This window comes from Barbatula barbatula (genome assembly GCF_947034865.1).
Source record: "Barbatula barbatula genome assembly, chromosome: 10".
NCBI classification, from domain to species: domain Eukaryota; kingdom Metazoa; phylum Chordata; class Actinopteri; order Cypriniformes; family Nemacheilidae; genus Barbatula; species Barbatula barbatula.
This window is the reverse complement of record NC_136773.1, coordinates 18,317,222-18,604,896: the sequence shown is the minus strand read 5'-3', so window position 1 is coordinate 18,604,896 and position 287,675 is coordinate 18,317,222. Positions and strand designations below refer to the sequence as shown.

The 287,675-nt window shown below is 38.5% G+C and overlaps 19 protein-coding genes across 35 annotated transcripts; 7 read left to right on the top strand and 12 right to left on the bottom strand.

Annotated features, from left to right (window-relative positions):
* Positions 1–89,552: 89,552 nt before the first annotated feature.
* Positions 89,553–101,665, top strand: eif4g2b (eukaryotic translation initiation factor 4, gamma 2b). 5 transcript variants are annotated; one of them, XM_079465534.1, is made up of 21 exons: positions 89,553–89,787; positions 90,421–90,529; positions 91,312–91,374; positions 91,477–91,599; positions 91,816–91,918; positions 93,682–93,813; positions 94,132–94,198; positions 94,291–94,442; positions 94,714–94,824; positions 95,341–95,523; positions 96,602–96,740; positions 96,870–97,006; positions 97,091–97,195; positions 97,499–97,627; positions 98,127–98,231; positions 98,329–98,544; positions 99,117–99,375; positions 99,563–99,767; positions 99,859–100,067; positions 100,156–100,277; positions 100,383–101,665. In XM_079465534.1, the coding sequence occupies exons 8-21, from the start codon at positions 94,359–94,361 to the stop codon at positions 100,446–100,448; spliced, it is 2,070 nt and encodes a 689-aa protein (XP_079321660.1). In that variant the 5' UTR covers positions 89,553–89,787; positions 90,421–90,529; positions 91,312–91,374; positions 91,477–91,599; positions 91,816–91,918; positions 93,682–93,813; positions 94,132–94,198; positions 94,291–94,358; the 3' UTR covers positions 100,449–101,665. The 5 variants fall into 5 exon arrangements, 3 of the variants coding, with proteins under 3 accessions (XP_079321660.1, XP_079321658.1, XP_079321659.1); XM_079465532.1 differs by lacking the exons at positions 89,553–89,787; positions 90,421–90,529 and adding exons at positions 90,705–90,911; positions 91,121–91,195; XR_013787196.1 differs by lacking the exons at positions 89,553–89,787; positions 90,421–90,529 and adding exons at positions 90,725–90,911; positions 91,121–91,195 and having other exon boundaries at positions 99,117–99,274; positions 99,688–99,767.
* A 164-nt stretch (positions 101,666–101,829) lies between these two features.
* LOC306899629 (uncharacterized protein) lies at positions 101,830–106,234 on the bottom strand (the record flags this gene model as incomplete). Its single annotated transcript, XM_079465994.1, has 8 exons — positions 101,830–101,983; positions 102,047–102,114; positions 102,191–102,289; positions 102,608–102,821; positions 102,922–103,109; positions 103,199–103,399; positions 104,457–104,597; positions 105,962–106,234. 8 exons carry the CDS (start codon positions 106,232–106,234, stop codon positions 101,830–101,832), a joined length of 1,338 nt encoding a protein of 445 aa, XP_079322120.1.
* A 1,794-nt stretch (positions 106,235–108,028) lies between these two features.
* Positions 108,029–111,678, top strand: lyve1b (lymphatic vessel endothelial hyaluronic receptor 1b). Its single transcript, XM_079466625.1, has 6 exons — positions 108,029–108,164; positions 108,260–108,425; positions 109,751–109,890; positions 110,079–110,495; positions 110,575–110,656; positions 110,737–111,678. Exons 1-6 carry the CDS (start codon positions 108,032–108,034, stop codon positions 110,903–110,905), a joined length of 1,107 nt encoding a protein of 368 aa, XP_079322751.1. The 5' UTR covers positions 108,029–108,031; the 3' UTR covers positions 110,906–111,678.
* Positions 111,679–111,720: 42 nt separating this feature from the next.
* rnf141 (ring finger protein 141) lies at positions 111,721–114,764 on the top strand. The gene is made up of 6 exons (XM_079466126.1): positions 111,721–111,813; positions 112,745–112,939; positions 113,016–113,124; positions 113,293–113,474; positions 113,551–113,658; positions 113,746–114,764. Exons 2-6 carry the CDS (start codon positions 112,806–112,808, stop codon positions 113,894–113,896), a joined length of 684 nt encoding a protein of 227 aa, XP_079322252.1. The 5' UTR covers positions 111,721–111,813; positions 112,745–112,805; the 3' UTR covers positions 113,897–114,764.
* Positions 114,765–115,637: 873 nt separating this feature from the next.
* On the bottom strand, positions 115,638–127,595 carry ampd3b (adenosine monophosphate deaminase 3b). Of its 3 annotated transcripts, XM_079465525.1 has the most exons (17): positions 127,465–127,595; positions 126,935–126,961; positions 126,732–126,824; positions 122,492–122,714; positions 122,225–122,402; positions 121,121–121,286; positions 120,440–120,659; positions 120,143–120,272; positions 119,864–120,058; positions 119,637–119,768; positions 119,365–119,528; positions 118,532–118,658; positions 117,974–118,137; positions 117,709–117,829; positions 117,139–117,312; positions 116,601–116,711; positions 115,638–116,512 (listed from the first exon to the last, which is right to left on the bottom strand). In XM_079465525.1, exons 3-17 carry the CDS (start codon positions 126,781–126,783, stop codon positions 116,336–116,338), a joined length of 2,334 nt encoding a protein of 777 aa, XP_079321651.1. In that variant the 5' UTR covers positions 126,784–126,824; positions 126,935–126,961; positions 127,465–127,595; the 3' UTR covers positions 115,638–116,335. The 3 variants fall into 3 exon arrangements, with proteins under 3 accessions (XP_079321651.1, XP_079321650.1, XP_079321652.1); XM_079465524.1 differs by lacking the exon at positions 126,935–126,961 and having other exon boundaries at positions 127,465–127,593; XM_079465526.1 differs by lacking the exon at positions 126,935–126,961 and having other exon boundaries at positions 125,881–126,824; positions 127,465–127,510.
* A 1,294-nt stretch (positions 127,596–128,889) lies between these two features.
* admb (adrenomedullin b) lies at positions 128,890–131,122 on the bottom strand. Of its 2 annotated transcripts, XM_079465522.1 has the most exons (6): positions 131,016–131,122; positions 130,545–130,657; positions 130,334–130,450; positions 129,935–130,195; positions 129,598–129,798; positions 128,890–129,509 (listed from the first exon to the last, which is right to left on the bottom strand). In XM_079465522.1, the coding sequence occupies exons 2-6, from the start codon at positions 130,643–130,645 to the stop codon at positions 129,398–129,400; spliced, it is 792 nt and encodes a 263-aa protein (XP_079321648.1). In that variant the 5' UTR covers positions 130,646–130,657; positions 131,016–131,122; the 3' UTR covers positions 128,890–129,397. The 2 variants fall into 2 exon arrangements, with proteins under 2 accessions (XP_079321648.1, XP_079321649.1); XM_079465523.1 differs by lacking the exon at positions 129,598–129,798.
* Positions 131,123–151,866: 20,744 nt separating this feature from the next.
* On the bottom strand, positions 151,867–164,513 carry swap70b (switching B cell complex subunit SWAP70b). Of its 2 annotated transcripts, none has more exons than XM_079465312.1 (12): positions 164,362–164,513; positions 163,634–163,774; positions 160,063–160,236; positions 159,245–159,472; positions 158,423–158,569; positions 158,217–158,325; positions 157,316–157,497; positions 155,578–155,685; positions 154,968–155,134; positions 153,184–153,382; positions 152,981–153,077; positions 151,867–152,860 (listed from the first exon to the last, which is right to left on the bottom strand). In XM_079465312.1, the coding sequence occupies exons 1-12, from the start codon at positions 164,455–164,457 to the stop codon at positions 152,742–152,744; spliced, it is 1,767 nt and encodes a 588-aa protein (XP_079321438.1). In that variant the 5' UTR covers positions 164,458–164,513; the 3' UTR covers positions 151,867–152,741. The 2 variants fall into 2 exon arrangements, with proteins under 2 accessions (XP_079321438.1, XP_079321439.1); XM_079465313.1 differs by lacking the exon at positions 164,362–164,513 and adding an exon at positions 163,989–164,088.
* Positions 164,514–164,686: 173 nt separating this feature from the next.
* Positions 164,687–169,609, bottom strand: wee1 (WEE1 G2 checkpoint kinase). The gene is made up of 10 exons (XM_079465203.1): positions 168,530–169,609; positions 167,865–168,070; positions 167,482–167,548; positions 167,213–167,385; positions 166,844–167,112; positions 166,642–166,734; positions 166,461–166,546; positions 166,204–166,374; positions 165,951–166,096; positions 164,687–165,764 (listed from the first exon to the last, which is right to left on the bottom strand). Exons 1-10 carry the CDS (start codon positions 168,998–169,000, stop codon positions 165,608–165,610), a joined length of 1,839 nt encoding a protein of 612 aa, XP_079321329.1. The 5' UTR covers positions 169,001–169,609; the 3' UTR covers positions 164,687–165,607.
* Positions 169,610–169,793: 184 nt separating this feature from the next.
* Positions 169,794–176,755, bottom strand: znf143b (zinc finger protein 143b). Of its 2 annotated transcripts, none has more exons than XM_079465563.1 (16): positions 176,479–176,755; positions 174,926–175,043; positions 174,755–174,844; positions 174,578–174,673; positions 174,345–174,425; positions 174,038–174,222; positions 173,888–173,953; positions 173,678–173,794; positions 173,483–173,558; positions 173,272–173,397; positions 172,882–173,061; positions 172,519–172,746; positions 172,281–172,417; positions 171,434–171,589; positions 171,216–171,359; positions 169,794–170,505 (listed from the first exon to the last, which is right to left on the bottom strand). In XM_079465563.1, exons 2-16 carry the CDS (start codon positions 175,026–175,028, stop codon positions 170,422–170,424), a joined length of 1,869 nt encoding a protein of 622 aa, XP_079321689.1. In that variant the 5' UTR covers positions 175,029–175,043; positions 176,479–176,755; the 3' UTR covers positions 169,794–170,421. The 2 variants fall into 2 exon arrangements, with proteins under 2 accessions (XP_079321689.1, XP_079321690.1); XM_079465564.1 differs by having other exon boundaries at positions 169,891–170,505; positions 174,578–174,661; positions 176,479–176,575.
* A 4,050-nt stretch (positions 176,756–180,805) lies between these two features.
* akip1 (A kinase (PRKA) interacting protein 1) lies at positions 180,806–182,136 on the bottom strand. Its single transcript, XM_079465519.1, has 5 exons — positions 181,964–182,136; positions 181,715–181,875; positions 181,556–181,636; positions 181,338–181,466; positions 180,806–181,189 (listed from the first exon to the last, which is right to left on the bottom strand). Exons 2-5 carry the CDS (start codon positions 181,856–181,858, stop codon positions 181,052–181,054), a joined length of 492 nt encoding a protein of 163 aa, XP_079321645.1. The 5' UTR covers positions 181,859–181,875; positions 181,964–182,136; the 3' UTR covers positions 180,806–181,051.
* A 1,058-nt stretch (positions 182,137–183,194) lies between these two features.
* On the top strand, positions 183,195–188,266 carry LOC306899911 (uncharacterized protein). Of its 2 annotated transcripts, none has more exons than XM_079466494.1 (8): positions 183,195–183,869; positions 184,095–184,202; positions 184,707–184,820; positions 184,976–185,092; positions 186,178–186,369; positions 186,507–186,663; positions 187,046–187,234; positions 187,576–188,266. In XM_079466494.1, exons 1-8 carry the CDS (start codon positions 183,674–183,676, stop codon positions 187,772–187,774), a joined length of 1,272 nt encoding a protein of 423 aa, XP_079322620.1. In that variant the 5' UTR covers positions 183,195–183,673; the 3' UTR covers positions 187,775–188,266. The 2 variants fall into 2 exon arrangements, with proteins under 2 accessions (XP_079322620.1, XP_079322621.1); XM_079466495.1 differs by having other exon boundaries at positions 183,385–183,869; positions 187,046–187,225.
* A 4,107-nt stretch (positions 188,267–192,373) lies between these two features.
* On the top strand, positions 192,374–195,639 carry LOC306899448 (apoptosis facilitator Bcl-2-like protein 14). Its single transcript, XM_079465706.1, has 6 exons — positions 192,374–192,530; positions 192,794–192,960; positions 193,038–193,139; positions 193,288–193,355; positions 193,977–194,240; positions 194,351–195,639. The coding sequence occupies exons 2-6, from the start codon at positions 192,831–192,833 to the stop codon at positions 194,399–194,401; spliced, it is 615 nt and encodes a 204-aa protein (XP_079321832.1). The 5' UTR covers positions 192,374–192,530; positions 192,794–192,830; the 3' UTR covers positions 194,402–195,639.
* On the bottom strand, positions 194,659–200,317 carry tph2 (tryptophan hydroxylase 2 (tryptophan 5-monooxygenase)). Its single transcript, XM_079465705.1, has 11 exons — positions 199,979–200,317; positions 198,950–199,093; positions 198,660–198,843; positions 198,341–198,480; positions 197,433–197,500; positions 197,058–197,254; positions 196,843–196,978; positions 196,643–196,769; positions 196,113–196,208; positions 195,572–195,705; positions 194,659–195,440 (listed from the first exon to the last, which is right to left on the bottom strand). Exons 1-11 carry the CDS (start codon positions 200,213–200,215, stop codon positions 195,266–195,268), a joined length of 1,638 nt encoding a protein of 545 aa, XP_079321831.1. The 5' UTR covers positions 200,216–200,317; the 3' UTR covers positions 194,659–195,265.
* Positions 200,318–201,976: 1,659 nt separating this feature from the next.
* tbc1d15 (TBC1 domain family, member 15) lies at positions 201,977–212,361 on the bottom strand. The gene is made up of 17 exons (XM_079466532.1): positions 212,219–212,361; positions 208,749–208,844; positions 208,171–208,242; positions 207,945–208,086; positions 207,353–207,557; positions 206,187–206,289; positions 205,841–206,038; positions 205,623–205,751; positions 205,031–205,134; positions 204,855–204,949; positions 204,634–204,750; positions 203,614–203,714; positions 203,338–203,437; positions 203,162–203,259; positions 202,929–203,045; positions 202,760–202,846; positions 201,977–202,641 (listed from the first exon to the last, which is right to left on the bottom strand). Exons 1-17 carry the CDS (start codon positions 212,240–212,242, stop codon positions 202,435–202,437), a joined length of 1,995 nt encoding a protein of 664 aa, XP_079322658.1. The 5' UTR covers positions 212,243–212,361; the 3' UTR covers positions 201,977–202,434.
* A 632-nt stretch (positions 212,362–212,993) lies between these two features.
* On the top strand, positions 212,994–214,536 carry chtf8 (CTF8, chromosome transmission fidelity factor 8 homolog). Its single transcript, XM_079466531.1, has 3 exons — positions 212,994–213,259; positions 213,352–213,469; positions 213,599–214,536. The coding sequence occupies exons 1-3, from the start codon at positions 213,237–213,239 to the stop codon at positions 213,830–213,832; spliced, it is 375 nt and encodes a 124-aa protein (XP_079322657.1). The 5' UTR covers positions 212,994–213,236; the 3' UTR covers positions 213,833–214,536.
* Positions 214,537–216,393: 1,857 nt separating this feature from the next.
* On the bottom strand, positions 216,394–219,157 carry has3 (hyaluronan synthase 3; the record flags this gene model as incomplete). The annotated part of the gene is made up of 3 exons (XM_079466567.1): positions 216,394–217,323; positions 217,464–217,565; positions 218,528–219,157. The coding sequence occupies 3 exons, from the start codon at positions 219,155–219,157 to the stop codon at positions 216,394–216,396; spliced, it is 1,662 nt and encodes a 553-aa protein (XP_079322693.1).
* Positions 219,158–224,976: 5,819 nt separating this feature from the next.
* tango6 (transport and golgi organization 6 homolog) lies at positions 224,977–237,676 on the bottom strand. 2 transcript variants are annotated; one of them, XM_079466559.1, is made up of 18 exons: positions 237,544–237,676; positions 236,756–237,405; positions 236,346–236,462; positions 236,099–236,255; positions 235,547–235,656; positions 235,205–235,367; positions 235,050–235,117; positions 234,836–234,948; positions 234,570–234,746; positions 234,348–234,474; positions 234,009–234,206; positions 233,472–233,609; positions 231,748–232,281; positions 231,026–231,083; positions 229,777–229,935; positions 228,161–228,312; positions 227,259–227,372; positions 224,977–225,870 (listed from the first exon to the last, which is right to left on the bottom strand). In XM_079466559.1, exons 1-18 carry the CDS (start codon positions 237,593–237,595, stop codon positions 225,694–225,696), a joined length of 3,264 nt encoding a protein of 1,087 aa, XP_079322685.1. In that variant the 5' UTR covers positions 237,596–237,676; the 3' UTR covers positions 224,977–225,693. The 2 variants fall into 2 exon arrangements, with proteins under 2 accessions (XP_079322685.1, XP_079322686.1); XM_079466560.1 differs by having other exon boundaries at positions 225,129–225,870; positions 235,547–235,653; positions 237,544–237,657.
* Positions 237,677–240,573: 2,897 nt separating this feature from the next.
* On the bottom strand, positions 240,574–260,534 carry zc3h18 (zinc finger CCCH-type containing 18). Of its 6 annotated transcripts, none has more exons than XM_079465602.1 (19): positions 260,428–260,534; positions 258,505–259,397; positions 258,065–258,149; positions 255,515–255,669; positions 255,311–255,406; positions 254,816–254,973; positions 254,501–254,530; positions 254,300–254,411; positions 253,756–254,045; positions 245,845–246,030; positions 245,606–245,725; positions 245,331–245,426; positions 244,761–244,997; positions 243,284–243,406; positions 242,879–243,075; positions 242,463–242,659; positions 242,272–242,371; positions 242,028–242,124; positions 240,574–241,759 (listed from the first exon to the last, which is right to left on the bottom strand). In XM_079465602.1, the coding sequence occupies exons 1-19, from the start codon at positions 260,438–260,440 to the stop codon at positions 241,534–241,536; spliced, it is 3,411 nt and encodes a 1,136-aa protein (XP_079321728.1). In that variant the 5' UTR covers positions 260,441–260,534; the 3' UTR covers positions 240,574–241,533. The 6 variants fall into 6 exon arrangements, with proteins under 6 accessions (XP_079321728.1, XP_079321729.1, XP_079321733.1 ...); XM_079465603.1 differs by having other exon boundaries at positions 242,272–242,368; XM_079465607.1 differs by having other exon boundaries at positions 242,272–242,368; positions 259,969–260,515.
* Positions 260,535–261,050: 516 nt separating this feature from the next.
* Positions 261,051–269,348, top strand: trhr2 (thyrotropin releasing hormone receptor 2). The gene is made up of 4 exons (XM_079466415.1): positions 261,051–261,174; positions 263,030–263,779; positions 263,855–264,272; positions 268,372–269,348. Exons 2-4 carry the CDS (start codon positions 263,394–263,396, stop codon positions 269,047–269,049), a joined length of 1,482 nt encoding a protein of 493 aa, XP_079322541.1. The 5' UTR covers positions 261,051–261,174; positions 263,030–263,393; the 3' UTR covers positions 269,050–269,348.
* Positions 269,349–287,675: the final 18,327 nt, after the last annotated feature.

Here is a 287,675-nt window from a genome sequence, read left to right as displayed (position 1 = left end):
TTGAAAACTTTATCAGCGCGGATCGATATCGACTTTTCCCTGCAGTTTCTTAAATAATATAAAAATAAGGCCAAACTAAGATGTTCACCGTTATCTACTGTAATTTCAGCCAAAAATGGGCTTTCAACAAGCTAAATAATGGTTAAGTCATACGTGTGAATAGAAGTGCAAAAAAAGCATTTCATATCCGTGAAAAAAAATGCCACCTATGTCAAAAACCTGACATAGACCACACAGACAAAATATTGCCGATTGCAATATTAACACATTCAGTGACATGTTTGCTCTAACCTTGGAAAATCCTCTCCTGAGGACCAAAGTGAAACAACATCGCATTACGTGATATTGTCTGAGCTGCGCAGAGGAGAAAAGGCAAGAAAAATCTGTCTGTTCGTCTTCCGTTACCAGATTAGCCTGAAGGATGCAAACGGTCCGTATGACACATGCAGGCACACGTTCATGTTTCAAACAGGCCCTGTCAGGGCAGACTGACCCCTGGCAGATGGTGAGTATCACATGTCTCACCTCAGAATTATCAGCATGAGAGTTGTCACTATTACGCAGATGTGAACTATTCGCCCCTGTCTCAAGTTCCAGGTGCGAGTGTGATAGGAAAGAAGTGTAACTTTTTACCTTTAATAGAATATGTGATCCTCATGTATAATGTTATCTTTTGAATGAAAGACACTATTTAAAATGCTGTTTTAATGATCCTGCTATACCATGACATTTTTAATTAATACTGGAGAGATTATTAGCGAATAATAACTTTTATTAACATATCTGTTTGTTTTTTGCACAAACCTCCAGTATCATAAGACTTTGAATATGTTGTCGTATGGGCCATTTTTGATGTGAAATATGATGTGGTCACTTCAAACTGTTTTTGTATGTAAAGGGTTTTTTGGGTGAACTTGTCTTTTAACAACACAGCTGTCATCTCTGAAAGATCTGCATTATAATGCAAAAACATTATGCCGATTTCTCTCTACACTTCCAGTCAAAGCTAACAGCTGCTGATGAACGAGAAGCGACGGCTTGTGATGGCGCTTCTCCATTAGAAAAACATAACCAGCTGTTATTTGGAAAGGGGATGGTGGGCTTATTACTGTGATTTCCAGCGGGAGTAGCTCTCCTGTTCGGCTGATTATTTTGCGTGGCTTAGCTTCTGCAGGGGAGGTACGTGTTTTGTGTCTCTGACAGATAACAGCCTTTTTCTTTCGCCAAGGTCTAAAGACAAAGGACAAAAATGCCTGCCTTGGCGGGAAATTGTTGGAACATGTAGGGTCTGGAAAGGTCCATGATTGAATTTTATGTAGCCAAGAATGGCTATACGGTTTCAGGTCCGAAATGCAACTGCTCAATTTGTCATTTTGTAATTTTGTGAGGTAAATATTACTTTGCAAGACTACGACTTGGGTCAGTGAGGTCAAGACCGCTAACCTAAAGCAGGTGACACAGATAAAAGAACAGACCTATTTTTCAATCTAAGACAATCTAATAATACATTCCAGCTATTACAACAAGAGTCATGAGAGAGTTCGTCCTGAATTCAGTAACTCTGAAGTTGTCAGCAGTACACAATGATAATTAAGATGTTGTATTGTACTGCAAGCCATGTATTTATTAGCATCAAACTATAAGGTTGAGAGGATAGAATCTACTGTTAAATACAGTATATGTAAAGAGAGAAAGAATAGAGACAAGTATTCTGTCTGGCCATCCACAATTCAATCCACTCCAGCCTAAACATTATTAGTCTCATATGGCAAAATACATAGATATATTTCGGCCAAAGTAAACATTTTCTGGCCATTTGAAACTTTACCAACCTTTATGCTAAAGGTATAGTTGCCCAAAAAAGAAAATTCTGTAATTTACTCTTCGTCTTGTCATTTCAAACCTGTAAGACTTTCTTATCTCTTCAGAACACAAAAGAAGATATGTTGGTAACAAACAACAGAGGTACCATTCACTTCAATTGTACGGACACAAAACCAATGTCAATGAGTACCACCATTGTTCAGTTACCAACATATCTTCTTTTGTGTTCTGCAAAAATGAAAAGACTAATTATGACAGAAATGTAATTTTTGGGTGAAGTATCCCTTTCAAGTGTGTCATGATCTAAACCCAAACCCAGTGTACTGTATGCACATAAAGTAAAAATGATCAAATGTAGCATGCAGGAAAATAGCTGATATCAAATAAATTCTTAATTGGACATTTTGCCACACAAAAATCTTGAAATGTCTTTATTTAACATTGCAGTATGTGGTAAACCCTTCAATCACTGCAGACAGTAGACAGACTTGGCTGACTCCGCTGCAGGTGTAATACCCTGAGCTGTTCCTGCACTCTCCCTGCTTTAGAATCAGAGCACATGGCACAGAATCGTGCTGTCCTGGATCAGGAACAGCTGTTTGAATGAATCTTTAATGTTCACTCACATCCGTGTTTTCCTGTGCCAGCTGCACATCTGTACCGGCGTTCTTCACAATTTTAAGTGCCTTATACTCATTAGCCCTTAGCCCTTGACGCTGACCCTTCTGTCGGCCTGCTATATGTTCAGTTCATCTGCTCAAATTTAATGTAAATGTGTCTCTTTTATGTTAAAATACAGCGGAATTATTTTTATCCAAAGTGACTTACAAATGAGGTAAACAATAGAAGCAATTGGAACAACATAAGGACAACAAAAAGCATAAGTGCAGTAGAACTGGTCTCGTATAGCCTACCACAGTATACAAAGTTAAAAAATTTTAAGGATAGAAAGATTAGAAAAGAGATATAAGTCAGAGCTAATCGGTCAGGCGTTGACGGAAGAGATGTGTTTTCAGACGATTCTTAAAGATGGCTACAGAATCTGATGATCTTGTAGCAGCGGGCTGATCACTCCACAAATGTGGAACAGATCCAGAAAAGGTACTGTATGTGAGAGAGATTTTTTTCCCTTTTTGGGATGGCACTACAAGACTTCGTTCCTTCACAGAGCTTTAGGATCTGGCGGGTACATAAGTCTGTATTAGCGAGTGAAGATATGTGGGTGCCCAACCAGTGGTGGTCTTGTATGCTAGGAGCCGAGCTTTGAATTTGATGCAAGTGACTATAGGGAGCCAATGTAACTTAATGAAGAGAGGAGTGACGTGTGCTCTCTTTGGTTCATTGAAGACCAGTCCAGCTAGTACCGCATTGCAATAGTCCAATATTCTGACATAATGCTGTCGACAGAAATTAATTTAATCTAATGCGAGAGCTTAAAAAAAGAATTATCTTCAAAAGTTAATGGCTTCAGTAAATACAGACTTTCTACTGTACCATTAACCCTATATCTAATCCAAGAGCGAACAAACGTATTTATGGAAGTAGTACAAAAAGTACTACTTCCATAAATAGAGATTGCCTACAGTATCTCTAATGCTACATTTCCAAACTGCGTATCTGTAGAAGTTGAACACTTAGCCTGACTGTTGGGTGAATAAAGTATACGAGAGCATCTCGAAATGCATTACCCGTCTGTCACCTTTTATCATAATTACAGCACCATGTTTAATGTCAACTTAAATACCACAATAATCAGCATCAGAAAAGAGGTCAATATTTCTTGCGGTTGCTGCCAGAGATTGTACGGATAAAAGCCTGCGTCTGGTTGCACAAAGCAGTAGATCCTCTGGCCTTTTCTCACCCCTCTTTTTGCAAATAACACTGATGATGATAGACTTACGAATGTGTAGTGCTTGGAATTACAGACATAAATAGCGAGGACAAATAAAAAGCCGTTAAATGACACTTACCTGTTTGTGGGATTCAGATGGGTTCGCAGGAAGGCGCCTTGTGGTTTGAGAAAATGACGATCAATGAATCCATAAGAAGACCGTTTTATCTCTGTAAAACAAACAGGAGAACATTGCTCATTTGGAAACAAGCTTGTGTGCGTGAAGAGTGCAATAGGGAAATCTTCCTGTTGAGAAGACTATTTCCAATTTTTCCACATTGGAGGGGTAGCCGTGGGTGCTCCAGGGACTAGGGTTCATATGAAACGTCAGAAAGAACTCTCTCTCCCTGCACAGAAGTGCATTATGGGATACCACAGTCCTCACACACAGAGGATGCCTAATTGGCTCTCAATGAAGGGCCATAACCATACATCACATACCCTGTGACTGAGCTCGCAGTATTACTGCTGTTAGTATCCCAAATCATTCAGAGACTTGGACACAAATATTAACAGGAATGACATGTTTATACAGGAGAGAGAGATAAACAGCTGCAGCCCTGTTCATAGACACACAAGTGAATTCGCATTTGAACGCACGCAAGTGACTCTGTACACATGAGTCAATATGAAAACAGGGAGAAAAACAACACCCATGGCGCTGTGAATTCACGCTGGCCGCACAGCAGACGGCCCCTCGCGTCATTTTATTAGTACTCGAGGGCAGGAGAACTGGGGTCTGACAGGAACAAAGTCGCTTTGAGACTAGAGGATATGACTAATGCCCTCTTCATTCTGTCAGTATTTCTGTTTGAGTTTGTTTGCGCGATGCGATGTAACCTTTGTAGTAGTCATACACTTGGTACACTCCTCGCAAACACTCCAAGAAAAGAGAAAATATTGCTTTTAGCTGATAACTTCATAGCAAATTAAATGTAAATTAAACGAACATATCACCCCAAAATTATTTTTTTGTAATCATTTTTGATAATTTGTTGATTCTCATATCATTCCAACCTGACTTATTCTCCTCTTGAGAAAACAAAAGAAGATATTTTGAAGAATGTAACTAAACAAATCTGGACCCCATTGACTTTCATTGTTAGACATTTTTTAGTGTTCCACTAAATAAAGAGTCATATACAGGTTTTGAATGACATGAGGGGGGGGAATTATGACAGAATTAAATATTTTAGTGTGAACTATCCCTTTAAGAATATACATATTTAAATTACTGTTCTTTGCTATCTAGGAGAAATAACTAATGTGATTGGATTTTCATACAGATAAACATACTATTTAGTATTTAAGAACTAATGTCAGCTTTAAATGACACCTACGTTAATTCTGAAATGAAAATTCTACATATTCTTGTATTCTAAGAACCTTCAATCAATCAAGTTTAACAAAACTAGACATTATTTTATCTAATTAATCTCTCTGAAATCTTGAATGTGATGTGCCCTGGTTTTGTAGGAAAATAACAGAGACTAAGAAGGAGAGAGGGAGATGAGTGAATCCATGGAGGGGGAAGAGAGAAAGAATGTCTGCTCATTATTCAGCCTGGCACTCGAGGCCACAGAAAATAGCTCTCTTCATTTTTCTTGTCAAGCTGTGGCTCTGTTAATGGTGTGTTCTCAGTCAGTGGTGGGACAAAGGGGTGGCTTAAGCCAGCAAATGCATGCAGACAGTCAGGTTGAGCACTACAAGCCTTTCTGTTGGTTGTCACCGCTTATGAAAGCTAACATCACAGATAAAACACCCTAAAGGAACGGTTCACCCAATATGAAATTGTGCCATTATTTACTCACCATCATTTATTTGAAAACTTGTATGCTGCAGGTTTTCAATTTACAATGACAGTTCATAGTGGCAGTTTCTCAAGAAATTGTGTAAAACACACAAAAAAGGAGCCCATATAATAATTCCTTACATTTATATACCGCTTTTCTGGGTACTCAAAACACTTTACATGGAAGGGGGGAATCTCCTAACGCACCCCCAGTGTGCAGCATCCACCTGGATGATGCGACGGCAGCCATATTGTGCCAGAACGGCCACCACACACCAGCTTATTGGTGGAAAGTATAGAATTACAAACTAAGCCAATTAGTAAATATGGGGATGATAACGGAGGCCATGATATATTGGGCAAATTTGGAATTTTTAATGAGAGAGTCGGGACCTAAATTGTATCTCATCCGAAAGATGGTGCTTCTTGACCGTGTAGTGTCCCTGTAACTATGCTGGGGCATTAGGACCGACACAGACCACACAGGGTGAGCATCCCCTGCTGGCCTCTCTGACATCTCTTCCAGCAGCAACCTAATTTTCGCTCCTCCAGGTATTGACCAGGCTCTGCCCTGCTTAGCTACAGTGAGCAACCAGTCTTGGGCTACAGGGTTACTCTAAGTCAAAAATTTTGTGTGAGAATTTTACTCTAGAATGTTCTGAAACGTTTTACCACAGCCGAGTTCCTGCGAGGATCAGCTGGCCAATAAGCAGACCTGAAAAAGTCACTTTCCATTAAACAGCGAGAGTGACTCATAACCGTCGCTTGGTACTGTGTCCGATCCTCCATTTGGCTCCTGATTGGACTAATTCAATGAGCTAATAGGCCGAGCAGCTGTGACTCCGCTGTTGGGTTCCATGTGCCTAGAGTGGACCAGCCATTTTACGCACATATTTCACTGGTGACAGGACCTTGTCCATTTGCATGCATGGAAAAACATGCGATGTCAAATTCCACTGAGAACTCATGGATTATGCTTCTATATTGGAGGAAACACAGTGGGATTACATCTATAATGGATTACGGATAATAGCTTCCATATGGAGAGATTATAAGCAAAGTGCTTTCTCAAAAATACATGACACAATCGCTTTAATCAGAATGGCGGCAAATCGAGTCATCTATCTTCCTTGAATGAATGCAGGACAGCCATGTCAGAAACCAGGGTTTCAGCCACTTGTTAGTGAAAGCAATTTCACAGCATGTGTATGTCTGTCTGACAGTCTCTCCACGAATTAAGCATCCATATATTCTTCAGTTCTACGGGGACAAAAGAATCCTATGGCCTTTTGATCTCTATAGATACCTACATAAAAGACAAATAACCATTCAAACTGAGATGTCACAAACTAATAATATTTCTGTCATCTATCCAGTCTCGTTATTCTCCAAAGACGTCATAACACGTCGTGACATATTTTTACCCAAGGACCAAAATCCCATCTGGTGTTTTCCACACATTGAAAATGCAGAGTGATCGATTAGCTGTCTTGTTCAGAAGCAACTGTGCTTGATTTTTATATATTTTTAACACATGAAATAAATAAATTTTTGATTTTCTCATATCTAGCTTGAGGTGCTAAAAATTATACATAAAGTGTAAAATATAATATTTCTAATGTAGATAACATATTGCAAATTAATACGATTCATGCATGTCAATCTGAAAATCAACTGCTCAACACAGCAAATTCCCCTACAAATGATAAATGCACAACATATATTGCATTATAATAGGGAGCCAATGCGATAGTGAAGACAAGGTAAATGTGTTGTCAGTGTTGAGGGAAATAAGGGCACGAAGCTGACTCCTGAGAGTAACAGATAACCCTGAGCTCCACGGTCAGAGTTCCTCATTTTAGTGCTTCGCTGTTACTGACCCCTCTGCAGAAAAGAGAAACTGTGAATAAGAGCATGAGCTGTGTATTTTAAGTTCATCCAGGTAAATGTACGGCAACCACCCACCAGCTAAAGATGAACCTATCGGTACAGCTGAACCTGAGAATGTGATAATGATGTGGATAAAGTAACCCTTAAGAAAAATACTTCTGAACAAAGGAGATTATTTTGCTTCTGTTTTTGGATAATGTAAATGATTCAGAAATCAACATAAATGCTAAAAAATTAATTTTAAAGACATATTACATCACTAAAAGCTACTTTAGCGAAGTTTGAAAAAAATTAGGAAACCATTTTCATGTAATGAGCATTTCTAGGTGTACTGTGGCCATTCCAGTCTTGTGTCTGATGAATTTCAACAAAATCACAACTCTGAGTGACAAAGTCATCCAACAGCAGTGTGAAAGACTGACCACATGGCAAGACACCTGAAAACTGTATAAAAAATGTAAAAGCAATTAAAAGCAATTTTCGAACTCTTCATGTAAAAATACTTCTGTTGTATTGCTCAAAATTGAATATGGATTTATTTTATTTGCAGCATTCGGGTCTACAGTGCAGCCTTATTTTGACCTGTTTCTCAAGTTTTCATTTTCTGCAAATAAATGCAAATAGAAACAATATGTTTATTTGAAATTTGGAAGAAACATTGTTAGTAGTTCACCGATTGAAACAAAAAATTTCAATTTACCTACACATACCTATATATTGTACCTTTTAAAATCAGATTATTTTGTCACACTTCAGTATAGTTCAATTCTAGCTATTAACAAACCATTAACTCCAACTAACTCTTAATTTATGGCTTATTCATAGCGAGTAAGGTAGTTGTTAGGTTTAGTGATGTAGAATATGATAATGCAGAATATGTGCTTTATACAGTAAGTAAAAATTTTGTATGACATATCACTTATTTGTATGACATATCGCTTATTGCTCCCTGAAATCTTTGTGAGTCGCTTTGGATAAAAGCGTCCGCTAAATAACTTGTAATGTAAATGTACTAATAAACAGCCAATATGGAAATAACAGGCATGCTAAGAACAACTAGATAATAGTGAGAATTTCCCCCTATACTGAAGTGTTACAGACTTTTTTAAATGGTCTCTTAATTCCATGGCTATGGAGAATAGACAGTTACAGAGATTTGGGCTGCTCTGGGAGCTGTCCATGGTGCTGATGATACAAAATTTACATCTCGCTTTCTGAATTATTCTACTGCATAAATGACACAAAACCTCAAAGTGAACAAAATATGTTTTTTAATGCAATTGGATGTGAAGAGCTTTTCGTTTTATTCTTAATCTCAAAAAAGAAGCTGTTCTTGAAACAGGGCCCCAGGATATTTCCACAGCAGGTTCAACCAGAGTGTAGACCATTTCTAAATCGTACTGCAGCGGTTAAGCGTCTCACAATGAGCTCAGGAGGAGCAAAACTTTTGTGACTTTTTCAGGTCACTCACATTGTTTGATAAATCAGCATTGACTTCTGTTTGCACACTCATCGGCCCCTGATTTGTTTTTATTCTGTATGTCTTAAATTAGCTTTGGACCTTGCTTTAGGTAGATTTGTAAATGCATATTAATATTTGCCCTGTGTGTCGAGAGGAACACATCTTCATATCCATTCTTAATAAGGAGCTGGGCAGTTTAAATCATTTGGCAGTTTTTTATGAGCTTTCTGTTTACATTGGCCTAGAGGGAGATGGTTTTATTATATTCAGCAACCTTGGAAAAAACATCTTCCTGTTATCCACTTCCAATAAATTTACTATGTATTCCTTGTAGGTCTTCTGATAATTGTGTAATTCCGAATGCACATAATTGCAATTTGACAACCGTTCAAGATGAAAGATAGGTAGTGTGTCCTCAGGGACTGCTGGCTTTTATTGACTTAATATTTAAGATTTCCAGTAGATCTAAGCCAGAGAATTTAAATTATGCTTGTTGAAGTGCTGCAGTGAGTTCAAACATCTCTTAAAACCCCTATATTATTGAAATCTCAAAATCCAATGTGTCTGACATAAATTCAAACAAAATCTGACCAAAACATATTTTTAAATCACATTGTGACTGCTCATTTGTAAAAAAAAGAACAGTTTCAAGACTAAATTCTGATTGGATTAGTCAAAATGTGTCGTCAAATTGCCATTAATAACACCTGGCATAGCTTATTAATGCTCCAATATGTAATCACTGTAACATACAGCCTCTCGTGGATTATTTCTTTAATATAACACAAAACTAAAACAGTACAGTATGTCTTCCAAGAGCTTTGCTTCCATTCTCCCAGTTTGCTACTTTGAAACTATGAACATCGTAATGGAAGAATGTTCTGGAAGATTACAGATCCCTTCATGAGAATCCTTCCTTGCGTCCTCTGCTATTGTTTTAGATTGACGATAGCTTTTTCAATATGTTTTGAAATATTTCTCTCTGTCTCTCTCTCTCTCTCTCTCTCTCTGATGGATACCTGTTTTACCCTTTAGATTCTCGTATGACAGGAGGCTCTCCCAACCCTGATGAAACTGAGGGAACTTTCTCAAGCTGTCAAAGATTTACTTCTATCTCACATCACAGACAGGCAAAGCATCATTACAGACTCCCGCTCTCATGCTTCTCGCACACACACAAAATACAAAATCAGACATGGGTCTGCTGTCAAATTGGGACTAAGGCTGATCTCTTTCGGAAGAATGAAAAAGAATGCGTTTGCTGAACGCTGAACGCTGAACCTTTCTAAAAACGAAGTGAGGGATAAAAAGGTGTTATCTGCTATCGTTTCACAATTTCTTTTTCGGTGTTGAACAGCTTTCACAAAAAAACTGTTCAAAATACACTCACAAAATAAGCTCAACACATGCTGACAAGATGTTTTTACAGCGTCTACCGGCCATGCACGTCTTCGGCAAAACTCACTTGGATTACCATAATTGTCATCATGTTACTCTCATTTCAGGTGTGGGAAATTGAAAATGTGTGTACACAGAATTAGCAAACATGTTCATCTATTATGACAACCCAAAATCTATAATACAATCCTGTTCATTGAGGTTGGGGTTAGAGGGCACACATGAATTATGAATGATATGAAAAGACATCCTGAAGATTCAGGCATGCACTCTGGGAATGCCTTGTGTCTTTTTTATAGATCTGTTAATAAAGGCGAGCCCACAGAGATTCAACATATAGCAGATCAATAGAGCTGTAAGACAGGCAGCCAATAAGCAAGTGCCACACAAAGCAAGACAGATAAAGGCAGGCAAAAGTCAATAACACTGTAAATACATCCAGCAGCACTCACTTATATAGCTGATCCTTTGAGCTATCATTGGTGGGCACTTTCGGCACAAATCAAATTGGCATGCATTTTAAAGCCTGCAAGAGAAACAGAACACAAAAACAAAATGAAAAGCTGTGGTTAGAATAATAATTTAAAGAAATCATATAAAGGGAGGGAATACGTAGGAGGTTGAAATAACGGCCAGAATACACTTGAACTAAGTCACACTCAATGTTGGGCCTGTGGAGAGAGACAGCATTGATTTTTTTAAACAGAAGTGCCAGTTCATCATTCTGGGAGACACTTGCGATCGATCCCTCCATTCGTTTGTTTGTGATATTGTTACTTCAAAGCTGGTCGCTGTAATAAATCCCACCCCTTGCCACGCATCTCAAAAGCTGAGAAATGTCCACATTAAGGGACAGGGGAGACAGGGAAAGGGTCAGTCCAAATCAGGAAGGACTGCTTCGTCCAAAAATGCAGACAATGTCATTATTTTCATACGTTCTTGTTGTTCTAGGATGTACAACAAGTCTCACTAGACTGAATCAATCATTGTCTTTTCTTTTTTTGTGCACTGTTGCATTGTCAACTGTCATGTTGGAATAGAAAAGAGCCCTTCCGGAACTATAAAAACTTAGAAGCACATCATTGTTCAGAATACTGTATCATTATACTGTATGCTGTAGCATTTGAGCTCACAGAAATGATTAAAGGAACTTGCTCATTACTTTTGTCCATATAGTGCGACCACATGTGTGTCTCTTTTGGGAGGTTAAATGTCATTTCATGAAGACTATAAACTGCAATACAGATTCCACAAAGATTTCTTCAGCAGTGTTCAAAGGGGAAAAGAACAAGCACACATGCTTGGATCAACAAAGGAGATTAAACGTTTCCTGAAGTTTCATTATTTGGTGAACCTTCTGCATCAAAGGAAGTAAACCACCACCAAGCTGAATTCCGTTAACAACATGCGATCGAAAAAACCTTGATGAACATACAGCACATGCTCCAAAGCACATCCCAAAGTGCAGATAGTGAACATTGTATTACATTCAGTGGGGGCACTTTCCTCTGAATCTTGTCTTTAATCATTTTCCAGCATCTTTTAAGCCAGGTGAAAAAGTAAACACGGGGGATGTATCCACTAGCCCCTCAATACCTTCCACGGCAAAAAAGAAAAAACCCTGCACCTATGACCTCCACCGCTGCTATAAAAAACCTCCAGTTATCTTGGGTAAAAGCTAATGCAGCTTCAAAGGATGTAGACGCTATAGAAGACAGGCAGTTGGCCGTTCTGGTTAGTACGTCTGAGAGAAACAAGGCTACTGCTGTCTGATAATCTAGATTTAGATAAACCTACATTTAAAGGCTTTATCTCAGAATTATATTGGATTTTCAGAGTACTGTGGAATTAACAAAAAAATCTATTTGTACAAAGTGAAAACACTCATTTCAAAATGCGCAAAGTTACACATTTAATATTTACCTTAACTGTAATTGCTGTACAATATTTCCCTTTCATAATTTTAAACCAACCTTTAAAATGTGGCTCTGTTCCTGTCTCGTATCCAACAGGGAACGCTTGTCCACCCCTTCTGAATCGCTCTCTACAGGCCTTTAAAATACTATTAATATTTAATGGGTTTCCTCATTAGATGCCCTTCCAAACATGCTCTGGCTATTATGAGCTCCATTTACCGACGGGTCTCATGCCTGCATGCCCAAATGCGCGTCGTCTGCTTTCAACAAATTCCCTCTGTGTCTTGCTAACATCTAGATGGGCATGAAATCCCTGAATCACAAGAGACCGCCTGTTGGTGTGCCTGTGTAGCCCAAATGCTTGTTTTGAAAATATTGTATGAAGTGTGAAGAACAGAGAAACATGTTTACATCTAACTTGGGTAATCCCCTACTGTATGTAGAAAGCGACATCTAACTGTAATATTACACACTGCTTGACCTTGAAATACATTAGCAGCACACACAGATGATTCCATAGAGAGACTGGCATTGTGAAAAAAACCTGGCACGGGTCTTTTTATTTGTGAGAAGTCATGTAGCGCATGTATAAAATATACTGTAAATTACTGTGTTTTGGAGGTTTATTGAGTGAATATATTGAGTAGGAATAACGGTGGATTCACACGGTACGCGGCAGTCGCGTCTGTCCAGTTCATTTTCAGAGGGAAACATGCGATAAGCGGCAAAACGTGGGCCACTAATTTTACGTTTGATTTTTGGATAACACTTTATAGTAACTTTCATTAATAAATCATTAACAAACATTACATAATGCTTAACGGCATTATTAGTTACTATATGTTAAAATAGCTAGAAACATAAGATAATGTGTTTGTTTAGATTTACTAATAAACTTTAAACAAGATTAACAGATCATTATTTAATGTCAATTAAAATGCTTACAAATGTAATTTAAGTTTTAATTCATATGATAATACACATCTTGAAAACCTACAAAATATTTGAACAGATGTCATACAATTTTTGGGATTGTTCAACACTTTTGCTGTTATTGCGTATGATATGATATGGCTAAGGTTAGGGACAGGTTTAGTGGTACATGTGTAGGTTTAAGGGTTGGTTAAGGGATCAACCGTGTACAGGTATGATTTGATTACTGATGATTACTGTTTTCTGTACTGTTCACTTTAAATGTTGATTCATTTTCTCTGGTTGCTGTACAATTCAATTCAAGGAATATTTTATTTAATTGTACACAACTGTATGCTAATGTATACATTGTATACAATGAGCAGCAAGCATTAAATGTACTGTAACTAACCACCCTTTAGATAAATGTTGTAAAAGTCCAATGTCCATAAAGGTACTAAACGATTAGTAAAAATGTATAAACATTGACAAAATGAATAATAGTCAACTTTAGATTGGGTACTGCCAAAAAATAAATAAATTATTAATAAAATATGATTAAAGATGTGTAAATAAGTCATGTGGGGCACATATTTACAATCAAGATGACTACTCATGAAGTTGCTAATGATAAGTAAATGTATATAAACATTTTCAATTGATTAATAGTTTCCACTTTAGATTGATTGAGAACTGCAAAACCATGAACACATAATAACTAAATGATTTGCTAAAATGTCAAAATAGTAGAAGTCCTTGTAATTACCAAGCAATTTTTAACAACATTTATGAATGTTAAAGTTTTTCAGTACATACAGTATAAAATAAACTTGTAATCATTGTATAATTTCTGTAAAATCTTTTGGATATTTTTTAAAGGGCATGATAATATGAATTGAAAGTTTATTTACATATGTAAACATTAACTGATGATCTGTTACATTTCCATTACATACTGTTTCTTAATCATTTATAAATTAAGTTTCTAATAATTTTAAACCATGTCAAAGTAATTTATACATTTAAAAAAAGTGCATGATTATATGAATTAAAAGTTTATGAAATTTGTAAGCATTTCAATTTACATGAAATAATGATATGTTAATCATTAGATAATGCTGAGTAAAACTACATTAGTAAATATTACACATAGCACATTATCTCATATTTCTAGCTACGTGAACATAATTAACGCATAATCTGTTAAGCATTATTTAATGTTTGTTAATGATTTATTAATAACCGGATTTTGTTCTTTATACCAGTCCTTTGCCTACCGTACATCTGTTCAAGCCATCTCTTAATGATCCCGTTGTTTTAAAAAACTATCATAAAAAACTATCATTCGCTCCAACTTTTCTCAAACAAATGTTCTTTTACTGGGTCTAAGGAAACTTGAAAAATAGGAGAAAGGAGAAAACTTGGATAGAGAGTGTGAGATTAATAATTTATCATTCTTGACAAGAATCAAAAAGAAGTAAATGTAAACATCTACTGCTCTAACCAGCAAAACATTTCCATTTCATCATTTGAAAGGCACTTTTTGTCTTAAGCAGCTGATTATTATATATTTTATCAGTGTGTGAATTAAATGTATGTTCTTGGGTAATGCAGGCACTAGTTGAATCAACAAGGTCCAAAATGATCACCCGCCAAGTGCCAACACTTGAAACTGGCTCTGGCAAGCAAACAGAACTGAATTACTCATCAGTATCTGGAAGCTCTTAAAAAGATAGCAACATTACAAATTTTTTGAGTCAAACTCTGATATACTGTTTTGTAGTGACTATGAGCAACATGTTCAACAGGTTCAGCCTATTAATCGTGTTCAAAGTTAGTGACACAATGCACTAATATGCAACATAATACAGCTCAATAACATGTTGACTTAAACACAAATATATATATATTTTTTTTTTATAAAAATTTAGTAAAAGCTATTTAATTCACCTACTTGTATGTTAAGTTTCTGTCATGAAGTCGGTGTCAATGTCTTTCAGTGCAGTCATTAGGCGCTACTCACAAAAAGCTGAATTTTTTTATTTCTGCTGATACAGCAACTACAAAATAAAAAAAGTTAATTTTACACAACATATACCGAAAATTGCATTATAGATATAAACTCACGGAAGGGAACCTGCCAGTGTCAGTCATGGCTGACAAACACACCAGCTAAAATTGGCCAATCAACCTCAAGCATTTAATGATCTCTCCCATAAACCCTGTGTAAGGAAAATAATGAGTAATTAACACAGCGAGTGGATTACACGATTGCAGAGACTTGTGGATTAATGTGCAGCGTTATTCCTAAAATCCCCAAACTGCAATGACTGGCACTCCTTTTAAAGGCCAGTTTCCACTCAAATTGCGTGAGAGAATGTGACAGAAAATTGCAGGGTGATAAAATGGCTAATCATACCGCTAACTATAACAGCGGATGAGCCATTTCCTGAAATGGTTTTGATATTTTTGTGAGGAGTGAAAGACAGATCAATGCTTAATTGTCAATAACAATGGATATAGGAAACTACAGTGGAATTACACTTCATTTGAACGACCGATTCACAGCCAACCACTCAAAACTGCTCGAAGCAAACACACACTTCACGTGGACAACACACTCTTGCCTTGGGGGGATCTGTTGTCTGGTGACAACTACATCAGCATTCTGGAAGAGGGACGAGAGCTAGGCTAAAAGATTCTGGCAGGCGGTCTTCACGCAGACATGCTGTTTCAACCCTTATTTCCACTCTCACATCTCATCTGTGCCTTTCTGAGAGTGAGTGAATTTACTTTTCCTACTGTGTCAAACAGGAGATGGCAAAATCAATTAGTACTTTCACATGGCACAAACTCGTTTCCATTTGAATAATTCTGCATAATTTATGGTAGAAATTATTTAAAATAGACAATTAATAATAAAGAAAAGCTAGTGTTCTCTGAAGCAACATTGCAATAGACTGCAGGCATGAATTTCATGCTCTTTCAAACCAAGTAAAATTATGCATGCAAAGTAACTTACAGTTTTATATTTCAAATTGTAAATGACAATAAAACGAGAATGAGTCAATTCAATAAATGTAATAAAAGATTTAAAAAATGTGTCCATCTAATAAGATTGGAAAATTCCCGACTTTAAATAATGAAACATTTACATGCTTAAGACATTTGCGTTGTAAGAATGTAACGTGGGACTTAAGATATAAAAAGGGGAACTGGTAAGTTTTGTTTTATCATTAAAGGTGATAACTCCCTTTTAGTTTAATAGAATGTTTGGGCATGCCAACATGGCTGCGCGGTAGCTTCAGTGTAATGACGTCATGAGCAATGCAGTCATTTATATAGATCAGTGCTAGAGTTCTAAATCCATTAGGAGCGCCAGGTGCAACATGAATGGCACATCTGATTGCAAGATACATCAGTTAAGCACCTTGTTTCCATGCTCATGTCTTTCTGTACTCGATTATAAACCGGCTCAGACTCTGAATCTCTAGCAGAAAAACGCTTCATCAGCTATCTGGCCAATGATTTCTCATGCTTTGCCTCTGACGATGATATGATCTTTAATCCTTTACTAGCCAACTCATCCTCACATCTCTCATGTGCTCTGGCAGAGGCCGAATGAGCAGAGTGCCTATCTCTCTACCTTAATAATCAGCTACCCTCTTATATCGGGACACAACATGAAGGTTGGATCTATACCGCAAACCCGTGTGGCTATACAGTATATGCAGAGAGGAGTTCCCAGAGGTCCGGTCTATATATTTTCTTCCAAACGGAGGTCCGGACAATATGTTTTTTGATTTTCAATTTTGCCCAGGTGGATATACTGTATAAAATATATGATCTTTTATCAGGCCATTTTACAAAAGCCCTTCATAAAATAATATTCTGTGAAAATATAACAATATCTTTAATATTGACTGAATATTTTTCACAGGGTCACAAATGTTTACATGCTGACTAATACTGCTATTGCTAAATGTAGATAAAAATTTTCATAAAATACCACAAATCTGGTTGAAAGGTTGGATACATAAAGCAAACCGTAAACAGACTGACGGATACAAATGCTTTAATATTCGCTGCTTTTGTTTACTGTTGTGTGTCCATTTACCTGCTCTGCGTGTCTGCACTTGTGCTGTTAAAATAAGCATGTGTTTGCTGCTCTTCATGCGGTGCGTCTTTGGCGGGAGAGAAGCAGTGCACGTGGAGTGGAAAGGGTTAAAATGGCATTTGAAGCTAAATAAAGATATTAGAGGATAAAGCAGCAAAAGATCAATTACATAAATGTTCCCGCTCAATTTTATCAACCAAAATAGTAAAAAAATCTAATGGTTTATTAGGTCTCACGGTCTGGATGGCACAAAGCAAAGGTCCGGATCCGGGCTGTGGTCCGCCTATTGAGGATGACTGCTGTAAACACTCCAGTTTTGGCCGGAAGTCTCCCGTTTTTCACACCCCTCTCCCACCACCCTACCGTCTTGTTATTTCTCCCGTAAAACTCCTGTATTTCATTTTTTTCTCTTTTGAAACTCCTGGACCGACAGGAACTTGCACGCATTCACATGAACAGCGGGCTGGCTCCGTGGCACTGTCCATTTCCCCTAACAGGCTGAGGCGCCCTTTGATAGGCGAAATTGAAAAGTACCTGAAGCGGAGTAGAGAGGATTCGGAGCTAAAAACTTATTACACAGGTAAAGGTACACATATTCCACTCCGCGTTTTACATTTAACGCTCGCTCCTTGAAGTATGTGTCGGAGTAACCAGTACTACTTCCCCAGCTCCAAGCGGGAGCTGGAACCAGCATCGGTCCGGATAGGAGACGGGTGGCTCTAATGAGGAGGCTAAAGACCACAGCCTCTAACGTCTGTCGCTATAGCGTCTGTGTTGGTCGGGGAGTGAGGTTAACCATGCACAGCTCTCTCTGGCTTCCATTACAAACCCCCTAAACCTCACTCCCATCGGGGTCACACGCCCCAATGTAACCGGTTCTACTCGCCCTGCACCAAGCAGGCCTTGAACTGGGTCGGTCCGGTGCTCTAACAAGTTGTTGATCGGGGAGTGGGGTTTACCTTGCACAGCTCTCTCTCGCTGGCTCACATCCGCTCACCAGAGACGACTGATCGTTTCATCGAACTAGCTGTTGTTCCTACACTTTGCTTTTAGAAAAAATGTGTTTTGAAAAGAGTTTTGTGTTCTGCAGACAGCTCCGAATAAAAACAGGTGATTTATTTCTAAAGGAGTTTATTTCGAATTAATCCCGTACTGTGACCATAAGCAGTTCTTGTAAATAATAACTGCAATATGCAAACACTGTTAAATCCATCCATCCATGTAAATAAAAAAGCATTTTTTGGTAAACAAATGTTGACAGGTATGAGATAATGGCTAATGTGTAAATGTATTTTAATACCAAAGATAAATCTCCATGCTCACAAACGTCTAACCCGTGGCAGTTTGGATCTAAAATGACCAACATTCAATCTTCTGAATAATGTTTCTATGCCGACGCACAGGTTGTAGCATAACAGCCTGCGAGAGGCTCACAAAATGCCTTTTGAAAATCAATAGGGTCTCGGCAGAGCGTAAAATATCAGCCTCTCTATAACCTTAAAAGTATTAGTTTGTTGCTTTATGTGGCTTTTTCAGCGACCTAATGCGCTTAAATTTGGCATTCAACCCCTAGGCAACTTCTTTTATATGAAAATACATTCAGACTCCTGCTCCTCAGAACAAATCTTTTCTCACGCTGCTCGCAAACAAACTTGTTCTTGACTAAACCAGCTGTGGACAGAGAGGCTGCGAGGAAGCTAGAGGCTGTCACAGCTGCGCCGGTCCACGGTCAATATGATGCGGGACGTGCACCTGCGTGAGTTGCTTTTACGACCGAAGCACCCAGTTACTCCATCACATATTACTACGATCAGCAGAGCGCGTAACAGATGCTGCGTAGAATAACAATTACGGTCGGTTTGTCACAGTTCAGCACAATTCTTTCGGCCCATTTGTGAGCACAATGTACAACCAAAGTCAGCTACATCGATATTTTCAACCCTGTCAATCCTGTCCTTGATGACTACACGACTCCAACTGTTAATGTGCAAGCAACAGTAATTTAATTTCAGGTGGGAAACGTCCGCTCGCATTATTCGATTGACATTATGAGGCCATAATGGGGGGCATTGTGTAAGCGGGTGGAAGATTTATATTTAGGATGGTATTAGAAAATGTGGCTGACTCGATTGAAAATGAATGAAACTGTACGATAGGCCCGAGACCGATTCAGCAAAGGGGCAGCTCACTGTATAGCTCCACATTCAAGTGTTCGCACACCTACCGCAGAGCATCCCCTAAACATGTCACTGCTCATCTTGCTAATTACCATCATTACACACCAACACGTGCTGGGCTCCTGGCTGACTAACCGCACACAGCTGTCAACCTCCATTAAGGTGTGTGTGGAAAAAAACAATACAGGTCTAACCCAAAAGGTATTATCATGGATTTTGTAACAAAGGTGCTTACAATTTGGAGATCCTGTTAGAGTTGTGTGTAAGAAGTTGAAAATGCTCAAACTATGAATCAAATTGAAAACTTGCCAACACAGATGAAAAAGAGCAAGTGCATATGCATACAGGGTCAATTTCTGCAGACACGATCTTTAAAGCGTTATAAAATAAGCTTGAAGATTTTGACCATTACTGCCTGGAAAATTTTCGGTGACCATTTGTGAGGCATGTTTGTCACACTGTATGAAGCAAAATGCAGCATGTACAAAATAATTCATAAAGCAAGTAACATACAAACATACTGTACCACTGTTTTGCTATTGTATTTCATAAATTATAAAACAATACAACATCAAACTTGAAAAATCCATAGCTGTTGGGAAGAAGCCTTGCGTCTCCATATTTCACCAAAGTTTTTTCATAAGTCATTACTATTGGTTACCCAGCACACCTTTAGCCTAAGCGTGTTTTGCAAATATTCATTAAAAATAATAAGTATTAAAAATAGCTTTTGACACTTGATCCTTAAACTGTCCCCTCTATTTATAACATAAAACTGCACTTTTGCAATTGAAAGAAGGTTTCTGTGAAAGTAACAGTGCCTGTGCAAATATTGGAGGCACCTTTGAGGGTTATCATAAAGTGGATCTCAAAGCAAACCAGTCAGCAATTTTACTGCTGGCACTACAAACCAAAGAGTCAGAGCCAGCTGTAAATTCTCCTCTTCACATTCATATTCCACTTCTCCTTAGGGGCCACAAAACACTGTCTCCATTTAATAAAAAGGGGGGAAATTCCAGTGTTGCCCATGAAACAATGTGGACTATATATAATCTGAAGAGAAAGCACCGCACTGATCCAGCCAATGTTTTGTTTATTTGAAATCCACCGATGTCAGCGAGAGTTTGTCTCTACTAATGCACCATCTGTTTCTTAAGGGGCTCCTCATTAAAATGGAGGAGATAAATAAAAATGTCTTACTGTTTTTCAGATGAGCCTGCTTTGGACTGGTCATGCTGGGTAAGGCAAAAACCAAGGGAGTCCAGCCTGGCCTTACTCCAGTACCTAATCCATCAGGTGCTCATTCACAGCAGGAGAGGCTGATAAATTGTGATGACCAGAGAGCAAAACAAAGCATGTACTTATCACTGCTATCCGACCACCAGCACAATAGAACGGACATTGATGTGCACTATGATGTAATGTAAGTTAAAATTTACATTAACAATTATCTTCAGAATTATGCATTTAGAGAAACAAAACATTAAACATTTAAACATTAAAGGATGAGGAATTCATATTATTTGGCAAAGCAGTAAAAAAACTGTTGGCATCTGAATCAGACGTTTAAATAATAAGGGCATGGGACTTTCAACTTGTCAAGAGCAGATGAACTTTCTGTCTTTCAGATTCATTTTAATTTACCACAAAGTCAATACATGCGGACAGTCTACCTTTAGCTCAGATGTTACCTAATACAGAAAATGTTCTGGTTATAATGAACATTCCCATTGGGATGTTATTATTAAACCATCAATCAAAATTACTCTTTTTTTTATGTACATGTACAAAAATTATCTTAAACAATACACTTTACTGTCCTATGTATGGATATTGCAAAACTTAATTTATTAAAGTTCTAAATACGCTAAATAAATAGAAATTGACAAAAAAATGTAAATAATATTCCAGCTCATTTCTGTGTAAACTTTACTGTAAAGCAATGCAGGGGTGGAAAGTACTTGAGTCAATTTATATTACTCAAGAACATTTTTCAAGTATTTGTACTTACATTTGAAAGAATATATCATAATTTCATAAATACATTTTTATGTGTTTTTTTTATACCTATAATAATTCAGTACATTACAGTTTTTTGACAAAAATGTTTATGTACTAATAAATTGAAATGTATTTATCTTGAAAAATGCATTTAAGAAACACGGATAAAATACATACATAAAGAATTTAACAACCTCTGCAGTACAAAATGTGATTCGAGATCCAACCAAACCAAATATTAATAAATTCTTAAATACATTCAGTACATACATTTTCAACTAAATTGTGTAAAATATCATAAAATATGAGCATTAAAACAACATACTCCAAGCCCCTTCTATCACTGTTCCATTTCCTACTACAGTTTTGCTGTAGTACACAGATGTATTATCTTTGATGCTGTTCACATCAGCAGTATATACTCTTTTATCCGCCTGCCATCATTTAGGCCAGTTGAAGGTCACTTGAGAATGAACATTGGCTCTTTAACAAGCCGACATGTGATACACTCTAATGGTTTGGCTTTAACCCTAATGCCAAGACAATTAAACTTTCCATTAAGCTCACGGCCTGAAATACAGTCAATCGTTCTCCCGACCTAAATAAAGTATTCAATTACACAAGGCTTTTTTCATTTCATCGTATCATTGTGAAAGACAGAAACTGCAGTGCACAGACAGTAACCTCGCTCTCTCTGTTTCTCCTACTGTGTCTCTGATATTCCATCCGCATGCGTTCTGATGGTGAATCAGTGGGAACTCAGATGCCTAGTAAGCTCGATATTTACGGTTCTCTGCACTCGGAACTGCTTTTCTTGGAGAGTTTGGAGAGCTCTGAAGGGAAGAACACATGCTATAGGGCAGCGCTGTGAAACACTACAGGCTATGTAGGGGAGAGCGGGAGCAGCTTAGCCTGAAAACCCTGGAGGCACCAACCACAGTCGGCCTCCACCATAGTCGAGAGACATTTATAGCTGACATTCTTCTTTCCTCGCTTCACTTTTCCATTTCCTTCCTCACTGTTGATGTTTTTAATCACTGTACAAGCGTATAAAATATTTACATGCTTATTTTATGAATTAACAATGACCTTCCATTTGAATGGGGGTGTACTAAGTACTATTATTTATTTATAATTATCTCTGTAACATCATAAGAAAGAAATGTATCCCATAAGAAACAAAACACAAAGATGAAATCTCTTTCATATCTCAATTACTGCTCAAAGACATAAATAAGATTTAATGGAGAGCAAATGGAAACGTGCTCAAGCATCGTGCTTCTCAGATATTTCTCCTGAGAGACATCTCACAAATGTCTCAGAGTTTTAGAGGAGATCTTAACAATGTCACAGAAATGATTCAGAGTAAGAATAAATACATAAAATGGAAACTTCAAGTAGTGATGCTACTACATTTCACTATACATTTTTGTAGCTGTATTTAGTGTGTATTGCTGTATTCGATGATGCCACAGTGGCAGAGATGCTAATTCTTTTAAAAAGTATTTGTATTACAATCTCTGATAAAGTATTATACATTAAAAGGCTATTCCCTCCTTAGCTTCAATGTATTTAGCTACTTTAAGTTATTAGGTTGTGTAGCTAACTAAATTTTTAAAAGAACGGTTCCATATAGCTTAACTACTCCAAATTACGAGAAGCCCTTATCTAAATGAACTGTGTCCTCAACGCAGTTAAAAAGAAACTATCTTGTTTCTCTTTCTGTTTATATCTGCAAATTAGAAACACAAGTGTATATTTTGCTGATGGGACGCACTCTGATAGCGCAGGCAATGTTATATCACTTCTGCTCCATCACATTTCTATTACCTCTTAACAAGATGATATCTTGCATGTGTATTTTTCAGACTGCGGCTAGCCGTCTTTATTTATATCATTTCTCTCCTCGGGCTCGCAGACTATTACTCCTCTACGAGTCTCATTTGGAGTGGTTCCCATCTCCCCGTGATGACCCCCCTTATTATGACCTTTGAGAGCTCACCATGTCCCCCGTGACCCGCCGTACCGCACCTGCAATTATCCGTCCTAATTACAGCATAGCTGCCATTGCAATGAATTCTCAAAGATGCGCTCTCTCCCTCACGACTGCGGAGAATGAGGGGGGAGAGAGCGAGCGACAGAAAGACAGAGAGGAAGAGAACTAGAGAAAGGGCAATCGAGAAAGGAGAAGCGATAGAGAGAGAAATCTCTCTGCTTTGTCGACCCCTCAATGCGACCTGCTCCCAGAGGAAAGCAATTTAACGCTCTGCCGCTTCCAGAGCAGTATATCTGAATCACAAAATAACCTTAGATAAATTACAGGCGGCTACTTTTTTCGGTTCCCCATCTCCAGTTTGAAGATCTGTAGGCTCACCTCAGCGGAGAGACAAAAAAACACATAGCGGGGGGCCGTGGCACACTGTCACTAAGCAACGGTCGCAAAATTGAACACGTAGAGACGCAATGGGTGGGAGGAAGTGGGAACGCAGCGTGTCGTCTGAAGAAGACAGGCAGAGTTCCACCCAACAGGAGCCTTCACTTGTGTTCCTCTGTTTCTCCTTATGTGAACGCTAAGCTCCGTCACCCTCTGAAATCACGCCCGCCGTTACAGTTGTATACACACGCTGTAGTCTCGCAGCTTTAGGAAGAAAGAAGTTCTGTAATCTCCGCAGAATCCATGCCGAGAAACACTTCAACACAGACACATCTGTCCCGACAAGTGCTTTCCGCAAATCTTTGCTTAGCTTTCCGTAAACAGTACTGGTTCTCCATTTGTTGTGTGCACGAAAGACCGAGCTTTGTCTATTTACCTTCTTTCTACCACTTTGGTCAGCTCCCAGAAACACGGAAGAATTCAATTACATGGTGACTGGGGCCTTGACACGGCCCGTTTCTATTTCAATCACCCAAAGTCAGGTATAAAAAGGTGCGGGGGATGTTGTGTTACTGCTGTGTGTGTGCATGTGCAGGGAACAGCCAATGAGGCATTCAATGACAGCAACAAGCCCACTGGGACCAGGCTGTTGAGATACTGATCCTTGTTGCTTTGTACAAGAATTTGGGACACAAGTGATGAGATTAGACCTATGGACACTAGAATGAGATAATTCTTACGAGAATTCTTAGAGAAACCTTAAAATCCTATTTTACTCCTGTAATCGGATGCATTTTGGAAATAATGTATCATAAAATATTAAATGTGCAATTAAAAATAAAGTTTCTAAAAACATTATTGACAGCAATGCCATAGAAAAAAAAACACAAGGTTCTTAAAGGGACAGCTCACCCCAAAAAAAAGAAAATTCTGTCAACATTTACATTTTACTTGAGTTGTTCCAAATCTGTATTAATGTGTTACTTCTGATGAACACAGAGAAAGAGATTTGGAAGAATGCTTGTAACCAAACAGTTCTTGGTCACCATTGACTACCATAGTAGGAAAAATTTAAATAGCAGTCAAAAGTGCCCCAGAACTGTTTTCTTTCCCGACATTCTTCAAAATAGCTTCTTTGTGTTCAACAGACCAAAAAAATGTATAAAGCTATTTTTCCTAATCAATGGTGGCCAAGAATTGTGAAGTATCAAATGTCTTTCTCTGTGTTCATCAGAACAACAAAATATATACAGATTTGGAACAGTAAATGAAGACAGACATTTCTTTTCTTTAAAAGAACCATTTCTTTCTTTTTTATAATCTTCTTGTTAAAACCTTTGATCTGCTAATAAAAACCTTTTATCCAACAAAAAGGATCTGCGGATGTTAAAAGTTATTTTTATGCAACAAAATGTAGTCAAATTTGGTTCCACCGTTATCATCCCACTGATATAAATAAACCAAAAAATGAACCATGACGAAGCTCTTAAATGAGAAAATGTTTGACAGTGTAATTTCAATAAACAGACATTTTGTATGTGAAGCGTAACTGAAAAATGTTTGACTAGGAGAGCTGTATGGAAACACATTTACGTGACAATCACATTTTGTTGATAAGGTTGCAGTAACAGCTTTGGATAGGAAGCTGATCTGCGAGGATACTGCGGGTGTCTGTGGGGTGGGGAAGGAGGTGCGGGAGAAGAAAGCGAGACAGCTCTTTGGCACCGCTGTAGGGTCAAGCACCTATTATAACCTGTGCCACAAGTTTGTGAAATTTGAAAACAACGCAGACTTTGACCTGCAGGAATAGATACATTCTAAAAAGGTTCATATCATACACTTTTCATTATTAAAACTTTCCTCCCAAGTTGAAAATATATATTTTTTAGAACCGCTGTGCCTTTAAGAACACACTCTTGATATGTGAAATGAGTAACATGGATTTGCTGTGAGCTGTGAGTTTGCTGTCAATTCCAATATAGCATTTAACTGCCCCATCTTACAATAACAGCCTCTCTGCAGGGCCTGCATTGTGACAAAACAATCCGCAGTGAAATGTGGCAAACTGTTACGGTCAGGGTGAAATGACCAGGGAAAATGTTAAAAATAAACATCAGCTACTCATTTTCAGCCCCGGTGTCATCGGAAAGGATATGCAAAGTGGCGGGTCCTGGGCACTATGTTTGCATGCTAAATTTTATAGATGGTTTCAAAGTACATTCACAAAGAATAGTGTCCCTGTAGATTATTTCCTTTAAGATTATTTAAATTACATTAGCTAGCAAGTTAAAAGTCTGTCTAGCCAGTATTGTTTTGGGTTACCAATAGAATAACCGTTACTTGGCTAAACTTATATGCGGCAAAGTTACACAACCCATTAAACAAATTGTTTATTTAATAAAATAAAACATACAACAAATTGTTGATATAATACAATTATTATAAGTAAAATATAAAATGATCAATTAATATTAATATCAATTGTTTAAAATATGAATAGTTATATTATTAGACAATACCCAGACCGATCAACAAACACAGACAGGAAGTTAACTTTGGGCCATGCACGTGCATCCCATTAAACAATCTACACTCTTGTTTGTTCTTCTGGTTGGTCCAATTCCATCTGCATCCGTATTACATCACTGTAACTGGGCGGGTCAAAATTCTGAACACTAAATATGTGCCATTGAAATTTAGCCTATAGCATTCAGATCTTGTCTCTTGAAATTGTCATTCCAAATATTGCACATACTCAGTTTCAGTTAATCTTGCCAGGTCAATTCATGCTTAGCTGTGCTCCATGAGCAACATACCAGAATCTTTCATAACAAATTAAATACATCTTCTACCCTCGACATCTGTCCTTTCCTTTAAAAAGTACCGACTGCAGATTTATAATGCAAGGAAATATTAAAGTCATTCAGCGGGTCTACTTTCGTTGCTGTTGGAGTTAAAGAGGAGTTTACATGGCCCAACGGTTCCTGACCTTCCTCTTAAAAAGCATTTGAACGCAGCCCTGTGTGTAATTACCAACCGCGCTGTTGCGTTGCTCACCTAAGCACTCAAAAAACTCTTTTAGAAAGTGAGCTGATAACCACCACAAATGATTTACAGGAAGCCCCGGTGGGCTGATAGATTACACCAACAGCACGGAAGCACCGGAAGACTGTCAGGAAGACAAAGGAAAAAGGTTGTTATGTCAAGAAAACTGACTGACGACAAAAAGCGCTGCGACGATAATTTATTCAGCGTGAGCTACAGAAGGTTTGTGATAGCTGCCATATTACTGTGGCAATAACAGACCCTGTTAATGTATTCCGTCTCAGGCATTGCCTGGGGACAATGTTTTTATGTCACTAGTCAGGAACTGCTGTTGCCGCCACGATTGAACAGACTGTCTTGCGTGCGGAGAGACGGAGAACCGTGTGAGCCCTCCTGGTGCTTTAGAGCTTGTGCATATTCTCCGGGCCACTCTCCGGCTGGGATAAGGATATATCCATCAACGGTGGTCTCCCGACCTGGGTGAGGTGTATGAGCAGGCGGCAGCGGTGTGGACGCTGAATTCCCATGCTGCTATAATATGCATCACATTTCTTTATTCCCCAGCGGGTCCACTGTCCTGGATGATTGAGCGGCCATTTGTCTAAAAAGAGGCCAGATCATTTAACAGCCATTCTTTAAAATTCTCCGGGGTTATTCGCTTTTCCCTGCATGCATTCTGCCTAATTTATGCTTAAAAATGTATTTACGATTTATGGTCCTAATGCATTAAGCATGTGAATGCATATGTGACATGTGCTGTGCTTTATAATCTTTTTAAGATTTAGAATTTCAAAATCCTAAAACCGGTTTTATTGGAATTTTTTTATCAGACTTTTGGATTGGCGTGTATGCTAAATTTATCCGTAAAACATATTATATAAGACCTCCTTTAAATGTGATATTTCAGAAAAGATAGGAAGCTCCCTAATGAACTCTCTTTCTGTCTATCTCTCTCTCTCTCTCTTTTTTTTTATCCACTGCCAGACTTTGAGCAAGACTCCAGGCTGCCATCTCCTCATATCAGACCTCATACAGCCTGCCAGGCTACCGCCAGACTCCACATTCACCAAACTGTAACAGAGACACTATGTGCTCACATCTTCACATATACACACATGGTCCCTCTCTATTCCATTGTGAGGATTATTATGAGTTTTAAGACGTGTCACATCGCCCATTATGTCTCGTATTATTATCAAAGCTTCATTCATTTTGGAATCCTGGTCATTCGCTGACCCCTTACCATTAACATCCACTTTAGAATATCCTTCATAATCTGTATCATCAATACTTAATGATGGCTTCAATGTGTCCGCCTACTCTGGAGCGAAGAGTTAGAGTAATCACTCACAGCATATGCAGTCGTTTATTGTTTAAATGTGTCTCGGAAATCCAATTACTGTCCTGTTAGAACCCGATCCCATATAACTTCAGAAATAGATGCAATAAAGTTAAAAACAAGATTCTTGTTATATCTCAAATTACTTTATTACAGCACATCGTTAATCTAATGCCTAATTTAGTTACATGTAGTACTATACACATCTAAAATTCAATTTAAGTGCCAAATTAAAGATTAGTTTTCAAGGAAAAGCCATTAAGTATCCAGATGCGTTTTTAAAAGTTAAATACTGTACTAATACTGTGTTTGACCCCCTTTTCCTTCAGAACTGCCTTAATTCTACGTGGCATTGATTCAGCAAGGTGCTGAAAGTATTCTTTAGAAATGTTGGCCCACGTTGATAGGATAGCATCTTGCAGTTGATGGAGATTTGTGGGATGCACATCCAGGGCACGAAGCTCCCGTTCCACCACATCCCAAAGATGCTCTATTGGGTTGAGATCTGGTGACTGTGGGGGCCATTTTAGTACAGTGAACTCATTGTCGTGTTCAAGAAACCAATTTGAATCGAGCTTTGTAACATGGTGCATTATCCTGCTGGAAGTAGGCATCAGAGGATGGGTACATGGTGGTCATAAAGGGATGGACATGGTCAGAAACAATGCTCAGGTAGGCCGAGGCATTTAAACGATGCCAAATTGGCACTAAGGGGCCTAAAGTGTGCCAAGAAAACATCCCCCACACAATTACACCACCACCACCAGCCTGCGCAGTGGTAACAAGGCATGATGGATCCATGTTGTCATTCTGTTTAAAACAAATTCTGACTCTACCATCTGAATGTCTCAACAGAAATCGAGACTCATCAGACCAGGCAACATTTTTCCAGTCTTCAACTGTCGAATTTTGGTGAGCTCGTACAAATTGTAGCCTCTTTTTCCTATTTGTAGTGGAGATGAGTGGTACCCGGTGGGGTCTTCTGCTATTGTAGCCTCAAGGCCTCAAGCTTGTGCGTGTTGTGGCTTCACAAATGCTTTGCTGCATACCTCGGTTGTTACAAATGGATATTTCAGTCAAAGTTGCTCTTCTATCAGCTTGAATCAGTCGGCCCATTCTCTTCTGACCTCTAGCATCAACAAGGCATTTTCGCCCACAGGACTGCCGCATACTGGATGTTTTTCCCTTTCCACACCATTCTTTGTAAACCCTAGAAATGTTTGTGCGTCCCAGTACATTACTGGGAACATCCCAGTAACTGGGCAGATTGCAAAAAACTCAGACCGGCCCGTCTGGCACCAACAACCATGCCACGCTCAAAATTGCTTAAATCACCATTCTTTCCCATTCTGACATTCAGTTTGGAGTTCAGGAGATTGTCTTGACCAGGACCACACCCCTAAATGCATTGAAGAAACTGCCATGTGATTGGTTGATTAGATAATTGCATTAATGAGAAATTGAACAGTTCCTAATAATCCTTTAGGTGAGTGTAGACAGACAATAAAAAAAACAGTAAATGTGTCTTGTGTAAACGCCTACATTCGAACCAAAATGCATAATGGGTTGTCACTTTCTAAAATGTGTTTCAATAAGTCTGCTTAAATTATGTGCATGATGCTTTTCAAATATTGATCAGTGAACTGTAATTAAATGTATTATTAGCATATGACGTAATGTATTTGACAGCCCTTATTAACCAGAGAAATCTGGTAAAAGCTCAATGAAATCAATTTAAATAAAGCGGAATAACATTGATATATCCATTAAAAAGATAATCAACCGAACATCGATACGGTGCTCTGTGACTGCAAATAGTTAACATGGCAAAGTTCTTCACTGTCATGATTCTGCTGCATCATGTCATGTTTTCTTAGTGTAGTGGCAGGATCATGACAGAACCTCATGTTAAATGTGGAGAGACAATTGTTGTTCTTATGGCCTTCCATAATCTCTCTCCGGTCTCGTCTTTGTTCCCTTCCTCTCGTTACCCTCTTTATTGATTAATGCCTTTCACCTGTTTCCCTCTTGATTTGCTCCCTTATTTAATGCCCTTGTGTCTTCTGTCTTGTGCTGGTTCATTGTGGTTTGTGTGGTGAGTTCCTGTTGTGTTAGTTTAGTTATTTGTAGTTTATGTCAACAGTTTATTCAAGTCTTGTTTATGTGTAGTTAGTTTTAGTCCTGTTCTGTCTTGTCATCTTCCCATGTTTTGTTATGTTACCCCCACGTGGGTCTTTGTTTTATTATTTATTAAATATATGTTAACCCCTTACCCGCTGTCTGCACCTGGGTCCTCTCTCCGTGTCTCACCACTCGAGAATCATGACAGAATGAACCAGCCATAATCGGACCCAGCAGACAGAGGGATCGTTGTGGCAGCAGTTGAGGCTGCCGGATTCCCCTCCAGGGTTAGAGGTTGCCGGACTCCCTTCCAGGGTCGAGAACGCCGGACTCCCTCCTGAGTCGGGGCCGCCGGACTCCCTACCAGGGTTGAGACTGCTGGATTCCTGCTCAGGGCCGAGACCGCCGGACTGCCTTACAGGGTTGAGACCGCCGGTCTTCCCTCCAGGGTCGAAGCCGCCGGAATCCTGTGGCCACCAAAGATCCCCAGCCGGGCATTCCAGGTCGGTGCAGCTGGGCATTCCAGGTCGGTGCAACCGGGCATCCAGGTCGGTGCAGCCGGGCATTTCCGCCCGGTGGAGCTGGGCACTCCCGCCCGGCAGAACCAGGCATTCCCGCCTGGTGGAGCCGGGCTTTCCTGCTTGGCGGAGCCGGGCATTCCAGCCCGGTGCATGCGGCCATTCCAGCCCGGTGTATGCGGCCATTCCAGCCCAGTGCATCCTGTTCGTGTCTGCCGGCTCTCCTGTTCATGTCTGCCGGCTATCGTGTTCGTGTCTGCCGGCCATCCTGTTCATGTCTGCCGGCTAGTGTTGTCGTGTCTGCCGGAGCTACCCAGTCCGTGTCTGCCCATGTTTGGACTTCCCTTTGGACTCTTGTGTGCCCCTTCCCTTGGACTCTTGTGCTTGCCCGTTCTGATTTATTGTATTGTCATTTTGCCACTGTCACAGTCTGTCTTGTCTTGTTTGTGCCTTGAGGAGCATCAGGTTGCTGCTCCTTAAGGAGAGGCTTCTGTCATGATTCTGCTGCATCATGTCATGTTTTCTTAGTGTAGTGGCAGGATCATGACAGAACCTCATGTTAAATGTGGAGAGACAATTGTTGTTCTTATGGCCTTCCATAATCTCTCTCCGGTCTCGTCTTTGTTCCCTTCCTCTCGTTACCCTCTTTATTGATTAATGCCTTTCACCTGTTTCCCTCTTGATTTGCTCCCTTATTTAATGCCCTTGTGTCTTCTGTCTTGTGCTGGTTCATTGTGGTTTGTGTGGTGAGTTCCTGTTGTGTTAGTTTAGTTATTTGTAGTTTATGTCAACAGTTTATTCAAGTCTTGTTTATGTGTAGTTAGTTTTAGTCCTGTTCTGTCTTGTCATCTTCCCATGTTTTGTTATGTTACCCCCACGTGGGTCTTTGTTTTATTATTTATTAAATATATGTTAACCCCTTACCCGCTGTCTGCACCTGGGTCCTCTCTCCGTGTCTCACCACTCGAGAATCATGACACTTCACATTCTTGAACTTCTGAAGGGGGTGAAACTGAGCCGAGAAAGCTCAGAAGTGATAATGAGTTATATTTTAAGAGCATTACATTTGTCAAGAATGTTTAACAGCACATGTTGTTGATGAACCATCAAGGGCTTCTATCCTATTAATGGTGCATGGAAAAAGGGTGTTATCTATCATAATCGCAAATATCTCAGAACAGGAATGTGCCATCACACCACACAAAACAGAATACATAAGCACATACTTTGTAAATGGGCGCATCACAAAAAAACAGAAGCTTTCAATCAAATTAGCAATGTAGATGAATATGGGGGCTGGGCAAGAGCACATCTGAACTGCAATTATGTAGAATTCTCATCAGATGGGACAATCATACATCTTTTTCTCATCAGCTGATCATAGGGAGCTCCAGGCACAAAAACACACACGCAGCACCCATTAACAGAGTTTATTACATTCGGCAAATTCAAGACCCTGCCCCACCTAATCCATCTCCTGCTTATGAAATGGCAATAATTATGCGCCACATCAATTATTTAGTAGTTTCGTACAGCCCGTGCGCCGTATCTTTCAAAGCATTGGCAATGGTGTTCAAATCAATAAGCGGATAATTATAAGCATTTTTAAGCAAGCATCACTGAATATGCAGGAAGATACTGTAAAAACCCTGAAGCAAGGCCTTAAAAAATCAATAGCGAATGCAATATATATCCTTTCATTACAAATGGATTTCTCTTGGAGTACCACCAGCAAAAGGTTCAGACGTACCTTGCAGGGCAACACTTACAGCTGACAACCCTCACTTGATACAAAACAGTACGTACAGTATAAACCTCAAGGTGACTTGTACTAGTGACTAACCTTTTGAGTGTCTGCATGTAGCATGGCCAAAAAAACACTTTCAAAACTTAACCAGGACTAGAATAACCAGGATGATTTTCAATTCAAGAGCTTGAAAGAACCATGAATAAAATGAGCTTGATCGCATGAGTCTTCTGCCCCGCAGTTTCCTAATCTACCCCATTTTTCTCTATTAATTTCAGTAATTGAATAATTTGAGCTTTCAAACACACTCTCTAAACATCAAACACCAAATATTAATTTGGAGAAAGCAATAAGATTTGAAATCCCAAACAGGCTGAAACTAATAAGCACATAGAAATGAAACAGAAGCCAAATCCGCAGAGAAATAAAACACTTTTCCCTATTTGCTTTGAATTGTTCTTTCCTTGTTTTTACGAGGATACGTATGCATGTTGCAAATATGTTCTCAATTACTTTTAATTGTGTTCGATTGTGTTATGATGGTGTCATGGGTAATTGAGAATTTTTTTTATTTTAAATTGCAGCATACGTGGGTTCGGAGCGCTTTAGCACAAAACTGGCAGTTAATAGCGAACCCTTTAGGCCCTTTAGGAGTGCATTCCCTTTCGCCTTTCCCTCCTCCACTTCCTGTGGCGATGGCTGCCTCCCATGAAGCTGTAATGTATGAGATTTGTCAGTGTCAATTTTACAGCTAATCTTTCTGGTCCACCTAGGCCCTCCCCTTCCCCGCCCATTAATTCTGTAGCCTTGTACACCAGATCGTGGAGAGAAGAGAGAGAGAGATTGCTGTGCTTTCTCTGTAGACACCTGAGAAAAGTTTGTAGTGTATCAGCTAGTGAAGTTGTTTGTGTCCATTCCCCACAAAACACTCTAAAAAGTGAGTTGAAGAACAAACAGAATATAAAAACATCAAAGATTTCGTGTTACTAGATTGGACACCAGGTGCGAATATTGAACGTCCACCAGCCACCGAGCAGATCTATAGATAAAAACATTATTTTTGCAAATTGCCAAGAAACCGGGATCAATTTCTCACCAATTTAATATTCCCGTCCTGAAGACCGTGTTTGCAGAGATCGAAACTGGCCAGTCGCTTAACTTGATAAATTGCACATCGGCAAAAGCATCGTACGACCTGATGAAAATCTAGATCTATTGATCGGCAAGCTTTGAGAATGCAAAAACTTTCAAAACACAATATTCAATTTCCTATGAGTTAGAAACTCATGTGTGCAATTCATTAGACATTTACACACACACACAAACACATTGTCTCTATCAGCTTGTGTTGTCAGGGGTGAACCGAGGTAATGCGGCAGTGAGTTACACAGCTAACATGTACCTGCCCCAAAAGAACTACCGAACAAGACTTGGATGAAAGGAACTAAGCCTTATTCATGCGTAAAATAAAGCTGTAGAACGGCTGATGATACAATGATTAAATTCATGCAGTGATGACTTTCAATATATTCATGTTTGCCTTTGATTTTAATCAGTGCATGTTTCCAATCTAGTTATTCACCACATGCCTAAATTAAAATGACTGGATAAAGCAAGACGACAAAACAATTTGATCTCTAACAATAAACAGAATGAAAAAGCAGTCCCAAAAGCCCAGAACTGCAAACCTATCCGAAACAATATCATCAAAGTTAAAACCTGAAAATGAACATTCTGTCACTGTCTACTCGTTCTCACGTCATTCAATATTGTTCTTTTTCCTTGGAATACAATTGTGAGTTACACTGCAATGCTATGGGAATACAAAGCAAAACATGCAATCGAATTAGGTATACCGCACAAACACTGTCCTCATACATTCTATATGGAAAATGGGTGCAAGCCATTTTTAAAAAGCGTCTATCATGACCCAAAGAGTTTATGTGCCATTTGTATTCTGTACCCACCAATAAATGAAAAATAACACCAGAGGCTGAGGCAAATATGCGTTTAGCGGCCACTGAACTGAACCTAATCCACATGTCAACAGCCCCAGTCAGTGGGAACCACTAACATTTACACGTTCAGCATTCAGCAACCGTACAAGCATTTTATACGGCAGATAAATTAGCATTTCGCTCTGAAAGGTCATTGCTCTTTTCTCTCTCTGTGCTGTTTTCAGTTATACAGAAAGACAAATATCAACCTGTCTATAAGACGTCCTAAACCCCCCATTGCCATCCACAGGCGCACATACACGTGCAACGTTTGTATTTTACAGCAGATCGATACAGCCTGGAAAATACACATTAGTAAGTGCTCAAAAGAAGCCATTTGCAAAGGACCATGTAGAAAAGTGTGTCCATTAAAATTAGACTTGATGGATGGTCAATGATGCGTGAAAGCGGTTTCGTACTTTTCATCAAGGCAGTAGAGTGTTCGGATTAAGATTTCCCAATCTATAAAGTTCAATAACAAACTAGTTATTTGAATTTTTATGCACATTAATAAAGAATAACGCTCTCCATCTCATACTGCGTGTTTAAGAGCTGAGGTGTCATGACAAACACAATTCCTCAGAAATGTTTAAAGGCATGTTAGCAAAACAGACCAACAGAGGGCTCCTGCAGCTTTAATATATAATGAATGTGAAGTCCTGTGTTGCTTAACTAGCAGCATCAGATAAACTATATACTGAACCTTACAAACCCCTGGGTTCAGCAATATTCCTCAAACATCCAGCGAAGACTTTCTGCCTGCTGTCCAATTAAGAGAAAAAACACAAAAATGTTTTTGTACGGTATGTGGCAATATATGAGATAATGGCAAGCTACAAAGTATGGAGCTCTGTTTGGAAAGCTCTGAACGTTGAAGGTTTAAAATATATATATATCCACAGGAACAACTTGGTTTGCTAAAAACAATCCTCAAAGTTTAAATAAAAATTACAATGCCTATTTTGTCTTAAAATATTGCAGCGTTTATTGTAAATAGTTTATCAATGTGGGTCATTCTCTTTTTAAAATTTGTGTGACCTCATAATCTTTAGTTAAAATCTGAAAATGCACATCCTTCTTGTAATGACTATCCACCTCAAAGCTCCAGTCTGTAATATCTAGCGGCAAGGTACAAAACCACTGAGACATTTCTCAAAATATCTTCTTTTGTGTTCATCAGAAAAAGGTAAGTCAGTCATACAACATGAGGGTCTACAGAATCTCTTTAAGCTTCATAAATGTCAAGATCTACATCAAATATTATGAGAAACAGCTAAATAATTTTTCAAAGCTAACCATTTGTTTTCAACGGTAAAACGGAATGTTAGCTGTAAAATAGAGATGTGTAAAATTCTATGGCAGGTGGAGGAAAGCTGACCTAGTGTAACCCACTTCTCACTGATTTATGGTGGTTGCCTGCCCTGTAGACGCTGCTTTGCCCCGGACGTCATCAATCTTTCCAGATCTACGATAAGAGCCATCAGCTACATCCTGACCCAAACCTCAGCTAAGCTTCAAATCACAATGACCTTGTGAATTCCATTTACTTACGTAATGTGACATACAGTAAGTGAAACGGGATCCTTAATGAAGAAAAAAATGTAGGGCAGGACTTCCACTGGCCAAAGACTGCATCATGAGAAGTAGGCATTTAATAACAGACAACACATCTAAGGTAAAGGCCTGACAAATCAAAATCCTTGGTGAAATCTTTTTTGAAAAAAGATAAAAGGAAATTAGAACTTTTTATTTTCTTCTGTTTCTAATTTTATCATTAGATTAATGTTTTCTTCATAAAAAAACATCATAACTGCTTTGAACCATGTGAATTTTACATCTCTTTATTTGCTAGACGTGAACTCTGACAATGCATTGGGGTTCAAACAAACATCAATGACATAGGGCAGGAGAGGGAACTTGAGAGAGGAGGGATTTCCTATTCAGGATTAAGTATTGCAAGGATGCAAACACTGAAGGTTTGTGTACACAAACAAGTGCTTCCAGTATGTGGTGTATCCATGAGGAAGAGGTTTTATTTGTCAACTCCCCATGTGCTTGGGATGTTGCGGTGAAGGACTTTTCCCACCGGTTAATCGACATGTAAAAACACCTAATGACACAGGCGGTGGGGGTGTTTGCTGTGGGGTGGTCGAAGATTCAGCCCTGCGAATGACGCATTTTACACTTACACATGCTTTTATCCAAAGCGATATAGATTGCATCATACTATACATTTGTTAGCTTCAGTTTTAAAATAGCAACAATTCCGGATTGCCAATTCCTTGAATTAATGGTGGTAGGCTCAAAATCGTTCTTAATAAAAACACACAAAACTATAAAAAAAGTACAATGAAAAAATTCACAATGACTATGTATAATCACAGCACACATCAGGCAAAACATTTATAAATAATAACGGGAATACGTTAAGAAAAACGTTTATGTTATATAAATAGGAAAGGAATACGAAACGAAAACTTATATGCTAAATAAATGTAGTACAAGCTTTTGAAAATTAGAACAAAAATAAAAAAAAGCCTTAACCGGTTCTTGACAACATTGCTTACAAATTCTACATGTTCTTTGCAAGAAAACTCCGGCATTGTCTTGTCCAACACAGTCTCACAGGAATTTGTGACATGTTGCAACTGTACCGAACTGTAATTTATTAATTTCCTACGATCTCATTGGTATATTTTGTTATGATTTGACTTTTCCAATATCACATAGGTTTAGGGGCGGGGTTAGTGGAGCCATTTATCGTTGTTTTGCCACCTCGTGAAATTCACGTTTTTAAGCTAAATTAGCCTTTGCGGCTGTGATTTTAGGGTTTGGGGTGAAGTAAGGTGTTGGTTAGCAACATCCTAAAATACGTACGACTTCTTTTGATATCAGGTTATAAAAATATAAATGTAAATACACGCATTCGGTGTATTGAAAGTAGTGCGGAGTGACAAGAAATGAAAAAATGGGGAATATTCGTGTCCACGAACACGAATTAGTAGATTCCAAATTTCGTGTCTATTCCACGAACTGCCGTGAGACTGGGTCGTCAGTCAGCAATTCACTCTCCTCAGATGATGAATAAAATCTGACTCTAGCTTCTGATCTTTGCCGCGACTATTGTTCTGCTTGCGCTGCATGCAGCAGCCGCACAATTCTAGTTTGTAAGTTAGTAGTAAACTAAGTGATTTATTACTATAAAAAATGTTTATGACGGGGGTCTGTGCCATGGTGGACAAGTGATGTAATCGGTGGCCGGGTGGACACCGTGTATCCCAAGCCTACTATGTGCAATAAATAAACTAATGCAAGGTGCATTCAGATAGCTCTTCATAAAACATACAATTATTATATTTTCATTCTCATGGATCGCTTTGTCATCTGTGCTATTGGTATGGTGAAAACCTCTGGTAAAAACTTCATATGGTTGACATTTGCATAGAATTGCCCTATAGAATTTGCTGCACCAAAAGTCTATGGTTTTTTGCTAGTAAAAAGCAAGGCTACTGTATGTTTTCCCACCATCAAGACGAAGCATTATAAAACTGCCTTAACCAACAAGGATATTCACTCAAGATCTGCAGGGATAGGTTTGACAGTACAACATATAACCCAATCTGTCAAAACAGTCAGAGGATATTGTAGGTGGTCCTCACTAGCGAAAGAGAGACATAAATTGGCCAAACCATGGTGTGTGAGGGTCAGGTTTACAGGTAGGGGCAGGGGATAGAAAATATCATTAGTGGTATAAAAAGAATGGAGGTCTATGAGATGTCCTTCGTAATATAGTGAAACATCCATGTATATGTGTGTGTGTAGCTCCCCACCTGCCTAAATGATCTCCATGACTCACACAGGAGCAAATAATTGGCTCACAAAAAAGTGCAGCAAACATTCATCATAATGGCAATGGCATACAGTTGCTAGCAGACACTCTATCTCTCCATCCGTGTCCTACAGTCTTCTTCTCTAATATGCACTCTTTCTGTCTCTCTGTCTGTATGCCCTGCTCTGCATTGTCTTTCCTCCTATTCCTAAAAGAATTGTGCTCATCCGGCCCCTGTGGATTTTAGCATTAACTCTGACAGAAGCGGAGACTTACACCTCGCCGGTGCATAATTGGTATCAATAATTCACAGGATCTATTTAAGCACCGGCAAATGCAAATGTGTGTCTAGAAGATCAGACATGGGGAGGCAGGGGTCAGTTAGGTGGATTCAAGCTGACCCAATCAACATGACAGTCTTCAAATCCTCCCAGTCCTCATTCGGATCATTTCAGGTACGCTAATTTGTCCCGGGGACACATAAACGACAACAGGTTTATCTTTGAACAGGCATGTGGGGCTCCACAATCTAGATAACTGTCACCAGAGAGTTGGCTCTTCAAAAAAATAACAGATTTCAATATCCCACCCCCATCACAAACACACAGTTGTGCCTTTGTTCTCTCTATTGTTCTCAACTTTTGAGACGACTGCTCAGTGCAGGCAGACTGGCTATTACCAGACATTACGATCTCCACTGTCAGAACATCTCACTCCCCCAGATCTTCTGCATGCCTACTTATTTTTGTTGAGGTAATGAAACGGCAATGAAAAAATAATGAAACGTCTCTGTACGACAAATGTAAGAGTGGCGTTTTATTACATCAGCCTAAATAATACGGACACTAATTTAGTATATTAGTGTACTAAAAGCAAGGACATTTTGGTGATATGTTGCATCTCTCCTGTTGACTATCACCTAAACATGTCAGAGTGAAGGAGGTTTGAAAAGTGAGAGCTCCTTTGAGCATGTTCCCCATACTCCTTTCACGTGAGTGCCAGTACTCAAACCCCCTCAAGGCTGGAAAGTCTAATGCATGGAATTAATGTGCTCCGTAATGGACCATCTTTTATAGACTGAATATATTTTACTGTTCACGCAAACACATGATGCAGGCTGCATTGAAAACAATAACCTTGGAACTGGAACTGCATAAATATACATAGAAGTGCCATGAAAATCAGTAACATTTCGCGACAAAACGGTCCATCTTCCAGAGGGATAAATGGATGATGCATCTGAAGCACATTGTTTACTTCGAAAGTAAGGGGGGGAATCTGTTTGCAGAACAAGATAAACGAAAACAACACTTTAAACCTGTCAATGTTAGATTTTTAAAATGTTGATTGCGGCATGAAGCCGATGTTGGCACTGCTTATGAAAAAATAAAGCCAGAAAAAGCACTGCCAAAAGAATAAAAACAAAACAGCAATAAATGCCAGGGAATAATTGCATGTAAGCCAGGTATATAAGCCAACTAGCCGACTGCAGTTTGTATTTTGATATTATGCTGCTGCAGCTAAACCAGTAGCCAATCACAGTGAGACGTCACATCCTGTCAGTCAAATGAGCAGAACTAAATAAGTCACGCTGATGAGTCAAATACCATGAGTCACCAAATCACAACACTCCTGTCTTTGACCGAAACAACTGTCTGTGTCTACCCCAAAGAATACAAACCATCTTTAAAAAGGAAAAATACATACAGTTTACCATTCCGCTGCTTAAATTCGCTCCTAACTTCAGAGCAGCTAAAATAATCTATGACTTCTAATCTAACCGGCGTAATCACATTTCATATAATCATAATTGTCCTTAATGTGCAAAACTATTAATTTTCTTTACACAATTAAAATAAACATGATCATCATTTAATTGTTGCCCTTCGTGTTGACATTCAGCTATGAAAACAACATAATCATGAATAACATAATTATCACAGCCTTATTTTATTATCCATGCACCAGAAGCAAGAACAATGTGCTGGATGACATCGCAAGAAACAAAACCTTTAAACCAGACCAAAGAGCACACGTGAAGATTATAGAAATATCGCTTTATCGCTTTATTTCAAATCAAGCATTGGTATAGTCACAGAAAGTGAATTACTTAAATGAAATATGAACTTTGTCTTAAAGGAATAGTTCGCTCAAAAATCACCCTTAAGTTGCAGTATTACTTTGTACTGCTTGTAAGAATTATAGCAATTTTCAGTTCTGGGAAATCACTGACTACCATTGTAGGAACATGGTAGTTACAGATGCCCTAGAATGTTTGCTTTCCTAAATTCTTCAAAATATCTAATTTTGTGTTCAACGGAACGAAATAAGCTTTTACAATATTTTTTCTGCAATGGGAATGAATGATGTCCCAGAACTGAAAATTGCTAACATTCTTCCAAAACGCATTTAACCCCCAACTCAGAATAAATACTTCAGCTTTAAATCTAAAGCAGACCGATTGTTAAACCAGGAAAAACAAAACATTTCACAGACACTAACAAATCAGGCTTTGGCTTCAAATTTCACAACAAAGCCTGTTTGTGCCGTTAAACGACGTCATTGTTGCCCACAAAATATCGCTCGCTAACCCTGACAGATGGCACGGATTCCTCCCACTTTCCTCTCTCATAACTCTACTGTGATTCTTCCTCAGCCTCTCTCAGACTGCATTCATCAAAACCACCGAGCCAAAACCCTGCTACTTCTTCCTCGTGCGAAGAAAATTTGACTCACCTGTCCTGAGAGTAATTTCACCTTTCACACTGTTGAAGACAGACACAATCAGTGCCCGCACACATGCATCACATCAGCAGTGTTACGGCTGAACCCGGCGCACCGAGGCAACCCCTTAACCTTGTTAAATCACACCCTTAAACAGAAAGCGGGAGAAATCCCAGATCAAGTTAGAGTAATAACCTGTGTCTGTGATCTGTGAGGGTTAGACGCAGAATCACGGTGACCGTTAGCGCTCGAGCAGCCAATCAGAGGTCACAATCGAGTGGTGAGTACACGTGAGAGTGGGGTGAGCAAATGTTGACACACCTTTTCCACCCGCTACACTTATTCACAGGCACCTTAATACTCGGCTAAGGTCAGAGCCTGACATCCCCATGTCAGAGCATATCTATGGTGGATTAAAATAGGAGAGCTGATTACCATTTACCTCAGCAGGAACATGGCTGGATGTGGGGATTCTGGCTTTCGTAATGCGTGTAATTGTCTGTTGAATAATGCCAGCCCACGCTCTTTATATCTGACTCGGCTCACTCAGTCATGAAAAGACACTCGTGAGTTGATAAGCTGGATGCTGCGGTTTAAGCCTTTCGAGAAACGCTAAGTGCTGATGTGGGTCCCCCTTTATTGGGTGAAAGGCAGTTTATTAAACTCCCACCGGTACAATTAAACTGTTGAACTTTGTCTATGGTAAACATATACATTCGTGCACAGACAATTGTTTGGTCTCGAATCCCACCCTTGGCACCCCTCTGAGCGTCCGTGATCTAATGTTGCTTAGACTGTTAGCAGCGGCTGTGGAGACACTGTTCTTATCAAGGGCACATAGCAGCCGTAAAGAGGGTGACACCTAAAATGACAAATCGGACACCCTGTGGTCTTGTGAATTTCAGAGACGCAATGCACACAACAGCTCTTGCAAGTACACATCATATGTGCAATTCAAGACAGTATATTTTCTTAGAGAAAATATAGGATTAGTAGACAGATTCACTGAAGTTTGAATTTAAATAGCACTTTACAGGCGCCGAATATAACACTTTAGTGCACTTAAAATATATATGGAACATTTCTCTCAAGAAGCTTTTTGCTGGTGCCGTGCTACAAATAACTGCCGTTGCTTTTTAGTTTACAGGACGGATAAATGAAACTAACTTACGGCTACACGTCCACTCTTGCAGTCATTTGGCAAAATTGCCATTGTCTGTAATTTTACCCATCTGGAAAAAAGGCAAAGATAAAAGTGTGAGAATAAAGAACATCCCTATACTACTAATGAAGGCTTAGTAGATTTTATAGTCTCCTGCGAATCCTGGACAAGAGAAAGCTATAGTCCTGTGTGAAATGAAAGTAATATATGTGAAAGGTTTCGCTTCCTCTGTAAGCCCTTCTTTTCTTTAATCTCTCTGAGACTTTATCTCTCACAAAAGGGCTTTACTGCATGTAAAATACTATTCTCATTATAGATGTTAACGCTGAGCCACTTCTTCACATACAACAGTCTAGGAGGGCAGCGATGCATTAAACATGGGCCCCGGTTCCAAATGTAAAGTGCACGCCGTCCTTCTTTATGTATGAATTGGTGACACCGCAAACAGGTCACAAGAATTGAAGACACAATAGGAAGACTGCAGAAGAAATATCTCACGAGCCACCCATCTGTTTCTGTAATGATATCCATTTATCAAGATGCCGCTGTTCACTGACTTATCGTAATATCTTAATAAGCATTTCATCTTTTCAACGATAAAGATCAATGGTGACCTATAAGGTACTGATAACCATCTCATACACAGATTTCCTTGAATAAAACAATTTAATATCAAAGTATTGAATGTGAGGTGGTGAAATTAAAATGAAAAATAGAAATATTGGAGGTTTCTACTTCTGTGAAATATCTGGAACAGCATTAAGTATTAAGTGGATTCAGCATGATTGTATCTGTTGTAATGAATGATTTAGCCCACTAGGGGAGGAACCATTGGTCCAAAGGGCTTAAATGATTACAGATGCTGCTCTGAGTTTGTGACAGGGCATTACCTAAATGTAGAACACTTTGGCTGTCACGGTTTCTAATGGGGTTTACGGCTTTAAACGACGCATGATCGTTAAAACTTCATACATTAAGTCATTTTAACTTGTCATTTGATGATTCATTTAATGTGGTCTTAAACGTCTACTCACGTGTAAGTTGAAGTCCTGTTAAGTTACATAATGAACTTGTACATCTGCCGAATTTTGTCTTAAATATTATTAAATATTAATGATTGCAGCAGGCAAGACTTCTTCAAAAAAGGAAAAATAAGATGCCAAGACCTCCATAAATCCTAAGAGAGACATGTGCTATAGAATCCGTGATCTCGTAATAAATACAACTTATTATATTAAAAGGGCTACGCGAAGCTTTTGCTCTCGTAAGGGCAGTCTGACATATCCAGGTTATATTTGTCACTTACACTCGCGGAGTTTTCACTTAATTATTATCTCTCAGAATATATAGCGCCTAAAACAAGCGCATGCATAGCAAAAATCTGACAACTTTAAGGTATTTAGGCATTGAACAAACATCGGACGCATGCAAAGCTACTGTAAAATGTGGCGGATTGTTTTGATAAAACGATGTCACACAGGTGCGAGTCTCCTCGCCTCTTTGCGCTCCTTAAGCAAAACCTCTCACACTGTTTAAATCCCCCCATAACAAATGCACGTTCTTACCGTCAAACCGGGTGTCCAGATGTCAGGGCGATTCAGAGCGACATCCTTAACTTCTCCCCATACTGTACATACATGTGTGTGTGGACAGCGACAGTTTTTGAATGCAACCCGGACCGCGCACAAAGACGGAATGATGCCCGATGAAGCTGTCTAGGTAGGCAGCTCACTAGATGTTAAGACACTGCCTATATCTTGCCGTGATAGTCTGACGTCTCACTGCCACCCTTTGCAGTCACGTAGTCTGCCGTAATTGAAACAAACAGTTTGAATCAGAGCTGTAGTCTACATCGGTACGGGTTTAGATGGTCGAGGCGCAGTCTGTTCTCGGCAGCATCCGCGTCCTTCCTCTCATTCCGACTGTGGATGTGAGCGCATCCGACGAAGATGCTGCGACCCAAGGCAGCTTTCAGCCGACACCAACTATGCCAAGCACACTGGAAAGATGATGCTAAGGGATGGAGATGCTGAGAACGGGTTGCTGTGTATCATGGCAGCATGCTTGCTGCTGTTGGCATATCAGACTTTTATGACTTGGTTTCATCAATCTTTAAACAACCTTAAACATATGAAATTGTTAAAGTGAATTTTGAAGCACTATGGTCCCCAATATTTGCAGGAGCATTGCTGCCAGTGCCTGTGTATCCCAAACAAATCTAGCACATTTTCTTTTCCAAAGTCCATTTGGAATGGATCCAACTAAATTTCTAATCAGCCGTTTTATTCTTGTCCAGAGCTATTCATTGCTTTTGGCTATCACATCAACACGAATGAAAGACTGGTCTGAATATCAAATCAAATTCATTCTTTCACATACCTTGGAGGCAATAGTTCAGTTGAAATGTACACCCTGCATCAAAAACAGCTTAAAGTAAAAATGTAGGTATACTGTGCACGGCTTGTGATTTAAAAAAAGATGTTGGACAGTAGTAGCCAGCCCTCTGGACAATACAGAGGTCATTAGCCAAATATATTTTTGTCCAAAAATAGCCTACTATCTAAAAAGAGTATCTGAAATTGTTTTATTCCTATTTCAGGTGCGTTCACCAGAGCACTTCTTCTTGGACGAGAGCACTTTGACGCATGTGAGTCAAAGCACCGGCATCTAAAAGCCCCATGCAGCGTTCGGCGCACACACCTAATACGCTCTCGTCCCAAGAAGAAGATGAAGAAGAAGTGTTCTCGTGAACGCGCGTCCATACACTGACAAGACAAATGAGAATATATCGATTAAAGTCAGTATTTTGTTTTGTTTTTAGCACATAAAGCATTCTCATATTCAACTGAGCACGGATGGACCAATTAAACAATGTCTTTAGTACTTTTCTGGACCTTGGCAAAAACTGACCACATGATGTCGATGAGGAGGCCACCTAAATATCTACATTTTTGCTCCGAAGACGCCGGAAGTTCGCTAAACATGTTTTACGTCATGCGTGTGAGTAAAATATAAAATTGGGGGGTGGACGTCCCATTTAAAATATAGTAACATACCTACAGTACAGTATGGTCAAATTTGAAGCTGCGGTGAAATCTTGATATAACAACTGGTTAGAAACTTACAGTTTAAAAAACTAGTGTCAAGATTCATATTTGAGGGCATTAATGTGCAATTTATGCTGTAGCACAAAACATGCTCGCAAATATTGTAATATGTTTTTTAAACACAGACCAAAAATTCAATTCTAAACACCCATAAGAATTTCCTTTAGAATGTCATGGTTCTAAAAATACACATTCCCTTCTGACTTACGAACTGCATAGCTCTATTATGTTCGTAAGGGGATATAAACCAAACACAGCACAATTGGTTACGAGAACTCAATTAAGTTCAGTGTGGAAAAGCATATCCATCATGCTCACAGAAAAAAATATTTTTTACACGGACCATACAACATATCCCTTAATTATTTTATGCACTCCAAATTAGCGTAATTTTGATGAATATAGCATTTGTAATGAATATAAACACTGTGCTTGCAGGACACTCTGCCCCGCCAGGCCATAATCTCGTGAGCATCACTCACAGCAGGGAATGGGTGATAGGGGTGGGGGTCAAAGGCTGTGCTGGAATCATGGGTATGAAGATAATTGGTCTATTTGCGCAAAGCCTACAAATTACAGTGTGTGGGAAGCAAAGGACAAAGCCTTTGACATCTGATAATCATGCTCCTTTCAACAGAAACACAGCCCAACCTGTGGAAAAAACTCTAGAAATGTCACTTGATACTGAACTTTACATGGAAAAACAAAGCTGAGATTGAATCTATGTTTAGAGGATGCAACATGTTTATCTTCATTTTTTGAAGGAAACAATTTTACTGTGAAAGCACATGTAGCTATGACATCATATTTGTCACAGACGCTTTATGTTGTAGACAGCACTTGCTGTAAATATATTCAGATCTAATAGCATATTTAATTACAGTTCTTTTGTTCTGTGATGCACCTAGAAATAAAGTCACTCCCTTAAGGATGTACATTGTTTCATTTGTCAGCACATGATACTAAATTAATTTGAAACTCCGCACAGTTTTAATCCGTCATTCCAGAAATGTCTGTAAAACAGTGCATCTGTGAAGTTCATGTAATAAAATCTGCAGCTTAAAGGAAAATACAAGCCGCTTCTAAAATTAACAAGAAGCAGAGGTTGAGAAATCTTTTCAACACCCGCAAACCTTGACAGAGGAAAAATTTATCCCAGAGGGAAACCGATGAAAGGAGTGTGAATAAGTGTTATAAATTTATAATGGTAACATCCAAGAAGTTTTAGCGCCCTACTGTCTATGAATTTGTCATTGGAGCTCCGTAGTCCACTACAGTTCAACACAATGAGCATCAAGGATGTGTGTGTGTGCTTGTGTGTGTGCGTGCGCCTATGAATAAAAAATGCTGCTTTATAATCACAATCGTTTTTTTCATAGATAACAATCTATGAAACTTGGGTCTTTTTCTTAGGATAAAACACTAGATCTTTCATTTGTCTTCTAGACTCTCTTTCAAACTGTGCTGAGTTTTGTCAGAAGTCAAAAGTATGCGTGTGCCTGCCTATGTGCCTACACAACGTTATAATTTTTTTCTAAAGAATTGAAGGAGAAACATTGTAGGAGATAAAGCTGTTACTTACACAACTGTGACTGATAACTTGCTCTCTTGAGCTTTAATAAAAGAACAGCCTCTCATCAATAGTTTTTATATACAGTATATGTTCAAGTCTACACCATTCCTGTCTAGGAGGGATTTTCCAGCATATTTAGAAAGCTAATAAATCGATTTTAAATCTCCAACAATGGTTCAGACAGTAAGGTACAGAATGTGTCCGACAAGAGGGTAATTTTATTTGTGGCAACTAATTATTTTTTCAGCTTTTAAGCAGATTCACACCCAAAACCACAGCTGGAGAGAGGAAAAGTTTTACATTATATGATTCCCTGTTATTATTTTAAGGGCAGCTATGTAGTATAATAGCTGCCACAAACACACACTCTACATGTTTTAACAATTTTACAAGAAAATCTTGTTGTCTAATCACAACAATACAGTGACCAACCTCACTGTGGTTACTTCAGGTCAGTGTTCGTAAAAAACGTCACAAAGTGTGAAACAGATCTCAGGCTGGATTTAATTGGGGGGATTGTAACAAGCTCCTATTGGATGTTTTAGCTTGAGAACAACTACACTACATTTATAGGCACTTAACTGCTTTAAAGAGTTTCTTTCTGCTGATCAACCCCGCTCCATGGACTTTGCAGAATCATTACGAAAACAAGCATTCTCGTTATTCACGTCTGAAAAATCCAAGTTTGCTGGGTTACATTGATCCAGGTGTTCATCAGACCCAGCTCTCAGCGGCTTTGAAGATGAAGGCAGAAATTTTCAGGATTTGGTCAGAAACACAAAACCCATTAAATTCTGCGACACATAGAGATCAATACACACTTAAAGTGTTCGCGCTTGTCCTTTGAGGTTGGTGTGCTCTCTGAATGCATTTGCATCGAATCGTGGGAGAAGGAGTTAGAACCATCATTTGCTTGTCGTTATATTGATCAATCTCAACCCCTGAGTTCAAATGTGTGCTCGGTGCCAAACAAGCGCGCTATGGGTTTTAATCTTTAGCATTAATTATACAGAGATGCTATACAGTGAGAGCTGCATAAAGATGTGCTCGAAATGAGAAATAAAAGCTTTGGCAGCTTCTCTGTTTCATGAATTTATATTACACAAAACAAAAACTTCTCAGTTCACACAATCTATTCTCCAACAGGGAGGTGTTATCCATTAAAGTTAGTTCACATAACAAGAAACAGTCCCATTTAAAATAAGTTAACTGTAAAAATTATTTTGCATCACTTTATCTCTGTGTAGCCAATAGGGAGAGTTTTCTGCCAGATATTTGTTTGCCAGAATTCTTTGACTCAACTCTATGTTGCTCCAGCCAATTCAACCATGCCCATCTGTGCACTGCAGTCATCCACACTCTGCAGCAATGTAAATCAAAGCAACTCATTGTCTAAATTGCCAAAACTCTCTGTTGTCATTACGTTTCTACTATCTTGGATAAATGATGCTCTATTATATCTGTCAAATCGTTTTTTTTCTGATATACAACCTTTTTTTGCCATTTCCAAAGTAATGTTTTTATTTTAAATATGAGATGTTGACATTGTAATGTTCAGTTTGTCACTGATGTATCCTCACTTGGTGAAGTTAAATATATACAGCAACGGTGCTTCTCCTCAGGGGACTGACCATTTTTTTTCGAAACATTATACAGTAGTCTTGACATCTAGTTTCGATCTTCCTCGAATATCTAACGTTACAGATATCAAAGCAGAGCCTCTCCCGCTTCTTTAATTTTTCACACGACAGACTCAGAACAGAGATGTGTATCCGCATCTTTAGAGAAATATTTCTCTTTTTCCTCACTATTTCTCTTTTTGAAGGACCTTTTGAAGTTGAAAGAAAGAGACACGCTGCGTCTGAAATCGCATACTATAACAGTTTGTACTGATTTAAATAAAGTACCTACCTGTCAACTGTTTAAACAGTGCGTTCTATTTAGCATGTGTGGGGGTGGTATGAATAGATTTCGGGCGTACTGCATCCGCCATGTTTTATTGTCATGTGGCCCACATGCTCTTTGACCTGCTATGACGGATTAACATCAACCTGTACCTCGGCGTCGGTGCAAACATACGATGTAGTATGGAAGTAGGCAATTTTGGATGCAACCACAGTGTAGGATCTGCCCACAGTGTATGTAGCCGACAAAAAGGACGAGGTGAGAGTTTGGGAAAACAATGGAACATGCCCTTTCAGAACAATATAAGATTGTTTCTGCCCATCAAATTATAATTTTTCCCTCGTATTCAGCAGAAAGAGAATGTGATACAATTTAGCTAAGAAGAGTGTCTGTGAAGAAATATGTATTAGAAGTGTGTCATGCCACACATGTTTCTGTCATTTTACATTCATATCATTAAATGAAAATTACACCCTTTTACATCAAAAGAACTCTCAAACTCATAATCGTAAATTATAATGATTTTGCACACTTTAATGTTAGCCCTCCCCTGGAGTGCAACCCTAAGAAACGTCAAATCTTACAGTTTTGCATTGGAGATGTTGGTGTAATTTGAGGCAGTACAGATGCAGGGCTCAGTCAAGAAGAAGTGGAGCAAAGTAGACGTCATATGTACTCTTGCATGATGGATGGGACTCATCTAGGATGATGGCTGACTTTGAACTTCATTGTTTCTCTCCATGCAGAGTGGGATAGCAAGAAAACACAGCAGCCCATGTGAGTTCTGACAATGGGAGTTTTGCCCTTGAAAGGTTGATGGCAGTAGACAGAAGCTGACAAATTTCCTTTCTGTTATATTACACACCCATCTTAACCCTAAGCCCCCCCCCCCCCCCCACACACACACACACACACACACATAAATGATTTTTTTTCTGATGAATTCCAACACTATCTTTTGTTTAGCCTTTTCAAAGCTGAATCCAAACAAACAGTCCTAATTAAACACATGGAAAGCAATTACAATCCCTCTATCAGCTGTGGACAGATTTGAGAGTTTTGTGAAAGATGACCCACACAAAGCTGTTTAATGTGTAAAGCCTGATTTAATCTTTGCATAACTTTCTGTATTTGATGCTAAAAAAATTTGGTGACTAAAAACAACTTTCACCAAACTTTAAGGATAATTCTGATCCATCCACAAGTTTCCAGAGGGCGCTACTTTACAAATTAACAACTTCCGGTGAAGCGGCAGAAGTAGTCTATTGCACCTCAAATAACTTATTCTGATGACAGAAAATGAGACTTTGATTCTTATTTTGAATTGTAATATTGTTGGTTTCATGTGTTAATTTATAAAAAAATAATTTCGGAACTGATGAGCAACACCTACTGTTCGTGGCTGTGCTTGCAACTAGGCGAAGCTTACATCACATAGTAAAAAGAGCGCAGGAACTACACAGTTTTTAAAACACGAACTTTAAAATGTGGACCGCAACAAATAGACAACAAATATTAAACAGCACTTCGGCTGAATGTGCTCATATAAAAAGAGTTTTAAAAGGGACTTCAAATAGATGCATGTACTCATCAACTCACTGTATGGTCTTTAAGACAAACGTGAGACAGTAAACTGGATTTACAAAGATGTTTTACAGTATTTTACCTATGTGTTGTCAAAAATGTGTTGGAATATATCACATCATGTGATATGGACTACATACCTATAAAATCAGCAAATGCTGGGTTTTGAAGCATGGTAGCAGGTTTGTGCTGGTTTAACCTGGTGGTGTGCTGGTTTAAACTGGTCCTGAGTTTAAACCAGCACATGACCAGCTTAAACCAGCACAAACCAGCTACCATGCTTCAAAACCTACCAAACCAGCATATGCTGTTTTATCTCAACAGGGAATTGTCATCTGATATGCTTGATGTTAAGTAGACGTCACTTATCGTCTTTTAATCAAAACATAGAGGAATGTTTAAACATGTATAAGGCAGCTTTTGCACGTGATCTTTAATATTATGTTTATCAGAATACTGGCCAGCTGCCGATACAACAGCTTTATGATATATGCATGCGGCCCGTTTACACTTGCAGTTCGCTTTTAAATACAAAGAAAAAATTAGCACACAATCGACATCAAGTAAAGGAATTGAAAACCCTCCATAATATTCAAATTGCTCTTCGGTTTACTGTCACAACAATTTAATCAATTTAGTTGCTAAATATCTGCTGTCAAGTACTAAAATCATCATCCCATTCCTCTATAAAGGAGTGGACAGAATGCTGATGTGGTTTATAATTGCTGTCAGTGTGTAAGTTACATTCTGCTATGAACGGTTGACTTGAAATACGACAGAAATACATTTGTTTACGTTGAACTGGAAGTTTCTGCCATCTTGCACAATGTGTCATTGAGTACTCGTGGATACAATTGTGTACATCACAATTAAAAGAACAGTTCACTCAAAAATTAAAGTTTGCTCATCATTTACTCCCCCTCATGTCATCCCAAACCTGTATAGCTTTTTCTGCAGAACACAAAAGAAGATATTTTGAAGAATGATTGTTACCAAGCAACATTGGATGCCTTGACCTCTATTGTATGGACACAAAACAACTTTTCTTAAAATATCTTCCTTTTTTTGTGTTTGAATGGCATGAGGTTGAATAAATTATTTATTAACATTAAAATTTTTGGGTAACTATCCCTTTAGGTCCAAATGACACCAACTCATCAGCTTTTTGATAAAACAACTTAATAATGGGTTTGGGGGCTTTATTACTGTAATAATAATAAATAGAGATGGGAAGGTGAAGGGTGAGAGAGATGTTGAACCTGCATCCATGTGAGCACATGCACTACACACTGTGCCACCGCTACTCCCACCTGCCGCCATAGTTAAATTATTATATAAGAAAGGATTAAGTATGTCTAGTATTTTATTACAGTATAACTTGGCATGAAATGTCAACATGATAAATGTGGTATTGCATTGTGGTATGCCTGTGGCGGTCAAATACGCATTAGCTATGGTAGGCAGCCATATGAAACACTTTATAGGAGGCATCAATGCCTTCACTTACCCACCCAGTGTGTAGTTTTTCTGTCACCACTGTAAGGATTAGGTTACAAAGTAACGGGGGCTGTTTTACTGGAGGCCAGTGTGTTTTCTTCTCCAAACCTCAAGTTAACTTGTTTACCCAGACTCATTTTCTGCACAAGGAGATACTGTGAAAAGATTATCCGAAAGAAGCAACGCATCTGCAGTCGGAATAAAGGGTCCAGATGCGAAATCATTGTTTTCTGTAAACGTACGAAAACTAGCCGCTTGGCGTGTGAGGGGTGGATGATTTCTGCTGGACGGGAGAGTGACGATAATGGGCTGGCGATCTGTCAGATTATTATTAATTTTCAGTGGCCTCCCTCTCACCCCTTTAACTCATGTTGTGCATTACCCATCTGACGCTTGTTGTCTTACCGCTAGGTTTGTACTCAGTGGCAGTAGATGTCCTCGCACCTGTGTGTCTATCTTTGCCTTTCTAACACGCTATGCTTTAAATAATTCTTGCCTGGGGGCCAGAACAACACCAGGAAGAAATATTTATTTGGTTTGCTTCAAATATAGGGTTTCTAACAATGGCAATGGTATTTTTGCGACGCTCTTTTTGGTGACTTTTTCCATTTTGGAATGCTTTCTGGCATTAAGCTTGACTGGCCGATGGTGACATGATTTTAACATGGTGGTAAATGATGTTTTCAGCTCAGCTTCAAGCCTTAAAAAGGGCAATACAAAGATCCTCAGTCACCAATGTGCCATTGAGTCGCAAAGCCTCCAGTTGCTCCAGGGGGAATGTGCCTGAAATTAGCTTTTTCTGCTAAATGAATAATAACCAAACACTCCAGCTGTTTGTTTGCAAGCGGCACAAACTAATGTGGAAGACAAATATCAGATCACATCCGTAGTTCTCTCAACTGGTGTCACTTCAAGAGGTGGATTCATTCAGGACCCTCCATGGGTGACGATGACAAAATCAAATATCTTTGGTTGATTTGTTTTAACACGATTTTCCCTGTCTGTGATCATATTAGAACAAAGCACAAGATTAGACTACGAAACCCTGTGACCTTTTGAGTTGGAGGTCTACTGCATTGTCAGCTGCCAGGATTGTTTTAGATTGATTTGTGACCGTTTTAAGTTCTGTTGAATACAAAAGAAGACATTTTGAAGAATGAATGTAAACAGTTCTGGGGCAGTTTTGACTGCCATTGTCATTTTCCCTACTATGGTAGTCAATGGTGGCAAGAACTTCAAGTTCTTCCAAATATCTTTCTCTGTGTTCATCAGAACAAAAAAAAAGTATACAGATTTGGAACAACTCGAGGGTGAGTAAATTATATATATGTTTGGGTGAACTGTCCCTTTAAGCTCTTCCCCAAACCTGCAACATTTTACCTTCCAGCTAAAAATCTATAGTTGCAGAATAGGCACCGTTTAGGGTAGTTCTCATAAAATCACTTGAAGTAAGTCTTTCAGCTCGACAGCCTGTGAACAATGACAAGCACACAAAACCTTGTGTGTGTCTGTATACATGTGTGTGTTTGGGCTTTCTGCAAGATATCTATGTTATCCTGGCTTTGCACAGTGATTACCTTTCTCTCTTTATTGCGATAAGGCATAGGGCCATTTCCTCCGGATTCATTTAGCAGTACGTCTCCATCAATGGAAAATTGCACTTGAGAGCTAAATTGAGTGAAATAACCAAGGCGTTTTAACCGTAAAGGAATTTGCAGGGCGAATACTCTTAATGCGTTTCATCAATAAAAGTTTTAGCCAAAAATTAAGTAACTTCAAATCTAAGTGTAATAATAGTATATACATTTTAGTATTCGTCTGGGGGTGTTGCGATTCCGAGTGCATGCCATACAATGAAGTGTGATGTGGAGATACACGGCAGAAGATCACAGCCGACAGTCTAATCTTTTCCAGTATACACTTCACCATCACCCCGGCCGAAAAAAAACTCTCTCATTATTTGCTCGCTCCTGGCGGCATCCTGTCACAGTTTTCATTTTTATATTTATTGAAGTCTCCGCACAAAATGCTAGCAGCAGCTCCACACAGGTCCAACAGCATGCTGGCACAATAGCTAATGTGATAAAAGCACAGCAGAGGGGGCCGTCTTCTGGACTCAGGATGGCTCCGGGGGGGCGAAGGGTCTGAACTAATGTGAGCTCGTAGACAGGACACAAATACCTGACACATCAGTTAACACATCTCTCTGCAGGGCACTGTTCCAGGCCTGACACAGCCAATCACGGAGCGGTACATTCTGACTTCCGGCGCTGGCACCATTGCTCTCGTCATCTATCATTTACTGGACTTATCTCAGAATCAGCAACGCAGCACCCTGCGACCAGGCCAAAACAAGCCCACCAGGCCTAATCAAAGAGGTGGAGGCCTTATGTGTGCCAACGAAAGATAAAAGGAGATTGTCATGGTAGCCCAGTACTGTAATGGCTCTGTCGAATCACATCCAACCTTGTCTAAATAACTTTGAAGTGTTAAACAGTTATTATTTGAAGAAGCAAAGTTTGCACTGATTATCTGATGCTGTGTTACGGTTTCAATTATTGCTGCAATTACTACAAGCAAGCATATGAAATGAGGAAAAAACTAAAAATCTTAGTTTAATGCCGTATAGAAAACACTAGTGAGCCAATTAAAGTCATATCAATTAAAAAGGTAGTTCCAAAAAAAAAGAATTGACGTTTCAGAACCATTTACTAAGAAGAAGGAAAGTCATACAGGTTTGAAATAACAAGAGGCTGAGTAAATTATGAGATTATAACTATTTCTTTAAATGTTAGGACTTTTTGGTATACTGAGACTTTAACCAATTTTCAACTACAGTCTATAATACACAGAATGACCGGTATCATTGCTATGCAGACCATGTTTTCCTACTTGAAGTATGTCGAGGTCTAGACCTCCTGACGGTTAATTTGCTTTGCCCTGTACTCTGATTTGGACTCAAAAAGTATTATCTACAAATCAGCATCTTAATTAAACTGGCATTTAATTAAAGGAGCCAATGTGTTTACATTATCTCTCTCCTTCCTATGATAATGAGGAAAAGCAATTTAAAAGAGGACGAATGCTTGTGTGTAGTTAAATGGTTGAATGCAAATCACTGCACGATTCTCAGCGCGCTATTGGCTGACATTACAGTATGAGGTTCGACAGGATGAATATTTGCTGAAAGGAATCTTGGCAGTATGTCGGGTCGTGGTCTGCAATGTCTGAGTCAGTTCAATTCACCGAAGGCCCACGGCACATGCATTATAATGTACTACTGTACATATATCAAAGAACAGTTAGTGTAATTAGTGTAATGTAATTGTACATGTCAAAATAAAATATTGCTTGTAGTCCAAGGGTAACTTGCAATAAACGTTGAGCCTATCAATGCCTTTAAGTGAGTGAAAGAACATTGGACTATATAAAGTCAGCCAAAACAGACAGGAACTCTCTTCCATCTTACAGTTTAAAGGATAGTTGACCCAAAAATGAAAATTCTTTCATGATTTACTCACCCTCTCTTCATTTTCAACCTATATGACTTTTTTTCTTCTGCACAACACAAAAGACATTTTGAAGAATTCTATTGTATAGACACAAAACTAATGCAAGTGAATGGATACTGACATTATTCTTCTACCAACATTCATTAAAATATCATCTTTTGTGTTCTTCAGAAGAAAGAAAGTCATACAGGTTTGAAATGACAAGAGGGTGAGTACATCATGACAGAACTTTCATTTTTGGGTCAATTATTAATAATTAATTAACAATTAATAATCCTTCCACATAATATACAGTAGCTTAGTATCAATCACTTTGAATCTGGTAATACTTGGTTTTTATAAAACGGTTAGGGATCTTATTCAGAATAGTTTAAGAGAGACAAATACTCTTAGAGGAATAATTCACACAAAAGTACAAATCTGCCATTATTTATTTATCTTCATGTCATTCCATTACTTTCTTCCTCCCTCACGAAGTGCCTGCTATGACTTCAGAAGATTTTATATAGCACACATCTAAAACAATGTTTTGATGCGTTCGTGTTGTTTTTGTCATCGTGGCTATGTGTCTTAAAAAACATCTTCTGTCATCTACAGAAGAATCAAAATGTCAAACGTGTTTTAACATTCTGTCCTAAATTCTTCTTTCTAATATAGTTTCATATTCCTTTGCTTCTCTAATCAAAATAGCTCTGTTTCTAAAGATAAAAAACTCTCTTCCTTATTGCCAGAAAATACTTTGAAACTGGTGTATATACAGTATAACCAATTTAACTGTGACAGTTGGTGCTGGGACATCATAAATGCAAATAACATATTACAGCCCTGCATATTTCTGTGATGGCTGACACTGTCTGCTTTTTACATATATAAAGTGAATAATTGCATGTGTGCAACAAAAAAGCAAGAGAAAAATCCTAATATGTTTCTAGTAAGAATGCCAAGGTAGTGAACAAAGAATATTGATGTTGTTCTGGGTGTCTGCACAGTGCCAGAAGCCACAAAAGCCAGAATATGTCACCAGTCGCTGATGCTGAAAGAAAGCTGTTTCTCTGACACAAGCGCGAAACACCAGTGTGCCACATTACACGTGGCTCTAGGTCAACAGCCTGCTGTTCTACATCTCATCATCATCATGAAGGGTTGTGATAATCCCCACCAAAGGACACAGGCATCCAGCCATGATACGAACTCAACAATCAGTTGAGTCCGTTCTTCCCAAAATTGCAATAAACGACTTTAAACTGCGTATCAGGATGCAGCTGCTGCATTAGGTTTTAGTCTGAATGTGCACGGTCGTATCAGATCATGTGTGTCAAAGACATTTACCTCCGTCCCGATGTCCTTCACAGTTCAGCCCCTCATCCATCTGTTTCTCATCACATGTTCGAGCGCCGAGGCCCTGATTATATTCTTTAACTGAATAAGCGGCGCACATAATGCACACTTCAGATTCCCCGCAGAGAATCATTATCTGAACCCCCATGATAATGCAAAGGTCAGATAGATTCCACCAGACTGACACGCCGCTCTGGTAGGTCACTCAATCGTAGAGATTAATCTCTCTACTTTGTTGTCAACCATAGTGACTTCCTTTGTGCAGGCCTACAAAAGTGAACACATTAAAAGCATCTCTCGCTTTCTTTCTGTCTCTCCGAGTCTACGTTTTACTGACAGCTAAAAGCATCCTTTCGCTTGTAGCAGTAATGGATTCCCTTGAGGGTAGAAAGGACTGTTCACCATTTCTATTATCAAGAGTAAAAAATAAATAAGTGCATGAGGTTACCAACCATATCAATATTTCCATATAGACATTGCTCTTTTAACCATTGCTAAACTTAAACAAAGCATAAAAGGCATGAATGTTTAAACGTTGATTCAAAATAATCTGATAGCTTCAAAAAAATTCATTCAATTAAAAAGAAAACTAAGATTTCCAGGCAAAGCTCTCTGTAAGATTTATATGCGAAGTTAGTGTCAACCATAAGCAAGATCAGCCTGTCTCTTTCTCTCCCTACGCTTTCTAAGTTACCTTTGTCTTATAAATGTTTAGTTTGCAATGTTGTCGAATGTTTTCAAAAGAACGTATCCGGAAAGAACAGGGTCACAAAGCATTGACTAGACAAGAAATTAGCATTTTTCCTTTCTTCTTAGGTTCTTCTTGACGGGAAATGTTCTAATTGTTCTATTTTCAGTAAAACAAGACTTTACTTGAAGCATCTGTTTTTAGTTTACTATCACAAGACAAACAAGGGAATCACCCACACAATGAAACTAAAAACAGCCAAGTTCATTTAACCTTTACAGCATATGGACCTGACATTGAAAAAACACATAGATTCTTTCACTCTCTTACTGTATAATTTCACAATGTGAAATACTGCAAAGCGATAAAAGCAACTGAGCAGTTTCATGTCATCTAGATATCTAAAATAAATTGTATTACTAATTTTGCTTTTGTTATCTGCATTTTATTCTTATTGTAATACTTTTTTTGTAATACTTTATTGTAATATTGTAGAGAAATGTTTATTTTCTATTAAAATACAGCAGCAAGAACAACGAAAAGGTGAAAAGATGTGAGAAGTGAATGTTAATTTCCAATAATGAAGAATCCTCAATAATTCAGACCTCTGTTCTCGTCTAATTCCATATTGATTTCTCTGCTTTCTCTGTTAAAAAGATAAAAGGGCAGAATGTATAATGAGAGCAGTGTTTTACTGTGTTCAAAGGACGCTTCCCCTCCCTGTAACTTCCTTTGGTTTAAATCACTTAATTGGATTAAAAACTATGGCCTAAACTATCCTCATTGTGTCCTGCCATCCAAATTATTGATCAAGCACATTTTCATTCTCTAAAGCTCTAAATTGTTCACAAAGGTTTACCATTTTTTTTAAACAGTCAGCATCACATATGCAATGTCAGACAGGTCTTGCATGGTTTCCACGTCACTAATATGAGAAGAACAGCTCTCAAGGATTGAATTAGTCTTTTTGATCCTTTTGTTCCATTTTGAAAGTACAGAAATAGTAACAGAGTGATTGAATAAATCACTTTGGCTGTAGGCCAAACTGGATGTCAAGTACATTAATTTTCTTCAGTATTTATCTGACGCACATCTATGCTTTTGACTCCAGCCAAACAATAAATTCGCAAGATTAATAATAGGGATGCGCCGATTTATATTTTGGCCTGAAATTTTTTTCCCCCAGAAAATCACCAGACTTACTTTACATTCATTAATTCAAGATCTTTTAACTTTTAATCTTTTCTGGTATAATGTTTATTTAATAAACAAATTGTAGATGTTCTCTAGAGCAACCCAGAAAGGTGTTCTCAATATAACCACAAGTCTAACAGGTCTCAGAAAGCATTCAGACAGCAGTCTGATTCAAACAATGTGTTTTTGCTCCTATAATTCACACATTCATAAATACTTAATCTACATACAGTACCTACATCAGCAAAGTAAATGATCCCAACAGAAAGTTGTGCTATACTGTGTTTCAATTGTGAGCAGCGTGAACCTGAAGTGGTTCAAGCTGAAAAATTATTAATAAGTTATCGGCAATAATATATCATCTTAAATTTTATTATACCAATAACATTAAAAATGACCATTTATCGTCCGATACCGATATGGCCGAAAATGTATCGTGCATCCTTAATTTCAGGTGATTAATATGCCTTAATATGACAGATTATATGTCTCGATTTGTTCACAAGTCGAAATGTGTACATACGTACATATGTTGCAAACCCATATAAATCATAACTCAGGACAGAGTTAGATCATTTGCATATAGGTAATGGAATATTCAAATGTGCCAGGGCACTCGTAGATGGGGCAGGTGAGCGTGTAATGATGACACGAGGCCCTGAGAGGAACAGAAGTGATTAATGAGGTTTGAACACAACCCACACCAACCTTACACACCACACAGGCCAGAAAACTGGGTCAAACTCACAGGTTAACACTCAGTCGAGCAGCGGAGCAGAGACTTCTGCCATCTTTGAGTTCCACAAGTGAGCGACGATAATGGCATCAATCGATGTCTACTGAGCGCACCAAGAAAGAGAAAAATATATAAAGAGAAGAGAAAAATAATGGACAGCCAAAGATCAAGAGAAAACCATTTTTTGTGCTGGAACAGACAAGCCTATTTTCTAGCACGATGTTAAATGCGTTATTACTCTATTTGAAATTCAGCTTTGAGCCAAATTCATACAGACCATCTAAACTAAACTGTTAAAATGTCAGAAAACTTTTTTTAAGAAATAAGTATTGTGGCAGTACTATAGAACAGTATTAAAGGAACAGTTTACCCAAAAGTCTCCATTTACTCACCCACAAGTTGTTCTAAACCTGTATAAATTTCTTTGTTCTTCTGAACACAGAAAAATATATTTAGAAGTATGCTTGTAACAAAACAGTTCTTGGTCACCGTTGACTACCATAGTAGGTAAAATTTGCTTTATACATTTCTTTGTTCTGCTGAACACGAAAGAAGATATTTTGAAGAATGTAGGAAAGCAAAGGGGCACTTTTGACTTTTTCCTTCTATGGTAGTCAATGGTGGCCCAGATCTGTTTGGTTACAAGCATTCTTCCAAATATCTTTCAATGTGTTCATCAGAACAAATAAATTAATACAGATTTGGAACAACTAGAGAATTTTTATTTTGGGATGAACTGTGCCTTTAATTTATACAACGATACTGAATGATTACTATACATTAAAATAATTTTTTGTTTTACCAATGTACTATCACGCACATTTAAAATAAACGTGTGCCATGGTATGTCCTACCACAGCAATACAATTTTAGGGTTGTGATAAAGGGAAAAAATCGACTGCACACTGTTTTTAGACTACATAAGTCTTTCTTTCTTTCTGCTCCGTTCACTGTACGACTGCGGTCTGAACGTGTCATTTGCATAGTCAAGAGAAACTTCTATTTATATACTTCTATTTTATGCTATTATCCAGAATCGATTTTCTGAGCCATTGAGTTAGAATAAAACTTTTTACATTACATTAAAAAGTACATAATAGACCATGAAGACAAGCAAAATCTTTTTGATGGTCTCTGATTGCCAAACAGACAGAACTTCTAAAGACATTGAAGTACAGAAACTAAACACTTTGTTTCAAATTTGCTGCTTGCATTTTCTGTATGCAACAACCAAATGTAACAACCATTTAAGAAGATTTCCGAATGAATTATCTAAGAAAATTATTTGTACTTCTGTAATGCAACAAATGAGATTGTTTACTTGCTGCTATCGCTGCTAATGCTTGTCAAACGAGCTGCTTCTTCTTCGGCTCTTGTCTTGGTTACACAAACTACACATGCATGGACGCTGAAGCCTAGTGGTCATTGCCTGTCGACGCGGACAACGACGCAGAAGTATGAATGAAAACCGACACGTAGCCTATGGCGTAGAGGCTACGGCGTAGGTCCCACGTACGAGTATAAACTGAGCTTAAGCTGCTTATATGCTTTATTGACTGGCTTGATTAGACAGGAATTTTATTTTAGCAGGACAGACGGTCTCAGCAGAGCGACTTTTAAAACTGTCGAGATTCTCCAGACAGCAATTTAGTGCTTTAGCTCTTATAGCCCCGCTGTCTGCGATATAACTGGAGTCAGTCGCTGGAGACGCCAGCATTAAAGCGCAACTCTTCCAAAGCGTCTCATTGGATGCCGGTGTGCCAGCATGCAGATGAGGCCAGATGGCAGGAGGCCCCTGCTGAGGCCTTGTCAGGTGAGCACCGGAATTCTCAATGAGGCTGGAGAGGGACACGTGTGTGGGGGAGACAGGTACGGCCGCCCGGCTCAACCAACCTGACAGTTCCAGGAGAAGAAAAAACAGCTGCCAGGGAGGATGCGAGGCCCCTGGACGACGCAATGTGTCTCCCTCTATTTCACCTCAGAGCGGAACTAACAGGGCATGACTGGGGAAGGTGTGTGTTAGAGACCTCCCCACAGCCCTGTGAGCTGAGAATCCAAGTATGATGAGAAATGCTTGCCGAGGAGCCTCGCACGCTAAGTTTCATCTATTTTCAAGCTAAACAGCTTACGATAAAGCAGCAGGTATTTTATAAGGGTCACGGATTTCATAGAAAATTGCTTTTCTTTCATAATTTCTTTTCGGTTGCTCTTTAATGTAACCGAATATGAAACGGCAAAGTGTACAATTGCAAAAATAGAATAGATGTACAGTATGTATTTCGCCAGCCATTACTCTTTTTTGGTAGTGTTGTTTCTACGTCAGTGTTACAAAATGGATATTAAAACTGATACAGTGCTTAATAAATTTTAGACCATAACTTTTAGTAAAAAAAATAGTTTTAATGGTTGAATGTTATGCTTGAATAATTTACGAATGTGCCGTCTCAAATTTGCTTATAAAAATGTGCACTTGTCCTATAGATTGTAATTCCTTGCACAGATTTCCCATGCATAATGCAAAAAACTGTTATTGTACAGTTTTTTCTCACAGATTTTTCATGTATTTTAAAATACAAATTTATTTAAACATACGACCAAAATTGGCCGGAATATTTCAGTTTTCTTACTGGATTTTTTACAGTGTGAAAATCTAATTGGTTGTTTCAGTTTTTTATTTGCCTAAAAATGACAATAAATGTGTAGTTTTAAACAAGTTTTTTTAATATTTGTGTTTTCGTGACATCTGGTCTAAATTTAAGAACTATTAACAAAAAAATTGGTTTTTAAACCGGTTTTGAAAACAGAACACCTGTCTGCTGTTGTTTGCTGTTGGTCAACTCCTCTACCATGTTTGCACACTGAATTGCATGAAAGTACACATTTCAGATTTCATTTGTAGTCCTTAAAACTGAGGTGACATCTAATTTGCAGAAGTGAGCCATTTTTTGTATGTACGAAGAGAAATGATACGTCTTAGGCGTATTCATTCCCTATTGAATTGGCTACAGTATAAATTAAAAGAAAATGTAATTGCACCTGCTTTTAATGTATTTCTAGCTATGAACTTGGAGTCTGGGCACTGGATCATCAACTGCTACTGATTTTGTCAGGGCATTTCCATTACTCGGGATTATTTAACCAAAGGTGACTGCCCTTTCATCCACCGCCCCTGCAATTAATCGAAAATATTTCGAGAGGCATTGAGGTAGATCCCTTGATATAGCCATCCCACACTCTGTCTTATCCGGGTAAGAAACTCTGCAACAGAGACAATGATTTAGTAGCTGGTCTTACGGAAAGGTCAAAGCTTTCTGTATCACCGCAGTGGCCCCTGTTGTAAATACCTCACAGCCACAGCTCACACCAACCGAACCACCATGACTCACGCGGGGCATCATATTTCATTTTTTTCCCAAGCAAACAGGCTCCAGGGTGTGTGTGCGTTTACATGTTTCAACACAATTCAGAACATACATTTTAGCCACGTTGTACAAATGTTTTCATCATTATAATAACAGCTTTGTTTCTCTTTTAGCTTATTCATTTTCCTATTTTTTTCTACAAGAATTCAGGACTCCTCTGAATTTTAAACCAACTGTTCTTATTAGAAGCCAAAGAATTGGGGACTTTTAGAATGTGTTGGCTTTAAAAATATCTGTATAAAACATTGACACACATTTACGAGACATAAGCATTTAACATTTTAAAAATTATAATTTCTCTACAGACAATTCGGATAAAGGATTTTTATCATTCTGCACATCAATTCTTATCAGATGTGAGATAAACTAAACACCATTTAAAAGGAAACACTCAAAATATGTTCTGCCCTCACATCTGCATTTCAATGCACTTTAAAGGTTCTTTCAATATTTAATGCTTAAAACAGGAGACCATCTTTTCATATTTATGCAACTTTAAACATAATCTAAGTTCAAGGTAAATGTAAGTTTGTACATAAAGTGTGACTAAGCTCCACCCCTAAACTTAACAATTAGAATATTGTGAGTCTCTAATTCTTCAGCCACACATTTAGTATTTATAGTTTGTCTAAGGGGTCCTTGTCACACAAATTTACATTACACAGAGAACAAAATCGTATATCTGTATGTTTGATGATATGCCTCTTTATATTTGGGACCTCCGAGATCTCTTCTAGGCAAAGCCGTCCATCTGCGATATCAGGTAAGTAACATCTCCACTATTCAGACCTCTAATACATTTCTAAGTGCCTTGTAGAATTTCCATCTCAGTGCAAGTTTGAATCGATTAGGTCTTTTTGGTGTGCCTATACTTGACTGGCATAGACTAGGTTTTTTGTGACCACTGGTAGCATGGGAACAGAATCTAACTCTGAGAACCATTGGAAATAAAAAGAGTGACTAGTGTTAAGGTCATCCATCAAGTCCTACACTGTTTGCATTTATTTTATGTTAAGATCACATGTAATAAATCCACAGACTTTTATTAACAAGGCTGTCTTTTTAATTATAGTGTTGTTTATATTCTTTTTCAAGCACAATTCTTCGGATGAGAAACTGTGCCACAGTAACAAGTAAGTTGGTTTTACAAAGACACAGCAGATCTGATTCAGTCAGTCAAATCTAGAGAATTTTTATTAAACATTTTTTTCCATTGTTTAAAGTGGTCAAGCAATCCAGCCAAAAATAGCAACGCAAAGAGGAACCAACATTTTATTTGATTGTGAACATCTCAGCTATATCATTACGTACAAAATGCAACATAATGAAAAAGAATAAATTTGTAGATGTGAGACAAGGTTGACTCATTTCAATCGTTTACTTTCCTTTACGCATACGGTAGAACTGATCAATAGAGAAAATTGAGCAATTAAGGTCAGTTATGGCAGGGGAATGTATGTTCTCATGAAATAGCCCACCACTGCTTGAATCAATGATTTACAATTATATTAAAATGGATTCTTGCGAAATGAAAATATGGAAAAATAACACAAAACTCTCTTATATAACAAATAAGGAAAGCCAGACCACAGGCATTCATCCCAGGGTGACAATAACATACAAAATGCTCCAATAAAACAATCCAAAACGGTCTAGAAACGCTGAACATTAGCAATTAAAGAACCTACGATTGTATACAAAGCTTTAAAGGCGTAAATAATAAAAAAAGAGGTTAAAACTGTGCAACACAAGCTTATATTTAAATGTTTTTCATCCTAAAAGTTGCCCAAGTCTTTTATACTGCATCTATGTTTGCATTTAGGAATTTTCACTTACATTATCTGAGAGTGTTTACATCCAACCGCCTGCAAAAAGCGGATAGCTCTCTCAATAAAAGCTGCCCAGAGATTGCAAATCTGGCTTCAAAATGTGCTTGAATGCCCTATGAACGTAACATTATAGGCCTCATTGCATGCTCTACTTCACAGACTCTGAAAGCTTTCAGTCAATCAATGTTCTTCTTCTAAACAGTCTTCAAAGGACAGCTTTCAGAGGACACTTTCAACTTTCTCAAAGGAAAATCGTGCAGGGCAGAGGTTAAAAATCACGTCTGCTTTTGGGGTTAAATGAGTAGGTCTTTTATCATCATTGAAAGTGTTTTTATAGTCACCAATATGGTTTCCTTCTAACAAAGTATGTCATTTGACAATAATATTTGCACGATTCTTAGAAGGCTTCTCTCAAAATGAAGGGCCAGTTTTTAAACTGTCTGCAGACTTTTTCAATGCAGGCTTGAACTTGGAAATAAATCCGTTAAAATGTGTTCTCTTGTAAATTCACAGGTCCATCTCGACATCTTCACCTGTTAAGTTGAATTTTTTTTAAATGCCACTGTTTTTCATCAACAGGAGACCTGTTCAGAACCGAGTAAAATAAAAAGCAATTTAAGGGTAAAAACTGAAATGCATTTGAGCAGTTCGATCATCAACACAGAGTAACCTTGGAAAACCTGAGCCGTTGTTTTTGTTCACAACAGCGTACAGATGAGAAACCCACAAAACTGACAGAAATGAACAACTTGGCGTTTACATCTCTTTTATTTCCCTCCCAATTCAGTTTCCACTATCAAAGCAAGCACATAAATAACTCCGTCCAGAGACAACACAATAAGATTATGAATCTTACAGGGAAGATTTGCCAGCATGTGCCGTATCACACAAAGAAGCGGATACCGTCCCTTCTAACACATTATCAGCTAATACAAAGTCCTTTTGGCAGACACACTAAACAGCAGCTTAATCATTATGTCATACAAACATGGCACTTAATCTTTGATAGTGCAATCATCAATAATAATGTGTTGCTATTACAGTATTTGTTATTGTTTAGTGATGTATAAAAACTGCACTGTAAACATTTTTGCGTAGTTATGCAGCTAATTGCAAGTATCTTACTGTAGATTTATATTTATCTAATTTATTGGCAACAGTTTGTTCAAAGATAAATGAACATTAAACATGAAAAGTCCTTATCGTTACAGAAAAAAAAACTATAAAAAAATACAAAGCATTCTGGGAACTAGAAATCCACATGAACATTTTTCAGTTTTTTCTAATTTTGGTTCCCAGAATGCTTTGCATTAGCCTGTTTTCTGTAAGGTTAAAGACTTGTTAGTGTTTAAGGATCATTTATATTTGAACAAACTGTTGCCAGTAAATTACATATATGTAAATCTACAGTAAGTTCCTGGCAAACTGCTGCCAGTAATTTCTACAGAAATTCTTTACAGTGTGGGGTATTCAGGTGTATGTATCTTACCCAGATTTGCCATACAAAATATTTTATTAAATGCAGCCTGTCTAGTTCGACACTCGACAGCCAGTGTTAAACAGTCTTGATGAGATGCCCATCCTTCCCTTGAGTGTTAGACAATAGCAGACATTGGCAGGGCCCCAGATATTCTGATATGCTTGAATTGAAACCTAGATTCAGCTGTAACTGCTTCCAGCTTTCTCACCTTAGCAAAAATGTACAGTTTATCTTTTTTTAAATATTTATGATAAGAAAAAAAGCAGTTCCCAATCACATTATCCTTCATAAAGTGCCATTATTTTGCCTGAAAACCACATCGGAACACCATGTTTACACCGGACAGGGTGACGCGGTGTAAACAAGAAAATTAACAATGAATTTATGTAACGTTTGTGGTATTAGTTGACTGTAAATCATCCGATTCTACTAAATAAAAAAATGTCAAGCTACTCTGGCAATACCATATGAATTGATATAATGGTTCGAAACATTGCGCACTGGACACTTGGCCATGTTTTCGCTAGTAAGTGACGGGTGTGTTGGAAGGTGGTTCGGTTCGGTTCAGCTGTGGCCTAGTGGTTAGAGCGTTGGGCTTGTGATCAACAGGTTATCGGTTCGAATCTAAGTGCCAGCAGTCATGACTGAAGTGCCCTTGAGCAAGCGCCCTTAACCCTGATTGCTCTGCAGTAATGTGTCACTGTAAAAAAACTACTTGTAAGTCGCTTTGGAAAAAAGCGTCTGCCAAATGAATAAATGTACATGTAAATGTAAACGCTGGTGCTTTTTGGGTAACCGCCACTAGGGTGAAAATGCTGACTGGACAGCAGCACAGAAAAGTGTTTATGTCCTCTCATTGGTCAAAGAAATACGCCTTTGGGTTGGGGAGATCCGCTGAGCGTTCGTGCATCAAGATATATAGACAACAGTAGTTCTGCAGGCTCTGTCAAGTTTCCCAAACAAGTACTTCAAACGAGCTGTGTGTGAAAAAGTTACACTTAAAGGAATACTTTACTTACAAATAAAAATTTCCCCATGTTTTACTCACCCTAAGACATCCTAACTGAATATGGTTCCCTTTCTGTCGGTCTCTCGACGTTGTGTCGAAGCCGACAGATGGGGTTCGCCCTTGAGAACCAGTCATCTCTGACTATTTTGAAAAGGCCAATGAAATTTGGCGAATGAAATTTGCATGCCGGGCCCCGCCCCCGGAAATCCGGGTATATAAGGGGAGCCGGCGTGCTCATTCATTTACCTTTTGTTCTTCGGAGCCTATGCATCGAATGACTACGACAGCTGATTTCCTGACGTGGTGCAGCGGATTGTCCCTTCCGAGCGATCATCCCCCCGGCGTTTCAGCAGTTCCAGAGGTGTTTCTGAAAGAGATATATTCTAAAAGAGCAAATTTCTCAGCGTGGCATGTCCCGCTGCTCTCGTGGTTGCGGTTCCCTCATTGAGGAGGGGGACGGACACGATGCTTGCGTCAGGTGTTTGGGGGTCCAACACGCTGAGGCAGCATTCGTGGAGTCATCCTGCCCGCACTGCGGGCAGATGGCGATACAGAAGTTGCGGTCACGGGTGGCTGCGCTCTTTTCAGAGCCAGCCACCACCTCGTCTGCTTCCCGCTCTGCGACCGCGGTGGCCACAGCCCCGCCGTCAGCAGCGGCGAGCAGCTTGGGTGGCATGGGGATTTCCGTGAGCGTAAACCCGTCAGCCGATGGCTCGCGGACCGTTCACGCCCCGACTCGCTCGTCTGGCCGTTCCCAGGAAGGCGGTTCCACACCGTCTTACTCCTTCGTCACGCAATCGGACTCGATGCGTGACGACGATGAGATGTCCCTCGCAGCATCGGAGGGCGACCTCCTGGCATCCGACCCTGACGATTCCTTCGAGCCGTCTCCGCCCGGAGATAGAGTTCAGGAAAAGGCAGACGTCGAGATGTCAGCCATGCTCTATCGGGCCGCCGCGAGCATCGGGCTGCAGTGCACCGCACCGCCCACGCCCCAACGCTCGCGGCTGGATAATTGGTACATCGGGTCCGAGCGCGGCTCCAAGCCGCGCACGCCCCCTGTACCTTTTTTCCCCGAGGTGCATGAGGAGCTCAGCAAGACTTGGAACGCCCCCTTTTCGGCTCGTTCCCGTCATGCTGACTCTGTCGCCCTTTCTTCCCTCGATGGCGGGGCAGCTAGAGGCTACGTTGATGTCCCCCAGGCTGAACGTGCAGTCGCGGTGCACCTGTGCCCGCAGACGGCGGCCACCTGGAGGTCTCGACCTAGACTCCCGTCCAAGCCGTGTAGGGTTTCGGCATCGCTGGTGTCGAAATCCTATAACGCTGCTGGACAGGCTGCCTCAGCTCTTCATGCCATGGCCATCCTGCAGGTCCATCAGGCCAAGGCACTGAAAGAGCTCCACGAGGGTAAGACCGACCCAAAGATTATGCAGGAGCTCCGCGCTGCCACCGACCTTGCCCTCCGGGCAACGAAGGTGACAGCGCGAGCTTTGGGTCGAGCGATGTCCACACTAGTGGTCCACGAGAGACACCTCTGGCTAAACCTTGCGCAGATGCGTGAAGCCGAGAAAGTTCGCTTCCTCGATGCTCCCATCTCGCAAGGAGGGCTGTTTGGTGACACTGTCGAGGACTTCTCCCAGCAGTTCTCGGCAGTGCAGAAGCAGACGGAGGCCATTAAGCACATCCTGCCCCGCCGCGACCCGACCGCCTTTCGGCCGTCGAGGTCCCGTGGAACGTCTGCCTCCCAGCAGCCCCGGCCTTCCTCTTCGTCAGCTCCGGCTACGGTGCCCCCTCCTCAGGCGGCCCCCCGGAAGAGGACGGACAGGAAGCGACCACCGTCTCGTCAGCAGCCGCCGCGGAAGCAGAAGCGTTCCTGACGAGCCGGACCCGGCGAGATCGAGATCGGGCCCGACCCCAGCCATTCCATCGCTGACGGGTCGGAAATGGACGGTCCCTGCCCCGTCCCAACATCTGCTAGGCCCTTTTCAGGGCCTAGCGCCCACTTCCTCACAAAAAGAGCAGTCTCTCTCTCTGGGTCCCCCTTTCAGCCGCACTCACCCTCCGCAGGACGGTGTTCGGCAACTCGACGTTGCGTTGTGGCGACACGCAAGGCCGAGTATAAAATTGCGCAGCCCTCAGCACTCTCACCTCGACGGTGCGTTGAGCTGCGCCGCCAGGCAGGCAAATCAGCGGAGCCGGCCCCCCCACGAGGCGGGGCCGGCACCGCTAGCCCACGAACCGCCCTCCCCAGGGGCGATGAAGCAGATCGTACCTCTAGTGCCCCTGTCGCAGTCTTTGAGTGCTTGGTTGGCACTCACCAGACCGTCAAGGTGGCTGGAGAACACGATCCGTCTCGGCTACTCGATCCAGTTTGCCAGACCTCCGCCCAGGTTTCGGGGCATCCTCTTTACCTCGGTCAGAGGCAGAGATGCTCCCGTGCTGCGGGAGGAGGTGGCAACCCTTCTGGAGAAGGGAGCGATCGAGTCCGTCCCCTCGGCCGAGATGTCCAGCGGGTTCTACAGCCCGTACTTCATCGTCCCCAAGAAAGGTGGAGGGTTGCGCCCCATTCTAGATCTGCGTGCCCTGAACAGGCACCTCCAGAAGCTGCCGTTCAGGATGCTCACGCAGAGGCGCATCTTGACGTCCGTCAGGCGTCAAGATTGGTTCGTGGCTATCGACCTGAAGGACGCGTACTTTCATGTCTCGATTCTCCCTCGTCACCGGCCGTACCTACGGTTCGCTTTCGAGGGGCGAGCATATCAGTACAGGGTCCTCCCATTCGGTCTGTCCCTGTCCCCACGTGCCTTTACGAAGGTCGTGGAAGCCGCCCTCACTCCCCTCAGGGAGAGAGGTGTGCGGGTACTCAACTATCTCGACGACTGGCTTATCTTAGCACACTCGCGAGAACTGTTGTGTACACACAGGGATCTGGTGCTTCGGCACCTAGACCGTTTGGGGTTACGGGTCAACCGAGAGAAGAGCCAACTCTCCCCTGCGCAGAGTTCCTTTTTTCTCGGTATGGAACTCAACTCTGTCTCCATGACGGCGCGGCTTACGACAGAGCGTGCACAGTCAGTGCTGAACTGCCTGAAACTCTTCAAGCAGCGACCAGCGGTCCCCCTGAAACTTTTTCAGAGGCTCCTGGGCCACATGTCGTCCTCGGCGGGGGTAATTCCCCTCGGGTTGATGCACATGAGACCGCTGCAGCACTGGCTACAGAGACGAGTTCCCTGGAGAGCGTGGCACACAGGCAGGAGGTTGATCGTCATTACACCTCTCTGCCGTCGTATCCTAACCCCGTGGTCATCAGTGACCTTTCTACGGACTGGCGTCCCCATGGGGCAGGTCCCGAGGCGCGTCGTGGTAACGACCGACGCCTCCTTACGGGGTTGGGGTGCGGTGTGCAAGGGGCACACAGTGTCGGGTCTCTGGACGGAGTCCCAGCTGTGTTGGCATATCAACCGCCTAGAGTTGTTGGCTGTTCTGTTGGCACTGAGGGGACTACGGTCCCTCGTGCAGGGCCAGCACGTACTGGTCCGATCAGACAGCACGACTGCCGTAGCGTATATCAACCATCAGGGGGGTATACGCTCACGACAGTTAACGCAACTTGCCCGACGCCTCCTCCTGTGGAGTCAACAGGTGACGAAGTCCCTGCGTGCCACTCACATACCGGGCGACCTGAACCAGACAGCCGATGCGCTCTCTCGTCAGTCGACGCCCCGTGGAGAGTGGCGACTCCACCCCCGTGCGGTCCAGCTTGTTTGGGTGCAGTTCGGGCGGGCACAGGTGGACCTGTTTGCCTCCCTGGACACCACCCATTGCCCGCTTTGGTACTCCCTGACCGAGGGCCCCCTCGGCACGGATGCCCTAGCGCACAGCTGGCCACGGGACAAGTGGAAGTACGCCTTCCCCCCAGTGAGCCTCATTGCACAGGTCCTGTGCAAGGTCAGGGAAGAGGAGCATCAAGTGGTACTAGTTGCGCCGTACTGGCCCAACCGGACTTGGTTCTCGGAGCTAATGCTCCTGACAACAACTCCCCCCTGGCCGATTCCCCTGACGAAGGACCTTCTTTCTCAGGGGAGGGGCATGTTGCGGCACCCGAGACCAGACCTCTGGAACCTCCACGTCTGGCTCCTGGATGGGACGAGGAGATCCTGAGTGGTCTACCCCCCGCGGTGGTGGAGACCATCACTCAGGCTAGGGCACCTGCCACGAGGCGGCTGTACGCCTTTAAGTGGCGCCTCTTCTCGTCTTGGTGTTCTTCTCGCAGAGAAGACCCACGGATTTGCTCGGTCAGGCACGTGCTGTCCTTCCTGCAGGAGAGGTTGGAGAGTAAACTCTCTCCGTCCACACTGAAAGTGTATGTAGCCGCTATCGCCGCTCATCACGAACCAGTTGCTGGAAAACCTTTAGGGCAGCATGACCTGATCATCAGGTTCCTCAGGGGCGCGAGGAGGCTTAACCCACCTCGATCGCGCTCCGTACCCTCTTGGGACCTCAATGTGGTCCTGGCGGGCCTCCAGAGGCCTCCCTTCGAGCCCCTCGGGGAGACCGATCTTTCTCATCTCTCGATGAAGACGGCTCTCCTGACGGCGCTCGCCTCCATCAAGAGGGTGGGGGATCTGCAAGCATTTTCCGTGTCCACAGAGTGCCTAAATTTCGGGCCCGGTGATTCTCACGTGATCCTGAGACCTCGGCCCGGCTACGTGCCCAAGGTTCCCACCACTCCCTTCCGGGACCAGGTGGTGACCTTGCAGGCGCTCCCCACCGGGGAGGAAGACCCAACCCCGTCCGTGTTGTGTCCAGTACGCGCCTTGCGCCTCTACGTGGACCGCACGCAGAGCTTCAGAGGCTCTGAGCAGCTCTTTGTTTGTTTTGGAGGTCAGCAGAAGGGGAAAGCTGTCTCCAAACAGAGACTGGCGCACTGGATCGTGGACGCCGTCATGGCGGCGTACCGATCTCAAGATTGCCCGTGCCCGCTGGCAGTGAGGGCGCACTCCACCAGGGGTGTTGCCTCCTCGTGGGCACTGGCTCGGGGCGCCTCTCTGGCAGACATATGCAGAGCTGCGGGTTGGGCTACGCCCCACACCTTCGCGAGGTTCTACAACCTCCGCGTGGATCCGGTGTCAGCTCGAGTCTTGCAGGATAACACCAGGTAAGACCGGCGGCCGGCAGGGCGTACGCCTGCGACAAGCGCCAGCCCCCCTCTTGGGGGGGGGTCAGTGCGCAATCATCTGCCTCCCTTCTTTCCCCTCGGGCGAAGAATAGGCATTCCATCCATCACTAAGCACTCAAGGCAGCGGGCTGGGCGGAGCAGCCTGCCACCTTTGGCGGGCACAAGTTGAGTTATCTACGTGTGACTCTAACCGACCTCAGTGCTCCAGACGTGGTAACCCCCCAGCAGGGTGGTTCCGTCTGAGATTCCGTCATGAGCTGTTCCCTCGGAACTCGTGACCTTCCCCGGGTGAGCATCCACCCTGCGGATTCTCGCACATACCTCCCATGAGTTCTTCCCTGCCGGTAAGACCATGCTGTTTCTCCACTGTATTCCCCCCGAGGGTGGGAAGTGGTCTCCGTAGCGCACCTCCCACTTGAGGGAATAGCGCTTACCCAGTGGTCCTAAGGCCGGACGGCTCTCGCCATTGGGGCCGTCTGAGTTGACAGAGGACAGGGGCTACCCATCTTTCTTGGAAGCTCTGGGTCCCCCTGTCTAGCTACTGGAAGGTTACAATCTCGCGAGAGCGCTTCGTCTGACTCGCCTAGGCTGGCCAACGTCGCTTCGCTGGAGATTGTGACGCGACTATTGCCGTGGCGTTTTCCATAGGAACCCCATCTGTCGGCTTCGACACAACGTCGAGAGACCGACAGAAAGGGAACGTCTCGGTTACGTATGTAACCTCTGTTCCCTGATGGAGGGAACAAGACGTTGTGTCCTTCTTGCCACGACAATAGCCGTCCGCTGCAGCAGTCACGAGATGCTTTTAGGCTCCTCAGCACACAAGGTAAATGAATGAGCACGCCGGCTCCCCTTATATACCCGGATTTCCGGGGGCGGGGCCCGGCATGCAAATTTCATTCGCCAAATTTCATTGGCCTTTTCAAAATAGTCAGAGATGACTGGTTCTCAAGGGCGAACCCCATCTGTCGGCTTCGACACAACGTCTTGTTCCCTCCATCAGGGAACAGAGGTTACATACGTAACCGAGACGTTTTCTTCTTGAAGAACAATGCAGTCGGAGTTTTAATACCCTGTAATACCAAGTATCATTTTACTAGAATGGTAGTGAATGTGTGTTGACTTTTTGAAGCTCCAAAAAGTACATCAATTGATCGATGCATTTGATTAAAGAAATGTCCATATTGACATCGCTATTAAAGTTGACGCCTAGCTTCCGTCATCTCTCGAATGTGTGTGAACCAGAGGCTTCTTTTTCCGGCAGATAGACGAAGGCATGTCATAATGTTTAAAAATCAATAGTTTTATTGATGTGTGAATTTCACTCACCAATAGACCAAATAACTGTGAGTTATTTTAAATTAAAATATTCTTACCACTCTAAAGAAAGAGAAACATTTCAATTTTTAAAGTACACTCAGACATCAAAACAGAAATGACCCTAGTGAAAGTGGTGCAGATGTTTTTTTAAATTGCATCTTACAAAGTGACATGGGCACAGAGTAAAAAATCTCACGGCAATCAAAAGTTAGAAAGGTCAAAACCACAAGGGTGCTATATCCTGCCTTTCAGATAATCAGAGGCCATAGAGGCTATCCAGGATTTGACGAATAATCTCAGTTGTCAGGACCTGAAACTGCAATGTGATTAGATTATTGTGAAGTAAGGCTTGAATCCCAATGGTTTGCCGAATCCTCTTATAACAGAGTTTAATTCTTCCAAATATATATTTTGACTAAAAGATAATCAGCTTTTTGTAGTTACAAATGTGTCTGTTTTAGGCATTTTCATATGATTTGATGGGTTATATCATTCGTGACTTTCATTTTTAATTATGGGAATGGTTGTGTCAGGCCACACCTGTCAACATTTGATCTAATGTTTTTATGCGTGCAAAATTTAAAGATGTTTTAGGCTAATGTTTAGTTTAAATCATAATGTTTTTGTACAAGTGTTTGTATCATTTGCTATGAGCACTGTTTGGTTGTTTTTGGTTTCCACAACACAATTATCTTGAAACTGGCATTTCCATGGCAACAGTGACAGTACTGGAGCTGTACTGTGGAAGGGTTGAGATAGGGTTGGAGGGTCGTTGACATGGACACAGGTCTTATATGGTAAATGTCATGAGCAGTAACTGCACTAATAAGGGTTGGTTATAGAATGAACCCTTCAGGCTCATCCAGGAATTGTATTGATTTTGCTGTGTGAAGCTGATGGGCAAAGTGGTGAATCAGCAGCAGGAGACAATGACAGGCTCACGCTCTAATGAGAACAGGGCGTACACAGGAAGTGATGACGTAGAATGGCGGCTGACAGTGTGAGTGAGAGAACATGTCTTTTTGTCTGTGTCTTCTCTTCTGCTGTTAGGCTGAATAATGATGTTTGGGAACGGTGTTGTCAATTAAGACAAAGAGAGGGGTATAAAGACAGCAGGAGCTGTTTGCTGCAGGATGCTCAATGTCTAACGGTTCCATATCAGTGGGTTTTTAGCGTTTGAGCATCTAAATAACAAGCTGTGGGGGGTTGGAAGAGCTACTATCTCATCAAACTAAGGAAAGTTCCCAGAGGCCAAAAGGAAATATTAAACATTTGGCCAATTTCATGCAGTGGAAAACAAAAGTTATTTGGAGAACTTCCCTGTATAAAAATATGTTTAGCACGTTTGTCAGAATTGTGCCATTACAGATTCATTTCTGCTGCACAAAGATATGTAATAAATATGCAATAACAGGCACAAGGTATTCTTACTGTAATAAACCACACGGAGACTGCATATCATATATTCAGGTCTCCTTTTTGCCACGTGTAATGTATATACAGACGTGCAAGATCAATTCTTGAAAAGTGCTTGTCAAACTGCTGCCACAACATATTTGGTTGTGAATATTTGCTTTATCATCAGTCTTTGAGATTGGCACCCCATTCTTGCCCTGTGCCTTGTGAATGTCAGAATATTATGATGTATGTGTCTGCTGTGCACAGGCATTGATCGGGCATAGTTAAACCAGAGCTATAGATCAAGCTTCAGCTTGTCCAGTGGCAAGTAATTGCTCTACATTGCCAGCCTTCAATCAATAACCATCTATAAGCCAAATCCCTCTTATAATGCATAAATATATAGGTAAATATTTTTTTCATTTACAGGTATATGGGCTCTGTCACATGTTGGTGGCTTTAGTGCTTCACAGTTGTGCAAAAACTTAAATGGGTTTCCGAGTGCCAAGGAAGACGGTTTGAGGTTCATCTATCTTTGATATGAAAGTGACACAGAAAGATGCATGCAGAGTTAAATTATGGAAAAGCAAAAATATAGGCAAAATGCTTTATCAGGTTTTCTAAAAAGAGATGAAAGAGAAAATAAAACTGCCACTTATATGGTAAACTGTGGTTAGTTCTAAATTATACATGCCTTTTGCATATTTTAAGAACATGTTTTATATATATATATATATATATATATATATATATATATATATAAATATATATATCTTGAATATTTGTAAAAGCTGTATTAGTAAACTATTACCAATTCAATATTGCAACTTTGGGTTTGTTTATAGAGTTTAAAAATAAGTGCATTGTAAAAGATTATGTTGCATACTCAGACATGTTAATGTCAATTACTATTTCAGCATGGCTAAATCTGACAACAGTTACATTTTCTTAATTGTTTGCATGATATTTTGGAAAACAGATGAAAGCAGATGTATGAAACAGATGTAGAATGCATGCACACAGTAGGTTTCTATAACAAGTCACCATAAACTTGCATTCTAAACAGCTTAACATTGAAGAGTTGCAAGTAACATAATGTAAATATATTTTGTTAGAATGTATAAAAATATTATATATAGAAATGTATTTCTCTCGGGTAATGCAGTAATCGTTTTGTTTGTTTGTATAGTCAAACATTAGCTTTACATGAATAAAACCGTGTCATTTATTTCCCTTTTCAACAGAATACTATTGCGCTGTTTCCCAAAAATAGAAAAAAAGAGCCTTTCAAGGTTTAGAATAGAATCTGAATAAGTTAAATTAATATCAAGTGATCTGGCAGAACTTTGATAAAGTTTTATGCACAGGGAATAATGTTCAAATCCGTGAAGAGCCAGATGCCATTTAACATGGTGGCCTGGGATATCAGGTAAGCCTGTGCTCTGGTTAGATTAATGAAATGAAAGTTATGGCAAGAGAGGTCAAGGCAATTTTATATAGATAACTTAATATTCATCAGTTTGACCCTAAAACCATGCAGTGATTAATTGCATCCCTGATGTGATTAGAATTTAAATACAGTTACAAAACCATGAACTCACTCAGCTGAGACATCCAAAATTAGCAATTTGTGCTTGATGTATAAAATATGCAGTGTGCGGAACAGCTTTGGGCCCATCAGGTCACTTTCCTCCTCACAGCACGTTTTTTTAAACAGGAAGTCCTTTCAGATGCATGTGGCGAATTAGCTGAATAGTTGCGTAGGTATGTCATAATTTTATCGAGATCGTGCTATCGCAATGGCAAAATAGTCTCAATATTATTGTCTACTAACATTATAACTACGTATTACTAACATAAAGAGTGTCATAAAAATAATAGATGTTACCTTTCTTAAGGTTTGTCTAGTGCAATTATTTTATTTAAAAAAAAGGTATTTTTAGGTTATTTGACCCATCTCTATAACCAACCTAAGCTTTATGATAAGAGGATAAAAAAGATCATGCTCATAGCACCTTTCCAATTCATAATTTTTCATTATACATATTGCAATAAATATCGTACCGTGGACTTTATACAGAGGTATTTTCGTACAGTGAGATTTTTATACTGTCACATCACTATAAAAAAGGCATAAAATATGTGATCCTGGACCAAAAAAAACGTCATGAGTATAACAGGTATATTGGAGCAATATCCAACAATTCATTGTATGGGTCAAAAAATATTTTTCCTTTTATGCAAATAATCATTAGGATATTAAGTATAGATGTTCCATGAAGATATTTTGTACATTTCCTACCCTAAATATATCAAAACTTTATTTATGTAAGTCGATGCAGCAATATCGCCAACCTACAAAAATGTCTCGCTGCCGCCCTCTCTTTGTGAATTACCCACTCAAGTTTGGTATCTTTGTAAAGCTTAGAATGTCAGCTTTAGGGTTCATCTACTCTCCACAACATCATTACAGCAGTAAGCCAATACAGAGTGTTTAAACAAACCTGTTTCTTCTCAGCAACAGCCTGCCACAGCGCTTCTGATGGACAACATTAAAAAAAGAGATTTTCTCAATATTTTGATATTTTTGCATCTCAGATTCCAAATAGTTGTATCTCTGACAAATATTGCCCAATTTTAACAAGCCATACATAAAAAAAACCGCATTTATTTGGATGATGTATAAATCTCAATTTAAAAAATTTACCCGTATGAGTATTGTGGTCCAGAGTCACATATGCTAAAATAGTTATGTGATAGATTGTGCCTTATTCATACAACTCAAGCCAGGAGCTTTGTTTTAGAGATGTATTTCCACCGAATTATGTAAGCATTTATATATAAAAGAATAATCAATATAGCGCAGAACCACAGGCATAATTTCAGATGCACTCAGAGCAGTCAAGTGCACTTTCTGCATGATAAAGAGGCGAGTCAGTTACTTGAAGGTGTCCATGTATAAAATGGAAAATTTGTTACTTCAATCTTAATTTTTAAGAGGCTCAAAAGCTGCTGTAAAGAGATAAAAAGAGAAACTTAATTTTGACCAAAAGAAAACATAAGCATATCATGAAAAGTTGTATAATTGAATGTTCAATTTCCTTTCTTTAAATATTGAACTCAGCTGTTTTTTCCAACAAGTAGCCCATTATTTGAACATTTGAGTTTGACCCAGTTTCCTGACCTGCGTGGTGTGTGAGGTTGGTGTAAGTTGTGTTCAAACCTCATTAATCACTTCTGCTCCTCTCAGGGCTTTGTGTCATCATTACACATTTACCTGCTCCATCCATTCACATTTCAATATGCCATTACTTGCATGCAAATTGCTTAAGTCCGCCCTGTGATTTGACTAATATTGCTCAGAACTTTCTGAATGGAGAGTAAACGCTTTTGACCGTGACACAAATACATCGAGAGTATTTTAAAAGTATGGTTAGACAAACAACTCAAAACGAGTTTTGTTATGCCAAACTTTGTAAGCAAACAGTACGTAACAATACAACGTTTTCAAAATGAATGCTGGAAATTACATTCATACATCATAATGACAAACTCGGAATATTCATCAATATGAATAATGTTGTAAAGTAGCCGGTTTGAAAAACAGGTGAAAGGAATCGCATTTTCCCCACTGGCTCCTTACAGCCGGCAGCCAAAAGTGATTTATTTCTTATGTGGATGCCGGTTGGAAACTCCTGTGTTAGGTTTTCTTCGCTTTCCAAATCAATTAGTAGATCAAAAGACTAATTCAGTCCTTGAGGAGCTGTTCTCAGACAGATTTTCCCCAGGTGCTCCGAGGAACTCATCCATAAAACATTGAAGCCAGTTGTGTCATTCACATCTCTGCTGTTACACAGCTAGCCCGCGCTAACCATTCCGATCACGTTGCTGCAAGTCAGCCCGCTTAGTGTTTACTTTTGAGGGGTAATTAAACTGCATTTGATGAATAACCTTGTTAAAGAGTAAAGTTTAGGTAATGATAATCCAATTAGATGTTTTTATCTACTGGAACTAATACAAATATAGCCTAAATTGGCAATCAAGCTGCTGACTTCAAAATGCAGGGCACAGACTTACAGGAGGACACAGCAGGATGTTCTGACACATTTTATGTGAATAAGTACTTTACCATATACTGTATGTGCATCTTATATGTAAAATAGAATCTATAATTTTACTTCTGAGTATAAGAAGGCAGAATTGTATGTAATGCCATTTGGCACAGGCAGTTTTGCTTTACAGTAATGAGCTCCGAGGCTCTGTGTAATAACTTAAGGACAATTGGATGGCATCTGTTGTTGTGGAGGTGGATTATAGGCTCAAGAAATCTCTCTGCGATCGTGTTATTTCCCATTGTTGCCATGTTTTGCTGTTTAGCACCAGTGAGGTGCAAACTCTGTTTAACACCATCAGACAGACTGCTGACTGCTATCATGGGGGAACGAGACATTAGAAGTAACTCTGGTGCTAATGAGTAATATTTACCTCTTGGAAAGTTTCTGAATACACCCTATGCACAACCAAGTTTCACATTCCGGTATGAGAAAAGTAATGTCAAGTGGAACCACTTATTTAACACAAAGTAGTTTTTACATTGCTGCATGAGTTGTGATCACGGCTTTCTACAAGTACCTTAAAGAGATTTTCTTATTGTTTTGCTTCAGTCGTCTACAGTTTGCTCAATGGGTGATATTTTTGCATAATTTTTTTTAAAATGATTTTGCAAGATTTTCCCAAATGTTTCCTTCACACGTAAAAAATAAAAAAAGTTCAAATAAATTGAACAGCATTAACAGAAATTTCAAACAATTCTATCTAGAGATGAACCTATAATACATTTCTCCACCGATACCCCAAGAGCATATATCGGCACCGATAGCCGATAGTGTGAAAAATTGCTTCTATCAACCGACACCGATTATTCTTTCCCATACATTTTGTTTAATCTCGAGCTTTTCTTCTATTTCTCCTTTTGCATTTGCGATTATGCAGAAAATCTGATTTTGCTCATTGATGATAACAGCCAGTCCAGTATATCGTCTAGATGATTTGTTGATGAGTTGATTATGATTTCTTTCTCTATTCTTGTGCTCCAGGACACCTGGCAGGTAAGAGCTAATCACCAATCTTCAGGCCAACTAAAGCATGAGTAAAAGTATTATAAATGCAAATTCCCAGTAAGAGCCCTGAATCTATGTTGAAAGATCCTCTCCAGGAGATAATTACAGACTGCTCTGATTACCTTCAAAAGACGAGATTGAAATAAAACTCATAAATAATTCAAAACAACAAAAACAACCAGACACATTTTTATTGGTTCTAGGGCGAGGCTACTACTGCTTTCATTCCAGATGTTAGTCTCATCAACATGGTACCACATGAAGAGTCACTAATGAGATTTTTCTTCACCGCTGAGACTTTGGGGTAAGTAACATGTTTGACATTTATCACACTGTTATTCACATTTCGCGTCTTTTGGGCGCACATATTTGTTATTTAAAATGTAGATACGCAGGAATCACAACTTTTCAGAATGCCGTATGGGCATCACCACAGGTCATGTGACAAGAACCAACCAACCAACCAACCAACCAATGTAGACGAGCTCAGAGAAGATGGAGACACGGACAATCACAGCATAAATAATTCTTGTAGCAGACTCATTGCAAGGTATTTTCAGAGCATTTAATCCATAGTTCCTTTGTTTATCCTGACGGCTATTGTGGCCCATGGCTGCTTAGTGACGACAGCAATAGAAGAGCGCAAACTCCAGGTGCTTTGAATGTAAATTGCAACTAACACCCTTCTAGTTAAAGTTACACTGCAACATAATTCATAAGCTTGTGTGAAATGTTCATTATGAAACTTTAAATCACGTTATTGAATGTACGTTTAGCGCTATGAATGGAAAACTTTTACAATGCACTAACATGAACAATTATTTAAGCAGAATTGTTTTCTTCTTTTGGATGTTTGTTTGTTTACCTCAAAGTCTTGTACAAACACAAGCATGCTAGGCCTACTCATAAGTCTACTCATAATGTATTGTGCCTCATAAAATGTATTTTCATTATGCAACGGAAAAACAATTTATGTTTTGAATCTGGAAAATCAACACACTAATAAATTAGTTTTATTCTTCAGGTTCACCGAGGGCCTTGTGGAAATGCAAATTTTAGCCTAAATTCACAGGGCTTCAGCCTCTGCCTGACATCTTTGTGATTCAGTGTGTACCACTGTAAAACTGGGGCTTTTGAAGATGAGCTTGTTTGCAGTGTACATTCATTTTTCTCTAACTGATGTAATTTGTACCAATAAATAAATCTTAATTATTAAAATGGTTTATTTTCTCTTATTTACTCTGGTTCCATTGATTTTAAAAGTTGCAGGTTTCACTAACATCATTGTAAAACATGGTGGGTGGTTTAGTGAATAACACATTCCAGACTATTGATTGGGGTCATGTGATTTGGCTCTTGATGCACCGAGCGGCTCCCTTATTGATTTAAATACTTTGAGTTTGTAGTATGGAGCCCTTCACTGAGAAAATTTTGCGGAAGTGACCCTTGGAAGTACATTTCTAACTATCAAACTCGCACTCTTTTTAAATTTTTTTACGTCTTCATATTTATGTCCCTCGTATTCTGAAATTTTCTGCAATAATAAAGTGGACTGTTTCAGAATTGTATCTTCTTTGCAGACTAGAGTAGATGTATTTCTTTTAGTATCCATGAACTGCCAGACTAGAGCCTTCCGCGGGATCCCTCAGGGCCCCTTCTCCTCGCATACATACATTCTCATTTACAAACCCATCATTCCCTTTCATAATGCCCTCCAAGCTCTATCAAGCAGATGACTTTATTTGAATACAGCGGGATAAATGAATAACAATGCACAATCTTCAGAGAGAAATGCTGTAATGATTGTTATGCAGCAGAGAAGCGGAGCTGTGCAAGATTTATCAAAATATGAGATTACGATTCACCTGTTTCACCTAATTGGACAAAACGGCACGTGGCTCACTTGTTATGGTGCCTTTATTCACTAATAACATGACAAGGTGATGTTAAGGGGATGATGTTTCCATGTTCTAATTTCAAATCATTATGAAACGGCAATTATAACCTGCTTTACTTTCAATGAGAATGGTAAATGGGGTGGTTCTGTCGAGAACTTCTTGGCTTGTTTTAAAAGTGGGTGTTGCATACTAGAATGGAGCCAGGTGGTTGAGGAGGAGGGGTTGAAAATAAGAGAGGTTTACGATTGTTTCAGAGATATTACATTATAACCTTACCAGTGTTAATATGTGGAACGATGAGTCAGTCGCATAATAAGACTCAGCAATGTGTATTAAGAAAGTTCTTGATTTCATGTTGATGTAAATATGGGCTTCCTGCGCACTTCCTGGTCTGTACTGAGATTTCTAGGGGAGATTCACTGAGGATTGGGCGAATGAATATAAAGAAAAAGCATCAGAAAAAAGGAACAAATGCATGATGTAACATGGTTTTCAGTTTAATGTTAAACTTTAATCGAATAGCAACATGTCCTTAAAGGAATTGTTCACTTTCAACATACATTTTCATGATAATTTACTCACCCCTGTTGTCTTCCAAGATGTTTTTTTCTTTAGTCGAAAAGAAATTAAGGTGTTTGATGAAAACATTCCAGGATTATTCTCCATATAGTGGACTTCAATGGACTCCAAATGGTTGAAGGTCAAAAGTGCAGCTTCAAAGGGCTTTAAACGATACCAGACGATGAATAGGGGTCTTATCTAGCAAAACGATCTTTCATTTTCTAAAAAGATTTTTATGTATATGCTTTATAAACAAAAATGTTCACCCTGCTCTGTTCTGCAAAGCGTGCTCACGACTTCACGTAATACGTAATTACGTGGAAAAGGTCACATTTTACATGCAAAACAACACAATACTGAAAATATCAATAACAGCAAAACCATAAATGCCTAGTTTGTTTTTACTTTCTACCTAATTTCAGGCATTGACAATATTGCCGTAGATTGTTCCATCATGAGTGCAAACTTTGGTTTGCATCTTGTTTATTTGGCAACGTGCAGCCTTTTTTTCATTACCTGTCGCTCAAGTTTTTGATGTCACTCTTTATATCGTGCCACAGATACCCAGCAAACATAGGAATGATTTCACCTAAAATGAATGATCCTTTGTGTAAACCTCAGGTGGTAAAAGCTGTTTTCTGTTTGTCTGAGGCATGCATGCAATAAACAGACAGACCTGCCCAATCCTTTTTAAACTTTCAGGCAATACCTCTGAGCGAGCGATTGCTTTTTATTCTTTTTAAGTATTTGTTCCATTTAATATTAATTTCTTTATATCTCTGTGATAAATTATATCTATGATAAATTCAAAATAATGTTGAATAATAAAACAAACCTGTACAGAGAAGTAATAACATGAATTTAAGATGTTAGTTTTACCAGCTCTTAATTGCTTCAAAAAAGTCAAATGCAGCCCCTGTAAGCTTGAAACATGCTTGAAATATGCTAATCTAATAAAACAATCACTGAATGTTAAGACTCTGTGGAACAAATATAAAGAGATAAATAATGAAAAGACAAACTTGTGCCGAGAAGCATTTATATGCAAAATAACTAATCACAGATTTTTATGGTTGGGAATGGAATTATAGGGGATTTGCTAAAGTGGCTGACCTTATAAATCAAAACACATTTATATAACTTTAGGAAGAATGTTTAAACAACAAAATGCGTTTTAATCCCTGTTTTAGGCACTATTTTTTTGTGTGGATGTAAGGGATTTGTTAGTTACAATACACTAAAATGAAACTTTACAAGTGTCCGCTAGCAGAAAAATATCGGCGGATTAGGTGAGCAAGTTCAGATGATTGAAATCAAGGGCATAGTCGAAAACTCCCACAACACCCCTGCACCCACAAACATTTCAGTAATAGGCAATACTCAAGTAGCACAATATCAGAATGAAGTGCATGGCTGGCCCTCAGTGGCTCTCCTGCTGTAGATTTATGGGACAACCTCCAATCATTTCCCCCTGGAATCCATTATTTCTGCTTCCTTTCTTCTGTCAAGGTTGTGGGTGTCGAGTTAAAACGACTTTTCAACCCCAGTTTACTGTTAAATTTAGCAACTGTTTGTATTTCACTTTCTGCTGGTTAGGTGCACTCGATTCATAAACGGCAGAAGAGAAGTAAAGAAACTAGATTCCATATTAGATATTAAGTATTAGCCACTGCATTGTGGGTTTGCAAATTGAGTTTATGTGACATTGTGGCTATAAGGAAGTAATTTGACTTCCTGTTATTTCTCCATCTTCTCAATTTTCAAAAAGCAATGAAAGTTACATCAAACAAAGCATTTATTCAAGAAATATTGAAGGTCAACACAAAATTCCACCTCACGAGTGCAGTATATCAGTTTTCATTCCATATTTGAGTGATTAAGTGAATGTGGTGTTAAAATGCATGTAATGCATCACAGGTTAAATGTATAAGGTTTCAAGGATTAAGATTAAGGTGTGAAAGACATTCATATACGTTTCATCTTGAAATTCAATGCAGTGTAAAATCTAAAGCTTGTCCTTTAACATCATAGGTCTGCATAATCTAAATGATATTACTCAATGTATGAATCACAATGCACCAACAGTGTTTTTCATGTGCTATGACAAAGTTCGCTTCATTATTTGTATTTCTTTGAAGTTAAAACCTGTCCCCTTTTTGTTAAAAAGAAAGTGCGGGTCTTTCATGTGCAAATCTGAAAGAAGTATTCTTCCAATACAGGAATAAAAAGCCCAGGGGTCATTGTGCTAATGCAGAAAAAAACTCTTTCACTGATTTCATGTTTTATCCCAAGTCTTTCATGTATGTTGTGCCTGTGCCGTAAAATACAGCATCTCCCTTGAAACACGTATATTAACACTGCAGTGTGTACCAATAAATACGTGCCAATCGCATAATAATACTGCAGGAGATCAAATACAATTCCATTTTCTTGTGTGCCCTTTATTTGAACACAAATCAGTGGGGATTTTTTTGCTAAACTTTTGACAGATTTCCACCATGAGGTCAGTATTTCACAAATCACATCAAAACAATGCCCTTGGCTTACAGTATAAAAATTAGTGCACCATAAACAGACAACGAATGCACCATCTACCATGATTTTCAGCAATGAAAATATTTAATAGGGTTTTATGAAGATGTTTTTTCAAGGTATGAGCATCACTTCTTAAAAGCATTTGTACTTTACAAGCTCAGCTATTGGCCTTACAAAAATCAAAATGTAACATTTACATGCTCCGTCTGTTTCTAAAACAGAGATCATTAGCAAGTGGGCCTTTTTCGCATACAGACTAATGAATCTCTCAAACATAGGCTTATATGTGTGCTTTCATCGCCCCTTGACACATTATCTCAACCTATGATTTTTGCAGTTCTCTGAAAGACTGCCAGACAAAAAAGTTATGTTCCACTAGCTCTTTTTCTTCATTTTAACAGAAACTAATCGCATATATCCGCATTATAAATGTATGACCGTTATGTAGACAGTCTAAAATCCAACCTGCCCTTTAAGAAACCTTGAGGCCACATTCATCTCCTGTTTTAGAGGTGATGCTATTGTCTGAAACACATCTTTGAAACACGGCCCTCCGGCTGCCATCACTGGTGCTCGATCCCTCCAGCAGATAAAATCTATGAGCTTGAAGGGTTTTAATGAGGCAGAAGATTCCTGTTAGCGATGGCTTTTTAATTATCACAAGAACCACTTCGCTCATCTTCAGAAGGCGACATGATTGGATGCATCAAATCTTGCTGAGGTTTTTGGAACTACTATGGCCAGACCTGGGGAAATACTCTGAGGTTTAGCCTTTTATTCTGTGTCTGTGATTTTCAAAAATGAAATTGGATGTGGGATAAAAAAGTGCATAATATGCAGCCCTCAGCCGGCAATGTTTCATTCCATGCTTTATGACAGTAGAGGAAGATATGAGAATAAAGATTTGTGCAAACATTGGATATCAACAAAGAAATGCATCCTCTGTAAGGTCTGTTTTCAACAAGGCTTCTGACTTAAAGGTTCACACACACACACACGCACGCACACACACAAACTGACTTTAAAATGTCTATTTGCTTAATCCTTATCAAAAAGTCCCAACAAAGCACAACTGTAGAAACTCCAGTTTCATCCTCCAAGCATTACAACAAGCACATAAATATATAAATGTTTGTTGGTCATTTCGTGGCTCCCTTGTTTTGAAGCAGCAACCATAAAAATGTGATTCTTTGACATTTATGCAGCATGCAAGAAAATGAAATATATTAAAATCACTCATTATATATATTAAATAATTGTACAATTATACCTTAAAAATCAATAATGAGAAAACTTTTTTGCTCTATGTGTTTCAGATTAATGTCCCCACACTTAAATTAAAGAAACAGAGACTAGTCGATCACCCAAAAATGAAATATCGGTCTTTATTTACTCCACAAATTCTTCCAAATCTGTAAAAATGTCTTTGTACTGATGAACATTGACTATCCTAGTAGGACAATATGCTTTATAAATTTACTAGTTCTGTTAAAAGAAGATGCTGTGAACAATGTAGGAAAACAAACAGTTCTGGGACACTTTGACTACCATTGTAATTGGTGGCCAAGAACTGTTTGCTTACAAGCATTCTTCCAAATATATTTCTCGGTGTTAATCAGAAAGATTTGTTTTACAAATTTGGAAGAACTCAAGGGTGAGTAAATATTGACAAGAGTTTTATTTTTGGGTGAACGGTCCCTTTAAGCCCAAAGCACATGTCTGTATAGAACAAGAGCTTGAGTTATCGCATTAAAAACAAAAAAAATGAATCTTTAACATACTCCTCTTTAAACATTTGTTGCAGTTGAAGGATAAAACAGAGCAGTGGAACAAACAAATCAAGTGACTGAAAGCAAAGCAAATGTATTTTATTTTCCACGTGCATATCCTTTTTTAGCTCAATGGGCCTACAGCGCAAGCACTACACAAGTCATGCTGCGAGGGACACCCTAGAGACTCAGAGTGACTTTGAATGTTAGTACATTAGGGACCTTATAAACATATTGTTTTAAACTAGAGGTAATATGCTTGAATTTGTACAAATATTCCTATCTCCGTGTTCCCATGACGAGGATGCGTTCTTTGATTGTACAGAAACAGTCTCTTCAGAGGATGCTACTCCCAATTTCCTGCAACTTCTTTTATACTTGGACGTCCTGGCTTATGCTTTAGGCTTTTGAGATACTGATTATAGAATTTGCACTTTCCAGAAACAGCACCGTGCATAATACAAAAGAACAACAAGGGAATAAGCTGCACCGTGAGAGTTAGTTAAGTATAATCTACAGGGCAGCTTAACATTTCCGCACTGTATTAAAGTTCACGCTTGCACAGTTGGTTAAAGACATCATGTACAACAGTAACTGTATTGTAGTTTACAAGCAACCGGAAAAGGCTAAGCTGATCTGTATGCTACAAGCCTTTTTTTAATATTATGGATTTGATGGCACTGCATTGCCCTTTATCTCTGCTCTCTTTAGGGGGGGTCATAGATGTGCCATTAAAAAACCTGATAAAAACATTTCCCCTGAGCCTGCCACTAAGATATATGTCATTTCAATGCTTATAGTGCTAATGGAATTTTTTTATCATCCAGTAGAAGGAATAAATAGATGACATTGCTTTGCATTATTGGTTAACCTGTAAAACTGGCAAGCATATTTATCTGATCCTCGACAGTCTGTCTCTTGAGATCCAGACTCTCGTCTGATGAGATTCCAGTCAATGGCTGGAAAATACAAGGGCTGCGGTTTATTTCAAACGCTAGGCTGAAGACATGTGACGCATGAATGAATGTCCAGGAGCAAAATTTCATCAGATAAATTAAAGAGCGCCACCAACTCTGTGCAAGACTGTGTAATGAAATACAATATTTTAGTGAATTGGATTGCAATAGTCACACCCTGGGGTCAGAGAAAGATGAAATGACTTGCAACATTAGGTCTTGAAGATATTTAAATTACAAGATAAAAATTTATGTTTAGCAAAGAGCGTAATGAAATTTTGCATTCAAATCAGTGCATGATTCATTTAGAACACCGTGTTCACGTATCATGCCTAAGCAATTCTACAGTATATAGTTCTTATCATTATTTAAGGTTTACGATAGATAATGTTAAGTTCAGAAACTGCAGTGGTAGAGGAAAAAGTGAAAAGAAAACTGTATAAGATTATTGAAAGAGTATTGAACTCTGTGCGTGCAGCTATTTACTTAAAATAAAGTATTATATAAACTAACCAGTTGCTGATACAGCTTTCGGGGCGATAGTATTTGTACCATACAGTACATAATGCGATATTCTTAGTCTCTACTGCCTTTTAGTGGCTCAAATCAGAAATGCAACTCCTTATCATTTTACAGTATATGAGTTTGTTGGGAATATTTGTACTGTTTAATGGAATACTGTGATAAAGGATAAATATTGAAAACATTATAAAATAATTATATTTATATATTTGTTACTTTGCAACACAGCCAGAACCACATCCACTTAAAGGGGAGGTCTGATAGAATTTCACTTCTTTTAATTGACTTAGTGAGTATTGTAGCTGCTGGAGCATAATAGCTAAACATCTATTGTTTAGCACATCATAAACATAATAAAAACAAAAAATAGGCTAAATAGGACCCCTTTAACTTGTTGGGGTCAGCAATAGAGATGTAGACAAATCTGTGGCTGAAACTGTGAAAGCCTTTTTAAACAGGGCAATGTTGGGTAATCATAATGGTTACATGCATAATAACATTTAGTTAATATAAATTATAGATTTAAGCATTTCAAGCATTCAACATTCTCTAAAAATCTGGTATGATACATCAGTGTTTTCCAACCTTTTTTACCAAAGAAACCTCCATCAGTATCTAATGACATACTGAAAATCTTTAGCAAGTATGACAACAAGCAAGTTTCACTCTCCCTAAAACACTTTCTGTTCGGTTACCAACTTTCCTCAAAATGTTTTCTTTTGTGATGTAAATGATGACGGATCTTTCATTTTTGGGTAAACTATCACTTTAAGTTCTGAAGTTTCTCAACAGATTCCAACAATAAACTTGTCATTCCAGTGACGGTAACAGGCATTTTGGCCCGACAATTGCAAATCCAGACATGAACAAACATCTTCAATCCCACAATAGTTTGTTTCAGATTGGACAAATCCAGGGACAAATGATCATCATGGTTGGAAAAACTAATATATATTTTCTCACCTTTATGTATACCAAAATGTTTATAAAACGCCGTCTGAAATAGCACTACACGGTGCACTGTGGATAAGGCCTATCTAAATTATTAGCAGAATCAAAGATATCTGTTTGAATCAAAGACAACAATAACCTATAAAGTATAATAAAATAAAAGTACAACCATACAATTGTAACGTGGCAGTTCGGGAATGACACATAAAATGCATTATCTAAGCCCAAGGCAAGAGGAAAAACAATACCCACAGCGCGACTTCCGGTGTGACGTCACTTGCCGACTGCAGTCAGGATTCTGGACAAGCGAAGACCTGCGCACTAGTCTAGAACATAGCTCACCCTCACAGAGAGCAGTTAGACTGGCTACTACCTAAATATCTTCAAACCATATCTACTTTTATACTCATCATTTTTCTCCTTTTGAAGTACAGAATCAACATCCAAACTGAGTTTGCTTTAGTAAAGGTGAGTTTTGTTGCATTTAACGTTCAGTAAAATGGCTGCTGTTTTGAGAGCGTGACTGCAGAAAATGGCGTCGTCGTAGAACAATCACCTGGGAAGGTTTTTGTTAATTTTAGAGAGATATAATAGATTTACATCGGTGGATACTGCTTTATACTTAACAGCCGTGGCCGCTTACGGTGTTCGTTGGTTAGGTTAACTTACAGGAAATGCCAGGCTAAGCGCGGCGAAACACTGCCTGCTAGCTAGCAGTTAACGGTAAGGTTGGTTGTTTAAACGATCTAATGCCTCTCTTGTATGCTTGAATTCAATTTATACGGACTTAAGACTTTCAAACGCGTACAATGCTTAAAACGATGGTGGTAAGATGTAGTTCTTTTGTTATCCTCGTTAATGTTAGCAAGCTAAAGGTCTGGCCTCTTTTGTCATTACATGAGGCAAACGGAGGCTGACCAAACATTTGTACTTTTACATCAAATTCTTTGGTATTTATATGATCTGGATATCTAATACGAAGCGTGTTTGCCTTTTTGTGTTTAGATGAAGATAAAATCAGTAAATATGTTTTACCAGCGACGTGGGTAGCGTGTTTAATCTTATTGCCTTGTCTTTTTTCTTTATCTTTTCCCCATACAGTTCGGATTTCCCCAACCCTCCCTTTCATTACTATTCTTTTGAAGATTCTTCGTTATCAAGCCGCCAAAGTGGAGAGTGTGATTGCAGAAGGGGGTGCTTCTCGTTTCAGGTGTGTGTCCCACGGTCTTTTCTCTTGTATTACTCATCAATAGAGAAAAAAGACACACATGTTTGTAATTCTGTCTAATTGAGGATATCCACAGCTGTCTTCAAATTGCTTTCATGCTTATGCTTTGTTCATGTTAAAGGCTTCAATTTGAGGCACCTGGGTTAAATGGGCCTGTCCCAATGTTGCAAGCTTTTCAGGTCAATATATGTGTTTAGACCTGCTCTCAGATGAAACACCATAAACTTTGTGTAATGACTGGCATTTCTCTCCATCGCACACTGGTTCAGTTGCGTTTTAGACTCGATCATCTGCGTTGACGCCGCACCAATCGCTGTGAACAAGTGGACCGTTCAATCGATTTAACTTAACTCATGACAGAGGGGTAAACATTTGCCTGAACTTTAAAAGATGTGTTTTGAAGATTTTAGCTATTGATAATTTTTAACGTTATAGAAATTGATCTATAAACTGCAACCCACTTGGGATGCTATACAAATGTAAATTTCAAGACCTGCATGACAAAATTCTCAAATGAATTGGAGCAGTTACTCATAATTATTTACCTTATGTCCTTTTTTCTTATTTACAAAGGCTAAAGAGACAAAACACATGATGCAGCAATAGGTCCACTAGTTCCTGGTTTTGCTGCTTGAATATGTTAAACAGGTTACATTTGATTTTCCGCCTTTTCCCTGACAACGGATAGGATAGCACATAAGTGTTTAAATGGTTGTGTAGGGGTGGTTGTGCAAACAGCATTTTTACGTTCCGTTTTATTCTAGTGCTTCTTCGGGCGGAGGAGGTAGGGGTGCATCTCAGCACTATCCCAAGACTGTCGGTAACAGGTATGTTTAAACTTGTTAATATCAAGGCATCCGGCAAGTAGTGAAGATTAAAACATCTTTGTAGCATACTTTAGAGTCTCTAATCACTTTGTGTCTCTTTAGCGAGTACCTGGGGAAAACCCCAGGGCCTGGCCTTCAGAGATGGGTTCCTTCAAGAAGCACTAGACGAGATGTCAACTCCACTGAAAAAGAACTTCACGATGCAATATTTAGGAAAGTAAGAGGGTGAGTATCCTTGAAGTGAACAAATAGTTTGTTCAGCAGGAAGAACGAGCTTAATGAAGCCTCTGTTTTGAGCTCTTTTGTCCATTGTGCTTGAGGTCTTGTGAGCATTTTTGTTGCTTACCAGCTGATACACTCCAGCTCCAACTACAAATCTGTAAAACGCTGTCTTTTGTTGTAACTAGTATGTAATTTATGCTTTTTGCTTTTATCTTTCAGCATACTTAATAAACTGGCCCCTGAAAAGTTTGACAAGCTATGCCTTGAGCTTCTCAATGTGGGCGTAGACTCTAAACTCGTCCTCAAAGGAGTCATCTTGCTGGTAAGATACTTTTGTGGGTTTTTTATTAGGGATGTGCACGAATATTCGATCTGCAATAACCATTCGAATATTTGTATTTTTCATGAGAATAAAACTGTGTCACCATAAGGTTATGCTACCATTTCAGAGGAGCTTGGAGTTGTCACATCTTCTTTAACGCTTCACTTCATCTGTAATGATTTTATAATATACTGAAAATATAAAAAAATAGTTTGTTCCTAAATCTTTGTTCACTCAGATCGCAAGCTAGTTTAAATTAAGTTTATACACGGGATGCCCGGATCACGGTTTATGCTCGGCTCACATCACCATATTAAAATGTGAGTAAAACTGGTGAGCCACAGAAGTCGTTGACATGACTTACATTAGGTATAAAAATACCAACGTAATAAATAGAAACAAGCACTATGGTGCCATCTTTGTTTTGCAGGGTATTTTTTAGGATCTCTGCAGTCAAGTGGAGGTATCAAGCCGGTTTACTTTATTTATTATCAACATTATAAACAACCCAGATTTGACAAGAATATCTGGCTTTATTATGTTACCGGGAGTTAGAGAAGAGAGTTTTCTCTTTCGGCTTGTTGAACAGATTTTCACCAAAGTAAAATAGACCTATATGCTTGTTTTTCTTATCAAGTACATGTTAATCAAAATAAACAAGATAAGCATATATCACAGACTGTCAATATATGTTGCGTTTTGTCTGTTTTATTTTTGTTCGTTCCATGTAGCTTTAAATACAGTTTTTGTCTTTTTCCAAAACCTAAATACAGGAAATAATATTAATGCATTATGAATATTTAATGATAATTATAAGCTTTATGTGAGATTGTGACTAAATAAAAACGTAACAAATGACATCATTATGAACTACATTTAAATATTTGAGCTCATAAAAACAAATATTCGATTAGGAAATTATTGAAAAATTATGGTCCCTAGTTTTTATAATAAAGGCAAAATTGAAGGTTTTTAGGTTAAGCCTTTTTTATGACGTTTGATTTTAATACTGATTTGACTGAGGAGTAGGTCAGTTTAGGTTATGGATTTGTGTTCATGCAGTCGATTCACTGATGACCATGGTAACAAGTACATTTGGACTCTTGTACTTACCTGCTCGGATGCAGGTCATGACGAGGGAAATTTTCTTCGTGTGCATTCATATTTGTAGTTCGTTTTTTTGGTCCGGACCAAATCGAAAACACTGAATGACATTGAATATTTTAAAACGGAACTTACCGGACACCCAAAACAATGCTGTGTGCTGGGTTATACATGCTTAGTGTATGCCTTCGCATATGAGGGTAGTTTTAGCGAGCCGTAACTAGTTAAGACCTCATGAAGTGGTTAAAGCAGTCAAAACAGCGTCAGGAATTCCTTTGTTACATGCGCAAGCACAGATCTAATAAACACTCCTTTTATATCACTTGATTTTCGGGTCGTATGTTGTTATTTCCTGTTTTTGGTCTGTGTTGCGTGTACATTTCAATCGAACCGTGCCAGAGTTCGTTTGAAAGTGGGCCGATACCCATCTTTTCAGAGGTCTCGGTCTGCTTGTGCACCAGGGTTCGGATGGCAGCGTTCACACTTGCTCAAATAAACCGCAATAGCACCAGAGTTTGTTTTAATCAAACCAAACATTGCATATGTGAACACACCCTTAGTCTTCAGAAACAGCTTACAGGAAAATTTGAACTCACAATCTCACTATTAGAGGTCTTTAAAGTGTGTACACATTTTCAATTCCATACTTTTTTCTGTAGATCGTAGACAAAGCCCTAGAAGAGCCAAAATACAGCTCACTCTATGCTCAGCTATGTCTGCGTTTGGCAGAGGATGCACCAAACTTTGATGGCCCATCACCTGAAATCCAGTCGTCACAAAAGCAGAGCACAGTAAGTATTCCTGTTATGTAGCTTGGCTGTATTTTACTAGAGTCATTACAACCTGGAATTCTGTTGGTGTATATATTCTCGATTTAAAGTCAACGTCACTGAATGGAAATTTATGATTAGAGTGGGTGATAAAAACATGTGAAATCCAGCATCAGCTGTTTGTCTTGCTGACTATACAAAATCAGCATTCTTTAAAGATATTGTTCTTAAACTTTTAAAGCAGGTTTTAGTTTTGATACAGCTGTAAAGTCAACATTTTTCACCTTTTTCTACTGGTTTCATTTTCTCATTGTGCACCATCCTGTTTATTCCTTGTAGACTTTCAGAAGACTTTTAATCTCTAAGCTTCAAGATGAATTTGAGAACCGCACCAAAAATGTTGACCGTGAGTAATTTCCCCAACATTTTATTTTATTGCAAAGTACATTATCTTTCTCTCGGCTGGTTTCTAACTTTTACATTTGTCTCTTAATTTAGTCTTTGACAAACAAGACAACCCTCTATCCTCTGAGGAAGAGGAGCAGCGTGCCATCGCCAAGATCAAGATGCTTGGCAATATCAAATTCATTGGAGAACTTGGCAAACTCGACCTCATCCATGAGTCTATCCTTCATAGGTGCATCAAAACAGTATGTTATTCCCACTTAACTTTTCAAACACTCTTTGGCCTGGTTTCATAGACAAGGCTTAGCTTAAGCCAGGACCATGCCTTTGTTAAATTAGAATATTTAAATCGGTTTGTTTAAAATGCTTTACGTAATAACCTTTCTGGAGTGCATCTTGAGACAAAACAATTACATATTTAAAGATGTCTGTGCAATTGATTTTCAGTAAAGCCAGCTCTTCTGTAAAAACAGGCATTGGTTTCTCTTGATTTTGTCATTTGTGATTCATCTATAGCTTTTGGAGAAAAAGAAGAGGGTCCAGCTCAAGGACATGGGAGAGGATCTGGAATGTCTCTGTCAGATAATGAGGACTGTGGGGCCCAGACTCGACCATGAAAAAGCCAAGGTACCACTTGAGCCAAGAACCATTAAAACTGAAAGGTTATGAACTGGACCTATTAAATTGATTATATTTTGTCATTTTGCTCCTGTTAAAACACAGTAAGTACTGAATAATTCTTCGAACTGGAAGATTTATTCGTGAACTGTTTGTTATAGGCTAGTGTACATTTCTGATTGTTAAGGATCATAAAGAATGAGTTTCAGCTAATAGTCAAATGAAATGGTGACAGGCTCATTTTTGTTTTAATGGACTGGAATGATCTGCTTTTTCCTGTCACATTCCTACATGTGCTGTTTAGAATAATGTCATTGTAAAATAGAGGGAAGCAGTTGTTGGATAGTATCAGATATTTCAGACTGGTTTCCTTGTTTTTGTCTGAGAATAAGCTCAGTCTTGTTAGTTTTTCTCAAGCAGTTTTAAGAGGATGATTCAGCCTTTGTGTAAATATAAAGCATTAAAACTCTCATGCTGTGAGCTGTTTAACGAATGCCTTTTCAAACGCTTTTGCATCCTCCACAGTCTTTAATGGATCAGTACTACGGCCGTATGCGATCCTTAATGAACAACAAGGATTTGCCTGCAAGGATTCGTTTCCTACTGCAGGACACCGTAGAGCTGAGAGAGAACAATTGGGTTCCTCGTAAAGCTTTTATCGACAATGGACCTAAGATGATTAACCAGATTCGTCAAGATGCAGTGAAGGTGAGCATTAATTTGTTTTTACATAAGTTAAATAAAAATATATGTATATGACACATTTTATTGCTGGTGAGTAGGGGTGTAACAAAACTTCTTCGTATGTTGTTTTGCGATGCGCATCGTAGAGAGATGGTGATATTTATGATATGATTAATTCTATTCATTGAGCGGTCAAGACACTACCTACTCTGCACCAGCTCGTCATGTGTGCTCATCTCACATGTGCAGTAGAGAAGTCTCTGGGAGAATGTGAAGCGCAAGACGCAATTTGTGTCTCCACGTGGTTTACAAAGTGTCTTATTTTCCTTCACAATGGTCAGTAAAACACATCAAAATTGTAGCGTGACTGCTGGCGACAAGCTAATGTGAGATGCTGCATCACATGATATGCAGCCTAAAGTAAGCCTAAAGAAACCAGAGCTGTACCGATTAGAGAAGTGATGAAGGGAGTCGTACTATACATTAAAAGATTGGATGACATGCTAAAAAAACAAGTATGTGAATTGCATGATTGAAGAAATGTAATACAGTTTATGTAATATGTCTTTTAGAAAGATATTTATCATTCATTACGGTCTCGAGGAAAGACCGTGCAGTTTCAAAGGGACTTCAGCCAATAGGGTCTGAGAGTGAGCTCTCTGAGCGTTTGTTTGGTTGTATGTACTGAATGAATACGCCCTTCACTAAACGAACGTGTCAATTGAGGCAAAATGAGATTGAATGAACTGGTACATGTTGTTCATGGTCTAATATTCTCTGTGTCACGACAATGCATATCCAGTAGTTACTGAACTTTTCTGAAAAATAAAGGTAATGACCTGGTTTAATTCTAAGGTAAAGTAAGTTTTGAAAACCATTAAATCTTTTCTATGGAACATTTCATTTGTTAACCCAGATAGATTTTAGTAGACTAAATATAATGTAGATTTCGTCGAATAATACAGAAATGATGGGATGTCTAAAACTAAATCAAAATTGACAATGATATTGATACACCCCTACTAGTGAGACTAAAATACTACTACAAAGTGATTTGAGCGTAACGAAAGTGTTGAGCCTTATGGGTTTTTTTTTCCTGAAGGATTTGGGTGTTTTCATTCCACCCATGAACCATGGAATAAGAATGGACTTCTTCCTAGAAGGCCACTTTATGCAGAATAAGATGAAACTGGACAGGGAAACTCTTGGGGGATTGGCAGATATGTTTGGTCAGATGCCTGGTGAGTGTGCAAATTCTTCTATATGATCACTTTAATGTTTGAAGCTTCTTAACTAATCTGAATATTACTGAACGTTTCTGCTGAATGTAATAGATCATGTGGCTGTTTTTCCCCTTTTTTTATCTGCAGGCGGTGGCATTGGGACTGGTCCAGGTGTGATCCAGGACAGATTCTCTCCCACCTTAGGGCGTCACCGTGGACACATGGCTTCTCAACCACAGTCACAGTTTGACTTGGGTCTGAAGCCTTTTGTCAAGTCTAACCAGGTAGGCAGGTGGTAAATTCCTGAAAAGCCTAATGTCACTTTCAAAACGTATTAGAAGATTAAGTTTGCTAAATGATTTCCACAGGGACAGAATCAACATTTTCAAAGTCAGAACCATTCAAACCAGCAGCAAGTTCAGTCCAAGGACATGCCTCCACGCTTCAAGAAAGGGCAGCTCAATGTTGATGAGGTAAATCGGAGGCATACGATAGCTGTTGAGTATAAACCAAAACATCTAGCACCCTGTGATTATAAAATGACGCGTTATTCTGAGGGATCCCACTGGATGGCAGTATTCTTTCTTTATCTGTTTCTTGCTTCTTTCTAGTCTTTTCTTCCTACTTAAAGCACTTCTGCTATCCCTCATTCTTTAACTGTCTACCAGTCCACTGATTGCGATTATGAGATATGAGTGTGTGAATTTTTGCCATTTTTGTATTGTAGTCATGTTATTAGCATGACAAGCTTTGCTTTGTTTTACCACTTCTCACAGATCAGCCTCCGACCAGCTCAGTCATTCCTTATCAATAAAAATCAAGCAGCGAAACTACAGTCCCAGATCCCCACTATGATTCCTCCCAGTGCTCAGCCTCCCCGCACACAGACTCCACCACTCGGACAGGTAGAAATCCCTTTCTTCCATTAAAGCACTAGGGCTGGACCGGAGTATTCGTTTGTTGGCTTGGCATTCGATTTTAAGTTGAGATTTGAATATACTTTTTTTTAACATCTGGCATCCCCTCGGAATAGGTTGTCATTCACGCTTAAATATTAATTGCCATGAATGTCGTGATTTAGTTATCTGGAAGAGAAGACAAAAATGCAGGAGACATCAGGTGTGTGGAAACACTTTAAATTCAGTGAGGACAAGACAAATGCAGTTTGCCAAATATGCGATTTGAAACTGGCCTACCACTAGGGTTGGGTATCATTTGGGTTTTTCCGATACCGGTGCCTGAATCAATACTTTTAATAAGGAGCCACAAAACACCTGTGGATGTCATTTTATTAAATAATAAAAAATTCACAGTAAATTAAGTAAATGTGAAATGAGCATGGACCCCAACATAGAGAGATGTTATTATGTATTTATCGTCTTGCATTCTCTGTGTTCTCTTCAGCCTCCTCAGCTTGGTCTGAAAACCAACCCCCCTCTGATCCAGGAGAAACCTCAAAAAACTATTAAGAAACCTGCACCTACCAAGGAGGAACTGCTGAAAATGACCGTATGCCATTCAAAGCTTCTGCATGCGTTCAAAGCTTCTGTATGACATCACTAGATATCAGACTCTCATGTTTTCCACCTATCATGTTTTGTTACAGGAGACCATGGCGACTGAGTATCTTAACAGTAAGAACATGACGGATGCTGTCAGTGCCGTGAGAGAGATGAAAGCACCTAAACACTTTCTGCCAGAGATGTTGAGTAAGATCATCTTGTGTTCTTTGGAACGGACAGATGAGGATCGGGAGCAGGCCAGCACTCTCATTCATACACTGCGAACCGAGGGCTTCATCACTGGAGAGAACTTTATGCAGGTAAGTTAACTAGTCACATCAATAATGCTGCTAGGGATGCTCATATTGACTGTTTAAGCGATAGTCAAAATTTTGACAGCTTAATACCGCGTTCAATGTTTTAAAAGGCATGTTGATCATATAAAATGATTAAAAAAATATTATTAATGTGTTTTTAAATAACTTTTAAATCATACACTTTTTTTTGTTTTCTTAATGGTGAAAGAAAAATATGCTATATATGTTAACTCACGGAGCGTGCAGACGCGTGCGACCAGGTGTAAATGCCCTCCGAAATGTTTAACGGATTAAAATCCGATCAGGCAAACCATTTGACAAAACTGTGTAATTCTTCTGATTGCTGAGGCCACATTTGTCAGGGCTTTACTCTTCCTAACAGTGTGCACTGGCAGCCTTGCTTTAGCTCAAGTTTATTGATTTAAATGTAGATTTATATTAAAATGTTATCAATGGTTAATGTTCGGATAAGGTGTGTTGGTTCTTGGTTAGGGAAATTAACCAGAATGAGCATCCCTAGATGCTGCACATCACCTGTGGAGCATCAAGTCAAACAATTGTATGGTTGTCTGCAGGCTCTACTGAATGGATTGGATCAGTGCCCTAAGATCGAGGTGGACATTCCTCTGGTTAAGTCTTACCTGGCCCAGTTTGCAGCTCGGGCCGTCATCGCTGAGCTGGTTAGTGTGGCCGAACTGGCTCATCCGCTGGAGAACGGAAATCACTTCCCCCTGTTCTTGCTGTGTCTGCAGCAAGCTTCCAAGCTGAAGGACCGTGAGTGGCTCACAGATCTCTTCCAGCAGAGCAAGGTCAACATGCAAAAGATGCTACCTGGTACGTCTGTTTAGCCTGATTCAGGCTTCTTTAAACTGTAATCTTTGTCTCGTTTTATAATAATGAAATATTATTTAAAACTTAATTTTAAGAATAATGTGCACGGAATTGTAAGAAATAGGATTAGAGACATTTTTATGGAAAAGTGAACTCTGTGGCTTAACTGTTCTGCTTTTATGTTGCTTAGAAATTGACCAGAATAAGGATCGTATGCTGGAGATTCTGGAGGGGAAGGGTCTGAGTTTCCTTTTCCCCTTGCTAAAACTGGAGAAGGAACTTTTGAAGCAGATCATTGCAGACCCTTCCCCTCAGTCCATCTATAAGTGGATCAAAGACAATATCTCTCCCAAACTCCATACTGATAAGGGCTTCATCAACATACTTATGACCAGGTATTGTACACTAAATCTGCACACAAACTATTGCGCTTTTCAATTATCTCATATAAGCTTTTATTTAACAAGGCCTTTTCCCTTTTAACAGCTTTCTGCAGTATATCTTGGCTGAGCTAGGTGTGTCTGAAGGGGGTGAGGAACTGTCCTCTCCTTCGAAAGAACAGCTTGATCAGGAGAAGCAACTGCTACTAGCCTTTAAGCCAGTCATGCAGAAGTTCCTTCACGATCACACAGACCTGCAGGTCAGCGCTCTATACGCTCTGCAGGTGCACTTCAACACCAACGTTTTCCCAAAAGGTAATGCAGCTACTTGTATAAAAACATGTTGCCTGACCCAAACTGTGACCTTGTGATGGGAAATATGATTTTTATTTTGTAATTTTAGGTATGTTGCTTCGCTACTTTGTCAACTTTTACGACATGGAGATCATTGAGGAGGAAGGTTTCCTCGCATGGAAAGAAGACATTTCTCAAGAATTCCCTGGGAAAGGAAAAGCCTTATTCCAGGTATTTGTTTACGTTAAGCTGTTGTTATGTATTAATCCTGTTCTCATGAGAAGTTTTTTTCCTCATAGTATGATAAGATAAAATACAGGTGTGTCTTGCCCTCAGGTGAATCAGTGGTTGACTTGGCTGGAGACAGCTGAAGACGAGGAGTCAGAGGAGGAAGCCGACTGATGAACCAGGCCAATCCTCCCCGTGCATTCTTGTATCCTGATAGATAACATGCCATCTTCTCTTTGGTCCCTTCACTTTTTGCTGTAATTAGCTCTTACCTACACTGCTGCTAGGCTCATGAATTAACCGCAAGACAAATGAATGCCATCTTTATCATATTATTTCCTTGTGCTTGCATCATAGCCAATGTCAGGTGTGTCCGTTTTGAGTTTGAGATGATAAAACCACCGCGATGCTTAATCGGTATACATATTTCTTTGTCTCCGGGTTTGGAGGAAGACATGGAGGTAAATGTGACAATGTCCCATCTTTCTTACATGTGTAACCTGGTTTGTTTTTTCGTTGTATAAGAGTGGATAGAAAACGGTTTTGTGTCCCAGCAGAAGTGAAGCTGTCCATATAGAAGCAATAGTTTGTTGTCTTATTGGAGATGGATTAGAATTTAAATTGCGAGATCCTGGTTGAGTGGCCTTCATAGGTTACGCTGTAGACGCTTTGTGTTATTCTGGGTCCGTTGCAATATCCTTTAACCTTCACGTGCATGATTTTAAAAATAATCTGTTAAACTGTAATCACTGACTGGTTGCTATAAATTTCTAGCGGTTTCCATTTCTACCTCCTTCTGAATAATCTTTAGTGCTGGCTTTAGACACTTCTAAAGTCTTGAGATCCAGTGAATCTGCATAGTCATTAAGACAATTTCGTACAACACACTACCTAAAGCCACAGCTTGCAGTAGATCTGAATGTCTAATGAAGATATGTGTTAGTGAGAAGTCCAGCTACCTGAATGAATGCCTCCACTGCCCCAGCCTTACTTATTGTCTGCTGTGTGTTCTGACAAGGTAACTGAAATGTAATCTATTACAGCAATAGTAACATCGTTAAGGCCCCAGCAATCTGCTGCAAATGAAACATCTTTAAACGTGTATCTGGTGGATTATTTTAACTTGCATTTGGATAAGTCATTAAAAGTAAATAAAAAAAAATTATTCCAAAAGAAGAAAAGGCTTCTGCCCTTGTTAATAGATGGTTTTACAACAACCGTTTATTGACAGGTGTTTTAATTATATTTGACAAAGTTATTCTTGTTTGTTAAACTGCAATCCAGTTGTAAGACATTAAATGGCTTATGATTGTCATTGTAAAGCATATTTTGCTGTATTCATCACCACTATTGCTGAATTTACAATAAAGAAAATACTTGATCAATATATTAACTTGTTGTCAGTTTTTTGAGATGCTAAGATTTTCAATACATGAAAATTTCAATTACGTTTCCTCCGTCAATATAGGTAGGATCTTTTAAATTTGAAAAATATTTAAGTTAAAGCAAACTAAATATGGCAGGTGGCTTTATTTTAATTCTGCGTTCTGATAAATTATTCCTCATCAGTGGGTATCCAGAAATATTCAACTTTTCTGCTTCTCCTTGGAAACCCAGACTCATGGGAATCTCCCATTGGTGACAGTTCACTGAAATGGGCTGGTCCTGTGCCCCTTCCAACCCGAGGTGCAGCCACTCTAAACATGGTTCTGCTGAACAGATGACAAATTGAGACAGTGCATTATTCAGTTTATTTTTTGATAAATACATACCTCCCTGAGCTCCTGTCTGAATCCTCACTGCTGGGATCAGGTGTGGTAATGTACACAGGATCTCCTTCCTGTTGAGTGCATGTTTTACACTGTTGAATAATTCAATTAATGTCTCTTGTAAAAGATGAATGAAAGGTATATTACTGTAAAGTTCCTTGGTGTGCCATCCAGATTTTTTAGAAGCTTAACCCTCTGGTCGCTCTCAGTCATACACAGGAAGTAGCTCTTAATGTTTGCTTGGCACTGAATTGAGATAAACATGCAGAGATCAATTCTTGTAATTTACATTTAATTGGGAAAATAAAAGCATATTATTTTAGGCTCTTATTCATAGACTGAAAGCATACCATTTCCTATGGATGTAAATGAGAAAAAGCACTTTAAAGGTCATTGTTACGCATAACAAACTCGTTACAAACACACTGTGTACATTTTTGTCTTTTTTTGTCATTGATTTGACATCCCTTGGTCATTATATATTCTCTTTGTATGGATGAGCAGGGATGCTGCTGCATCATCCTTGCAGTCCAGGTACATATTAAACGAGCCAATAGGACTCACTGCTTTAGTTTGCCTCTGAGACTTCAGTTCCTCCTGAGCCCTGATGATTTCTGCCAGAGCCTGATGTTTCTCTCTCCAGGAAAGACACTCCCTGCTGCGATCTTCCTTTTCTCTCTCGGCTAGATTTCTTTCCTGCTCTGCATCTTGCTGGGCTTTTTTGGCTCGCTCACTGTGTTCTTCAGCCACCAGAGCTCTACGTCTGGAGTTCACCTCCCTAGAAAAGCAGAACAACAAATAAATGAATAATATCAAGTTAAATGCATTATTATGCATTTATAAAGCGTTACCAAATTATTTCTTTATGAAAAGCTCACTTTTCCATAATCTTCACATTTTCTTCTGTCAGCTCCTTCAGTTTGTTCCGTGATGTGTTTCTCTCATTTTCCAGTCCTTTGTTTTCTTCCAGTAGAACTTGCTTTTCTCCTGACACTCGGTCTAGTTTAATCTTGGTTTCGAAGTAATTCCTCTCAGTTTGCGCTAAAAGTTGCTGGACATTTGTTTGCTGTGGATGAAAGCATGCAGGGTTTCGCTGTTTCATTTGAATTGTTTACTACATTGTGTGTGCAAACTGCATTGTGATTTTTTGGGCACCTCTTTCTTCAGCTGCAGTAGCTCCTCGCTGAGCTTAATTTTTTCAGATTTCACAAAATCTTTCTCCTGCCGGTTGTCCAGTCCCTGGGCCTCTGCTAGGACTCTATTTTTATCCGCCTCTGCTCGGGCCCTGTCAGCATCCTCAGCTGCCCTGGACCACAGTGTCGCCCTCTGCTGGCTGAGATGTAGCTTCTGTTTTAACTAATAATATTTAAGAGTAACTATTACAATGTCGTTGCAGCGTGTGAATGTAAAAAGTCAATAACAGTTAACGAAGAACACAAGAAGTCAAGTTATTGGCTTGAGGGAAAATTTGTCGACTCTGAATCACACGAACGAGTCGTTTGTCGTTCCGTGTCTTATTTGCGTCACTCTGTCTAATCCAGTACCTCAGAGATGATGTATTTTTGTGGGCTAAACCGGAAGCGCCGCGCTGGTTCCCTCGTCCGAAAGCCTACGCATTTTTCCCATAGACCTTTGGAAGGTCGCAAAAAAATAAGCTCTGTGATTAAAGGTTTATGATGTTAACCCATTATGTCTATAAAGATAATCTTGATAAATGAACACCACATTGGATTTGTGCCCATGTTGCATACTTTGAGAGCTTTTTTTTATGCGTGATCCCTGCCAAAGGACTTTTAGATTAGATTAGATTCAACTTTATTGTCATTACACATACAAGTACAGTGTAACGAAATGTAGTTTAGGTCTAACCAGAAGTGCAATTAGCAAGTTCAGGATGTACAGTGACTGAATACAGAATACATTATTAGGAAAATATTATACAGTGGGCATGGACTAGGAAAATATTTTACAGTAGGTATGTACTATGAAATATATATACAGATGACTATATACTATGAACATTAATGTACAGGTGGCTATGAACAGATAATCATTTAGACTAAACAATAATGCAAGTGACTTAAGTGTGCATAAATTATTGACATTAGCTATTAAAGTTGGAGTGCAATAGGTGAGTTAATGCAGCTATTAAAGGTACGGTGCAGTAGCCTATATGAGTCAATACGGTTATTAAAGTTACGGTGCAGTATACGAGTTAATGCAGTTAATAAGTTGCAGTCCAGAAGATGAGTAAATGCTGTTAATAAGGTTACAGTGCAGTAGATTAGTTAATGCAGTTATTGCATTAACTAATTGCATTTTAGCAACATTTAAAAGGAAAGTATGAAACAATATTATGAATAAAATATTTTTTTCTATTAATTCTATATTTCTAGATGTCTTATGAGGATACCTCTTTAACTTGGGCCTGGAGTTCCTGGTTGAGGTTTCGCAGGTTCCTCATGGTTAGCTCATTCTCAGTTCTCATCATGATCCTTTCCATGTGTATTTCGTTAGAGAGGTATTTATTCTCCTTTTTTAGGTCTTCACATTCCTGGAAGACAAAGACATGTTCATGGAATGAAATAGTCCTTCGTGTAAACAAAACTTAATAACTTAAATGTTCATCTCTCATTTGTAAGTTGCTCTGGATAAAAGCCGAAGTGTCTGTTAAACGAATGTAAATGTATAATTTTTAAGCAAATTTACCAGAGAGTTCACCTTTCTATTAATGTGTGGACAAACAAGTAGGGTTGAGACGGTACCATAAACATATCTTACGTACTATACCAGCTGAAATATCACAAAACCAAGTAGTATTGCGATTCTGTGTCATGTTCATAATTAAAATCATCAAATTAGACCTAAATTCCATAATACAAAGATCTAAATGAAACTTGTTGTATTTAGTGAGATGCATTACACTGCACACTACAATGTTTGTAGTATTAACTATAGAATTTGGATAAGTTTTAGCAAATACTGTAGTAGCCTATACTTTAATATTAACTGTCTACAGATTTTAGTAACGTTTACTGTAGTAACTACTAAAGTAGTTTTTTACATGGAACTAATCCAATCAACATGCAACAAATTGCATTTATAGCAATGCTTATAAAGGAAAATGTTAGGCTTACTTTAAATGTGCTTACTTAAAATCGTTTTGTCTCATTCAACCAATTTGACATATATTTTGGGAAATTTCTCAGTGATTTTGTGTCCATACAATAAAAGTTAATGGGGGCCCAATGTTGTAAGGTTATTAACATTCTTCAAACTATCTCCTTTTGTGTTCCGCTGAATAAAGAAAGTCACGCATGTTTGAGTGACATCAAGGTGAGTAAATCATGAAGAGTTTTCATTTTGGGTGAACTATCCCTTTATACTCCCTTATTATATACTTTATAATGTTTTATTGCGCATCATATCAAATAAGGTATTTGTACATTTTTACATTTAGCTAAAATAAATTTTCTGTCATCACTTACTCACCCTCTAGTCATTTAAAACCTGTATGGCTTTCTTTCTTCTGCAGAACAGAGAGAGTAAAGAGAAAGAATGTGCCCGATTTACGTGTATTGGGGATTTTTGTCCAAACAATAGAAGTGAATGGAGGTCAGTGCTGTTTGGTTACCAAAGTTCTTTAATATATCAATATATCTTCAAGTAACTTTGTATTGGCACCTAATGTACTATTGCTCTTTGTATGACATATCGCTTATTGCTCCCTGAACTCTTTTAACAATGAAATCTACATTTATATTAAAAAACAGTAATTCAAGTGGACCACAGAAAGCACATCATTACGTATTTAGAAGTAATAGGTTCCTTAGCAAGCTTTTTAAATGTAAAATTCTCATTTATTTCACAATAAAACACAATGAAAATAACTTATATTTCTCTTTTGACATCACCTACCTTCCTCTTCCTCACCAGTTCCCCCTGCAGGTGGTTGATTTGAAGGAAAGAGCCACTAGCGCTCATGGCACTGACGGGTCGGACCGCACGCACAGGTCTTCGAGGAGGATGTGTGGGCTTCAAAACTCCCTTAAATTCCTCGATGCTCTGAAAGCGGTTGCCAATATTATTGGTGCTGTGAGAAAGAGATTTAAAGAGACCGCTGTCTGAAGCAGGGCTCTTCAATGAACTGAGAGCCTGGAGCTCTCCATGAGAACTGGCCCTCAGAGTCATCATTTCATTTAGGGCAGAATCTCCCAATTTTGACCTGAATCTATAGTTTTGATGTGATGTATTTTGCTTCTGCCGCAGAGTCCCGGCATGCAAGTGAATGCGCTGGGAACTAAGGAGACTCATCAACATGCGCCTCAGGTCAATAATTTATGAGGAAATGTTATACCAACTCACAGGGAGCAGAAACGTGACGCTCACGAATGGATTGAAACACAGCTCACCCCATCCCTGACAAATTGCAGACAGTGTTTCTCAGTCTCCAGAAGTGGGTTAACTGTACTGATAAACGAGTCAAAGAAAGAAAACAATACAATTTTTGCATTAAAGAAACGTAATAGTTCTTGTGCTTAGCTTACGGTCAAACCTGTTCTCAACATGCCACATGATATGATCATTTATGAAGTTTAATACTCAGGGTTTATATTCAAGTACTAGCAATAGGAGGCTCAGAGATGATGTATTTTTGTATGCAATTTTGAGAGATTCTCGGAATCGAATCCCAGCAGCAGATCCTCGTTTTCAAGACTGATTTTCTTTACGTCACTGAGCAGACGAAGAAATTCAAACCCCTTTACTGCAGATGTATTATTTAAGCAGAAACAAAATAGGACAAATAACACTGGCAGAATACTTATTTTTCTAATTCATTCAAATATTATTGTGACAACATTCAAAAAGTTTTCAATGTATTCGTTTAAAAAATAAAATGAGGCAGATACAACAGTCAGAACCTTTTGTCAGGGTTTGTTATTTCCTGTCAAGGAACATTTAGAGATGAGACAATAAAATCTATGAATCTGCAAAACAGGGCACAGGATGCTTTGAAAAACTGTCTCTGCATTGTAAAATCTGCCAATACTATCGTACATGTTTCAAATCAATGAAATGTGCACCGTGTACTTATGCACCATGTAGTGGTGCACGTCAAACAGGTTGCCCCAAACTGAACGACTTGTTGCATGTTGCTCTCTTTGGTCTGAACTTTGATATGCAGATTTTTTGTTTTTAATTTTCGAGTTACAGCCGCGACAATGCTGATCCACAAGAAAGACAACGGAGCTCAGAATTATAAAATAGCGTTGTGTTCTGCGACACACAGAGAAGCGGCAATTTTTTTAAAAAAATTACAACAAAATTTACAACAGAATGCATAACATCGGCACTGATTTCTTTCACATCCAGAGACAACATCCACCTTCACTAGAATAATATTTGTGCCATTAACAAGGGCCAGTAATCTCATTGATGCCTAAATATTAATTAGGTTCAGTACAAGTACATTTTTATCTGTCCGTCTCACAATCAAATGAAAATGTATGAAACAAATCACTTAAAATAACCAATCAATATATATTAACAATAAAAAGAATACACGGAAAAGTATCTATGTGCACCAATAACATGCATAATAGTGCTAATGTATTGTCTTAACAAAATATTGCTTTAACAATAAAGGTTGTTTCTATTTAAAAAGCTCTGTTAACACATTGGTTTAACATAAGTTTCCACACTAATGTGGTTGCCTGGACATTGAATACCTTTCAGACTTGTTTTGATTGTCTATATGTAGATCATTTATGGAATATGTTTAAAGTATTTGACATGACTGGTGCAGTCACAGGACATGAATGTTTTTAGTTGCCCTTTGCTCCAGCTGTAATTGGCCTCTCTGTGAAGGTCTTTATCCAGATCATCCTCATCCTCAACCTCCTGTTTCCTTTTTCCATAGTTCACCTTTTTTGTAAGAAGGTGGAGTGAGTTCAAAACTGTGATCCTTTCTGCAGCATCACCATATTTATGTGTGCAAACGTCTGCAGTTTTTTTGGCGTCTTTAATGTTGCTGCACTGATGGCTGGAGTTTGGTTAGCTTTGTGTCCTTTATCCTTTTTATTTATTTGCACACTCTGTTTAGATGTGAATCAAATTCAAGGTATGATTCTATGTCTCTATTTTTGTCTTTTAAATGTACTTCTCTTAGGATTTTAATAAATGTATGTAACGGGAAATGTTTTTGTTGTCTTTCAGTTCCTACAGATGATGGAATTTCTGGAGTGGTGTTGGTTCAAAACAAGGACAATAAATACAGTTTTAATGCCACAACAGCCAAAGAGGCGTGTAATGCTATTAAAATGAGAATCGCTACAAAGGCTGAAGTGGAGATAGCAAACAAACATGGCTTACAGACATGCAGGTAAAGCTGTAAAATATATTGATATAGCTTTTGTTGGCAGAAGATGTTTAAAAATGGATACATTGTGACCAAAATAATATTATCAGGAAAGATTGTGTGAAGTCTGAAGTTAAAGATTGCATATCACAGGCAGTTTCTGCCAATCTCATATTAATATTGAGTGTCTATACAGTAGTATTGCATATGTCGTATCTTCGGAGAGTATTTAGTTTTATCAAATTTATAAAAGAGAGATACAGCTGAACAATTATTTCCTGAAAAACACGAGCTGCTAGAGGTGGGATTAGTTGGGGATGGAACTACTGCATGAGCAAGCAACACATTATCACATTAATCCATTCGTGTTTTGTACATTATGCACGTACACGCCGATTGCCAACAAAACACAGACGATTGACTTAGTTTGACTTAATGTGTGCAGTTTATGTCCGGCATCTTTAAGCACTGGGACCACGCCATCTATCAGTTTCAAACGATCCACAACTCCAGCTTTATATCCACCGTTTATATAACATCCATCGCTGAAATGCCGTGAGCAAACAGACACACCTAAACTTCACTATCGCAAGAGTAACCAGCTACAGCGCAGATAATCTTGATGGCAAGCGGGCCACGCTCGTCGGTTGGGTTGCTGGCGGGCGCTTCTTTCGCCTTGCCGTGCTTTTCAGGGAGAAGACCAATAAATGGAATAGGATCCCTTTGACGACACAGGGATCCAGAATTATAGAAAACACTTTCCAAAACAAGTTGGAGTGCTGGGGGAGTGTTTCAAGTACAGAAATACTACGTCATGCGTCCAACTTGTTTTTTTAACAAATTGACCATGTGAAGCATGAGAAGCCAGTTTAATAGTGTAAAGAAGTCTGAATGTTTGACATAGCATGATATGAAGTCTTAAGATATAAGATTATAATGAAATGTCATAGATTTACATTTACATGTACATTTCTCACTAAGCATTTTTGTTAAGTGTTCTAGTACAAATATTTAAAGATTCTATAGATACAAGTGAATTCAAGTAAATTGATCATGATTTAAGAATTTGTGAGAAATTTATGTTTTTTAGTGTTTTTCTTCAGCATTAACATAATTAAATGTCTTTTTAAATGTTGACTTTTATTTATTTATTAAGCTTTTATTTTGTTGTCCTAAACGTTTCATTTTAATTTTTAAATACTAAAAAATGTGTTTCGTAAATAGCAAAAATATTTTGCTTTGAAGAAGAGATTTTCATCTAACATAACTTTGAACAGCGTTGAAAGTAGTTCATGATTTCACATCTGATCTGTTCCAGAACTAAGACTAAAACATTACCCTTTACATAGGTACGGCTGGATTGAAGAGCAAGTAGCAGTTATTCCACGAATTGACAGAAACCCAAACTGTGGTAAAAACAGTACAGGCATTTCTGTATGGAGAGCTAACATCAGCAGAGTGTTTGATGTTTATTGTATTAAGCCAGCAGGTATTCATGTTTATAATGTCTTCTTATGATTATAAATGTAAAGAAAATCATTTTTTACAATTGAAAGATATTCCATAGTATGCGGATACATATTTTAAGCATTATGTTATAATAACAACACAAAACACAATACAGTACTGCCTATATAATATATAACATGAGAATATGTCTTTTACATTAAACCCCAGGTCCTGATGCACAATTTGAAACATCAACGCGGCTTGAATCCACAACAGAAAGTGACAGAACACCATCAACCACCCATTCTTCTACGATAGCAATCCATCCATCAACTATTCATTCTACCTCTTCTTCTGTCACATCACTTCCTCCATATTCATCCACACCGTCCATTTCCTCTGTTTTTAACACTTCCTCAAAAACATCTAGCACTGTTAGTCTTTCTAGCTTCAGTAAAATAACTTCACAGGCAACAACAAGCCCCCAGCTTCACACGTCTCCCAGAACCTTGACCGAAGTCTTGACCTCATCCATTTCATCTTCCTCTCTTTCATTCACTAATACTGTTGTTCAACATACCTCACCTTCAACAGGCCGGGCCGATCTGTCCCAGACTGCCGGACCGAATAAACCTTCCATTAGAGGTTTGGATACACAAAAACATCCATCCAAATAACTGAATCACTTTACACCAAGTTTATTAAAGTTCCTTTTATATTTCAGAAGTTCCAAAAGCAGTTGTTATCGTTTCTGTTATGCTGCCACTGTTGTTAGCAGCCGCAGGGACAGCTTGGTATCTCAAAATGTGAGTATTTAAACAACTGTCATAAGCAAAGATAGTTTTAAGATAGTCGTCTACATTTCCCTTGCTTTGTTTTCCTTCAGCAAAAGAGGTCAACACTTTCCATCCTGGATGAGAATGAGGCCAGAACACTTTATTGAAACTGAGATGTGGCGACACGTTAGTGACAGGCACTGTACGCAAGACAACAACAGGAAATGCTACAACATCATCCTTCAGATGGAACAAGATCCAGACACAGACTCACCCTAAAAACATATATATATATATAGAGAGAGAGAGAGAGCGAGAGCGAGAGCGAGAGAGATCTCTTTCAGAATTAATTGATTTCAAACTGTACTTGACCTTTGTGTTTTTCATTTTGTTACTTTGCTGTTCAGTTATTAAAATATACACTATTTCTTTGTATTGTAATAAAAGCATAGGCTACAGACATTCTTCTAAACAGACAACTGCTACACGCTTCGAATGTTAAGATAAGCATAATGTACGCCTACCATAATATTCAGGAATCATTTATTTATCCTGTAAAAATTGTGAATAGTTAATATTACTGTACAACAAACAATACCACCAAAAGCAGAAGTCTACATAATCAACTTTCTTTAAAAAAAGTTTACTGAAGTTTACGTTGGCAAGATTTATGAACCGAGCAGCACACAGAGAAATATTCGCTAAATGCATTATTAGGGGAAGAAACGTATAAAATTGAGGGATTTCATTTAGGTCTAATTGTAGCCTATTTTACAATTTATTGCAAAGCCAAAAAAGACATTTAAGCATTTTTATTATGTAAATAAAGAAGAAAACGTATTACATAAAACCGGAAACCTATTAGGCTATGTATGACATATGAAACGTCACGAATTTGGTGATGATATTCATCAGCGTAATAAACATTCTTAAAACTACAAACGGATGTAAATACTTGTAAATTGATTACAACAGACCTTGTTTAACTCAATGCATCATTTTGGCAGCTTGTGTTGTTACCATACAACAACAAATAAACATTTATTACTTCAACGATTTATATAACTTACTCTTACGCTTTTACCTTTAAGCGTGGCGTCATGGCGATGACGTCATCGCCGCGCGTCAGTTTCGCTATCCGGTTGTTGACATCTTCATCGTTTGCCGGATGAAACAAATGTCCGCAGGTTTGTACTGATTTGATGTGTTTCAGTGGGTCTTTACGTAAGAGGCTAATGCACAAATATCTAGCGCTGTTGTATTTATTTGCGGTAAGATACGATTCCTTCCCGGCTAACCAGGCTAACAGAAGTAGCCTACAACTATTACATAAGGGAGTGTTTACAGTATAACGTTACTCGATCTGCAGAGATGGCATAACCACAGTATATGGTTATAACTCGGGATTTCTCTCTTGAAACAAATGCGTATCCGTCATTGTACTGTGTTATAACATATTTTGTGCAGTTGTTACGTTTGAAAAATCACCATCGCCAGAGGGCAGAGCAATGCAGTTTATATAAACACCTGATCAATTCGGAATAATGGAGGTTTTTTTTAGCTATTTCAGTGGATTAATGGTTTACCATGAAATAGTACTGTAAAGTGATCTTGCAGACTATTGTGAACCTTTAACGGTGTCTGTTAAAAATGTTGGATGTTTGAGATATGTCATGATTGAATAACCCATCGATAGTTTATTAAAGAATGTTGGCTTTATTTAGGGGGTTTGTTTGTTTATTTTTTGTTGTATAATTGTGTCACTTTTATTATGTCTCATGCTGATCAAAAACATGTACATGAATGTTCACATCATAAGTATCTTAGGTTCAAATTATAATATACATGTTCAAGGAATGGTTGTTCCATCATTTACTTACATTATTCACACAAAGGTTTCTCACAGTTTTTGCACAACTGTTCATTTTTAATTGCTCAAATTGTCCATGTAAGTTTCTTAAATAATATGAGATCATATTATATTACATTATGCAATTACAGCACACAACGACTTCGGAAGTGCTTCTTTAAATAGTTTAACATGTGTAGCAAAGCAGACTTTTGTCCCTGCTTGACTTATGTCAACAGTTCTCTCTCTCTCTCTCTCTCTCTCTCTAGAATCTCCAGCAGTGAATGAGGTGTAGCGGTGTAACTAAGCAGTCCTCCGTGTGGACCTGAGATGGGCCAGCAGCTTTCTGGCCAGGCGATGAGCAGACTGCCTGAGAAACTGATCAAGCATGTCGGTCTGGTGCGAGACAGTGGCTACCTCACCTATGATGAGTTCTTGGGTAGCATGGCAGAGCTCAATGATGTGTAAGCAAGATGTTTGTTCTGAACTTTTATTTGAAAACGTACACGCTGTGCTCAGGTTAATTGTTTTCTGGTGCAGAACTGCTAAACTAGCTTCCGGCCAGAAGAAACATCTTCTGTTTGAAGTGCAGACTGGATCTGATGCAACAGCTTTATGGAAAGTCGCTGTGAGAATAGTGTGCACCAAGGTGAGATCACATTTATTCAATTTTTATTTGAGACATTTGTTATTTGTTCTGTGCCCGACCTCTCAAATGCATATTTGTTTCTTTATTGTTTCTGTTAGCGCTACCTAACTGTGTTGATATTTGTTTAGGGTGTTGGCCATTGTTGCTGTTCTCTCTGTGTATCTGTAGATTAACAAAGAGGATGGAATGGTGGAGGCCTCCCGCATTATGAACCTCTACCAGTTTCTCCAGCTCTACAAAGACATCACCAGTCAGGCATCTGAAGTGATGAGTTTGGAGATGGCAGCAGGTGAATCATCAGGACAGTCGTCTTCAGAAGATCCCTGCCAGGCCAGCATGTGGATGGGCAGGTAATGCGTCAGATTTATTGAAATTACCCGAAGGATGATGCACAGTGACTCGCATGCTATTTGTGTTCTGTAACAGGGTGAAACAGTTGACAGATGAAGAGGAATGCTGTATCTGTATGGATGGTAAAGCGGATCTTATTCTACCCTGTGCTCACAGCTTCTGCCAGAAGTGTATCGAAAAGTGGTAAGAATCTGTGTCGATTTATTCATTTAGGGCAAATCATGGCACACCCATTGAGTGTTTATGATTTCTTTCATCTGCTTTACCTAGGAGCGGTCAGAGCAGAAATTGCCCTGTCTGTCGTATTCAGGTAACTGCCGCTAATGAATCATGGGTCATGTCGGATGCTCCCACTGAGGAAGATATAGCTGGATACATTCTCAATCTCGCAGATGAAGCTGGTCACCCCCACAGACCTTAAAGTAAAATACTGTGCTACTGTCTCTCTCTGTCTTCCCATTGCCTGTTACATGACGTACTGTAAATAGTAAATGTCTATGAATGTTTATTGCAGTATAATGTCATTCAAAGGCAATAACGACTGAATATTCTGACTTTTAAAACTCTTTTCAGGTTGATGCATCATATTTTCATGTGAGTAGTTTACATGCGGTGAGCTTGTGTGCCAGACGACACGTAGCTTTAGAATTTAATTGCTTTTTCTTCTTCTTAGTTAAGTGGATCTTGTGAAGTAACAGCACTTAATTGCATCTGTTTTGTAGACGCCTTGTATTACCTGAAAAACAGCGTTTCAGTATCAGCATGTGTAACGGTTTAATGGTATTGACTCTAAAAAACAGTCACATGTGATGTGGGAACATTCAACTCGCAGTTGCTTCATGAAATCTTATATTGTCGTTATCCATTTGACATTAACACGAATTGTGTTTTTTTTATAGGGATTAATTACTGACAATTTTTGTTCAAAATCCTAAAAATTAAGCTTTTCATCTCACACTTTTGAGTTTGTGTGAGAGAGAGACTGTGAATATGAGGGTTTAGGGAATTGAATTGTATTATAAAGGAAATATGTTTATAAAGAGATCAAGCTTTATATAAAGTCTATAGTTGTATTGGAGTGTATTAATTTAATTTCAGCAAATCTATTTTTTAAATGCACACAGTTTTACAGAGATGGAGTGACTAAATATTAAGTATATATGAGAAATAAACTTTTTTTCTGTGATAGTGTTGTTTGAATGAGAGCTGTTTGATTTTGAAAGTGGGATGTTCTGTGTCTAGTTTCTTCCTGTGTGTGTAAATCTGACAATAAAAGGAACTAAATATTTTGTATTTTGTTAAGGTGGCCGTAACTGAATATCTCATGTTAATCTTGAGAATTTACAGAATAGAATTTTGTCTTTAGTTTGATCACATTTATAAAAGACAGATACAACTGTACGATTATTTCCGAAAACATACGACGTGTGTGGGGGGCGGAACTAAAGCACGTACGCACCCAACATATAGCATAGTTTCACTTACCACGTGCGGTTCTTGTCCGTTTCTATAACATCCATCACTGAAATGGCGTGAACAAACAAACCCACAGCGCAACCAATCTTGATGGTAAGCGGTCTTCCAATGGCTCGCCGGTTGAAGTGTGGGCAGGCTTTTTCTTTCGCCTTGCCGTGGGCGTGCTTTTTCTGGGAGAATTGCCCAATAAGGGACTAAGAAAGGTTGTTTTCTAAACGGTTTTTCATGTTCGAAAAAAACTTTCAGAAACCTATATGAACTGAAATATTTAAAACTTAATATTTCCCATCTACTTCCACTGGGCTGCAGTGTTAAGTTCACCTTAAAAGGAAAATTCTCTCGTTCATATCATTACCCTCTTATTATTTCAAACCTGTATGAATTTTTATATTCTGCAGAATACAACAGAAGATATTTTGAAGAATGTTGGTAAGCGAGCAACGGAAGTTACGATTCACTTCTAGTGTATGGACATTAAAAAGCAAAGTAAGTCGATTTGTACTGCCATTGTTCGGTGTCCAACACAAAATATGTTCTTTTGTTTTCTGCAGAAGAAAGTCATAAAGGTTTGAAATCACAAGAGGGTGAGTAAATGATGGAATTTCATTATGGGGTGATTTGTCAATTCTATTTGAACCTTAGACAGTTTCATTAGGAATCACAAACTGGACCATCAAAAACAAGAGTTGTGCTTGATAATAGTTTTTATTTTTTGCAGTTTTTGTATATTTATTTCAGCTTCCACATATTTTCAAACAGCAATTCCGACCCAAGCATGCATACATGAAACCACACCCTTAACTCTTTCATACTTATCAGGTGTGCAAGTTCAAGTACACCAGTCTATTATGCAACAAAAATAAAGCTCCACCCCTTTAGCCACCCACAGGCTCTAGACAATCTAGACAGGTTTAAGGCCCTGTTTCTGTCTGTCTATTATATGCAAAACATTTATCAAAACGATCTAATCCATTATTAAAGTGGCACACCCAAATACTCCCTCTTATAAAAGGTAACGATTGTTTATGATCCCTTAAAAAAAGACAAACTCCAAACGTAATTTTCAAAACCATGCAAACCAATACAACAATTCACCATTTAAAAAAAAATTGATTCATAATATAAAGTGGATAGGCTATATATATCCGTCACCTATAAAGGTTTATTAATTCAGTATTACAACTGATAGATCTGTCATTTATTAGGCACAAAGTCTGCTCCATGGCTTGTTACCAAGCAGGGAATGTGCAGAGTACGCCGCGCCTCGATGGTGGATGTTGTCTGCTACAATACATCTTCTGAAGCAACACAGTTTCAACTCTCACATGATGTGTGGGCTACTTGTTAAGACCCACGGTGTACCCTATCTATCACCTTGCTATCTTTACGGGGCTGTGGTAGCCTCAGATTCTGACTTTACAGCGTCCACCAGGAAGCTGAGCTCATTGCACAAGGTCTCATGCCGATAGGCCATACGGATCTGTGCCACATTTGTCCGGCGGATATCATTTCCTTCCGGTCCGTCCTCTAAATAATTCTCCCCCAGGAAGTGCTTCTTCTCCTGCAAGGCAAAATCGACTTGTCAGTTACAATAAACATGGCTTTCAATAATAAAAAGAAAACAAAGAGGCGCAGTTACGTTTATGTACCTGATGAGACAGACCACTTTGAAGGACGCTGTTTCTGGCGATCTCACACACATCACATGTGCTCAGCTTCCACAATTGTGCTGCTATGGCATATTCCTCCATTAGGGCCTCCTATAGGTACACAAAAAACACATTATCCGACTGCTCTGCCGAAATGAGTTAAAGGGACAGTTCACACTAAATTCAAAATTCTGTCATTATTTACTCACTCTCAAGTTCTTCCAAATCTGTATAAAGTACTTTGTTCCGATGAACACAGAGAAAGATCTTTGGAATGCTTGTAACCGAACAGTTCTTGGCCACCATTGACAACCATCGTCGACAATGATAGTCATAAGTGCCCCAGAACTGTTTGCTTTCCTGCATTCTTCAAAATATCTTATTTTGTGATCAACAGAACAAAGACATTTGTAAAAAACTACTTGAGGGTGAGTAAACGAAGACCGAAATTTCCTTTTTGGGTGAACTGTTCCTTTAATGAAAAAACGTATGCAGGGTCGCTTCTGTAAAATATTTGTTGCTGTGTTCACTCAGCTACCTTTGTGTAGTGGAACTGCATTGGGTCGTCGGTGGAGAGAGACACACACAGACCCTTGTGCAAAAACTCCCTCAGGGGATTCTTAGAATACTCCAGGAATAGACTGTTGTTACTGAGCGGGGACATGGCGATTGGCACCTGGGCCAAGTAATACAGGTATTGCAGCACAGGACTCTGTTTGGAGACATTTAATAAACAAAAAAACATGAAACAAATGAAGGTCCTTAGACTCTGAGGAAATGTGAATTGTGCACACATGACAGCAGTTATCAGACAGCTACAAGGTTTATTTCACGACTTCACCTATTAAAGTGGGACGGATAGTATGCGTATTTGGCGTGCTGTCGCGGGGAACGGGCTACGAGATCGGGTGGAAACCTTATCTGCCCGTACCCAGTGAAAATGTAGAGAAAATGAAGGTAGGACAGGATGATAGGATGTTTGTTGTGATTGTTTGTAGAAAGCCAGCCGGGTTAATTCTCCTCCGGAACGTTGTTAATAAAACTCTCTCAAATATATATAAATTGCACGTGTGGTTTAATGTGTTTACAGCTGGTCTTAAACACTGACCTTCTTCAGGTTGAGTCCGTGAGAGATGTTGTCAGCAGTGAGGAAGGCAGACACCAGATGGGTGATCGATCCTGCCTCACCACAATGAGGTCTGAACTGGAAAGTATTAAGACCACGTTCTCTACAAAATAGCAAACATTCACATGGTTTGACAGTTTAATCATAATACCCTCGGTTGTAGGCTTTGGGTTAAAGAAAATAGTACGTTTTGTGATGATAAGAACGTTATCAATTAAATCAGAGGAGGATTTTTATAGTGACCTACTTGCGTAAGTTGTTGAGGACCATGATGTTGGCATACATGTGAAACAGGTAATAGGTGTAGGGTGGGTTTTCCTCTCTAGTCCATTCTTCAGGTTTTGGACTGTTGTAGGTGAACATGTGATCGCTGTGTTTGGATTCATCATCCACACTGTCGAACCCTGTCACCTGCAGGAAAATGTTCAAAACGTTATTTAAATGAACACACACCCTTTTGCCATAAAGCCTTTAGGTTTCCACATTGTACTGCAATTAGATTAGGGTTTCAACGTTTTATTTACAAAAAAGATCAGGCTTTTACAATATTTTCTTATATTTTCTTACATTTTTCCTAAAATATTTTTATTTCTTTATGGATCATTTCTCATGTTCAGCCATCTGTGATCAAGCAAATTGTTCATATGGGTGTTGTCTTTGATTCTACTTAAAGCCGGTTACTCAAATAAAAGCTTTTAATGGCACTGTTGATGAACAGATTAATAGATGTTAAATTCTGTTAAATCTGCTCTGACTGGTCTTGCCAACTTACTGCTTGCCAAAACTGTTGTTGTACTGCACTTACGTGTTTTAGGAAGACGTGCGTATCTTTGTTGTCCTGAGGGTTAACGGTGGCTTGAAATAGTGGAAGGAAGATGTTCTCTAGCATCTTGGCAAAGTTAGGAATCAGGTTCTTTGCTCTGAAAATGTCACTGAAAGGCAAAACACAAAGAAGTCAAGAACATTGTAGCATTTTGTATTACTGGATATAAGTAAGAGTAACATAATGTTTGACCAGATGGAACAACAGAAGATACTGTGAAGAACATTGGTAACAACATTGGCACCAATTGACCTCCATTGTATGGACCGGAAACCATGAAGACATTTGTCAAATTTGAGTTATGCATCCCCAAAACAGTTCCAACAGGGCCGTTCCCAAGCATGAGGCCCTACCTGGCTGGCACATTTCTGTCCTAATATCAAATCTTGTATATGATATGTAAGTGCTGATAGCGAGTAAACATATCCTGTATCAGAGAACTAAATACAGAAAACAAAATGCACGTTTTTACATTTTTTAGATCACGCATACTCTCGCTTGTTTTTGTGAAGGATCAGACATTTTTGCAGCTCACTCTTTCCACAAAGTAGACCACTCGTCCTACTCTGCTGTCCAAAGCAGTGTGAAAAACACTTTATATTTATGTATAACATACATAGCTGAGATAATTATTTAGAATAAACTCATGCTACTAAAAAACAACTAAAACACTTAAATAAACTCAAGATTTCTACTAGATTTATTTTACATTTCTTTTTTACATTTTCCCTAGAGGGCGGGGCCTGGTGCACCAGTTGCACTGCCCAAAAATTCTGAATTTATGGTATGTTGACTTCATGAATACAGGAACTTACTAGATTCTGGGTACTTGTATGATCCATCTCATGTTAGGTGAGTGCAACTTATGGTTAATAAACCATTTAGACAAGCTCCCCCACTCTTCAGGAGATCGGCCATATATGGAGAGACGGGGTTCTGCATGTTGGTATTTGCTCTCCTCCAAATCATGAGCAACCTCCTGCACAGAATAATGACCATCTGATGTCAGGCCATTTCGCTTGCTGAACAGATTTCATATGCTCACTAATACAATGTACAGTATGTTTTGGTTTATGCTACTTCTTACTTTGATGAGGCGTGCAAAATATTCTCCACCAATGTAGTTATCACCTTTGAGGTAGATTTCTCTGAGCTCATTTGCACCCACTGGGTTGTATTTGGAATTAAACTTGTCAAACCGGTGAAACGTGTGTCTGCCCTGAAACAAACAATTGTGCATTTTTTGTTTGCTGTGTGATCTGATAACTAATTTATGCCTCAAGTATATTTCAGGGTTTTTTCTGTAAAACGTACAGCGTGTACATCCAGCGAGTCCACTGTCAGGTTATACGGGTCCATTTTCAGACTGTCAAACACTTGCTTGAGGGTCATCTTCTTTCCATTCTTCTCCATCACCACCCGCTCCGCGTCTGTTTTATAAGTGTCCTTGATAAACTTCAGAAGGTGTTTCTGGTTCATGCAGGCAGCGGCATGAATGTGGGTATCAACCTGAATGTTCATAAATACGTGAAAACTAGTGGTCCTCTGAACACAAAATCAACATTGACACCAATTGAAGACTGTCAGAAATACCTTTCTGACATTGTAGAAATCTCTGTGAGGAACGCCTTTCAGTTCCTTTAACTCTGCCATCTCATTCAGCATTTCATGAAGGTAGAACTTGGACATCAGGAAGTTAAGCCTTCTGTGACAATATGTCTTCCTATAAAGAGAAAAAAGTAATGTCTTGTCGCATTATTATCTGCATAGGTGAACTTGTGAATGCAAATCTTTTTGTTTTTTCGTGAATACCTTTAATTTTGATGGTTATCCCTTCAAACATTAAAACACTTATCCACAATGACAACAATTTTTTTAAAGTCAACTCACGTTGGCCCATCTGCGATCATGGCGAGGACGTGGCTCATGTCGATAGCAAAGGTTTCCAGATCAGGATATGGCAAACTTCGCGGCTGGGTCTGTTTTAAAGCATCTTCATCGTCGTAGACATGTACGATTCCATCCTTCATCTTTAGGATGTAGTTCAGATTCTGTGGTATGTCTTCCTTACTGTAAGGATCCTCTCCCTCACTCGGACAGGGGCAGATATCTGTTGCCACGGTTTAAAACAGCTGTTGATTCCCTGATTATTTTTTATATCCTGATATGAACAGAAACATGGCTGGACCTTCACACTGTGTCTACAGCGGGCGCGACGGCACACGACACTCGCATGACCCAAATCCAGTGTGGATTTTCAGAAAAATTATGATGGGTTCTAATGCGTTCTATTATCTCTTGTCGCATCGCACCAGGCCCAGGATAGAAACGGTGTTACAGTATTACCTTCCCAACCCAAATAATCACCATACAAGAGTTTCAAGCTCTTAAGTCAATAAAACTACCTAAAATAAATACAACATAGTAACCCAGTAAACTCCTGCCTGTGTGGGAACATGACCCGAATTAACCACCCCTGACCTAAAAGTAATCTGTAATCTGACAAGTTTATGACTCACAGAGGTTGGCATTATTATTCTTTTAAAAGTGCATGATGCCAAAATGACTTACCTGGCAGCACTTCATCCTCTTCACTCCATTTCTCATTATTGGCACTCCTCAGAAATCTGCCGATGGTTCTAGGAATGCGGTGATACGCCAGCCGTGAGTATTTCTCTCTGATGAAGAGTGCTTTCAGCAGAGTTTTAGCTGCTTGCTCATAGTCCTCCACTGTTATCTGGTATAATCACAGATTTATTTATTAGTGGAAGTGCATTTATGGAAATTAATCTTTTTCAGGCAGAACAAAAATGCATGAACAATGTTACATATAATTGAATTTTAATGTATTGATTCATTATAAATGATAAGGTTAACATTTTAGCGCTGTACACAGTACATTCAGGCTTCTTCATGATTATTGCAACACTGATCATTGTATCATAGTAGCAGACAATGCTCTTTGTTACATTTGGGTTAATGTTCTACCGTATTCAAAGTATTCCTCTCTGAAACTTCACCTGATCTCTACTGGTCATGCAAGTGCCACAGTAACTGTTTGAACCAATGGTTAGGTCCATTCATATCCAGAACAAAAATATATTAAAAACTATACACATTGGTTATACCCAGAATATTAGTCCCAACAAATGATAACGTTTGTCTTAGGCATTCTGACTTTTCATATTTGAAATACACAACCCATTTGGATTCTGATTGGCTGTCAACGTTTTACTGTTCATTAGCTGGAAAATGAAACCTCTCTGAAAGTGATGCCAAAAATATTGTTCCTCTGTATTTTTATAATAGTGGTGTGGACTGATCTGCCTTAATAACTTTGATAGAGGAATTTGAGCAACCTCAAAACCTTCTATTCTCTGTGTCCTTTAATTAAAAGGATAATTAAGAGAAAATTACCCTTGTCATTTTCCAAACTCGTATGACTTGTTTTCTTATGTGGAACATGATGTTTTTTCAAAGTGCACACTGTGTGCTACAGTCCCTTGTATTGTATGGAATAGTGTCAACATTCTTAAACCTTCTTTTGTTCCACAGAAGAAAGAAAGTCACACAGGTGTGAACAACGGATTTTTGTAGGTAAAATATCCCTTTAAAAAACCTCCTCCTGAATTCAAGTGCTAATTAATGTTAAACCCTGCTTGTTTCTTCTCCTACCCCTGCACAGTAGTCTCCACTGATAGTGACCCTCTGGTATTCTGGGATGTCGAAAGCTACAGTCTCTGCATCCGTGATAGGGGTCAGCAGAGGTGAGATGATAGACATTGCCCATTCAGAGGCGTTGGGAATCTGCAAGGACATCGAGTGTGAGCGTATCAGCTTGAAACTCTGCTTCCTTGAACGGGGCATAAAGAACAAGTAATGCATATTGAGTATCACACTGGCACCGGTTCGGCAAACTGCATCACATTTGCATCCACTAACCTCTTGATAGACTCCACTGAATTTTGCTCGGCCATCTCTTTGCGTATTTCCCATTCCTTTGCTTGTTGCAGGCCGATGGGACAGTCCTCAGGAACGGTGAACATGGACAAGGAAGTTTTTCTGTCTTCTTCCTTCAGAGCTGAGGCATACACCTTCTCTGCCATGAGACGCACCTTCTCGTCCACCTCGTGGAGCGAGATTTTGGTGAACTGACGCTGCATTTCTGGGGTGAAGGAGTGATGCTGTTATTAAGATTAATTTCAAGATGTTGGTGCTTTATCTGTGTTACTCATAACCTTGTTGTAAACAGCTGTACCCACATCCAAAATATGCAAAGAGATTTAATTATTCTGGGCAGCAACACAATCCATCATCTCAATTCACGCATTGTTTGTTACAGTCAAACAATTTATGAATTGTCATAAATCTAAAAACATTACTGATGGTCATAAAATACGGTCCAAAGACCAAACTGTGCAGAGCAGCTGAGGTAAGTCATGTTAGTTGTGCAACCTCACTGTACAAATCAAGGCTGTAAACATGTCCTCAAGTATCCGTCCACACGACTCAGGTATCTGTCTGCATCTCATGCCCGTGTCGGAATTGGGTCTCTGTGCTATGTGTGAATTAGACCAGCTGAGGTCATTCAGTGAATTCCCAAAGGGATCACTGAATGACCTCAGCTGGTCTAGTTTTTTTTGTGTAGAGTAACTGAATTTTCTAAGAAGGGAATCAAATGCTGTTTTAAGATCACGAATAAGGAGGAACTGACTCATTAGACATTATTCACAAAAAAACCAATGCAACATTTACTATATTTGCATTAAAGGGATAGTTCACCTAAAACTGAAAGTTCACCCTCTTGTTGTTTTAAACCAACTTTCTTTCTTTCGTAGAACACAAAAGAAAATATTCCAAAGAATTTTAGTAGCCGAACAATGGCAGTACTCAGTCACAGCTATTGTATAAAACAATGAAAGTCAATGATGACAGAATTTTAGTTTTTCGATGAACTATACCTTTAATGTTCGAGCTGAATTTGACAACAAATACAATGGAAATATTGTATTGAAAAATAATTGTTCTTTGTAAACCAGGACAAAGCAGAAGTTCATTACAACAAACATGCTTAACATTTAGCAAGTTGAAATGTAATATTTAGCTCTGATCTTTCAGTTCAAAAGATCCCACGTTCTGTTATCTATACTTCATCATCGGGGCGGTATGACTATTCTCACATATCACCAACAAGGCGATTGTTGAATGCATGAATTGCAGTGACAGTTAAATGCACCAGATGAGCTTTCCTGTAGCTCCGTGGTTAGAGCATGGCGCTTGCAACGCTAAGGAATGCACATACTTTGAAACAAATGTGTAGTATAACGCAATGTAATTCGCTTTGGATTAAAGCGTCTGCCAAATGCATAAATGTAAATGTTTAATAAAACCAACATTACCACCCACCCACATTCTCACAAACAGACCATCTGGGCCATCAAAACCACATTTCAATCTTGTACAGGTCTACATATAGCTTTACCCACATGTATTTCCTATATGTCAGAGGATGTTTAGATGAGGCTTAATAGGTCAGACTCTATCTTATAAACATCTTTCAAAAGCAGACAGATGCGCAAAGTCAAATTCAAGTATGACTGGCCTCCACGCCTGTTGACATGTAACTGGATATACCACAACAGTCTGAAGCACTTCAATATAGATTGACAAGCCAGTCTGACGGATGAATCGGGGTTGCTCTTAGCCCCGCCCATCTATGAAGCCTAGATTCCAGAAGTCTCTCACTGCGATCTCAGAACATCTGTGTCCTACGCTTGGATCTGAACAAAAACATCGGGCAACGGCTGCCTCCCAACTCAATAGATGGGAATCTAGACTTTGTTTTGTTTATGTTATACAAAATCTTGGAACAAAATCAAAATGCATTCATGTGTTATTGAATAATATTTAATGTAGCGTCAGGTTTAGATAAAAGTTATATTATCATTTATTCATATCATTTCAAACCTGTGCGACTTTGTTTATTCTGCAGTACACAAAGGCAGATATTTAGAAAAACGTAACCAAAACACATTGGCCTCCAATGACTTGCCATTATGTTCATATAAGTTTTCAAGGACATGAGAGTGAATAAATGATGGCAGAATTTTAATTTCGGGTGAATAAAACCTTATCATCCATGCTAATTGTAGTCTGTCTGTCATTAGGAATCATGACCCGAGCGTTCCAAATATTCAGTTTTAATATCCAGTCTTTTGACAGTCACTGACCCCTCAATCCAAATACCTTGAGAAACCCCATTTTACACAATGTCACAACATATACTTTCTCTCTCTTACCTTCAGCAGCTATTTTTGGCATGGTTCTGTTTTTCTGGATCTCTGTGAATCAACTATTGATTTTCTATGGCTTCAGAGCTGTGCTGTGATCACGTCTACGTCGTGCTTGTCTGTGAGGCGGCCTTAGTATTTTTTAGCCTTGAGTTATCTTCTCTCGCCCTATTTAAAGGTTCTGACATCATTAGGTCAGCACATAACAGAGAGCCCTGACAGGCAGTTATCTGGGGGATCGAGAACTGTACCAGAGACCCTTCGAGATGCTCTGGAGTGAGCAAGCTTTCTGGATGAGGTGCTCATGTTTCCTGACCCTGTGTGGGGTTGACAGTGTCTTGGCATCACTCATGTTCTAATAACACCACAGCCAGCGTACTCTGTGACTAAGCATTTACAGTTCCTAATACCTGCCACTGTGTGCTACATTCAACATTAAATATTTCATGATTCTTTTCAGCGTGTAGATGCAGTATTATGTGTGGTATTACTGCGGTATGTTTTTTGTAAGGGTATTCGGCACACTGGCAATATTTCATGTACTTTTAGTATGTATGTATAGTTCTTGGTTTTTAAACAAGGCCTCAGGTAACCCAAATCCCAGGCTACTCCTTTCTAAGTCAACATAATTCCTGCATACAGCGTGTGCAAACTCATGAAGTCTCTGGAAAGTACACACTGACTCTCATGCATTGCACAATACCCACAGGAATAATCTGATATCATAATATAATGTTTTTGCCATGACCATATCGCCATGGCTGAAGTTACACTCACCTCATGTTTGCATGACATCTTAAAGAGTATGAAAGAGCCCAAAGCGTTACACGACTTAAAATAAATAAGCCCATCTTACCAGAGCTTTTTTTATGTTAACAGAGCAGCTTTAAAGAAATACCTCACTGCTATGGGTGACAATGCCTCAGGACACATCAACAGCCTTGACGTTCACACATAAAGTGTTTGCTAAAGCAACTACATTACAGAGAAGAAAATTCACTCATCATAGAGGAATTCCAAAAAGAGAGATTATTGGTTTACCTGTGCTTTAAGAAGGGAACGTCTATGGGGTTACGGAATGAAAATCTTTTCCGACCTCTTCCCTGTTTGCAGGAAAACAATCGAAAGAAGCTCCACCCAACGCTGGCTCTACACCTGCCCTTCCTACAAAGCATAACACTTCCACCCCTTTCCTCAAATTTCTCTTTGTCCATAAAGAGTAACTCGCTCTTTCTTCTCATCATCTAAATATTTACATTCAGGTCCAGCCCCCTTTTGTCACATACAGTATACTAGACCTTTTGTTCTGTTGCGTTAGATTAAATATTTAATTAAAAATAGATTAGATCATTAAAATAAACATGCAAACCAACACTGGGTGTTGAATTGCATGATTTACATAAATGTAACTGATATATTTTCATTTTAATATGCATAACTACTTATATGCATCACCAACTGCCACAACTGTCTTCTAAACTTTCTTGAGGAAGTCAAAACATTTTTGAAGACAGAACTCGCAAAATCAGGAAACAAAGTTTTTGGTGTTTAATGTCACTCTTCACTTTCATCTAGACTTTATTTTAGAGTTTATTTTTAGAAATGTGCACCGCTCTTTTAAGAGCACGATATGACACAGTTGCAAAGAATGTAAAGTGCTCTCTCATGCTATGCTTTTAACCTACTTTGACTAAGCAAGGCTATAACAGACAATTTGTCTACATGTCACATTTGTAAACATTTATCTTTGTAATCTGGTCAAGTGGACATTCAACTACACATTCGTCTTGTACGTTGTCGTTTTAAAAAGAGAAGTGACAAACTGACATGACACAGCTGAGTTCTGCAAATCACCATGAAATGAACTGGTGAAAACACCGTGCTAGACTTACCCCTCCCCAAGGTGGGTGTTGATTGTTGCTTAGACAAGGGGGCTTTCTTCATTTTTGTGTAGATATAATACGATGATACCTAGAAAGCTCCACCTGAAAAAGTACAGTAAGTCTAGTAAAGCAGACATCACTATGAGTAAATGTTTGTAAATCTGTCCAGATATTGATTTATAAGACTCGAGCTAGCAGCATGGACTATTTACCTCTTTTAGTGTGCTGATAAAAACTAACTGCCAAAAAACAGGAAAAGGAAATTCTTGAGTACTGACAATGATCACATACACAGATGACATATTTCCTGGTGTGCTTTCTGAATATCCCGAGTATTGTTTTACAGCATATGCATGCTGAATTGTTCCTTGTGTTTTTCTAACATTGAAAAGATTTACACGAAAGAAACTCAATGTTTTTATTTGTCATGTTGGCTTATCTTCAAGCACACAAACTCTACGTTCAAACACTACTTTTCAAAAAGGAAATGCTGCGAAGTTAATGTAACACTACATCTCTATTCCATTCAATACGTTTCAACAGGAAAGATCAACTTTATACAATACAGGCTGCATGTAAACAATGTACACTGATCAAGACAGGACAAAAAGTAGTAGGGGATGAAGGCATAAGCCACGCAACAGGTTGAGACCTGCATGAGATGCCTGAATGTAGCAACTGTGGTCAAAAAACAGCCAACGCATTAGCAAACTGGGTTTTAAAGTTATAATAACTTACTCACCTCTGTAGACCGTTTCTCCGCAGTCTTCCCTTTCTTTTTACTGTATGCCCGTCCCCTGAGAGACACTGTGTAAGTGGTGCAGCTCTCTGGGTGTGAAATCTGTCTCAAGGTTCTACAAGCTGCAACTACAAGATAAAACTGTCACAACACTTAACCCTTTCCGTGTTGGTGGCAGGGAGGTAGAGACCACTAGAGAGCGTTGCATAGCTGTGTGAGTCAGATTTTGTGGTCCGTGTTCCATTAAGATTCATTATTGAATTTGAATTGAATTTAGTCAAGTTACACTAGCGTATAGATGGCATCAAATCCACAACACCCAAATTAAGATTTCACGGCCCTTAAAAATTCTTTTGGTTTATATTGACATTTTAATTTAGCACATGCTTTTTGTCCAAAGCAACTAGGGCATTTTGTCTAAAATCAGTTTTTGTTGTATTTGTAGTAAAGCCACAGCAACCTCAAACTTGACATGATATAAAACAATTGCAATACAAAAAACATTCTACACTTTCACTATAAAAACAAGTTTTATGTTATCACAGTATATTGTATGATATCTCTCTGGAACTTTAACTGGTTTGCTTATTGTTTACCTTCTATAGTTTAGCACATGTCTTCATTATTGACACGACTTTGGCAGACCCCTAGTGGCGTGAAAAGGTAAGATTTATTACTGTGATCTCTTGACGCAACGGATGTTTGTCTATATTTTTGTTGGTTTTCTTGACTTATTTCCCTTCTCTCGGAGCACATGTCCAAAAATGACATTTCTAATTGAACTATAATGATCGCTCCTGCTAGTAAATAGCACATAGACCTAGCAAGACAAAGTTAAAGTTAAATCGGTTGTATGCTAAACGTTAGCTTTCTTCTCCATCACCCCGCCGAGTACCACCTGTCTAAAAAACAGGCCACTAATATGGATGGACCCTTTTATCTTATGTGAGTGAACTCGTTTATTAAAAATAAGGTTCATTGTATTGGTGTTCAAGCCTGAAATTAAACCTATAAGAGCAGGACGTTCATATCTGTTGAAGGCTGATCGGTGGTTGAAGGATGTTTCGCAAGTCTGCATTTTTGTCAGCTGAACATTATCTTATCATTGCGTGTTGCAGTGACAATGTAACAATTTTGCCTATAAAAATGTGTATGTAGCCTACTAGTGTGTATACAAATTCTAAACGTTACAATGCCGTTATAAAACACCAGCTGCTTGCTATTTAAAACCATTTTATATTACTTTATTGTGTGTATTGGCCTTATTCCAGTATAGAACCAAAGTTTGGCGTTCGAATTTCTGTCATGATCGTTTTTTAAAGCGGGGTAATAACTTAATGGGAAAGAGCGCCCTCGTCTGGGTATGTGATGCATTTATTTACTCTAGATATATTTCATATTTTTAAGTAATAAAGAGATATTTTCTTTGAAAAAGGTTTATTCCAGTTTTAGAGCTTTATGTCACCCAAACACAACTTTTTTTGCACCTTTCATTTAGTTGATACAATCTTTATGTTTCACTCGCATCTAATAGCAGTCTCTCTTTCTCTTTAAGGTTATTATTTAACTGGTGTCACATTGTTTATTCACTCATGTGAGACATGCTTCTCAGAATAGTTCAACAATCTCACGTATTTCAAAATGCCCTTTTTTCTGTGTACAATAGTTTACTCTCTTAAGAATACATGTACAGTATGTGGGTATAAATATAGGAATGTTTAGCATACAAGATTTTCATAATATACCTCTATATACACATTCACATTATTAGTCGGCTACATATCCATATTAAAGTAAATTATTGCACGTCTCCCACTCTTCAAGTATGAGAATGTCCTCCTTTGCAAACAGTGCCCCGAACACACTGAGGACAAAAACTATGACTTCCAAAAAGAATTTATTGATCCTCCAGGATAACAAGGTCAGGCCCTCTGAGCTAGTTCTCTTGTTGTTTTTGTTTTTCGGTGTCCTCCGTCATCGGCTGGCAGGTAGTGTAGGAGCTGGTAGTGTCCTCGGTTGTTCCCTCATTCCTCCAGCAGAGGACGCATCTGTGCTGCACAAGAGATACAGTGTCAAGTCCCAAAAGCTCCATTAGAATGACAAGAATGCTAAATACATGCACTGAGCATTGACCACCTATTTTGATGTCGCACTGCCTTAGACCCAAACAACGCTTTAAAAAAAACTTTTTTCCCCAAATGACGGGGAGTCCTCCTTATCCCACAAGCACCCATTCTCTCTAAGCGACCTGAATCCTTCTCTGGCCAATCCATCAGGCACAGGATAGAGAGGAGAACGATCCAGTTGCTTGTACTTGTTGTTTCAACACCTTTGTGCCTGAGGAGAGTACACTAACGTTCAGACGTTCAGATGTATTTCACTGAGTAAACTGAGCCGATGTAAAGCAAAGGCTCTGGACAAACCACATAAGTGCATCAGAGATGTCTGTTAAGTCCCTTTTTGGATGCCTCGCCTTTTGAGGGTTTGGAGCCAGGCCAGCTTCAGATGGACTCCATCGTACTTTAGTGCAGGGTTGGCCGGTGGGAGGGACCGCCTTCGTCGACGACCGTAGCCTTTCGAGCCGATCTTATCAGGGGGGGCACTGTTCGTCTTGGTGCGCATAATGTTCAGCAGGTGGGCGAGCTCGTGCACCGAGCAGGTGGCCAGGTTACAGCCCGCTCTTTCGATTCTTTTCACTGAGTAAGCTGGTTCTGTCCTCTTTGCCCTTAAACTCCTGGAGAGAAATAAAAAAAAACGTTCATTTCACTCTTCCCTATTTTTGGATTTCTCTGGTACGTGGGTGTCTGTACTCATTGAGCTTGTTTGATTTATTTATTTTAGCCGTTTCATGATTGTGACACACTTTGCTCACCTGTGCTGTGGTTCATATGATTCTGTTCCACCGTTGTCCTGTTCGGAGGGCGGAGGCGTTGAGTTATCCTCACTTTCAACATCTCTCCACACCTCACCCTGAAGCCAGTCACTGAGCCTATAAGGCGACAAGAGAAACCCGCGATTGGTTAACATCCGTTTGAGAGTTTTGAATGAGTTTTAGAGGGAAATAAAGTCATCCATGAGCTTACCTTCTTAAGTCATCTGCATTTAGAGGGGTGGCACATGTGATTTTTGGTAGAAGTGTTGTCAACAGACAACATAGGAAAGCACTCTGAAACACAGACTTCATTGTAAAGGAAACCTGTAGAAGAAAGATTGAAGATGTTTTAACAATGTAAAGTATGTGCTAACTCCAAACATGGCTACAAAAATAAGGATATTAATGTTCCTGCTTGACCTCTTCACTGGTCACTAATTGGTTTGTTTAAGTAAGAAGCAGGTTAAAAATTTGCTCAAGCATGTGGTCCAATGTCTCATCATTGTAGAGAGCTTGTAGAAACAAGTGCACTCTTGGTGCTGCTTTACGGGGGTGCATCAGGACTGCTCTTCCTCAAAGTGATACAGACTAGCCAGAAAGTTCTACCTATCCATGTTTTAACCTTGACCTTTGGGGTGACACAAAAATGAGCCTCAGTTAAGAGCATTTAAAAAAAACATACCTGATCGAATCTGAGAAATGATGAAGTCCGTGATTTTAGGTATGTCCAAACTTCCAAATTTCAGTTGGTTAAGGACGAGTATTCAGCTGTCACACTTCTAATGGTCTGAGTTTCACAGAAAAACCTGAGTGCTTTATATACTTTACAGGGGGTGGGAGGGGGCGGGAGTTGTCTTGAGTGATAGCAGCCACATCCCTGTTCTAAACTAGCCAACAAGTTTACGTGTCCTGTCTTAAAAGGATGGAGTAAAATCCATTCGAGAAATAATTACTTCCACATTCCTTTAATATCATTTCAAATTTCTGATCATTTTCACATCTTCTGTATGTCTATTATTATAGGATCAGAGAGGTTTTGAATTATAGATGGACCAAGTCAAGAATCGTTTACAAGACAAATATGCTTCGGTATCAGACTTGTAAACATTTGATGATTAACTTCCTGCAAAGTATCTGGAATGCACATCTAATTGGTGACTTTATTTCAAATGATGTCACTAAGAGATGTTGTTCCTGGGATAGTGACTCTCAGATATTCCAACCACCTACACATTTTGGTATGTTAGAAATGTGGAATTAATTATTGAAAATTTCTATTGAAAACAACAAAATAATTTGTAAATTAAATATATAAGATTTTTAAAAAAGTATAATTTTTGCTTAACACAGAAATTCATTTTGGCTCAATAATGGTTTGAGGTTTTCTGTATTTATTATATTGATTATTTATAAAACATAACAGCAATAAACAAAAAAACAATTATTTTCTGTGATAGAAAAATTATAGTTTAATATTATTGGGAATATTTTTATTATTGCATAGATATTGTACATCTCTTATTATGTTTTCATAATACTTGTAAGATTTCGGCTATTTTTGAACAAACTCAGATCTAGATCTATAAATAAACATATTCCTATTAAACCATATTGCAATTTTTTCTTACCAATGCATTCTGCAGCTGCAGCGTGCCCGTGTTCTCTGCGCTCCGTTTGGTTTTAAAAAGCACTGTTCCAGCACATTACACAGGCTAGAATTGCAATAGGCTGTGTGACTATGGTTACATCACGTAAAGTGTCTGGTAAAGCTGCTGGAAATGTTCCCGTCAACGGATGATATGGTTTGTACAGGCTCAGGAAAGACGACTTTACTCCTACCAGCTTCCTTTAAGTTCAACAACCCATTTGTCTTAAGCAATCTTAAGATAAAGTATGTTTTTTATATTAAATAATAATTTAATGATTTGAAGACATAACATTGTAGTTGGCAATGTTTTTCTTCAATTGTTCTCCTATGGCACACAATGTTCATGTAAACAGAGAGGTCAAAGTTTGTTACGTGGACGTAGAATCTAGTTACATTATGCATCAGAATTCCAAAGTCCAATAGCATTATGTTATGTTCATATATAGTTTTTCAAGAGTTTTGTATTTTGTATGAATGATAGCAGAGGCCACAGCTGTAATGCATTTCCTGTGTTTTGGCAATAGAGCGAGAACCTTTATGTTTGTTGCTCTTATCTGGTCATTACCAGCTGTTAAAAGTGGCTACAGCAGGTTAAAACCAGACTTATATCAATGCTTCAGTGACAACTGAAGAAAAGGGTGCGATGCTCTTCCAAGCAGATGGGGCATATCCCCTCGAGGCATTGTTATTGCAACATCTTCAAATCTATGAAAACAGACAGCCACAAATTATTTTAAGCCTCAGGAAGAGAATCTCCTCCATGAGAATGACACATCTCATCACATCATTGTGTCATAACTTACATGCCCTCCTGTTTACACTTGCCAAGTAATGCACTGCGAAACCAGCATTCATGGAAGCATTTATGTGGCTTGACGGTGTTCTCTTTGGTTCTTCTATAATATATTTTACTTACCAGTGGTGTCTCCTCTAAAAGAAATGAAGTTTAGATTTATGACACACTCCCACAATTTAAGGTCAAACGAGGCAAACAATGAAGATTGCTGGAATTAAAGCTACCAATAATATCCAAGAATTAGTTTTTGAAGCAGAGGCATATGTCCGACTTGACTTGAGATCCTCACGTGCTTACACACAAACAAACGATAACTTCCCAACACCTACAAGTCCCGGTTTTCTTGGGAAAATGAGCGTATACCCAGATCTTAATAATCCATTCAACAGAAGTGTCTTACCGGAACTGTGGATGATTCAACATGTTGTTCTTGACTAAAATAAGCTGCAAGCGTTTCAGTTAATTATCCAGCGGCTTTCTAGAAATCATCACCTGTTACTGTACAGGTGGAAAGTATGTTGTATGGTGAAGATGTCTAGAACATTACAGTCATGGTGGAAGTTTGGCCGTTCGTGCACTTGATAATCCATGTCTGTCCTCTGGTTTGTGTTTGAGTCATTTCATCACTTCAATTCGAAGGCATTTTTGGTGTCTGGAAGCACTTATATTTAATCTGCCATGGCATATCTGTTGCTATTATTGTCTGGGTTTTTATTAATCACAGTTGCTGGTATTGCACAGCTTTTATTGGATGGTCATTTTGTCTAATATGATTTAAGGTAAGAGGCTGTGGATTCTGACAAAATCATTTATGCATCCAGCAGAATGTGGAATGAAGTATCAGGCTTCGGAGGGAATTCCTTAAGTAATGATTCCTGGAAATACAAACATGCTCCCCTGGGTGTGGTGCCAAACCATCCTTGTTTTTCTCTCTGTGTTCTTTTATCTAGAGCTGTTATAGTCTTCATTTGTTTAGTCGTGTATTCAAAATACGATACATGTTCCTCGCATGGTGTCGCAATCTTAAGGTCATGGGTTTGACACCCAGATACCCAAATGTACACCATGAATGCACTTTGTTGCTTTGGATAAAACTGCTTAACGTGTAAATATATCTTAATATGCTACAGGGGTGAATCATTCATACAAATTATAGTTTTCAAATGAGTCAAAAAGCATGCACCCTAAATTGCACTTTTTTTCTCTGTTTCTCTGCAGGGGAAGTTTATTTCATTCTTTTATATTTTACAGCATAATTTTGGTCTAGACGCCCACTGTCAAGTGCTCAGCAGGTTCATCTGTGGCATCCATTGCTGCTGAATGTATTAAACAACAAAGAAATGTGGATGCAAAGAAATGTTTGTGCAGTTTCTGCATGTAGAGTCTTACGAGGTCACAGGACTAGCACTTCACCTGCTCAGTGCTAGCGGTTAACTGGTATGTCATTTGACCTTCTGTGAATTTACTGTAAAATGTTTTCCACTGTATGTTTTAGAACTTGGTGAATCATTATATGAATGACACAATGCTTCTCTTTATGTAATCAAATTGCGGTAAAACATCAGACATTTTTTCCTGAGCAAAATCAATGAACAGATAACCTTTTTGTTTTAGTTTTCATTTTATAAAATGTTCTCTTTTATTTGTTATACGCTAAGGTATACAGTAAGAAATTGTATATTATTCTTCATCTTCCATTTCGCGTACATCAGATTTTTCATACCGTTAACATGGATGTTCTAAAAAAAGAAAGTGTTCTTTAGAAAGAATAACTTCATAGCCTGTTGCAATTTCAAGTATTAAGGAGTAATTGTACGTTCAGGGAGGTTCACCGTGAAGTTTCCTCACAAGCTAATTATATCTTATTACTAGAACACACAAAGGGGAAGTTACAACAGCATTCTGTCGAAATAATTTATTCAGATAAAAAGTTCCTTATCAATAAATGTTCAAGAATGTACTTACACAATGCATCACGGCTGTACTCTACGCTGACCTGCACACCATCTGTGTTTTCAGATTTTATTTTCCCTTCGATCATAAATAGTTGTTTTATTTCAATACAAAATCTAATTCATACCAGCAAGGCTTAATGCTGTAAAATGTTTCCAGAAAAAGCATGTTATTGGACAGCTCTGTTCTGTTGTAAATCATGATATGCGCACCCTGTAAATGACAGGGGTCACTATACCTGTGGAAGACAAAGGCAACACATGTTGCATGAAAACATTTATATAAATGGAATACTTATGGATAGCATGCATTTTTTTTCATGTCATTTCTCTACTTTAAAATTAACTTTCTAAATACACGTACATGCAGATCTTTCTTGCAGCAGTTTATGAAATAATATTTTTTCTGTTTATATTGATGTGCAGTTTTGTAAGCATCACTTTAGATAAACCATTAAATTAAAAAGACTTTGGCAAAGTGTTGCATGTAGTATTAATTGCATTTCAATCCATCCAAGAATATGCCATTTATGCGGGTCACAAAACATCTGTTTGAACATTCTTAACCTCCGACCATGAAATATGAATTAGGTCCCAAAGAGAAACCCTGAAAGTTTATCCGTCCTATGTAAATTTCAAGAATAGCTTCATCAAAAAAGATCCATTGATGCAAGACAGATCATTACATACGGTTGGCGTTTATGTGTTTACCTCCCATCTGCCTTAGTTGATTTAAATGTTTGTGTGCTGTTGCTAATATATTTGTATTTGTTCAAAACACATGCTTGTCTTGGCCCGTTTCACCAAGGGGTGGCTTCAAACACGCTTTGTAAAAATGACATTCATGCAAGCGAATTATTTTTAGCCGAGTTGTCATCTAACTTCATAATCTGCTTCATGTTAACTGTCCCTGTACTATTCTAATCTGTGACCACATTCCATATTCACATCTTGACTTAATCCAGTTCTGTCCTTTTATTTACGATCCATAACTGAATTCAGTTCTCCAGATGAGTTTTGACTCAGCACTTCAGAATTTCGTCCAGTTTGTTTAGCAAATGTAAACCGCGGTCACTTGGGGATTGAGTTTGCTTTTGAGGGTCAAGAGGTTACGCTGAGAGCATAAATAATCAGAATTATTTACATTTCTGAATTATTCAGAGCAGGTTTTTTAAATCATATCTCGGTTCTTAATTGTGACATTAATAAGATTTGTACACAAACTGAATCAGAGTACGGCCAGATGACATTACATCACATTTACATTTATTCATTTGGCAGACGCTTTCATCCAACATCAGGCAGGTTTATGCCTGAAGCCTTGCAGTATATAAAACAAATGTCACTGCCGTAGGAGGAGTATCCAATTTTCATTAATTTTTAAGATTTCACTCAATTGTCAGTCCAATTCAGATATAAATTGATGTTAAAAAATGTCTACATTGAATGTATTATTTTTTCTAACTAACTAACTAACTAACATAGTGTCTACTTTCCACAACGCTCAAAATGTTTTTCATGAAAACACGAGTCAAATATTGTTGGAGACGGCATATGAATTTGTTTACATCTTAATGAAATATGCATATTTATTGCAAACATTTGTGGTTTTACCTTCTTCCAGCCTGAAATGCAACTGGCTTTGAATTTCTTCGGTTTCTAGAGTCAGGTGGGGTATCCTTGTAATTAAAAAGCTGCATCGCACATGGACGTTTGAAATACGAAACATGTGCTTAGTGGCTATTTCAGTCATTACACTAATATGCTACGATCGCTTTGTGATGCATGACTTAGCTGTTCTGAAGATGCATCTTGTTTATCCCCCAGATATGTTTTGGCTGAAATGAGACAGCAGATACTGTTAGAACATGTGTGTCCAATCAGAATGACCTAGTGTGCGTGGAATGTGTGGCATTTATAGTGACTCTGGTGTCAGAAGTCAAATGAACGGCAAGCTGGAGCGCTGAATCTGCTTAACTCCTGCAGGACAATTTTCAAAAACATTTAATAAAGGTGCAAATACAGATAGTGTAACGTGAAAGAGATAAATACAAAGCAATGCATATTGATTAGACAACCAGTTAGAAGTAAGATGCATGATGTATGATTGTAAATCCAAATTCCAGATGTGCATTGAAATTAAATATGGTTTTAGATTTACATTTGAGAGACAGACTTTTGACAGACAAAGCGATTTAAAGTGCATTCAACTTATGCTGTTTATCAGTTCGTGGGTTCTCTGGTTTGTTTTGATATTTTGGAGCCAATGCGTAGTGACAGAACAGACATAAACTGATTTTAGAATAGAATTTAAAAGGAAGTTTTAAGACTTCAGTTGCATGATTGTTGTTAACAAGTCTTTATTAATTATACGTTTATAAGTATATAAGTTTATAATTTCAGCTGTAAATAAGTTAAATTGCTAGTTACTGTAAATCAGAGCAGTGAGGTCGTTTTTGGGGGGGGGGTGTTATTTAAGATGCACTGGATGGTTAGTTGATGAACCAAGTTTCTATCTTTCTGTTATTAAAGTTCTGTGTGCCTTTCTACAGAATTAACATGGATTTCCACTTAGTTTTCATGGTTACACACACAGACAAACAGTGACAGGAATACAAGAGGTAACTGTAATACCTGCACACCCCAAACTGGGTGCTGTTCTTTGTGATACAGACCATACAGATATTTGTGTATTGTCAATCTAACAACAGCAGAAAAAACACTTGACAACGGGCTCATACATTGATGACTCAAATACTTCACAATTATAATGTGATAAATATGCTTACAGCTGTGATCCACTGTTATTTTTAAGATTCCCTCAGTAAATGTGGGAATACAGCTGTGAACGACAGTACACAAACATGGGACAACATCTGACACCCCATACGATACCCTCTGGTTTGAATTAGACCTTCATTCCACTGGGTCCAAAGGGTGTCATAAAAACAATTTATATTTTGCCAGAAATAGTCCGGAGAATGTTTTTTTTCTGTTGGGCTGTCTCTGGAAACATCATATTGTAGTAATGCTTAGAAACCCTGTCTTTTTCAATTCTGGTCTTTTACAATTATGCGGCTGCGTTATGGGTAAACATGCAGGAAGAGCTCAGCCATAGTAATATAACGGTACGCAATGTTTCCTGGGACCTCTGGTGTGTTTTGTAACATTTTTTAATAATGAGGCAAGAGCCAGATGAGTGTCCCTTTTTCATTCCTCATATGTAATAGCTCTGTCCATTTCAATTTGTCATAGCGTCTGAGAAGCTATTTTAATATCAGTTGTTTTGGATAAGATGCTTTTTCAACTAGCAAGCTCTATTTATAAAAGTAGGGGATAGGCTAGATGATGCTGCATTGCTAAGTGACGGCTATCAATTAATAAAGATAAGTGTTTTGTTAAGGGTACCGATCATGTGCCATGTTTAGAAAGATGGAGTGACTGCCATCATTCTAATGTTTGTTAAACATTATGCGAGCCAGCTCATCTAATTCACAACAGTCCTCTGTAATCTCCAACATAATTGCTTCATCCCCCACCGTCCAAAAGATAATTGCATTTGATTTACATTAGTTTCAAATGGAATACAAAAAAAACTAAATTGGAATGTTAGAGCGACCGATGTGCTTGCATTTCTGTGTGTGTGATTCAGCTGGAATGTAAATGTTTGATAGATAAGGGGCCGATTTGGGGACTACTTAGACAACAGATAAGCCTTTAATCTTTTATTTATTTTTCTAAAGATATAGAAAATGATAAAGTTACATTTTCAGTAACACTGCACTTTACGATTTCAGGTTGTGGCGAGTAGAGCAATGATGTCATAAAGATGCTGTTACTGAAGATCAGTGTGAAGACAGCATGTGCCAAATGTTTTAGCGTGATGCATCACTATGACTAAATTCTTGGCTGAAGTAAAAGGTAAACAGGAAACGCAGATTCATTTGGATGACTTATTTGTTTTCGGGGTGACGGAGGGAACTAGCTGTCTCTGTTCAGGTTCATAGGTCATCCACTTGCTTTGCCTCTGACCCCTGCAGATATCTTCCAAAATCAATCCAAATTTCATTGCAAGATGGAAAATAAAAGAATAAATCACATTTCCAAACTCTTTGAACCTGTGAGGCCGCAGACACATTTTTCCTATTTAGAACCTCTTTCGAAGTCTCTCCGCATCCACGGCACAGCATCCAGTCCAAGAGCGTGCACACGCCAGTGTTGCGTGTTGCCTGCAAGGACTGCGCTCTGTTGTGTGCCTTGCTATTTCCATCAGACCACAGGCTTTTTTTCCCTCATTTGATTAATGCTGAGTTAATGACCCCCTATAGACCGGCGAAACAGGCAAAAAATGTTAAGCATCTTAAACCGTTGCAGCTTGTTTGCTCAAACTGTTTACAGGGCACAAGGACATGCTATAAACACAGAGAAAAGAGCGAGCAATGGAAAAGATTATGTGCACTGTGGAATGCGCCACAGAAAGTCATTTGCTTTGTTTGGAGTTCGATATGTTGTTGAATTATTGTTCGGCACCCCTGGCGGATGGGGTCCGTCATTTTTGCTACTTGTTTCTTGTTTTAGGAATGCTGAATGCATTTTATAGTGGTCATGAAGTCACTACTTGCATGCATTCAAAAAGGATCCATTCTGTAATTGTGAAATATACCTGACCCGAGGAAAAAACTGCGTTGCATCCAGAGACCTGAGATAGATGTTCAATAAAGTGATGCTGTCATCATGTCGAAGCAATGTTTTGAAAGTTGATAACTTTACAATGCATATATGTCGGCTGTTTAATTTCATGTCACACACGGCTAGTCTATTGAACAAACATGCCCTCGTGAATGAACTCGAGTTCTGGAAGACTCGCTGAGGATAGCACGTACACTGCGCTCTACTGAAAGACAATATTAATGTGGAGGTTATAAGGATGCGTTCGATCATGTTTGACTCAATGTTATCTGAGCATCTGTGTGGGAGAGGGTGTGAGAAAGAGATCATGCACTTCAATAGTGTTCAAATAGGACCATCTGGGTCTGTTTGTCATGTTCTCGGTGCATGCCCCAAAAAAACAGGTGTATGCTTTTCTCGACATTAATAACTACTTGTGTCTTTATCTCACACCTATTCAGTGTAGTCTCTTACTGTAATGTGACTCATTTTATGTGTTTAACCAGCCCGTATTGTTGCTGTAGGGCTTGAGATTTTCATTGTTTATTAGGGCAGACTTAAGCCGTTCTCTTAAACAAATGTCATGGGAAAGGGCGTAGTTCAGGGGCAAACCATGAACAAAGATTTAAAGAGGTCAGAATCATGTGAAGAACAGTAATAATTCCAGCTATCGAACAAAATATATCATTTGTAAATGTTTGTTAAATTCTAATACAATTTGCACAACAAAATGTTGCTGTGGGATTTTATCGCAATATACAGTATTATCCTGGTATAATGCATGCTTAAAAGGATACACTATATGGACAAGTATTGAAAGGCCCACTTCAAATGAACAACTTTGACTACTTGAGTCATTTCCGTACGCATACATCTTAATGCTACAGAGAATTGTGTGCTTAAAAATTTGGCGCAGGACCCTTTTCTATTAAAACATTTTCCTAATTCAGTCTAATGTGGAAGAACTTGACTGGTCTGCATTAAGCCCAGAGCTGAACCCAACCGAACACCTTTGAGCCAAAACCATCAATGACTTGTACACAGAGGTTCAGTCATTTCAGAACAGAAAAGACCCTTCCAATACTGTTGCAACAAAGATGGAAATAATATTCTTCAATATGGTATTATGGTATAGCATGAATAATTGTTTTGATTGAGATTATTAGAATAGATAAACATGTTTATTAATAGAAAATAAGCTCCTTTGATTTCAGATAAATGTAAACAATTATGCCACTGTATTTTCTGGAATTGCAGGTGTTTTGAATTGCCCACAGTAACAATATTGTTCATATCAATATCACAATAAACAGCTCTTGCAATAAACTCTCGTGACTCAGGGAAGAGGGGAGGAAGGATGTGGGTGGATGGGGGGGGGGGTTAAGCGAGTTGCAGACATGCCACGAACAGCTGACCAGGTCAAGGTGAAGTTCAGAAATAAAACGTTTCCCTTCACCAAATCACCAAAATAACATACCCATCTGGGGAATTTTCCCTCTGCTTGTTATTATTGGGGCACATCCGACATCATTTATTACACACATATTTTTGTACACAGATGTTTTACTATTACTTGGATTCAAAATGTCGTCATTAGCGAACGTTCGTCGTTCAAGTCTGTGAACAAACGTTATACTTCCTCTCCCTTAGTACTATCTGTTCACTGTTTTTAGAATTGTTGTCTGTGTGATGATAGTAAACTATGGTCTGACCTGACCCCTGAGCAGAACCCGAGCAGGTGCTGTACTGTGCATGCTAGTCCTCTGAGAGACAATCTACATTAGAAACATTTATGTAATGACCTCTTTAAGACAAAAGGCTGACTTTTTCGCTTCGCTCCCTGTCCCACGTCATAATTCTTCAGTCACAACGATTCATGCTCCCAAAACTCCTTCATTCCCCCCAGCAAGCCAAACCACAACAAAGAAACCATCTCTCTTTTACAAGCAATCAAATAATTAAAGGAAAAAAGTAAATAAGTCAATGTTAGCCAGGAATGCTGCGCTTTAGTTTGGTTTACATTGTTGTTTTCACCATTGCACGTTGAAATGTTTATCCACTTCACACAGAAACAGACTCCGCCATGTGTTTCTGATCAATTTTGCAAATGCGTATGTGTGCGCGACATAGACGCTTTCTTCACTTGCTGTATCAAGACGCCGGATTTAGATGGAAGACGTACTTGGGACTTTGAAAGACTAAACCAATTATCACCTCATCCCTCATTGCAATATTCTGTTGTAAGGATTTTTCACATTGTCTTGGCATTAATCACTCGATGAACTTCATCTTGCTCTCGTACAATTACGCTTCTAGTAATTGCCCCCAGCCATCACCCTCTGACCCTTTGTGTACCATTCAAAGACCGCCACCTCCCCATCAGTTTCTAAAAATACACTAGCTTAAGGCAAAACACATGTGTACTGTTACAGAAGAGTGCAACAGTGTAATTTCAAAGGCTGATGGATTTGAGGCAGGGGTTAGAGAATGCGCATGTCATCAGTCATCAAGCGCAGCGTTTGGGTGTATACTGGATCCAGATCATCAGGTTTGGTTCACTACCGCACCTGTCCATGCAATAAACATCCTTGGTTGATGTATTTTCTGTGTCCAGAGCTGAGAAGGTATTTTATTATTCAGGGTGTTTCTTTAGATTTTTATTACACGGCTGGTTGGAATGCTGGAGTCTGGTTGACCAGTCGCCACATTTGCAGGTTCATATAACAGATAACAACCTCTCAAAACTAATAACACACGGTATCCAGGATGCAGCAAATCATTTTGACAGAATGACAGAACGTTTTTTTGACAAATGGAATATAAATATGTCTTTTAAGAACATACATGACATTATATTTCCAAATGATTGCCTGTTCATGACTTTTGAACGTAGTTTCTTACCTAAACCGAAAGTAAAAAAAAATAAAAATTTTCCTCATGTGGCAAGTAGCCATGTTATAAGTGAGACGCTTCGGGTCCTGAACACACCGTGATAACATTATTTCTGCGATAACAACCGGCTGCATGTACATTATCACCTACATATAACCGGTATACCTATATGTTTTCCTCACTTAGTTAACATTATCTTATTTATGTGAAAAAGGCAATATATGTGAAGCAGTTATACAATGGACTGTATATACTTTATAAATACAAAATAAAACAGTTGAATAGATGATTTAAAGTGCAGGTAAATTCATAAAGATCATAATATAATTGTGCAAATGAAAACTTTTTTCATAACTAATTATTATTTTTAATAAAAATGATTTTATTTATGTATCTTAGGGTGAAAAACATAGTGAAACCCCACGAAGCAGCATAATTCTTACAGTTCCCTTCGTGATATTTTATAGTTTTGATGAGCTAACATTTCTTTCTAAAATGTGTTCTAAAACTTTTATTAATATAACTACAGTATGAAAAATGTCAAAGTTAAGTTTAAAAATGCTTTGAGTTTATATAAAAATGCTAAATTGTTAAAATTGTAGTTGCAAGTTATATTGAAATCTTCATCTTGAACCTATTATTTGAGATTCTTATCACATCATGGTTGTCCACATTTTCATAATCAACTGAAGAATGTAATTCGGGTGGAAAAAGCTGAAAGCAGGAAAAACAGTTATTTTTCATCTTTTCAGATCCGTTTGTTGTTGGTGGTAATTCAACACGTAGGTTTTGTGAGTATGTTGGAACTGGTGCCAGATCTCTACAGAATCCTTCAGGCATGCAACAGAAAATATGTGTAACGTTACGTAATGAAAGTAAACGTCAATACTGATCACCATATTCCTAAAAATCATGAACAGAATTTTCTCTATGCAGAGACGTTGAAGTAATATATCTTTACACATTGACACCTCTGAGAATAGAGGACGTGCAACGCTAAACCTGTTTGAAAATTGCAATCATGAAACAATGCCTTCTGTCTCATTGCACTAATGTCCTTTCACTACAAACTAGAAGAATTTCAGAAATCAGCATTTTCAACGGTCATCGGAATCTCATCCAACCAAACGTATACCCCAGACTTTCATCCTCAACTGGGCTGAAATTAGTTTCGAAAGGTGTTCAAGCAATCGGATATATCTGTGAGACCTTTTCGTTTTGAAAGTAAACAGTTAAGGGTGTAAATCACTGGAAGAAATTGTCCAAAAAATAAACAGTGAAAAATCATCATTAGTTTTACATACGACTTCCTATTCTGACACCGATAAAGAGTTAGATTTGTTTTTCTTGAAAGATTATACTGATCTGTAATAAAATATGGCGCCTAGATTGTGTTGACCGATGGAAAGAGTCATTATGTTTTCTTTCCAAACAGAAATGTCTGTTATGGCGTATCCAAAATGACCCTATAGGGCAAAACCCACTAAAGGTGCTAAGACCCAGAGAAACTTTTACACAGCTTGTCACGTTCAATTCATTGTTCTGTGCAGTGATTAGGAGTGAGGCATGAGTCCCTCTGTTTGTTCTCTATCAAATCTAGTAGAACTACAGCATTCTAAGCTACTATTAAATATCTCACCGAATTCATTTAGGTTATCCTAATCTCTGTTTTGAGAGGATTCAGACGTTGTAAAAATACACTTTAGGTTGGGTTTCAGTCTTTAGGTCAGCTGGGGTTCGTTTGCCTCCTGGGACTCCGTTTTGTCCTTCACTGAGGATTGAAACATTTTCACTTTTTGGTTATTTTCGAATATCGGTGGAACGTATCTTGGAAGCGTTCGGAATGTTACTAATGTAAAATCTAAATGGATGGAGGTTCAATTTCAGACTCATGGTGATATTTCACCTTAGAATAACGACGTACTGTAGTTTTGATTGCGGTTATCATAGACATTATGCAATGAACATTGTCAGATCTGTGTGTTCTACATGTGTTCTCTGCGTGACCCTGTTGTAATGAAGGTCGACTCGTGCAAGCAATTCTCCTACAACACGTATTTAAATAAAGAATAAAACCGGCACACGTTCAACACCTTTAAAAGGAATATACGTGAGACGCTGAATCACCTGTTAGCTGATTTGCAACCATTTGTTCAATTGCTTTTGGTTTCCAAAAGCAAAACATAAAATAGCGTCACCAACTCAAAACGCTGAAGTCCACTAAAGATTCTGCTTAGTACACTACAGTAAAAAGTAGTCATGGTGATAATATACTGTATGGAGAATATAGTCTTTCATTAAAAATGAGATCAATGTGACTTTAATGAAAGTATGTAGGTCACTTATTGTGAGTTCCAGCATTCGTTTGTGAATAACTATTGAAGCTTCATGTGATAGAGACAACTTACTCATTTTTCATACTTTACACAGTCGTCACTATTACACCAGTGATGACAGAGGACGTCCAGTACTGTTGGTCCGCTGGGATGGGGTCTCATGCAGAAGTCAAGCATTCCACCTCAGTTCTGACACATTCTGAGATCACATGGCCAAAGCTGTCAAATGAACAGCATATTGACACACATTGTGGTTGAAGAATTTGGATTGTTTCATTCCTGAAACATTTGAATGGAATTTTAGTTACTTTAATAAGCTTTGTGATTGCGAGTGCTCAGTTTTGGAAATGTTTAGAGCAATACACACGTTTATTGAAGAGTGATGCCAAAAAATACATCGCAAACCATGTTTATTGTTGAAACTAACTCGCATATGAACTATGGACTCCGTGTTGTATCAAATCCTCCCCTCCCCCAAACCCCATTGGAAGTATGTAAGCACCTACAGTAATTTCAGCTGGAAATCTGACAATCTTACCAAATACATCTAAGGACCCTAAAGCTATAATCATAGCAGCAGTTGTTTTTTTATAGTTTCTTCTCGCTGAAATTATGATTTTTTAAATAAACACATTTTTATAATGTTCAATATAATTCAAATACAAGCCGCATCATCAGATGCTCATCTGTTGTCTTTATTTATAGATTTATCCCAGAGTAGTCCAAACCCTTAAACTTTTTTGATAATGATGCTCTGGGTTAGTTTATAGCAAGGAAAGGTAAGTATAAATATGATATGTATTTCTATAATCATGGAACCCCCAAACACAGAGGATGCCTACCCGATAAAAACAAAGTGAGACCTCGGACCTCCTTTCCTCTATTCATATTCTTGACTGCTCCCCCGTCATGCATAAGCCGTGGGAAATGTCCTATTGGGCAATTCAACTGTGCTGAAATAGTGGGATTATAACAGAGTCTTATTAAGCGAAATGTACATATTTCTTCATCTCTTTTCTAAAATTACAGTTTCAACAATATAGAGTCCAAGTCTTATATCTATTCTAATATATGTTTCATGCCACTTTTCCAAGTTTTAATATCATTTACTGAGTAAATAACTAAATATCACTGTAAAAACTGTTGCTGTTGTTATGCAGCTAGTTGCCACTAACTGTAAGATTAATATTAAGAAAATGTATTGGCAACGGTTTGTTCAAAGATAAATGAACATTTAACATTGACAAATCTTTATCTTTACAGAAATAAACTATAAAATATCTCATGTAAAGGATTCTGGGAACCAGAAATCCTCATCAACCTTTCCCAGATTTTTTTGCTAATTTTGGTACCCAGAATGCTTTGCATGAGGTTGTTATTGTATAGTTTTTTTCTGTAAACTTGTTAATGTTTAATGTTAATTTATCTTTGAACAAACTGTTGCGAGTAAATTACAGAAAGTAAGTACAGTAAGTTACTGGCGAATTCAGATATTTTTTACAGAGCAGCATTTATTTTAGTCTTTTCCCAACTGTCCTCAACTTTTTTCGTAGCTGTCTGTCCTGTAATATTTTAAGCACATCCAGTTCCTAAATGCACTAGACCGTCTGCTCCAGCTGGCTACAGATGCAGAGAGGTCAAAGGTGCTTGTATTGAGCTTCCCTAATAATACTTCATTCGTCCAATAGCCAAAAGCATCCAGAGACCATGATATCACACGGTATTTGATATTTGCAACCGTTGCATTGTGTGGGTTTAAAGTGTAAAGTCTCATTTATACTGCCATTAATTGAATCCTTGTGATCCACAGAGATCTGCACTGCTGTTAAAACGAATTGAAGAGGCATGCGTTTTACCCTTGCGCAAGCCTGCAAAGAAAAGAGATACCACTTGGTGGTCTATTAAGATGATGCATGGGCCACACGAGGATCATTTACATCAGGAACCTAAAATGAAATGTCCACTCATAAAAGAAATGTGCTTTGGTTCCATAAAGAAACTTTAACATCTGTAGAACCTTTCTGTATTACAAAGGGAAACAAGGTTCCTCAGATTATAAAAAAGTAAGAAAGAGATGGTTCTTCAAAGAACCTTTGGCTGAATTGTTCTTCTTCTTTGTGGAACCAATAATGGTTATTATGGCACCGTTGTGAAGGACATTTTAAGCAGCTTTATTTTTAAGAGTGTAGTAATTCTGCTTCATGTCTGTTAAAACGTCTTTAACTTGCCAAAAAACGTTCATTTTTAATGAATTGTCCAAAGAGCAAATCTCTGTTTTTCTTTTCCATGTGTCCCCACATATGAGCGACAGGCAGTCCAAACTCTTCACACTGGATATGTTCCAGATATTGGCTCATGATTTAAAACTCCAGTCTCCGGACATGTGGGAAGGATACTGTTCGCTACCATTCATTAAGACTGACCCAAAAATAACAAGCTGTGCTTCTGTACTGATAACATACTTAAGACTGTAAGTCTTTCATGTAAGTGTTTTCAAACCCACCATGGTCACCAGGTCTGCCAATGTTTAACAAGTGTTTTTCATCATCAGACGGGTGCCAGATGTGATTTATTCTTTGGTATGTAAATACCTGTGCCACGGTTAAAAGTGGGCCACATTACATAACCATTGTATATGTCTGAAAATGTGGCATTAGAGCCTAAACTGAAGACGATTCCAAAGAGACAATTCAATATATTCAAGTCTGCATCAACTTACCACAATTTTGTCTTCTATTGCGTCTAAATATAAGTGACCACAAGAATCCCTCTGTCTATTCATACTATTTTCAGACGTTCAGTGTAAATTCAGTGCAAAAGGATGCTGGAAAACAATATATCTGTTGAACTCCAGATTTCTGAATCGGACCAGGCCAAAGGAATTATAAGGAGACACAGATTGTGAAGAGTTGGCAGGGAAGGGGTTAGATCCATGGGGGGTGGTTCGCATTTTTTGTTGAGGCACTCATGTTTTGTATTTGCTCATTTGTTCACATTCCTTTAAAAAGAGGTGGAGATACATGGATGAGGACGGACTGTAGCTAAAAAAATCCCTCCTTGGCACATCCATCGTTCCAAACAGATGCACAAGTCCACTCTCCCCTACTCACGCCAGGCTCATATAGGACAAGAGAGAACGAAAGGAATGAATCAGAGTTGTGGCGTAGACTTTTTTCGTTTTTGTCTTTCGCTTGACCGGTCTTTTCTATATAAACTGCTTTACAAAGGTCAAGATGGCCACTGAGCATATTTATAACCAGACAGAACAATTGAGAGGGAGGTTTAAATATCCCTCTGGTTTTCCTGTGAAAATGATCCACGTTTGTATTAAATGTATTCAGGGCTCTGTTTTTTCAATCCAGGTTCCTCAGGAAGAGGTCAAGAAAGGGGGCTTAAAATCAGTAAGGAAATGAAAGCATTTATTTAGTTACAGTATCCAATCATTACTCAGCATCCTCAGTGCATTTTGCACCAAGCAAAAAAGTAGATTACCGTTTTGTTTCATTTTACAAATGTTCTTGAATTCTTGCATGACCGCATTTTCATCAGTCTGTTGGTTTTTACTTGTCACATTAAGAGTCGCATTCTTTAACACAAAACGCACGTGAGGCGCCGCGCTAGTTTGCGCCATTGTTTATTTAACTATTTAACAGCGCCGTGTCAAAAGCAGCAACCCGGTGAACACCAGTGTCCAACAAGCTCATGCAAATGCAACCATTTTTTAAAACATGACTTTTATCCTACGTTTGAGAAGATGCCAGTGATGCAGTCATCAAGAGGCTTTTGTTTCATGTTCTAAAACATTTTATCTATGCCTTTATGTTGCAGTTAGAATGGACTAAAAAACTAAATACGTTTACAAGCTAAAAGGTAGAAAAACATATATAAACATGTTTGCATTCCGTTATTACCACAGTTTTAAGCGTTCAATGGTGTCTCACATTGTCCCACATGCACGGATTACCTGTCCCACATTTGGTTTGTTGGGTGGTGGTCACCCTTTGGAATCCCGACAAAACGGTCTCATGTGATAAAAAATGTCTAGTTTATTAAGCATTATTTTATTGCTGTAGTGTAAATTCGTTTGTAATTTAATTTCTGGTTAAATGTTTTCGTGGTAAATAATCCCAGCATCTAAACACGGCACAAAGGAATAACCCTTTATTCCAGTGTATATGGAAGCTAATCATTATGGACTAGGGGAAGAGCTGATGTTGGGTAGATGGGTGTTTGATGTAGTTGTTTAGACTGGACCTTGCCAAAAATGTAATCAGGTTGGTCCAATGCCATGCATGTAATGATCTTGGAGCTAAAATGAGACCCCAGGTTATTTTTATATTGCACTTCTATTTGTAACACTTTGACACTTTATGCATCAAATCCTCCATGCAATCCATGGCTATCAACATGTAACTAATGGATTCCACGGATGGCTGTGACGTTTTTATAACACTGACACATTCCAACGACTCAAAGAATGAACGTGAACATACAGTTCTCCAGAGGTGCGAGCAGCTTCTCTCAGGGCGCGGATGTTAAACGCCTCTCTGCGGACACCCCAGAGCCCCTTTTTACAGTATCTACGGAGGGGCCACGGACAGGCATAACCCGACGATGTATTCCAGATCAGGAATTTGATGTATTTCTGTTTCACATCATTTCTCTGGAATGTTGCGCTTGTGCAAAAGGCCCCAAACCGGAGCTGATGGATTCAAGGAAGTTTTAAAGAGGAATGATGGGATGCAGGCGCTGCTGGGGAGCGGGGCGCATCCGGAGCGCTTTGTGACCTCTATCTCGTTGCGTAAAGAGACGCCAGGCAGCTCGGCATGAACGCCGTGCATCTGGATTGCACATTTTCCAAGCCTGTTTTTTGCTCTCCGTCACTCACGTAGTATGCAGATATTTCCACAATTATTGTTAAATAAGTACTTGTTTTTAAAGGTCATTGAAAAGACATCTCAAATCTGATCCAAGTGTGGAGCGGTGATAAGTGAGGTCCGTGCAAGGTCGGAAATCGATTAGGCTTTAGATGCACGAATATGGGTTGCGATATTGCAAATTAGTCTTAGATTATTCTGCAGTTGTTCTCATTTATTTAAACTTTTTTCTGGACGTGCATGGATTTGCAGGAATGCGGAGAATCGCTCGTCTGCATCATTTAATGACGTCTTTGCTGGAGTGTTGCAATCGACCAAAGGGTCGTAGTTGAAATAAATAATGCTCTTATCATCAACTATCCGACTGCACGCAGGGACCGGGTTAAAGTAATTAGACAAAATATTTCAACATGAAACTTTCGTTTTGGACAACGGGTCCATGGCTATGAATAGGCTTACATCACGTGCTTACCATTAAAAATACGTTTATTCAACTGTATTGTTAATAGTGTTATAACCGACAAAAAAAAAAGATTTACGCGTATTTAGAAATAAGCTTACACCTCACTGTAGCGTATCTAATAAAGTAACTACAGCTGTGTGTTCGGTCCATTTTCTTTTTTATTCGGAATTAGCATGTAGTGTTCCAGTATAGCCTACAAATTTTATGGAGACAAGATTAAAGGTTTGCCCACCTTAAAACACTTAACAGTAAACACACATAGATGTAATACCTTCATATTTCGGAGAGTTCTGTGATATTTTTTTCACTTCGTTTTACATTTTTAGATTTGACTGTATTGAATCTTCAGTGTCATGTCACGTGAATAATTGTGCACCACTAACACCGTGTCCACACCGGACGCGACATGACAACCTGCTTGTTCTTAATGGGTTTGTCTCGCCACGCCGCATCCAGTGAGTAGAAAATATAAAACGATACTGGGTTCGAATGCCTTTCTAAAGTCTTTTGTGGTGCCGTGTAATGTGAACAAACACGCACCACTGACACCATGTCTACACCGGACGCCACATGTGGGATGCGACATGACAACCTGCTTGTTCTTAATGGGTTTGTCGCATCCAGTCTGGCCAAAATGCTAAATTATAATGGGTTCTAATGCGTTTCTAATGTCTTTTGTCATGTCGCGTTGCGCCGTCCGCGTCCGGTGTAGACACGGCGTTTCATTTTTTTTATTCTTCTTTTGGATTGTCAATTTTTTTTTACGGATTTCTTTCTTCTTTTTAATATCCACATAAAATAAAATAAATGCATTTTACTGTTTTTACAGATGTTTAATGTATTTTTTCAATGCAGTCAAAAATTGCAAAAAAACAGAAAGAGATCGCAAATTTACAAGAAAAAACGGGGAAATGTTATTTAGAAAATTAAGAAATTTGAATTTTTTTGGGATTTTAACAAGATTTCTTTTTTATAAATACGTTCAAAAACTACTACACAATTACAGAAAAAGACAACAAATCTACAAGAAAAAAGGGGGAAACTATTTTGTATATATCCTTATATCCTACAGGGGAAAACATATTTTGGGTATATTTCAGTTTACAGCTATGAATCAATCACAGTTTGAATCTTGTTTCAATTACTTCAAACTCTTCACTTATTACAGAGCAAATCATGTTCATTGAAAAAAAATCTTCCCCATTGAGAATTAAAACTGTATCTTTACTCCACCAGTTCAGAACTAAATTTGCTTGTTGACTATTTAGACTACGAGCAATTTTCAATCATTTATAGACAGAAATAGTTTATGGAAACTGTGAGTGTATCAGGAATCCAATTATCATATCCTCAGAGGACTGAGAGGTGGTCAACCCTTTAATAGCCTCATGTCACGCTTGATCAGGAACACATTTATGCACACTCCAGTTCAAAGAATTGTATCAAAGTACAGTTCTCCACTTGACATTGACTTTCAGAAACCACAAAAGCTGATAACATGTGTTGTCTATCATATCTTTAGAGATTGGCTTAAAATATCTTAAAATATTCAATGAATAAGCTTTGTGCACCATTTGCATTGTTCGCCATATGTCATTAGGCTTCAATGTTTTTAAAATGAAGACCATTATTAGTCACAAGCAAAGAAATCTATAGTTAATATTCATAATAATAGGCCTACACTATTTACATCTTTCTGGTAATAACCATGTGTCTCTTTAATGAAAAAGAATGTCTAAACACTGCCGAATCAATGATTTGTTTGGTGTTTTAGAGACACCTAGTGGCCAGTTACTAATAACGCTACTAGCTCGCACCTTTGTGCTGAATAAAAGGACTCCGCAGTGATAGGTGTGTGCGAGAGAGGTTTGAATTAATTTACAAAATAAATAATAACAAGTATGAAATAATGCCTTTTTATTGAATCATACACAATGGAGTCTTATATCTGGTCGTAAGTTAAAAAAACAGCAATTTGGTACAATGTTCTTCATGACTGAAACTTTTCAGGAACACACAGATACATAGTTTTGTTAAAACACAATTTGTTAATAACTTAATTTACATTACAAGTATTACTTAATACTGCAATTGTGTCTTTCTGGTGAGAAACGTAATTTTACAGTAAGATAGCATCTGATAAAACAATTACAAAAATGTCAATGTTCTGTATAAAGTAAAAAATTATATAAATTATATATATACACAAAAATGTCTTTCATTAGTCCGTTTTGTGCAGTGTTTTCAACTTCAATGAATGTGAAATGTTTTGATTCTTTTTAAAACTGTTGAAGATGTTAATTTATGTCAATGTATGATGTGGATTAAAGGTTTAACATAAATTTTAATTATTATACTTGGTTATTTATTAACCTTATTGTGTATATTTGACAATAATACAGTTTAAATCATCTTTAAAATCTCATGAACTATGGGTACAAAAACATCTGCCATTATTACCATTGGTGAAAATGCACCTAAATGAACACATTCCCACAATGTAAAACGTCTTACAAAAATGTCAAATGTATAAAATCACTTCAATGTCATGGCAAAATGACACTGGAATGTGACAGTGTAGACTGGAATGGAAGGAGATGTGATATTTTTGATCAGGCCAGACTTAACTTCACCCTATGTAAAGTCATGTAGGCCTACATACACCTACAGTTTTGTTTTTAGTGTGTTTAAAGACCAACCTCGCAGATGCTGTGTACACATTTCACTAGTGATTCTATCTACTGCAACAATGTATAAACAGGACACTCTGTGTGCACTATTGGGAGGGAGCAGAACGGCTTTTCTTTTCCTGCCAGTCTTTCTCTCTCAGACTCAGTTCTGTCTCTGTGAATGACGCAGGTCCCCAATTTGTGATTCTCTGAGGGAATTTAGGGCCTAAACACAAACGTACAAAACACCAGATCAACATCGGTCTAAAAGATTATTCTAAAAAAGAATGGGTTGTTTTATTGTGTTGAAATTCTTAAAGGAAAGCATGAAACCACATAAGATCACCTGGTTGAATGAGTCGTATGAGCCCCTCATGTTGGGTCAACTTGTCCTTCCAGCTCTTTGTATTGTTGGCTGCATCTTCAAGTTTCTTCATCACCTCCTGTTGAGGTAAACAAAAATGTGGTTTCATTACACAATTCGGTCACTGGGTGGCGGTCTACACAGCCTCATTAAACACGGTCGTGCAGCTTGTATCTGTCTCTTACCTCATATTGCTCCAGTGCACCATGTCTGTCAGATTCAAGCTGCTGCAACTGCTGCATGGCGGCCTGAAGCGCGCTTTCTTTTGCCAACCTTTCTTGTTCCAGCTCTTGCTTCTCCGCTTGTGTCTGAGAAATGGTCTGCTGTTGATACAGGTGAATCTGCTCCAGCTCTGAACGCTTAGATACCTCCTCTTCCAACAGCCTGCAGCACACAGATGCACATTTGTCATGCCATTCGATTTACTTTTTTTCTGTACCTTGTATTAAACAAGGTAATGAGCGAAAAGGAATGTTGTGTGAGGGAGAGGAAATTATGTTGGATGGCTCAATTGTATAATGTCGCAGACAAGTCTGTGCATGGGATGATTCGATAACACTGTTATGAAGTACAGTGCAAATAAAAAATGAGAGAATTAAGTAACTTAAGTTAGAAAATTTTTAGGGTGTTTAAAGCAACATTGAACCTAAAACAGAGCGAAGCATTTTATACTTTTATTGATGCCAAACTGCATTCGTAAGCCACATGGTAAATGAATGACCTAAAGGAATTCACACTGGTTATCAGTCACTATCGATGTTTCATTGTCTTTTTGGGTATGGTTTTTGTGTAAAGTGATGAGCTGGCGATGGGTCAGCACAAACACAGGAAGAGAACTTGGTTTAAGTAGGGTGAGACAGGGAACAGGAACTGCAGACTTCAACTAACTATCAGACATCCTCGTGTGTTTGTGACGTTACTCACACTTTCCACATGAAAAGGAAACAGATAGCCATATGTGGAATGTCATGATTCTAGGTGTAACATGACCTACTCTATGTCTGTGCGGTCGTGTCTATAGTTTTAAAAACATGGGGAAAAAAATCATAGATGTCAATCATCCTGCATCAAGGCTTGGAAGAAATGACATTTATGAAATCTGTATACAATGGATGTGGCCACTGCATTACAGAATAAATCAATTTATGAGATGATGTTGTTCGCACTGTGTACTATTTCCCAGATCACTTCCAAGGCGCATGTTTTTGTTCTATTTTAAATTAAGTTATTGTGCATTGATGTACATAAAAATGTAAGCTCACCATTGATTGAATCAACACTGATACTTTACGTTGAGCTGTCAAGTCTTATTTCAAAGGTAAAGTCCGTTTGACATCATTTAACTTCAAATCACGCAAAGCTGCTGTCCTTCTGAAACAACGTATCTCCATATTTCGTGAATTCTATTTTTTTAATCAGTATTATTACAAGTCATCCTTTCTGTTTGTGATCTTGATAGAGAGGTTACAGATTGCTGTTTTAAAGGCTCAGATTCTAAAATCCGAAACTATATATATATACATGTTCAAAACAAAAAAACACGGAAGCTTGATGACGCTTTTAAGGAGCATGGAATAATGGGAACTGTGGTCTTCAACTCCGCCACTAATAAACAATCCGAAGTGAATGAGAAACTATGTTATTAGAGACATTCAAGGTCCGGAGGAACAGTAACGGCCTACGCAAATCATGCGAGGCACCTCAGCCAATCGTATAACAGCCTCTGGTCTCCTTTCCAGCATTCTGCTGAAGGTTGAAGGCTTTCCATCTAGTGTCTTTGGTAACGCGAATATGATGCCATTGACAGGCGACTGCCAGACTGGGTCCGTATCACTGGTTAAAATGGCAATTTCCTCATATTTCATCAGATGTTGAAAGTACTCAACTGAACAAAATACATAACACTGGCCTAGTGGTTATTGGATATTTGACTGTGATAAAGTACAATATAAATGATAAATTAGGGTACCTGGCTTGAAGTTTTCTGACGGTTTCCTCATCCTGTCGGGCTTGTCTTTCCTCTTCAAGGGCTTCCTCTAGGCTGTTGTACATGGTTTCTAGTTCATGCACGCGTTGCAGGTATTGCTCTAACTCGGTGGACTTTTGCGCCACCTGTTCTTCCATTTGCTGGCGAACCTGTAACATGCACACAAGAATTAAAGCACAATGGCTGGGCACTAGAATTCCATACAATTCATACAACCACAAAATATTATACATTTGACATTAAACAAAATTGTTAAGCAGGAAAATAAACTGATCACCAAAAAAGAACATGAATTCTATTGTTGAGATGGCGTCACTACACGCTCTCGTTTATCTATTAATGTGAGCACTAAACATTGATATCTCTGTGCGTACAAACATGTCCACATTGTCTGAGAACTATTTTCTGCACACATTAGTGCGTAACTGTAAGCGAATGCGTCCCATTGTGTATAGCACAGTAGAAAGGGGAACTCTTTTTTTAAGTGTACTTCCTGTAACGTTACCAATATGTAGATTTAGAAGTCATCTAGATGGCCACATAACCTAATAGCTAAAAAGCCACCAAGCCCTGGTGCAAAGCAAACAAGTACCATTTTCTCTTTCTCCATTTCTACCCTGTACAGATCCTGTAACTCGTTCTGGGTCTGCAGACGTCTGCACTCCTCTTCTGTGGCGTTGGCTGCAGCGTCCTCCAGTTTCTGTCCAACACAAAATGGATTTGAAAACATTAGATTAATACTTAATGTTAAACAGTGTAATGTTTTTTTAAAGAAGTCGTCAGACCACTTTTTTACGCATTCCGTAGTGCCATCATAATTCAGGTGGTCAATCTGGAATACGGTCAGTAAAACTGTGTCAAACCCACATGGATCAGAGGCATCCAACCAATCAGGGCCTATTCTCAAACTCAACGCAAATAAACCACCGACTCGTCCATCACACCGTTTACAAAAAAGTCACAACTTGTCTTCCTACTGTGGTTTTTTATGCAACAATAAGAATAGTCCTGTTGTTATCAGTCACGATACAAATGTGAATATATACACCTATTGCTCTCCAAGTTAATAGAGAATGTGGCTCGTTTATGCTTAAAACAGCTGAGCACATCTCACCCCTCAATCACTTCTATTTGCTCGTGGTCAGATGACAGCCCCTGTAAATTGCATGTCAACATTGCAGGTCAGTGTGAGTTCCCAGCTGGCCAAGCTGAGTGACAGGGCAGGTATTGTTTCAGCATGGACTCCTCTGGGCTTAGAATGACCCTCACTAGCTCGCTCTCCAGGCACCTATTGTCCCACTCTGTATTAGAGGACGGGGGGAGAAGCCCTGAAACATCAATGGAGGACTGTTCTCCATTCAGACAACAGACACAAGACACAATCGGTTTAAACAATTAGACAGTGTTAACTGGGAATAATCATTATACAGTCTGTACTGTATCAGACTGGTTATTCGGTTTGTTTAACAGAATGTTGTGTAGTGTGTGTGTGGGTTATCTACTGTTGGCCAGATATCAGGGTTTGGAGTTTAATATGGGATATAATGAAAAATCTGTTGTTATTTACACTCCCTCTTTTCGTTTCAAACCTGTATGACTTTCTTTTTCTGCAGAAGATATTGAGAAAAGTGTTGGTAACAGAAAACCGTTGGTCCCCATTGACTTGCACTGGTTTGGTGTCCATCTATACTGTAAATTAGAAGTCAATGGCGACCAACGTTTTTTGGTTACCAACATTTTTCTAAATATCTTTTGTGTTCTGCAGAAAAAGAAAGTCATACAGGACTAAAATGACAACAGGGTGAGTCAATGATGACAGAAGTTTCATTTCATCTATTCCTTGAATACTACAGAAAACTACAGAGTGTCCTTCAAATTTTAGACATGAAGAGTTTCATAAAATTCCATTTGCGCAACATAAAAAATGCTGTTAGGTCCGCCAAAACAGTAATGCTTATTTTACAGATTTAAATCCACCGACTGATCACAAAACTCATTCATCTTAAATCTGGCTAAAGCCTTATTCCACAATATTTAAACAGTCAACCGGAAAAGATTATCAGGATAACGAGAAATGTGAGAAAGGAAGGTTGAGAGGGGTTACACAAGAAGTCAGCATTCTCCAAACACTCAACCCCCTACATTACAACCCTGCCATACCTCTTTACCCTTTCCAGGGTGTGAAACAACACACGCCAGCTAATCTGATTTCAACTTTCTGTACTGGCCATTAGGATAAAGCCAATTTCTTCACAGGTCATGCATAAGGGGGGGGGGATACTTGAAAGCAGAGCTGATAGCTTCAGTAAAACCAGCTGAACATCACTGACCTTTCTCAAGGCCTCCAGCTCTCTCTGTTTGTTCTCATTGGCTGTCTGCAGCTCTCTCATTCTCAGTTCAAGCTCTTCCTGCTCGACCTGTTGCTTCTGCCGCATTTCTCGCCGTTTTTCCCTTGACTCGTAGTGTGGAGCCGGACGGCTGACCCTCATAAGCGTGATACACGTCTGAATAGCTGAGTGGGTTAAATATTATAAACTTCTATATAAATATAGGTTAGGGTTAATAACATAACAAAAATAAGTAGTAGTTAAACATTTGGACACAACTACTCATAAGTTTTTTCACAGTTTTAGAATAAAAGTCATCAGGATAATGAAAGGAACAAACTATTTAAAGTGATAGTCCACCCAAAAATAATTTACACACTTTCGAGTTGTTGCAAAGCTGTATACATTTCTTTGACTACCATAGTAGGAACATTTATTTTATATATATTTTAGTTCTGTTAAACACAAAATAATATATTTTGAAGAATGTAGGAAAGTAAATCATTCTGGGGCAATTTTGACTACCATTGCAATTTTTCCTACTATGGTAGTCAATGGGGTCCAAGAACTGTTTGGTTACAAGCATTCTTCCAAATATCTTTTTCTCTGTGTTCATCCAAAGAAATGTATACAGGTTTGGAACAACTAGAGAGTGAGTAAATAATGACAGAGTTTTCCTTTTTGGGTGAACTGACCCTTTAAATCATATTTGAGCTTTTTTTCCTTCTCAACCCAAAAATTCACACTGAGACAATATATACTGAAGCATCAAATCATAATACTTTAGGTATAAAGGTCTGAAAGCTCACGACAACCAACATTAATTCAAGTGTATTCATATGGTGATGTTTTTTGGCTGTAGAAACCGCATCACAATGAATAATGTGAATAAATCACATCCCACCTTGAATCCACTCTTGTTTTTTCTTCTTATCTGAGGCACTGATCTCATAGCTTTTGTCTGAGCACTTGACGTAGAAAAGGCACTTTTTACCATCCTTATCTGGTAAAGACTGCAGAAGAATGTGTGAGGTCATCAGAAAAGAAAACATGTAAACAAGACGAATGTTGTTTCACCACATTTTAATAATGATACAACTCCGATCTTACCTCAACACAGCAGTTTCCATCTAGCAGAATATCCCCCTTTTTCTCTGTAAGATCTTCACTAACATAATATGAAATTCGATTGGGCTTCAAGAGGAACCATCGTTCGGTCCAGTTCTTCCTTTTGTGACCCTTCTTCATCATGTAGCCCTGTAACAGGTTACAAGAACACGTGTTGACTCATTCATACAGAAAGCACCGCTGATGGGCCCAGCAAACGGAAGCAACTCTCAAATGATCTATGAGTCATTCTGTGTCTGACACACACAAGCTGTTTAAAATCTTTGGATACTCCATTGTGACTCACAAGTTGTTTTCTGTTAAAAAGGAGTAAGCTGCATTAGCCTGTTTGGGTTAAATGGACATTTCACACCATGTAAGTATTACATCCTATCAACTATTGGTTTCCTACGACTAGGTCTTTGTATATCTGTTCCTGTCTGTGTATATGCAGCTGGCCTTGGCACCAATCTCTCTCTCTCTCATTCACAGTCTAAGCAGAGAAAAACAGCGATGCCAGTGTGTTTTATTTATTCTGCTGTCGGATAACCAAAATCCACACAGATATGGAAAAGCAGGTGATATCACTGGTGACACATCTGTAAGTCATTGCATTTCAAGGTTATACGCATATAAAAGCCAAACTGCATACATTGTTAATACGATATTAACATTCCAGGTTTGACCTACTTTGGCTGAGCATGAGGCCTTATATTGGAACAGGATTGGCAACACTGAGACAGAATTTGTGTCACACTTGATTTTTTATTCAAGTACGAGTGTAAATACACAGTATATATTATCCTGGAGACATACTTGTCTTACCTGTTTGAGCACATCCAGAATAAGTTCCTGGAAAACTTCATTGATGCCCATGGAGAGGGTCTGGCGGTCCATGCCTTTACTAAAGTGACCCTTTCCCACCAGTTCGATCAGTTCCCACACGCTCAGACACTGCTGTCTGGTGATCACCTGCATCTTATATTCTTCAAACTTTTCCTCAATCCAGCTGCCACCCATGGCTTCTGTAAGCTTACGAAGAAAGTACTCTATCTAACGGAGAGGACATAAACACATGAATATGTCACATTAATATGTCAATCGCATGTGGCGTCGACGGTTGAAAAAATCTCATGTTGTTCTTGATAATACCACAAAAGAAAACCTTAATTTAACAGAGCAAGCTGGGAACTTCCCTTTTAAGATACTGATCACAAACAGAACCAGAAAGAAAGACAGACCATGGGTGTAAAACAGAAGTTAAAAAAAAGAAGAATATTTATTTTAGATTAACTTGTCATAGGAAATTAGAAATAGGAAATCAACCACGATAAATCAAAAACATTTGAGGAAGTCTTTTGTTAGACAGGAAAATATTGTTGTATATTAAATATATACAATATTGGTTTAATACAACAATTTCGTCTATAATGAATCACCAATATCTGACTTTCACTATCTCTAGAACTACAAATTCATTCATTATTGGATGAACTGTCCCTTTAAGTGGATATCTTAACACTTACTTCACAACGTCTTGTTATACACTCCCTCAGAGCAATAAAAAACCCGACCTAGCTTGTCAAAAATATATGCATGCGAGGGGTTAAAAGGGTCCAGTCCCAAAACTAAATTATTCTCACCTCTTCTGTGACCATGACCAAAGGATATTTGTCATCGGAGAGAAAGTTAAAAATGCACCAGATCTTGAATGCATCATCATCCGAGATAAGCAGGTGGCTTCTGTTGAGGTTTTTTCTGGCAGAGAGAGTCCAGCACATCTTGTTAAAGTCCATTCGGTCAAAGTTGTCCTGAACCTGCAAAACAAATCTCACCATCATCAATACATCATTCTAATAGGAAGATCACAGAAACAACAGAATTACAGAACACGGCGTTCCAAATGTTGTTTACAAGATCAGGAAAGGCCGAAACCTATTCAAGGCACACACAGCACTACAAATAAGACATTTTTCCAGCAGTCCTCAACTAGCGTTCCCATGGATACCTTTAGGAGCATTCTGGGCACAATTTAGCATCCAGTGCTCATCGGACTAGTGCTAAACATTCTGATGGGAAACTGCAAAGCTGAATGGCAAACCTAATCTGTAACGCATCAACCAAACCTGATTAATAAGATGACCAAGTTAGTTTTAGTTAGCTATTCATCAGGAAGATTTTAAATGATAAAGCACCAATAGTTTGTAAGTCTGCCGTAAACAAAGAAAAGATCCAGGTACAGGGAAAATCACTCCCTAAACAAAACTCATTTTTGTCCTCCACCATTTATTACAGTAATTCCTTTATATGAACACATTTACATTATAAGATTAATAAATGCGGTTGTTTGCACATTATGGAACACTGTTAAGATTCACTCCTTACAAACACGTCAAAAAACCAAACCACAAGAAACTGAGCTGCAAGCGTGACCTATCACTGCCCTACACTATTAATAGTCCGAGTGTTTGAAACAAAAGGAGAACTCCCATGCAACAGTGCGTCATCGTAATTCAGCAACACAAGCATGTAAAACAGTCTCGGCGTAAGCATGTTTGTATTGAAATGGCAGCTTCACGAGTATGTGTGGCAGATTTCATCTCTCACTCACACACTCTCATCGTGCCCAGGCTTTATCCTGGAGACTCACAATAGGGGCCTTGTGGAGACCTGAGCGGCCAGTAGAGCCTCTGTTTTACACCAGATGAAGCTCTTCATTTGTATTCAGTGGTGCTCGGGCTCCATCACATTAATAAATAGACCTTATCACGCCTCTGAATAACTGCTTTCTGTAACTGCGAGGACGCAGAAGTCTTATGTTATAGGGTAGGAATCGTTTGGCATGAGCTAGCTAGACGGTGTGGATTCTGACTGCTTGAACTGAATATACTGCAATCAGTTTTTTGTGTGTTATTGTGTTTTATATTCCAAATTCACACAATAAAATAGGCTGCATTTAGATGTATTCACACATTTTCATACATTTATGAAAATGGAATAAATCAAATCAAGTGAATATCACTTGCGCAGTGGTCGAAGTGTTAAAATATTTTAAGGGGGATGGTGTGGTCAAACATTTGACGATTTACAGACGATTCGCATTATAAAATGTATATTATAGTTATTAAAATTGTATTATAAGTAGGATGGTAAGGGGGGATGATGGTTTTACAAAGAGGATGCTTGTTGTCTTTTTTTTAACAAGGTGGGATGGCATCCCCTCGCAAACTGAGACGTGATAATAGCACAGCTATGTAGCACTACCGTTGCCTGTGACAATAGTCAATCATTTTACACAGTCAGATTGTGACCAATCAAAATCAACAAAGACATAAAATATACTGAGATATATTGGCATTGAAGCAAAACCCTATTATTAAATGGGTATAAACATCTTTGTTCCAAATGGATGAATAGTGAGAAAGTTTTTTGGAGGAATGCCTGTTGTAACCAAGCAGTACTTGGCCACCATCGACTACATAGTTACAATGGTAGTAAAAAATTACCCAGAATGGTTTGCATACCTACATTCTTCAAAATATCTTCTATTAAAAGAAATGTAAAAAGCCTTTTTTCCTACACTGTTAGTCAAGGGTGGCCAAGAACTGCTTGGTTACAAGCATTCATCCAGACATCTCAAGAAATGTATACATATTTAGAACAAATTGAGGGTGAGTAAATGAAGACAGAATATCATTTTTGGATGAACTGTGCCTTTAAGATTACCCAATCATTACGATATGTTATTCTTACAAGCTATTGGCAATAAACTGAAGCTGGTAAACAGTCTGCAACATCAATGTACAACATAACCACAACACATTTTTGGAAGAAGTAGATCACAAAGCACTACCCAGTTTTGATACTGTCTCTCTATTTTGGTCTTGTGCTTTTTTCCTCATTTGACATACTTAAAAACAATGCAATGCTGGAATCGTAATAACTGAAAGGGCGAGAAAGATTAAGGTGCATCATTTAGACCCCGAATCTCATCTAGTCTGTCTGCCTGTTTTCATTCATTCATTCTTCGAAGCTCAAACTAAAGAGACACAGAGTGGCCGGAGGTGCCTTGCTTATTTGTGAAAACAAGCGCACACAACAAAGACAATTTTGTTAAAGAGTGATGTCAGGACCGTGCAAAATGCAATAAAGTCTGTTTGTTTCGAGACATAATTAAATCAGTTTTTCCACACCCATACTGACATACCCAAGTGAAGTATTGGAACTTGTTTTCTCCCACTGACCAGAAGTTAAATGACTTGGCTAAGAGTCAGAATGGAGTGCAGGGAAAGGGGAAAGGCGGGTCTCTTGGCAGGGTGGAGTACATATTTGGTTAGTCACACAACCATACGAACGTACAAAAAGTGATTTAGTGGGTAGAAATGTAAATCTTTTTTAAAAGAGTTGGACAGTAAATAGGCTTAAGGTGTAACATTTCTTCCATTCTAGGAATTTGAAGTATTACAGTGTAAAAATGCCAATGCACCAACAATAGTTGCAGTGGGTTTGTGGGAAATTGTGAAACCCGTTTCTTCCCTCATAGATTTCCGTTTGCACAAGAAAATGAGAAATCACAAGGAAAGCAATTCTTCCTTGCTTTCAACATCATTTGTCTTTAAAAACGGAACTCGCAAATTCCCATGCTAAGAAGATTTTCATACCTTTATCTAATCTTAAAAACAGATAAATGCTTCGGTTACATTTTATTGTGCAAGTACTGAGTACTAAAAAGTAACTACATGTACTCACTATAGGGTTAGGATTAGGGTTTGTTACATGCAACTATGCATAATTTATAGTAATTACTGCAGTAAATACATATATCAAGTGTAGCAAGGGCACCGTAAAATAAAGTGCAACAAATGCTTCAGTTCAAATACAAAGTGAAGACCATGACCTTTTAATATTCAAAGAATGAACAGCTAAAAACAACTTGCGGCATTTCAAATGAATGGCTTGTTCACAATATAAAGCCACCAATGTCTCAAAACATTTTCTAAACAATGGTGTGTAGAGTTTATGAAGAAGTATGGAATTAATAAACACAACATCATAGAGAAAAACCAAAAAGGTCTACCTGCAGAAATCTACATTTCCCCCAAGATTACATTTACATATAGTGATTTTGCAGACGCTTTTATCCAAAGCGACTTACCCAGCGCTGACCCACAACCCTGTGCCACATGAAAGCCATGTTTGGACAAAGATGCTCACCTTATCCAGAATGAATCTGTTCAGGTAGGGCATGTATCCCTGATTGGAAACCGGACCTTCATCATCATCTCTAAAGTGTTCCTCTAGTGCTACAGGATCATGAGGGATCTTCATCACCGTGCAGAGGTTATGGGAAAGTACCTAAAATATAACAATAGAAGATTGTGATGGACACTATTAACAAAGTTTGAACGTTTTAGCGAAAGTCCGAAATTCTAGACGTTACATTATTTTCTATATTATCTTTCGTGTGTGTTTAACTCGCGTTGTTTTCTTGTTTCTTGCACAGCTGCTTCAATGCAATGCAAATGATAAAAGTGCAATAAAAATAAAATTGAATTAAAGTATTTCTCACCTTTGTCGTTAATTACCAATTTGGTAGGAAGAAACCCTTGGCGCACGATCAAAATTCATTCTCTCTGCATAAATATGTCTACTGGATAAATGTATAGAGGTCTTTAACAAAGTCACCGTTAGTGAACCTTTTGAAACCTCAAGGAAATGATATAATTGAATACTAAGAATGTTTAAAACAAGCAGCGTAAATATTTTGCAGGTTGCGGTTACATATTAACACTCGCTCTTAACATACAACTCTAACAAGTATGTTCGCTTATGGATTGAACTTGTCATTTCCACGTCTTAACATAAAGTCCTGATGTATTGAAACGACGCCTACATTCCGGTTCCCACATTTATAAGAACAAGTTAACTTAGCTAGAACAAACCTTCAACTGTGATTTAGACACTTTCCCACTTTTATCCACATCCAATGCTGTAAATGCATGCCAAATTGCCTTAAGGAGTTCTTCTCGGAGTCCCATATTTAGAGCTACCGGATTGCTGACTGTCGACGCGCTTGATGTGCGCTGTTTTCTCATGAAGTTCTACAATAGACCGCTCACGTGACCTCAGAACTACTGTGTGCTAACTTCGAGCACCACTTAGCGACGAGCGGGTGCTTCGCGAAACAACACAGGACTTTCCAGGAATGTGACATCACACAAAGTTGTAAGCAATCCTAGTTTCCTCAAACGAATGAGACGTGTCAAATTAAGGTGAAAATTTTATTAAAAGAACATATTTACAGACAAAATGATGGTTTCGTGGATAAACGGGAGCAGAATCTGACAGTACCATTTTTGCTGGTGGAGAAGAAGTAACACAAGTCAAAATAATTATACATTATTAACTAAAGACATCCAATGAACAGGACGGGGATTGTTTAATGCTACAAAGAGGGTTGGAGTTTTAAGACATGTTCATAGAAATCTTCCAGTTTCACATGAATTTGTAACATGGTGAAATTAAATAACTGTCAGGGCTGAACGAAGCAAGAAATGAGAGGCTGAAATTGGCAAATGACAAAATATAGCTTGTTTGGAAGGAAAAATGATGTTGGGCATTTAAAAAAAGCTAAAATCTTCCAACCCTAACTGGATACAGACGAACATTAATAGCAGCAGGCTTTCCGTGGCAAGCTTGCCATTGCCTCCAAAGTGCTCATTTTAATGGCAATCTAACTTAGGCCCCAACATCCACAGCCCAACAGGCATTTCACAGGCAGTAAGGTGCACAAATCTTTGATCTGGTACATTCACATATCAGGGCTGCATCTGGGACACATATCTCCCATTTGGTAAAGCCTGCATCTTCAGAAGCAAGTGCAGGGAGACCATGTTGACCCCTTTCAACGGAAACTAAAGCAAAGATTTTCAAAATGTGTCAATCGTAAGGCAAATGTTTCTACATTTCGAGAGGGCAAACCTAATTGGTAAGGCAAATCTGCATTATGTACACAGAGGCACATTTATTGCAAATACAACGAATGCAGGGGAAGCCAATCTTCAGTAAAGGCTTGAGTCCTTCAGTTCACCCCATGGTACTTGTACCAACAGTATAAGCACTATAAGTCACAGGACAAACGTGGTTATCCTTTCTGATCAGGCATACAGTCTTTTATCTGCAGTTCAGTTAGTAAATGGTGAGGCTTAGGGAGCGGTTCATCTTTTTTCCGATGAGCCGAGACGCTTTGGAGCTGGATTGGACTGTAGAACGTGTAAGAACTCGGTCTGTGGTCAGAACCCTCTCCTCTGCTGCAGCCTTTGCCATCTGAGCTTTCTTTAGCTCCCTGAGAAACCCCCAAAAAAGAATGATTAATTCAAGGCACAGACAAAAAACGTATCAAGCCATTAGAAATAAATAACAGCCGACATTAACACGTATACTGCATTAAATGGCAGATATTTTGAGTGCTCTAAACATTGTTGGCTTATATAAAGTAATTTGTCCCCTAACATTACGTAAAAGCACATACTTTTGCAGAAGTGCATTCTTGAACCTCTCGGCATTGAGCTCTACACGAAGCTGGTCGGCACACATTCTGGAAGCAGTCAGCAGAACCGGATGCCTCACAAGGTCAGAGGTGGAGGGTCGTCGAGTTGGATCAGGGTGGATCATAACCTGTAAGGAAGATTCAATTGAATCAATTCAAAGCCAGAACTAAAGTAAATTCTTTTATAAAATAAAATTTAGAAAATTATTTTGAGAACAGAGCAATAAAAACTTACCTTTAACAATCCCAGGAATTCTTGAGAGAGTACTTGTGGGATATGGGGCAGGATACCCTGTCGGATTTTGTGCCACTTTTCCCCATTAGTGGGAAGGGGCTCCGATCCAGATGCACTGATCACGGTCAAGGCTAGAGCAAATATATCTGCCTTTTTCAGGTTACTGTAGTCCTGTGAGCAGGAATAGCAAAATTAGCACATAGCACAAAAACACCATCATCTACTAGGAATGAGAAAAAAAAGAGAATGGCTTTTACCTCCTGAAGCACTTCATTTGCCAGGTATCTACTGTCACCTTCTTCAACTTGGGGATTGGTTACTCTTGTAACATGACCTAGGTCACCTAAAAAACAAACAAAAAGTAATATTTAAAACCTTGTATTTTATGCCTTTATTATGCAGGGTATCATCAGAGTATACAGACTCCATATGTTTTACCTATTTTGTAAACCACACTTGTGGTAGGTCCATCTTCTTCATCTTCAAGTTCCTCTACACTAGCAGCAGGTTTGCATGAAATGAATATATTGCCTGAAAAGGATTGCCAAACTTATTAATACAACTTTTACAGAAAGAACTACAAAATACCAAAACGTTATAAAATAATTTACATAAGAGGCTGTAACAAGTAAATACATACTTGGCTTTATATCCATGTGAACAAGTGCTGTAGAGTGAATGTACTTAAGTCCACGTGAGACTTGAAGCAGCAGATCCTTCAGCTCAATCTCAGCCATGAAGTGCATGCGTCTATTGTTCTCGGCGATGACATCAGACAGTGTTCCACCATTACAGTACTCATTCTGAATCAGCATGTGGTCATCTTCTGCCCAAGCAGAATAATACCTCACGACATGGGGGTGCTGCCCAAGAACTGCATGTGCGTATACCTCACGAAGTGCATTCTGCCTGTTAGGAGACAATTCATATGTAACGGTTAGTCAGAATTTTCATTTAGTTAGTGACATCAAAATACACAGGATACATAAAAGGTCAAAATTTCACTCACTCGTCCACAGAGCCTGCCAGCGGCTTTTTAGAACGTTTGATTGCGTAAATACAGCCGTCCAACCTCTTGACACATTTGAAAACCGACCCAAACTCTCCAGAGCCAATCTTCTCCAGCTCATGGAACTCGGATGCATATCTGGACATCATGTTATTCTCCATCATCGTGATCCTCTGTTGGGAATAATTAGAAATGTTTTATTTGAAAAGAGAATTCTCCATATTAAAATAAATAATTTAACTAACAACTATAAATGTATTAAACGTTACCTTTGATGGCGGAATGAGCTCGTCCTCAATCTCTCCATCACTTGCTTCCATGTCCTCACCACAAGAGCTAAACAAAGGCAAGCCAGTTATTAAAGGATGCAAACAAAATTATAAACACTAGGGGGCATACGAGAGGTCTGACTAAGCACATGGCGTACATAGTGTGTTAACACGAAGTTTTTAGTTCATGGCCAACTTTGTCAGATTAAGTTAACATTTACGAACAGTCCTGCAACCTGTACCATACCTGTCCGACGTAGGCATAACGTTTCAATGTCATTAAGCTCTTATTAAAGCAGCCATGACGTTATTTGTTTACTATTAAAACAGGAAAATCTTAAGAGACATTTGGTGAACTTTACAACTATAATGCACAAGCTTACTCATTCCAGTGTGACCGTTTTCTGTTGTTTCTTTGTAGTGTTGATGACTGCACGAGCATGGAGTCCGGGGTGAAGGGGTTGATGTTTACTTGAGGTGTCTGGTTTCGTCTACCGTCCAGACAGGCTTTGCTGGTGGAATCCACATTCTTGAACAGGGCGACTCTCCGGCTCGTCGATGCAGTCGTCCTGGCTTTCGACAATAAGCTCTGTATATTTGGGGAGAACATGCATAAGATCAGATAACGCGAATGACAAAACCGGACATGGCAGTATTTGCATCACAAGGACCAAAGCTGATTTTAACTTAGTCGAATTTCAGTAAAAACGTTCAAAGCGGACGCAGTAAACACATTTTTACAACTTACGCGTTTTAAAAGAGTTGATTGTGTCAATTGACTGATTCATTGGTGTTGTTACGCAACTTGGTACAGTTCAATATATGGGTCACTAGGTGAGGTCATCGACTTGGGAGGAAGGCGAGGCTGCCTTTTAAGATTATAATTATTTACTTTCAAATATCTGACTACTAACATTACATGGCAAAGAAAACAGTTAGGAAAAATCATCACATTTTAAACCTGAAAACGTGCTCTTGTTATAGAAAGTTTGTCATATCTGTGCAAGCACAAGTCGATTTTTCTAAAGTAAACAGAATGGTTACAAACCTTTGGGGTATGAGGGGTATCAAACAGACGGAGTTTTCGGAAAGTTTTGTGGGGTGGTGTATCAGGACAGTCCGGGACAGGGGAGCTCGATCCGTCCATGTCATCGTGAATATATCCCCTCTCGGGTGAACTGTCGTAGGATTGGGGACCTTTCCGTGGCGATGGGGAGGCTCTCATGTAAAAAGTTGGTTTTAAGCGAGATGGTGAGCCGAATCCCTCTTCGTCCCACGACTCGTCGTCTTCTCTGGTTCGGCTAAGGGGGCTGCTGCCCAGGTCCTCCGGTCTCTTGTCCACGCTGCTGCGGCGCACGGAGACGGGAGAATCTAGCTCCGTAAAGCCCGATTCTGCTCCGGTGCTGCTGTTCGCGTCTTCTATGCTGTCCTCTTCGCCATCGCTAGCGGCAAACTGTAGCTTTTGGCGGACGGGTTTAAGATTGGGAGACTTGCCGTGCCTCCGAACGCTGAAACTCATCTTTCCAGCAAAAAGTTCCGTAAAAGTAGGATAAACTGTACACAAAGTTGTGTAAATAATAAAACAATAAGCCCAAAACGGCTGGCAAACCAGTCAGATGCTGTATTTTAGATAAACATATCTAAAATCGACCGTACAGTGCAAACGGAGCGATGAGGAACAGTCCCGAAAATCAGCGAAGGGAGTTCCACTTTTTCCAAGAGGGAAACGTCCCGATAGATGTTACCTGAGCAAAATCTCCTCTATAAATATATACCTGTTAACTGATATCACCGTGACAAGTCCGAACAAGTTACACGTAAGTTACAGACCCCGATACCGAAGTTAGACGTGAACCAGCTTCCACGGCGAAGTAGTAAGTAGCGATGAAGAAAATGGCTGCTCCAAAAACTCCCAACTGGTATGTCAGAAATAAAGAACAAATAAAACCTTGCAGTTGCGATCACTCTGACGCGACAGATAACCCTCTCAAAACATGTCAAAGCACCTAAAATAGTATCGTTTAAGACAATAATGTTTACAAAAGTAGTTTGAATGACGAGCTACTCCTCCCACCAACAAGCGTGGTCAAAGTCTTCCCGCGACCGTTGGACATGTGACGTGTCATGTACCAATGAGCGCAGACTTTCAAAGTTTAAAAGAAAGGCGGTCCCCCGTGTGCTACGTTACAAGCTCCTCCTCCAAAACTGGTGACTGACTGCGACTTCAATTTGGCGCGAATTTCTTTCATCTATGTAATCCCATCGTTTCATCCTTTGAGTTGATCAGAGGCCGGATTACTGAAAATGGGCGTCGTTACGGCACATTGTTATTTGTCTTTGGTCACGGAAGAACACGTTAAATTAAGTAAACCTGATGAGATTAAACGTTTTATGGCTGTTTTCACGAAAAGCGTGGGTTGGCGGTGTAAAATGAGCCACATGGTTTTGTTTATGGTCTTCTACAATAGAAATGGATGACAGGTAATCAGTAACCAATACCCATTACTTAAACAGGCCGTTAGTTTCACTAATGATATTTGCATCACAAGACCTTGTATTTGCAAAACACATCTTAAAACTGTGAGTTAAATATAATCACATCTTTGAAAGTAGCTACTCAGAATTATCAGAACAATTAATTAAACATAAAAATACAATAAAAACCACAAATTCTTTTTCTAATTATAATTCTGTTCATTTTATCATCAGATTGCAAAAAATATCTTCATCAAATATATACAGAAAAAAACTATAGTCTTAAAACAGTTATGTACATATACACACAAAAATATCTTCAATTTTTCTATAACAATCGTGATGTCAGCATTTAAAAAAAATATGATGCTTGACAGGTTTTTAATACACACACACACACACACACACACACACTCAGACACAACCTTGATGAGTTTAGTTCAATGAGGCAATAAATTAAAAAATTTAATCTTCCATTCCAGGGGTTTCTCCTTGCTGTATTCTTGATGCTATTCTGATGGCCTCTTCTAGGGAGGGTTGATCACTCAGCTAAGAGAGGGAAATGTTTATTCATTAGAGGTCAAATTTAATACAACTTTACCCACGACAATACTTTGTCCACACTTACAATACATTAGTTAAACATTTGCATTCAACATGTTCCCCAGCAAGCAATCCTCACCACCCACCCTCCAAGTACATGGTCTCCCCCACAACGACTCACTTTTTTTACAATAACGGCTCATTAATCAGAATAGATGGGCAAGCCAATGTAAAGATAAATACATAGTAGATTGGACTACACTAAATTGTTGTTCATCAACTATTGGATCCATTAAATACATCAATAGCTCAAATCTATAACTTAAAGGTGCTTGATAAAATGAATTAAGTGTATTTGGTTTAAAAGATATAAAGCATATAACAATCGCCATTGATATAGTTATGCAGTGAGATAAACAAATTTTATCAGGTTTAGCCTGAAGTCATTATACAGGACATTTGGAAATCCAAGGATCTCCATAAATTAGACCTACAGAACTACACCCTTAAGGAGGGAAGGACACAACCCCCAACAAACAGAGTCATTTATAAAATAAGTGGATGATGCATCCTTAAATAAGCTTAAAGGTTTACAAACATTAACGGCATGTTTTACGCACAGCTAATGTAAATATACCATTTAAGGTTACCCCTCCCTCCCATTTCTGAGTGTGAAAGACAGTGTTTGTATTGTGTGGCAAGTATCCATTCCATACCTGGACAGCAATGTGTGTGCCATTAGAGGTAGCCAGCAGAGTGACTGGGTGTTGGCTTGTGGAAACTATGTGCTGTTCCTGATCCTGCACAAGCTCCACTTCTTCTGTCTGGTACGCAGACAGGTCTGGTGTCACAATGGCTACCTAAAACACAAACAAAGTTAACAAAATAAGACCTTACATATTATAATATGGAAAGATCAAGTGGCGACCCCTACCTGTCCCTCCGTGCCGTCTGCAGAAACCATGGTAACAGAATGTGCCCCTCCTGATGAAAGCATTGCTTCATGCGCTGGGATAGTTATGGTGGTTCCCTCTTGTGTTACCATGGTTATTGTGCCACCCATAGCCTGCATATCTGCCTGAGAAAGAACCTAAGCGTCCAAAAGGCAAAAAAATAATTTGTACAATCTACAGAAAATGTACGTAAAGGTCATTAAGAATAATTCAATTTGGACCACTAGATGGTGCACTTTCGAAACAACAACAAAAGACTAAGCTAAATTATGTTATGTTGGAGAGTGGAATTATGGGACATGTCGTTTTCACCATCCAGAGGCGTATGGAGATCACCCATCATGCTCACGGACGAGGTAATGAATTAATTAAATTTATGTCATCGTAATGAATTGGCTTGCAAGAAACATGTTGTCTAATGCTACATTAGCCCGCGAATGATATTGGACTTCGTCAATTGATTTGGTAGCGTGATGCATACTACGTTTACGCTTTTTCAAGTGTCCTTTACTCGCCAAAGAGTAATCGTGATCCATAATAACAGAACAACAGATGCTGTGTCCCAGATGCTGTATAAACACTTCCGCATTTGCATCTTGCCGTAGTTTCTACAACCGGAAACTGAGGGTACTGCGGAGCACCGGATATTAAGTCAACAAATACAAGGGAGACAAGGGACAGACCATTTCTCTGGATTTGCACATTCTTGGGAACATTTGGGATAATTTAAGAACACAACTGCATGAAATATATCACACTGTGCAAGTGATTTGGGGATATTTCACAAGGACATTTTTCCATATTGTGGCTTTAATAAACTCTATTTACCTGTTGTGTACCATCCTGGGATATAAGAGCGACATGCTGTTGTCCTGTGACCTCTGATCCACCCAATACCTGCTCGGACCCAGAGTCATCCTCCACCTCTGTAGGTGTATACATTAACCCAGGATCATCAACGGCCTCTGAAAATGATGTAGATTTCAATTCAAGTTAGGTAAAATCTAGAATATTATTTCCTTTCCAGATGATTCTGTGTTGTCGGACAATTCCAAATGGAACTAACCTGCAGGAGGCTCAAAATAACCTTCTTGTTCTTCCTCTATGGGCTCTGTGTCATTGTGAGCTGTACGTTTATGCATGGCCAGGGTGGAGATTTGCTTATACGTCTTTCCGCAGTGATTACAGTTGTAGGGTTTGCAGGGTGTATGAACCACATGGTGCTTGTACAGGCTGGAGTACTCTGTGAAGCGTTTGTCACAGCCGGGCACAGTGCAAACATAAGGCTTCTCTCCTGGAAGTGATCACACAAATACAATTCGGATCATTGTGATCTCCAGACGTGATTCAAAGATTTCTTACAGTTCTGCTTGATTTCGACTTAATTCTTTATTTGATCTAAGAGAGACAAAATATGTACAGCAGGTACCTGTGTGAATCCTCATGTGGTTTTTGTAGTTTGTGGCACTTGCGAAGGCCCTTCCGCAGTTGGGCTCAGAGCAGTAATACGGCCTCTCACCAGTGTGAGTACGGATGTGAACCTTGCGAATGTTGGACGTGGTGAACGATCTTCCACAACCTTCAAACGGACATTTAAATGGCTTTTCACCTACAAAAACACAAACACGCAAATATAACAAACACATTACATTTGCTTTTGTGAATGCCTTTGTTGTTATCACTGTATTAGCACCTAATGTACAATTGCTCTTTGTATGACATATCACTTATCCCCGAACTCTTTGTAAGTCGCTTTGGATAAAAGCGTCTGCTAAATGTAAATGAAACCTAATGTTGGCCAGCCTGGTATGAAACATACCTGTATGTGTCCGTGTGTGTTTTTGTAGGTCTCCGGATGTTTTGAAAGACTTGAGGCAGTTGAGTTCCTGACAGCGATATGGTTTCTCTCCAGTGTGTGTTCGGATGTGACTCTTAAGGCCATAACCTAAAGCAAGCAGGGAAGAATCATGATTAACCCAATCAAAATTTATGGAGAAACGAAAAAATTTGACTCAAGGCAAAATAATCACCTGTTGCAAATTTCTTTCCACATCCTATCTGGTCGCAAATGTATGGCTTGTCTCCTGTATGCGACCTTTCGTGTACCTGGGAACGTTCAGAAGGTCACACACAATGTCAATTTAAGATCACATCTACACAAAAAGGCTTTATGGAGCACTATCTATCTATCTATCTATCGTATGCAACATATGATGTGATTTTACCTTTAGATGATGAGCAGTGGTATAGAGTTTTCCACATCCTTCATGTTCACAGCGGAAGGCTTTTTCCCCAACATGTTGAATTCTAAGTGACCTGCTGTCCTGACCCTGCAGTACAATCTGAGAACAATGGAATAAAACAGTTTAAAAAAAAGAAAATTAAAAACAAATAGGAAAACGAGTATCTGTTTGGGATGGAATGAGAAACCTTACCTGCATATGGACGCCATCAGAGTCCCTACGACCGTGTAGACCTGTGCTACATTCTGTAGCCTCCATCTGTCGAAAAAAAAATGTTTTTTTACTTAAATCTTTGTTCATTATTATCAAGGACACCAATTGTTAAATGAATATGATCCTTACCTTTGTAGAGTATTGCTCCAGCACACTGATGGTCTCCGCATCAATGGTACCCTCAGTCTGCAAATCTGCTACGGTGCCATCTGCCTGGATGGCTAAAATGGTGTTGGATTGTGGCATATGCTGTATATATGCAGTGGTGCCGTCCTCTAACTGAACCGCCTGTAAGCCACCCTGATCGTACGTTTCTAAAAAGATCAGAATTGTGTTAGTAATTTGTACTAAGTTAGTAATTAGTTAGTAATTTGTACTAAAAAAAGTATCTTGAAACAAACAATTCAAGAGCGCAGAATAATGCACAGAGACAGACCTTTAGGGGCATGAATGTAGGCAGTTGTTCCATCTTCCAGTTGCACAGCCTGTCCATCCTCTAGCCGTAATCCTTCTCCACCTATCAAGTATTATTTATGAAATACGAGTACAATTAGACATGTACGTGGCTACTTGAAATATTTAGGCTGAAAGATCTGCTCCAGACAGACACTGAAAACGAAGCTGCTATAACAATGACTAGGCCCAGTACAGTTTCTTTTGGTGAGATACCTGTTTTAGACATTGGTAGATGCTGGACATATGCGGTAGATCCATCCTCCAACTGGATCAGTTGTCCTTCCATTATCTTGTTTTCTGAGAGAGAAACTATTAGGGCAAAAAATGACTACACAAATTCAAATGACTACACATTCACATGCAGAAGAATACTGCTTAAATGTTAAATACCTTTAGGGCTATGTTGAATGTATGCTGTGGAGCCATCCACCAGAGTCACTGCCTGCAAACTCACAGTATCCATCCCTTCGATGTTGTCCTCTGTGTGGTAACAGTTGGCTATTATAGATCATACTGTACTCTGCATACCGTATAATAATAATAAAGCAGATATTTTCTCACCTGCTACTGCCTCCGTCAAGCAAAGGGTAACCTGCTGTGGGTCCCCATCAACACATTGAAACTCCATGCCCTGGGTGTCTCGATTCACCTGGGCTAAGAGCATGATCTTCCTGTGCAACTAAGCAACAAAACTAATGGTTTTATGTTAAAATCCAAGGTGGGCATAAACATGTAACAACACGGTCTTATTGTAAGGCAATGTAAATACACAGTATTCTGCATTGAATTGTAAAAGCTGTTGCAACTTATAAACATTCTGAAACATTTTATAAACTGCTGTGCATAAAAACTCCCCGTCAAAAATCTATTATGCATTTATTTTTTTAAATTTACATAAATATTCATTAATTGAAGAAAAGTTTTATTTATAACCTCGTGTTTTTCTATTTTAACTTAATGGTAAACAGATTAGCGCTACATGTGCAGAACTGTACAGACTTGCACACGGTTTATTTTTCCGTAAGAACGTCACATTTATTTAAAGAATTCCGCAAAAGTAAAACCAAGTTGCGTCCATCAGTGGTTGAGTCTCGGGTATTTAAGTGATAGTTCAAACATTTTAATTCCGTCATCATTTACTCACCCATGCATAAATGATGAACAGAGAACGATATTTGGAAGAATGTTAGCAGTATACAATTCAATGTCATCAGTATACAATTCAATGTCATCATTGACTGCCATAGTAGGAAAAATTAAATGGTAATCAAAGGTGCCCTAGAACTGTTCGTATTCCTAAATTCTTCAAAATATCTCACTTTGTGTTCAACAGAACAAAATTTAAAAAATCCCCTGCTATTGTATTGGATCTCAAAGAACTGAAAATTGCTAACATTCTAATAAATATATTTCTTTGAGTTTAACAGGACAAATAAATGTATATAGCTTTGAAACAATCTGAGGGCGCGTGTATTATGAGAGAATTTCTATTTTTGGGTGAACTATCCCTTTAAATGAAGATAATGTGCCAACGCAGGCATTTCCTCTCGTAACTTCCATTTTAGCCAGGAAGCTACAAATCGATACATATTTGTTACATTTATAATACGTGTATAAATAATAATTAAGGTTAAACAACAGAAATGGTAAAACAGCCTGATTAAAAGATACTATTTATATTGTTGAGTTGACAGAGTGTATCATGCTAACGAGTAGCATATGCTAAAATTAACATTCGTGTTTTACTTGTGCAGTTTGATAGTTTTGCCATAATGTAGCGATCGTTGATATTCAGATACAATATGAACATCACTGCATCAAAGCGCAAAAAACATTTTATTGCCGTTGAATTATAAAGAAACGACCGCTAGCCCACATTCAGTTGCTGCGGTAACTTGACAATCACAATCGGCACGTTACAATGTTGCAATCGACTACAACCCCGAGTCCAACTGGCTTTAATAAATAAAACATTGCTTCCGATGCATTTCCACTATTTTATTTCTTTCAGCTTCCCACATCGACATCCACGACACTTCCATTCCCACACTCTCCAGCTAAGTGGCGTCTGAGGAAATAAGGCACACTGGGTAAAAACACATTTATATACTAACCTCCGAAAATTTTCCAACAATCCCTTCGTTCGACCGCCATGCACCAGGGCAGGAAACGATATGCCGACAACACAACCCCGGAATATGAATAGCGCCAGCGTTTCTCTGCCGGAGGCCCGACAGATTCTTAATACACGAACGTGATTTGCTGAAAAACACTGCTGCTGAGCGTCTATTGGTTCATCGTCATTCCGTGAGAACGCGCGCAGTGTGAAATTCATGTTCAGGGGCACCTTTGAGACGCCATTCGGGTCTGTTGGATGTATTGTTCGAGCGTGAATAAGCAAATCTATCAGAGTAGTTTATGGACATGATTTGGTCAGTTTGCGGATAGGTGTCGCTTGTTTTGTGGATATATATTTGAACGTCACAATGCGAACAGTGGTTTTACAGTTGATGTAATTTATATTTTATACGGTGTGTCAAAGAAAAGTTGGTAGCCATTTTGAATGGCTAACGATGTCATGGCTGGAGTGAGGATGTATGGGCAATGCAGTGCAGTAGAAAAGAAGGCTAAACCACGGGCAAGCTTTGCTGTTCTGCAGTGGTGATCAACTATAACGCAATTTGTTGCTGTATTAAAAAGATTCAGACCCATAAAATTCTTAATGTTAGTTTATATGTCTACATGTACATTGTTGTATGCAGTTAATCGATATAATAGTTATTTTATTTTAGAATATTTTGATGATATGGATTCTACACAGATTTAATAGGTCCCCTTTGTTACTATTTTAACTAAAATGAATCATCTGTAATGTTTGCTCTGTGTGCTGTATTATACAAATATTAAATATCTACTTTTGATAACTATTTCAAACTGTCATTGTTGGGTTTGTTTCTCAAAACATTGTCAGGTTTTCTCAACGTTTGACATTTGAGCTTCTGTATAAGAGAACCCAATCTTTATCATAACTGACTCTCATAACAAGACTCAGGTTCATGTGGTCCATTCTGGTGAGAGGTCTAAAAATTTCATTTCTGTCAAACACTTCAGACACGTTTTTGACAGCTTAAAGGGACAGTTCACCCAAAATAAAATTCTGTCATATTTGACTCAATCTTGAGTTGTTCCAAATCTGTTTAATTTCTTAATCTGATGAATACAGATAAATATTTTTGGAAGAATGCTTGTAACCAAACCGTTCTTGCCACCATTGACTGCCACAATAGGAACACAGATTCTGTAAGTTATGGGAAACTTGTGTTAAATAAACGTTCACCCACAAATGAAAATTCTGTCTTCATTGACTTACCCTCGTCATTCACAGCATCTGTTGCGATATCCAAGCCTTTGAGTTTTATATTGACAACATCATCTTATTATAAATTAATATAAATTAAATAAGTCATACAATTATTTTCTAACATTCATGTGTAATATTAAATCTGATGTCTTCATTAGATGCTCTTTACCACCACTAGATGGATGTATGCCATTCTTGTTCAAGGCTGGTCAGAGACTCACTATGGCAACCTCAGTACACAGTGGAAAACAGGATCTTTGTTCGGTGGATTACAGGGCACAGAAATTGCTACAGTTTGTGTTTTCTAGGAATCAGGAAAGGTTTGAATACTTATTTAAGTCTGATTTTACAGCATTTATTTACTGTTCAACGACTTATGTTGCCTATAACTTTACAAATGCAACTTTATTGCAGGTCATTCTGTCAGAGTGATGTCATCAAATCCTCAGGTCTCTTATAGCCAAAGTGTCCTTCCCCTGTTTATGGGTAAAAGCAGAAACACCACGTTTGTTCTGGACACCTCTTATGGTATGAATGCCTTTATGGGACCAGTGAAGAATCTTATCATCCAAACCCTCATTACTAAAGCATCACTCAGAGACTCGCTCTTCAACATTATCAGCGTTTCATACAAGGTAGCCTACATTTGCAATAAACCACTCTGAAAATATGAATGCCACAAACGTGATTATCAGTTTAAGAATGTAAACTGTAAAATGTAGTTTAAAATGCAGTTTCGTTTATGGGTAAATGGAAAAAGGGTTTATTATCTTTAGTATTGTAATTATACATATTTTATATTTTCTTTAGGCAACTGCATGGTCTTCTCACATGTTGCTCTGCACCCCTGATATTGTTTATCAAGCCTTGAACTGGATTCACACATTACAGACAAGTCCTGGCAGAGACCTCTACACTGCTCTGGCCTTAGCCTTCTCTGACGCTGCCTGTCAGTCTGTCCATTTAGTGACCAGTGGTCTCCCAGACAACCCCACACAATGCCTGGCTTCATTATCAACCCTGGTGACTCGCCCTGTGCATACCTTTCACATAGCTGACAGTCCCATTAACAGTGACATCTCAGACTTCTTGCAGTGCGTCTCTTCCACCACTAGAGGAAGCTGTTACAACATGTCTGTGAACTCAAGGAATGTTGTGGAGGTATTACATTTTACACCCCTAATAATTTTTGTTTAAAATTTACTTCTCTTGCTCATCTTTATTATGTTTTATGTTGTAACAGATCAGCTTGTTACATTTAACGGATCACCAGATTCAAATGCCATCATATCTAGAAGACAGATGGCATTCAGGGGGGGATTTCAATCATGTCCCATACTACAACTGCACCAATTGTGTATGTTCTGCACCATACTGGTATGTTTTCTGTGTGTTTCTTTTATGTAAATTATGTAACATAAACATTTACATCAATTTCATTTGTTGTTTACAGGTGTCCCCCAACAAATCATTTTAATACCGTATCATGTATATCTACAAGGGTAATGAGAGGTGCAGAGTTTTATCCTGGCTGTCGTGTTTTAGCCAGAAGTGAGAGAGATGGGCTTTACTACTTGGGGACAATTATACATCAGGTACCGAAAGAAAAACCTAAACATTGTTATGAATACCAGCATATTCGGAAATATTCTTGAATTGCAAAAAGCTATTTTAATGCATCATCACAACTATTATTAAGTCTATGCTGTTCTCTAGGGCAGAGGAAATGTTTATATGGTGGAGTTTGATAAGGTCATGGGACCTTTAGAAAAGGCCTTTATGGAAACAATAAATGCAGTTCAGCAAACTTACCAGCCTGATATGGTGAGTCTAAGCATAGCACATGGACACAGTATAGCTCCAGGAGACACTGTTCTTGTTCCATGGGAGCCAGACCTGAGACGATACGGACCTGGAAGAGTCATCTCTGGTATGGAGCTAAGAGACTCGATAAAAGGTAAAGTTTTCATATGCCAAGAAAAAAACATTTGAATAAGAACTGAATAAACTTCAGAAAATTTGCTGATGTGTGTTGATTTGTCAAAGGTGATGATGTAAGCATTGGACTTGAGGTTCGCTTTTGGAACGGGATTACAATGCATGTCCCCAAAGATCTTGCAGTATGGATTCCAGTCTCTCACCATGAAAAAGTGATTAAGGACCTCCAGCAGTATTTAGCACGGCCGTGTTGTTGTAGGGTCTCCCATTGTAGCAGTTGTTTTAAATTTCCAACTCACCGATGCATACATCAAAGTCCGTCTTACATCCCACCGTGCCAATGTCCAGTTAAAACATGCTGGCCAATGGTAATGTCACCTCCACTACGGAACAACCAAGCGAGAGAAGACTTGGAGAGAAAAATCAATCTCCAATTGAAAGAACTACAGAGCCTACATGTGTCTTCAGACTCGGATGACAATGAGGATATTGCAGATGAAAAACAAATGCCCTCCAGGTCAGAAATGGTGAGCAGCTCAATAAACACTGACATTTCCTGCCTGAAAAAGCCTTACACTCAGCTTGAGGTCAAGCCAGGCTGGAGTTACTGGAAAAGGGGATCTCCAGAACCACAGCACAAGCAACCAGGTAATGACAAATACTTGCAAGTAAGGTTTTAAAGATGGACAAACTCCGGACATAATAATCTGTTTGCACTAGACTAGGAAAAAAGTGCCTTTCTACAGATACAAAATGCCAACCAGGTACTTTTAGCCTTTAAAAAAAGAATGTCACTTAAATAATCTTTATTGGTATTTCAGGAAGAACGGTCAGATCTTCTCATGTTAGCTGTTCTAGCCCTAGACACATTTGGCATTCTGGAAACTCTACAGATGACCACTCCATGATGACCAATCACAGCTCTTTATTTAAGCTGGTACCAATTTCACCGAAACGAGGAGCCTCTGTCAAGGAAATATTTCAATCAACAGATCCAAAGTCATTTCCTAAAGCTTCATCTCCAATAGTTCTGGCAATGACCAAAAGGCCAACAAAAGTGATGCTATAGTTTCACAACCCAAGTGTTTAGTTTTCCAATAAGTTTGAATACAATAGACCAGTATGTAAAAATGATACAGGCATCAATTAAAAACGTTTAATCTGTATGAGGAATACACAAATTAAAAGTACATTTCACAGATCATTATGGCATTCATTCCTAAAAAAATACATTTAAAAAAATAATGTATAAATAAATATACGATTAGAAAACAAGTGCAAGGTAAAAAAATAACTATGAATCAGATAACAAGATTCATCGTTTACAATTTCAGTGCAATAATTGTTATGGCTGTCATTCATACAAAATTCAAAGGGGATGTTGTTATTCAAAGATAGAACCGAAGACTCTTGCTTTCCCCGGCGGCGATGCGGACAGTTTTGGTTGCTGGCCTTGCGTCTTCCATGGCTGCTGTGATGGAATAAGTTCCTGGAGACACTTCAATAAAGAAATCCTCTGATGTACCCTTTTGTAAAATATGTGGATTATTCACTCTGAGAATATGATTTCTAGATCAATGTTTAAGTAACAATCCCTAACAAACTTAATACTTATCTATAGTTACATACACAACAACAAAATCTTAAAGATGTCATAAAGAAGGTCATGCTTACAAAATCTCTGTCGATGGTTTCAGCATCATTCCGTTTCTGGTCAGAGGTTTTTAACATGTCCTGGCGATGATAGCGACAGATATGTTCTCGCTCGTTGGGCTCAGCCTGGTGCACAGACTTGTGAAACGCCTGTTGAAAAGACACCAGTTCTGGTTTTCAATATTACATTTTAAAATGCAAAACAATTAAAAAAAGTGAATAAATAAAGCATTGTTCACCTTGCACTGTCTTGTAGTTTCTGCCATGTACTCCACTATTGTTGCAAAAGCATGGTCCAGGTTTGCATGTGAAATGTTTCTCTGAAAAATCAAAGCTTTATTTTCATGGGCAGACTTTCTTCATAGACTGTCTAGCGTTTGACTAATACTAGTGCTAACCTCTAAATCCTTCTTGTGACTGATCATGGGTGATGGTTTTGCACTAGGCCAGTTAATGGACCGTCTCTTCGCTTTCTCCAGCACATCCTGTCCGAGTTTTGATGAACGGCGCAAGGAACTCTCCATACACGACTCACTTGCCATGTAACACGCGTCGCAAACTACATGCGAACGACACAGTATCATTAACACTCATTACACTCCCTGCGTATAGAAATATGAGATTTGACATGCATGATAATAATGTACCTCACGACGCCACATTTACGATTCCAAGGACTTGTCGCTCGAAGTTCGTTGTCCCACTTGGTCTTTGAACGTTAAAAAACGGGTCTTTTATTGAGTTCAAACTGTAAAACAGACAGTAACAAAACTTGGGCGTGTGCGCTGAAGTGAAAGTGTGGCCATGCATTTCCGGTCTCATGCCTTCATGGGAAATGAAGTCTTTGCGGTAGCGCAACACAAAAACGAGCAACTTACTGCACGATGGGCGATTTCCCGGACAAGGTTTAAGACTAGTCCAAGACTAAAATAAATGTAAGAGCTGTCTAATAAGAGCTGGCATTGTTTTGTATGAAAATGCACACGTCAGGTTTTAAGAAAAGCATTTTTGTATAGGCCTACTTTAAAAAGGGCTAGTCCTGGTTTAAGCAAATCCCTGTCCGGGAAACCGTCCCAATATGTTGAAAAGACATGACAATGTGATGTGTTCTCGATTGGAATTGCACAGTATGCTTAATAGACTTGGGAGTAGTAACCCGTATGTCTTGGACGTTTGACCAATGACCCGTCATTAAATCATTTGACCTTTTTCACCAGACAGTTTAATGCCTTTTAAGATCAGTGGTGGCAAGTTTGCGATGATAAGCAAATCAGATGTTTACCATAGGATGGATAACCATGTCTGACGTAAAAGTACACAGTACAGTAGGGTACAGCATACTGTTTTAAAATAGCCTGTAAACATTCATTGGATAATATCTGATGTTACTGGAAAAACGTCTGTCCTGTGCCTGCTTTGGATTTATGAAAAATTAATAGGGAATTCTACAAGCAAGACCATTGCTTGAAAGGAACTGCCCACATTGGGAGACCATCCTATCATACCTTGTTTTATCAGAGTAAAGACAGATATATAAAAATAGTGCCACTGTTACCACGGTTTCAGAGTAATGCAGAAAGGGATCCTCCCAATAGCATTTCTCTAACACTTCCCACATAGTCTAACAGGCTCTCCACACTGAGATTGAAACCCACAGTGCTCATCCAAGTGAACAGAATTCACACCACAGTGGTGTTTGGTCCACGTGTCATCTTTAAACACCATCTGCTACAAAATGAACGGATGCACGAATGCACAAACCCTTTATTATGCTTGAGGCTTCGCGAGAAATAATCCATCGTACATCAACAAATTGATTTGATGATAGAATATAAATAAATAATATGCTGTGTGCCTGTCGATCTACATCCTCTATTTAGATATGGCACAAACACTCACATGCACATCGCCCTAATTCATCCATGTCAGTCCTGAGGAAGAGAGCGAGGGTGCACGAGATACTGGAGAGATGAGATCAGGGATTTAAGAGTGCACAAAATTACATCCACACATGCACTTCATGTTATGTAAGAGCCCCTGACTGTTTCGCTGTGTGCTGTAGGATAACAGAGGCAGTGAGCGGAGAGGCAGAGCAGATGCTGGATGCACACACGGGGAAATCTACATTTTCACTGAAAGAGAGAACGAGAAGAGGACGCACAGAGCTGCCATTTTCAGGCAACATGGACATGGCTCGGACGGAACGACATCTTTAGTGAAAACAAATGTGTTTCTGTGACATTCTCTCGTTTGGCAGAATCAATGGATTATGGTCATCTATATTTTACTTGCTACACAGATTCCTGTAATAACCTGAAGACATATCTGCTTGTTCTGTGGCCCCTGGGGGGCTTTTGATGATGACATCAGTGTGGCGCATGGTGTGGGTTGTGTGTGGACTGACTGTATGGTTTCCCCACACTCACGCAGCCTCAGTGAGCCCCATTCTGCTTATGACCACCTCTGCTTCATCCACTCCTGCTTCATCCACTGAGGAGCAATCAACATACCCAGAACATCAAAATGATGTTCCACACAACAGCAACAACACAGGTATGTATTGATTAACTGAGATAAGAACTAAAGTTAAATGAATGCATTAAAAATGGGCAGATAAACCGAGGGATGGATGGTTATTTATATTTATTGGCTCCTTTGGTCCCCAGCATTGAATTGTACTAATTTGTGCAGTGCAGTTTATAATTTCCTTTTGTCAGCACCAGCAAATTTGTGTATAGGCATAATTTCTTAACACTCAGTGTCACTCTTCTCACACAGCCTCAGTAAATCCCATTCTGCTCGTGACCACCTCTACTTCATTCACTGAAGATCATTCAACAGACCATCAGAATGACCCTACAGGTCCACCCAACAACAACAACACAGGTATACATAACTGATGGCATAGAATTATGGATAGAGTAATGAAATTGTATTGTTTTTGTCTGATTTGCAAACTTCAATTAATCTGACAATGTAGACCACATCAGAAAACGCGAATAATGCTAATCCAACGCTGGTCCAGAAGAACTTCATGTTACAGTTTTTTAACACTACACAAAGTTTAAACAAAGTACACCCAACAGAACATGTATTGCCGTGTAAAATGTGTTAACGAATATCTTTAAGATTTATTTTTATATGTAAGGTACAAATAATTTTTAAAATAATGAATCTGAGGTTCTTTTGGCAGTGTTTACATCTTGCAAAGTGGTCTATATAAATTGTAATGTCAAATACAAATATAAATACAAACTAAAATAATGTCCATATTTGACCCAACCATGGGCTAAAAACAACCCAGCATTTTTTAGATTGATTGCTCAGCACCAGTGAAATTAAGCTCTAGTAATCATTTGTGAAAAACTCATCTGAATTATCCCCACGCAGCCTCAGCAAATCCCATTCCGCTCATGACCACCTCTGCTTCATTCACTGAAGAGCAATCAACAGACCCAGAACATCTGAATGACCCTATAGACCCACCCAGCAGCAACGACACAGGTAGGCAAAACCGATGCCCACATACCAGAGATTATTGGATAAATTGGAAATAGCCAGTTAGAATGATGTATGAAGTAACCCAATAATGGGGTATGTTCCTTTAATTAGCTCTTAAATGTATGATGGCATCATGTGCTACTTCCATCTTCACACAGCCTCAGTGAGCCCCATTCTGCTCATGACCACCTCTTCTCCATCCACCAATGAACAACCAACAAATCCAACAGAACATCACACTGACTCTACAAAACCACCCATCAGCAACAACACAGGTGAGAACATCAGCAGAAACTGATGCTTGGGATACCAAACAAACAGATCGAAAGCTAACAACAGACAGAAATATAAAAACATAAATTTGTAATCTAATACAACAGTGTGGTGGAAATATCCAAATACTCTTTAAGGCCAGATCGATGTATAAATAACATGTGTGCACAGCTTTTAATGGAGGCACTTTCAGCCTCTAAAGAGATAGTTCACCCCCAAAAAATAATTTAATCACTTTAATGTTGTTTAAAATCTGTATATGACTGTCGAAGATATTTTGAGAAATTTCGCAGTTATTTTGTGTCCACAAATCAATGTTGTTTGGTTACCAACGTTCTTCGGAATATATTATTTTGTGGTCGGCAGAAGAAAGAAAGTCATACAGGTTTGTAATGATGTAAGGGGGTGAGTAAATGAAAATAATCGTCCTTTTTGGGTGAACTATCCATTTAAGCAAAAGACTTTCCTCATCTGTCTTCAGAATGCTTTGACAGAACACATCGGCTGTGTAGCCTAAGTGCACTTTCACAGGTTCAAGATAATAGAAGAACCCGGTGAAATAAATCAATATTTGATAGAGGACATAATATTTATTTAATCAGATCCTTTTTCAAAAGGTCTCCGGTGCCGACAGATAAAATGGAAGGGGCTGGACATTAAAGCTGGCTGGACATACTGTATAAGACAATCGCGGCGCTGATGACACTGAAACACATGTACCATTTACTCTCAGACCACCATGCAAATAAAAGACAGTCATTTACACAAAAATGAAAATTTTGTGTGGTGACCCACAGGATACAGTGATGTGTCACAGACGAAATGTGTGCCTGGCAGTATATACCTTAGAACATATGCAAAAAAACAAATGGTGTCACTTAGTACAAATCGTTAAGTCGTAGTTTAAACTAAAGGTTTTTTTAGTTTAAAATTATCTCAGCTCTGAGATTAGTTTACTTTACAAATAAAGAAGATTCTAAAATATTTCTCCTGACAATTGATCTAATGTAAAATGATGTACTCTGATCTCATGTGAGTGTTTGTGTCTACTCATGTCATGTCATGTCTGTTAATTTATTTCTCTCAGGACTAAAATGTATGTCTCTACTGCCCCCTCGACGGGGGTCATACTACGTGGAGCATGGGACAAGGGTGTCTCTGGGCTCCATGCTTGTATTCTGGTGCAGGGAGGGCTACCAGCTGGTGGGCCATGAGAAAATCACTTGCCTTCTGCAAGCAGGTGTCCCTCGCTGGAGCAGTTACCTGCCAGTCTGTGAGAGTAAGACAGCCATTACATCATCATCAATAGAGAATACATTTGTCTAAATCCCTCTTATCTGATTTGATTTCATAGTAAACTCTGTAGATTGTAGAATGTCTGTTACGTCTTTTGAAAAAGCAACACACTTTTTTCAGGTATCCCTAGACCAAATGACCAGGGTCTTCACATTGCTTTGCTGGTGTCTGTAGTGAGTGGGGTGGTCATTCTCCTCATGACTGTGTGCTTCATCGTCTGCTGTTGTCAAGAACACATGAGCAAAAAGAAGGAAAATTACCGGACAGGCAGGAGCTGGTAAAGAAAAACAAGAGCATCATCTTAGCATGTGAAAGCAACAGGGCGGTGGCCCTTTATGTATGTCTCTTTAAGAACATGTGCATAACAAATGCACCTGTGCTGAACTGCACCTGTGGTTATTCTGATAGGACAGCTGTGAGAGGGAAACAGACATGTGAAGATGGCTCAAAAATTTTAATATCTATCATCATATATTTGCAGATGTCACTCTTTTTCTTCAAAAATGTTTTATATACATCTTATGTGTGGCATAAATATGAAAATATGATTCATTATTCATTAGAGTTCTGTTACTAGTCATCCTTAAGTAAAATCAGGTTATTAAGATTTTAAAATCATGATCCCAAAACCCTTGATTCGGTCTTTGCTGACTCTTTAGGAGAAAAGCAAAGCGGAGCTCTAGATTTCGGAGGAGCCCATCCTGGTTGGAGAGAGAACAAATAGACTGGGAGGCATTCCCGCCGCCTAAACTCTTTAGCTTGTCCCATCGTCTTGATCGACCACTGCCACCTGGAAGCCCTGTTTATTCGGAAGTCATCAGATCCTATGAGAACAGAGGGTATGAGAGGTCAGAAGAGACAACTTCATGAACACATTTGGTTAACACATCTTAACTTGTTATCCATAACTCATTACAAATCTTACACTCTTTAAAAATGGTGCTTCAGAAGTTTCTTCGCTGCAATAGAAAAACTTATTGGGTCCATATTAACATCTGAAGAACCTTTCTGTTTCACAAAAGGTTCTTCAGATTATAAAAAAGGAAGAAAGAGATGGTTCTTTGAAGAACCTTTGACTGAATGGTTCTTTATTGAACCAAAAAGGTTCTTCAATGGCATCGATGTGAAGAACCTTTTAAGCACCTTTATTTTGAAGATTGTATCATGAAATTCTCTGATATCTACCCAGGAGTCAGGAGAGCCTGATGAGGAGCCAATGTACTGCACAGCCCACACAACCAGCCAACAGCCAAATCTATCCAGCCCTTGTTTTCCAGAGGGTCCAAGCAGAACCAAACCCAACTACCTCCTCCACCGCCCCAGTATACGTACAGATTTCAACTCCTCCCAAAAACAAGACTACACTCAGCCCTGCAGTCAACCCATGAATTCATTAAGGGGGGATCCAACCTCATCAGCAGCACTGAATGTGGCCAAAGTGACAGAAAACACTACTAAGCTATAGAAACAAAGTTTTATATGGCCTTTGTGATTAGGAGAAACAATTTGATATTTCTGCAGTAAAGCTGTACATTTTCTGTAAATATTTTCAGTTTTGGGCCTGATTCTTCTTGAATATCTTTAACAGACAGCACAAAAGACACTGAATTTATCTAATCTGTAAATAAAAGTTTAAATGCCTATGTGTGACAATAACCTAGCACTAACCAATATCTTTTGTTTTGCACATTTGAAATGTTTTACAAGGTGACCACAGGTTTTAATTCATTCTTTGCTGTAGAAGAGCAATACATACTCCTTGTTAACACTCCAGAATTTCCTACAGTTTGAAACTGAGCCATTTGTTAACTTGCAATCGAACTGTAAAATTTGCACTTTATATGCACTGATTCATTTGTAATAAAGTGTTGTGGCAATTTATTTTGTGTCCCCATTCAATCTATTCTGAATTATATACGGTAAAAACTTTTCTTGTTTTTAAGAAATTGCCCCTGTTGATTTGGGTAAAATTTGCTAGAGAAACATTCTTCTAAACCAGAAAAAAATCTCTCATTTTCATTGGATGGTGGACATCTTGTGGCTAATGGTCCTATACAAATATTCAAATAATTATGTTTCATTTACATTGACACAGCTGAAAGAGATGAGACCAAAGTATCTAATACCTTTTAAACTGTATGTCCAGAGGAGAGAAGAGACAGCAGACGCATAAAATAAATGAAGGTCAGTGTATACATACATCTTTAGACATATTTACACTTTATTCATCTGTATAATATGTATACAATATACATTTATATAAACATATACACACACACACACACACACACACACACACACACACACACATATACGTGTACATATGCATTTACACATATTTACAATATAAATATTATACATATGTACAGTATATATATATATATATATATATATATATATATACAGTATATATAAAAATATGCATATGTCCATAAGGTGATTTGAATGATCATTGCAATACCTTTTTGCCATATTTTTTTATTAATGCAGGGTTTGTTGTTGTTCATCTACAGTGCTGAATCAAAATGGAAATCAGTATAACAAATAAAACTTATACCAACACAAGCTACAGTAACCAAACACGTCACTGGAGTGTGATATTTCTTATGATTGTGGATACATGCAATTCAAATGATGCTTCTTACATTCGTTTGCCACTAGAAAGCACTTCTTTCTTGCTGGGCTTCCCATCAAATATGGTTCTGTTCTGGTTGCTGATGAGGGGCAGCAAAGCCCTATCACCCTCTGAAGTTTTGGGGCTAAATCTCGCCTGTCTGAACATAATCTTTTGCCTCAGTCTTCCAGCCGATGTGTATCTTTCAACTGGGGTACGTTCTGGACTGTTACTCTTAATTACAGAGGCCATCTCTGTTCTCAACATCTTTGGCTGTCCTCTTCTCCTGACGAGCATGTGTGTGGAACGCTACTTGGCTGTAGCGCATGCAGTGCTCTACATGAGACTAGCAAGTAAATGGGAGCATCGGGCTCTCTGCTCCATCCTAGTCTGGATTTCAACTTTAGCCATTGCAGGGTTGACCTTCCATCAAAAGCTTCCCACACTAGTAATATACTTGTCCTTCAGCCTTGATGTTTTCTTGCTGATCATGCTAGCATGTCTGATAGGCATTATGTTGGAGCTGTGCAAAAAAGGTCCAGGTGCCGGTCAGACTGGTCCTGGAGGAGGGTCATCCATGAAGATGAGAGCACTACAGAACACTTTACTGGTTCTGTTTCCTTCAATTATAATCTATGGACCACTCTTTGGTCTAGCTCCTTACATAATGACATTTACTGAAGAGCATTTAGAAGTTACCAATGCAGACTGCGATATCATGCATCTGTTACATGTCTATCCTAGTCTTGGAACCTGCATTGGGCCAATGTTTTACATATCCCGTGTAAGACAACTTCTCTGCCACAAGAAACACGATGGTAAAGAACAATCATCTGCTCAAGAGACACAGCAGCCCAAGTGAAGGACTCATTTGCTCCATTAGGGCTTAATCATCTGACACATGCTACTCCATAAAAGTGCATGACATTAAAATAATTGTTGTTATCATCATAGATTGCTATTATTATTATTCTTAGGTTAGTATACTGAAATTAATTGATATTTTTAACTAAATTCTTTAAATTGGACTTGATTCTTGTTTTTAATGTGAAATTTATCCAGACTTCTTAACTTTTTTGACTTCTGTCTATTATCTGTTTTGTATTGCTATAAAAACTGTGAATTTACTGTAAGATTGAGTGGCTGTTTGTCATAGTTGTTTTTTACTATGCTTCAGTTAAAAAGGCTTCTGCAAAATAAATTACCAAAAGCTTAATGGTCTCGATTTATTCTGCATTTGTGACTACAGAATGTTCACAATAAAAATAATTTTAATAAGTTTAATTTTTCTTTAATATTAATATTCACAAAATCAATGTTTTTAACAATCACGGTAAGATTTAAACTATAGACGGTTTAGCAGCAACAACACATAACAAAAGTGATGTGGCTCAAACGGTAGACCTCCACAAATAATTACTGTTGAGTAGTTTTAATTTACTTTAATAGAACTGCTATACAATAAAATATTAATAAAAATGTAATATATAATAACCAAACACATACTGGAAGTTAACTCCGGGCCAGGTGCAAATGCAACCCTCTTTAGTTTTTTCAAAATAAAGATTAAAAAACTTCCCAGATTTTAAATAACACAATGCTGCTTAAGTGAACATTCTCCTGCAGCACCTTTAAACGACACATTTGTGGAATAAATGTGAATTTTTAATAAGCATATTTCCATGTATGTTTTAGGTAGAGCCATTGCGAGAGAGAGTTGCGTCAACATAACTTCCTGGAACTATCTTTCACGTGACACGCGACAATCTTGAACTTGCGTTGTCCCGACTCAAGGTAACAGTTAAAGGGATATTTCACTAGCAAATAAAAATTTCCCCATGTTCTACTCATCCTCAAGGCAACTGAATATGGTTTTCTTCTGGAAGAATAATCCAGTCAGAGTTATTATATCACGTATTATTTTGCTTCCAAGCAGGGGGGCTGCCAGGAATTTTGGGCCCCATGACAAAAAAATCGAATTGGGGCCCTTTGGTGCAGCTGTTGGCACCACATCTCTAGGACCTAACTGTCCAATCAAACGTTTTAAATAACTCTAATCAAAGGCTTGCAACTGTCTTGCTTCTTGTAGTTCAATACTAGTACTAGCAAAATATTTACTGCTGGTGATCTGTAAATGCAAGTATGCATACAGTATGCAGTTCACTATTGATGCGAGATCAAAAGCCACCATACAATGTCCATTCTCAATGTATTTTTACTGTAAAAATATTGACAGATTTAAAAAAAAAAAGAAAACACCTAAATATATATTAGCTTTTAATCAAAATAAATTAACATCATCATTTCAAAACAATGAAAACAGCTGTTTTTTTTACTTAACTGCACATATATGACAACAACTAATTTCCACATCAGGGTTATTATAGCGCTACAAAACAGATCAAGTGATCACTAAATCAATAGGTTTTTTAGGTTTGGAATATGGCCATAACAAAACTAACAGTACCAGTGAAATCAAATGAAAAGGTAAGTTAACATGGTACAAATAAGAAAAATGGAAATATATAGCAATAAATGACACTAACACTACAGAACATTGACCCAAATTACCTATAGTTCTGTATTATCATCACTTGATTACATACATTAGATATGATAGATGTGTGCAAGCTTCTCAAATACACTGCCCTTCATGGTGGGAGTAATAAGGCCTGTATCTATAGATGTCATTTAACGGCCAAAATTCAGTCTAAATGAACGCATCAAACTGGATTATTTTAATATTGTCTGTAACTTGCATGCAGGTTGATTGTTTCTAAATGCATCTAATACAGACAAGAGGTTCTTTTTGTCATAATGGTCATTATGTGAGAAAATACTTTGTGTTTGATTTCTGTCATTGATGAATATTCCACTTTCTTTTTTTGTTATGGTAAAGAGAACCCCACATATTACAGTTACAGTGCAGTAGATGAGTTAATGCAGTACCAGTACACAGTTCTGTAGTGCAAAGGATGCAGTGTGTGTATGTATATCTTGCCTGAATCAGAATCTACTGCACTGTAACTGTAATAACTGCATTAACTCATCTACTGCACTGTAACTGTAATAACTGCATTAACTCATCTACTGCACTGTAACTGTAATAACTGCATCTATTAACTTTATGAGAAAATGCTTTGTCTTTGAGATTAAAACGCCTTATCAATTTGGTATTTTAATTAGTTGTCAGTTATAATCATCACAATTAAAATAAATAAACATTTGAAATATATCAGTCTGCGTGTAATGAATTAATATAATTTACCAGTTTCACTTTTTTGAAGGAAATAGTGAAATGCATCAACTTTTTGATGATATTCTAATGATATGACCAGCACCTATGGTTTCCGTAAGCCTGCCATCTAGTGGTAGTTCTCATTTTCAGCACGGTTGCGCATGGGTCTGCAGTTGCGTGTGTGTGGATTGTCCAATGCAAAACCGCGTAAAGAAAGTCTCAAAATCCAAATGAACCGAACAGGATGTATGAACGCGCGTCACAGGATCCACAAATGCACAACTTCTCATTGGTATGCGCAAAATCAATATACATGAACACAAAATAAAACATTGCGATCACAAATCTGCCTCTATTTGTACAAACCGCTTCGTGTTTATTCAAATATAAATTTCACAGAATCAAATCAAAAGGCATTTGTTTGTGAATCGTAAAATACAAATGAAACGTGTATCACGTTCACGGATGACTGTGCGTGCATTTGTTAATCATTTTGAGTCGAAATTCATCCCATACGTATCAGATAAAACGAACACTTCCGGTTTCTTTATCCAGCCGGCAGAAGTCAGTGGTTGTATGAAAGCAACTTACAATGGAGGGCGATTCATTTTTAAAACAAAGTGATGAATATCGATTGCTTGAGGTGTATGACCAGCAGAGACGAGAGTCCAAAGTCAGACAGGAGCGATGTTTCTACGCGCAAATGCGGGCGCCAACAACAGGTCACAATCCTGCACATGAAGTTTGTGTTTCTTAGATGATCGTGTCTGTTGTGATTGAAATGTATTTTATATGTTAGGCGATGAAGGTTTCCGCGATGTGGCTGATAAACTGAGCCAGATCGTAGAGAGCGGGTCTATCGTTGGAGATGATGATGGACTTGAACATGATGGACATAGCGGTAGGTAGAAAGAAAGATGGTAGATATAAATGTTATCCATGTCAAGTGATATTGACTAATGTAGGCTAAACAAAATGCAAGATGTATTTGTTTGTCTTTTGTAAAACGTATTGATTATTTATGGTAGAACTGTTCTGTGTGCTCCCAGATTCAGATGTTGATATAGATAGGCTGGTTGAGTTACTGAAGGAATCGGGGGATGAGCTGGATGAGAAGGTAATTCTGAGTTCATGGAAGTCTTTAACATTTGATTATTATGTTATTCACTTGTGGCAAAGTAATCATCCAAAAATGAAAATTCTCTCACGATTTTCTCCTGTCATCCCAGATGTATGTGACTTCGGTTCAATCGAAGACATTTGTTAATAATTTGTTGTCATGTTTAACTTTAATCCAAACTACTCCAGTGACTTTACAATTGTCGTCTTGAGTGAAATGTGAGGTTTGTGTGAAAACTAGTGACAAAATAAATGAGAGCGAGGAAGTGGTATCTGACATTGTGTGAAAATGAATAAATTATGAGAAAATATAAATATTTTGGTTGATCTATTCCTTTAAGTCGCCTGCACAGCCTTACAACAAAAACCACGGCAGTGAACATCAGATCAGTTTTGCTACTAGTTATTATTATTTAGTCATTATTGTTGGATTTGACTGACTAGGCTTTAAAGAAGCAGAAAAGTTTGTGACCACATACAACAACAGTGAAAGGCTTAGGCTATACATTATTTTGTGTGACTGTGTGTTTCCTGGGATCAAACCCAGAACCTTTTCAGGTTAACCCATCCAAAGTCCATCCCCGTTTTTATCCTTGTGTTCTTTTCTCTTCTTCAACAGATAAAGAGGAACCACGTGCTTTTAGAATACCTGCAGAAATCTTTCACTTACAGCATGTTTGAAAAACTAACCACAACGTTCATCAAGAGTGCGGTGCCAGAACATCAGCAAAGTGTTAGAAAACGTGAGCAGATTGCCTGGACGTTTGAGGTCACCAGCAGACTCAAGGCCCTGGACCTACACCCCATGAGCAGGGTCATGGGATTTGGAGCTAAATACATCAAGGACCACTTTACTCCCTGGGTTCAACAGCACGGTGGCTGGGTAAGAGTTAATGCTCTTATTCTTGTAGTGTTGAATGTATATATAAAAACAATGTAATGGAATGCTAGTTTCTAGAGAACATTGTGAGATACTTTATGTTATTACAATAGGAGAAAGCCTTTGACGTCCATGATGATGATGATGAGGAGGAGGTCCATTGATGCAGGACTGCATAAGCATGCCAATGGATTGGTTAACCTTATACTCCTATAGATGGTTGTGTGGCATGATGTCAAGTTATTTTTAATTTTTTATAAAAAAATTCAATATTCATGTGTATATGTACAGCAGAATATCATTGAAAATAATTAAATCCTACAGTTTGATAACTTGACAGTTTACATGAGTCTACTGTGTGTTTCTGTGCGATATAAATTATGTTCTTGCCAAACCCTTTAAAAAACGGGCCAACATGTAATGCTAAAATATAATGCTTTATTGATCAAGTTGACATTGTTGGCAACAAATTAAGCACAGACTCCTTACAAATACAATACAGCATTGAAATCAGAGCAGTGCCCACGATTTTGACATATATTTTTCATTTTAAGTACTGTTTACATTTCTGGTAGCCTTCCTTGCTACAAGCTGCAATATTGTTTTGGGAAAAAAACACTTCATATATTTTGTCATATAAGCACAACATTACGATTATCAGATGAGGCACAAAGAGGCAGAATTTGATAACCAGAAAAGACTTGAACAATACTACATTTCCCATGAATGGTTCTTCAACATCCTGATGAAACTAGTCACATTGTTAATACAATGGCGTCAGTATGATGTAATGTTTGATAATGAGTGCCAAATGATGGTTATGTTTGCAGTATTTAATGTGCTGTGTTGATAACAATGCAAGACGATAATAATGAATTCAGCCCAGAGAATCAATATCAATGTGATACTTGCAACTGTTACAGTATTTAGTTCATGTCAAGTGAAATAAGTCATACTATACTGTGAAACTAAGTTGCATTTGTATTCATAATGCATACTTGACTAAATAGCGGATGAATCCGATTGGCTCAGATGCCGAGGTACGTGTTCATTTTTCCCAGGGCGTCACAGACAGTGGTGAGGTCACTGCGTAGCTCTTGCACCACGTTTTCAATGCTTCTGGTATCCTTCAGTAAATCGATGCTTTGGGTGTACGGGTTATAGTAGACAGAAAAAGGCCTCTTAATGGTTTTGGCAAAATCCCTGTTTAGAAAAAATTAGTTTAGACTATTATGTCAGATAATGAATTCTATGTCCATTCCTAAACATTTATTTTTTACTCCGATGCAATCTGTGACATTTTTTCTTTTTTGTCTGAATAAATGTATATTTACCTCATTTTCTCCTTTGCCTCTTCAAAACTTTCAGAGAAAAAATAAACGTCTTGAAAAGTTGTAATGAGACATTCTTGGTAGCATGTGGTTTTGGGATCAAACATCTTCACTGTTGCTTTGTCAGATAGCGCATGCTGCAGAATAACAGGATTGAGGCCGTTATTATGTTAAAATGTAAGAACATGTACTGCATGTTATATGTGTAGTTCATCCAAAAATGAAAATTCTGTCATCATTTACTTGTCATTTCAGACCTTGGAGGAAAAATGGCATGACATGAAAAATGACTTTCTTCCTTCTGCAGAACACAAAAGAAGATATTTTGAAGTGAGTTGGTAACCAAACAGCGTTGGACCCCATTCCCGTCTAGTGTACAAGATACAAAACCAAAGCAAGCGAATGGGTGCCAGTTAACGACATTCTTCAAAATATCTTCTTTTGTGTTCTTTGGAAGAAAGAAACTCATAAAGGTTTGAAATGACATTGGAGTCAGAATATTTATTTTTGGGTGAACTATCTCTTAAATGACAGGGTGTCGTACCCTCAGCTCTCCAATCGAAGACAGCAGACCTGCTCCATAAGCTCTCAACTGACCGTCCTGTTTGCACAACCCAAACTCAATTGTGAAGAAATAGCACTGCCAAAAAAGCACAGTGGTTTATTGCATGTATACGAAACGATAGTTTGCATATATTAAAATGTAAAGGCAAGCATAAATATAATCAATATACATAGCAAGCATGCAAGGAACTATCGCCATATCCCTAGAATTCCATCCACTCTGTTAATGTTGCTTCAGGCCCTTATGAGAAGCACCCACTCATATCCCCAGATCTGATTGTCTCGCGCTGCGATCCCCCACACAGCCACTGATCTCATTTAAACTCAATGCAAATGCATTAGAGAGATCAACACCATAGATCAACACCTGACAGTAACATGCTGAATTAAAGCCACAAAACAATCCTGTGACCTTCTGGCTTTTGTTATCGATAATGTTTCGAGCCTGCCAGTCAGGCCAGCAATACAGAGCTGACTTTTAATAATTCGATTGGCTTGTATCAGACTTACGGTTGCCAGTTTTTGTACGTCCTCATCAGAAGCCCCTAGAGATGCGAGACCAATCTCCTGTGAGAACTGAGCAAACTTGGGATCTGCCAGCAGCGGTACATGACCCAGCAGTTCATGGCAGGTGTCCCTGAAACCAGAAGCAATTTAGAAAAAGAAACATGTTTTTGTACATCAAACATTTGTATGTGGCTTGTACTCACGGTTCTGGCGTGTATAGAGGGTCTGTGCTATGACGTACATACTGAGTGCAGTTAAACACTCGGTAAGCCAGACCGACCAGAAAATCTCGTGGTGACAGATACCCTGCAACGGGTCGCACGGTGAACCCTGACCTCTCTGCAAGAGGGTAAAAACTAATTATTAGTTGCATGAGTTGGAGTTAACTTTAAGAATACCTTCACGCTTATCACTTTACCTCTTAGGAACCGAGAAACATCCTCCAGCTGTGGGATGTTGTCCTCTCTGTACCCACAATGCTTCACAAGCAGAGGGAGGTTTTTCAAGTATTCACGGCAGGCATGAGTGGGATAGAGTTTAGTCAGCTCTCGAAACACAACCCCCCACGTCTTCACCTCCTCAGGTGTGTACTCTATGAACGGAATGGGCTGCCCACTGTTAGACGAGACGTATGATTCATAATAAAATAAAAATGGAGAAGGTTCACTTTAAAGTCACTTCAACTGTTGTATATTTAGGATCTTTTTGTGTTAAGTACTCATTTAAACTACATTTCATGAATGTATGCATTCTCTGAGAATGCACTACCAGAAGAGATATAATCTATACTTACAATTTGTAGTTCATCGCAACCTCCACAAAGTACTTCCTCCTCTGCCTGTAAACTTTGTCTTTAAAGCCCTGTAACAGAGAGCGGAGAATCTCTAAAGTCATGACCAAATGAGCCGTTCAACGAATAATTACAATTAATGGCATCCATAAAAGCTGTGGCCTAGTGGTTAGAGAGTTGGGCTTGTAATCAGAAGGTTGCTGGTTCTAATCTCAGTGCCAGCAGGTCATGACTGAAGTGCCATTGAGCAAGGCACCATACCCCTGATTGCTCTGCAGTAATGTGTCACTGTAGAAAACTACTTGTAAGTCGCTTTGGATAAAAGCGTCTGCCAAATGAATAAATGTAAATGTTTAGGAAATATTTGAATGTACTGTACATATACATTTTGATGTATCATTTAAATTTTATATAAACATTGATTCATTTTTTTAATTTTATATTTTTCTTAAAGATATACATGTAGGCCTATGTCTATGTTTATAAATTGAAGCACAGTGCACAGACATACAGCTGCGGAAATAAATAATTTTAATTTGAAATTAGGGCATCGCATAATTTATGTACAAATATGACTGTCTTATTGTGAATATGAACTTGTTTTCTTTGCAGTATTGGAGGTTTAAAAAATACAGAGCATCTTTTCTGTTATTTTCACCTGTTCGTTTTCACCTGTTCATTTTGCAACAATATTTTTCTTTGAAATTTGGGAGAAATGTTGTTAGTAGGTCACAGAAAGAAAGAAACGAAAATTATAATTTTGCCCAACACATACCTATAAATAGGTCTCTGAAATCGTCTCTTAATTATTTTGTCATATAAACACAAACTTTTATTATGGATGCGATTAATCGTGATTAAGCGCTGAACAGCCTTTATATGGAAGGTACCATTTGACCGTAGTTACTTACCGGGTGATCCGCATCCAGTTCTGAACCATACATTAGCACTCTATGAGAGCATTGGTCCAGCTCCGAGATTTTATGAGGAAACCAAGGTATTCCTCCGCCATCCGGCAATCCACCCAAAACACACACACAGTCCAAGCAGTCTATAGCAAAAAAACACAATTCGGGTTGATCTTATGGTAAGAATTCCTCAGCTCAGTATGTGTCAAATAACTATTAACCAATGTGATTGAATAAAATGATGAAGAAAAACAGCATGTCAGGATTCCAAATACAGATTGCTATACGAAAGCAAAGGTTTGTAAATAAATGAGAGACAAACCGGTCTCTGAAGACCACACATGTTGAGGTGTGTTGTACGACACAATGTTGACGTGATCTTTCAGGTGTTGAACAAGCTCATTAAACTCTTTCTTCGTACAGCTGCATTCTGCATATATCTCCACTTCATTCGATATTCTCTTGGATCTACGAGACTCAATGTGGGCCAGATTCACATGCTTTTCCTTTTAACATACAGTCAGACGTCCATTAAAACTCATACAGCTATAGTGTTGTCATTTAATGAAGTGTACTAATAATCCACTCTGCTGAAGGATGAGGTTCACTTACCTGAAAGAGCCTCAAAGCTTTCACAAGACAGCCTACTTCATTCTTCAGAGAGAAAATCAATGCTAATTTCCCAGGGTCAAGGTTGGATTTCTGTTCTTCTTTGTCCGGTGTCTCATCTATCCGATTAAAGGATGTTCTCCGGAGCTGCAGGAGGTGTTTAAGGAAAACACATCTTAAGATGTAACCATGGAAATGCTAAGTTGGAGAATTTAAACCCAGACACTCTGACCTTGGCACATAAACTTGATTGAATGTGCGACCCGCTAATCGGTTTTTAATCACTTTGACCCAGAAACATATTTAAAGTATGACACAAAACAAACTGCCTGAGAACATGATCATGCTTCCATTTTAAACTACTTTTGTGATGAAATACTTTATTTGTATTATCAGACTTTCCTTTTCCCTTGGGTAAAACTCAACATTTGAGTGACTGAAAATGATGGAGCAGGTAACCTAATCACCAACAGATGCACAGCACAAAACTGATTTTCTTGCATTAAATTTACACACACTGGGTAAACAGATTTTCTTATTATGTTACATTTTGTCTCACATTAATGATTTAAAATATGTATGAAGGTAAACATACAAATGCTGTGTTATATGTACCTTGAGTTTATCCTTTGAGCAATAAGGAAAAAGAAAAATATACTTTATATATAGTTTTCAACTTGATTATAATATCTGTGTGTCAAAATTTTATTAATAATTTTTTAGTTTTTGCATACATTATGATATTTGTATCTTGATATAAGAATTTGTAGATATTTGTACTGAAAAACAAGAAAAATGAATACGACACAAACTGTAAAAAATATTTGTACAAATCTTTAACTCATCAAAATAATTTATTCAATTTCAACAGAATTTTTCAGGTTATATAAACGTTTCTGGTTCTAGGAATGAACTCAAATTTGATGTTTCTTTTAGAAAACAAGACTCATTTCTCAAGCAAATTAATCTTGAATTAGCAAGAAATACTAGTAATTGCAGGGTATAAATTTATCAAAAGCATTCATTACTTACCATGGAGGCTCCAAGGTGCTGCTGATCAAACATTGCTGAATCTAAAGACAGACCTCGCCGAGCCCAGTACTTGCTGGAGAACATCATCATGGCAGGTTGCATCTTTGGAATTGCTTGTTGCCCCCTTTTCCTAAGAAGACCAACCGGTGATTTGGGGGCTACCAGTGGTCCCTTCTGGTTAGGCTGCAGTCCAGAGGTCATGGTTTCAGTCTCTTGAGACGTCTTCTTTCCCTGCATTTTATATGGTGAAGCTACTACTAACTCAGAAGATTTCCCGTGGAGCTGCACCTTTTAAATTCATGTAGCTCTTTAGCTGTGCCACGTCCCTGACACTCCTTCACCGTCAGTACTGGAGCCTGGATTATATACCGTGACGAATGACGTTGATAAGCGCTGCTCTCACGTCATAGGCGACAGCTCATTTTCGCTTTTGAGGGGCTGGCACCTTCATTAAGACAATCTGACACACCCAACTCCTGATTGTAGTGGATAAGCACAGTCATCATCTTACCTCTAGGAAATATGAAACCCAGAGCAAAATAATTTGGATTTCAAGAAATGTTGATTTATTTTACTTCTAAGAGATGGTAAAAGAGATCAGAATCAACAATAGTAAATGCCACAGACTACCCAGCATTTCTGTGAGATAGGAAAGCCTTTGTACCGTGTATCCTGGATGCAGGATTTAGAAGTTCAATTAAACCATAAAAAATGTATACAATATATATGCTCTTACAACTGATACAGTGTAAGAGAAGCCTTTTTATTCTAGTGAGAACTAAAGCACCATTTACCATGGTAAAGCCCTCAGTCCACATTTTGGTTGTCCTCCTAATAAAACACCTGTTTTGACTACTAGTCCCAAATGTGTACTATTTATGTGGATTGGTCAGATTAAAACCACTTTAATAACTGGCTTTCACCTTCTAACTTTGACCAGTTAAGTTTAGATGTGCATTAATTAACTAGTAAAATATCACCAAACAAACATAAAAACTGAAAGAAGTCTGTTCTCTCAGAAAGTATACATTGGTGGAAATAGAGCAATGCATAAACTTAAATGTCAGTATCAAGAAACATCCTCATGGTGTCTGCGGAAAACAGTCTCAGAGCTAAAAAGGACAGTTCACCCCAGATATTATAAATATAACCATTTACTCACCCTTGAGTTGTTTCAAAATCTGTATACATTTCTTTATTCTGATATTTGGAAAAATGTCAGTTACCAAACAGTTCTTGGACACCATTGGCTAGTCAGAAATGCTGCAGAACTGTTTGCTTTCCTACATTCTTCAAAATATCAACAGAACAAAAACATTAACCAGGATTTTTTCTTTTTGACCATGGTATGATAGTCAATGGAGGCCAAGAACTGAATGGTTACAAGCATTCTTCCCAATATCTTTCTCTGAGGATGTAAACGAAGTAAGAATTTTCCTTTTTTTGTGAACTGTTCCTTTGAGGAGTGACGCATATTATTTACGCCTTTTGCTGAATGAGTGGATATTTGTCAGTGCACAGAATATGCTGGCTTTTTTAATGAAAGAGAGCTTAGGAGAGATAACATTACGCTGGTAAGCAGTGAGCTATCAGCTGCCTCTGGGCCAATTTCCTGTGGAAGAGGAAATGAAAGAGATGGAAGTTGATTTTGAGTGGCTTTGTTGTGGGCTCTGCTTACTAGTGGATAAAAGACGCAAATGTCATGGTGGGCCGACTATGTATAATCTCCACCATTTCAGAGGCCACATTTATACATGCTAGCTGGATCTGTTAACTTTTGTTTACATGGTCAAGTAAATTTTCAAGGGGGCCACATATATTTTTTCCTCTCATTTACACAAGAGTCGCTTTGTTTCTTTGGCTCTTTGAAAATCTCAAGGACTCTCATCTAATGCAATCTTAAGTTGATTATGTAACACTAAGTAATATTACATCATGATAAATGACTCGCTTCGTTGGGCAAAGACGCAAACAACAGCAGGCATTAAGACTACATATGAAACATTTTGCTTTAAATTTCATTTTTTGATCAATTCCTTTCCACCTTTTTTATCTGCCATTACCTAAAAACATATTTCCAGCCTTCAATTCTAAAATATAACTCACAGGCCAATGGGAGCATTTCAATTTAAATCTGTATTATTTAGGAAAAGAGTAAATCATAAGAAAAAAATATTTTAATATTTAACAATGGAAACCCCACCTCATTATGAAAACTCTCTCTATACAGTGAGAAGGAATGATTATTTAAATGAAAGAAACCATGGTACAAGAATATTACAAAAATAATGTTTAGGATCCGTTTAGATCCTAGTTTTACATTCATATATTTTCTCTGGGATATTTTACAATGTAGCATCATTTGGTAGCAAATATCTACACGATACCCAATACTGTTCATCTTTCTGGAATACGGGGCAAAAAAATCTGTACTATACATCATATAGGGCTGTACACTAGGAAATGAAGGCTACTTTGCAGCCATTGTGTGTGGTTTCTTTTAAGTGACTGTGGCCATTGGACACGACCTGATCTTGTCTGTGTATGGATCTTGGTGAGGTTTGTGGCGTCTCAAGTATTCCGTATTCACTGGTTTCTAATGCTGCTGAGCTTTCAGTGACTGTGGTGAGACCCAGTATCTCACCCACTGAGTGGGGTAAGTCCTTTAAGAGAATCAAAACAACATAAAAACATTAATAAAACAAACAGCACAATAATTCACCTACTGCTGCAATGCATACAGAAAATAACGCCGTCTGCAAAGCAGCTCATGAGACCTACCTTGCAATTTTTTATCTGCATACAGATAGACTCAGATTTACTGAGAATTTCTTCTATGTCCAATTTCATAGAGAGTTCATTTATATGCTGTAACGATAACACAAATAGGTTAACTTTACCCAAATAAAAAGTGATCTACATTAGAATAAAGTTGCAGATAACCGCTAACCTTTAGGATTTCATTGAATCCATAGTTTCTGTCCATTATTTTTTGTTTCTCAGAGTCTAAGATGGCACAGCACACCAGAAGGTGTAAATTTTGGCAAGGCAGTCCGGTCCACATGACCTAATGGGCAAAATATCAAAGAAATGTGTAATCAAAGTTCTGATTAAACAGATCATGTTGGATTTATATGTATGTATGTGTGAACATAAGGCGTTATGACTGTGGTTACAGCACACCTCCCAAAGGCGAAGGACATCCTGAAAAGGCAGCTCTCTCTTAAATCGGATCAACAACCATCGAAAACAGAAATACAAGTAACCAGAATCCTGTGCCTCTGTAATTAAAAAAACAAAGCAAACTTTAGTCACAACGATGCAGAATACTGTGAAAAATCTGAATGATTTATCCTCACCGAGGTAGTTCCAGAAGGCCAGGTCTAGTAGGCGTAGCAATGTGCTGAGCTGAATCAGCTGGGTCTTCATTCCCTGCATCTGTTCCTCAAAGTTTTCGTGCTGTAAGACATTATGAAACTTATTTTAAATGCAGCTTTTATTTCGGTTACTCCATTCAAAGTGCTTGCATGTACCAGCGCAAGGACGGCAGCATGCTTTATTGATGTCGCCAAATTATCTCAAAGGAATTCATATGCAACCAAGTGCTAAAGTGAGATGAACAAAATGACACTTACCATCTCATCCATGAGAGAAACAAAGCACCAGAAGGCATCAACTTCATTTTCCATCACAACGAGAATGGGAGAGAGCAGATCACTCATGCCCTGCACGTAACCTGTACAGGAGTATCAAACACGCTACATTAAAAAGCACTTGGGCCCAATCCCATTTCTAACCCTTAACCCTACACTTTTCTTCGGTGTGTCGATTCTCTTTTGGTTGGAGGGGTAGGGGCCATATAGCCCTTCAAACGAAGATTTTTCGGGACCTCAATTCAAACGAAGCGGTATGAAATTTTCCAACATGGCTGCTCACGAGTATAATGTTAGCCTTTGGTTTTGGCTTTAATAAGGATTTAAACAACAAATAATCATCTTGTTTATGTGAAATTTTATGTTGTGTTCAGTTTCTTGTCTTGAATACTTGAAACGTTTAAAAAAAGTTACAAAACTGCAAAAAAGTCATTGTAACCAGGGCCGTCTCACCGGGGGAAGCAGAACGTGATCTGGGTTGTCTGTTTGTGATCGCCCTCCGATTCCCCGCCCGGACAGAGAGAGATACACGGAATGCGATAACAAATACAGGGTTAAGCAAAACGTGCTCCGACTTCACTGGCCCACTTGCAACCGCACTCCGTAGACAGAGAAATGGAGGGGTGTTTGGTGAGCTGCTTTAGACGAAACCGTTCAAGGATACGATATGACTCCAGCTGACAGCAGCATCTTAAACATTGGCGCATCTCCGTAGGATCAGTGACGTATTATAATGATGTATGACAGTATAGTAGTGTGTCCCATTTCTTAGGGGAATGTTTTAGCCTTTTCCCTTCAAGGGGTAAGTGAAGGGGTATAAAATAGATTTGGGATTGGGCCTTAAAATTCTCATCATAATGTAAATAATTCAATGTGCAATTCAAATTAAATGACATTAACCCCAAAATTCTAGGTAATACCTAAAGCAAGGATTTAAAACTCAGTACAAGCATTTTAGAACACATTGCATAACATTGATTCAAATAAGTTTAGTCAACTTGCCCAAATCAAAGTCGTACATGCAGTAGGTCATCAGAATGTCATGTAGTAATATCAAGCCAGGATTGTCCAAGCCTTCATAAAACTTGTTATTGCGGTCGGTCCGGTTCACATCTTTTTCTGCAGAGATTCAACAATCAGAAATGCAGCGTTATTACAAGCAAAGACAATGTTGCATTATTTGGACTGCTTTACTGGACTTAAAAATGAAACTGAATACACACCAATAAGGCTCCTGTAATCTCGCAATCTGGAGTTTCTGCGTTCCTGCTCCTCGCTGACCGATTTCCACTGCAGTTTCATTCTGAAGTATTCGTCTCTGTTGAGAAAAAAAAGACACACTTATTAATACAACTGATAATCAAGCTATGACAACATCAGTTATGGGACACCTGCATACGTTTTTCTCTTCTGGACGTCTTTTCTTTCTTCATGGGTGCTGTTCCAGGGGAAATAGCGAAGCAAAAACTTCCAAGCCTCTTTCCTCACTGCATGACAAAGACCCTGATAACAATAAAGAAACAAATCACAACAACATTAATGACATTTCTGTTCTAAATAATTTGAGAGATATTACAATTAGTGTAATTGTGTAAAATGCATTTATTTCTTTGAAATCCTTTGGAACCATTAAAGGTACAGTGTATAAAATTTGCAATTAACGCTTCACTCCACCCCTCCCCCCTTCAAAGCACTACGGGGGGTGACACAGCACTAAGATGTCGTCACGTTTTCGCTTTTTTGATGAAGGAGATAATGTATTTACGAACACGTTCTGTAGAGCAGTTTGTCTGCTTAGGGCTACTGTAGAAACAACATGGCGAATTCCATGTAAGGGGACCTGCGGTGTATGTAGATAGAAATAGCTCATTCTAAGGTAATAAAAACAATGTAATGCAACGTAATTGTGCACGGTATATTATATTGCATTTCTGTCAATAGATCCTCTAAAGAAATAACACTTGGGACCTTTAAAACTAGCATAGTCGTACCCCTTTAAAAATGAGCTCCTTTATGTGAGAAACGTTTGTTATTCTTCCTTCTGAATCCTGGTTCTTTGTCCATTCTTCCATTGTAACAGGCCCCTTCCTCTGCACTTCTGGTCGCGGTCCCAGATCAGGCTGGAACACACACACACACCTCAACTACAGTTTTTTCGTATTGTATGTCCATTTAAGATGGAATTAAATTTAGATGTACATCCACTTACTCTGGTTATGACTTCAAATCCTGGTTCCTCCTGTTGGTTAATCTCTAGTCCAGGAATGAGCTCTCCCAACAGGTCAGTAACCTCCTCGGCAGGCCGCTGGTGACACTCTGAATCAGGCACCCGAAATGCATCAAAGATGTAATTGGTGACTTTGGAAAAGCCGCCTAGTGTCGTTGTATAGGGATCCTTCTTGAATTTCTGTTCAGACAATGAAAATTGTATGCGTCGCTTTTATCTGCTGCAACAAACTCTGATATTCAAAGTACAATGTTGATCCGAAAATTAGCCATATGAACGGCAAGTGACTTAACAAGATAATATTATGTTCTTGCTATAAATGACATACCTGTACAATGCCATAGTTTACATCATCCAAAAGGTTCTCAAAAGACTGTGAGAAAGCTTTGCTATAGGTGCTGACAAACAGAATGCTTTCATCATCAGGGCTCCTTAAAAACAAGTCCAGAGCATACCGACATTAACATTCATTGCATAGTCCCAGCAATGATTATGTAAAAAAAAAACACAATAAAAAAAAAAAGTATTTAATGAATAGTAAACAAATGACATCATTGATCATATCGCTCCATGCTTTAAATGACAGGAGAAGCTAAGCCAAAAAAAGCCCAGCCTACGTTTCATTATAGAGGCCGAGATAAGAACTTTAATAACAAAAGCTATCTGTTCCTCAGCACAGCTGAATTCAGAATGCTCAGAGCGGATTTAATCTGCCGTGATATTTAACGCCGTTTCTTTCATAAAGCCTTAACTCTAAACGCACAGCTGCTGTTCGACTTTACACGAGTCACGTTCACGACCTCTCGCCACAGAACACATGCCAGACTTCCTCAAAGACACGAGATGGTTGAGCAAAGTGTTTTTTCCGCTTGCATCCGAATCGGGTTAGTTTTGATGTGCTCTGTTTTAGAGGGGAAAGTCTCCAGATGAAGAATTCTGATTGGTCACACTCCAGGGTCTTAGAGAGTAAGCTTATTGCATGTTGTATTTAGTGAATTAAAAGGTCAGGGGTCAGTTTTAAAAATAAGGACGGGACGAGTGAAAGCATTACGACATATTCAATTAGAAGAGGTCTGATATTAGATATGGTTATGTAAAAACATAATAATATGCCAACTAATGTTCAGGCTGATGTAGGTTTTGTTATTTATGATGAAAAACATAAAATAGGTCATAAATCAGCCTGCTTTGAATCTATAAGAGTTGATAATTTTCAATGTTTGGATACATAGTGTGCTTTTTTGTAAAAGAAACCCAGAAACATTAAAAGAGCATGTTCCATGTGGCAATAGTCATAGTTAAACTGGTGTGTAACTCTGCGGTGCACTCTACTGGTCCAATGCAGCGATTAAAAAAATTCACAATTGCACACATTGTAAAATCTGAGACTATATCTATATCAATAGATTTTAAGCTTTTTTTTGCCTACATCTAAGCCAAGGATGAGGCTAAACCCACTTAAGATGGAAAGTCAGGCACTGATACTTCACTTACTCGCTGATCTGAACTGATTTCCTCAGGCTATCCAGAAATTCTGTGCTCCCTCCCTGGTGGAAGTGAATGGTTGGCAGTGCTGTGCCGTCCTTCAAGCGGAAAATAAGGTATGACCAGCCCTCCTGTTTAACTGTGATAGACCTGAGGTCACACACGTTGAAAGAGAAGGCCCATTTGTTGCGGTCATTTATGTGGTTGGATCCACCTGCCATAAAAAATAACATGCTTGGTTTCAGTTACAAATTTGCAGCTTCTGATTAGGGAACAGAAACCTGACCTGTAATTCATTGGCTGATGCATGACATTTACAATTAGGTACTGGAAGAAAATACATAGAGAAAGCAGTCTGATACAGAAGTCAGTTAAGAAAAGGTCCCACAGTCAATTTCACATCATAAGATTTCTTGGTAACAAAAAAACAAGTAAAAAATAAACAACACGAAGTACAAATTAGTTTCCAGGAACTGTTAAAACAAAGAGGCAAAGAGCGTCTTTCAAACAATGACCAGAAAAGACAGTTTGCTTTGTTGTAAAAGCAAACTTAGTTGATAAAATTCAAACGACAAATTCAACAGAAAACAGAAACATTTACCTTCTCCATGACTATGAGCTTTCCTTCTGAATGAGACCGCATTGATCATGTCCCATTCTGTTTCATAGCTCAGCTGATGTTCAACAGGTCGGTGAGGTTTGTTTTCGGAACTCTGAGTCCACTCCACTACTGAACTGGAGTCCTTCACATAACAATCAAACAAACATAAATCAGGATATCCATTTAATATAGTATGAACTCATAATGAGACAAGAGACAAACAAACCTTGCAGGCACACAGCATGTTTGAGGGATCTGCGTCCTCCAATGGTTTATATTCCACAAGAGTTTCTCCATCCTACAGTTGAAGACAAAGTCCATAATAAACATAATGGAAGAGACTTGTTAAATGTATTTAATCCTTCACATCTGCTGAAAACGAAACAGTAATGTAGTATAACAGCTTTCAAATGAGTAGTTCACCATAAAAATTTAAATGTTTAAGTCATCATCTACTTACCCTCTTGTCATTTCAAACCTGTTTGACTTTCTACCTTCGCAAGAACAAAAAAGAAGATATTTTGAAGAATGTTGTTACCAGCACCCATTCACATGCATTGGTTACAATAGAAGTGAATGAGGGCCTTTGCTGTTCTGTTACCAACATTTTTCAAAATATCTTCATTTGTGTTCTGCAGAAGAAAGAAAGTCATACAGGTTTGAAATTACAAGAGGGTGATTAGATGACAGAATTTTCATTTTGAAGGTGAACTACTACTACTACTAATTCAATTCATGTTGATTTCAGAAAAACGTAACACGCTCGAATAAACATTCAATAAAAAAAAAAGAGGACAACCTCACCTTATCAGTAATCCTGAGGAACCCTGATATTAAATCCTGATCTTCACATTCATTTGGAGACGAGTGTATAAAAACTCCCTCATGTTCAAATACCACCTGCAAAACAGATGATAGTACACTGTTATACATAATAAAAGTAGGTAGAAAAAAAATAATATATATATACAGTGAGAGAAATAATTATTTAATCCCCTGCTGATTTTGTACGTTTGCCTGCTTACAAAGAATTGAAGGGTCTATACTTTTTATAGTAGGTTTATTTTAACTCATTGAGACAGAATATAAAAGAATTAGGGGAAAATTATAAATATGTAGGTTATAAATTAATTAAATTTTTCAGTGAAATAAGTATTTGATCCACGAGCAAAACCCTTGTTGGCAAGCAGAGAGGTCAGACATTACTGATAGTTGGACACCTGGTTTGCACATGTGTCGGGATACATTTTAGTCCACTCCTCTGTAAATCTTTAAGGCTTCTTGACGAGCCAGACTGACTGGGGCAGGAGGACCTTGCGGGCGCTTCAGGATTTCAATCTATTGTGGCATAGCGTGTTACCAATGGTTTGCTTGCTAACTGTGGTCCCTACTGTCTTGAAATCATTAACAAGTTTCTTCAGTGTAGTTCTGGGCTGATATTTAACTTTTCTCATGATCATCTTTACCCCATTGGGGGAAATCTTGTTAAAATCTGTTAAAATAAACCTACCAGAAAAATTATAGACCCTTCATTTCTTTGTAAGCAGGCAAACTTACAAAATCATGTCGCACATGCTACAAAAAAATCTGTCTGTGCTAAGAATAAATTTACCTGTGTAGCACACAGATTTACAGTTTTTTGTTTGTCGGGGTGCTTGTTTGTGTGAACATTGTAAATCAATGGTGCACTGCTATTCCATATTTCCATATTTAGAGCCCTGTGATTTCCAGATTGTGGAAACAGGTAAGGGATAGTGGAGGAGCTTTCCGGGTTATTAAAGGTCACCTGCTTATTTTGTGTGTACGAGCTGCACTGTTATGGTGTGTTCCCACCAGACGTGAATGAAGTGTTAAGAGCGAGTGATTAACATGTTAAGTCAATTTAAAGACACGATAGACATCCTGCGGCCCGATTCGAACTCAGTTGAACAATCTGAACTTTGGTGAATGCTGCTTTAACCAATCAGGAGCTTGCTCTAGTAGTGACGTGATTACGACGTAGCTAGCGGAGGCAGAAATCTGAAACAACAATGATATATTGAGAGAATGTTCAAGTCTATGCCATTTTTCAGCCTTCCATAGCACATAAAGCACACCCTCTCAACAAAATTCATGTCAGCCATTTCGCAACGATGCTGGAGCCGCCCCTCACACGACGCAAATTTGCGTGTGTTATGAAGTGATTTTCTCCGGCGAATGAAGCAAATTTTACATGCGAATGAAGTGAGTAAACAAAAAATCTTTAAGCGTCCAAAAACGAGCGAATGACGCAATTTATTCGCGCAACTTGCGTCAGGTGTGAACGCTCTATTGGGTCCAATTGACATTTGCGTCTAAAACCGTGTGGAAAACGCGAGCCACGCCTTTTTCGCTCTTCCAATTTCGGCACTCTGAAAAGGTGAAAACTACTTCCAGCACGACGCGTTCGCACATTTTTCTAGGCATGCCGCATCGCCCCCTTTTTGTGCGCGCCTGTCGTACTTCAACATTTATACTGGGTTCACACCAAACGCAAACAATCGCGTTCCACGTTCTTTATCGCCATGATTTTGAGCAAAATAAAAAGAGTCAAAAGGAAAGTGTAGCTAGAATGAAATACGGTAAGGGCTACATTTCTTGATGTGACTTTTAGTTTGGAGGCGGAAGTTTTGGGTTTACGCGTCTACGCGCAATTACGCGTCCATGCATCTAACGTCTGTACACGAAATTACGTCTTTAGGCGTCTGTACACGTTACGTCTAAAGACATTTTTGCCTAAATGGCCTTCCATACTAAATGAGCGAGATGCTCGTGCATTTGTCTGCTTCTCTGTATGAGGATACAAACGCATGAATTCCATCTCCAGAGCTGATCTGAGAGTTTATTTAATAAGCATTTCACTGTTAGAGAAAAGCAATCGTCAATCACACACTCTTTGCGACGACCCGTCAAAATAAAAGTCTGTTAAACTCGAACATCCAGATTAAAAACACTGTATTGTATTATAATACAATAACAAATTGTAGTATTCTAGCAGTGAATTGTATAAACTACAAACACTACAGTATACTTATATTATTTACTATGCATATTAAATATTAATTTAGTAAATATATCAAAAACACCATTCCATCTGCAAAATGAGGAATTTTACTGCAGTGTACCATTAATATACAGTACACTACGGTATCCGGACACAGATACTACACATATAACACAGAAATCAGAAAAACTTAAACGGAAAAAGTTACCAATTGGGAAAAACATTATGACCCTTATTTACCCAACTGAAAAATTAATGTAATTTGTTCGTTACCTGCCTATTTATTACACATAAATATTTTATTATAATATAATAGACGTTTTATACTTGTGCTACAACTGTTTGGCCTGTACTACAAAAATTCAACCTCTGTAGCACCAGTGCTAATGTCCAGCCATATCAAATGTCCATCAAAAGAACATTGTGCCTACTGGCTATTTGAAAATCTTGAGACAGTCAAGTCTTTTATAGATCAGCAAAAACAAACATTTTAAGATTACGTTTTGGTATTTGTTTAGTGCAGTTTAGCCTGCTTTTAGAGGAACTGAACTGACAGCTTCTGTCATCTAGGGACACAAACAATAACCATTATCTATTAATGAAAAACCCCACTGAATGGAGAAAATACACATGTGTATGAAAAGTAGATGCATTTCTCTCATATTTATGTCATGGATTCCTGTTAATCATGGCTGTATTTTATGAGTCTTGTGAATATAAGATTTAATGTTGGTGAGAAGAGGTAGAATTAAAGAAAAGATAACATGTGTTACAATACTGCAAACCACGTGGAACAAACTGACATGCATTAAATAACCTCAGACATTTTATATTAATCACACAAGAAATTCTATATTTACACAGTATTAGTTTACAACTATGGGCAGCCTTATGACTCAACACCAGTTAAAGCAACGATACAACACCAGTTAACGTTAGACATTTTTTTATTTTCAGACGACCCATTCGTGTTGTATATTGCCGACGTGGCGCTTCTGGCGATCCCACGGCTAGCATTACTTCTAATGTCCGTGTTTTCGTAGTTTGAACTGCTGTATTCCACTGATAGTGTTAGCAGACAGGCTAACTGTTGCTAAGTACAGTCATTTACTACATTAGTATATCATCTACATTGCTCGAATAACTAATTAAGCAGAACATCTGCGCCAAACCCTAACGAGAACCACTTGAAATGCGGAGCTATTTGTCGTATTTCACCGTGTATTTACTTGAAAAGCAGCATGCTCAGTACCTTAGGAGGAGTTGTGGCCGCCATGTCGACTGCTAAATAGACGACGTAGCACTAGCGCCTCTCACGTGCCTGTCAGCGATCCACAACAACAGTGACGAGTCATCTTCCGCATGGCCGGCGCCACGCATGCGCATTCACATTTGGAATAAAAATAATGTTTAATACAGATGATATTAGGGTTAGGGTTAGTAACAATTCAAAACAATCAAAATGCGTGCATGTAAAATATATTCTGTCCAATATTCTTTTAGAAATCATTAATAAGCTTCTTCAGTGTAGCTCTGGGCAGATCTTTAACCTTTCACCTTTACTCCATTGGGGAAATCTTGTTAAAATCAGTTAAAATAAACCTTTTTCTTATATACTTTGCATTTTAAACTTGTTTTCCTGCAGCATTGAGTCCAGTTCTGGAACGAGCCCTGTGATTTCCACGACGTGGAAAAAGGGAAGTAATAGCGGAGGCGCTTTCCGGGTTATTAAATGTTTAACATTGCGCACAATATGCTTTTATTTTTCTTCATAGTTTGCCTCAGTATTACTTCTACTTGTAAACGTAGTTTTGTACGCAACTTTCTGCGATTATTCTTGGCAAAATACCAAATGCACCCTCGGTGTCGCTTTGGTTAAAGAGAGTAACATAAATACATATTGTATTGCTTAGTGCCTGTATACTATTATTATTAGTAGAAGTATTATTACCTTTTATAAAAATGTGATTTGATTCGTGGACAAACCTCGAGCGACCTCTAGTGCTGTTCAAAACATATACGAGAGCAGAACTTTTATTTTGAAAGTAAATTTCAGCTGGCGCGAAACTTGTGAGTCTGCTGAAGATTCTTTGCAACGGAACTATCAGACTAGTTTATGACAAAAGATAACGTGCTTTTTAAGGTGAACTATATATAATAGCTTTTGGCGACGTTTGACTGGTTTCGTTTTGTTTCAAGAAAATAAATTCAGCAAAACAGGAATAATTTGTGTGAAGTTTGAATCCTGATTTAGATAATCGAATACAATAATGGTTCAAATTGTCATATCGAGGTAACGTTAAGCGTCGTCTCAATACAGTTTTAACAATTAGTTAATACTAGTGCATCTTAATTCAACAAAACTATTTGCATTATGTTTTGTAGTAATGCTGGCGAGGGTCCCGCTGAATGGCTTCTGGTGGAGCTGCAGGGAGAAATGGTGTCCAGGCAGAACACTGGACTAGCTGGACATCTGATGGGAGACCTTCATTACACCAAAGAGGTTTGTCTGATATTGGCTAAGAAAATTGGTTATATTGTAACCTGGATGTAGTTCTTTTTTGTTGGATTAATTTTTCTCGCAAAGGATTATAATCTAATGTCTGACCACATGTTCTGTTCTTTATTCAAGGGTGTACCTGTGTTAATAGTTGGACATCACATTCTCTATGGTAAGCAGGTTAAACTCGAGAAGCCCTTTGCTGTTCTGATGAAACATTCTGGTGCCTCGCAGGATGCTGAGGAAACCATGGAAACCAACCAGGACAGACCAACTTCTTACACTGTCTCGGCCTTCATCAAAAAGAAACTCATCTTTAAAACCCGACCTAAACCAATCATCACTAATGTGCCAAAGAAAGTGTGACAAATGGCCAGAAGTCAGACTGACAGATCGAGCATGAGACCCGTCAAAGGGACACCGGAGTTTGTTCGCTCTTCTGCTGGATTTGCAGTGGTCTGAATATGTATTTATGAGTATTGGTGAACAACTCATAGCTGTACTGTTTGAGGTTACTGTGTGCAAACAGTTTGGGACTATAAGAATGAAATGAATGTGGTGGATTAGTATTTTGTGTAGATTAATTGTCAACAGATGCTGGGGATATACTTGTTTTGGAGAAGTGAAATGTGTTACCCCTTGTTTGATTTTGACAACGACAAAGAAAAAAGAGATTTTGAAAACAATTTTATTATATCAAAATCATTTACAAGTGTTTGCAAAAATAATTACACTGGATATGGCCTCAGTATCTGACGACATACTCCAGAGTTGATAAATGCATAAAATTCGACTAGACCATAATTGCCATTGTTTGGAGAACACACACTGTGGTTTTCAGTGACCCCTGAATAAATGGTGCTGAACGTTTAATGTACTTTGCTGTTTATTCTCTGTATGTACTGTATGCAAGGCAAGCTGCCAATTACATTTTTGTTTTAAAAAAGATTAACTTCCTTTGTATGTACCATACTGGAATATAAATAATTTATAACTCCCTAATTGTACAGTATCATGATAACTTGGGTACATACAAATACAGTGTTTTAGAAATAAAAGTAGGCTACCCTATGAAATGTAGATAACATTGATATGCATCAGGATTACTGATTGTTTAAAATATCTTACAACTTTACATTACAAAAATATATATTACTGGACCATATATTTGAGTGACCGAAGTAAACCTGATATTTGCACAGTTGAAAAAATAAGATTCACCACCCACAAAAATATGCCTAAATAGTCCATTGCATTGGTTTTGTACAGACATTTCTGTCTATGAAAGGCAACAGTGCAAATCCGTTGTTGTCTTTGCTCACACCCAATTCATCCAAATCTCATTTAAAAGGTTTCTGAAGTCTCTCAATGGTCCTTGTGTTCCTGAGGACCATATTAGTTAAACAATTTGGCACCCAGTCTGCAAAGGAATGGCATAAAACAAAAATGTGAACAGTGAGATTTCAAGTTTGATTTAACTTATTTTAGTTCTAAACTCAATCCTGTCAATGTAAAGGAACAGGCTCGCAGGAAACTACAGGTCTATATTAAGCCATCCTCTGTGGGAATTACACATGTAAAAAAAGACACTCCTCACAAAACATATTCATGCACAAACAAACACTATCCTCAGTGTTTACATTTCTGCGCTCCAAAGTTTGTGTTTTTGAGGGCAAGTATGCAATAAAAGTTAGCTTTCGCATTCATGGAAACGTGTAAATTACATAAATGCACAAACTGTTGCATTTAGGGAACTGAGTGTGGAAAAATCCACCGGTTTTTGTTGACTGCATGTCGAAATACATGATGCAAGGTAAACTAAATCCTTTATGTTTTAAACCACCTACCACACTGTAAATAAGTTCAGTACACGTGATTCCCATTTCCCTTGCTAGCAAACATTTTATTGCCATAACTACTGGGAATTTTTTTCTATTTATATGCTTAAAATTTTGTATGAAAGGATCGTAATGTCAAGGTGGTCAAATTCTGTAACATCAGGCTAATATGCAATGCTAACCCCTACATATATGTTTTGCATGGAAAACAACCCAAGAACAAATTTATGGGAAAACTTTATGGGAACTATACTATTTATGAGAACTGAGTGTCTTGATACATATGTAAACATTTTATAGAGTTGTATAGTATGGTGGTATATCATAAATATCTAAATAAATTAAATGCAGTTTAAATGTCCTGTCAACTCAGCAGCACCACAAAAATATAAAACGGTAATGTTCAGATTTATGCTGGATTTTCATATACAAGACGTTACATAGTGACTTTCTTTTTGCAAAAACAACTATAGTCTTCCTCAAGCATTGGCACATACTTTACTAACCAGATGGTTCAACTAAAAATCACCCTAGTTTCATTCCAAACATATATGACCTAGTTTCACTGCATAACAAAATATATTTTGAAGAACGAAACCAAACAACATTGAACCCCATTGACTTCTATTGTGTGGATCTTCGTTGGTGTTCCACAGAAGCAAGAGTTGTATACAGCTTTTGAAGGTTAAATAAATGTTGACAGATTTTATATTTCAGGTGAACTATCCCTTTCAGTTCACGTTCAGCATAACTCAGAGTTTCAGCATGACCCCTTTAACTGAATGGTCAAGTTTGCCACATGTCACTCTAACTTCTCTCATCACTTGATCGCTTTTGGCTAAACCTTATGCGTTCTTGACTAGCCCTCGAATGTGTGCTTTATAATCATGAGATGCATCATTTCTGCTTTCACCTAATGTTTCAAAACCAGGATATGGCCACAGGTTGAAACTATTCAAGTAGGCGTACCGCTTCAAACCATCTAACACCCGGGACTCACATGACCCATAATTCAGCACCAGGTTAAGATGGGTTCATTTGAAATGAACCCAGATAGCTTGTCCTGCAGCACCATTAAAGTTGGCCACGCTAGGCTTCAGAATATGATAGGTGATACTGTTCCTCTCTTTTATTACAGCGTTTGGCCACTATGGCCAGGTATAGCACCAGGAGTATGAGCCAGTAACAGGCGTAGAGTATAGTGCCAGTGATGAGAAGAGCCTTCTCAGTCTCGCTGAATGGCTCCTGCACCTCGCAGTAAATGGTATAAACCACACCACCGAGCAAAATGGCGGCCCAAACTGTCACAGGCACGGCTCCGATCAAATTCACCACTATCTTCTTCCTGCCTGATGTTCCCCAGCCTGCTTTGTTAATAGTCAAGAGAGCGAAGATCTTAGCAGGCAGCAGACTTGACATGTAGAGCAGAGAATACAGCGACATGAATATCATGACTAGGTTGCCTCGCAGGAAGCACGCGTAGGTGGCCTTCACAATACCCACCAGCTGGACCGTCAACAAGAAGAGTAGGATGTTCCACAGGCGACCGCGGTAAAACAGGTGGATCACCGTAGCCACCAGGAAAAATGGGAAGAACCCGGTCACCACAGACTCATAAGTCATCCAGAGACTGTGCTTGTGAAACCAAAGGGCGTTGTAGAGCCACTCTCGAAAGTAAGACTTGCTCCAGCGGGTTTGCTGGTTGAGCCAGCGCAGGTATTGCGTCGGGGTCTCGGTCTGGCACTGGGAGCGTGCCGTGTATTTTGTTTTGTAGCCAAAGCTGAGGACGCGGTTGGTGAGGTGCCGATCATCACCAAAGCTGCACTTGCTTCCTAAGAAGGTCTGGTGATACCAGGGCTCCAGGAACTGCTGGAGGAGAGAGTTGCGGTACATTCCAAGCGGACCACTAATGCACTGAACACATCCAAAGTAAGACTGGCAGGCCCTCTCCACATTGAAGGCCATCCAGTAACGGACGCTACTCAGGAAGGAAATCCAAGAATCATACTTGTTTAGGATCTGAAACAGATAAAGGTAAACTATGGGTGGCCATACATTATAATTACAGGTTATTTACCAGATGAGTTAGCTGTGTTTCAAATGTTGAATTTAAATGTCTTTATTAATATTGATAGTTAAAACAAATAAAAAGATCTCACTTGAACATCTCCTCCCACTCCACCCACTTCTGGATCCTGCTCTAGAACCTTGAGCATCTCGATGGTGCACGCTGGATCAAGTACAGTGTCTGAATCACACACCTACACAAAAAAAATTGATTTTCTGTTTTAATCAAATAAACAGTAAAGTGACCAAAAGTGAGGTCTGACTTTAAACAAGTGACATATTTTTTCTTTGTTAAAATGATTTATTAAAGATACATTAAAATGTGTGCCAGATCTGTTTGCTTTCCTACATTCTTCAAAATATCTGAACAAAGACATTTATAAAACAGAATGTCCTACTATGGGTAGTCAATGGTGGCCAAGAACTGTTTGGTTACAAGCATTCTTCCAAATATTATTTTCTGTGTTTATCAAAACAAAGACATGTATATAGATTTGGAAAAACTTGAGGATGAGTAAATTATAAAAGAATTACAATATTTGGGTGAACTGTTCCTTTAAGGAGGCTTGCCGGAAAAATTACACATTTGTTTTGTCCATTTTGTACAACACATCTCATATGCTGATAATTTAATGGCACCGTGATAGGTCATTAAAGGCAAATATTGTATGAGCATACTCCCAACATAACTTCTGGTCACTACTTCTCAGCAACTTTTCTGTCTTATTCAGTTTCTCAGCAGTTTACTTTTCTTTTTTTTATCTATAATCTATTGAGGTCAATCAACAATTGACAAAGAAGAATGGCACCAAAGATTTGGGAGCACAGATGTTTCAAAGTCATTTCTTTCTCAATCAAACGCTGAGCAGAAACAATTAAAGGCTGCTGACAGCGCACAGGTGTGCCCAAAACCACAGGTGACAGGAAGGTAACATGACTGACCTTTGAACTCGACTTCGATTATAGTGATATTGAGGGGGAAACTTTATTGTTCAAGTATATTGTAGGCTCAAAGAAGAACAAGGAAAAACATGGCGTTGGATTTCAAGTTTTTAAAGCTTTTCTTTATGTGCACTCACAAAACTGATTGCACCAAAACAGCCAACTTAATTTAAGTTTTCAGGTAGAGAAAAATACAGATCAAATGTTTTCTCACCTGAATGTAATCCACAGTATTTCCCAGTGCTTTGAAGGCCGTATACATCACCTCCCTCTTGCCGCCCCACTCTTGCATAACGCAGGAGTACCGGCAGCTCCGCACCACCCTGGCCACCCGTGCAGCCTCCTCTGAGTGCAGTGAGCCCCTCCCTTCTCCCCCATCTCCGTCGCTATGGTAATTCCCCTTCCACACCACGCACCCTGTGTGCTCGGCTCCCCCCATCACCTCCTGGAAGATGTCCATCATGTAACCATCTTCATGGCGATTCCCATCCACCACCAACACCACTTTAAGTCCAAGGAAGGAAATGCGGCGTATGCTGCGCAGACACTTGCGCAAGTAGTCTGGATCCTCTTGATAAGCTGCGATGCAGAGGGCCACGGTGCGATGCAGGTGCTGGGGTCTGGACGGGCCCCTCATTTGCCGGTGCTCCAGGAAGGCAAAGAGGCTCTGCAGGAGGAGGTGGAGGGATAGAAACGCACCATACAGACCGAAAGAGAGGTGGTGCTGCTCGGTGTGGATGAACTGGTAACCTGTCACGTATGCAAGCAGGATGGCAAAAAGCACCACCGCGGCGAACAGGGTGGTGATGAAGATGCGCACAGCAGTGCCTAAGCGAGAGGGCATCTGAAGAAAGAAAGAGAAAAGGTTACAAATTAGTTTTACCTCAAATGGATAAGTCACTTTGAGAGAATCATCTTCCAAATACTTACAGTGTGTTGAATGTAAATGTACCGATCACATCATTTTATTTTTCATATTCGAATAAATCTCATAAAGACATTTTTACAGGTCATATTTTACCCCAAAGCTGAAAATGTATATAAGAAGTTTTTGTTTTGTTTTAAGTTTTAACAATAAAGCACTTTAAAAGACCGTTCTTATTATTATCATGGAAATGAATTCCAATGTGTATTCAGGTGTTGATTTTGTTTTTCTCATTTCCGAATATATTCCCAATAATGATGCTCATTAGATTTGCATCATTCTATTAGGACACAAAGTTTTTTAAATAATTAAAATCAAAAGTACATTAACGGATGTACAAAATAATACAATGTGCTTTTTAATTATCATTATTTTAACAATGCAACACAAATTGCCAAAAAAACATTTCATCTCACTTAAAAAAATAGTACACCCAAAATAGCTGAAAGGGATAGTTTAGCCAAAAATCTAAATTCGGTCATTATTTACTCACCCTCATGTGCTTCAAAAGTTGTATTTGACTCATTCTTATGTAAAACACAAAAGACGACATTTTGGAGAACATTGGTAACCAAACATCATTGGCTCCATTGATATACATTGTACAAACACAAAACCACCCATACATTTCTCAAAATATCTTCTTTTATGTTCTACATAAGAATGAGTCAAATACAACTTTTGAAGCAAATGAGGGTGAATAAATAATGACAGAATTTAGATTTTTGGCTAAACTATCCCTTTAAGCTCACTATTGTCTAGGCCAGTTCTCGTAGTGAGATTCACCAATTAATAGAAGAGGAGAGGCAAATTTAAATAATATATTTCAAACTACTGGCAAAAACAGAGATCTTGTAAATACTAAACTATAACAAACGTCACGTGAAACCCTTGCTAACTCTTTGTCTCTCTCTCTCTTTTTCTCAGGTTAATGACTTAATTAAAGACTAGTCAAAGCATGGCAGGTAATCAGTGGTGGTCAACCTGTGGAACAATCCCCCCTTTCATTCATGCCACTGGCTCCAGCTCCTCCTCACATGGAAGAAAGAGCCGCTTCACTCGCTGCCCTCGTATCATAACAGTGCTGCAATGGAATAGAGTGGCAGAAATAAAGCTGACTTCCACTGAAGTGGTTGTTGATTTTTCCGCCACAGTAACTGACTGTTTGCATTCCCAGAGACATTTACAGCTGCGATTTTATGTTTTAAATCCGATTATTCCAAGTAAAAATTACGCTTTTGAAAGTATAGCATTTTTTACATATATAAAATGCATGCATTTCTTTTACTAAATAGGCACATTTGTTCTGCCATAAATACAATACATTGCTTTATTGTTCTTGTAAGAGTTTAATCGTCTTTCCCTGGACCTACACTGTACATTTCCTTGTGATGTAAAGAGCAAATACAAACAGAATATAGAGCCCGAGGGTTCTAGACAGGAGGCAGATATTGAGTGACATGTTTGACCCTAATTAGAGGGATTCTTCCTCCGGAGACTGAGCTTAAAAGGACGGGGCGAAGAGGGCACCCATATCAAACTTAAAAGAATGTCAACCACCCCTCAGTTCCCCAAACAAACTACCACATGTGTGACGAAAGATTAAACAGCGTACATAAAATAAAGAAAAAACGAATAAATAAACACCATCACCTTTGATCACTCTTAAGGATCACTTAAAGAGAGAAATTCCAAAATTCCAGCACAATTACATCACAATATCTTATTTTCAGATTTTGTTCATACTTAACCATTAATTGTAAACTGTTGGTAACGTCCCATTCCTATTAGTGCACAATTTAAAAATTGACAGGGTTTCCAAAAGAGGTCAGAGGTCAATCTTTACTCACTGTCTTCATGATGAGATGTCCAGAGAAGAGATAAATGAGATAATCTCAGATCCCGAATCCTTAAATACTGTATCGAACGGCAGCTTAATTAATACAATTACAAATGATGGGAGATCCCCTCCCATCTGTGTTACCAGCTCAATTCAGTAATCCAAACTGACTATGATTCACAGAGAAGTTGGAGAGAGACGTTGTCAGATTTGATGGTACAGGGGTGAGCATGGCAGGTGGTTGCAGATGAAACAGCAGCACGCAGCACGCAGAATCCAGAAGTTTGAGATCACAGGTGCATAACAGGCTGGGGTGCTAATGTTGCATTGAGAGAACTGGCTGTGTTCTTAGGTAAGGGACCGATGGAATGACAACTTTGGATGGGAGATGTATGACAGAGGGGGTGGAAGAGGAATGAAGGGGGTCTGGAAACCACCAGGACTGTTGAGGGAGAGCACCAGGTGAGTGGAAGTCAGATGAATGGCTGGAAGGCAAAACATAAAGTTTGTGTATGGGCAAGTTAAGACCGATAAAGCACAACAAATTTTAAAGTTCTTTCTTCACTTTGGTGGAAAACAATGCTCCTTATCAGTCAAATTAATCATCTAAAAGTCCACTAATGCTCACTATTCTCAAAATCTCACTAAACCACACTGAAATGATCTACAGTCCTGATATAATGCAACTGTAACTCTGTTCTGTTTCCTAATATATGAAGTTAACAAATACATTTAATTATGTGAGCTGTAGAGACCATTGACATTTCTTAGACAATGGCAAATTATAAGTTAAACACCACTTAAATACAAAACACATTTATGCATTTGGCAGATGCTTTTATCCTAAGCGACTGCTTTGCACTATACATTTCTTTCTGACTATGTGCAATCCACTGGGATCAAACCCATGACCTTGGCGTTGCTAGCGCCTTGCTCTAACCACCGAGCCACAGGAAAGCAAAACATTTAGAAACACAAACTAAGGTAACATTATTAGCTTGTATATACATATAACTTAATACATAAATGATGACAACCTTAGTGAGGATTGTTTTTTCTGTGTTTCATTGCTCAAAAACAAGATTTAAACTTTTTTAACATATAACTATGCGTAAACAAGAAATGGCTTTTTGAATAGGTTTAGTGACCTCTACTGTGTGAAAGGGCTAACAAATGTATTGTATTTTTTGTTCTAATGTCTTATGATTGCACATTATCGGGTCCCTAATGTTAGATCTAATGTAAAAATCTTGGTCTTGTAACAAAACCAAACTGAGAAGCAATACCATAAATCATACATTAAGTCAAACAGAGGACACATCAGTCACTGCCACTAGGGGGCGCTTCCTGAGATTTAGAACGTGCAACTCTCATGCTAAAGACCACAAAAATGATGTATCACTTGTGTTTTAGTAATTTAATTGTTATTTTATATAAAGAAAATATTATTTTAGTTTTTAAATGTTAGCCTAATCCTCTTGAAGAAACACATACTACTCAGAAAAACACCCTGTGGATTTGCAAATTAGCATATCATATTCACCAAGTCTTTTGTCCTCTCAACAGGCTCCACTTCTGCGGTAATTATTGAATATTTAACATTAAGATATTGATCCGTTTTCAAATAGTTTTTCAAATTATTGACAAATTGTAAAACCCAGCAGAGCCTTTTTAAACTCTCACCAGACCCCTGTGTGGTGAAAGCACAATGATATGGAGAGCTAAATAGCCATCATTTTCCTTGGCTAGGCAACACACATTCAGACCAACTTCTGAAGCTTTTCTGTTTGCTGTTAGTCACAGAGCCTTTAGGCACTAACAAGGGTGTTGGGAAACAGAGGGCCCTCAACCACTTAAACTGTACTACTAAAAACACACACAAACACTATTTCACAAACCTTCAATTTTAAAATCTAAAAGTAAAAAGAAGTCAAGAAACAAATCACAACTTATTTGGTTAACATACAGACCTACTGTAGCTTTTTCTATTATAAGACGTATAAAGCAGCAGTGATTTTTTTAACAAGCTTACAGAAGCCCGTTTGTACTCTATGAACCCACCCGATCTAAAACTCAAGTCTCTTTTAGTTTTGTACACACACACACATACACACACACACACACACACACACACACACACACACACACACACACACACACAATGGGCATGTCACAGACTCCATATTTCATCCATTAACTGTGCCACCACACACAGCCACAAGATAACAGTTAAATAAAAATAAATGTCTCTTACCTTCCCAACCCCACAACTGTGATGTTAAGTTCTCTCTCCTCCAGTGGAATAAGCCTTGCCGAGTCGGTGTGTGTTTGTCTGCCAGGCGTCTGCTCCCCGCTCCTCTCCACTACAGCGGAGCACAGCAGCGTCCTTGTTCAGTCTCCTGCTCACACTACATCTTTATTCCAACCACACTTAATTCACGCACTCCCTACTCCCAAAATACAGCACCATATCCCTCCTCCTCTTCTTTAGATTCTCCTCCCACTCCTTTTTTTTGTCTCCCCCTCCTATCTCTCTCTACAGTCCCGGGGCATCTTAGCCTCAGCTGTGAATTAAGTTCTCACCTGTGCCCACTGTGAGGAGGTTTGAGGTCTGCCGGTGGGCCTCATCTCTCTGCTCTGCTGCAGTGTCTGCCGCTCACTACATCCTTCTGCAGTGCAGCCTCACTCCTCCTGCACCTCTGCCTTTCCTTCAAGGTCCTTTTGTGTCTACGGCCCTGCCTCTGTCCCCAGCTCTGCATTGCAGCGAGCCCCAAACAAGCAAGACTCAGGACTGTTGGAGCAGGCACCCTCTTTCCTCGGTTACACATACACACACCCTCTCTCAATGCAAGCTTTATTGAGTTATTTATTTATCAATCGCTCCTCCCTCCTGCTGGCATCTCGCAGGTCCAACAGTGACTGAGAAAATCAAACAGAGGAGAAAAAGATTCAAACTGCTGCATTCTTTGATCAATATAGACCACGAAGATGAACAGCCGGGTTAAACACGCTTGATAATCAGTGTAATGGCATACTCGTGGCAATATTGGAAGGGTTATTATGGGGTTGTGGGGGAAAGTCTCCGCTAGTTCCATTGGCCTGGCTTCAGTGACGCAAAATTACCCCTTACTGTGAGAAGGACCTTGGCGTCTTACCAGAGAAGCAATTATAAAAGACAGTCAACAGTCCACAGCTTACAGTAGAGGAACACTGAGCCAAAGTTTATCTCACTGGACAGCTATACTCATCTGTCAAGAAAATGTGCACAGTTAACACAGATAAATGCATTAGCTAGCATGAAATAACAATGTGTTAGTTTTTGGCATTTATTTATTTTGGCTGATGGGTTAATACTGAAACAATTTATTATGTTTGTTCACAGTGCATTAACTAAAGTTAACATTTCCAACGTTTGATATTGGAATAAAGTGTCCTTCTAGGTTCTTCATAGCAATGTCATAGAACCATTTTTGGTTCCCCAAAGAACTTTACAATACAAAGTTTTTATATGAAGCAATCTTTTTGCAATGTAAAGAAAATCTTTCACTTCGCAGAACTTTTATTGAAACAGCAATGTTTTTTTGGGTGTTAAAGTTTTATGATAACATTTAGCCAAAATGGCTTCTTATTTGGCATCATGAAGCCCTTTTTAAAGAGTGCAAGATTAATAAATGCTTTAGTTTTTTGTTCGTTGTTGGTTTATGTTCACTAATCCATTACGTAATATTAACAAACGCATCCTTATTGTAAATTGTTGCCGATTTAACACTTCAAGATTTTCTGAAATTAATCCGATCGAAACGTTTAGGAGTTCTTGTTCCCAAACAAAAGGATCTATCACAAAAACGTTTTTCACATTTTGCTCTTATTATTAGTTTATCTTACTTTTCAAAGTATTCAAATCCACTTGTTTTTTTATTTAATACAAGTTTAACAGTACAAGTTATTTTTGGCTAGAGCAGACAGGAACACACCCTGGATATCCAGACATGTGCTTACGATGTCTTTAAAACATCTATAACAATGGAAAAACTAAACTGGAGAAGACATGAGTTATAATAAAAGTACCTTGTAAATATTCATTTTTATTTTGGAAAAAAAAGCTCGCTATATTTCATTACATTCATCAGACACGCAATTTAGCATTTTATACATTCGCAAGTAAAATACTAATTTTACTTACATTGTATCTGCTAAAAGTAGAAGAGGGGTCAGAAAGCTATTGAGATGGGTAACAGTGCTTTTGGGTGGGAGTTTAAAGAGAACAACAAATTACCCTGTCGTGTCTTACAATGGTGTCTCGACCCAGTCGTTTTTATTTGTACCACAAAAACTGGATAAAAAGCAGAGAGACATTTTATCACCAAAGCCGAGTGGAAAAGGCCGTCTACAAGCACATATTAAGCTTTTTAGCCCGAGAACCTCTTTGCGGCCGATAACAAAAACACAAAGCTACTCTATCAACTCTCAGACAAGAAACATGAACAAGAATTGAAAAAAAGAATAAACTAAAAAAAAGTTTCATTTACAACTGGTAAAGAAATCTATGGCAAGTATAGATTTTGAGAGGTAATAATCTGTCTGTAAAACAGATTATGTAACTACTGGAGAGCTTTCAAGGAAGAACCACAATCTTTTTCTCGAGTTTCTGCTGAGGGAAGATGAACCTCTTCATAACATCATCCAGCTCCTCCAGAGCAAGCTGAGCGTGGAGCTTGGCCACTTCATCCGGGTCCGACCGGACCACCCACTTCAAAGCCCGATACAGTTCCAGTAAAACGTCACCAAGTACCTGAAAATATAAAACGAACAAAGGACAAATAGGAAGTGCTTAGTAAGCAAATGTTTTACAGTGCAATAGTACAGAAGACAAAGAGCAAGCGTAGAATGTAAAATGAATACAGTATTTCTCTTGAGAGGGAACGATTCCCTCACATCGGTGAGACGCAGAAGAGTTTTTGTGAGCAGTCAGCTGTTCTGGTTTTATATCTTCACACACGATGAGCTAGTGACTTATGGTTTACCTGGACAAGCCATCTCATTACTCACTGTAACAGCTGTACCAAGCAGCTAGCATTTCTCATACCAGAAGGACCAATGTGCATCCTGGGAAACCTAGAGACCCAGTTTACAGATGTCATTACCCACAGGGTAAGGGGGTCTGGACTTTGTGTGTCAATTTATGCGAACAACTGAAAACAATCCAAATGCTGGAGTGATTTTATATCCCCAGACCCCAACAGTGTTTCAAAAAAAGTCAAATGGATTATGTGAACTGCTCCTTTAAAATACCGGAAAACCACTTAAAATCACATTTTTATCATTAGGATAAAGAGCATTCATTCTGTGGTATGAAATATTTTAATATAAACAGATCAGACATACATCTGTTAAATATGGCTAATGGTTGATATAGTTACAGATGTAATTCTGTACTTGTGATACACTTTCATAACTAAGATTGCTGAATACTGTTTCTTCCCCCCCACAAGAGGGATTGGCAGAGAACATGGGATCCTTTATAACAGGTTTAATGTTATAAGAGAAATACCACAAAGTTGAAGTTTATTCAATGAAATTGTACATGCGCCAATAGACTTCAAGGAGCAACAGATAGAGAAAGATTGTGGGTGTTATAATAGTAATTGTTGGGAGTCTAATGAGGGCCGTGGGAACGTGAGCGTCTGGAGATAGTGATGATTAGACAGAGCGTTTGTTCTTTCACACAGGTGACCTCTAAATAAGAGAGCAGAACATTACAGCTGCTTCTCATCAGTCCAGATGCTGGAGGACCTGACAACCTACTCTGTTAACCTCAGACACAAAACACTTTTGTCTTTTGTTATTTTAGATGATCCTTGAAAAAATGTGTGATGACATATTTATAGCTTTAAAATTTTCAATTGTCAATGGCAATTGGACGGGACCTTGATAAATGCTATAGATATATATAAAAAAATATATAATAAAATACATAAATATATAAAAACAATTTAAGCACTTTATATTTCTAATGAAAATAATACTTGGCATTAAAAGTATTGCAATTTTAACAATGTAACCCCGTTTTTAGGATCTGTTGAATTCTGTCGAATAACACAAAATAGTTTTCTCACTGGTCCCTAAGTTTATAAAAACAAACAAAAATTGTCATTTGATCACACATCAATAAATACTCACCTGTGTGGTTTTATCACCAAGTCCTCTTAGTATCAGAGCAATGACGTGGACCGCAGCCCGTCGAACCTCTGCCTCTCTATCCGTCTTTATCAACGCTGTGAGACACGTGCTCAGCTGCAGGAGAAAGCACACAAATATAGGTCAAAAACAAAAGACGTTTTTCTCTCAAGGCACTGCTTGGGCCACAAGAATCTGCAATGCTGCGCAAGTCGATCTCTAATGTCGATGCAAAGGGTCGATTGATGTTTAAACATGTACACAGTCTGCTGATGGACTGGTTGAGAGAACCCTGTTGCAGGCAGGATGTTTCATGAATAAGCAGTCTACTTAGTCACCGTGACAGAGATGCTTATTCATTAAGACTTATGAGGGACCAGTGCTGCGGCTCAGCCCTGCACAGTAGATTCTCTCATCCAGCACATACATGCAAAACCACTGAAAAAACAAACTGTGCGTGTGGTTGCAAATTTCACATGTTGGCACATAGATCAAAAATATATGTGTTTCTGTTATATACAGTAGTAGTACATTTACATTTAGTCATTTAGCAGATGCTTTTTATCCAAAGCGACTTGCATAGAGTTCAGGAAGCAATAAGCATTAAAAGAGCATGTTCCATGTGTGATTGATCCTAGCAAACAAATCACTGAAACTGAAGATAGGGGTTTGGGTTTATCTCTACTGTATACGGCCCATGTGCACTAGCAGAAAACTGTTATCTCAGCACATGAGAAGATTAAGTGGTGTGAGATGTGCACACGCACAAACAGCTGTGCTGAGCAAAGAGAACAATGACTTAAAATTGACTAATTCCAGTCTAAACCACTTATTCAAAAGAACAGATTTAACATCTCATCAACTTCACTGCTTGATTTGGCTTTTAATGGTTTAAGATTTGCTACCTCTTGTGCCAGCGCTCCGAGGGAAAAGTCGAGCCGTTGGCACAGTTCTCCCAGGTTGGATAGGCTGCTGGCACGCACGCTGCTGTCCTCATCTCGTGTGCTGCTTAGGAACACACCAATCAGAGGCCGCCCGTAGTGCGGAGCCAGGTCACCTGAAACAAATGGGTGCCAAATTTAAAACAACTAAAAACATTTACATTTACATTTATTCATTTGGCAGACATTCTACTAATAACATACTAGCTGGAACATACGGTAATAAAGATATGATTCTACATAAAATACATTAACTACACAGCGTCCAGCCAGAACACACACAAACACACAGCTAAAGTTGTCACTCCTCTTTCAATCTCTCCATCTTGGTGTGAAAGTCTGAGAAAATCCAAAGCACGTTCCTACAGCATGAGTGTAGTCACTAAACAGGGATTTATTGGCTCATAAGAGAATAGCCCAAAAAGCCATGACCATAAAAGTCTTTATCAAACTAACAGGTATTAGTGTAAAGGAAAGACGTAAGTTTATGAAAAAATTAAACTAGAGATAAAGAAACTAAATGTCAGTGTAAGAGGGCTGTGGGCCAGACATTGACTTCTGCCTCAAAGCATATGACTTAGAAATGTTAAAGCATTAGTGAGATGGGTTAAATTCGAAACAAAAAATTAAAGCCTTAAATTACAAGCTTACTAAATATTAAGTTCAATCCAAACAAATTTCTTTGTGATACATATGAAAATGTTTCTAAAAATAAAATTTTGTGAAGGGGCCAGTAAAAACATTACCAACAAAATACAAATCTGATTTACTCTTAAAATCAGGTCATTATTAAGTCCTGTATTAAGGAACTAGAAACCAGTAGGTGGGTCCAGTGGGCCGTTTCCCCACAGCTGATGTTACTGGCCAGACCACGGAAAGCCCAGCTCAACATATCACTCAAAGTGGCTAAAAACCTTCCTTGAAGCGATGCGCCAGGACCTATTGAGACACAAATGTCTACTTGTTTAAATGACCAGTCGTCTACACATATCAAACAGGCTTAAAAGCTTTTGTGACTCAATCTTTGAAAAGAAAAAAAGTATCTAAGGGGAAGAGAAAAGGCCAAGAAAAAGTGTAACATCCATTTCTTTCATCCAGGGCTTCTTGTTAACTGTGGCCATCTGTTCAAGCTCCTTATTAAGGGACAAGTTAAATTAGAAACCACGACCGCATTTATCAAGAACAAGGATTAATTTAACAACGGACTGGACGCAACTGTGGTTGGATATTAGTAATTACAAGCTTAAACGTGCTTATGACATCAAGAAGAGAAATCAGTGGGTCATTAGATAATAATCTGAGCTCATGTGTGCGGTTGAAGTGAGCGATGCCCCCTGCTGTGTGTAAAAGTGACACTGTGAGCTGTGAGATTCACTGTGAGCTTTCAGTCGATTGTGGCAGCTGTTGGGCTTTTGGAGAGCCCGGTCTGTCAGTCTCGAGGAGCCGGCCAAGACGACACGCCTCTGATCTCAATAAAGAAACACACATTTGTGCTGGGATACCACACTTTGCTATTCAGAAAACAAGGACAGACTTACGAATAGAAAGAAACAGATCAAATGCTGTATAGTGCCACTTACCCATCGCCCTGCTGGCTCTCATTAAAACCTCGCCCACTTTGAGGCGTGTCTCTAGAGAACGTTCCCTCTTGGGAGAACCTTCACTTGACCCGGTACGATACTCTCCCAGCAATCTCTGCAGAATCTGCTCAGGGAAAGACTCAGCGAGCACTGCCAACCCTGCATACAGAGAAGAGATAAAAGAAGCAGCCTGAATAAAGACCAAGAGCATTTAAGACCGGACTGATATGTAAACTAAGGCCTGAATAAGTCAGTCCAGATATAGACCTGTGTGACCATATATGGACATGGAGTGAGATTGTGTTAGTTGCACGAGCTCCCTTGGGCGAGCATAATTAGCTAATCGACCAAAACTCTATCTAGAGGACCAGAACCAGCATCCTTCTAAATGTGAAGGGTATTCCTTAGAAGCCTGAAATTGATCCACTAATTTATGCAGACCATACATGCGCACACACACACGCAAAATAACTGGTCATCAATATACAGAACATCTAAAACTGTGTTTCCAAGTAAATTATAATTAAAATGATTTAATATGTTATTTATTCATAAAATAATTATGATTAATTATTAGCAGCAGTATTAAATGATATAATAGTAACATAAAATCAAGGAACCATTTTAACGTTTTATAGGTATGCGTTTAAGTAAAATTATCATTTTGGTTAATTCTGTGAACAACTAGCCTATTTCTACCAAATGTTTAATTTCCATGAATTTGTGGAAAACTGGGGAAAAAATAGAAATAACAGAAAGATGGTCTGTATTGTTTCAGATCTCAAATACTGCAAAGTTCATATTCAATACAACAATAGTTGAACATGTACCTAGGAAAAGTGTAAAAACATTTTTTATGTGACAGCTTCTATAAGTTTTCATGCGTGTTTTTATGCTGTCAGTCTTTCGCATTGCTGTTGGATGATTTTATGTCACTCCTGAGTTTTAATTTCTTTATTCAACAGACACCGGACTGGATTGGCCACAAAACATAAAAAAATTCAGATAAAATATTTAAATAAAAATCTCTTAATTTTTCAAGCAGCTGTATATTGTTAATATTTAAATTATTGTAGTTGTGTTATTTCCTGCTACTACTACTATCATTATAATCATATTAATAGACTAAAAAAAACATTTTTAACACAAGATTTTTAACTAAACCTCACACAACGCTTTCATCAGGGGCAGAACACATACCAAAATGTCACACTAGCAACTGTGCTTCCATACCTCCATCCAATCTTACCTTGAATAGCAGACAGATAGACAAAAGAGTCTTCATGTTCTAAGTTCTCCAGAAAGAGCTGCAACATATTGAGATGAATGACTGAACGCTTAGCAAAGAATCAGGGCACAGTTAATTCATTCCTTAGCCTAATTACTCCTGACAGTTTTAAAGGTTTCATTTGTTCTACGCTCAGCACATTTACAGTAATGCAAATGAAAACATGTTTGAGGCCTGCGGTACAAAAAGATTGAAATGAGCTCATGTCTGTGAACAAAGGAGCGTGTGGAATTTAACACAACAGAAACAGACACAATAATCAAAACATGCTGTAAGTAAATAAAGGAGAAAAGCATTTAATTTAGTTCCCTGAGGTAAAAGTATGTGACTGAATGTTAGCATGGCTCTCTGTGTCTAGAGAGTGTCTGGACACAGAGGATGCCCTTATCACAGAGAATATTAGATGAGACACTGGAGAAAGACCCTCATCATAACTAGATCCCATGAGGGTCTTCATACGTCCTCAAGCAAGAGATTTTACACACCAAACATCTCAGCTCATTTATTAAACATGGTCTGGACCCTCAAAGAAAGCCCACAGGAGGAAGACAAACACTAAGAATGGTTTTTAAGTGTTTTACCTATCATTTTCATTATTATGCCTACACATAAGGTACACTCCATAAATAGCATATTATTTCTAAAAGAATAAAACACTGATCATGTATATAGAGAAGACTTACCATTAGAAGTTTGTCCTTATTTTGCAATGCCGCTATATCTCCATCTTTACAGAAACGTGTCAGTGATCGGAGTGCTACGGCTCTGGTGGGCACATCCGGGTCACAGGCCCCCAGAAGGCACTCCGAAAACTCTTTACTGGGTGGCAAAAATCCATCAGAAATACCTGCTGCTGTCTGTTTGACTGTATGTTCAGACTTTGGTTCTGTAGTGTGGGTTGAGACTTTAGGGGCTTCAGCAGGAACTGTTGCGTGTTTGGGATGGGACATTGGTGGTGTGTGAACCCGACTAACTGAAATGCTGGGACTGTCTTTAGAGTTGTGTGAATAAGTAGACTTTAGCGGGTTCTTGATACTTGTTGGGTTAGTGTGGGGTTTGGAAGATGATGTTTTGGTTGGGTGGTAAGCGCCATGTGTAGCGATGGTGGCTCTCAGATCAGAGGCCAGTTCCCGGATGACATGTTCAGGGTGATCTTGGGATATCTGCTCCAGAGGTGGCAGCAATGCAGCCATGGATGAGTAATCGTCTGAGTTTAGCTATAAGAAAACACACACGCAGTACTTTCAGTTTTTATATGAGCTTGATCAAGAATAAACATTTAACAAAAAATATAAAGACCTCAAATGTACATTGCATTTACAATAATTATAAACAGTTTCAAAGGAACAACCGAAACAAAAGTGCATACATTTTTGTACAATTGAACGGACCGGAGTCAGTTAATCCGCTTATACCATGGTTACCACACCACAGGACATTTGTTCAAATGTTTAATTTCAACGTTTGTCATGTTATCATCTTTAAAATGCTTTTGATGGTAGGACTTCTTTCTTGCGCATCTCATTTCAAGCTTCCAGAGTGAACGGACACGGAAGCTTGAGCCACTGCTACATGGTGTGTGTGAGTGAGAGAGCGATTGACCGTGCCCACACCTGTGAGTTTACAGTTAAAGAAAAGCCAGATATAATATTTTTTTTTATTCCTTCTATTGTAGTAAAAAATAACGGAAACTTTTAAAATAGTATGTCTATCGAATTAGATTCATTATCAGTTGTAAGCAGCATCATGAGGAAAACGAACCATGAGGCTATCAGGGTTTATTAATGCATTTTGTTTTCTATTAAAAGTTCAGTATATGTATTTCTATATTATTTTTGAAATGCTTTGTTTATTGAAACGAAACTGCACACGTTTCCATTAGCAGTAAAGTTTGACATTATAAACGTCAGATCAACTGCATGTTGTTGTGTGCGGTAATGGCCTATAGGCTCCACTACAACCTTTCTGTTGATTAAACTTGGCGAAGTGATATGGAACTGTAATGCGGTCAGCAGACCTGGAACACCTTCATAGGTGTGCATTTACTGAAAGTGAATGCATACCCATAGAACGTTTGTGGAATAATATACAAAAAAATTCAACAAAATGTTTATTTTATACAATTACTCTAAAATCAAATACTAATATAAATTAAATATAAATAGTTATTTTATTATCTGCCAGCCAGACCGATCAACAAACACAGTCTTCAGGCCAGGCGTGTGAATCCTATGAAACCGTCTATACAAGAAATGCAAAACCATTTTTGTCAGAAATAGTTTTCCCATTAAGTGTAGCATCTCATCACATTGCCAGACACTCAACTTAAATTGTAGAGTGATGATATTGAAAAAATGATAAAGTAATGTTTACTGTAGTAACAAAAATGTTTACTATAGTTCACTACCTCAGCAGCTCCAGACAGTAGTGTGGCCACAAGACCCATTCCCATACTGAGAGTCTGACTCTCTACTGGACTGTCAGCACCACACTCCTCCAGACCAACACATGCCCTCTGCAGCATGGACACTATAAACCCAACCACCTATAGATGAATAGATGTAGAGAGAGAGAGAGAGAGAGAGAGAGAGAGAGAGAGAGAGAGAGAGAGAGAGAGAGAGAGAGAGAGAGAGAGAGAGAGAGAGAGAGAGAGAGACAATATCAGCCGTGGAAGGATTATATATGTGTCCAAAGTAACAGTCAGATACTTTGTTGCTAAAAAAAAAAGGAACAAATCAGGTCAAGAGATATTTGTAGATGTCCTTTATTTTTCTTATTGAACCCCCAACAGAATCAGTGCAGAAAAGACAAATGATCTGCGAAAACGTCTGAAGTAAATGAGTTCATAGAATGTGCTTGAATAGCAGCCTATTTTATTCAATCGTAAACAAACACTTCACCCAAAGGAGTAAATGGTTTAATAATATAACATTCTGTAACAAACCTGAGTGGGTTTGCGGAGCAAAAGCGTGTGTGGAAGACCTTCACACATGATGGCTAATGTCTGGAGCAGTGCCAGTCTCTGCCCGTGTCCACTGGCACGCTCCAAAAGGTGCTGCTCCAGCTCCAGCAGGGTCATGGATGAGGTGTCAACTTCCAGTTCCAACCCCTCCTCCTGCTCAGCAGCCACAGCTGTTAAATTCTTCAAGAGAGATACCCATCAGAGAATTCATACAGGTTTGAAAAGACAAGTGTATGAATGAACCAAAAATGCAACCCCTATTTTAACAATACTTTACTGGAGACTTTCAAATCCTGACATTTTGGCAGAAGACATCCATACCTCCAACAGAAATAAGAAAAACTCTCCAGGCAGGTCACCGTCCTTCATCTCTCCCAACAGCTGCACCAGACACTGAACTTTCCACTGCTCGCCTGAGACCTTCTCATAGAGAGCATCGTCTTCATCGCTGCCCGAACAAAACGAACAAGAGAGATGTTACCATTTTACATGCGTCTCAAAGCAATGCATATTATTATATTATCCCATTTCCTGTTCCGTTACCTCGCTGACTCTATAACACCAAGTATGGCCCCTCCATCACTGCCAGGTAAGAACTGAAAGCCATGTCTGACTCCGCCCACATCTCCCATCAGTCCACACAGGCGCTTCAGCAGTGAAAGAGCTTCTGAGAGCTCTGAGTGAGACAGACACCATATCAGGATCTCCTGACAAGGTGTGCTGTAAGGAACAACGCAATTTAGTCTTTTCCAAATATTTATTATACAGACTTCAAAAGTATACCACACATTTTCAAACGGTGTGCTTACCGTAAATGAGACACGTTGTGTTTTGTGAAGCAAAAGAGGCTGAATAAGGTTGGGATGACATCCCGCAGTGCTTTCATTAGCACTACAGATGGACTGTTGCCAACCACACAGATCTGAGAGAAATAGAGTGCAATTACGGAAATGACTATGGGAGCATGTCACAAAGTTACATAGAATTGATAATATGGCCTAAAGGATTAATTTTTTTTTTTACTTTGTATACATCCTCAATACAGCGTGTCAGCTCCCATTCCTCCACTGCATCCTGGGATTGGTAATTTCCTGCAACACAGTTCATTTAAACAACATTACAATGTATTCTCAAAAATTCATTAGAAAGCATTCTAAAAAACACACATTTAGGCTAACCTTTTTCATCTGCACAACGATGAAGGGGGGCGAAAAGAGGTCCGAGCAGGAATCGATACACAAACTCGGGTCGATCTTGAACCATGGTGAGCGCCGTTCTGGTGGCAACTCTCTGGAACTGCTGTGCAGTCAGCTTGTCTTTGAAATGCAGAAGCTCCAGAACCTAATTCACGTGACATCCTATGGTTAGATGCATTCAGGACTTTCTTTGTAGGTTTTTAAGTCTTTAAAAAAAAAGCTTTGACTATTGCTTTTATCTTCTTATTAATGATTTATTTATCATTTAAAAACACCAGTATAGCTTCACTTCTGTACAATGACAGAAATATTGGCTTTTTTCACCTGTGGACACACTTGACTGTAGTAACTCTCAGCAGAGAGAGACTGCTGAGGACAGGCTGCAAGAATCTTAGCCACAGCGTCACATTTCTTCCAGTCAGAGTCTCCACCTACTGGTCAGAGGTGTAAAACGCAGGTAAAATGACTTGGAAAAGCTCAAGCTGAACATTGACAGCTGTAATAAAAAAAGAGGATGACATATGTTTGGAACATAAACCAAATGGAATTATACGTCATGTGTCTCGGTAAGTGACGCATAGAATAAAAATACAAATTTTTCCACCCCCATTCAAAATAAAATGGTACTGTGTTGTTTATGCAAATTATGTTCCCACTCACTAACATTTGATTCTCCTATTCTAAACTCATTTAGCAGTACATCACAGTACTTTGGTTCCTCCGCCTCTGGTCCTTACATTTCAGTGTATTACTTTCACAAAAATTTAAATGATGCAGTAAAACTTAAATGTGAGTTTCAATGTGAAAGTCCTCTTACATCAATAGATGTTTCTATGAACGGTTCTGTACACTTTCCCAAGTTTTATTCCTTCTTACCTCCGGGCCCCTCCAGGATTGCCCTCGCCACTGCTTGGACCCCATAAGGTTGCATTAACCTGTCAGAGAGCAGCTGCCCACAAAGACGTCTCAGCCATGCGGTTGCCTGGGTCAGACCTTTAGCTCCGCCACTTCCACCTCTGGAATCTGAAGACGCCTATAGCAGACACACAAAGTATACCACTGATTCACATTCAAGGATATTACAAAGCATTTAAAGTTTAGAAAATTGGTGGGCAAACCACACCTGTTTAGGACCTCCTTGGAGAATCAGCAGTTCCTTGATGACAATTGGCTGGTACACTTTTCCTAAAAGATTGTGAAGTGCTTCTCTGCAGGATTTGCGCTCCTCTACTGTCAGTCCCTGTCACAGACCAAACCGGATGATACTGATTCAATAAATAGTTTTGGCCAGTATGAGAGCAGAAATGTTGATAAAATTGACTTTTTGTTCATTACTTTTCTCAGATATGTTATTACTAGATCATTCATTTAAAGGAACCAGACACATTAAAAATTTGAAAAATGTATATTACATTCTATTCCATGACTGGAATCACATATTTAATATTCTGCCCACGACTGTGAAAATCCTAAACATACAAAGTAATTTTGCTTTCGTATTATTACATTATTTGAATCGTAAAATTAAAAAACCTTGTTGCTCTTTGTGCCATCTCCTTCTGGACGATGTGGTCTATACGCTAACTGACACAGAGCTGCCATGATGTCACCTAGGTGGCGTGTAAAAACAGGAGTTGCTAAAGAAGACAGGGTAGACACCTCTAGCAAAACATTAGTTGTGATAAGCAAACGACGTTCCCCTGCAGGGGCCACGTCCTGACGCACTGCTCCCTCCACTGTGACCCCAAATGCCGACCTCAGCCCCAGTGGCACCCCAACACCAGGTGCCAAATACGGGCAGAGCCCCAGGGTGACCACAAACTGCAGCACAGAGGCCAGTGTTTTCTGCTGATCCACACTAAGCACATCTGGAGGCAGAGGTGGGGCGGCCTCAGGGGTGCCTGAAGTTGGTACTGCAGGATTTAGCTGAAAGGCATCCAGGAGAAGGGTGAGGTGACGTGCCAGGCAAAGCAGGAGGAGAAGAAGCTCCTGGACAAAATTCCAAGTTACGTCAACAGTATCGTTGTACACCCATGTGATCTCTCTCCTGACGTCCTCCAGCAGTGGACGGGCTTCTTCTAGGTCTCCACCCGCTGACAGGTGCTTATGAAGCTCTGACAGGTTCCTCTGAAGAGCTGATATAAGTCTCGTTTGCGTGCTTTCACCATCGCTCGCGTGAGCTTCTAGAAAAGAGGTACGTCGTGAGTGTAGACAACTACATTAAACGGGCGTAATTTAACCAACAACAGTTGGAAAGTTGTCTAATATAATTATTTGACCGAGTTATTGACCAACAGTTCTATATATAATATATCACTTACCTCGTATAGGGTTGGTTAAAATACCAAGGGACTTTAATAATGCTTTAGTCATTTTTTCCAAAGATATTTTCCCACGCTACAATGTGTAGCAACACAGTTAGCGCGATTTTTGAACGTCATGGCTACGAGGAGAGAAGCATTTTCAAAATAAAGGTCTGACATATTGACTCGTTCGAAGCCAAAGCGCAAAAAAGATTAAAAAGTCTCTACAGTGTTTAGAATTATTCAGAAGAGTGCAAGAATTGGAAAAATGGATGAATGAATAAAAAAAATTAATAATGCATATTTGATTTATTTATTTATCAATGTGATACAATCACTCCAAATGACAAGGTTCAGGAGAACAAAACATTTCAACACATTTCACTATTATCACTTAAAACACCAACTTATTTCACCATTCATGTCACTGACAGTGAGTGAATTGAGTTCTACACCTGATATAAAGTGTATAAAAATATATATAAATATATATCAAATATATATATCAAATAAAAGTCCATAATCTGTTTGCATAATCTATATACAACTTCAATAAATAGTAAATAAATTATTATATAAATAAATAACAATACAACATAAAATAGTGTTTTACAATAATACAAATATCTTAATTCAACAAGTTATAATCTTAAAAATAAATCATGTGACACATGCACAACATTCGGGCTTATCGATATAAGCATATAGAACAAAGTAAGTAACTTACAACAATTGCATTTTATAACAAACACGACACAATGAGATAAATCTCTACAGTTTGGGTAGGTATTTTTCTCTATAAGAGATTACGACCTAGGGACCGCGCAGGTGCATGCTACTCGCACATTCACGTTTTTATACTCAATAGAGTATTTGCTTGGGTCAGACCGACACTTGACCTTCTTCAGAAATAAAAAGGTTTGCTCCACAGGCACAGAGTTGTAGCTGTTGTTTTCCACTCCGTTAATGATGCATCCATCACACAAACACTCTGCTTCCTCATATCTTGAGGGGTACATATCATGGACTTCCACAGTTCTGAAACAATTGATAAAAAAGGGGATATTAGCTGGTTCACAAAGTAGATCTTACGATTTTGTATTAATAATTTTTATAGTACAGTAGAAAAATCAGTGGATCTTAAGGCCGCATTCTGCAACTTTTCCTTTCTATCAACATCTCTGTTTGAAACTTAACTTATTTTCTTTACATTTCTTTACATTTTAAATCAGTAAGACAAACTTAACGCTTCAGGTTGGGGAAGAACCCCGTTTTTAACAGGAAACGTGTTTTTGTTTAATAACAGATTATGTCTTTATTCTTAATGCCAACAAAAAGGTGCGGTTTGCAGCTTTACCATCACAGTACCCCATCCCAACTCCGTAAAGTAAGCGATTCTTACCTCGTCCGCCAGGGGGCGAGTGAGCGACGACTGAGTTCTTGTGATGAGCGCCCAGCGGAAAGCTCGCTCAAGAAATCTTTGCAGGTGCTCGCCGTATGACCGACGGCACGTTTATGCGGGTGACTGTGCGCATCATGGGCGCGAAGCATCTTTTGATGGACTTTCATGAATCCATGGTCATTCTCATTAAAACATGGTTGACGTCTTCTTTCTCCGTTGTTCTCCGAAAAGAAGCAGAAAAGTAATCCACAGAACAGTAAAATCTGCAACATAAAAAGACGTAAAATTGTTAATTATAGAGTGATGTCAGTGAGATATCTTTAATAATACTTAAAAAACCGAAAGAATATATTATATGTACAAAAAGATTACTCACCCACTTCTGTTCAGGCATTTTCTAATTCTGAACTGACCCTCAGTAATGCTGAAATATAGGCTACTGCTCAGCTTGTGTCGGGCCACAGGACTATTGTTGCTCTGCTTTGGAAAGACGAAATTTATAGGCTGCTTACCTGTATCCATCACTGGGGAAATCCGAATCTATGAGGAAACAGTAATGAATATTTACTTCCTTGCTTCCTCTTTCATATGAAGCATTTTAGACCTTCACTTTTTCATCTTTTCGTTAACAGCCAATTAATAAGCTTTAAGATTAGGCTGTTTTTGTGAACGACAATATAAACACTTGCTCTGGTGAATTTTCAGAACTAAACTGATATAATTTGTGTAACCTGTCACAACTTTTTACGTCGTTTCATATCATTTTAGCAGTTGTCCAGTCAATACCTGTACATCTTTGTGTTTTCAAAAATATGAATATTACAAATAAATACATAACATTTTAATTCATTAATATTAATTCAAGCGCATCATTGATATTCTGCATTAGAAAGTTTTTTTTATCATGTAAATGCAAAGGTCAATTGTGGCAGCCCCCTGGATGTTTTGGACATGACAAAAACAGGTCATTTATTAACTTCAAAGCCCCAACTGCTATGGTGGGGCTGCCATCACAAGATTGACTGGGACAAGACCAAGCAAATTTTCCAAAATCACATCACAAGCAGCTACTTTCTGAAAACATCTCCCCAGGAGTCCCCTAAGATTCAACACATAACGTAACTTGTATGCATTCCATGTTTGGTTGAACACAATGTGATTTTTACCAAGATAATATACTTTGATGACTTCCTAATTTCTTATTTTATTTCTTTCGGATATTGAAGTCAACATTTATTTTTTTATATTCTAGATTTTACACATTTCATCTTTCTAACAATTATTGATAATTTTTATTTTCACGTATAAAGTATGTCATGCCATGTACAGTGTCATCACCTGGCCAGGCGCAATTATTTGTATTGACCTTATGCAATCATTTTAAGTCTTTCATATTGTTAGCTACACAACACGACGTCAGAGGAGCAGCCCAATTGCACAGAAGTCTATTGCATATGTTGGATTGCTTAATCATGTAATTTGCTCTGAAAGAATGTGGGCGTATCATAGATTATTTAACTTTCATTGCTTGTGACATATCCATATGCAAATAAAAGTAATGAATAATGTTCTAACCGGGTCAATGAGCTCACCTCACTGAACTGCTCTACAGTATGTCGTCATAATGTGGTGAAGACACAGGAAGGTGGAACACAAAATGAGTTTATTACTAGGAATAAAACAGAACTACACAAACTCATTGAGACGTATATGCTCAGCAAAAGGTTCATGGGCACACTGATATAAAGCACTAATAAAGTTCTGCATTATTTGCCATCTTTCCATTAGAAACAAATCAATCAAAAGAGGTATTCTCTATCAAAATAGTTTATTTAGAAGCTTTTTCTGTCACAAAAAGCATGACGGGATTATTTCTTATCACCAGGTTCTCCATCATACAATTTCAACTAAAACTGAGGGAAATTATTTTAATTGAAAATAAAATGCCAGTTTTTGCTTGAAAAGCTAGGGGGGAAAACAATGCAAATTCTTAAAAAAAGCAATACTTCACATCACTGTCATTGGTTCTCTAGAATCATACACTTTAAGCAACAATGTACATGGTGAAGAACATACACACGGAGGTTGATTGACTAATTTATAGGTGGATGAAAAAGTTCTAAAAAAGCAGTTCCATATTCCAGACTGCAAATGTACACACGCCAAATAAGACTGCGTTGTCATGTCCATAAAGCTCAGAGCCCTGTCTGTCCACCAGAAATTACCCCTCAGCTAAACAGGAGTGTGAAAAAACAAACAGGAGAGAGAGAAAATGACAGTTGTGGGGGGATGGAGCACAAAAATATGCATTGAATGTACATAGTTTTTATTATCGAAACCTACAGCATTCTTGGAATATCTCGAAAAATGAACGAGTGAAATGAACAGTGCCACTTCTCAACTTTATCACATCAATATAAAATCTAGACGTCCTCTCTCGGAGGGCAAAACAAGCAGAAACGTATCTGTGGCCTCTTTTCCCCAGGACATGAATTATGCAATGCCCTATGAGGTCAAAGAACGGTGACCATATCCCCATTTCTGGCAAATCCTGGGCGTCCAGAAACAGATGTCCCAGAAGCTGTACGAGGCAATGCTGACGTGCCTTATTTCCCGGGGATTTTGGCCCTTTTGCGTGCTATGGCATCCTCGACGGCCTTCAACTGTTTCAGCAGCTCCTCACGGCGAGAAAGGGTGCTGCTCGGCTTGGCCGAGCCTGAACCAGAAGCCGAGCTGGAACCGGATCCAGCTCCAGGTGGGGGAGGTTTACCAGCAGACACGGCCACAGGACCTTTTCCAGAGGACTTGGGTGGTGGAGAGAGAGGTCGCTTTCTGAATTTGAAAGTTGAAAAAGAAATGTTATATTTACCAAATCTGCAGTTTTATTCACACTATAAACTTTAAGCAGTCTTTGTAATAAAACATCTATATGGAAAAGAAACTATAGATGCATCTACATTTACCACTGAGATTGTTTTTGGACAACACGTGAATGTACACCTCTGTGGATTTATTGTGCTACAGGGTGGCCAATGGAAATCACCACACCTTCAAGGGATATTCAGAAAAATGTTATTAAAGAGAAAGTGGCATTAAGTACCTTTCTCCTTGTGGTGGCATTGGCCGAGGCCCTTGACCTTTGGATCGATCCATTCTGGGAGACAGCGGAGGCCGTCCTTGCATCCTCCTGTCTCGACCTATGTAAAGGGGAACATTTATTTAAGTCTCCCAAAGACAAAGAGAGATCTTAACCACAACCACATGCAAATATCGTTCTTTATATCAGCATACCGAAGGGGTATTCTGACGGACAACAAATTTGCTTTATTGTGTGTGTAGTTTACCTCTGTCAGGTGACAGCGCTATCCTCTTACTGAGAGGGGAAGGGGGTCGCTCTCTATCGGCAGGAAAGTACCTCTTCCTATTGCCTCTGTCGGTTTGCTGCTGGTCAAAAATTAAAAGAAGAAGTCACTGACCCATAATGCACTTCTGCAAAGCTCCTCAACGCAGCCTTGCGTCCTTTCTGTCATTTTACCTTGTTGAGCAACGTAAGTTTGATGTCCTTATGCGAGCCATATCCTCCTGGAGGACCCATGGGAGGCGGGTGCATAGGGTGTCCCCGGTTTCCAGACCCGGATCTCGGCATGCTAGAGTTGGTTTTGGATGGGAGCCCGGAGGGGTCAACACGCTTCCTCTCATCTTTAAAAGGCTCGTCTTTCTTTGGGGGTTTTCCTTTAATGGAACACCACAGGAAACGAAGATATTAAAATGACGGCCATGACTAATAACCCATGAGGCTTTGTTCAACAATGCCACAAAAAACAATAACAATAAGAGCCTCTCTATCATGATGGTTCAGTATCGGGTGTTGCCCAACATACTTGATTGTGTGAGACAGTGACAGAGCATTTGGTGACATGTCATTGTCTGGGAATATACAGAGCACAATACCTCTGTCTTTGTTGGGACCCCTGTCTCGCGGAGGCACCCTGTCCTTACGGGCGTGTCCTGGGGTGGGTGATCGGGAGCTGGCAGAGGACACAGGGCTAGCCAGGTCGGCGTACATGTCATCTGAATCGGCGCTCCTGACTGAGCTGCTACTAGAGGAGGCAGAGGAGACGGATGACACGCTGCTCACCGACAAAGACCTGGAAAAAACAAAAATGACATCTTGTTTTCCAATCTGATGGATTCTTAGATTTATTATGCTAACATTTAACCACATAAAAGGTGCATGAAATTATGTTTGCTATTGTGTCATATCTGTAACCCTTAAAAATGATTTGTGCATTTAACTTTTAAATGGAAAGGCTTTAGAGCGTTTTAATGGTCACTTTCGGACTTCGCTGTCTATACCGAGATTTCTGAGATCCGGATCGTGACCTTGAGAGCGATGCGGAGGATGAACGAGACCTCGAGTGTGAGCTGGAGGCGGAAAAACTGCTTACGCTACCACTGACGCTGCCACTGACTGTCCGCCTGCAGCAAAGATAGACACACAGTAATTCAATTAGTCATACAACATGGAAATAAAATGAGCTTTATTTGAAAACATAGAAGGGTGGACATGGTTTACAAAATCTCACAGAATATACACAAACAAGGATTGATGTGCCTCATTATAAAACAATGACTCAATTAAGAAATAATTGGCATTCATTCATAATAAACTGAAAGCCGACCAGTAACTTTCTCAGATCAGTAAGAATGTTTAACAAAAAGCCCGGGCAGGAGCTTTCTTGTGAAGCCTGAACGTACTTTCCTTTCAGAACGCCATGTCTGAGTTTAACAAACCACAGAGTACAAAAGGTTGCTGAGGATGTCAATATATGTAATAGCCTCTTAAAATCTGCAAATGGAAATATATAAGCCTAAACCCATTAGTAAGGGAAGAACATGCATGGTTCTGTCACGCATCACACTTCTTCTGTGTCATGTTCCTCTTTGACACAACAACAAACACAACCATGGACAGTACCACAAACTTTTATGGAAGACAATGCTGGCTTGGTAAAATGCATAGAAAGCATGTTCATTTTTACTTGGTATTCGATCTACTTCCTTCAAATTAAATGATTTGTTAGCCAACCATGCCAGTGTACATAATCTACTTTTTTTTACACATGCTAACTATTCACAAAGAATGTAAAACTAAATGCTTTGAATACAATATAAAGAGGAATTAAAAGCTTTCCCTTTCAAAATAACAGCCAGCTTCATATGCTCATCTGTCACAAAAAAGTAATGATGTGCTAAATGTGTCTGTCTGCCCTTGTAGTCAAAGTATACGTCAGGGTTAGTGAACAAACTACAAAACACTACCTAGTATTCAGGAAACTAATGTGAGGCATTCCTAACATACAGTTAAGATACTTCAAATTAAACCAGTGTTTCTCTAACTCAAATGCTTACTACATGTGCCTGCACGCCAATGATTCACTGACAGTGAAATTATGTTGTTAAGTCAACAGAAGTTTCTTTATGTAAGCGTATCGGAGAACCAACGGGGCAGGAGATTTTCCTGAACACCCATGCAGGGTATTCCACACGCACAGTAACACCTTGCTCTCCGTTAGATGAGTTACACACTGCTTCCCTGTATTAAAAGGCACTGGTACTGTTATGAAAGCACACATAGAGATTCGAACGTTGGGTAATGGTTCAATATGCAAATTCATCCAAATCACAAAATGTAAAAAAAACATGACAAAACAAACCTCTTGAATAGATCATCTTAAGATCTTGATGTAGTATGCATTCACTTTTACAGTTTTTTTGGTTTATCCCTTTAAATGGTTATAAAACAACCAAACAGTAGTGAGATGAGCTGTACCTGTGAGGTGGGTTGGGTTGACGTTCTTTCTTACGTCCTTCTCTTATGTTGGGGGGTTCTCTCGGCTCTCGTGGTCCAGGGGGCCTGCCACCCGGACGGGGGTTGGGGGGCTTAGCCACCTCCGCGATGGGCTTGGGCGGCTTCCCTGGCTGTCCAGGCAATGAGGGGCTGGGTGTCATTTTGGGGGGTCCTTTATCCTTGCGAGGAGGGGGTGGTGCACCAGACTTCACCGGGGAGCTTTTGACAAAAAAAACAAAACAAACAAAAAAAAAAACATTTTGTTTTCATTTGCTTCTAATAAATACGACATTTACCGATTCCAGACACCTACTTCAGAAAGCCCCAGCGAAAAATGTATATATATTATTAAACGCACAAGGCGCAGTTCAAAACCTGAAAGTCAGTATACAGAAATGTCCGGTAAGACGGGTACAATTATTCTTATTTTATTATTGACTTTAGGCACGCTATAATGGCAGCTCTGATATTCCAACAAGCATAATTCATAATGATCTAGACTGAAAGTAAACACAGACTTACAAATGTGTTTTGAAATATTTGTGTATTTACCCCTTCACTGCACCAAGAGGCTGCTCTACTTTGTTCTTAATAGTATTTTTTTGTGCTGTCAGGGACGGGGAGGGAGACGAAGAGAAAGATTTGGATCTGAAGAAAATGAAAATGAAGTGATTAATAACAGGAAGCAAATACCGCCAGTTACATGAATGTTAATGTTTCAGGCCAAAACCTGACAATGCCATATTAAGCAAACGTTGTTTCCTGACACATTAATTAGATCACGGTACAATAACTTTCATATTTTGATGCGATTTCTGATATCTTGCCTTGAGCGGCTTCCGCTGAAAGAGCTATGTTGAGAGGAGTGGCTCGAGTAGGAACTCATTGACCGCGAGCGAGACCGGGAGGAGCCAGAGCCTGAGAACGTCGAGGACCGGGATGACGACCTGTAAGATTTTGAAGAAATTAAATTCTTCAACTTCAATACATTTTTCTTTGGTGGATCCAGTCAACCTCAGATCTTAAAGCTCAAGGAGAGCTCTTCTACTTTTAGAGATGTCAATACCTAGAAGAATTGGACAGAGAAACAGAAGATCCAGAGGGTCTGTGTCGCCTGCGGCCGCGTGGAGGAGAGCCAGTGAGACCGGCCCTTCTCCTAGGGGATTTTGACCTGCGCCAGGGGTCCTTCCATTCATCTGGTCTTTTGGGCATGGGCATCATCTCTTTCTTAGGGGGTGGCTGCATTGGCCCTCTAGGAAGGAAAAAGGAAGGAATAAATTTTTATTAGACTGGCACCTGACACACTTTCATTTTCAAGATTAAAATCCACCTTTGTCAAGGCATTCTTTATTGTAACATAACCTTGAACTTCCTTTTAAGAAGCGATCATTCTTGTAAGAAAACAAACATCTGCAATTCTCTTAATTAAAACCAAATATTTACATTGGAAGGCTGAATTACCACATTCTCAGCCTAAGACAGAGGTGACTGCATGTCACCGACTTGTTTGTTTCTGCAATGTTTTAAATCAGATTTTTTTTGTGCCAGCTCAATAACAAGAGCCACGTTTTTTTGAAAACAAGGATTTCTTTATTTCCTTAAAAAAAATAAAAACAAGCGAAACATGCTTGCAAAAAATTTCAACTGTACATTAAGTTTTAAATGGACAATTCCATGTGCATGTCTAACTCCTTTGGTTTTGTAGTGAATTATGCTGAATAAGTGGTTACAGACTATATCCTTCCCCATGACTGAAGAGGAAGCTCCAGTTTCCAACAAACTTCTTATTGGTTGTGTCAAATATTTACTTTTATTTGTGGCTTTTATATATCTATATTTGGGGCTTTATAACCACCAATAATTCTCACACTTGAAACAGAACTGGCATAAATTTACTAGGCAAACAATGTACTTAATATACTGTACTATTCAAATATTGTTGCTGCAATAATTCCAGCTCAATATGCTTTTGGGTCCCTGACACTCTTTAAAAAGGTCAGCCGTTAGTTCTTAATCGCCCTCATTGAACACTACCGTGACTTATATTGAACAAGTTGCTGAGTTATATTTAGGCATCATACTATAAAACACTAGGGGTGTGCAAGATCTCGTGGCACGAAGTCTCGCGAGAACACAATACGCTCACGCAATTAGCATGATGGGTGTGATTGGGCTCAAAATTGCGAGCGTATTAATAGCATACGCTCCCTAAATATAACCTGCTTGACCTAAAAATAGAGTGCACATTTTGTTGTGGTGTGACCAGTTTTCATTACTGTACAGAACACACTAATAACTAAACAATGTATGTGCCTACTGTGAGCAGAGCTAGAGTGACCGGCCAGGCCATGCGACAACATGATTTTCCTTACTATGCAATAGCATATAGAGAAAACAGCCACAGCTCTTTACTAAAAGCATATTTTTTGTGCAATAACTGCCTGTCATATGAGTTTGTGACAAAACATTTTGCAGTATTTACATAAAGTTCATTACTGCATCATAGAATTCATTAAAATAGAAGTTCTATTTGTATTATAAAGTACAAGGTGATTTTATAATTTTGTGTTTTAGGGTGAATAAAATAAATATTTTCACTATATATTTCATCAATGAGGATTTCTTTAAAAATCTTGTCTCATTCTCTTGAACCCAGTCTAGGATAAGCGTCTCAAACCCCTATAAAAGACACAACATCATAAAATATTTCTCACACACCGCGTGTAGAAGTAAATATTTGCTTTTCAAAAAGAGCATACTGGGTTTCAGAGAAGTTATGAGAATACAAATTGCAGCACTTATGATGTACTTAAATTACACCCGGTTGCTTTGAGCCCCAACCTTCCAACACTAACTTGATCAATACCTCTGGATATTCCAGATGACCAAAAAGTTTAAGATTCAAGATTCAAGCAATCATTACGCGAGTAGTTAAACGAAGGCATTTGCCCCAACCTTCCAACACTAACTTGATCAATACCTCTGGATATTCCAGATGACTAAAAAGTTTAAGATTCAAGCAATCATTACGCGAGTAGTTAAACTAAGGCATTTCCACACCTTTACACAGAATACATTAAGGTATGTCTTTTAATGACTAAGGTCATCCAGCCTGGGAACTGGAATGTCCTTTAACGGTGACGTAAAAGTAAACAAACCCAAGGCAGTAGGTGTTACGGAGTGTCTAAAAATAGCACACAGAGCTATTTTTAGATGAAATCCGAGCCCACCTTTAATTTCCTGCTTGGTGGGAGAAAAAGGAACTGTTGCCATTCCATGAAGGAAAGAGTAATACTGTCAATAACAGGCAAATCCCCAATCAACTTTACATAAAAATAAAGAGTTGAATACTTATCAGTATTTTTAATATGTTTTGATGTGAAAAAAAGTTGCAAGTTGTTTTAAGCATAAAAAACTCGAACCGATAAAAGGTATAAAGACACCTGCCAAATATTAACATTAGTATGTAAAGAAAGATTGTAGAATTTTTCAAATTAAATAGGCACATAGACATACGTTTCCACATAACATTTCTTCACTGCATAGATCAAATGTTGATAAAAACCAGCATGCTGTGATGCTCGGCTTAAATATACATTAACTTTCTGTAAAGAATGCTGTTCTCCATGTACAAACACGTTCACTGCTGAGGAAATATGCTCTTTTTTTTATTCCAAAAAGAATCATTCAAAACGACCCTGACATGTTTATCTTTCATCGATACCTTAAAATTGCAAGTGTCCTTTTTTTGCTCTTTCAGACAGATTCTTGAAATAATTCAGTATATTGCATCAGCGTACGCTGAATCATGAAATATGATCACTGCTTTCCATCATTGAAAAATATGTTAACTATTTAACTCAAAACACGCTGTTCCTTATCATGGGAAATGACACTTTAGGAATGAGGAACGTAACCTCTGTTCTGGCAGCTGCCATCTAATGACATAGCCTGCTCGAGTAGGCTTTATAAGCATGCGGCACTATTTTCGGACTCGATCTGAAAGAAAGCAGAAGGAAAATAACATTCCAACAGCTTGGTAGATGACGCAAGGCTTGTGTAACAAACAGGGCATAAAGTATGGTCCATACTGTAGCTTGTTCATCATCAGTGAGTTAATACACAGTAAAGCCTCTTTTTTTTCCTACTTGCTACTTTTTGATGAATAGAAATTGACCATAAGGCTAGCTTTTGAATTAATGAATATAGATTTGTTTATGAATATTGTGTTTTCTAAGAACTGCCTAAACAACATTTGCCATTGAAAACATTCCAGACCTTCTTAATGATCAAACTAAATAAAAATAAAATTTAATAAATCTATCGTGTGCGATATAGGGGTCGGCCGATTATCGAAGTCATTTTTATTATTATCGACATCTGTCATTTTCAAAGCCGATAAATTAACACTATTTGGCTCTAATGCAGCCACCTGTGTTGCAACAAGCCACTCTCTTGCCTAGAGCAAAGGCCGCCCACCTCCCATGTGATATGCCAGTCAACGCAGAAGGCTGAAGAAACTGAAAGGATTGCAATGCACTCTCGCACTGAAGGCATTTGCTAGCTCGAGCTGCTTCAGCGATTTGGAATCAGTTGACGGAATTGGCATTTGCAGAGAAAGAACTTAAATACTCCAGTAAATTTGGTCACACGTGATTCGAAACTGTGATTGTTCTACTTTTATTTGTGTGTACTCATTATCTACAAAATGTTTTGCTTTTGTAGAGTAATGAAAATATACAATATATCTTTCTGAAACACGTCATTTAAACAGACTAAAACTCAATTTCTTTTTCAGGAACGTAAAAAACATGTCTAAAGATAGCTTTAAATGTCTACTTTTAAATTATCCAGTTAATATTAATATTCTCTGATTATGTACGATGTATGAAACTAAAAACAGTTACTCCGACATCAGCTCATTAATGTGATCACATCCTTGCGCAGAGCGCAAAACAATGGCAAAACAAAATAGCCAGATTCTTCGTCAAAGAAGAGGAAAAGTTAGCATTTTATTTAAAAAAAAGAAATCACCCCTTTCATTGTAAATTATGACTGCATCAAGTGGAGCAAATTCTTTCCGACGAGTATCGTATCTTTCTGTCCTTCCTGTTTAACATGGTGTTACGTAGTAAATGTTTGTCAGAGCAAAATTCTTAATTTTGAACATATTTTCCTTTTTACACCCGACCTGGTGTAAAGAAACGCATATCGGTCAACCCTTGTGCGATGCATATCACACAACGGTAAATGGTCAATGAACCATATTAAAGGGAGAGTTTACCCAAAAATGAAAATTCTGTCATCATTTAATCAGATTGTTCCAAACCTCTATAAATGTCTTTGTTCTGGTAGAAACAAAGGAAGATATTTGGAAGAATGTCAGTTACCAAACAGATGTCATCCCCCATTGACCTCCAGAGTACGTAATTTCCCTCAATAAGGCAGTAAATGGGGGATGCGACCTGTTTGGTAAATTACCTTCTTCCAAATATCTTCCTTTGTGTTTAACAGAACAAAGCAATTTGTCAAGGTTTGGAACCACCTGAGGATACGTAAATATTGATAGAAATTTAATTTTAGGTTGTACCATCCATTTAACTGCAGCCCAGGTTAACTGCAGTGATGCAATACTCGTACATCCAAACAGATCTAAATAAATACACAAGCTATTTCATCACAACCAGATAAATTCTCTCGATGCATCATCACTATACAATGATGAAACCTACAACACGAGCAAAACTAATGATGGTACAATTCCAGTGTTGCAAGATAAATTGGAAATATTTGGGCAAACAAAAGACAGGGAAACCTAACCTGTTTTCTTGAACCCTGAAGTATTCTGCTATAAATAGGAATAGTTGTAGTCTCTGCACTTAACATAATTTGAGTGATTTGCATTCCTCCTAAAAATAAAAAGTTGCATCTATAAGCACGCAAAATAATAAGAACCACTGAGAAACTGCTATATCAGCAGTATCTGACAGGGTATATCCTCTAGTATTTCAATTGCTTCAAAATGCCTTGACATTATTGTCAGGGTCTGGAATATCACAGACGGTTGAATGAAACGGATTCAGCAGAAGAACAACAATACATCAATACATAACAATGAAGGGGCAGACAGAGGAATATACCACACACAAAAACAATGGAAAAGGGAAGCAGGATTGCTTCCTCTTCTATATTCACCTTATCTTTAGACAAACCTGACTCATCATCAAAACATGAAAAAACTTGAAAAATCTAAAAATGTAAGCATGCCATGAATGTGCATCCAATGTGCAAGATGAGCATTATATTACTATCAAGTTAATACCTTAATGTACAAAGTAAAAATTATGATTTATGATTACTACAAGAATTTTAGTTTTTATTAATACTGACTATAAACTGTCAATGTCTACTAGAGAAATACTTAAAATAAAAAAAGACTGAAAGACAGAAGTTCCGTAGGCGGGCGCTAACAAAAACCAAGTGCGAATTGAGTTTGATGACTGTTAAATAGTGAGATATAGAAAGTCAAACATAACAAAGCCATCTGTCTAACAATAAAAATTAGAAATGGTAAGATTTTAGAGATTAAACTACTTGACCTACATAATTCAACTGAAAACTTCAGTGGTTTGTCACCTAATGTAAGATGTTTAACGTGCATTCGACTTAAAATGCCTAAAAAACATAACCGACAGCATACAGTATATTTAGCTTATCTCTCTGTTTTAACATTTGAAATATTACAAAATATGCAGAGCGGGGGGTCGCGAGGACCTGGATTAAGAATCAGAAAAAAATAAGACTGTGTAAATTAAATGGTGGACTTAATCAACATTAAATAGAGATTTTACCAAAAATTGTCATTTCATTGCCTGTGATAATAGTTTTGCAATCTATTGAATTCTTCAATGTACAGTTTTATAATGCTTATTGAAGCTTCTTAGTTATTAAGCCCAAAGTGTGAATGTTACTAACCTCTTTTCTTGGTTTATAATTCTAAATGCTCACTTTTGTTTAGACATGTATGTTGATGTTGGACTTAATATTTGATGTAATAAAACAAGAGTTTTCATCAAAGTCAAGTCATAGTTTTTTTGGCAGCATTTAAGTAAATTCTCTTGTAGGATATTATTCCTAATTATAAAACGGTCGGTTCTGGTCCTTGATTCTGTGCCGAGTTCTAAGCCGTTATAAAATACCGCGGTAACCTAAGCTTCTTGGAGGTTATTGCTTGAGTAGTAAAAATGTGTGGTGTTAAAGAATGATTTGTGCATCAATAAGCTGGTTTATTATGTTGACAGCCTGGTGTTGTGGGCTGCTCCTGGTGAAGAAGTCCAGGGCCACTTTTCATTCCCAGTCCGCCACTGCCTGCCACGATTCCTTTTCGGACTACAATTTCCTTAAGTGAGTTAGTCATATTCTTTAACTAAACTAGTGCGTGACGATGATCAAACAACATCAATAACCTCATCAGCCACATAAACTCGTGCACAAAAAACGTGCCTTGACAAATCCTGATAAAGAGTGAAACTGCCATGCACACCTTTAGACGTCATAGGGAGTTACTTAATAGAAGCAAGCGGATCACACTCCAATTTTACCACACCTGGGCAGCTGTAAACCTTAATGTCTACACTTAATGAGTTCCTTCCTTCAGTCTTTTGCAAAGACTGAAAATTTCCCTCATTTCAGAATGACGTGCTTGGTACTGCAGTGTAATAAATTTACGTCAGGTTTAAACAAGTAAGGCGTCACAACAACATGCAACAATAGTCAAAACTTTCACCTGCGATAGAACAATAGGAGAAATTGTACAGTTATGTGAGTGATTCCAAAATCATGCAATAGTTGCAGAGCTGTATTTACTCATGTGTATTTTTATTATTACATATACGTCATAGGTTCAGCAAATTGTGCTATGCAGGGACGCACAATGCAACAAGCCACAGTGTTAATACATTCTTCCAGAGAACTATTCATTTGATCAGGGATAGAAGAAAGCTTAACCGGAAAAATTACATACTTCTGCTTTAATATACAAAAAAGCATTATCTTCTAAAAATCGCGTGGAAAAACCAGATTTAATTTCTGTTTAAATGACATTGTTTAATTCAGATCACTGTCAATGATTGTGGAGTTTAGTGAACGGAAACCGTTTATGGATCATCACAAAGGCAGAAAGGTTAACCGTGCATTTTTTACTTTTTTCCCAAGCATCTTCAAAAAGTTGCCCTAACTGTGATTCCATTCACACAAAATGATAAGAATCACTGTCACCACTGTTATATAATGGTGCTACTTAAGACAAAAACGTCTGCCAAACGAATAAATGTAAGACATTACCACATTCGACAAAGCAGGTGTACATCATCTCTTTTTGGACATCCTGATAAATGATTCCCTGCGCTAGTATCATGGCACAAATTCATGTTTATACTTGCATCACTAAAGCTTTGCCCTTTATTTATTTAGAGAATATCAGTTCACCTAGAGGCGGAAATCTTCAAATCTAGTCTGAGATCTGGGCTAAATGATTGAAATGTGAATCTCTATATCAAACATGCAATCTAAGTGAGGAAAGGCAGGTAAAATGTAGTGATAGGGAAGAAATTACCGTAAGGGGAAATAAAACCAAATTTGTACTTTACGTAACAGCTATAATAGCATAGACCAGGGGAAAAAACGGACCATGAGAAATAAGCTCTTTAGCATTTCTACAGTTCAAAGAGGTGACCTTAAAAGACTTATACATTTAAAATTCAGGCCATCACAAAACAGGTCAGTGTGCAACTAAGTGGAGGCTTATTCAAATAATGATGCAGTATTGCCCACGAGTAAAAGTAAAGTCAAAACCACACATGAGCGGAAATGTCATATGTGAAATTCCGTCAATTTAACAACAAGAATCAACTCCATATAAACTTCCCAAACATTCGAGCTATTACAAACTGAAGATTATGAGAAGCTTGAGACTCACCTGGGGGGCATGTTAGAGGGTGAACGTGGTGGTTTAAGTGGCTTTTCTTTCTCTTCCTTCTTCTCCCGTGGCTCTTTGGGTGGTCGTTCCCTGGGCCGTCCCTCCTTATCATCCCGTTTCAGACGATCTCTCTCCCATTCCTCCTTCCTGCGCTGTCTCTCCTTCTCGCGTTCCCTCTCTCTTTCTCTCTCGCGTTCTCTCTGTCTGCGTTCCCGTTCCCGGTGGTCTCTCTCGCGTTCCCGTTCCCTTTCTCTGTGGCGCTCGCGAGGGTCTCGCTCCCGCTCTCGGTCCTGATGCAAACAAGAAACGTCAGTCTAATCACCAGCTTGAGTACAAATTGACCTATTTTCTACTAAAACAGAGTTCCCCTTGCAGGTTATCTGTTGTATAAGAGTTTAAGTCAGTTATCGGGAAGTCATCTGAAACACAAATCATTCTGTATGTGTTCGAAACCGTAAGGTTTTATAAATAAACAACATCAGTAACATGCTGAAAGCACTTTGGAAGGAGTGATGATTAAAATGTTTTATCAGTATGTACTCACAGGGTAATAAGGCAGCGGGGTCTCTGTGTACTGCACCCTGAAGTTCTCATACTGGCCTCCTCGCCAGAGAGCCTCCATCTCATAATCATAGTACGGGTCAGCATACGGATCACTATAACAGAAACAGGCAGAATTTTTGGGTGAAGTATCCCTTTAATTTAGAGTGGATAACAACATGAATGCATTGCTTCTAAAACGTACCCATAACCTGGATCTCTGATCTCTATATCACTGCAACGTACAATAGGGAAAAAATAATAATTAGTAACCTAGATTAATGGTTTACTATTATATTTATTAATATAGTAAAGTTTGGTCTTAATTAAATAAAACTACATGCATAATAATCACACGCATATGCAAAATGTTGCTTGTCACACCGCAGAACATTCCAACATCCCAAAACCGATTTCAACTTATTTCTTTAGACCTCAATGAACCGGCAGCAACTATTCACAAACCTAAGCTGTAAACTGGAAGATGCCCAGAAGTTACTGAAAAGCTTCTGTTCCGTACCTAGGATCTCTGATTTCCCTTGTGATGCGATAGCCGCGTTCCCTAAAGAAATCATTTTCCTTGTCAAAGTCTCGATCATCTTCACCGATGGTTACGGTAAATCGTTTCTCCTCAAAATCCGGTTCCTGTTCTTTCCTAATAGTGGCTTTCTTCAAGACCTAAAGACATGCAAAAAAGGCCAAGAGTTAGTACAAATTTAACCCCCCACAAACCACCCAGCTGGACCAGGGCTTTCCATTATACAATAAAACAGGTGCTTTCCCTTCTCAGCAGTCGTCCCTGTCAGAATTAGTTTTGCTTTTAGCGTAGCCTGAGTTTCAAATAAATATAACATGTAATCTTAGAAACAAAGTGTGGAGATCACAGAAACATTGCAGAACATATTACAAAGTCATTTGAATGAAGTTCCCACCAAAAATCCCAAGGTCTCGTCAAACAGCCTTATCATTATGCTAATATACAATCTCTCTCTCTTCTGCACAATAATAAATGTACCTCTTTGGCATGTCTAAGGCCTCTTTCCCAGGCGCTCTCCACAGGAGGATCTATAGGAGGCGGCGGCGGAGGTAATTCTTCTACTGCAGGCCCCCCCTAAAAAAACATCCAATTCACATTAAAACGTGGCAATGGCAAGACTTCTTAGTTGAATATTCTATACACTAAGGAAGAAATAAAAGAGTGAAAATAAACCACATATACCCAGGGGTTTGCAGGCATCAGCGGGTGAGGTCCTCCTCCCGCAGGAGGGGCTCCATTAGGAGAGAAGGGGTCTGGTTTGGTGATGAGGGAGTAGTTGCCTTTATCATTGACTCCTGGATGGATGAACCTACAGATCATGCCCCAAGTGCAATTTCCTAACAGAGACAGAGGTCAACATATTTGATACAAACGTATGTTATTGAAAAAAGGATTAATTCATGGTTGAACAAAACCTTTCAATCATCCCTAAAAAAAATGAAGTTACTTCTATAATATGTGTAAAATCCAAGCCATCAATACAACAGTGCACAGATTTGACAGACACGGTACAGAATTATTCAAAGTTAAGACAGGTTAACCACAATTATGATATTTGTCTGACAATTCAATGTTTAATAAATAATTGCAAATTATTGTGATTATTCAATTGATTCCTTTACAAAATTGTCTCTTGAAGTAAATGACAATTCACATATAGGAATAAGTGTATTATTCTTATGGAATTCTATGAATAACCTAAACACTCACTATAAATTGACCATAACAGACAAAGACTGACAGATATATGGTCACACTTCGGTATAGGGGGATATTCTTGCAATTTACAAACCATTAACTATGACTTCTTCCACAATAAACTCATAATTTGTTCCTTATTAATAGTAAGTATGGTAGTTGTTAGGTTAAGGTATTGGGTAGGATTAGAGATGTAGATTATGGTCATGCAGAATATGTGCTATGTAAGTACTTAAAAACAGCTTGGCAATAATAGGTATGCTAATAATTAGTTAATAGTGAGAATTGCCCCTACACTGAAGCCTTAGCTAAAATATTGTTGTTTGCATCTAGATTTCTGCATTTCAACATTTAAAATTATTATGTCAATCAAGTTTTATCAAAATATACAAAGATGACACAACATGAATTATGGAAAAATGGTGGACGCGGGGGTGCTGCAGATGTTAGAGATGTAGGAAAAAAATGCAGTTAGTTCAAATAACTCTGATCAAATAATTTTAATACCATAATTGTTAGTAAGTTATTAGACAGTGTAACCAAGAAAATCTAGAAACATTATATTATGATGTCAATGGGTTGACTAAAAGCATGCATGACATTAAAATCAAAACAGACTGATGTTTTGTCACAATTGCTCTGCAGTTCAGTTTTCTCCTGGGAAAGAAATTCTGCATTCAATAGCTCCCTCTACTGTTATAATCTGGAAATATACTAACGTAAAAACTAAAGGCAGGTGTCATCGTGAATACCAGACCTGCACAAGTTTCCTAGATAGAAGGCTTGTAAAAACTGCTTCTGGTAGTCTAAAAGGTAAATGTAAGGTAAACCACAACTGATACATTCACAGAATTGCTTATTTGGCACAATCAGAAAAGTCTGAAATCCAGTGGTGGGTAGAGTAGCCTAAATCTTTACTCAAGTAAAAGTACAAGTAACTGGAGAAAGTGTTACTAAAAGCAAAAGTCACTATTTAAAAAAATTATTTAAGTAAAAGCAAAAAAGTATGCAATGAAAAAACTACTCAAGTAGCCAGTTACTTCGTTACTTTGTATCTGAATCTATAGGCCTACAATTCATCAAATTAATATTAACGCCAATGTTTTTATATTAAATTTTAATCAATATTTTTTATTATTATTATCATAAGAAGATATCTTTGCAATATACAGATACTAAAGAATAGACAAGCACAGAAAAGACTGAAAATGTAATCTAGACCCAATATCAATGTAGCCCACACAACTACCACTTATTTTGAATAACAGACCATGTCAAACTAAAGTGATTCTGAGTTTTAAGTTTACAATGCATTTAACAAAACTCCTATTTCCAAAGATGATCTAAACATCTGCAGTGCTCACCAAAACTGATTTTAGACCAAACTCATGTTTTGTTGTGAAAAGCTCTTACTTGTAAACATACAGTAAGCAGTGAACCACACGGCCATCAAGAAGTTTTCTTCCTTCTGTTCTACAAATGTATATTTCTGCGAGCCCACGTCTCTGAGTCTAACATGTCATGCGCATGTTGCGGTGTCTGACGAACAGGTCATGCGAGGGGGCGCATTTATCAATGCTGGCTAACAATATAACACATTTGCAGTTTTGTTTGGATAAATATAGATTCATATCCACTTCATCCAACACTCATACGAGGAGTGAGTAATCCACCGCTTCAGATGAATCAGATCGTGCTGTGACCTAACAAATCATTGGAACGGATTCGTGAACTTTTTAAGCGGTTTTGCCCATTGTTCAATTAATGCATTTGAAAGAATCGACTCAAAATAATTAATTACTCGGGATTGCCTGCAAAAAGAGACGACAATTTTGTGCATAATTTAAAATGAAGGAACGTCATGCAGTGTAACTAAGTAAAAGTACAGATTTTCTATAAGAAATAGAAAAGAACCCACTTTTCATTTTACATTCAAAGTACATATTTTCCAAAATGTTACTCAAGTAAATGTAACGAAGTAAATGCAGCGCGTTACTACCCACCTCTGCTAAAATAACATGAATGAAGAAGTACCTTTCATAAAAAACCTGCAGATGGGTCTTGGTCTGATCTTCCTGTCCGTGGGGTCCTTCACCTCTCCCTCTTCCAGATCATCATCCTGAAATAAACAGAAGGATGGAATAACGTAAAATGTGTAATCGTTCTTTCTGTTTAATTTTAAGTCAAAGATCAGAGATTATATAGTCGACCTACAAATGGTTTAAGTAATAGTTGTCTCGTGTGCAATAGAATTAAAAAATATCATAAAATGTTGACATTGCACAGTCTAAACGTACATTTGCTAATATAAAAATGTGTTATCAAAAAGTCTAGATGGATGTGCAATGGTTTTAGTTTCTAGTTTTATTTTTTAGATAGCATGATAGGCTCCAAAAGTAGACACAAAATGAAAGTGGGTTGCAGTCCAAACATGCATAGAATATAAAAAAGGCTATATTTGAGCATTTACTTACATCAATCTCGCCCTCATCAATTTCTCCATCATCTTCATCTTTCTTTTTATCACGAAACGAGTCTCTCCTGCCTCCTTCCTTACCCTTGGAGTCCACATATTTTTTTCGTGGAGAGTCTGTATTGTCCGGTGGCAGAATGGGTTTCCTTTCCTTTTTCTTCCTTCTCTTTTCCTCTTCTTCATCCTCTTCACCATAATCTCTAACCTCGCCAACAGGAACCTTTTCTGCATCCACCTCCTCAGGAGCAGCAGTGCTGGGCTCCTCGGGAACCTCCTCATCGTAATCCAGCTCATGTTCATCTAGATCTCTGGATACAGAAGACTCATCTTTCAAATCACTCACTACCATCACCGCCCTTCTCCTCCTCCGTTCCTCTTCCTCGTCCTCCTCAAGCACAGAACGGCCAAGGTTAGATTTGGTGGTTTCTTCAATGCCTTCATCATCCTCGTACTCTCCTCTTGTGTCTTCCTTCTCCTCCTCTACTGGGGTGAAAGGTCGCTCGTGGTCTGGCTCTGGTGACTCGGGATCGGGTGATCTTGGTGTTTCTAGAATTTCCTCCACTGGAGAACGGCTGCCATCCTGCCTGCTCCCTTGAACTTGTTGGTGGATGTTTTCTACCACGTCACCATCCATCTTGTAGTCCTCCTGGTCTGAAATTTCCTCTGGATCTTCATCAGCTGCAAGCCTGTCTCCATCAAAATCAGAGTCTCCTCCATCCTCCTGTCCTTCATTTTCATCATCGTTCAAAAGCTCACTATCCGACACTGCCTTGCCTTCTTCTGTTGGGGACTCGGGCGACTCCAGCAGCTCGCTGTCAGAGAGACCCTTCTCCTCCTCCTCAGGGGATTGTGGGGATTGGGTCGGGCTCTCAGGCGTATCCATTAGCAAGAACTCTGAAGTAAAATTTCAATGGCAGCCAATAAATTAATCCAACACACACAAAAATTTCACTGAAAAAAGTTCAGACAGGTAAAAAAAAGGAAATACAACGAAAATAATTGTACTTTTTTTTCCTAGGAACACAAAAATGTTCATGCATGCAAGTACAAAAGACGCTTAATTGCTGGTATCATAAGATAATATACATTAATTTGAGCTACAAATACGGCACAGGTACCTTAACCACCATAAAAATAACACAATAACGATATTGATTGTAAAAAACTATAGCATTACACAGTATAAAAACGTAATATTAGTATTTTTATGACAGTGGTAGCTAAAATCACTTTACCACAATTTAACAACAAATTAATTCTAATATGTGTAATATATACGGCATTTTAGTAGAAACTGTGGTCACCATGGTATATTTATGTACTTATTGAACGAACATTGCGTGCATCCACAATAACATCTCCACGTTAGCCTGCTAACGTGATAATAGCATGGCCGGATTTAAAACTTTACCAATTTACCATATTTCACAAACTCCAGTCACTGAATCATACGGAACATGTTTACCTTCTCAGATTTAAGGCAATGGGTTCATTTGAGGGCGACACATGTTTTCTTAGCCGCTTTAGCTTTAACGGGAAAGCTCATTGATGGCGATGCTGCTAACAGGCCTGAATCCTGCGCGCTCCCTAGACGACGACGTAAATTCGGAGATTTCCCACACGATCGCGCTACGTAAACATCGAAACGTAACTTTAAACAGCCCACGCGAGAATGCAAGACTCTAAATTAACCGGTTAAAGCGTCGCATTGTTGCTTCGATGCACGATGTCTAAAGTATCATGCAACAATAAGCGCTCCCTCCTACAAAACACTGAGATCGCGAATTAAACACATTCGGTCACCTTTCAAAGCACAGAGTCTTTAAAGACAGGGTCTCGGTGAAGGGAGTCACCCGGTCTCTCGCTTCAAGGTGACTGCGTTCAAAAAAATGAACGATTTGTCGGGTTTTTTAATTTTCTTTACCGGAGAAATTCATAAACCCTGCACGGCACAGTGAGGGCGGCCATTACCCGGACGTCATCAAAGCGCGACATCTACTGCTGAGTGACACAATAGTATCTGAAAACCTCATTACATTTTATTACAACTCCTTACATTACAAACATTTTAACAGTTTTATATGTTTATTTTTTTATTACTGTCAGTACAAGCCATGTGCTTTTCACAAATAAAATGATGTAGCATTATAATTGTTTCTGGTCACATATTAACGGCACAAATTATAAAAGTTATAAAAACAATTAAAATGCACGTGTTTTATTTACGTTTGATTATATATTGTTATTAACAATAAATAATATGTATAATAAAATATACAATATGTCCTCATTCTAACAGTAGCAGCTGACTACAGCATGCAACATTTTTGTCTGTAGGGTTAATGTTTTTTTTATTATTTTCTATTACTGGTAAAAGAGCAGTATGTGTTTGTGTAAGAATATTACATTTAACAGCGTCATACAAGACGTTTTTCCAACCAGTTACGAATTTCCATTAACCTTCTCCACTAAGGGGAGCTATTGTAACGAAATGATCTGCAATTGAAAGGACTTACAGTTAAAAGAGTGCATTTAACGCTTCTGTACAAGATCAGATTATTTGCTCGTCTCGTCAAATACTTCACATCACTGCATTCTGTTTTGATCTGGGGTTTACAGCCGAGACTGCTTTTGGTGTTTTTGAGTGCATCGGTTTCACACGACAAGAACGGTAGGAGATATTCGTTATCTTGATAAGTTACTTTTATTTGCCATAATACATTACATAGATTTCGGGTAATTTTCTTTATGTAACACAATTTAACACACTGTAGTATTTAACGAACATTGAGGATAAGTGATATTGTGGATAAGTGATTAAGTACAATAAAATGCGTAACAATTTCGTTTGCATTGTATTTTCCTACGATTTATTAGACCGAAGAACATGTTTCTTTGATGTTTATGAACTCTTTAGCCTATGTGTTTGCAATATATGAAGCGGTTATTTTACTGGTTCGTTTTGTATATATTTTGGATATTGTATATTTTGCAAACTTGTTTATTGTATAGGCTATAATTAAATATTATAAATACACTTTTAGAATTTATTTAGAGATTGGAAATTTCGCATCATTTTCGAGCTGCAAAATTGTAGAAAACTATACGTCCTACCATGCAAAATACGCATTATAATTATTTCCACAAATTCTCACATCGAGACCGTTTCTGTCAAAACTCAGTGAGCTGCCTAGACAGCATTAGTGCGCATTACATATTGTGGGGCAGAGGTTCGGAACGCCCACGTGATGCCCCAAAACTGTTGTATACAAGAGCAGCTCACAAGGTTTTGAACTAAAACCATAGGCTACTGTTTGCCCAAGGGTGCTTTAAACTGATTTATGATTCTGTAGTGATTCACTCAGTTATAGATCTAAACACTGTGAATGACATCCTGGTTCATAGCAGCAGACAGGTCTGAACGTCTGAATATCACCGTTTGTGAAAATCTAGAAAAGAACAGCTCTCCATCTATATTCTATAAAATGCCGTTATTATTATAATTATTATTGTGACTCATTTTATACTGAATGGAAATCATACATGTTCGTTTTATGTGCAGCAGACTACCCTGTGAATAACACACACCTGTGAATACACATTCAATACATTGTTCTTGTTTAGTGTCAGCATTTCCAGAGTAAAACGGGAAATAGGTACATGGAGTATGGAGCATCACAGATTAAAATAGCATAACTCCCTGTTTTATCTCATTACAAATATTCCCATAACACATGCTTTGAACTAGACTATGAAACAGTAAGATGAAGTCCGAGGCAGGTTGTCCAATGCTGGGTTATTGAGATATTGAGTTAAATTACTTTGCACATTGCGTCCACCTCAATTTATTAGGGAAGCCACAGAGAGACCGTGTAGTCTTATTTATAACCCAAAGAGACGGCTGAAAAGAGCAACAGATGTCCAGAATGTTTCAAGCTCCTGTATACAACATCTCGTTCCTATTTAGAGGCTTTAATGGATTCTTAAATCTAAAGAATAACTTTCAGACCAGAATTCGTGCAAAAAAACGTTAGTTTTGCAAAATATTGTGCAATATACACCATCACATATAGTTTATAAATGTTTTTAAGATCATTGAATGTGGAGAAAAGCATTATAGGAGTCATGTTTGAGATATATATATGTGCCATTTGCCACAGCAGCTGTGTGGCTTTAAGGCTCTCTGCGATTTTTCCTACTTATCATCCCACACCACTAAAATGTCTCATTTGAATAATTAAAAGCCGCTCATCCTGTTTCAATAATTTTCATAGGAATTGTCCTAAACCCTGACTAAAGCTATGGGTGCTATGGGAATATTTGTAATGAGATAAAACAGGGAGTTTATGCTATTTTAATCTGTGATGCTCCGTACTCCATGTACCTATGTTTCCCATCGTATCTCTTATGCCAGATGAAATGGACCATTGTGCAATTATTTAGCAATTAACACAAGGCTAGTCAATTCTCTTAACAGTGACTGAGACTTGCACTTTCTCTGCTGACTACTGCAATCTTTATTACAGGGTGATCGGTTGGATGGACGATTGCATTAACCGGAGAAATAAAGAAACTGCAGGAAAAATTAGCCTCTGGATTTAAATGAGACGCTTACAGGGTACGCTTACAATTTAACACTGAAGAAATAATGGGTTGTGGGCTGCAGAGGAGCATCATTTTAAGGTCAAAGCCAAGAAAATTAAACAACATACGTAATAAGAAAAAAGACCGTCAATAGAAGCTGGAACAGAATTGATCATTCTTTTGAGTCAATTTTCTTTAAATTCTCCACCATCTTGTTTCTTTCTTCTGTGCCTGCCTGTTATTGTATTTAGATTCAGATTAAACACGCATATGTAAAGAGTCATACACACATCAAGAACACTAATCATGCAAGAAAATGTGAGCTCCAGAATGGACACCCCCACCAACATCTCCCTGGTAGGGCCTGGGGATGCCGTTTCGGAGTCCCTGGAGTACAAAACAGTCTCTGTGTTCCTGGTGTTGCTGGTCTGTGGGGTGGGAATTGTGGGAAACATCATGGTGGTACTGGTGGTTCTTACCACCCGACACATGCGGACACCCACCAACTGCTATTTGGTGAGCTTGGCAGTGGCGGACCTGATGGTTCTGGTGGCTGCGGGTTTGCCGAACATCTCGGAGAGCCTGATGGCCACCTGGGTGTTTGGGCATGCTGGGTGCTTGGGCATCACCTACTTTCAGTACCTTGGCATTAATGCATCCTCCTGTTCGATCACAGCCTTCACTGTAGAGAGGTAAAATCTTTTTTAACATTAGTTTTGAATATTATGGCCTTTGTGACTTATATGTTTTTTTAACCACTTCCTCAGGTACATAGCCATATGTCACCCAATGAGAGCACAAACTGTCTGTACAGTATCTCGAGCCAAACGCATCATTGCAGGAGTGTGGATCTTCACCTGTGTCTACTGCATGCTTTGGCTATTTCTAGTGGACATCCAGGTGAACCCAGACGGGCGTGTGCAATGTGGTTACCGTGTCTCTCGAGACCTTTACCTACCCATCTACCTTATCGACTTTGCCATCTTTTACGTAATCCCACTACTTCTGGCCATTGCCCTTTACGGTCTGATCGCCCGGATTCTTTATCTGAACCCTCTACCCCACCCAACAGACTCGGGCACCGTAACTGCACCCACTCTCAGGAGGAGCTGTAAAGATCCAGCAGACGCCGGTAAAGCAGGTCGCCAAGGACGCCCGAAGAGCGCGGTCTCCTCCCGGAAGCAGGTGGGTGTGTTTGTGTATGCTTGCATTAAGACAATTAATTCTGCATTTTAATATCCACCGAGATTGCAGTGTAGGGCAAACATGGGGCAGCTCTGCTCTCCTGTACCGTGCTTGATCATCATTATCTCATATTTGTTTTTTGAAAGGTCAGTGCTTTCTTTCTATGGGAGTTAAGTCTTATACTATTAAATGTCAGTTTGTATTTAAAAGAGTGTGTTGATATTTTTCTCAGGAAGTAACCAAACTGCTGCAAAGCGAAAGTATTAATTGGTGAAATTTAGATAATCAGTCTGGTTTGTTTCACATTCTGTATTTTTTTTTTTTTTACCACATTTCAGGTTCATTATCCTAATCCTGGAATATTGCGGTTGCCAAGCAATGCAGCACATTGAAATAGAATATGCGATCCCATTTATGGTTATTTTTCAGTGGTTTGTAAAATCTGAATTGACTGTGTCCTTTATGTCTCAAAAGACCTACCTAACCTTCACTCCTGTATATGAACATGTACAAATAATTTTAAACCCTTTTCTAGATACACATGTTACAATATTACTGTTGTATTGCTTAAAAGTGAACATAAACTTGTTTTCTTTGCAGTATATTTTTTGTTATTTTGACCTGTTATTTTGTCCTTCTCTTTGCTGTTACATTATCACCACGGCTGGAGATTATAGATGTTAGAGATACGATCTGTGCATGCCATGAGAAAATGAGAACCAGACGTCATGCCATGTATTTAGAAGATATAAATATCCATATATTTACGATTTGATTGCTTGTGGAGATTTCTGCAGACCATCTTCAAGTACTGATAAAAAGATATATGTGTAGATGTGATTGTGCACCGTGACATGCTGTGCTTTATCGAAAATTACATTAAATAACACAACACACCGGCTTTAAGCAAACTGCAGAACAGCTAAAAAGGCATTCAAATTGTAAACAGAAAATACTGACCAAGTGCTCAATGTCTAGAACGTTTCGTAAATGGTTCTTTGGGGAACGTATAGTTCTAATAACATCCCTGTAAAGAGTTTAGACAACACTTGTCCAGAAGCCTTTAGTTTTTTGACACTAAACAAACAGAACAACAATAAATAAAACACAAGCAAAGGAACATTTAGAACTGAATTAGTTAAATGAACATCTTGATGGGAGTGAAACAAGAAGTATATATTGTAACCTAAAATCTATATAGTGAAATGAAGTGTTCATATCCAAATATGCTTATATATATATATATATAAAACATTTCAAACTTTATACGGTTCGTAAGTTTGAGGGTAAGATCCTTTAATGCAAAATTCATGTCATTCAGTGACCATACGTGTCCTTGTCCTTACAGTTAGTGCGCTTGTGCGTGTGTGCAGACGCTCATGCACGCGGCACGCCTCAGATCAAAATCTTGAAGATTCAAGTGGGCCTCACTTGAGCAGAACATTTGCATAATATGATTTGTGATGTTCAGTCAAGTATGCTTAATGCTCCTGAAGATTATGCTCTTTGAGGTTACAAGAGCGGCTCTCTTTTGTCCATTGCACCGCACCTCCAATCCTTTGATCACTTCATCAGAAAATTTCGTAAAGTTCAATACGATTCAAGACGCCCGTGCAACTATGGTGTCTGAGTGTAGTTATCTCATGTGAATATGATAAAGTCATCATTACAGTAGAGCCCCCCTTCATTGAACCTAATCGTGATTTGTAATTCGTGAGTAACAGATGCCTTTGTTTGGCTGTGTTAAGACCTTGTTTTCTATTGATAAGGAATCACAATAACCAGATATTTAAAATGCATATTCAAATAGTCACCGTTAGTCATGCAGTCATTATCTTCTGCTTTAATTAATAGAGCTCCTCCCAGCCTCACACTGCTTCAATTACATGCTTTGTTTTGCAGACAATTTTGTCATTGTCATTAAAGGTCTCCATCCCCGGTCGTCTATCTCTAGAATGGGACAATGAGAACTAACCCCAGCGGACGGTCCAGTGTGTGTGTAAATGAGAGGTTTTTTTTGTGTTTATTTGTCCCTTGAAATAGGTGAGCAGACTCGGGGGTAGGCTAAGGCCAGTATTGTTTTCTTGAAAGGATAGACTGCATATTTATTTCAATCTTCTCACAGGGATTCATCAGTTTACTGTTGCTTATTTCACTAGCTTGGTTTTATTCACATTTTGAATCTCGCATCAGAAACGAATGATGGAATGCCAAATTTCTAATGAAAAACCCTTAATTCGCCAAAAAGTTTCGTAACTGGAGACGGTAACCTGACTAACCAGAATACTGATCTTGTTACACAGCATCAGAAATGCTGTTATGGTCATTCTTAAGTCGTCAAAGTATTTCTGTAATTGCCTCTTAGAATTGTCACCACTGTGTTCCCCAAACAGCAGGCATCCAGAAAAGCACTGCATTTATTGTGTTTCATAATCGTCTGCTTTATTTTATTTTATTTAAAAATGAAAATAATTATATTCAGTGGCTTCTCTTTCTTTTCTTACTGATATTTAGTGGCAGTTTTTTTACGAAAAGTTGGACTAGTTGGATAGAAATGGTGCTTATTTAGCATAAGCTAAATTCGCAACATGGATGGAAATCCGGATATTGACTAGCTGATATTTGACTTTTAAGGCTAACTCTCTACCGCCCCCTTGTTGTCCCCTTGTTATCGCAGTACTCTTAAATGTATGCACTTCTTTGTAAGATACACTTACATTTATTCATTTATTAAATGCTTTTATCCAAAGTGACTTACAAATGAGAGAGCATTTATCTTTTGTCCATGAAATTACAATAAGTGCATACAAGTAGGAATCGATGTTAGGGAAAGATTATCAACATAAAAGATGGCATCATAGAATTATGCAAATAGTTGAATCCCTGTTTGTATATTTAAAACCAATAGAAATGTATAGTTTTATTAAGAATGAAGGGAGAACAAGGTTTTGGCATCTACATTTTTGCTTCAAATGACTACTTCGGTCTAGAAGTATGTGGAAACCTTCTTCTAATGAACAGTTTGCCTAGATCCCTTAATTCCAGTAAAGACAAATTGAAATGCTATGGCATACAATGACATTCTAGAGAACTCTTTGCTTTCAACTTTATGGCAACGGATTGGTGAAGTGCCCTTTTCTCTCCCATCATTATAATGAACCTGTGCACAAAACAAGGTTCATAGAGAAACGATTTACTGAGTCTGGTGTGGAACAAGTTTACCTTACCTTACCTTTGAACATTTCAAACCGGACCTTGTCATTTCAAACCTGTATTACTTTCTTTCTTCTGCACAACTCAAATAAAGATATTTTAAAGAATGTTGGTAACTGAACAATGGAGGTACCCATTCCCTTTTTTGTATGGACATAAAACCAATGCAAGTTAATGGATACCGCCATTGTTTGGTCACCGACATTCTTCAAAATATCTTCTTTTGTGTTCTGCAGAAGAAAGAAAGTCATACAGGTACGGAATGACAAGAGGGAAATTTTCATTTTTAGGTGAACTATCCCTTAAAGGGTTACTTTCAAAATTTATTGTGAGACAGATCACATTGCCCCACATAAGTGTTTGACCTTACTGCTTTAATGTTTGTAGGAAAGCATATCATTTTATCCAAGCATCTAAGTGCAAAGCCTTCCCAGAAGAGCAGAAGCTTTTAGAAAGGACCAACTGAATCTGAGTTTTTGCGTTTTGAGCTCCTCATACTTCTGGCAATATATGTTTAAAATTAGGAAGTTTTTATTTAATTTAAATTACAAAAGTCCAATGTCTGTCAACACTAAGGATATGTTGGAACTTATAATAAAAATAAATACCGATTCATATCATGAAAGAAAAATGAGGCTAAATTAGCACACTTCAACATCTGTTCACATAGTTAATAACTTCTTTTTAATGGTTTAAAAACAATTTGTTAACAAACAAACTGAAGAATATGTTCACAAGAGACACATGCTTGCTGTTATTATGCCTGAAAAAAACTGTCCAACATAGTTTGAACTTATATCGTGTCCATTCCTTTATACAGTATGTTATGCTACTGTATAACCATCATGCAGACACTTTTGTCATTTTTGACCTCTCGCCTCCTCAGGTCACCAAGATGCTTGCAGTGGTGGTCGTGTTGTTTGCCCTGCTGTGGATGCCATACAGAACCCTGGTGCTCATTAATTCCTTCGTGAGCACGCCTTACCTGGACGCCTGGTTCTTGCTCTTCTGCAGGACCTGCATATATGCCAACAGTGCCATCAACCCTGTGGTTTACAACCTGATGTCCCAGAAGTTCCGTTTAGCCTTCCGTGGGTTGTACCGCTGCCACAGAGAGGACGGGCATCAGCGGACGCTCTCCATGCTCCAGAGTGGATACAGCCTTGGAAGAGACCCCAGAACGTGTAATAACATCAATGGCACCAGAGACACACCCAAAAAAATGAGTGTAGCCTCTCCTGGTTATAAATCAAACAGACCTGGGACCGAAAAAGCAAACGACAAAAAGCAAATTAGGGATGATGCAAAAAACAAGGCAGATCCAAACATAAACAAATATAATGTGGTGAACGGTAACATAGATACCGCGACAGGTAAAAGCCAAACCTCAGAAGACCAAGAGATGTCTACAGTTGAGAATGTGAGCAAGAATATCAACAATGGGACAAATATTAAGGAATGCGAGGTTATTCAGGATATTGTTACTGACATGGGCGGCACAGAGCAGATGCTGGAATCCCAAACTGATCAGAATGACCAAGAGCTGATTCACAGCAAAGTGTAGATCACTCCTCAGCATTTCCTTTCACATCATGGTATCCAACAGAAAAGAAGAGAAATTGGAATGCGTGTCTTTACGGCCGTCATCTTCTCTCAGCAGTGGTGGCGAGACTATGGCCACACTCGCTTCATAATTCACAGGTGGAACCATTTGGCTGTCAGCCGCAGCAGCACATGCCTCCTCTTCAGAGACACACATGGGAGGGCTGCTCGGTTCGGTCAAAACATCACTTTGAATTTGAACTGCAATATAAAAGATATTATTAACAGCTTGTACCGCTGCTGCTGCTAAGATATCAAGACAAAAAATACAAAAAGGCACAAAGCATCCATAAGACTAAAAAACACAAATGAGATTGTTTTAACGTCTTTTTTTAATTAGACTAGCTTGAAACTCTTCTCAGATCCTGAGAGAAAAACAACTCTTATGTCGTGCCAGGCAAGCAACGGCTTTTGTCTCTAAATTAAGTAATGCTTTTATCACGCTCTGCCAAAAGAAATACTTACTTTTTATGTGTGTTCACGTCTCCCTTAAAAGAATTTACTACGTTTATTTAAAAGAATAAACACCCAAGACCCAAAAGTGAACTGGGAAGAACATGACAGAACAAAAGATGACACAAGAACACACAAACTATATATTTAATTCACTTGCAGTTTAATAATTGAACAGTGTTTTTAACTCCGTGCGGCCATAGTGTCTTCTCTCATCACAAACGCTTAAACAACCTACTTTTTGTCTCCAAGCTCTGCCAAATAAAAAATAATTCAATCTTACCAGTCCATGCTTTTAAAGCACAGACGTCGAGTTTTAACATTTGGAGGTGCTTTAGGGCATGAGGTCCATTCAGATGCTTTCATCAACCTTAAGGCACACTTCTTCGTTGACATTTTTTCTATGGCTCTTCTATGATATTTGCCATCACTGGCTGGCCGAATGCCATATAGCTTGGAGATGTAATGCCCAGTCATTTGTTCCATCACAAACTGATACATTCTACTCCCTGTATATGCCCAGCAGTGTTGAGCTTTTAAGACCCTATTTATGGCCTCATAAAGAGGAGAAGAGTAGGGTGATCACATCAAGTATAACCTTTAATAAAAGTACCACCTAATGAAAAACCACATGAATAAACATTAAAATTAATAGTAAAGCTGTGAATTTTTACCTTTACACCTCGTCCTCCAATTCTTCTTAATAATAATAGAAAAACCTATTATTTACAGAGCTGTTATCAAAGTAAATAACATGTTTTTCCATGTCTTTCAAGTTAGTCAGCAGTAATAGTATACACAAAACACTTTTCTGAAGTTCACGGTAAACAGGGCTCAATAAAAGAAATGGGGGGGGGGGGACTTGTAGGAAGACTACAAACCTAAATCAAAGACAGACAATGTTGAAACAATATTTAACTCAGAAGATACATATATTCGTATACTTAAACGTGGTGAATCATCCAATCTAACGCAAGTAAATTATGGATTACCTCAGGGATCGTTCAAGGACCCCTGCTATTCTCCATATACATGCTGCCCCTTGGAAACATTATTAGAAAACATGGTATTAGCTTCCACTGTTATGCAGATGATACCCAGCTATATATCTCATCAAAACCAGATGATTCCTCCCAGCTATCCAAATTAGCAGAGTGCATCGATGATATAAAACATTGGATGACTTGTAATTTCCTTCTTTTAAATTCTATTACAACAGAAATATTACTTATCGGACCAAAGACACGTAAACCGAATATTTCGGATTATAACTTAAAAAGATTGAAGGATGTACAGCTACCCCAACAAATACAGTAAGAGATCTAGGCGTTATATTAGACAGTAACCTGTCATTTCGAAATCACATCTCAGATGTCACAGCCTTTTTCCACCTTAGAAATGTTGCCAAATTACGAAATATTCTATGTGTTGCTGACGCAGAGAAGCTTATTCATGCATTTATGACCTCAAGACTTGACTACTGTAATGCGCTACTTAGTGGTTGTCCTGCATCATCAATAAACAAACTACAGTTAGTTCAGAATATAACAGCTTTAAATAGCGGTTCAAGTGCAGAAATTTACAAGGCTCATTGGAAGAGAGGGAGTGAGACACGCACCAGCGTCTGTCTGCTCCCGCTCTGTGTTTGAGCTGCCTGTCACTCACGCACCTGAGTTACATCGACCAATGATAACTTCATTAAAATTACACATAGGCTATATGTATTCGTTATTTATTGATCATGTGTTAAACATTTTACATTGTATTTAAAACACGAAATGAATAAACAGTTTATAATTTCCTGTTGAGTGACGTACCACCAGGGGTCAAGTACCAGTAGTGGTACGTGTACCACAGTTTGAGAACCACTGGAGTAGGGCATCTATTTGTGTGATGTAGTTATTTTCATGTATTTATGTGGAGCGCAGGGACCAGCTTCCACGTAGAATCGATGCTTTCTGTTGAAGCGAGCAGAGATGAAACCATAAATCATCCAAAAGCAGAACATATTCTTCCCTCGGGAGGTATTCTAGAAGAACTTTGTTGTTTATCAAGCGCTGCTTTATGCCTTTCAATGCCTGGTGTTTATAGAGACTTAACATTGGCATGATTTTTGTTATAAATGAAAATGGTTTGTCGCCATCACTGTTTTGACAGTTATCTTCAGATGAAATGTGAGGACTGTGTTGTTATTTTTGTGTGACATCAAGTCTAACTGCTCTCTCTCTCTCTGAGGACATGGTGAAGAAACAAGAAACACGTAAACTGAAGTGTTTTGTTGTTGCTGCACCATTTTCAAGATCAGTTGAATGTGACATTACATTTTTGTGCTATGAATCCAGCAGTTTTCTTTTCTCTCACAAAAACATATTTTAGATTTTAGATTTTTTTGGGTTCTGTTTCTATATGTCATCATTATAAAAAGATGGTTAATGTGTCCTATGGTGTGACATTTTTTTTATTATGCTCTCTCTGATATCATAAATATGAATACTATAAATTAATATTATTAACAGTTTGTTTTCTAAAGTTTTGCTATTTCACACCCACACAGTCTCAAGGCTGTTCGTGGCATAGGCTAAACATTTGGAAAATGTATTTGTGTTCATGGACACGAGTTTCCCTCAGCACAACCTTTTTTCGTGTAACTCAGCACAACACTTATTTCTCACTTCTGGACAACCTGCATATGAGATCATAGGCGGATATTAAGTGATTCACACGCTGGGTGTAATATATTCGGTTGTTTGTTCGTTAAGGAATTTGGAAGGGTGTAAGAGTGTAATAGTCTTTAATAATTTGATTAATGTCACGTAATTTTATATTTAGCTATATAATTAAATTAATATTTTATAAAAATGGGAAAAGTTAAGTGCTTCGTTTGTTTGTACGTGTATATTGATATGTAAACATCCATAAATATGGAGAGTGACACCGAAGTAAGCAGTGTCAACAGAGCTCTGGTGAGGTGGAGGACTACTGCTCAGGAAATATTTGAAATGTGTTTTTTAAAAGAAAATAAAGGTATGGCTATATAGGATTGTTAAATGCATTACAGTGTTAAACACTAAAGAACAGCAACGTTTGGAAAAGCATGAGCATCCGTTAGGTGAGAAACGCAAAAGTACTTTGCACAAAAAGTAATTAGTTACTTTTTATAGAGTAACTCAATATTGTAACTAGTTGCTTTAAAAAGTAACTTTCCCCAACACTGGTGCTGACTGACGCGCAAAAAGGGAGACATACGTGTCCATGAACACGGACAGCAGTTTGTGACAATGTCACAAATTCCCGTGAGACTGTGTCAACATAGGACACATGTAGGCTATATTAGAGGCTATACTGTTTTGAAATCTGTGGTTTATATTGTGTTAGTATTGTGATGTGATTATTTGCGTTCGGTTTGAAACTGTGTTTGCTCAGATTCTAATTGGAAGTTGAAAACGGTAACGTGCCAGTGATCTGTGCGCCTGTTCAGTACAGTTTGCTGCTTATTTTTCAAATCAGAAAATTACACATATACATTTCTTTCCTTGCTGGTTTCATCTGGCTTCCTATGTGAAAATTAAAGCTGGATACAAGTGTAGAATTTTAATGAGTTGTTGATTTATTTGTGTTGATGGTGCCACATGTCCCAGGAAGTGGAAAAATGCTGGTTGCTTACAAGTATAATGATGGTTTTCTGTAGCATGCACTTGTAAGCCGTCAACAGCTTTTGCCGCAGCATTCTACAAAGCAAATGACAAAAATAGAAGATTGTACTTGCTCGTATTTGAATCTATTTGATTTGACATGTAGAACCTCAGCAATTATGTTCTGAAGCAGTTTCTTTTCAATGTACATTCATACAGTTTTGATGCATGAATTCAATGCACATCTTAATGTATGGATTCAATGCATATCTGAGTTTGGTGTTCGTCTGGAGAGGTGTGAGCTTTCTGCCATACAGTTCTAATTTTAAAGGTCACCACCTTTTTAAACACACAAACCCACTCGCTGAACATCACGCACGCCCCTTGCATATCAATTTGCAAGATGCATATATTGTAGGACTTTCTTCAAGGAAAAATGTGATCTTATGATAATGTTTGGCTCAACATGGCTTGCATGATGCATTGCAGGTAACTTGGCAGCTGGTTGCTAAGGTAACATTCTTTTTCAATTCACTTTTGCGTGATTAGATTGGAGGAGGATTGTAGCTGGGGAAGATAAGACGCCCCTGAGAATGGATTTCCGGCCAGGTGCAGTGGTGCCAATCCTGGTGTTGATAAGCCATCTTTTCAAAACTGAGGTGTCATTCAACAAGATGAGGTTGCAGACAGAACTCTGTTCGTCAGCGACCATCACTTTTGAAATGTGTGCCTTCTAAATGTTCAATATTAAAAACTTAATAACACCTATCCGTTATGCGGGTAAGAGCAAAATCATTTTTTGTTTTGTTTTGTACCCTCTTTGTTCATTCTGAGTATAAATCACTCACAAATGAGTAACCATCAAAAGTCATTGAGAGTGAGATTTTGTCTTTCTTTCTCTTCGTCCTGCAAGAGCAAGCGTTGAACGGGTGAAGTGTCGCCTTGACAGAAAAGATGGACAGATAAAATTAGATGGGTTCTACAGAACGGGAAGCAGAAACACTTCATCAGATTTGGTTATCACCATCATCCACTCATTTCAGCTCTCTCTTCTTTTCGCTCTCTGATGGCATTAGTTCACAGATTGGACTGATGATGTCAGATGAGCGTGAGCGAATCCTTTCATCGCTGAAAGCCACTTTTGACTACAAATACGTTCTCTTCAATATGCAGAGAGCTGTGATCTTGAGACCACAAAACTAGAAAGTGTTTTATATTTTGACATCAAGTCAAGCTCTTCAGTTTTTGTGAAATGCTCATTGGATTTTTGAATACGTTCTAAAATTCTTAGATATCTGTTGTCATATATTGATATAATAACTTAAGAACTTGCTCAAGAAAACAAGGCTTGTTGCAAGGCTTTTTTTCTAATTCAGTACATTTTGTATGTCAGGCAATTTGTTGGAAATGAGAATGAGAAAAGAGCCGGTCACCTTTTTAACAATATAACAATTGAAGTTTAAACTAATTATTTTGTAAGACATTTTCATCAAATGATGTACAGGTCTGTGCAAAGTCTATTAATGATCTTTTGGCATGTGATTTTGTTCTTTTTGTGGCAATTTAATTTTCGTAAAATTAATAAATTCCTAACACATTTTAAAGCAAGTTAGGATCTAAAAGTTATGAATATATATATATATATTTTTAAGCTACTCTTAAGTACATACTTTTATAGGATAAGTTATGCTGTAAATAAGATTTAAGATTTAAAATAAGACTTTTCCGTTCAGAGTTTTTGTCTTTAACTTATACTGAATAAAGATCTATTGAGTAATAGGCTCATAGACTCATAATAGACAACAGGTTGACCCTTAAAGGTCCAGTGTGTAATTCTTTGGAGGATCTATTGACAGAACTGCAATATAATATACATAACTAGATCTTCAGAGGTGTATAAAGACCTTACATAATGAAGCATTTTGTTATACTACCTTAGAAGGAGCTATTTCTATCTACATACACTGCGGGTTCCCTTACATGGAATTCACCATGTTGTTTCTACAGTTGCCCTAAATGAACAAACCACTAGATGCTGCTAAATTTCACTGGACGTTTAAATGACATTCGGGTTATTTTATTGTTTTTTTATGGTTATTTATCCTTATAAAGTAAGTTTAGTTTCATATATATTTTAAGTATCACACATACTGTCCTTTTCAGTAACAACACTCCAACTGGAAGAACCTCCAACTTGTAGCCAGAGTAAAAGAGAAGTTCTCTCATCTCCTTAATCTTTCATGCTAAACAAAAAAAAAAAAACAGATGACTCAAGATATGAAAGCTTATGGTTTTGTTTTTTGATGCTTCTCTTTCAAGACACCATATCTCCGGGCATGAGTGCCACATGCTCTCACCCTCACTAAAGTCGTTGCCCTGTCAGATTGCTTGTATCGTTCTCTAGAAAAGCTCAGGATTTAGTGGCAGATCAGACTGTGCGGATAAGCTCTCTGCTAACCATGACACAGTTGAAATGATCAAATCTTAGCCAAAGGATAAAAGGAATGAAAGAGACATAGTGGCTGCGAGAATTGTTGAGCCCAAAGTGTCACACACCGAGACATCAGGGATCAATAAAAGGATTTGATCTGTCTCTAAAAAGGTTCAATTGCTACAGTGAACCATTGTGACTCATGTATGGAATGACGTCAGTAACATTAATGCTCTTTCTTCCCATCAAGCTTTCAGTTTCAATAATCTAAACATCTAAAAGCCACTGTTTGACTTCAAGGTCAGACGAATTTGAGAAGTTGTCTTAGTTTATATGCTTTGTTATCAACATGTTTAACATTATATTTCAGTGGTATATTCTATTAAAGGCATTGGACTAATGAGGGTTTCATGAATTACTAGTGAAAATAATTTTTTATGTTTTCTTTCTAAATGAAATTACATTTACATGGAATTTTACAAACATTTATTTAAAAAAATGTAAGGGGCTGTGTGTAACTTTTTGGAGGATCTAAATGAAATATAATACACTGTACGTAACTATGTCTTCAGACAGGTGTATAACCTTGCATAATGAAGAAGCGTTATGTTTTTATTACCTTAAAATTTCTATCCACATACACCACGCGTGGAATTCGCCATGTTGTTTCTACAGTAGCCCTAAATGAACAAACTGCTCTACAGAGCGCGTGTCGTAAATACGTTATCTCCTAGAATTGAACGTGTGACAACATCTTAGTTCCGTGTCAGTTGCCGTAGCGATTCGAAAGGGAGGGGGGTTGAGTCGTTGCTTACAATTCGTAATTCGCAACCTCACATGTAAATTTCATACACTGGACCTTTAATTGTGACATCGTGCACTATAGCTGGCAAGAACTCTAAACTCTATACTGATTCATGTTGTCCCAGCATGATTTGAGAACGTTCACTCAAATATTTTCGCCGCAAGAAAATTAAAATGTGTCACAAATTTGTTACATTCATCATGTCCTAAAAATAGTTCTGACACTTTTTTTTAATCCATAAACTTTCTGCTCACTTCCCGGATTTAATAATGAAAAAATTTCACATTTTCAATATGGTCTTGCGCTATGGGAGATCATTCTGCTAATTAAAGCAGTGATGTCTGTGGGATTCCATAATGGTTACGATTACTCCCACTATTCTCTTTTTGTCTCTTAGGCATCCCTGCCCCCTGTTAACACTGTCCTCTCATGCATCCTTGTGTGAACGAGCTTGACATTCCACCACTTAATTTGTCCTTTCTAGCCTCAGCAGGGCACAAAATTCCAGGGCTGCTTAGCGATGATACTCCAGCGATAACAGCAGGGTTTTGTCTATATCTGGTAAGTGTGTAGGAGTGTGGGTGTGTTGTTGCTTTTAAACATATGTTTCTTCCTCTGAAACCTTTAAGAGATTGATAACAGTTTCAGGGAAAAGTGATGTTTGACAGTGTGTCTGGAGGGTGACTCCCCTCTCTGTTGTTAAGTGTTTGGGGCGGGAATCTAATTGAATAATTGAATTGCAGGTCAGTTGCAAGATACTGATCAATTCTTATTATTACGAAGCAGATACATCTCAAGCTTCTTCTAAGATGCATGAGCTGATGTTCATGACCATGTAACTGCTGTGCCCATCTACTGCTATGTCTAGCAAAAAACAACATTTGGCGAGAGTGAATCTTGTACAGGATGTACTTGTTTTGCATGCGGCGTATTTTAATTCTTACTATGGTCAGTAAACAACAAAACCTCTCCATTCGTGGCAAACCCAAGCACTCCTGCTCATTTCGGATGAGACACAGTAATGAGATCGCAATTGTTAATGGTGCTCACCAGTCCTCGAGCTCATGGTCCACGCTTTTGATGTTCACACTTGAATGAACCGTTTTAGATAATCGCGACAAATGTTCTGCTTGGATCACGATGCCACGTTGATGGCAACACAATGAGTTGTATGTTAATTTTAAATAAAGTGTAGGAAGAATAAAGCACGCTGAGGGTGAGCCGAGAGCCTTGTTTTTAAATGTGGAAAACGCAAGCCTTGATACCCATGTCATGCTTTGTTAAACAATATGGCACTTGAAATGCATGGACAAAGCTGAGCTTTGGAGAAGACACAAAACAAAAGTGCGATACAAACAAACAAGCATTTACATCAGTCATAATATCTCATTACAGTGACATATGATTTCAGGCAATCAATGGAAACATTTTAAATAAGGCTTATCAGAAATAGACTCCAGATGCCATGTTAACAGACCATGCTCATTTAATATAGAACATACAACCACATATTTAACCACTAAGGCTTTTTCTATTCATGAGTTTGAGGGCATGAGTTGAGTCTGTTAAACAGCAAGCATTTTGAGACTTGTATATATAAAACTGGTCTGGTTGTATACGCCTAGAAAATGGAAACAAACTTTGAAGATTAATCTTTTGCTGTGTCGCAGAGAAAAAGCATAAGATCGACTCTCATAGTCCCAAAGATATAACATCATATATTTAACCACTGAAAATCAAACAGTAAATGTAATACTTCATACACTAAATGAGGATTTGACTATTAATTTGGAATTTTATCACCTCGTCATATTCATCACGTCCAAAAAGTCTTCTTCACATTATCTTATCTGTGATATTTGTCATGTTTTTACAGTTGTGAGCTGTGGTGTGGCAAGCCACATGATTTATTCATCAGCTTGTTTTTGTCGCAGTGAGTTAGTTGGATTGCTGCCTACCTTCATCCCCACACTGATTCAGCCACAGGTTGATGGATGCAAGGGATGGGCAGGTGAGGGGGTGCTTATCGTCATGGAAATAGACAAGGTTACTTTAGTCACGGACTCTGCATGGAGTTTAAAAAAGCCCCTCGCATTCTGCTGCATGGGGTGACTTGAATGTCAGATGTAGGAGTGTAAGTTTTGTAAATGAAAAAAAAACAAGGTAGATTTTTAGTACATTGAATCATGTTTAAATGGTGATAAAACGTATTTGTCCTTAAAGGGACATTCCACCCAAAAATGCTAATTCTGTCGTTCCAAACAGGTATACATTTCTTTTTTTGGTTCAACACAAAGAGATATATTTTGGAATATTGTGAGCAACTAAAAATGATGAAGCACCATTGACTGCCATAGTAGCATTTTTTTAGTAATGTTATGGTTCTGTTGAACACAAAAGAAGATATTTGGAGGAATGTAGGAAAACAAACAGTTCTGTGGCACTTTTGACTACCATTTACATTTTTCCTAAGGCAGTCAAAATACTTCTCTTTGTGTTCAACCGAACAAATAAATGTATATATGTTTGAAACAACTAGAGGGTGAGTAATTCATGACAGAATTTTCATTTTTGGGTGGAGTTACTCCTAATCTGCTGAATCACACAGTAAAATGCTAAACCTGCATAGTAAATGAGACTTTGTGAAAAGTAATGGAGAAGTAGCCACGGTGACAAGTCTAACCGTATTTCTTTCTGTGTACAGTATTTCATAATTTTCTCTCATATTGGAATACTTCACACTTGTTGATTTTCAATAATAAGTATATATTAGGGCTGGGAAAGTTAACGGGTTGTTATCACGTTAACGCATTCAATAATTAATGCCGACAGTTATTCGATCGCGCATTAACACAGTTTTTTTCGAAAGTCCGTTGCTCACTGTCTCTGAAACGTACAGACAAACGGGTCACAGAAAGGATGGGATGTTGATCGGTACTGGCTGGGGAAAGATGAGAGCATTTGGGGTTGGCCTAAGACTGAAGCTCGCACATGAACCAGGAACACCATGAAAACACTTTTATCTTTACAACTGTCAATTATTAAATAATAAAAACAATACACTTACTATAATATTTACATAATTCACATTTTTATAAATGGCTTATGGACCATATTTTTTAATTAGCAAAAACTGAGACAGTGTGGAAAAAGAAGCCGAAGATTTCGTGACTGAAGACACCCCCCTGAGAGATAATAAAAATATCAAAACAAGTCAAGAGAGCTGTAGCGGAGCACTGCGGGAGCACGCCTTAGGGTTTAGCAGACACAGAGTAGCGTGGCGTGTAATTATTGAAAGGCAGTCATGCTAGGCTGGCTCTATGAATTAAACATGGCAGAAACAGCAGCACAAAGACAGCCGCCCGCATGCCCGTGGAGTGGTGATAACCATGTCATGAGTGGAAGGAAGACCTCCAGAGTCTTCATGCAGAGCCAGACATCCATCAGACGCTGAAAAGAGCAGGAGGAATGTGTCCTATTTATCTGGACATTGTGTGGACAATGTCAGTGGAGTTTGTTAATATTTTATACATTTTGACAGGTTCAAATGCTTCATAGACTGTAACTTCCATAGAAATATCAACACAATCTCACAGTAATTTGTAACAGTTTTACAAGGTGGCTAATTTGAATTTGTGGCGTAAGGTTTGGGGTGTAGTTAGGGGAGGGGCTTCAGCATTGCTTTTAATCTTACGTTTTTGTACGATTCACATCGTACGAATTCATAATTAGCAATCTCGTAAATTAATGACAAAATTGATGTAAAATCAGATTGGAAATGTGAAGTGGCGGTATGACAAAAATTCTAGCAATCCATACACAACTCAGACATGCTGGCGGCATGTACAGTAGTTTTACTATCGTTCCTGGACAAAACTTGCATCCTTCTGGCGATTCCTAATGGGAAATGGATTAGCCTTTGCGTTGCCTGTGACGGCAGGGAAATTGTCAAAATGAATCTCACGGTTCAGCTCTACTTTGGAGGAAATCCTCCAGGAGATGTTGAGGTGAAGGGAGTGACTGACAGGAGAAGTTAAAGGCACCGCAATTCAACTTTAAGTAATCAGAGATCAATAACGCCTGCTGGCAGTCTCATTCAGGGCTTCTCTTGCTCATCCTATGAGGAAATAGTAAAAAGAGAGAGACGGGCTCAGGAAAGTGAAATTCTGGCTGCCACGTACTGATCAAATGCACATGCGCGTTTGTGTAATGAAGCAAACACTGTCGATGGGCACTGCTGGTGTTTAACAGTCAAAATGGCGTCTTAGTGACAGAATTTGATGTTTTATATGACATTTTGTGAGGGCACATCAAAGAGCGAGACTAAAAGCCTGTGTGCAAAAAGGATTTTACTCCTTTGACGCGACTCAGATGTAGACATTCCTAATGACAGAATGACATTTTTGCAAACTGGAAATATTTCAGATGAATTCAAATACACTGCAACACTTTTCTTATGTAGATATCTTTTCAATGTTAAAAAGAGGTACAATTTACCTGAATTCACCCAAGATGTTTTGCAAGTACCTTTTTTGCCTTTGACATCACAGTTCAAGCTAACTGCTAGTCTCACCGGCTTATGATTTTGTACCCGCGGCCATCAGCCTTAATTTTCTTAAAGGTTATTTTTAGTAACATTGCGCCCATTAGCAATATGTGTGGATGACAGTATGCCAGCGCAAAACAAACTATACACTATAATAAATTCAGTTTAGCACAATAAATATGATATAAAAACAAGTCAGCCACCAACATGCTTAATCGCCTGCCAAGTTAACCTCAATACATAACCTACTTATGAGTTAACTCATTGCCCAGCAGCGTGTAGGCTAATGCATCACGGTTGTCATGCCAGCAGGTAGATTCCTTGTTTGGTGATCATCAACTCTGTGGCGGGCTCAGCCTCCCACTGCTTCATACTGATCTTTAATTGGCCTGTAATTAAATTAAGGCCCGTCAGAGAATCTGCCTAGATTATCTGGGTCATGTGCAATTTTCCTCAATTCTCTTGCAGTGTGCAATTGGCTCCTCTGAGCACTCAAGCATTGATAACTAGGATGACAGCGCTCTCCACGTGAGCAGAATGTCCTGCATCTGTAGCACCTGCTGTTTGTTCTGTAAGCGAATGAATAAAGTAGACATTGCTGGAAGAAAGAGAGAGCGGGTATAAATATATCAACAGGTGGTAAAGATATAAAGACTGATGGGAGTGGGAGTTCTAAAGTGCTTGTGTATTTTTGTCAGTAAAAAGAAATTCAACTTGAAGGATTGGAAAAATATGAATGTTTTAGTCAATTAAAAGTACAAATATATAGCCAAAAACAATGGAACAGTCAACCCCAAAAATGAAAATGCTGTCTTAATTTACTAACTGTTTCACATCTGTATACATTTCTTTGTTCTGGGGAACACAGAGAAAGATTCTTGGCCACCATTGACTACCATTTAATTTCCTACATTCTTCAAAATATCTTCTTTTGTGTTCAATAGAACAAAGCTATTTTTCTGACAACGGTGACAATGGTGCACTGTTTGGTTACAAGCATTCTTCCAAATATCTTTCTCTGTGTTCATCAGAACAAATACATTCATTCCGATTAGGAAGAATTTGAGTGTGAGTTAATGAAGACAGAATTTTCATCTTTGGGTAAATGTTCCATTAACATTGTGACAAATATCTAAACATTGTGAAAGGGAGTTTTGCGCAGATAAACACATAAACACTTCAGAAGTCATAAATTACATTTTGCAATTACATTTAGTGATGAATAATTAACCTCTAAACATCTGTTATTTCATAGTGTGTGCTTATGTGTATCATTGTGAGCACTACATGTTTGGTGGAGTCCTTAAGTTCTATAGAGATCTAGCTTCCTGGTGCATGTGCTCCTGGGAATGAAGTATTGAAGTGACATTTGACTCTATCACAGGAGGAACCTCTGACCTACAGATCACCGGCAGTTCTCTATTAATATACCTTCACCCTACACACAGCACTAGTGGAGAAAGAACAAGGTGGTCTTTCGCAATTGTTCCAAGACTGTTTTTGTGTGCACTGTTAAACAGTAAATGTTTGCCATCTGATCTGTTTGATTAATCTATAACATTTGGGTGTTTAACCTTTTTTATTTGATGAAAATAAAATTAAAATATTTTCTCATCTGACATTTATCTTCAATGTTCTGCACGCATCACACTAACATCATTTTTTTTCTTTTGTTAAACAAGTACTTTTAAACCTCCAGAATCAAAATTGTTGGTAACGCTCTTAAAAATAAAGGTGCTTCACGATGCCACAGAAGAACCTTTTTTGTCTAAGTGGCTCCATGAAGAACCTTTAACATCTTTCGGTTTCAGTTTTTGTTGTAATTTTAAATATAAATTTAAAGAAATCATTTTGACACAGTAAATATTTGTGTTCTTTCTGTCATTAGCTTTAAGATTTCACTATTATTGAAGTTTATTTTATGCTAGATTTGAGCATTTTTAAAAGATACGGTCTGGGAGTAATCTTTAGCAAGAATTCGATAAATATAAATAAAGACAGTCACTTGTCAATTGTCAATAAGTCACTTGATACAAGATGTGAATGTGACAAAAAAAGCAAACTGTTTAAATTAAGTAATTTTAATAAAAATGAACCCTTTGGATATAAAGGAAGGCATTAATCTGCATAACATATTCCATTACAAATATGCCAATGTAAATATGTGTAACTCATCTTTTAAACAGATGAGACTAGAAATCAGCAGTAAGGATTTTTCTAAGAGCTCTATTTGTCAGTTGCTTCAATTATGTTTTTTTTTGCTATTTACAGAAAGATGATTCTGTATCTCCCCAAAGTTGCTCACCCCCCCCCCCAAACACTCAAATTTTATACAAGATGCACGAAAAACAAATTTCCCTATTTTGAAAAAATAGAGAAGACATTGATTTAGGGATTGAGTTGCTTCAACAGGAAAGATGAGAGACAAAGCATGAGCTTTGACTCTTTGAATCTCTGAAAAGATGGAGAGAAATCAGAGACACAGACAGCATTCTGATCGATGGACGGTAGAAGGAGAGAAAAGGGCTGGAGCTGGACGAAAGTGGCTGATTAAGAGAAGAACAGCAGGCAGAATGGCTCCTTTTCTTTCCTTATCTCAGAGTCAGGGTCACAGTGGCTTTGAAAAGAAATACACAGACACACATGCATGTGCTTATCCCACAATAGTGAGGTAAAAGGCAATGAAACCAAATGGTTACTGTTAAATAAGCCCCAGTAAGATTATCCAACTGTGTGATCCCTGAAAAGACCACCGAGAAGCTTTATATATTATGGAAAACTGAAAATGTTTTGACCAAATCTTATAAACATACATTTGTCAGTGATTTACTGTGTGTGCAAAAATTCATACAATCTACTGAAAAGCTGCTGCTTTATTAAGTCATTTTATACAATGTATATACATGAATGTGATGCGTTCTATTGCGTTCCACTCAAGGTCAGCATATTGAGAATATGGGGCAACGAAATGCCAAATGGAGTGAGGTAAAACAATGTTTGCACCATTCATGTTGGGATTGGCAGGATTATATGAACATGTTCCTGCTATTTTAGGGCCATTTGTCAATGTCTCACCACCATCAGATTAACAATATTTGGCTACAAGAAAAAATATGGCGCAAATAGGAAATTGTTTATTTATGATACAAGTGACTCCATAAATGGAAAAGTGAAACACTAAAGCCAAGATTGTTACAAAAAACAAGAATATTTGGATTTACCAGCACATTCATGACAGATATACACAAGTCATCAGCAATATCCTATGTTTCAACAAAGCCTGTTTATTTTTTATTCCTGTGTTCCCAAATGTAAAACTTGTCCAACCAATGTTTACAAGCTAAACAGGTTAGATCTTAACTGATCAATCAGATCCCAGAAAACACACAACAAATGTATAGACCGAATGCACATTAAATTGCTTTGGATAAAAGCATCTGCCAAATGCATAAATGTAAATATAGTTTATGTAAATGTGCCAATAAATTAAACGTCATGTGTGGTTATTGACATCAGCAAGTCAACATTACTTGCTTTAAAAAGGTGCCACAGATTGATAATAACCATCCGACCATGAGTGCACCCCAGCTCCATGTTCTTGCATGCTAATGAAACTGACTAGCAGCACAACTGTTGACAATGAATGTGTTAAAATCACTTTCAATAAGACAAACTAGATTTAAAACTGTTGAAACAATCATTCTCTTACAAGTACTTTCATATAGATTTTTATGCAATTTCTGGGGAGAAATTTGGGGGTTGTGCTTTTTGTCTTAAATATGATATTCTATGGGTTTCTTTATGTTGCCTCTTTGATGGCAGTTCAAATCAGCTGAATGTCTGGCTGTGAGTTTTTAAAGGTTGTACTATTAGTCATGCTGTGCCGAAACAGATGAACGCTGTTTGAAAAATATGATGCTTTAAAGTGATATTATCCTGTAGAATTTCATTATACCTGTGGAGAAATCTGGCTGAAAGAATGACTAGACTCCTGAGGGATTAAAAGTTAAACACACTACAGAAAAGATGTTCCTTTCTGTCGGATGTCAGTCCTCATGTCAGACAGAACAACAACAAACATGAAAGACTCACTCCAAGAGATCCTTGACCTTCACAGCTCCTTCCTCCTTACTCTTTACAGCTCTATTAAAATCTTTAAACTAAACTCTGCCCTTCACAAATTTCAGGTGCTGTTACACCTACACGGATATTTCCGAGTCATTTAAGTTTCTCAGTCATTTAAATGATTTATAATTTGACTGTAAATCCTTCAACGTGTGTGTTGTACATTGTAAACATGGTTTTTATTAACTAGTAATCAAAATGAATTGTTGTTTCTCTATGAGATGTGTCAACGAGAGGAAGAATATAATTTTTGAATCCATTGCGTTACATTATTAGCATCTTCAATCAATATCAAACACAGAATGGGTCAAAATAAAAATCACAGTTCATTTCAAACACGTATTTCATATCCACAATCACATGCAGCTGTTAAACCTTAATATTTCTTCTTGTTATAACCAGTGTGCAATTTGATATTTTTAGGGTGAATGGACCAATTGTGAACTCTTTCAGATTCAAAACTCACATAAATCCACTTACAGCTTCGGCTGAATGTCCTCGATCATGTAATACAGCTTTTAAAATCACATTTGGGTCCTACAGTTTATCACACATAAAGGGGCAATAGTTTCTAATACAATGGGCTGTTGGACACAGGTAATCCTTTAAATGGTCTCCGCACACAGAGGTGAGGAAACATTTTGTCATGGTTTAATCGCCGCTTTTTGCCTTTTTAATACCATCACACAAGTGCACTGGTAGTGTCGGCGCACTTTCCCCAGGGCTATCGGCGCCAAAACCCTTATTTCTTTTTTTTCATTTAAAGTACCAAGGAGGATGGGGATGATTTAATAACAATACTTTTAAATATGTGCGCCACATAACAGTGTAACAAATTGTTATATCGACCAACCTTTTCACAGTTATATACAATTCTCTGGTGCTAATTATTGTGGTAATATTTATTTTCATGTAGCATCAATATTTAGTGCATATTTAGCTCAAGCTAATTTTGAGCTTATATCATTTATTACGATATATCGGTATATTGCAAATAAACAAAAACCGACAGATTTTCACACATTAAGAAAAATATTTTCCAATTTTCACTGTCACACCCTGTAGCACAGAGAATGTGGGATGAAGTGGTGGTTTGTGAGGACAGTATTCGTCATAAAAGACAAAAACTATCAAATGTACACTTCTGAAGTTTTGGACGACTTCATTTTAGCAATTGTTATGTAATGTAATGTACTTGTTGTTCTGAGCTTAATTTCTGCGTACAAGTAATAATACTGAAATGTATAAATATGTGAAAAAAAGTACTGTAGATGATACAAAAATGATGATATGATTTTCATATTCAGCATGTTAAACTTCATAGAGAAGCAGTAGCCAAAAATTAAAGAGAAACTTTTTAAAAATGTGTTTCGTTGTGTAATCATTACAGCATGGTTTTAGTAATGTCAAAAAACAGAACCTGAGTTGTATGGATCAATTTTATAATATTTTAATGGTGCTCTGGTGTCATTTTGGCAGCTTGGTAACCCAGTTCCCATTCCCTTTATGGAAAACAGTCATGGGTGAACAATTCTTTCAAGCAGATCAACAAATCTCCTCTGATTTCTCAGTGGTCTGAAAATGACAAGATCGAATCAATATACTATAGCCCCCCTTCAAAAACTCATTCAATTTTGGACTAACAGTCAGAGAAAAAGACAGAAATGCCTGACAACACGTATCACACATAAACTTATATTGACCTTTAAAGTGCAGATAGTGCTAACCGAGTCAGTAAAATGTGACAGACAAAATGACCAGCTAGTGGCAGCTGCCTGCGGGGCCATTGAGCTGTAACCACACGCTGTGCCATTGGGGAAACAGAGGATGGCAAACCAGAGAGGTTGAATGCAATATCTGAAACGTCTAGACAATAACCAAACACACAAGGGTATTTCCTTTTTATGCCACAACAATGATGAACGATCAGGTTTGGAAATACACACAGAGAATTCATTCGAATAAAAAAGAATCGTACCCAAATTACGCAGACTTTATTTAGCCTAAATTATTTCTTATCAGCAGAAATCAGGAGAATGTTGTGCTGAATCTTTTGAGCCTTTGAGGAGCGAGGGCCTCTGTAATTACAAGCCAGATAATAACATGCGATACTTTCAAATCGTCTTTAATAACGTCTCGCGAGGGAGCGTCGATGGGCTGCAGACGGACAGAAAAGCAATGGAGAAATTCCAGAGATGAAAACCGGGATGAAACGAAGCGCCTATCTGTGAACTTTCACACGGGCCGTTCCCAGATTGCATGTCACTCTGCGCCTAATGAAAATGAGTTTTTATCTGCTAAGAGCTTGGTCGTCAATGCCACTTTTTTTCTTTTTCCTTTATGTCGTTAATTAGATATTCCACCAACAGACCGCAGAGATGTCATTCCCAACGCCCCGTGTACACGCAAGCTTGTGAGATACTGCCTGTGATTGTGACTCAATATATCGCTGCAGAATTAGACAGTAAAAACAATGATTACGATACGAGTCTAGCCTGTGCAAAAATCACAGTCACTGATAAAACGTATTATCTTCAAGCCAGTTTTTAATAAAATACTACATCTTTTTATGCTTTGTTAGAATGTTTGTTTATTT

What these genes read in the sequence shown, in the direction of transcription:
- zc3h18 (XM_079465602.1), bottom strand. An exon ending in TGATGCCTGCAAACCCCTGG is followed by an intron (nt 255,407 to 255,514) that starts GTATATGTGGTT and finishes ATGTTTTTTTAG; the next exon opens with GGGGGGCCTGCAGTAGAAGA. An exon ending in TTCAGCGGAAGCCGCTCAAG is followed by an intron (nt 245,427 to 245,605) that starts GCAAGATATCAG and finishes CATTTTCTTCAG; the next exon opens with ATCCAAATCTTTCTCTTCGT.
- lyve1b (XM_079466625.1), top strand. Translation starts at nt 108,032, where the DNA reads ATGTGTGCAAACGTCTGCAGTTTTTTTGGCGTCTTTAATGTTGCTGCA. An exon ending in AGATGTGAATCAAATTCAAG is followed by an intron (nt 108,165 to 108,259) that starts GTATGATTCTAT and finishes GTTGTCTTTCAG; the next exon opens with TTCCTACAGATGATGGAATT. An exon ending in TTATTGTATTAAGCCAGCAG is followed by an intron (nt 109,891 to 110,078) that starts GTATTCATGTTT and finishes ATTAAACCCCAG; the next exon opens with GTCCTGATGCACAATTTGAA.
- akip1 (XM_079465519.1), bottom strand. Translation starts at nt 181,858, where the DNA reads ATGGCAAGTGAGTCGTGTATGGAGAGTTCCTTGCGCCGTTCATCAAAA. An exon ending in GTCACAAGAAGGATTTAGAG is followed by an intron (nt 181,637 to 181,714) that starts GTTAGCACTAGT and finishes TTGATTTTTCAG; the next exon opens with AGAAACATTTCACATGCAAA. An exon ending in AAACCATCGACAGAGATTTT is followed by an intron (nt 181,190 to 181,337) that starts GTAAGCATGACC and finishes ATTTTACAAAAG; the next exon opens with GGTACATCAGAGGATTTCTT.
- trhr2 (XM_079466415.1), top strand. Translation starts at nt 263,394, where the DNA reads ATGCAAGAAAATGTGAGCTCCAGAATGGACACCCCCACCAACATCTCC. An exon ending in ACAGCCTTCACTGTAGAGAG is followed by an intron (nt 263,780 to 263,854) that starts GTAAAATCTTTT and finishes CCACTTCCTCAG; the next exon opens with GTACATAGCCATATGTCACC. An exon ending in CGGTCTCCTCCCGGAAGCAG is followed by an intron (nt 264,273 to 268,371) that starts GTGGGTGTGTTT and finishes TCGCCTCCTCAG; the next exon opens with GTCACCAAGATGCTTGCAGT.
- rnf141 (XM_079466126.1), top strand. Translation starts at nt 112,806, where the DNA reads ATGGGCCAGCAGCTTTCTGGCCAGGCGATGAGCAGACTGCCTGAGAAA. An exon ending in GCCAGCATGTGGATGGGCAG is followed by an intron (nt 113,475 to 113,550) that starts GTAATGCGTCAG and finishes GTTCTGTAACAG; the next exon opens with GGTGAAACAGTTGACAGATG. An exon ending in CAGAAGTGTATCGAAAAGTG is followed by an intron (nt 113,659 to 113,745) that starts GTAAGAATCTGT and finishes TGCTTTACCTAG; the next exon opens with GAGCGGTCAGAGCAGAAATT.
- tph2 (XM_079465705.1), bottom strand. Translation starts at nt 200,215, where the DNA reads ATGCAGGGAAAGAAGACGTCTCAAGAGACTGAAACCATGACCTCTGGA. An exon ending in AACTGGATGCGGATCACCCG is followed by an intron (nt 197,501 to 198,340) that starts GTAAGTAACTAC and finishes TCTCTGTTACAG; the next exon opens with GGCTTTAAAGACAAAGTTTA. An exon ending in TGTTTCTCGGTTCCTAAGAG is followed by an intron (nt 196,979 to 197,057) that starts GTAAAGTGATAA and finishes ACCCTCTTGCAG; the next exon opens with AGAGGTCAGGGTTCACCGTG.
- ampd3b (XM_079465525.1), bottom strand. Translation starts at nt 126,783, where the DNA reads ATGAAGAAAGCCCCCTTGTCTAAGCAACAATCAACACCCACCTTGGGG. An exon ending in ATGATCGCAGATGGGCCAAC is followed by an intron (nt 120,273 to 120,439) that starts GTGAGTTGACTT and finishes TTCTCTTTATAG; the next exon opens with GAAGACATATTGTCACAGAA. An exon ending in CGCACGTCTTCCTAAAACAC is followed by an intron (nt 118,138 to 118,531) that starts GTAAGTGCAGTA and finishes ATTTTCCTGCAG; the next exon opens with GTGACAGGGTTCGACAGTGT.
- LOC306899911 (XM_079466494.1), top strand. Translation starts at nt 183,674, where the DNA reads ATGATGACATCAGTGTGGCGCATGGTGTGGGTTGTGTGTGGACTGACT. An exon ending in ACACAACAGCAACAACACAG is followed by an intron (nt 183,870 to 184,094) that starts GTATGTATTGAT and finishes CTTCTCACACAG; the next exon opens with CCTCAGTAAATCCCATTCTG. An exon ending in TACCGGACAGGCAGGAGCTG is followed by an intron (nt 186,664 to 187,045) that starts GTAAAGAAAAAC and finishes CTGACTCTTTAG; the next exon opens with GAGAAAAGCAAAGCGGAGCT.
- tbc1d15 (XM_079466532.1), bottom strand. Translation starts at nt 212,242, where the DNA reads ATGGCGGCCACAACTCCTCCTAAG. An exon ending in CGGCCACAACTCCTCCTAAG is followed by an intron (nt 208,845 to 212,218) that starts GTACTGAGCATG and finishes TCTGTTTTGCAG; the next exon opens with GTGGTATTTGAACATGAGGG. An exon ending in TTTCTCTCATGGATGAGATG is followed by an intron (nt 203,438 to 203,613) that starts GTAAGTGTCATT and finishes AATGTCTTACAG; the next exon opens with CACGAAAACTTTGAGGAACA.
- chtf8 (XM_079466531.1), top strand. Translation starts at nt 213,237, where the DNA reads ATGGTTCAAATTGTCATATCGAG. An exon ending in GTTCAAATTGTCATATCGAG is followed by an intron (nt 213,260 to 213,351) that starts GTAACGTTAAGC and finishes TATGTTTTGTAG; the next exon opens with TAATGCTGGCGAGGGTCCCG. An exon ending in ACCTTCATTACACCAAAGAG is followed by an intron (nt 213,470 to 213,598) that starts GTTTGTCTGATA and finishes TCTTTATTCAAG; the next exon opens with GGTGTACCTGTGTTAATAGT.
- swap70b (XM_079465312.1), bottom strand. Translation starts at nt 164,457, where the DNA reads ATGGGACTCCGAGAAGAACTCCTTAAGGCAATTTGGCATGCATTTACA. An exon ending in ATGGAAACTGCTGTGTTGAG is followed by an intron (nt 158,326 to 158,422) that starts GTAAGATCGGAG and finishes ATTCTTCTGCAG; the next exon opens with TCTTTACCAGATAAGGATGG. An exon ending in AAAACAAGAGTGGATTCAAG is followed by an intron (nt 157,498 to 158,216) that starts GTGGGATGTGAT and finishes TAACCCACTCAG; the next exon opens with CTATTCAGACGTGTATCACG.
- znf143b (XM_079465563.1), bottom strand. Translation starts at nt 175,028, where the DNA reads ATGCTCTTAGCCCAGGTGAATCGAGACACCCAGGGCATGGAGTTTCAA. An exon ending in CCACATGAGGATTCACACAG is followed by an intron (nt 172,747 to 172,881) that starts GTACCTGCTGTA and finishes GATCACTTCCAG; the next exon opens with GAGAGAAGCCTTATGTTTGC. An exon ending in TTATTTTGAGCCTCCTGCAG is followed by an intron (nt 172,418 to 172,518) that starts GTTAGTTCCATT and finishes CATCATTTTCAG; the next exon opens with AGGCCGTTGATGATCCTGGG.
- eif4g2b (XM_079465532.1), top strand. An exon ending in CCCAAGACTGTCGGTAACAG is followed by an intron (nt 91,375 to 91,476) that starts GTATGTTTAAAC and finishes GTGTCTCTTTAG; the next exon opens with CGAGTACCTGGGGAAAACCC. An exon ending in CTTTTGTCAAGTCTAACCAG is followed by an intron (nt 97,007 to 97,090) that starts GTAGGCAGGTGG and finishes TGATTTCCACAG; the next exon opens with GGACAGAATCAACATTTTCA.
- tango6 (XM_079466559.1), bottom strand. Translation starts at nt 237,595, where the DNA reads ATGACTAAAGCATTATTAAAGTCCCTTGGTATTTTAACCAACCCTATA. An exon ending in TCGTTGTGCAGATGAAAAAG is followed by an intron (nt 235,118 to 235,204) that starts GTTAGCCTAAAT and finishes ACTGTGTTGCAG; the next exon opens with GAAATTACCAATCCCAGGAT. An exon ending in TGCTCCGCAAACCCACTCAG is followed by an intron (nt 233,610 to 234,008) that starts GTTTGTTACAGA and finishes ATTCATCTATAG; the next exon opens with GTGGTTGGGTTTATAGTGTC.
- LOC306899448 (XM_079465706.1), top strand. Translation starts at nt 192,831, where the DNA reads ATGGAGGGCGATTCATTTTTAAAACAAAGTGATGAATATCGATTGCTT. An exon ending in AATGCGGGCGCCAACAACAG is followed by an intron (nt 192,961 to 193,037) that starts GTCACAATCCTG and finishes TTTATATGTTAG; the next exon opens with GCGATGAAGGTTTCCGCGAT. An exon ending in TGAACATGATGGACATAGCG is followed by an intron (nt 193,140 to 193,287) that starts GTAGGTAGAAAG and finishes GTGTGCTCCCAG; the next exon opens with ATTCAGATGTTGATATAGAT.
- admb (XM_079465522.1), bottom strand. Translation starts at nt 130,645, where the DNA reads ATGAAGTCTGTGTTTCAGAGTGCTTTCCTATGTTGTCTGTTGACAACA. An exon ending in TCATATGAACCACAGCACAG is followed by an intron (nt 130,196 to 130,333) that starts GTGAGCAAAGTG and finishes ATTTCTCTCCAG; the next exon opens with GAGTTTAAGGGCAAAGAGGA. An exon ending in GCAGTGCGACATCAAAATAG is followed by an intron (nt 129,510 to 129,597) that starts GTGGTCAATGCT and finishes TGTGCAGCACAG; the next exon opens with ATGCGTCCTCTGCTGGAGGA.
- wee1 (XM_079465203.1), bottom strand. Translation starts at nt 169,000, where the DNA reads ATGAGTTTCAGCGTTCGGAGGCACGGCAAGTCTCCCAATCTTAAACCC. An exon ending in AAACGGTCACACTGGAATGA is followed by an intron (nt 167,549 to 167,864) that starts GTAAGCTTGTGC and finishes GCCTTTGTTTAG; the next exon opens with CTCTTGTGGTGAGGACATGG. An exon ending in CAAATGAAGTGCTTCAGGAG is followed by an intron (nt 166,375 to 166,460) that starts GTAAAAGCCATT and finishes TCCTGCTCACAG; the next exon opens with GACTACAGTAACCTGAAAAA.